The following is a 288,358-nucleotide window of genomic DNA, read 5'->3' as shown; positions in this document are numbered from 1 at the left end:
TGGTGGGCACGTCCACGTCTGGTGGTGTATTTTGGGGTGTCTGTGGCCTTATTATGATTTTAGGCAGCCTCTCTGCTAATGGATGGGGCTGTGTTCCTGTCTTGCTAGTTGTTTGGCATAGGGTGTCCAGCACTGTAGCTTGCTGGTCGTTGCGTGAAGCTGGGTCTTAATGTTGAGATGGAGATCTCTGAGAGATTTTTGCCATTTGGTATTACGTGGAGCTGGGAGGTCTCTTGTGGACCAGTGTCCTGAAGTTGGCTCTCCCACCTCAGAGGCACAGCCCTGATGCCTGGCTGGAGCACCAAGAGCCTTTCATCCACACGGCTCAGAGTAAAAGGGAGAAAAAATAGAAAGAAAGAAAGAAAGAGGATAAAATATAGTGAAGTAAAATAAAGCTATTATAAAGCAAAGCTATACAGACAAAATCTCACCCAGAAGCATATACATATACACTCAAAAAAAAGGAAAAGGGGAAAAATTAATATATCCTGCTCCCAAAGTCCACCTCCTGAATTTGGGATGATTCGTTGTCTATTCAGGTATTCAACAGATGCAGGTACATCAAGTTGTTTGTGAAGTTTTAATCCGCTGCTTCTGAGGCTGCTGGAAGAGATTTCCCTTTCTCTTCTTTGTTCGCACAGCTCCCGGGGTTCAGCTTTGGATTTGGACCCGCCTCTGCATGTAGGTCGCCTGAGGGCGTCTGTTCCCCGCCCAGACAGAACGGGGTTAAAGGAGCAGCTGCTTCGGGGGCTCTGGCTCACGCAGGCGGGGGGAGGGAGGGATACGGATGCGGGGCGAGCCTGCGGCGGCAGAAGCCGGCGTGACGTTGCACTAGCCCAGGGCGCGCCGTGCGTTCTCCTGGGGAAGTTGTCCCTGGATCACGGGACCCTGGCAGTGGCGGGCTGCACTGGCTCCCGGGAGGGGTGGTGTGGATAGTGACCTGTGCTTGCACACAGGCTTCTTGGTGGCGGCAGCAGCAGCCTTAGCGTCTCATGCCCGTCTCTGTTGCCCGCGCTGATAGCCGCGGCTCTCGCCCGTCTCTGGAGCTCCTTTAAGCGGCGCTCTGAATCCCCTCTCCTCGTGCACCAGGAAACAAAGAGGGAAGAAAAAGTCTCTTGCCTCTTCGGCAACTGCAGACTTTTTCCCGGACTCCCTCCCGGCTAGCTGTGGTGCACTAACCCCTTCAGGCTGTGTTCACGCTGCCAACCCCAGTCCTCTCCCTGGGATCCGACCGAAGCCCAAGCCTCAGCTCCCAGCCCCACCCGCCCTGGCGGCTGAGCAGACAGGCCTCTCGGGCTGGTGAGTGCTGGTCGGCGCCGAGCCTCTGTGCAGGAGTCTCTCCGCTTTGCCCTCCGCACCACTGTGGCTGCGCTCTCCTCCGTGGCTCTGAAGCTTCCCCCCTCCACCACACGCAGTCTCTGCCCGCGAAGGGGCTTCCTAGTGCGTGGAAACCTTTCCTCCTTCACGGCTCCCTCCCACTGGTGCAGGTCCCGTACCTATTCTTTTGTCTCTGTTATTTCTTTTTTCTTTTGCCCTACCCAAGTACGTGGGGAGTTTCTTGCCTTTTGGGAGGTCTGACGTTTTCTGCCAGCGTTCAGTGGGTGTTCTGTAGGAGCAGTTCCACGTGTAGATGTATTTCTAATGTATCTGTGGGAAGGAAGGTGATCTCCGCGTCTTACTCTTCTGCCATCTTCTTCTCCCCCCTCCAAGCTCCATCTTTGACAAAACTAGGAAACAGCTAGAAATCTGAACCACGATATGTAAGGAAGGGGATGCTAAATGCAGATACCACCAGGGATGCTGGTGAGAAGACAACGCCAGGGCCTGCCTGAGAGTTCAGGCAAAACCTCAGAGTATTGGTTCTCCTAAGAAATGGGAGACCCCGAGGAGAGAAGCCACCAGTTCCTTTAACCAATGATCATGTAACATGCAGACTTGTGGTGGAAGCTTCTTTGGTCCTCATTTGTCAGCTCAGAGAAGTAGGGAAGCTGGGGCTGAAAGCAGAACCACACAGATGTGACCTCTTAATAGGAAGCAATCTGTGGGTGAGATGAGACAGTGGAGAAGACGTAAATTGCCAGCTGCCAGCTTTTGCTAGCAGTGAAAAAACAAAGGCAAAAGCAACTCTCTTGCACGGCCACATACACACAATCATTCACGCAAACCTGCCTGATAAGTTTTATTACTATATCAGTTAAGACTATGCTCAGCTATATAACAGGAAAAGCCCCCAAAAGCTTTACCATAATACGTGATTATTTCTCTCTCATTTAAAAGAATTTCAAAAATAGGATTTGTACAACAGCTTCATGGTGTCACCAGGGAATGCGGCTCCTAACTGCCTGCTCTGCTTCCCTCTGTACATGGCTACCATCTTCAAGGTTACCTCACGGTTTAAGATGGCTTCTGGAACACCAGTCATTACATCCATATTCCTGACTGCAGGGATAAGGAAGAAGGCCTTATTCTACTCCCACTTTTAAGGAGCTTACCTAGAAGCCACACTCAGAACTTTTGCTTTACGTATTGCTGGATAGAGTTTAGTCACATGGCCATAACCAGTCATAAAGAAAGCTGGGAATTTTAGGGTTTTAACTGAGCACAATGACAATGAATTGAATCTGGTTTCTGTTATTATAGAAGAAAGAAATGGATGTTGGAGAATTCAATTAATAGTCTCTACCACAACTATGAACTAGAAAGAATTCTTTATAGCTCAGAAATACAGCGTTGTTCTGTCCCTGTGAACCTCCTGCAAATAGCTAGTCCAGAAAGAATTTATCTCATTCAAAGATAACTTGTAATTAAAAAGGAATCTGTACACAAACTACATAAAGATATTACAAGAAAAAGGAGGAAAGAAACAGAAAAAAAATGGCAGATGAAGAACATTCACCAAAAAAAAGTTGCCATCAGACAGATAAACTTATCATCAAGCATATTGCCATATACCGCAAGAATTTAGTAAGACTTTTTTTTTTTTTTATAATGCATTTGCAGAGCTGGGAGTTAGGCTAGTGGGTTATTTATTTATTTATTTATTTATTTATTTTTGGCTGTACTGGGTCTTCGTTTCTGTGCGAGGGCTTTCTCTAGTTGTGGCGAGCGGGGGCCACTCTTCATCGCGGTGCGCGGGCCTCTCACTATCGCGGCCTCTCTTGTTGCGGAGCACAGGCTCCAGACGCGCAGGCTCAGTAGTTGTGGCTCACGGGCCCAGCCGCTCCGCGGCATGTGGGATCTTCCCAGACCAGGGCTCGAACCCGTGTCCCCTGCATTGGCAGGCAGATTCTCAACCGCTGCGCCACCAGGGAAGCCCCAAGACTTTTGACTATCTTAAAGCAGAAGGCAAGAGTCAGGGAAGGAATGAATAGATATGGCTGTGACTACTATAAGCTATACTGAAGACAGGGCTTACAAATATGAGCAAAATGAAATAAATATGAAAAAAGATGGAACCATAAAAGCCAGTCAAAGTTCAATGAAAATGTTCATAACTGGTCTCTTTGGATTGCAGATGTTCAATTCTGTATACAATCAAAATAGCATTCAAAATATAAAAAGAATCAAATGTACAGTGTTCCAAGAAAATAAATGTCAAACAAATTGATGCCAAGATATAGCCTAGAAGTTACTAGATTTCAAAGATATAGAATCTCTTGGGCAACCAGACAAAAAGGGCAAATCATTAATGTGGGTAAAGGAAGGGTGGGTGGGAACGAAGTTGACCTCTGACATCCCCCCAGCATCGTTTAACATTAGAAGATAGGGGAACAGTGCCTACAAATGTCTTGCAGTCCAAGGATTTTAAAACTAGCAAAACCAGGGGTCAGGAAACATTTTCAGTAAAGGACCAGTAATAAATATCTTCAGCTTTATGGTTCGTACAATCTCTGTCACAAGTCTGCTATTGTGTCTGGAAGCAGTCATAGACAATACATAAATGAATGGAGGGGGTTGTGTGCCAGTAAAACTTTATTTACAGAAACAGTCAGCCGACTGGATTTGGCCCACGGGTTATAGTTTGCTGACCCCTGAGCTAAACCATCACTCAGGCATAAAGGTAAAAGAAAAATACTTTTGAAGTTTTGAGATCTTCAGGGATACAATCCACATGATCTAAAGTGTTAGAAGACAAACTTCAGTGGACAAAAAAGATAAAGGAAGAAATTGAAGCAAAAGTACTGGCAAGAAATAAAAAGCTAAAATATGCTCTACTACCTGGAGAATGAAAAAAAAGAGACATACCTTCCGGCTCTTTGGCAGCAAGTGCCTTAGAAGCCCTGTGACGTGAAAGGATAATTCAAGAAACCAAGACATCTGTTGGAAGCCATAAAAATTATGATCAGTTCTAAGTAAAGAAGGTGATGTCACATTCACAGAGCCCTTTTAAAAACATTTCGCAATTCACAGGGATATTTGGATTGTTAACCCACAGTGACAGCTGCAGTAAGAGGGCCTCCATTTTCTCAGATGGAAAATGAAAGAGTTGAATGAAATCAGAGGTTCTTGGTCCTGACTGCTCATTAAAATCACCTGAGGCTTTTTTTTTTTTTTTAATGCCTATGCCTGGGTCCCATCCCAGACCAGTTAAATCAGAATTTCTGGAAATAGGAAAGACAAAAGTAATTTTTAAGCTCCCCAAATATTCAGCTATGTAGCTGTGTTGGAGACCCACTGGATTAAGATGGTTTGGAGGGTACATATCAATTTAGATATTCTATGATTATATAGGGAAATATAAATAATTATCCTAAACTTGGAAATTTAGAAATTGCTACATAAAAGAGGCTCAACTACTTAGTCAATTTTGGATGTGTTTTTATAACAGAACCTTAAATTACAGTCCACACTGGACCAAGTTACAGAGGCTTCCCCAAAGAACCTAAAGACCTCATGTAAAGAAGCTCATGAATGAAGAAATAAGTAATTAACTCCTTCTGACACTGTAATCAATTCCTTATTTTAAAAAGTGTCTCTGTCCAGTAAGTTGTGAAGTGTCAAATGTTCCTTGTCTTTGAAAGTCTGAGGCCCTTGGGATGGTATTTGTTTGCTTTTAAAGAGCATTTCAAAAAGTCTGGTCCTTAACATATTTCTTGAATCACTCATTTCCAAAAATTAGTAAAGTCCAAGAGAGATTTAAACACATTGAGAAAAATAAATGAATCACAATAGAAAAATATTTTTCTTAGAGAAACCATATAATCACTAATAATTAGGGTGACAATAGTTCCAGTTTGCCCAGCAATCTTGATGGGTACCTGTTACTCCCAAATAATTATTAATAGTGCTTCCTTTTACTCTCAGATGTTTCCTAGTGGAGGCAATATATTATATGGTAACTCTGCCATTGATGTTAACAATACTAAATGAGCTGTACCTCTTCACTAGAGCAGATGCAAGGACCCAGGCTTGGAAATATATTAATGATTAATACTGTACCCTCATAAGAGGGAACTGAATCTGTGACAGGTGTGTGTGATTGGGAATCAGTTTGCATCTGTAGTGTGGGAGAGGGAGCTAACTCATGTAGTCGGATCACAATTAGTATTTTTACAGAAGGATGCCAAGAGATATTTAAAAATAAGTTCTAGAAAATGAAACTGAAGTTGTTGAGAACAATTAGTATCAATGCTACTAATAAGTAGTATATTTCTCATAAGCTTAGTACAACTAAAAAAGATTGACGCCATAAGTTGTTTGAAAAATAGCAATTCTTTGCTATCAATTGAGCCCATTGGGATTAAGCTGTCGAGTTGATGCTTAGTTGTAAAGGAAAAAAATATATTAAAATATGTAAAGAAGCAGAACCACCATCAACTTTTTTTTCTAAAAGTTGTGGAATAATTAAGAATTTTTTTATTATTCTGGAAACAGAGTACTCCTCCATTATAATTTCCAAGTCTGCTATTTAATATCTGTGCATCATCTGATTTCCTGCACAATCTTAGGGAACTATCATATGCTAAAATAATGGTCTGCCTCCATGACAAAACTTGCACAGAGGCAAGCTTTATGTTGATGAGGAATCTCAACTCTCTTGACATCTACTAGAATTCTTTTACAACTCAAAGTTAAGTGATAAAAAATTGTTTTACTTACCTCACTGACAGTATCATCTCTGAAATAACAGAAACTACAACAAAGAGACTGCTCTTCTGGACCAGCTTCTCTCTAACAAGGAAGAACTGAATGGTTACCATGTCATCTTGGAATTTGTAATAAGGAAAGAAAATATAGGGCAGAGGCCGATGTGTGCTGAAGATTTTAAGAAAGCAGATGTCAAAGCTTCAAAGGAAAGGAGGGAGTTATAGCATGGGGGTAAGAGCTCCGACTACAGACTCAAGAAAAGTATAGGTTTGAATTCCAGGTGTGCCACTTGCTAGTTGTGTGACATTGAGCAAAATGTTTAACCTCTCTAAATCTCGGCTGTCCTTTGCAACGTGAGGATAGTAAGGAAAAACACAAAGTGCCTGGGAAAATTACTTAACCTCTGAGCTTGTTAAAAACAAAAAAAAAACAGAGATAGTAATTATATATGCCACATAATTTTCTTGGGAGAATTAACTAAAAAATTCATGTAAAATACCTAGCACTGTACTTGGTAAATAGTAAGCATTTTTTAAAATGCACACACACATTGTACGTATATTTTATGGACTCTAAAATTCTAAGAAAGAAGTGAGACATTCGTGAAAGAAACTAGCTAGCTCAGAGTTAAAATGAATAGAAGGTGGAATAAAGGAGGATATGACTAAGAATGAACACCAAAGGATATCACAAACCTCTAAGTTTTAGAAGGATAGCGCTCAGGAGAAAATGAAGTTATATTTCTAAAGACAAGACTTCTTCAGCTACATTTTGTGGGAAGAAGATGTGGAACAGAATATACGTGCTCTTTGGGGATGATTATGCAACATTACCAGATGAAAAATAGAAGGCAGAGCTACTTGATTTCTATTTGAAGTCTACATTTCCCAGCAAGAATCGTCCTCAACTGGAAAGGGAAGAGGAAGCCAGGCAAAGAGAGTATGTACCAAAAGATGGGTTAGAAGAGAGAAGGGGAAGACAGAGTTACTACTTTACATGGATTCAAATCTCCAGATCCATAGACTAAGTGGTGTCTCAGATTTTTTTCCAGGATCATAAATGCAATTGCTTGACATAAAGATTTGTTACAGCACTGAAGTTCTGAAATTATTCTGACAAAGAAACATTGATATGAAGATAGAAATATGCTCATTTAAATAAATTTGCCATCCACATCTTTATAGATTTTATTGGGCTTTATAAATCATACATAGTTTACAATGATGCATTCTTGTATAGAATATTTAATTATTTAAGCCAGATAACATGCTGCTGAAGCCAGTCAACCATTAGTAGATATCATCCTTCTGAAGACTGACAGTAGGTCAGTGAAACTAATTCTTCATCATCCAACAAGGATTTGAGCATTTATTATATGCCCAGTGAACTGGGAATCTAAAGATGATTCCTTTTTATATAGTGAGAAAGACAATCATGTGAGCAGGTTGAAGTTCAAAACATAGTTTGAAATACTAAACATAGGTTCAAGCAAATTTCTACAGGAACACAAAGAGAGGAAATAATAATATTGAGTTGAGAGACCAAAGAAAGGGAAGGATTATAGGTAGGGTTGCTACTAAAAACATAACAACTTATACCACCAATCAGACAGACCTATGACAAATCAGAATAGACACAGGCATTAAGTATCCAGTAAGTGATAGCAGTGGGTGCCCGCTAAAGTCTTCCCCTGGTTAGAGGTGAGGTCTCATAAAGGCTGAGCCTGAAATTATTTGTGGAATTTTGATAGGTGTAGAATGGCAGGAATAAAAACTCTAATCTGAAGGAAGAAAATAAACAGTGGACCAAAAAAATGGATTACATACCGTGAAACCAAGGACTTCAAGTTCATTGATTAAACAGGTGTGCTGATGAGTGTAATTTGTGGAAAGGTATAGAAGGAGATGTGGCTGGGAAAGCTATTGAAGATCATGGATGGTTTTAAATACCAGAATAAGGAGCTTGAATTTAATTCTATAGTAACCACAATAATAGTTGAGATTTATTGAGCACACCCTCTGTAGCAGAAACTTAATATGCATTATCTCATTTAATTCTTACAGTAACCCTATGAGAAAGATCCAGTTATGATCTCAACTTTACAGACTGAGGCTTAAATTAACATACCTAAGTTCACACAGCTAGTTAAGTATTAGAATTTAGATTCAAATCCATAGCTCTCTAAATCCAAAACCCATAACAAAAATGACTAAGCTGTACATCCTTGATTGTGGAGAAAATGGGAGCAAGGATCAGTTTCTGAGAGGGAGACATGATCAAAGCTCTGTTTCTGGAAGATAAAACATAGTGGCAATAAATTTCCTGGAAAAGTGAGAAATTAATAGTGGGAAGACTAGTTAGAAAGTTATTAGTTCAGGGGAGGGGCCTGAGGGCCTGAATGAGGGCAATAATACAGAAAAGGGGATCAATAAAGACACTGGAAAGGGAGAATTAGGAGAACTTATGTATTCATTTTCTATGCTGTGTAACAAATTAATGCAAACTTAGTCACTTAAAGCAACATATATGTATGATCTCAGTTTGTATGGGCCATGATTCTGGGCACAGCTTAGCTAGGTCTCTGCTCAGGGTCTCACAAGGCTGCAGTCAAAGTGTCACTTGATCTATGTTCTTACCTGGAGGTTTGATTGGGAAAGAGTCTACTTCTAAGCTTATCTGGATTGAAGAATAAGATAAGAATTGGCAGAATTCATTTCTTTGTGGTTATACGACTGTGTTCCCCAGTTTCTTGGCAACTATCACTGGGGAACACCTCTCAACTACTAGAGGTCACTCTCAGATCCTTGCCACTGGATCCCTCCTCTTGACACTGCAGCTCACTTCTTTAAGGCCAGCAAAAGAATCTCAGCTGCTTCCTCCAGGCTGAAGGTCAGGCCCACCCATGATAATCCCCTTTTGATTAACTCACAATTAACTGATTAGGAGCCTTAACTACATCTGCAAAATCCCTTTACCTTTGCCATATAATGTAACCTAATCACTGGAGTGACAGCCATCTATTCACAGGTCCTACCCACACTCAAGGGAGAGGTATTATAAAGAAAGTGTTACCACAGAGGGTGGGAGTCTTGGGCCTGCCAATTTGCCTACCACTCTTAACAGCTGATTTAACACAAGGAGGAGACAGAGATCACTCAAAGTTCTTAGCCTGAGTAATTAAGAGAATAGTGATGTCACTAACTGATATGACAAGAAGAAAAGAGGTTTAATGAGAAATATCATGAATCTTGCTTGGGATTGCCCATCTGGAGGTATCTGCAGTACATCCATTTGTCCTAAACCAATTGCATCAGTTTGTTTCAACAGTACCGAATGTTTTATTAAATGGTGTGGAGAAGAGGAGTTTCTTACATCTGGAAGTGATTCTATCATAAAGTACACAATTTCTTTTTAGTGTTACAAATGGCCATGAACTTGAGAATCAATTAGCAAGTTGATTATGTTTTAGATTCATGTCTTCTTTTTATCTCAACCAATCACAGAGGGTGTTTTGTTTTGTTTTGTTTTTGAGTTGTTTTGATAAATGTTTCTTTCAGGCTCTGTTATTTCTGAGAAATAGCCAAACATTTTTTTTCCTCCATGAATGTTTATCTTCAAATATATCCAGAATAGCCAAATGAGTTGTTAAGCAAGTAGATAAATTAAACACCCAAAATAACCAAGGAAATAATAAGGTTAGTGCTAATAAAAATTAGAAGAAATAATCTAAACTCTTATTTTAAACTATCTAAATTATTCCATGGTTTTGGGGTTAATGCAGATCACATGTTCCCTAGCACACAGTGATATGCAGAATATTATTGCTTGGCATAGGGTAGAAAAGAAACACTTACCAAATGTCTTCCTAATGCCAAACCCGATGCTAGAACTTTCACACATGCTGTCTTTTTTTATTCGAACAACTCTCAAATGAGGATAATATCAGCCTCATTTTCTTAGCAGATAAGGCAGTTGAGGCTGAGAAGTCCAAAATTTCACCCAAACTAGGAAGTAGGAATAGCCAAATTTCAGACCCAAATTTATCTTATTCTTCAGGTCTTATTCTTTCCACTATTAATCTTTCTTCAGTTCTCAGATTAGCTGTAACTTCCTCTAAGAAGTCTTCCCTGACCACCCACTGGATCTTCCAAGACTATGTGAGCTGCACATTCCCATCACCTTGTTTTCCTGCACAACCAATTAGTGTCAAAGTGCTTGCATTCTACAACTTCTCAGAATCCAAATTCCGCAGGCTGAGATCCAAGTTTCAGCTTTACACTTGCTAAGTGCATGAACTTGCAAAACTGACTAAGCCTCAAGCTTTTCACTAGTAAAATAGGAATAATATTAGTACCTGGCTCTAAGGATAGTTGTGAGAATGACTTGAATATAAATCCATGGGGAGGGGACCTTCAAGATGGCAGAAGAGTAAGACGTGGAGATCACCTACCTCCCCACAAATACATCAAAAATACTTCTACAAGTGGAACAGCTCCTACAGAACACCTACTGAACGCTGGCAGAAGATCTCAGACTTCCCAAAAGGCAAGAAGTTCCCCACGTTCCTGGGTAGGGCAAAAGAAAAAAGAAAAGACAGAGACAAAAGAATAGGGACGGGACCTGCACCAGTGGGAGGGAGCCGTGAAGGAGGAAAGGTTTCCACACACTAGGAAGCCCCTTTGCAGGCGGAGACTGCGGGTGGCGGAGGGGGGAAGCTTCGGAGCCACGGGGGAGAGCGCAGCAACAGGGGTGCGGAGGGCTAAGCGGAGAGATTCCCGCACGGAGGATCGGTGCTGACCAGCACTCACCAGCCCGAGAGGCTTGTCTGCTCCCTCGCCGGGGCGGGCGGGAGCTGGGAGCTGAGGCTCCGGCTTCGAGGTCGGATCCCAGGGAGAGGACTGGGGTTGGCTGCGTGAACACAGCCTGAAGGGGCTAGTGCGCCACAGCTGGCCGGGGAGGGAGTCCGGGAAAAAGTCTGCAGCTGCCGAAGAGGCAAGAGACTTTTTCTCGCCTCTTTGTTTCCTGGTGCGCGAGGAGAGGGGATGAAGAGTGCCGCCTAAACGAGCTCCAGAGACGGGCGCGAGCCGCGGTTATCAGCGCGGACCCCAGAGACGGGCATGAGACGTTAAGGCTGCTGCTGCCGCCACCAAGAAGCCTGTGTGCAAGCACAGGTCACTCTCCACACCGGCCCTCCTGGGAGCCTGTGCAGCCCGCCACGGCCAGGCTCCCGTGATCCAGGGACAACTTCCCCGGGAGAACGCACGGAGCGCCTCGGGCTGGTGCAACGTCACGCCGGCCTCTGCCGCCACAGGCTCGCCCAGCATCCGTACCCCTCCCTCCCCCTGGCCGGAGTGAGCCAGAGCCCCCGAAGCAGCTGCGCCTTTAACCCCGTCCTGTCTGAGCGAAGAACAGACACCCTCAGGTGTCCTACATGCAGAGGCGGGGCCAGATCCAAAGCTGAACCCCGGGAGCTGTGCGAACAAAGAAGAGAAAGGGAAATTTCTCCCAGCAGCCTCAGGAGCAGCAGATTAAATCTCCACAATCAGCTTGATGTACCCTGCATCTGTGGAATACCTGAATAGACAACGAATCATCCCAAAATTGAGGTGGTGGATTTTAGGAGGAATTGTAGATTTGGGGTTTGCTGTCTGTGATTTGTTTCTGATATTTCTGATATTTCTGTTTATCTTAGTTTAGTTTTTAGTGCTTGTTATCATTAGTGGATTTGTTTATTGGTTTGGTTGCTCTTTTTTTTTTAATTATTTTTTTATGTTAATTTCTTTCATTGATTATTATTATTATTTTTCTTTCTTTCTTTTTCTCTTCCTTTTCTTCTGAGCTGTGTGGCTGACATGCTCTTGGTGCTCAGGCCTGGCATCAGGCCGGAGCCTCTGAGGTGGGAGAGCTGAGTTCAGGACATTGGACCACTAGAGACCTCCCAGCCCCACATAATATCAATCAGCAAGAGCTCTCCCAGAGATCTCCATCTCAATGCTAAGACCCAGCTCCACCAAACGGCCAACAAGCTCCAGTGCTGAATGCCCCATGCCAAACAACTAGCAAGACAGGAACACAACCCCACCCATTAGCAGAGAAGCTGCCTAAAATCATACTAAGTTCACAGACACCCCAAAACACACCAGCGGATGTGGCCCTGCCCACCAGAAAGACAAGATCCAGCCCCACCCACCAGAACACCAGCACTAGTCCCCTCCACCAGGAAGCCTACACAAGCCACTGAACCAACCTCACCCACTGGGGGCAGACACAAAAAACAACGGGAACTACAAACCTGCAGGCTGCAAAAAGGAGACCCCAAACACAGTAAGTTAAACAAAATGAGAAGACAGAGAAACACACAGCAGATGAAGGAGCAAGGTAAAAACCCACCAGACCAAACAAATGAAGAGGAAATAGACAGTCTACCTGAAAAAGAATTCAGAGCAATGATAGTAAAGGTGAACCAAAATCTTGGAAACAGAATGGAGAAAATACAAGAAACGTTTAACAAGGACCTAGAAGAACTAAAGAGCAAACAAACAATGATGAACAACACAATGAATGAAATTTAAAATTCCCTAGAAGGAATCAATAGCAGAATAACTGAGGCAGAAGAACAGATAAGTGACCTGGAAGATAAAATTGTGGAAATAACTACTGCAGAGCAGAATACAGAAAAAGAATGAAAAGAATTGAGGACACTCTCAGAGACCACTGGGACAACACTAAATGCACCAACATTTGAATTATAGGGGTCCCAGAAGAAGAAGAGAAAAAGAAAATATTTGAAGAGATTATAGTTGAAAGCTACCCTAATGGGAAAGGAAATAGTCAATCAAGTCCAGGAAGTGCAGAGAGTCCCATACAGGATAAATCCAAGGAGAAACACGCCAAGACACATATTAATCAAACTATCAAAAATTAAATACAAGGAAAAAATATTAAAAGCAGCAAGAGAAATGCAACAAATTATATACAAGGGAATCCCCTAAGGGTTAACAGCTGATCTTCCAGCAGAAACTCTGCAAGCCAAAAGGGAGTGGCAGTACATATTTAAAGTGATGAAAGGGAAAAACCTACAACCAAGATTACTCTACCTAGCAAGGATTTCATTCAGTTCCGATGGAGAAATTAAAACCTTTACAGACAAGCAGAAGCTAAGAGAATTCAGCACCACCAAACCAGCTTTACAAAAAATGCTAAAGGAACTTTCTAGGCAGGAAACACAAGAAAAGGAAAAGACCTACAATAACAAACCCAAAACAATTTTAAAAATGGTAATAGGAACATACATATTGATAATTACCTTAAATGTAAATGGATTAAATGCTCCCAACAAAAGACATAGACTGGCTGAATGGATACAAAAACAAGACCCATATATATGCTGTCTTAAAGAGACCCAATTCAGACCTAAGGACATATACAGACTGAAAGTGAGGGGATGGAAGAAGATATTCCATGCAAATGGAAATCAAAAGAAAGCTGGAGTAGCAATTCTCATATCAGACAAAATAGACTTTAAAACAAAGACTATTACAAGAGACAAAGAAGGACACTACATCATGATCAAGGGATCAATCCAAGAAGAAGATATAACAATTGTAAATATTTATGCACCCAACATAGGAGCACCTCAATACATAAGGCAAATGCTAACAGCCATAAAAGGGGAAATCGACAGTAACACAATCATAGTAGGGGACTTTAACACCCCAATTTCACCAATGGACCGATAATCCAAAATGAAAATCAATAAGGAAACACAAGCTTTAAATGATACATTAAACAAGATGGACTTCATTGATATTTAAAGGACATTCCATCCAAAAACAACAGAATACACTTTCTTCTCAAGTGCTCATGGAACATTCTCCAGGATAGATCATATCCTGGGTCACAAATCAAGCTTTGGTAAATTTAAGAAAATTGAAATCGTATCAAGTGTCTTTTCCGACCACACTATGAGATTATAAATGAATTACATGGAAAAAAAAGTAAAAAACACGAACACATGGAGGCTAAACAATACGTTACTAAATAACCAAGAGATCACTGAAGAAATCAAAGAGAAAATCAAAAAATACCTAGAAACAAATGACAATGAAAACACGATGACCCAAAACCTATGGGATGCAGCAAAAGCAGTTCTAAGAGGGAAGTTTATAGCAATACAATCCTACCTTAAGAAACAAGAAACATCTCAAATAAACAATCTAACCTTACACCTAAAGCAATTAGAGAAAGAAGAACAAAAAAATCCCAAAGTTAGCAAAAGGAAAGAAATCATAAAGATCAGATCAGAAATAAATGAAAAAGAAATGAAGGAAACGATAGCAAAGATCAATAAAACTAAAAGCTGGTTCTTTGAGAAGATAAACAAAATTGATAAACCATTAGCCAGACTCATCAAAAGAAAAAGGGAGAAGACTCAAATCAATAGAATTAGAAATGAAAAAGGAGAAGTAATAACTGACACTGCAGAAATACAAAGGATCATGAGAGATTACTACAAGCAACAATATGCCAATAAAATGGACAACCTGGAAGAAATGGACAAATTCTTAGAAATGCACAACCTTCCGAGACTGAACCAGGAAGAAATAGAAAATATGAACAGACCAATCACAAACATTGAAATTGAGACTGTGATTAAAAATCCTCCAACAAACAAAATGCAGGACCAGATGGCTTCATAGGTGAATTCTATCAAACATTCAGAGAAGAGCTAACACCTATCCTTCTCAAACTCTTCCAAAATATAGCAGAGGGAGGAACACTCCCAAACTCATTCTACGAGGCCACCATCACTCTGATACCAAAACCAGAAAAAGATGTCACAAAGAAAGAAAACTACAGGCCGATATCACTGATGAACATAGATGCAAAAATCCTCAACAAAATACTAGCAAACAGAATCCAACAGCACATTAAAAGGATCATACACTATGATCAAGTGGGATTTATCCCAGGAATGCAAGGATTCTTCAATATACGCAAATCAATCAACGTGATACACCATATTAACAAATTGAAGGATAAAAATCCTATGATCATCTCAATAGATGCAGAGAAAGCTTTTGACAAAATTCAACACCCATTTATGATAAAAACCCTCCAGAAAGTAGGCATACAGGGAACTTTCCTCAACATAATAAAGGCCATATATGAAAAACCCACAGCCAACATCGTCCTCAATGGTGAAAAACTGAAACCATTTCCACTAAGATCAGGAACAAGACAAGGTTGCCCACTCTCTCCACTATTACTCAACATAGTTTTGGAAGTGTTAGCCACAGCAATCAGAGAAGAAAAAGAAATAAAAGGAATCCAAATTGGAACAGAAGAAGTAAAGCTGTCACTGTTTGCAGATGACATGATACTATACATAGAGAATCCTAAAGATGCTACCAGAAAACTACTAGACCTAATCAATGAGTTTGGTAAAGTAGCAGGATACAAAATTAATGCACAGAAATCTCTTGCATTCCTATACACTAATGATGAAAAATCTGAAAGTGAAATTAAGAAAACACTCCCATTTACTATTGCAACAAAAAGAATAAAATATCTAGGAATAAACCTACCTAAGGAGACAAAAGACCTGTATGCAGAAAACTATGACACTGATGAAAGAAATTAAAGATGATACAAACAGATGGAGAGATATACCATGTTCTTGGATTGGAAGAATCAACATTGTGAAAATGACTATACTCCCCAAAGCAATCTACAGATTGAGTGCAATCCCTATCAAACTACCACTGGCATTTTTCACAGAACCAGAACAAAAAATTTCAAAATTTGTGTGGAAACACAAAAGACCCCGAATAGCCAAAGCAATCTTGAGAAAGAAAAATGGAGCTGGACGAATCAGGCTCCCTGCCTTCAGACTATACTACAAAGCTACAGTAATGAAGACAGTATGGTTCTGGCACAGAAACAGAAATATAGATCAATGGAACAGGATATACTTATATATATATAAGTCCAGAGATAAACCCACACACATATGGTCACCTTATCTTGGTAAATGAGGCAAGAATATACAATGGAGAAAAGACAACCTCTTCAGTAAGTGGTGCTGGGAAAATTGGACAGGTACATGTAAAAGAATGAAATTAGAACAGTCCCTAACACCATACACAAAAATAAACTCAAAATGGATTAAAGACCTAAATGTAAGGCCAGACACTATCAAACTCTTAGAGGAAAACATAGGCAGAACACTCTATGACATAAATCACAGCAAGATCCTTTTTGACCCACCTCCTAGAGAAATGGAAATAAAAACAGAAATAAACAAATGGGACCTAATGAAACTTAAAAGCTTTTGCACAGCAAAGGAAACCATGAACAAGACGAAAAGACAACCCTCAAAATGGGAGAAAATATTTGCAAATGAAGCAACTGACAAAGGATTAATCTCCTAAAATTTACAAGCAGCTCATGCAGCTCAATATTAAAAAAACAAACAACCCAATCCAAAAATGGGCAGAAGACCTAAATAGACATTTCTCCAAAGAAGATATACAGATTGCCAACAGACACATGAAAGAATGGTCAACATCATTAACCATTATAGAAATACAAATCAAAACTACAATGAGATATCATCTCACACCAGTTAGAATGGCCATCATCAAAAAATCTGCAAACAATAAATGCTGGAGAGGGTGTGGAGAAAAGGGAACCCTCTTGCACTGTTGGTGGGAACGTACATTGATACAGCCACTATGGAGAACAGTATGGACGTTTCTTAAAAAACTACAAATAGAACTACCATATGACCCAGCAATCCCACTACTGGGCATATACCCTGAGAAAACCATAATTCAAAAAGAGTCATGTACCAAAATGTTCATTGCAACTCTATTTACAATAGCCAGGACATGGAAGCAACCTAAGTGTCCGTCAACAGATGAATGGATAAAGAAGATGTGGCACATATATACAATGGAATATTACTCAGCCATAAAAAGGAAACAAACTGAGTTATTTGTAGTGAGGTGGATGGACCTAGAGACTGTCCTACAGAGTGAAGTAAGTCAGAAAGAGAAAAACAAATACTGTATGCTAACACATATATATGGAATCTAAAAAAAAAAAAAAAATGTTCACGAAGAACCTAGAGGCAGGACGGGAATAAAGATGCAGACCTACTAGAGAATGGACTTGAGGACACGGGGAGGGGGAAGTGTAAGCTGTGACAGGGTGAGAGAGTGTCATGGACATATATACACTACCAAACGTAAAATAGATAGCTAGTGGGAAGCAGCCGCATAGCACAGGGAGATCAGCCCTGTGCTTTGTGACCAGCTAGAGGGGTGGGATAGGGAGGATGGGAGGGAGACGCCAGAGGGAGGGGATATGGGGATACATGTATACATGTAGCTGATTCATTTTGTTATGCAGCAGAAACTAACACAACATTGTAAAGCAACTCTACTCCAATAAAGATGTTAAAAATATATATATAAATCCTTATTGTTGTTATCATTATCCTCATAAGATGTTGTTTCACTTATTACATGGGGTTGCAGTTGCCTGTTTACTTTTCTGTGTTTCACACTAGATTATACAAATCATCCCTTGGACAGAGGCTGCATCTTGTTGGCTGTGTTTTCCCCAGATTCTAGCACAGTCCCTAGCAGCCATGTTGCTGGCACTCAAAATGTTCTGTGGAGGGAGGGAGGGAGAGAGGGAAGAGACTGCTCCTTATATAGGGCTCTTGCCTTTTCCTTGGCACAGCCTTAATAAAGACATGAACTGCCATGTTTCTTGCAGCATTGTTCACAGTATGGAAATAAACTAAGTTTCTATCAACAGATGAATGGATAAAGGAGATGTGGTGTATATACGTACAATGGAATACTATTTAGCCATGAGAAAGAAGGAGATACTGCCATTTGTGACAATATGGATGCAACTGGGGGGCATTATGCTAAAACTAAAAATAGAATTACCCTACGATCCAGCAATTCCACTCCTGGGTATATATCTGAAAAAAACAAAAACACTAATTTGAAATAATACATGCACCCCAATGTTCCTAGCAGCATTATTTACAATTGCCAAGATATGGAAGCAAACTAAGTGTCCATGGATGGACTCGGAGGGCATTACGCTAAGTGAAATAAGTCAGACAGAGAAAGGCAAATACTAAATACTGTATGGTATCACGTATATGTGGAATCTAAAAAAGCCAGAATCATAGAAACTCAGAGCGGAGTGGTGGTTACCAGGGGCTGGGTGCTGGGGAAATGGGGAGATATTGGTCCAAAGTACAAACTTCCAGTTATAAGATGAGTAAGCTCCAGGGATCTAATGTACAGCATGGTGATTACTTAATAATACTGATTTGTGGGCTTGAAAGTTGCTAAGAGAGTAGATCTTAAATGTTCTCACGACAAAAAAGAAATGGTAATTATGTGATATGATAAAGGTTTTCACTAAACTACAGCAGCAATCATTTTACAATATATAAATTACCAAATCAACACATTGTACACCTTAAAATTATACAATGTTACAGGTCAATTACATCTAAAGAAAACTGAAAAGGATGAATAAAGGCGTGAGAATATGTGCAGATCAAGATAAGCCACTACTTCCCTTGAATTATATTTAATGAACAGAAGCCTTAGAAAGTGGAGTTTGTTATGACATCCTTAATGCCAAATATGATCTGGAAATCTAATATTTAAATTGTGCCTGGAAAAAGCCAAAGCGCAGGCAGTCCCGTAACAAGTGAGCATTCTCCCTCCTCAGGAGAAAAGCTCGCCAGCCCCACCCCTACAGCCTGATAGTAATGTGCTCCATGGGAATGACCTCCCTATAGCATCAAACCCACTCACAGGACAGTAGCCAATTCCCAGCCACCACTGACTCCAGTGCTTTGAAAAATGCCCCAGGCTCTTACTGTTTTTCTTTTTTTAATGTCAAATAACCAATGATTTTAATTTAGATATAATTGACATACAACATTGTGTAAATTTAAGGTGTACAAGGAGTTGATTTGATACATTTATGTTGCAATATGACTACACTTTTTACCACCATAGCGTTAGGTGTTGAGAACATTTAAGGTCTAGTCTCTTAGCAACTCCGAAGTATATAATACAATATTGCTGGCTATAATTACTATGCTGTACATTAGATCTCCAGAACTGATTTATCTTCTAACAACAAATTTGTACCCTTTGACCAACATCTCCCCAAGTCCCCACCCACCAGCCCCTGGTAACCACCATTCTACTCTCTGTTACTATGTGCTTGTATTCCCACTTTTTATTTGCTCCATCTCAGCTACACCCATTTCCACTTTGTCACCTTCAGCTCTTAGCAGGCCAGTGCCAGTTTTTGTTCTTCCAAGGAAAAGAGCACATTTGGATTTGACTGCATATGACTTGTACTTATTTGAAGCCCTGCATTCAAGTGAGAACAAAATACCCAAACAAGCATATTTAATTAATATAGGGTCAACCAGTTTGGACACTTGTGCACCATGGTCATAAAAGAGGATTGTTCATATTTTTCACATTTTTATAATAAAGCCAAAGTCACAGGTAAAAATGAAAATTAGAAGTAACCACAGGAAAGAGAGATGAATATAAAGCCCTATTCATTTGTGATGCAAAAATCCATTAAGAGCTAATCTCCTTGGACAGCCTTATGGATACTGCATAACTCACTGAGCCCAACTGTACTTAGGAAGTGATGGTTAAATATTGAAAATCTGATTGGAAGACAGAGGTGGCTTCCTGCTCTTTCCTGTAATTGCCTTGTCTGATTTTCCTCTTGAACAATGTATCACTGGAATTTCTGACTATGATGGAGTGTAACCCACCCCCACCTGGAGACCTCTGCCCTGAAGTCTAGGGCTCCAACCCCTCGGGAGTCATCTGATGGAGGACTTCATCTATCTCCTCTGCACCTGTCATACCGTCTTCCCTTGTCAAGCCCCAGGGTGTTGTGTGGAACTTACAAGCCTTCCCCAGCCTGTCCCCCTCCTCCCTACTGTCTCTTGCATGTTACAGCAGCCTAATGAGTTGAAGAGACAGAGCCAACCCAGGCTTCTTATTACAATCACATTCCATTTTCTTCAAACAAACCCAGCTCAGAACAAAAGCGGGACCTTCTGGGCACAGCCTTTGTTGTGGCTGTTTAATCATAACATTTTGGTGGGACCCAGAATATTATGGTGACTGCTTTCAAGCAATTTGTGATATACATGCTTAGCAGATGATGTAACTTGCACGTTGCTTTTTGCTATGACAGTATACTCTACAAATGCAAACAGATGTATTTCCCATGACCTTTGCCCTGACAAATAGAGTTGTTTTATGTATTTCCCAGTTAACATTTTTTGAGAGCTTCACAATGCAGTCTCCTAAGGTCTCTCAATACTTGTGCTTTTATACTTTAACTATCTTAGGTATCTCAGGAATGTGATAACACTAATGAGATACTAGGGTAAGAAAAATAGTAAAAAGCATATCGACTCCAACTTTTACAAAAGCTTATTTTAGACATGTTGCTTTCCCTTCAGTTTAGCTCTCAACTGACTAAAATTGATAGGAAAGAGCTTTCTGAAGCATAGCATTTTAGCAAAAGAATATTGAGGGGAAAACACCTAGAATAAGGTGTTGTATGAATATAGATGTGAAAACCTAGCAAGAAGAATTCATAATACATTATGAGATAACTCTACAACAAGCAAGTGGGATTTATCCTGAGAGTTAGGATACAATCTATTAAAACCATACCACCTCAAATGCCATAATTGTCTCAAGTAACCATTTCCTCTTTTGTGTTTTGTTCTCCTAGTGTCTAAGGAGACAAAAAGAATGTTGAGGAGCTGGGAGTACCCCTTATTTGTGCCTACTTATATGTGCCTATAGGCACTTTCCCAATAGATCTTTACTAGTGTGGGGTAGCAGATAAGAGCAGTGGTTTTCCAGTACTGAGACCGGAATATTTTCAAAAATTTGTTACAATTGATTTTTTAAATTATAGCTTCTTATTTTGAAATAGGTTTAGAGTCACAAGATATTCTAGAAACAGTACAGAGAATTCTCATGTACCCTCACCCAGTTTCCCCTACTGATAATACCTTACATAACTATAGTGCATTGTCAAAAACAAGAAATCGACCTGGATGCAATACTATTCTCTTAGGAAAAGACCTTATTTGGATTTTACCAGTTTTTGCATGAGTGTGTGTGTGTGTGTGTGTGTGTGTGTGTGTGTGTAGTTCTATAATTGATGTAACCATCAACACATTAAGGATATAGATCTGTTCTATCACCACAAAGGAACTCCCTTGGGTTATGCCTTAATAGTCATATCCTATCCCCATACCTAACTCCTGGCAATAACTGTTTCACCATTATGATTTTGTCTTTTCAAGAATATTGTATAAATGGAAACATGCCATATGTTACCCTTTGAGATTGGCTTCTTTCACTCAGCATAATTCCTTTGAAATTCATCTAAATTGTTACATGTATCAATAGTTAATTCCATTTTATTGCTGAGTATTATTCCATAGTATGAGATGTAGCACAGTTTGTTTATCCATTCACCTGCTGTGGGACATTTGGGTTGTTTCCAGTTTCTGACTATTACAGAGAAAGCTGCAGTGGACGTTTATGTACAGGTTTTTGTGTGAATATAACTTTTCATTTGCTGGGTCACATGATTGTGTATGTTTAATTTGATAGGAAACTGCCTATCTTTTCCTAAAGGGGCCACTTGGCACTACTGGTATTATTTATTTTTGTTATTCTAATATGTGTGTAGTAATATCAATAGCACATATAGCTTTAATTTGCATTTCCCTGAAGGCTTATGATGTTGAACACTTTTTCATATGTTTACTTACCATCAGTATGTCCTCTTTAGACAGGTGTCCATGAAAGTTTTTTGCCCATATTCTAATTGGATTGTTTGTTTTCTTACTGTTAAGAGAGTTCTTTTTGTATTCTGCATACAAGTTCATTATCAGATAAATGATTGGAAAATATTTTCTCTCAGTCTGTGGCTTGCTTTTTCATCCTTTTTAGCAGGTATCTTACAAAAAAATTTTTTATTTTTGATAAAAGGAAACATCAGTTTTGTTTCCTCGTTAGTGCAAGACAGGAATGGAGGTCCAGGTTCCATGCACAGGCTCCACCAGAGAGGAGCACCTCCTTATTACTGAAGAACAGCGTTTGTTATGGACTGACATAACAGTCATGCCTCCCCACAACCCATATGTTGAACCCCTAACCCCCAGTGATTGTATTTGGAGATAGGGCCTTGAAAGAGGTAACAAAGGTTGAGTGATGTTGTAAAGGTGGGGCCTTAATCCGATAGGACTAGTGTCCTTTTAAGAGGACGAAGAGACACATTTCTCTCTGCACATGCATGGAAGAAAAGTCGTGTGAAGACACAGTGAGAAGGCAGCTTTCTGCAAGGCAGGACTAGAGACCTCACCAGAAACCAGCCCTGCTGGCATCACGAACTTGGACTTCTAGCCTCCAGAACTGTGAGAAAATAAATTTCTGTTGCTTAAGCCACCCAGTCTGTGGTATTCTGTTATGGCAGCCCGAGCAGACTAATAGAGGTGTGCAAGTCAGAATTCCACCCACAGTTCTGCAGGGGAAGGCCAGCACCTCCTCACTGCAAGGGGTCTGGACAACAGGGTCCTGCCCATGGACTCTACCCTGAAGTGTCCATCAGGGTGGAGGAGGGCATGACTTGTTCATGGTATGCACCTTAAGAGCAGGCAGATATGGGTAAATGTTTCTGACCCCCAGGTCATCCATACTTTTCACAAAGAACTTTTTCCAGCTCTTTGGCTGGAAAGCCCAGGCTGCATTGGGGGCTTTTTTTTTTTTTTTTTTTTTAAACATCTTTATTGAAGTATAATTGCTTTACAATGGTGTGTTACTTTCTGCTTTATAACAAAGTGAATCAGTTATACATATACATATGTTCCCATATCTCTTCCCTCTTGCATCTCCCTCCCTCCCATCCTCCCTATCCCACCCCTCTAGCTGGTCACAAAGCACAGGGCTGATCTCCCTGTGCTATGCGGCTGCTTCCCACTAGCTATCTATTTTACATTTGGTAGTGTATATATGTCCATGACACTCTCTCACCCTGTCACATCTCACCCCTCCCCCTCCCCATATCCTCAAGTCCATTCTCTAGTAGGTCTGTGTCTTTATTCCCGTCTTGCCACTAGGTTCTTCATGACCTTTTTTTTTTTTTTCTTAGATTCCATATATATGTGTTAGCATACTGTATTTCTTTTTCTCTTTCTGACTTACTTCACTCTGTATGACAGACTCTAACTCCATCCACCTCATTACAAATACCTCCATTTCATTTCTTTTTATGGCTTAGTAATATTCCATTGTATATATGTGCCACATCTTCTTTATCCATTCATCCGATGATGGACACCTAGGTTGCTTCCATGTCCTGGCTATTGTAAACAGAGCTGCAATGAATATTTTGGTACATGACTCTTTCTGAATTATGGTTTTCTCAGGGTATATGCCCAGTAGTGGGATTGCTGGGTCATATGGTAGTTCTATTTTTAGTTTTTTAAGGAACCTCCATACTGTTCTCCATAGTGGCTCTATCAATTTACATTCCCACCAACAGTGCAAGAGTGTTCCCTTTTCTCCACACCCTCTCCAGCATTTATTGTTTCTAGATTTTTTGATGATGGCCATTCTGACCGGTGTGAGATGGTATCTCATTGTAGTTTTGATTTGCATTTCTCTAATGATTAATAATGTTGAGCATTCTTTCATGTGTCTGTTGGCATTCTGTATGTCTTCTTTGGAGAAATGTCTATTTAGGTCTTCTGCCCATTTTTGGATTGGGTTGTTTGTTTTTTTGTTATTGAGCTGCATGAGCTGCTTGTAAATCTTGGAGATTAATCCTTTGTCAGTTGCTTCATTTGCAAATATTTTCTCCCATTCTGAGGGTTGTCTTTTGGTCTTGTTTATGGTTTCCTTTGCTGTGCAAAAGCTTTTAAGTTTCATTAGGTCCCATTTGTTTATTTCTGTTTTTATTTCCATTTCTCTAGGAGGTGGGTCAAAAAGGATCTTGCTGTGATTTATGTCATAGAGTGTTCTGCCTATGTTTTCCTCTAAGAGTTTGATAGTGTCTGGCCTTACATTTAGGTCTTTAATCCATTTTGAGTTTATTTTTGTGTATGGTGTCAGGGAGTGTTCTAATTTCATACTTTTACATGTACCTGTCCAATTTTCCCAGCACCACTTATTGAAGAGGCTGTCTTTTCTCCACTGTATATGCTTGCCTCCTTTATCAAAGATAAGGTGACCATATGTGCGTGGGTTTATCTCTGGGCTTTCTATCCTGTTCCATTGATCTATATTTCTGTTTTTGTGCCAGTACCAAACTGTCTTGATTACTGTAGCTTTGTAATATAGTCTGAAGTCAGGGAGCCTGATTCGTCCAGCTCCATTTTTCGTTCTCAAGATTGCTTTGGCTATTCGGGGTCTTTTGTGTTTCCATACAAATTGTGAAATTTTTTGTTCTAGTTCTGTGAAAAATGCCAGTGGTAGTTTGATAGGGATTGCATTGAATCTGTAGATTGCTTTGGGGAGTAGAGTCATTTTCACAATGTTGATTCTTCCAATCCAAGAGCATGGTATATCTCTCCATCTATTTGTATCATCTTTAATTTCTTTCATCAGTGTCTTATAATTTTCTGCATACAGGTCTTTTGTCTCCTTAGGTAGGTTTATTTCTAGATATTTTATTCTTTTTGTTGCAATGGTAAACGGGAGTGTTTTCTTAATTTCACTTTCAGATTTTTCATCATTAGTGTATAGAAATGCAAGAGATTTCTGTGCATTAATTTTGTATCCTGCTACTTTACCAAATTCATTGATTAGCTCTAGTAGTTTTCTGGTAGCATCTTTAGGATTCTCTATGTATAGTATCATGTCATCTGCAAACAGTGACAGCTTTACTTCTTCTTTTCCGATTTGGATTCCTTTTATTTCTTTTTCTTCTCTGATTGCTGTGGCTAACACTTCCAAAACTATGTTGAATAATAGTGGTGAGAGTGGGCAACCTTGTCTTGTTCCTGATCTTAGTGGAAATGGTTTCAGTTTTTCACCATTGAGGACAATGTTGGCTGTGGGTTTGTCATATATGGCCTTTATTACGTTGAGGAAAGTTCCCTGTATGCCTACTTTCTGGAGGGTTTTTATCATAAATGGGTGTTGAATTTTGTCGAAAGCTTTCTCTGCATCTATTGAGATGATCATATGGTTTTTCTCCTTCAATTTGTTAATATGGTGTATCACGTTGATTGATTTGCATATATTGAAGAATCCTTGCATTCCTGGGATAAACCCCACTTGATCATGGTGTATGATCCTTTTAATGTGCTGTTGGATTCTGTTTGCTAGTATTTTGTTGAGGATTTTTGCATCTATGTTCATCAGTGATATTGGCCTGTAGTTTTCTTTCTTTGTGACATCTTTGTCTGGTTTTGGTATCAGGGTGATGGTGGCCTCGTAGAATGAGTTTGGGAGTGTTCCTCCCTCTGCAATATTTTGGAAGAGTTTGAGAAGGATAGGTGTTAGCTCTTCTCTAAATGTTTGATAGAATTCGCCTGTGAAGCCATCTGGTCCTGGGCTTCTGTTTGTTGGAAGATTTTTAATCACAGTTTCAATTTCAGTGCTTGTGATTGGTCTGTTCATATTTTCTATTTCTTCCTGGTTCAGTCTCGGCAGGTTGTGCATTTCTAAGAATCTGTCCATTTCTTCCAGGTTGTCCATTTTATTGGCATAGAGTTGCTTGTAGTAATCTCTCATGATCGTTTGTATTTCTGCGGTGTCAGTGGTTACTTCTCCTTTTTCATTTCTAATTCTATTGATTTGAGTCTTCTCCCTTTTTCTCTTGATGAGTCTGGCTAACGGTTTATCAATTTTGTTTATCTTCTCAAAGAACCAGCTTTTAGTTTCATTGATTTTTGCTATTGTTTCCTTCACTTCTTTTTCATTTATTTCTGATCTGATCTTTATGATTTCTTTCCTTCTGCTAGCTTTGGGGTTTTTTTGTTCTTCTTTCTCTAATTGCTTTAGGTGCAAGGTTAGGTTGTTTATTCGAGATGTTTCCTGTTTCCTGATGTAGGCTTGTATTGCTATAAACTTCCCTCTTAGAACTGCTTTTGCTGCATCCCATAGGTTTTGGGTCGTCGTGTCTCCATTGTCATTTGTTTCTAGGTATTTTTTGATTTCCCCTTTGATTTCTTCAGTGATCACTTCGTTATTAAGTAGTGTATTGTGTAGCCTCCATGTGTTTGTATTTTTTACAGATCTTTTCCTGTAATTGATATCTAGTCTCATAGCGTTGTGGTTGGAAAAGATACTTGATACGATTTCAATTTTTTAAAATTTACCAAGGCTTGATTTGTGACCCAAGATATGATCTATCCTGGAGAATGTTCCATGAGCACTTGAGAAAAATGTGTATTCTGTTGTTTTGGGGTGGAATGTCCTATAAATATCAATTAAGTCCATCTTGTTTAATGTATCATTTAAAGCTTGTGTTTCCTTATTTATTTTCATTTTGGATGATCTGTCCATTGGTGAAAGTGGGGTGTTAAAGTCCCCTACTATGATTGTGTTGCTGTCAGTTTCCCCTTTTATGGCTGTTAGTATTTGCCTTATGTATTGAGGTGCTCCTATGTTGGGTGCATAAATATTTACAATTGTTATACCTTCCTCTTGGATCGATCCCTTGATCATTATATAGTGTCCTTCTTTGTCTCTTGTAATAGTCTTTATTTTAAAGTCTATTTTGTCTGAAATGAGAATTTCTACTCCAGCTTTCTTTTGATTTCCATTTGCATGGAATATCTTTTTCCATCCCGTCACTTTCAGTCTGTATGTGTCTCTAGGTCTGAAGTGGGTCTCTTGTAGACAGCATATATATGAGTCTTGTTTTTGTATCCATTCAGGCAGTCTGTGTCTTTTGGTGGGAGCATTTAATCCATTTACATTTAAGGTAATTATCGATATGTATGTTCCTATTCCCATTTTCTTAAATGTTTTGGGTTTGTTATTGTAGGTGTTTTCCTTCTCTTGTGTTTCTTGCCTAGAGAAGTTCCTTATCATTTGTTGTAAAGCTGGTTTGGTGGTGCTGAACTCTCTCAGCTTTTGCTTGTCTGTAAAGGTTTTAATTTCTCCATCAAATCTGAATGAGATCCTTGCTGGGTAAAGTAATCTTGGTTGTAGGTTTTTCTCCTTCATCACTTTAAGTATATCCTGCCACTCCCTTCTGGCTTGCAGAGTTTCTGCTGAAAGATCAGCTGTTAACCTGATGGGGATTCCCTTGTGTGTTATTTGTTGTTTTTCCCTTGTTGCTTTTAATATGTTTTCTTTATATTTAATTTTTGATAGTTTGATTAATATGTGTCTTGGTGTGTTTCTCCTTGGATTTATCCTGTATGGGACTCTCTGTGCTTCCAGGACTTGATTAACTATTTCCTTTCCCATATTAGGGAAGTTTTCAACTATAATGTCTTCAAATATTTCCTCAGTCCCTTTCTTTTTCTCTTCTTCTTCTGGGACCCCTATAATTCGAATGTTGGTGCGTTTAATGTTGTCCCAGAGGTCTCTGAGACTGTCCTCAGTTCTTTTCATTCTTTTTTCTTTATTCTGCTCTGCAGTAGTTATTTCCACCATTTTATCTTCCAGGTCACTTATCCGTTCTTCTGCCTCAGTTATTCTGCTATTGATCCCATCTAGAGTATTTTTAATTTCATTTATTGTGCTTTTCATCGTTGCTTGGTTCCTTTTAGTTCTTCTACGTCCTTGTTAAATGTTTCTTGCATTTTGTCTATTCTATTTCCAAGATTTTGGATCATCCTTACTATCATTATTCTGAATTCTTTTTCAGGTAGACCGCCTATTTCCTCTTCATTTGTTAGGTCTGGTGTGTTTTGACCCTGCTCCTTCATCTGCTGTGTGTTTTTCTGTCTTCTCATTTTGCTTATCTTACTGTGTTTGGGGTCTCCTTTTCACAGGCTGCAGGTTCGTAGTTCCCGTTGTTTTTGGTATCTGTCTCCAGTGGCTAAGGTTGGTTCAGTGGGTTGTGTAGGTTTCCTGGTAGAGGGAACTAGTGCCTGTGTTCTGGTGGATGAGGCTGGATCTTGTCTTTCTGGTGGGCACGTCCACGTCTGGTGGTGTGTTTTGGGGTGTCTGTGGCCTTATTATGATTTTAGGCAGCCTCTCTGCTAATGGATGGGGCTGTGTTCCTGTCTTGCTAGTTGTTTGGCATAGGGTGTCCAGCACTGTCGCTTGCTGGTCGTTGAGTGAAGCTGGGTCTTGATGTTGAGATGGAGATCTCTGAGAGATTTTCGCCATTTGGTATTACGTGGAGCTGGGAGGTCTCTTGTGGACCTGTGTCCTGAAATTGGCTCTCCCACCTCAGAGGCACAGCCCTGATGCCTGGCTGGAGCACCAAGAGCCTTTTGGGAGGTCTGACGTCTTCTGCCAGCGTTCAGTGGGTGTTGTGTAGGAGCAGTTCCACATGTAGATGTATTTGTACTGTATCTGTGGGAAGGAAGGTGATCTCCGCGTCTTACTCTTCTGCCATCTTGCCCTGACTCTTTTTTTTTTTTTTTTTTTTTGCTCTGCTCCCATTTCCAAGTTGTAGGCTTCTCAAGTTCCAAGGACAGGACAAATAGGAGGCAAGAAAAAAAACACCGGGGATTCACTTCCAGGAAATCCCCTGAGTCCTGAGGTCCCTAGGCGATCTACTATCTCTTCCGCATTTTTCAGACTTACATATTTTTGTCCCCAGTTTATTTTTTGTGATTAGTGGGAGGAGTAAAATGGAATGCATTTCCTCTGTCATGTCCAGAACTGGAAACTACAACTGATGTTTAAAAAAATAAAGTTAAAAATCAGGTTTCAGGAGAGTAATAGCAGCATTCTCAGGGGTTCTAGAAGTTTCCTTGATTGGAGGACATCTCTAGGATTTATTGACTCAGTCTGATATAGAAGAGGAAACACTGGGCTTGGTAGGCTTAGTTCTTGTCTCAGTTTTTGTGTGACTTTGGGCATATTGCCTCACCTTTCCATGTCTCAGTCTCTTCCTCTATCAAAGACGTAATTGGACTCTATCTGGATTGGTAGATAGGTTTCATCTCTTGAGCCAACAAAATGAAATAGGAAAACGTTTTGAGAAGTACTCTAAGACCATGATTAGGCTTAGTGAGAAGGAGCACTGTATTTAATTAGTAATGTCAGCCTTACACATGAGATAAGATCATAGTAGTGTATTTGCTTTGCTTTTTATCCCTGGACTAGAAATTCTCTAAGAACTTTTCCAGATCTAAAATTCCATGATTTTAATACAAAAAGAAACTTAACTTGAATATATAGATATTTAAAGTGAAGGTAATAAAGATTAAAAGTCATCTTATGAAAAGGGAAGACAAACCATATTAGGAACACAGGATGAAATAGTTGAGAAAAAAATTTATCTGGGCTTCCTGACAGCCATGGCCAAAAGGGAAATGCACTGGTTAACCTAACTCTAATCCTTTCATTTTGCTTCTATTTATCTCCTTTCCTAACTTCTGATGAACTACCAAAATTTTCTATATTCTCTTTTTCTCAATGAATTTCAAAGTTGTAGAGAGTATTTCTATCCCCTTAATGGTTGTTCTTAAATTTTAAAAATAGATAGTTTGTTTTTCAAGAAGAGTGTGAAGTCATTCAGCATGGGTATCTTTATAATCCTCTCAAACAGGACAGAAATATTAAAACATTAAGAGTCCAGTGAAGACTCCACTTCGTTTTCTTTCTTTCTTTCTTTTTAAAATATGTACTTATTTATTTAGGCCACGCCAGGTCTTAGCTGTGGCATGCAGTATCTTCAGTTGTGGCATGCGGACTCTTAGTTGCAGCCTGCAGACTCTTAGTTGCAGCATGCATGAGGGATCTAGTTCCCCGACCAGGGATCGAACTTAGGTCCCCTGCATTGGGAGTGCGGAGTCTTACCCACTGGGCCACCAGGGAAGTCCCTCCACTTCGTTTTCTATTACTGTTGTTTAGAGATTTAATTTCACTTTTTTGGATACTTCTCCACTTACTCTTTTCAGTTTCTCTGCTTGCTTTTGTATCTTGCTTCACAGTCTTTCTCTGAGTTCAATTTTCTTCTTGCTAAATTATATCCTTCATAGTTCTTTCAATGATGGCATGTGAGTGAAAAATTCTCTTTATCTTTGTATGTAGAAAAATGTTTTTTATTGTCTTTAATGAGAGTAAATCACCACTATCAGTGATTCACAAGTTAGGATTGGCAATCAAACTCACACAACACAGTAAGATTGAATATATTATTACATTTATTTAGATTTATAGGATAAGTCAGGAAAAACAGTATTCTTCCCAATGGGTAGACCCTGAAGCTATATATATGTACACAGCTTCTTGCTTCTCCCCTTACCTAAACAGGATGTGTGCAACAAATAGGGATAACTTCAACATGTGTTTGGTTTAACTTGGCACAGAGAAGCCAGTTCCTTGGTTTCTCATCAGTCTTATATTGTTCCTGTCACACAGGCCCAAGGCTTGTATACCCACTTACAGCAACCTCAGTCCAGATGGACTCCCACCAATCAAGAATTTCACAGTAAATAAGGCAGATTATTGTCTCTTAACATGTAGCATACCACGTTTATCTTAACTCAGCATGTGTCCAAGGGAATGATGCCATGAGAAGACATACTGAGAAAAAACTTTTCTTCTTTCCAGGAAAGTTTTACTTTTAAAAAACTTTCTTTTATTGAAGTATAGTTGATTTACAATGTTGTGTTAATTTCTACTTTACAGCAAAGTGACTCAGTTATACGTATACATACATTCTTTTTTTATATTTTCCATTATGGTTTATCACAGGATATTGAATATAGTTCCCTGTGCTATACAGTGGGACCTTATTGTTTACCCATTCTCTCTGTAATAGTTTCCATCTGCTAACCCCAAACTCCCACTCCATCCCTCCCCTACCCTTCCTCCCCCTTGGTAACCACAAGTCTGTTCTCTATGTCTGTGAGTCTGTTTCTGTTTTGTAGATAAGTTCATTTGCGTCATATTTTAGACTCCACATGTAAGTGATATCATATATTTGTCTTTCTCTTTCTAACTTACTTAATATGATAATCTCTAGTTGCATCCATATTGCTGCAAATGGCATTATTTCATTTTTTATGGTTGAATAGTATTCCATTGTATATATGTACCACATTATCTTTATCCATTCATCTGTCAATGGACATTTAGGTTGTTTCCATGTCTTGGCTATTGTAAATGTTGCTGCAGTAAACATTGGAGTGCATGTATCTTTTTGAATTAGAGTTTTGTCCAGATATATGCACAGGAGTGGGATTGCATGATCATATGGCAACTCTATTTTTAGTTTTCTGAGGAACCTCCATACTGTTGTCCATAGTGGCTGCACCAATTTATATTCCCACCAACAGTGTAGGAGGGTTCCCTTTTCTCCACACCCTCTCCAGCATTTATTGTTTATAGATTTTTTGATGATGGCCATTCTAACTGGTGTGAGGTGATACCTCATTGTAGTTTTGATTTGCATTTCTCTAATTATTAGCAATGTTGAACATCTTTTCATGTGCCTGTTGGCCATCTGTATGTCTTCTTTGGAGAAATGTCTGTTTAGGTCTTCTGCCCATTTTTTTGTTGGGTCGTTTTTTTGTTGTGGAGTTCTATGAGCTGTTTGTATATTTTGGAAATTAAGCCCTTGTCGGTTGTATCATTTGCAAATATTTTCTCCCAGTCCATAGGTTGTCTTTTCATTTTGTTTATTGTTTCCTTTGCTGTACAAAAGCTTGTAAGTTTGATTAGGTCCCATTTGTTTATTTTTGCTTTTAGTTCCATTGCTTTGGGAGACTTACCTAAGAAAACATTGGCACAATTTATGTCAGAGAATGTTTTGCCTATATTCTCTTCTAGGAGTTTTATGGTGTCATACCTTATATTTAAGTCTTTAAGCCAATTTGAGTTTATTTTTGTGTATGGTGTGAGGGTGTGTTCTAATTTCATTGATTTACATGCTGCTGTCCAGCTTTCCTAACACACTTGCTGAAAAGATTGTCTTTTCTCTATTGTATATTCTTGCCTCCTTTGTCAAAGATTAATTGACCTAGGTGTGTGCAGGAAAGCCTTATTGTGTTTAGGTCCCAGAACTGATGTTAATATTTTACTCTCAGGTTGTTTAGCCAGGCATAAAATTCTAAACTGAGAGTGATTTTTCCCTCAGCAATTTGTAAATATTGCTCCATTGTCACCTAGTATCTGTAGTTGCCAGTGGGAAGTCAGCTGCCTGCCTAATGGTCATTCCTTTAAGAATATGATTTTTCTCTCTAATAGATTTTAATATTTTTTATGCATTTTTAATTTCATTATGACACATCTAAGCATGCATTTATTTTTATGTATCCTTCTTAGAACATGGATTATGTTTTTAATCTGAGGATTTGTGTCTTCAACACAAAATGCTTAGCCAGTGTCTCTTCAACTATTCTTCTCCACTCTTTATTCTAATTTTTTTGGAGCTTCTACTAGACCTAAGTTTTACCTCCTCAATCTATCCTCCATTTCTTCAAACTGCTTTTTTCACAGATTTCTCAGTTCTACTTTTTGGCTTTACTAATTATCTCTTTGATTGTGTCCTCTCTAAAGATTATGCAATCTTATTTCCAGAATTTCTAATAGGCTGTATCTAGATCTGCCTGTTATTGTTTCATTTCTGCATGTTTGTTCCATAGTTTCTTATTCTTCATTATAGATGTTTTCCTTTCTTTATCTTGTTGGTGAAAGTCCATAAATATCTTACCATAAAAATTTTTTCAGATTGTTCAATTATTTTTACTTCATCTAAAAAAGAATGATATATTAATAGATTATAAATTATCAATATTTTGGTGGCTGTCTTTTCTTAACATTTTTTCTTCATGAATTATGGAATTTAGATTTTCAGGTTTATCTTAAGTAGGAGGAAGCTTTGTCAATTATTTAGGTGTTTCTTCCTCCAACTACCCTCTATCCTTCCTTTCCTTTCTGGTGGTTTTTCATTTACCCCCACCCAACCCTGGTAAGCTCCCAAGCTAGAGCTAGATCTGACACTGTTACATCAGATATCTTGCCCCATAGGGGTAGGCTAATGGGACAGGTATGGGCTAAGGTGGCAGGAATTGTGACATTAGAGCTCTAGTCACTGAGGCAGAAGTCTTCTTGGCTAACATCCTGGCTTCAAAACTGTGTCTGTGTCTTACTTTTCTGAATGTTCAGGTGGTGGTAGGCAAATGGTTTTTATTTTTAAGCTTCCTTTCATGGAATGGTACCCCATCCCATACCCTAACTTTAAAGAGTGATCCCAGATCTGATCCCCACTTGCTTGATGCATTAATACCCTGTCACCCCGTGGAAGCTGAACTCTAGTTGCCTCTACCTTTTTATGGTGCCAGAGTCCAGCATACCCTCAGTAATAAGCCGCACTTATTGCTTTGCATTTCTGTTCTCTTTCTGATCCAAAGAAATATTTATTTTGTTCTTTAGAGTGTTACTCTCCTTTACATTTTCTCTTTTATTATTACTGTTTTATAACTGTTACTCCCAGAAGAAGGGGGTGGCTCAAAGATCAAAACTTTGTCTTGAACAGAACCAATATAGCTCTCCTTACCCAATATAAAAAGTATTCCACTTCTTTAGAAACATTTTTTTCTTGATGATACGTTTAGTAAGGTGATGGGAAAATACTTTAGAGGCGGTTGCTCATAGTAAACATGTATTTACCATTCTTGCATAAAACCAGATAGCATATTACTTAAATGTTATCCAGTGATGACATTTCTAATGGAATTAGAGCTGTAGTCCAAACAAATTTTTAACTTGATTTAAGGTTAAAACGTAGAGACTGAATGGTTAGCTCCAAATATCTCTCAAATATCACTCTTCTCAGTTAAGCTTTTTGACAGGGCTGAATATCAGTCAGGCCAAGATTGAGCTCTTTAGAGGAAGTGAAGACATTGCGTTGATTGAAAAGAGATCCATATGCTTTAGGCATATGTTTTAGACTGTCAGGTGGCAAGGCTGACATTCCGCTGTGAAAATTCAGGAGGCTGACTTGTATTCTCACACCAGCAGAAGGCCTTCCCACCCCCCAAAGTAAGCCATAGCAGTGCCTGTGAAAAAGCTAAACTTTTTATTTATTTAAAAAGAGCTTCAGGGCTTCCCTGGTGGCACAGTGGTTAAGAATCCGCCTGCCAATGCAGGGGACACAGGTTCGATACCTGATCCGGGAAGATCCCACATGCTGTGGAGCAACTAAGCCTGTGCGCCACAACTACTGAGCCTGTGTTCTAGAGCCCGCAAGCCACAACTACTGAGCCCATGTGCCACAACTACTGAAGCCCTTGCACCCTAGAGCCCCACGCCACAACCAATGAGCCCATGCACTTCAACTACTGAAGTCCACACACTCTAGGGCCTGCGTGCTGCAACTACTGAGCCCGCGTGCTGCAACTACTGAAGCCCGCATGCCTAGGGCCTGTGCTCTGCAACAAGAGAAGCCACCGCAATGAGAAGCCTGAGCACCACGACAAAGAGTAGCACCCCCTCGCTGCAACTAGGCAAAGCCCACATGCAGCAACGAAGACCCAACGCAGCCAAAAATAATATAAATAAATAAATAAATAATAAAAATAAAAAGAGCTTCAAATTTTCTCAAAGTCTTAATAGAAACCTCATTTGAGGTCTTCCATAGCACAGGAGGAATTTTCTAAAACCTAGAAGGAAAATATAGATAAGAGAAGACCTTACTTCAAAGGGAGTATTGGAAGGAAGAGACACATGTGGCCCTGACTGTCCTCTTTTTCAGAGGTGAATGTATATTCAACAAGCAACCTCCATATGCTCATCTCACATAAGTTCCTATCAGAGGATAGGAAGATGATGGTCATTTGGTTCTTTTCTTAAAGGATTAAGTCATAACAAGACTAGAAGCAAAGGGAGAAGCCAGTAAATGACTAGTCATTGTGAGACATAAAAAGACCTAACTAAGGAAGTAAGAATGTAGAGGAGATAAGGAATTTTTAAAATGTATTTAAGAGACAGAATCCTGATAGACTGTAGAGTAAGGATACGGGAAGATTTTATATCTCCAGGATGACTCTCACATCTTTTGTTTGTTTGATGGGGGTGTTTGATGAGACCAGTCATCAGCACAAAGAATATGGGAGGAAGAGAAGGGAAAGAAGCAATAAGGCAAATGGTTCAATTTTTAAATAGATTGGACTTTAAGTGTTTGGGGGACATCCAGCTGGAGGAAATCAGTGGGCAGTGAATACCTGGTGGATTTCAGGACAGAAACTATAAATTTTGGAGTCATCAGCATATAGGAATATAGAGTGAAAAGAAAAAGAACTCTAGAGGGGAGAGCAGGAGAGAGTTATCACTTCTCATTCCATCAAAAAATTCTCAAACAGTTGAGATAAGTGAATAAAAAGCACAGAATTGGCATTTTTAATATCATGAAGCCACAGGACACCACCTACCTTTCTTTATGTTTGTTGTATCTTGGAATTGGCTCAGCACATCTTAAGTTCTGACAAAATAACCATGAAAACTGAAAAGAAGGATTTGGAACTAGATTCATTCCCTGAAATACACAACTGCTAGCAAAAAGCTCAGCCTGAGAGAGAAATCATGAAATCACACAGAGATTTCAGTCCATGATATCAGAAGACAATGCAAATCCAAATAAGTAGTGTCTTCCGTATATGGATCCTCTGTAGAGGGTCATCAAGAGGTAGCACGGCCCTAGCAATCAGGCAAAAGTAGGAGAACAGTACTCTAGTGTTCAGATGACAGTTAGGAGAAGACTCAGACAAAGTCCCAGGAATAGGGAGACTCCAGAAACATGGCAGAAGATCCTTTATCAAAAATACGGTACCCAGAGCTTGGGGGCTAGATCTCAGAGAAGAGGCATTAAAACACCTGATAAACTACCTCCTCAGTAGTTCTCAAATCAGTGACCTCTCTTCATTGTCACTGTTGCTGCTTCAGTTCAGGCCACCATCACCTCTTGCCCTAATTACTGGAATAGCCTCTTACCTGATCTTTCTGCCTCCAGTTTTGCTTTCTCACCCTGATTTCACTCTTGTCATTGCAACTAGAGTAACCTTTTTAAAAGTATAAATCTGATCATATCACCCACCTTCCATTTTAAAACCATTCCCTATAACCCTGTTTCTCTCAGGATAAACTCTGAATCCTTAACATGACTTAACAAGTCTTTTCATGAATTGGTCCCCACTTATTTCTCCAGTCCTGTTTCTCACCACATGCCCCTTAATATTCTGTGGTCCAGGCATACGAAATAATGAGCGGTTCTCTAAACTTTTTCTCTCCTCCAGGCCTTTGCAAAGTGCTGTTTCCCCTCCATGGAACACTTTTCCTGTTTCTTCATCTGGGTATGCCTGATCTTTTTGAATATAAGTCAAAATATTACTTCTGCATAAATCAGAGTCAGTTAAGCACCTTAGCAGCATGCTTCCAGCGCATCACATATTTTCTCTATCACATCATTCTGCCATGCTGTAATTCTCTCAGTCTAGCTCCTCTAAGACACTTCAAGTTCCAGGAGAGTAAGAACTAGTCTTCTTCCCCATTCCATCCTTAACACTCAGCCTGGTTTCTTGAAAATGGTCAGTAACTATTTGTTGATTGAATATTTCATTTGCCTACAATTACAGAGTAACAGGTGTGGCTGGGAATGTATCCTCCCATTACAGTTGGTTTGGTACAGTGACAGTAGTCCTATAACATAGTTAGAAGCCTAAGCTGAGAGAGAAAAGGGCTGCCAAAGCCCTGGTATCTTCAGATCTAGCTCTTTATATGCCTCAGGAAAAAATACATTTGTATCTGCCTACAGAGGACTTATCTTGTCTGAGGGACCTCTCTTTTTTGGTTCGTATTGTGTGGGGCTGACTCCACACTCAAACTCCAGTGTTGGCCTTTGACCCCAGCGTGGTCAATTAGCATATGCTTTTCCCTATACATAGTACTTCTGCTCTATTGATGGTCACATGATCATAGATGGGCCAGTGGGAGCTTTCCAAGGGACTTTTGCTGGAGCAAAAATGAAGTCTTTCTGGAGAGAGTGTAAATTTGCACAGAGAAGGTTAAAATTGTGATCAACCTAAATATACAATAAATAATGTTAAATAAATTAATAACGTAACCATTTAAAATAATAATATCTCTGATTTAGTGTTCAGTGAATAAAGTTACTTTGAAAATTAATTTACAGTCACATTTTTGTATGAAAATGTTGTTATGCAGATATGTATATGTAATTCAAATTATGTTTATGTAGATATATGATATATCGATGGATAGACAGTAAGACAGATGATAGGTAGCAAAACTATTAACATGATTGTGTTAATACTATTGCTGATTCATGCAAAAAGTACAAATAACAGGGTTGCCATAGATAAGACTGAAAAGCACAGCTTTAAGAAAAATTATCCCTATATTTTCAGAGTGTGGTTGTTAGGTGGAGTTCATGAGACAAGACCATACCTTAGCAAGGAAGAATATGATTTTCCACTGAAGGGAATGATGGTTCCACTGGGCAGAAGTTACTCCTCCAGGCAGAAAATATGGCAGACCTAATGACTAGATAAAGAGTTGGCAAACTTCTTCTGTAAAGATTCAGACCATAAATATGTTTGGCTTTGCAGGCCATACTGCCTCTGTCACAACCTTTCCATTTTGCCACTGCAGTGTGAAAGCAGTTATAAACAATATGTAAATAAAGGAATGTGGCTGTATTCCAGGACAGCTTTATTTACAAAAACAGACAGACAATGGATTTAGCCCCTGAGTCATAGTTTGCTGTTGCCTGGACTATAGCAACCGAAAGCTTCCTATCTTTCTGTGGGGCCAGCTGGACCACAATACTACACGTGGAGACACTCAGAGAAGTTCCACTGCTGACAGTAGGCTGCCCTGGTACAAGGGAGGCTGGGAGAGAGGAGGAAGCACAAGTCTTTGCTTTCCATGAGCATCTGTGCTGGCGCTAGTTACATCAGCTGCAGCTGTAGATGCAGAGGTGCAGACGATGATAGCTGGAGGGGAGGTCCACCCCAGGACCACCCTCCAACCTCAGCAGGTTATGCCAGACTTCCCATAGAAGCAGAGGGCAAACTACTTGAGCCTTTGCACCCAACAGTAGCTATGCTGACATGACCAGTGGGGATGAGCAAAGATAGCAGGGGAGACTGAGTGATGGCAAGGCATCAAGGTAGCGGTGGGGTCATGGAAGATGGGAATGAATACAGATGGGCTCAGAATTGCAGTGAGCCAAGAGGGAAGCAGAGCAGGGAAAACAGTGTAGAGACAAGATGAGAAGCCCAAGAGACCTATTCCGTTCCCACACAAACACTCAGAAATAGCCGGATGATATTTTGAGTGGGGCAATTTTCAAGCCATAACAATTTGTAGAGCAAAAGGAGTTGCAACTGTATCTGTTGTTACAGGCTGATGAAGCCAGAGACTTAGGGTTTATATGCATACTAGCCCAAAGCTCCTAAGAATTCAGGAGTCCTTTGAAATGAATTTGAGTTTTATTCATTTCAACATCTTTATTCATTTGAAAAATAGTAGTACGTAAAAGTGCAGAACATGTTATTTATTCAGACGAGGTTTGGTGTGCAAATGGGTTTATGTATTTACAGTAATCCCACACCCTTCCCCGAGCCTGCCACCAGTGGCTCAAAGTTGGTACCATTTGCTGTAACAAAAGTCCTAAGAAGAGATAGTGCTGATGCTATTTAGTAGGGAATCTGCTGATGGAGGTAGGCAGATCCAGCTGAAGAACTGGAAACTAGCCCTCAGTGCCCTTCCTGATCCATCCCCTGCTACATATTTAGCCTCACCTCACACCAGTGTCCATGTTGCTTTCCTTGTTCTAGCCTTGCTTTTGGTTCTCAGGAAGCACCATCTTCCTCCTTCCTCAGGGCTTTGCAAGTGCTATTCCTTCTGCTTGGAGCACTCTTCCTTACACTCCCACCTTCACCTAATATACTCCTAGACATCCTCCAGATTAGGAAGTGCTGTTTTAGGTTCCAGTGGCATTACAACATAGTGAGATACTCCTGAGCTGTAGGGGGAACTTGTTTCTAGTCTTGGACCAAATTCTATTGAGCTGTGTACTTTGGGTGACTTTATCTTCTTTGAAAATTAGTTTACTTATTAGGAAAACAGAGCTAAAAATATCAACTGTACCTCACCCAAAGAGTAGTCAGAGAATTACATGAGATAGCAGTGAGGAAGTGCACTGAATAGTACAAGGCACTATATTTGGAACCTCCATGAGGGCCTTTCTATTACTCAGCCCAAAGATCCCTCTCAGCCTTTCTTCACATTCTCTTTACCAGAGGGGCCAGAGATTCAACCAATTTCCTCTCCTGTGATAACTGCCACCACCCACTCCACTCCATCCTTGGAATTATGTTGCTCCAGGGCTAGTTGCTCTCCCTACTCACAATCATATTTGATGACCCCAAACACACAAGTTGTTTGACTGCTAATTATCTCCAGGAAATAAATATAGTCAATTTGGCATTGTTAGTCACAGAGCTCTGGAGACATTTTATACTTCTTCATCCATGTCTCATTTCAGAGTAACTGAAACCCCCTTGAACCTCTGTCTTCTAGCTTTCTTCTCAAGATGAAGCTCAACAAAACTTCCTTCTCCTTTGACCCTGATGAGAACAAAACCCCTAAGATCTTTTCCTCCAGGACACACCTCTTCCTTGAGTGAGAATGTCATCCAAGAAGAAGGGTCATCTCCTTGTCTTAGGTACAGTTTGCAACCTGAGAGTCTCCAGCTTGGGTGATTCCACGGAGCCTTGGCTCACATGGGAACAGTCTGAAAGAAGAGAGAAAATGCACTGCTGCCACTCCTCATACCAATACCCACACTCACCTCACTAAATGAGGATAGCGCTCTTTCCAGCTGATCCCAGTGAGGTCCCAGAGTTCTACCCAGGCTAGTCCTTTAGACAGACATCATCAATCAAGAGCTGGAAAGTGAGATAAAGCCAATTAGTTGTAAACACCTTTGAGGCAGAACCTTTCTCCCAAAGTTCATTCTTAAAGTCTTGGAGCAACCTGGTACATAAAGCCTCCTGTTTTACCAGAATTGGAAAGTGCTTCAGCTCTGTAATTTGTACTTATTCTGGCTCCTGGCAATAGTGTTCAGTTCAGGTTGGTAGATTGCTCTAAGGAAAAATTATTAAATGGAGCAATTCTCTTTGGGTTGACAATTTATAGCCTGGGATGATCCTTATGAGGTGATTTGGTCCTTTCTCCAAAACAGTTTTGTATCAATACTTTCTTTTCTACAACTGCTGTAGGTGCCAGGAACAGAGGCTTTTGCAGCCACCCTTGAGGACCTACACAAATCCTTTCTCATCTTTTTCCTTGTTGGCAGAATCAGATTCCACTTGGGTATTTATAGGGTTTCATTTGCTCTGATTAGGCAGCGTCTCCATTCTGATTGGTTGGTGCCAGGCTGTATCTGATGCTGAGTATTTTGAATAGCACTCTTGTTTTTCATGCTCCATAGAAAGGGCCCAGGGAAGGGGCTCCTCCTCACCCCCCAGGAATGAATTGCAGTTAGTATAAGCCAATCCAAGTGACATCATTCCCCTTGCCAGTGACTGATTTAGGTATTAGCAGGTAGCCCCATCCTGGCCAATAAAAGGAGAGTAAGTCTAATGGGGAAGCTTCTGGGAAAAACGTCTTCAGTCTTAAGAAGAGCTATCCAACGGGCTTCACAAGTTGGCACATTGAATACATGTATTCACCACTGGTTCCTTCCAAAGCCCCACTAAAAAGACAGTAAAGAAATTTCCTTTAAAGGATAAATCTGTAAGAACAAGAAAATAGGAGAAAGAAGACCAACAATATTATAAATGCTAAAAATTTTAAAGTAGGAACCTATTGCAGACCTAAGAAAGTTGAATTCCAAGCCATCAGTGGAGAAAGCTGAGGAAAAAAAATCAATTTCACAAGAACACTCAAAAATATCAGGAAATGGAAATTCTGGTCACAGGAGTAAGGACCAGGCTAAAAACAAAAGAATTTTTAAAAATCTGTTAAAGAAAAGAAAAAAGACATCTACAAATCCCCTCTGTGCATCTATAAATTACCTCTCCCTACACTGAAGAGTCATTTTCCAGGAGAGGACAGAGGACCTCTTGCTTAGGAACACCAAGCAAAGTTGAGGATAGGGGTGTACCAAGGAGACTAAGTGAAATTCTACATACTCATTGTTAAGAGCCTCAGGACTCTTCCACAAACAGGGCTCCCAAAATGCTGGTAACCAGGATTAAAACCTCCAGGCAGGAGACTGGAGGATTCTTCTCTGGGTTATCTTTCTAGCCAAGAGAAAAAAATTAAAGATCATGTTATCAAGGATTCCTCCAGTAAATCTTCCCAGCCAGATCACATAGCACTGAAGCTCGCAGTTAACAAGACCCAGTCATGTGCAAAAAATTTCAACTAGCTTTTTAGTGGCCCACTCTTAAGTAAGCTTAGACTGTAAAGGATCATCAGAGGAAGTCTCTAACATGAAGAACAGAGTCCAAGACAAATATGGAAAAACAGTTTGGAAGAGACAGCTATGATACAGGGAGAAAAAAACTTCAAGGAAAGAACAAGATGCTATTTTTTAATTTTTTTACAAAAGAGATGAGGGAGAGATTCAAAGAACAGAAAATACCTCTTGAAAATTAAAAATAAGAGAGATAAAATTTTTCAATAAAAGGATTAGATGTTAAAGCTGAGGAAACCTTCCTAAAAATAGAGCAAAAGGTGAAATAAGGTGGATGAGGGGGGCAATAGTAGAGGAAAAAATGTACAACACCCAAATAATAGAATTCTAGAAAAGAAAAAGAAAAACAATAGGGGAAGATAAAATGAAAGAATACTTTTTTAAAAATTCCAGTACTGGAGGTTGTAAGTTTCCAGATTGAAGGGTCCCACTAGGTGCCAAAGAATAAAAATAGGTCCACACTAAGGCATTAAGGCACATCATCATGAAATTTCAAAACACTGAGGACAAAGAGGGTCTATTATAGAGGTGGAGGAATATCATAATACATATTAAAGAACAAGAATCAAAATGACATTGGACTTCTGTACAGTAACATGGGAAGCTGGGAGGTTGTAGAGCCTTCAAAACTCTCAGTGAAAATTACTTCCAAACTATAATCTATACCCAGCCAAACTATCAATCAAACATTAGGATACAATAAAGATATTTTCAACTGTTCAAGGTCTCAAAAAATATATTTCCCATGTACCCTGTCTCAGAAAGCTACTAGAGGATTTATTCCACCAAGGGAATAAAGCAAGAAAATTGAAGACAAGAAATCTGAGAAGGAGGGCATTCAACACAACAAACAGACCCAGGGAACTCCAGGATAATGGTGGAGACAGGGACCTCAGGATGGCAGCTGAGCGGGAAACCTAGGGAGAAATCAGTCCACACTGGTGCAGGTTAGGAGGTTCTGGGGACTATATCTCTGAGAAAATAAGGTTGATAAATGATGCTATTAAAGGTATCTGGCATGCATGATGGAACAAGCCTTAGCCAAAAGCCAAGATGTTGAGTTTAGCAAATAGCAAAGACAGAATGAACTGTGTCTCTGATGACATCACAGAACCATCCCTAAAATCATCCTGTCTCCAGATGTCGTGTAATGTGAGATAATAAATAGCCCCTAGTTTAAATCACTTTCAGCTGGGTTTTCTATTTCTTGTGGCCAAAGTCATCCAATTGATACAGAACTCATGTTCCTTCAGAAGAAAGGGGATAGGGTGCTTGACACATAGTCTGGAAAACCATCGTGAATTAGGAAGCTCTCTAATTAGTCACATGAACACTCTTACTAGCTTTCTCTCTCCTGCATCTATTCAGTCTCCTTTCTGCAACCATCATTTCCTCTGCTTCCTCATCGTCTGCTTTTTATTTTTTATTTTTTTAAGTAGATGGCTGGTCACAACTCTCTTCTATTTAATGGCTTCTTTTCAATTTCAGCTGCCATTGTTAAAATGCATATTTTCTACTATTTTCTTTTTTTTTCTTTTTATTTTATATTGGAGTATAGTTGATTTACAATGTTGTGTTAATTTTAGGTGTACAGCAAAGTGATTCAGTTATACATATACATATATCAATTCTTTTTCAGATTCTTTTCCCATATAAGTTATTACAGAATATTGAGTAGAGTTCCCTGTGCTGTACAGTAAGTCCTTTTTGATTATCTGTTTTATATATAGTAGTGTGTATATGTTAATCCCAAACTCCTAATTTATTCCTCCCCCACCCACCTTTCCCCTTTGGTAACCATAAATTTGTTTTTGAAGTCTGTGAGTCTGTTTCTGTTTTGTAAATATGTTCATTTGTATCATTTTTTGAGATTACACAAGTGATATCATATGATATTTATATTTCTCTGTCTGACTTCACTTAGTATGATAATCTCTTGGTCCATCCATGTTGCTGCAAATGGCATTATTTCATTCTTTTTTATGGCTGAGTAATATTCCATTGTATATATGTACCACATCTTCTTTACCCATTCCTCTGTTGATGGACATTTAGGCTGATTCTATGTCTTGGCTATTGTAAATAGTGCTGCAAGGAACATTGGGGTGCATGCATCTTTTCGAATTATGGTTTTCTCTGGATATATGCCCAGGAGTGGGACTGCTGGATCATAATGGTGTTCTATTTTTAGTTTTTTAAGGCACCTCCATACTGTTCTCCATAGTGGCTGTACCAATTTATATTCCCACCAACAGTGTAGGAGGGTTCCCTTTTCTCCACATCCTCTCCAACATTTATGGTTTGTAGACTTTTTGATGATGGCCATTCTGACTGGTGTGAGGTGATACCTCATCGTAGTTTTGATTTGTATTTCTCTAATAAATAGCAATATTGAGCATTTTTCATGTGCTTTTTGGCCATCTGTATGTCTTCTTTGGAGAAATGTCTATTTAGATCTTCTGCCCGTGTTTCGATTTTTTTTTCTTTTTTTTTGATATTGAGTTGCATGAGCTGTTTGTATATTTTGGAGATTTATCCCTTGTTGCTTCATTTGCAAATATTCTAGTAATTTGAGAAAGTAAATAGGATAGGTTCAGCCCATATTTTAATGTCAGGCCACATGATGTCTCAGACCAGCTTTCTGATTGGTTTTCCTTGGTTACAATTCCCATCTCTGGTCCAATCAGTTGGTGTTCCTGGGGGAAAGGAAAATAGTACCAGGGTCATGGTGACATAAAACTAGCCACCTAGATATACCCACCACCTCAACAGAGATTACTGAGAGAAGGAAGGAGACATTTCTTCTTAGAATGGGCTGTGGAATAGACTAACTTAATTAATCTCAGATAACTGAGGTTAATTAACCTCAGTTAATTAATTAATTTAATTAATTTTTCATGTTTTTTTCGAAACATGAAAAAAAGAGAGAATACATAAATTCCTTCTATGCTACCTCACAGGAAAGTCATTTTAAAGCTTAAACTACAACTTCCTGCTACAATCAGTTTCTCATGGCCTCATTGGAAATGAGATACAGCAGCTTCCCACCACTTCTATAATATCCATTCTGGAAATATTATACCCCTTGGGTAGTTTCATCTCTAGGCAAAAGAAATCCCGTTTCCTTACATTGTCATTTTAAGGACTAAGGGGAAAAAAAAGTCTCATTCATCACATTTATAAAACTTATTTCCACAAAATGAATGTGTAGATCAGTTTTTGTTCAGAAATAATGAAGGCATTACATAAATGTCAAAGGCTATATTTTAAGTTATGTCATTTTTATTCATAGACTATGTACTGATACAATTTAAATATGCAAAATCTTTTGTCCTTGCATTGGTCATAAAATACATGGGCCATTTCCTGTAGGAGCCAGAAAAATTCATGATGGGTGATAGAATAATATATAGATCTACATATAGACATATAGTACATTATAGAGAGATATACCTAGTTAAAACTTATGTGCCTTTAAGTACATATAAACTTGATGATAGCTTAGTGTATGTGTATCTATTTCTAGATAATGCTAACATATCTTGTGCATATACAGGGAGATTAGAGTGTGTATATATATGTACATTTGTTGAGAGAGGACGAGAAAGAAAGCAACATGTTTTTAAAGACAGGTATTAATATGTTCTAAAAACATGTTAGTGTTATATCTTTAATACATATTTTAATATGCCTTTAACCCTGTGGCAGCCCAGCAAAAACATAAAATCGGCCTAGCAATGGGGTCATGGCAGATTCATTAAGGCTTATTCAGGTGTAGGGACTTTCTCACTAGTAGCCTATATATGTCCAGTCTATGGGCAGTAAAAGCACCTGTGTACTGAGGATTTACCAAATGCTAGGAATGTTGCTAAGGGCTTTTAATCTCATTTAATTTAACAAAGAACAGAGGAAGCTGGTCTATATCCAAATGTGGTAAAATCTTCCCTTATGTTCTCATAGTTGGTCCATACTCTGCATCTGAGCTACCATCACCCCAGACAGACGTCACACCTGAGCTTGGCAATTACTTTGCCTGCTCCCCTCCATCCTTTCCCCGGCCACTTTCTCCTTTTTTACAGTGAATACTCTATGAGATCTCCTCCCATCAGCCCTTGAGTTTGGGGGGACAGACACTGTCTTCTTCCCACTTTCTGTATGGGAGAAAGAAATCACTTGGAGAACATGGGCTTAGCAAAGTTTGAATTCCACTGTTCCCACTCTGGGCATTCTTGGCTAAACTGGTGCGAACTTCGTCATCTGTGAGATTACATGAGTAGGTGGATGATCTCCGAGACTCATCTTCAACAGTCAAGTTCTGCCCTCTCCAAAGCTCACCCAGTCTCCACTCGTGGAGTGGCAGTGGCTGTGGGGAGGTTAGGCTTGGGAAGTCATCAGTGACTCCTCAAGGTATCACCAGAGGCCCACCCCTTCTAGATACACCCTTTCCTTCGAGAGAGGGGTCATGTGGGCTTTCTGGTTCCATCAGTTTGGGAATAAGCTTATCTCAACATACACAAAACAACTAAGAAGCCTCTACAAAGGAGTGAGAATATTTTCTTTTTTCCTTTTAGCCTACAAAGTTACTAAGGTCAACCACTCTTCATTTCCTTTTCTCACCCAGGACAATGATATGTCCTCAGACAGTACAGCCTTGAACTCACCCTTGGCTTCTTACCTGACCTGAAGTCCAGTTGGTTTGGGAGAAGGGAGTCTGCTCACTTTTATGATTGTTTGCATCAATTGCCCAGTCAATTAACATTATTGTGTTCTCCCAATCTGATGTTGAAAGACATTTTATAGGTTAATGCTATACCACTACATCCAGTTCTCCCACAGGACACTTCACTTTCGTGTTTTGAAGCAGAAGTATACAAATTTGCCAGCCCTCCTCCTTATCTATTCCACCCATTTCTTAACTACAGAGGTAGATTTAACTTCCAGGGGTGGGAGGTTGAAAGGAGGAAGAAACCTCATGCAAAGCTCATAGCAGCTGTTCCTAATTATAAATCATTAAGGAAGAAAGCAGCCTATTCAGAACAACTGCAAAAACCAATCACGGAGCATAAACTCCCATCTGCCTCTGTCTTTGCCAAATTAAGCCAGTTGTTCCAGACTCTCCTTCCTAAATCAAAGTCGTACATTGTATAAGGACCTGCCTATGGTTGCCTTCAGAGAAAATTCGAAGTTGTTTCTGTAAGGTTATTTTACCTATGGAATCTATCCACATAGGTAATATATACAAAATGAAAGTGTCAATTACTTTAAACACGAAGTGAGTGGCTCCACAGAGTAATGTTTTAGTATAACTCTCCTTTAGGTTTCTATAGCTGTGTTTATTTTAATAACATTTTTCTCATCATAAAAATAATCTTAATATTTTTTTCATTATAAAAATAATCTATGCATGATATAGAAAATCTAGAAAATAACATTAGGCCTAGGACAGAATATAAAAATCATCTCATTTTCCATCCTATCATCTTATAAATGTTACTATTTTAGAATATATTCCTCCACTCTTTTTCTCCTATTCATACAGATTTTTTTTACAAAGTACATCTCATCATACAAATTATCATATAACATCTTTCTCTTAATGGAATTGCAAGCATGTTGTATGCATTAAGTATTTCTCTTACAACATTATTTGTAATGGCTGCAAAGTAGTCCCTTAAATGGTTGTACCATAATTTAAAAAAAAAAAAACTCCTGTTGTTGCACATTTAGATTGTTTCCAGTTTTTACTATTAAAAACATTGTTTCAGTGACTCATGGTTGATAAATTTTTGCATGCATTTCCTTCTGCTCTATTCCTCAGGACTGATACACTGGGTCAGAGTTTGCAAAACTTTAATATTCTAAAAGTTATTCACAGAAGAGTCATTACACCAAGAATTTTGCTGTAAGAGCTAGAAAGATTGTACCAATTCAGGTTTTTAGAATCTTAGATTCTTTGAGTAAATTAAAGGAAATTACTTCTGGAGAGTCTAATTTAAATGTTCTGGAGTGGAGCCCAGGCCAGGCACATATATATATTTTTTAAGTGATAGAGCTGATTTTACAGTCCAGCTAGGGTTGAGGACCACTGGGGCTCAATCCAGTTAATGAGCTCCTGATCTACCCCGGAATTTTACTTACAGGGAAGAGATAACTGTGTGCTGACACACAATATTTTATAATCCCATATAAAAGTTTTTTTAAAAACATGACTGGAACAGAAACTTTTTTGAGTGATGCAACTATGAGTCCTCATAAATGAGTTTTATAGAATATCTTTTGTCTGTGTGCATCCGTATGTAAGCACACATACATTAAACATCTAAGTTACAGCAATGATTGATGAAAAGAATATAAATTGCTCTCCCCGCCCCATCACCTCCTTACTTTAGAGTCCAAGAGTAAATCTACAACAAACAAATGAGGTGAGCACTTTCACCTCTATTTTGTCATCTTAATTTTCAAAGAATTTTTTTAAAGGAATGGATGAATAAAAAGCACTGGAAGCGTGGCATCCAACACCTTAAATTCTCAGGGGCAGGAAAATGAGATCCAACTACTTCCTCTTTCTAAACTTGAATAATCTCTTAGAACATTATAATCCTCTCATCATCCTAAAGAAATTTGAGCAGCGTCGCCCTGCTCTCTGCTTGCAGGCCCCTTTGACAGCAGTAAATGCCACCCAGTCTCCCCCTTCCCACTGACCCAGTCTGCTGGGGACATTGATGTCACCTGACAAATAATGCCTGTACCCAACCCCCAGCCCCCGAGTAGAGTGTGCCTTTCCATTTATATCTTTAGTATTCTCTCATCATTTATCCCATTTGAGCTCAGGCCTTTGTATTCAACTCTAGATATCTCTACAATTCCCGGTGAGAGACCTAGCCATGCCAGCTTAAGCCACATAAAGATCAATTTACAAAAGACAGGAACTATTTGTGTCCAAAAATGTTGGCTTGTATTGTCTTTGGCCATTTCCTACTGAATAGAGCTACACTCCTGATTAATAATAAAAGTGAAACCTAACATTTCTTAAGTAGATCAGGGGCTTCCCTGGTGGCGCAGTGGTTGGGAGTCTGCCTGCCAATGCAGGGGACACGGGCTCGAGCCCTGGTCTGGGAGGATCCCATATGCCGCGGAGCAACTGGGCCCGTGAGCTACAGTTACTGAGCCTGCGCGTCTGGAGCCTGTGCTCCGCAATAGGAGAGGCCGCGATGAGGAGTGGCCCCCGCTTGCCGCAGCTAGAGAAAGCCCTCGCACAGAAACGAAGATCCAACACAGCAAAAATAAATAAATAAATATTAAGTAGATCATTTAAGAAACCTGGTGCTATAGGAAGGCCATCCTATGTGTTCTTTTCAGTATTCCCACATTACCTATTTTACAGTGGAGGAAACTGAGGCTTAGAGAGGTCAAGACACTTATTTAAGGTTACAAAACAGGTAGGTAACAAATGAACTCAAGCTGAGATCCGCCATTTAACTTGAACACCAGCATGCTTATTCACTACACTTCTGAACATAGTCTCTCATTGAGGGTTATCAAGGTATCTTCTAGGTATTTTCTAGCCAAACTCTAGCCAAATTGTTCCTCCAAAACACTATTTGGAATTATGTTAAGGGAACAGTCTCTCTCATTAGAGTAAACCACAGAAACTTTCATTGTTTTAGCAAAGAATTCTAGAAGGATAGTGTCCAGTTAGGGGGAGAATCAAATATCTGTTCATGTGTACCTATCAATCACAATATTTTTCTGCCAAATGTCTTGTTTTGCTTTCAAAAAGCAGTCTGTATCCTTGTACAGGCATACCTCCTCCTACTGCATTTTGCTTTATTGCACTTAACAGATATTGCATTTTTTACAAATGGAAGGTTTATGGTAACCTTGCATTTTTCAGATGATGGTGAGCATTTTTTTAGCAAAAAAGTATTTTTTAATTAAGGTATGTAAATTTTTTAGACATAATGCTGTTGCACACTTAGTAGACTACAGTATAGTATAAACATAACTTTTATATGCACCAGGAATCCAAAAAATTCATGTACTTGCTTTACTGTGATATTCACTTTATTGCAGTGATCTGGAAACAGAACCTGCAATATCTCTGAGGTGTGCCTGGACCTCTTCTTTCTGTTTATACCAAGTCTACAAATCCATCAGGACCACACCCATACCCTGTACACGTTGAATTTGTTGCCCATTTACTCCAGGAACAGTAATTCCCCTTTTCCCATAAATTTCTGGTTCACCCAACTACACAAATCCATTCAGAAAGGGACCAAACCTAGGCTATGAGTATCTACTCTATGCGTACTATGCTTGTTGTAGAGAAGAGCTTTATGTAAGGGGAAAGATATAGGAACTAGCAAAATATGATATAGTGGGAGAGGAGGGAAGCAGATTAAGCACAATCTTGGCCAAGTTACTTCATTTCTGAGTCTCAGTTTCTTCATCTTTCAAATGAAGAGGTTAGGTTAAATAAACTCAGTTCTAATTTCTGGTACATCTTTATATGTCTTTCATTGTCTGCAACACTGTCAGTGCTCAATTAGCAGTGTTGAATTGACTTACTAATTTTGAGTCTTTCAAAAAAATAGATTATGTCTAAACCCTAAACACATATAATTATTACTTGGCTTCAAGTTTTGCCAGAAATGCAAAGCTTCACTGAAATTCTCATTTAGCTTGGCTTGGCGATTTGAGATGAGAGTAATCTTCACAACAAAACCTTATTCAAGAATTCAAATTCAGCCAAGCCAAAACTTTACGAAGATGCTTTCTTACCTTTCATTCACTCCTAAAGCTATGTCTCTCTGGCTCCTACCCTAAAAGTGCTTTTACAACATTACAGTGATCTCCTAGTTGTCAAACACAATGGTGACTTTTCAAACCTCATCCAACTCAACTTCTCCATGCCATTGGAGAGTGCTGACTCTTTTTTGTTTCATGTATAAATATAAAGATTTTTTGTGGTTTTTTAAAATTGAAGTATAGTTGATTTACAATGTTTCAGGTGTACAGCAAAGTGATTCAGTTGTATACATATTCTTTTTCAGATTCTTTTCCATTATAAGTTACTACAAGATATTGAATATAGTTCCCTGTGCTATATAGTAGGTCCTTGTTTATCTATTTTATATATAGTAATGTGTATATGTTAATCCCAAATTCCTAATTTATCCCTCCTCCCCGCTTTCCCCTTTGGTAACTGTAAATTTGTTTTCAAAGTCTGTGAGTCTATTTCTGTTTTGTAAATAAGTTCATTTGTATCATTTTTTTCGATTCCACATATAAGTGATATCATATGGTATTTATCTTTCTCTGATTTACTTCACTTAATATGATAATCTCTAGATCCATCCATGTTACTGCAAATGGCATTATTTCATTCTTTCCTATGGCTGAGTAATATCCCATTGTGTGTATACACACACACACACCCCCACACACACATACACCACATCTTCTTTATCCACTCGTCTGTCAATGGACATTTAGGTTGTTTCCATGTCTTGGCTATTGTAAATAGTGCTGCTATGAACACTGGAGTGCCTGTATCCTTTTGAATAAGGGTTTTTGTCTTTTCTGGATATATGCCCAGGAGTGAGATTGCTGGATCATATAGTAACTGTATTTTTAGTTTTTTAAGGAACTTCCATAATTTTTTCCATGGTGGCTGTACCAATTTTACATTCCCACCAACAATGTAGGACGGTTTCCTTTGAAGATTGCTGACTCTTCTTTTCTTACTCAACTCTCTTGACCTGCATGAGCCTTTCTTTACTCTGATGCCTTATTTTTCCTCCTACTACCATTTCAATCTCCTTTATGAGTTTTTTCTCTCATTTTCCCTCAGATATTAATGTCCCTGGGTTCCATGCTTAGTCCTTATCTCACTTCATGAATTCTCCCTGGGTGGTCTCATCCACATGGCAAACTTCCTAAATGTTTCTTCCTAAATGGAATTTCCCATCCTCACCTCTCTGCTGAGTTTCAGATATGTACATGACAAATATCTCCACCAGAAACATCCCACAAATACCTTAAGGCCAACATATACAGAACTAAATCATTATATTCCATCCCAAAGCTATTCCAGTTTCATTAATATGTATATGAATATAAACTGATCGACACTCTCTCTGTAGGGGATAAATGAATATAAACAATTCAGGGAATAAATGCAACCAAATTTTAAAGTCCAAATCCTTTAGTCCTTCAGCACCAAAAATTTCTTAAGTAACTATTTTATTTTATTTTATTTTAAAATTAATATACAATGTAACTGACTTTTAAAAATACAGTTCTATGAGTTTTAACACATGGATAGATTCATGTAACTATCTCCACAGTAAAAGAACAGACAGAACAGTTCCCTATCCTGGCTGCCCCCCACCCAAAATTCCCTATATTATCCCTTTGTAGTCATACCTTCTCTTTACTCCTTATTCCTACAAGTAACTGATCTTTTTCCTGTCACTGCAGTCCTGTCTTTTAGAGAATAGAATAGGAATGGAATTATACATTATACAACTTCTTGAAACTGGCTTCTTTCAATAGGTATAATGCTTTTTTAGATTCATCCAAATTGTTTTGTGTACAAATACAATTTGTATTTGTATTTGCACAATATTCCTTTTGTTGATGAATAGTATTCCATTATATGGATATAGCGCAGTTTATTTATACATTCACCTACTGAAGGACTTTTGGGTGTTTTCAATTCTTAGCAATTATGAATAGAGCTGCTATAAATGTTCACGTTCGGGTTTTGATGTGAAGATAAGTTTTCATTTCCCTAGGGCAAATACCTATGAATGGGATTGCTGGGTCATATGGTAAATATATGTTTAACTTTATAAGAAATTTCCAAACTGCTATCCAGAGTAGCTATATCATTTTGATACTGGGAATATCTGTGAGTTCCAGTTGCTCCACATCCTCACCAGCACTTATCAATATTTTTTATGTTAGCTATTCTAATAGATGTGCCATAGTATCTCACTGTGGTTTTAATCTTCATTTCTCAAATGGCAAATAAATATTTTTATGCGCTTGTTTGCCATCTTTTTGCCCAAATTGTTTGGGATATTTTAGTTCCTTTGTTTTTCCATACAAATTTTAGAATGAGTTTTTATATACTTTCAAAAAATCCTGTTGGAATTTTTATTTGAATTGAGTTAAATCTACAGATAAATTTGAGAATAGTTAAATCTTTACTATGTTGAGTCTTCTAATTCATGAACACAGTATTTTTTTTTTAATTGAGTGGTTTGCTTTCTTATGGTTGAGTTATGAGAGTTCTTTTTAGATTCTAGATACAAGTCTTTTGTTGGATATGTGATTGCAAATATTTTCTCCCAGTCTATAGCGTGTCTTTTCATTCTCAAAATAGTGCCTTTGAAGCAAAAGTTTTTCATTTTGCTCAAATCTAATTCATCTGTCTTTTACAGATTGCGCTCTTGGTATCACATCTAAGAATTCTTTGTCTAACCCCAAGTCACAAAGTTTTTCTCCTTTTTTTTCTTTAAAATTTCATATTTCTATGTTTTACATGTAGATCTATGACCCATGTGAGTTAATTTTTGTACAGAGTTTGAAGTTAAGATCAAGGTTCATTTTTTGCATATGGCTATCCATTTGTTTCAACACCATTTGTTGAAAGGCCATCCTTCCTCCAATGAACTACTTTCACAACTTTGTGGAAAATCACATGGGCATATTTGTGTTCTCTATTTTGTTTCATTGATCTATGTGTCTGTCATTTTGCCAATGTCACACTGAATTGATTTCTGTGGCTTTATAGTAAATCTTAAAATCTGACAGTGTGATTTCTCCAACTTAATTACAATTTTTCAAAATCATTTTAGTTATTATAGTTCCTTTGCCTTTCCATATACCTTTCAGGATCAGCTTATCTGCATCTATAAAAATAATGCTGAGATTTGGCTGGAATTGCACTAAATCTATAGGTCAATTTGGGGAGAGTTACATCTTTGCTATGCCTATTCTTTCAATCCATAAAGTAGTATATCTCACCATTAATTTAGATCTTCTTTAATTTATTTTGTCAGGGTTTTGTAGTATTGCTCATACAAACCCTGTTCATGTTTTGTTAGATTTATATCTAAGTATTTAAATTTTTGGAGCTAATGTAATTCTTTTTTTTTTTCTGCACCATGCAGCATGCGGGATCTTAGTTCCCCAACCAGGGATTGAACCCATGCCCCCTGCAGTGGAAGCGTGGAGTCAACCACTGGACTGCCAGGGAAGCCCCTCGAGCTAATGTAATTTTTAAAATTTTGTTAATTGCTACTATAAAGAAATACATTTGATTCTTGTGTGTTGACTTTGTATCCTGCAATCTAATTAAATTCACTTACTAGTTTAGGAGTTCTTTTGTGGATTCCTTGGAATTTCCTAAATGGACAATCATATCATCTAAAAATATGCTTGCCTTTATTTCTTTTTCTTACCTTATACTGGCTAGGACATCCAATACAATGTTGAGTGTTGAAAGTGGATATCCTTCCATTGTTCATATGATTAGGGGAAAAGCATTCAGTCTTTCACTGTTAAGTATGATGTTAGCTAGGTGTTTTTGTAGATGCCTTTTATCAGGTTAAGAACCTTTCCTTCTATTCCTAGTCTGCTCAGAGTCTTTCTTATGAATGGATGTTGAATTTTGTCAAATACTGTTTCTGCATATGATATGATCATGTGATTTTTCTTTTTTAGATTGTTTACAATCTGAATGGTGGATTACACTGACTAATTTTTTAATATTGAACCAGTCTCACATTCCCAGTTTTAATCTCCACTTGGTAATAATGGATTATTATTTTTATATATTGAAAGATTTAATTTCTTAATATTGTATTTTACTGAGTATTATTGCATTTATAGTCATGAGGCATATTTGGCCTGTAGTAGTGATTTTTTTGTTTTGTTGTAGTGCTGTCTTTGTCTAGGTTTGGTATCTGGGTAATGCTGGCCTATAAATTGCGTTGGGAGTGTTCTCTCCTCTTCTAATTTCTGGAAGAGATTGTATAGCATTGGCTGTAATTCTTCTTTAAATATTTGGTAGAATTTGCCAGTGCAACCATCTGTGCCTGAAGATTGCTTTTTTTTTTTGAAACTTTTAACTGCAAAGTCAATTTCTTTAACTGTTATAGAATTATTTGACTTATCTATTACATCTTGAGTGAGTTTTGGTAGTGTATTGTTATCAAGGAATTGTTCTATTTCATCTAAGTTTTCAAATTTGTGTCAATAGAGTTGTTTTTAGTATTCCCTTAATATCTTTTTAATGTCTGTGGGATCTGTAGTGATAACCCCTCTTTCATTCCTGATATTGGCAATTTGTGTCTTATCTCTTTTTTCTTTGTTAGTCTCGCTAAAGGCTTATCAATGTCATTAATCTCAAAGAATCAGCCTTTGTTTTTTATTGTTTTTCTCTATTGTTTTCTGTTGTCAATTTTACTGATCTCTGTTCTTACCTTTATTACTTCCTTCTTTCTGCTTTCTTTGGGTTTAGTTTATTCCTGTTTTTCTAGTTTTGTTTTTTTTAATGGAAACCTAGGTTATTGATTTGAGACTTTTCTTCTTTTCTTAGACAAGCATTTAATGGTATTTATATTTTAAATTTCTGTGGAAAATTCTGTGTGGTAGAAAAATACTCAGACCTGGTCTTAGGGTACATCAGATTTAATTTGAATGCAGACAAGATATTGGTGAATTAATGAATCCATCACCTCATTTGAGAGAGGAACAAAGTGATTCAAATGTGAAAACTCTAGATGGTCCAGTGCAGAGTTAATCACAGAGTTATAATAGGCAAGAGTTGTTGAGCAACGAACAGACAAAGCTATCTCTGCAGCAGAGTGGGGGCCTCTTCTGCAAGGCTCTTGATCTTTTTTACTAAAAGAAACGCTGATAACCCCATGTATTTTCTTCAGTCATACATGCTCCTACCTTTATGTCTCTTCTACTAGGAAACACCAATATGCTTTGTGGAAGTGTCCATGGTATGTTGTTTGTAATATACTCAATTGCTCCTTTTGTGATTCACTCAGTAACTATTAATAAATATTTCTGGTGTGTTTGAGGCTACAAAGAATTTACTTTAAGCCTCATATTTTAATAAATTTAAAGCAGTTCCCTTAGGCGGGAAACACAATATATACAAATGAAATCTACATTAAGCAGTAATAGTTATCATTTATTTAAAACATACTATGTGCCAGACATTGTATGTGCTGGGTACATACATTTAATTTCTACCACCATCCTGTAAGGTATACATAATCAGGAGGGTAGTGTCATAGAAAAAATATAGGTGTGAGAGTTAGAAACCAAGTTTGACAGACTTGTGGTTGCCAAGGGGGAGGGGAGGAGGGAGAGGGATGGACTGGGAGTTTGGGGTTGGTAGGTGCAAACTATTACATTTAGAATGGATAAACAATGAGGTCCTACTGTATAGCACAGGGAACTGTATCCAATCTCCTGGGATAAAACATCATGGAAAAGAATATGAAAAAGAATGTCTCTATGTGTATAACTGAGTCACTGTTGTACAGCAGAGATTGGCACAGCATTGTAAATCAACTAGACTTCAATTTAAAAAAATACCAAACATAAATAAATAAAAAAAGAAAGAAAGAAAGAAACCAAGTTTGAATCTCTGCTCTCTCGCTTAACATGACTTAAGCCAGTTATTTGAACTCTCTGAACTTCAGTTTTTCTAACTGACAAATGGGGATAAAGTTGTTGTGAGGATTGAAAGTGATAACACATATATGAAAATGTCCTAGTTGGGTAGGGAGAATAGGAGTTTTGAAGTCGAAAATACTTTAAACCCCAAAGTACTGCATATTAGCTATGAGACCTTCAGCATATTACTTATCCTCTCTTTTTTGATCTCATATATAATATTGAGCTTATTAGATAGATAGATAGATAGATAGATAGATAGATAGATAGATAGATAGATAGATACAGACAGACAGACAGACATATCATCTTCCCCTTCACCATAAATCCTCTACTTTAGTTGTCTTCCTCTCAATTACTGGCAACTCCACCAATCCATCCTCTCAGCTGTTCAGATCAAACAACTTGGAGTAATTTTTAATTCTCCTCATGACACAATCAATCTGAGAGCAAATCCCATTAGCTCAACCTTCAAAATTTATCCAGACTTCGTCCTCCTCTACTACCCCCTCCTCCATCACCCTGCTCTGAGCCACCTGTCCCATTGTCATAACTTCCTAACTGTTTTTCTCACTTCCACTCTTACCTTCCCATCCACTATTCTCATCACAGCAGCCAGAATGACACTTTTAAACATCAGTCAGATCCAATTCCCCAGTGGCTTCCCATGTCAGTCAGAGGAAACGATGGTCTTTCCAATGGCATTAAAGGTCCCTCCAAAGCTCGCCCACCCCTACCACCCATCTTACCCCACTCAGACACCCGTATGTTCTCTCCTCCTATGTTCTCACCTGCACCTGTACCACACCCAGTCCGCCAGCCTCCATGCCATTCTGGGAACATTCCAGGTTCTCTCCCACCTGAGGGACCTTATAATTTCTATTCCTTCCACTTGGAATGTTCTTCACCCACATAGCCTGAAGCCTCCCTACCTCAGCTCCTTTAAGTCTGCTCAAACATCATCTTCTTACCAAAGCCTTCCTTGTTCACTCATTTAACATTTCAATAGACTCTCCACCCAGTGCTCTCTATTCCCTTAGCCTACCTCCTTTTTCTCTATAACATTTATCACCGTCTAACAGTGTTATATTGTGCTTATTTACTTTTTTGTTATTATTGTCTCTTCCCCCAAAACACACACACACAAATGGGAGCTCCATGAAAGCAAGTATTTTTGGCTGTTTTGTTCATCATTGTATCCCCAAACCTAGAATAGTATCTAGCACATAGTATTCTCTCTCCCCCTCTCGTCTGCTCTCCTCTTGTGATTTCTCCTCTCCTCGTCTACTCTTCTCTCCTCTTCCCTCCCTTTACCTCCTGTCCCCCTCCTCTCTTCCTCTTTCTCTCTGAAATATATATGTAGACATATCATGGCAAAATTTCTGTACTCGTGGAATGTTAGAGAAAGTGATATACAAAGCAAATCTTAAGTTTCCTTGGCTTGTTAGAAAACAACCCCCCTTCAATGGGAAAGAATATAGAATTAATCCTACATTTAACATATGTGTACTAGCACCCTACAATGTGTCAGGTACTACTTTATTTAAGAGAAATAAGAAATAACCTGTGTCTTCAACTCACTGTCTAGTTTGAGAAAAAAGCGAGTAAATATGTAAGAAATAAGAGAAAGGTACTCACACACACAAAATATTTTACCTACTGAGGAGGGAATTGTGGGAGGTTTAAAAACACACTTGACGTGGTCAAGATAAAGCTGATAATAACAATCAATTAGAGAGAAGACTAATAGCACAGTGTGAATTTGGTGCAGAAGTTTCCCCATCTGATGAACCTAGGGGGTTGACCAAGATGATTCAAGAGTTCCTTTGACAATGAGTCATCCATAATTTCATGATTGCTTTTGCCTGTTTGCGATTATGAAGTGATCCTCACGCTACCATTCCTAATATTAGAAGATTCTGTTCTAACCAGTACAAATTGTTAGGCCAGGGAGTGAGTGTTTATGATATGGGTTTATTTGTTCTCCAGTGGTCCAGGGTTACAGTGAACTCAGCATTTACTGGATAATAAACACATACTAGAACCTTCCCTAATTTGCTGAATGGGACTAAACAAGAGGTGTTTGGGGGCACATTCAGGGGAACTCAAAGAGCTAGATGGAGGAATGCGGAAGGTGACTAGTAATAGCTACAGTGTTCCTGTATTATGAAAACAAAATTGTCCTTCTGAGTAAACATTTAGCAAACTGGCAAATTCATAACTCCAGTGGGCAGAGGGCTGAACATGCCAATGGCAACGGTGAAAAGAAGCCTTGAGGACATCCCTCCAGTTTCCAAACCTTCTCTTATTAGTAGAAACTTTTGGAGTGCTGCTCCATGCCCTAGAGGTCTAACTCTGTGTAAGGTCGAGGGTGGGACCTTCAGACACAAAGGGAACATCTGGGGGACAAAAACCACATGTTCTTTAAGAGAGCTCTTTGGGAAATGGTAGGAATAGCCAAAAAGTGGATGGTACTTTGTGATTTCATATGCATTGTCTCATCTACTCTCATAGTATCTCTGCGAGGTAAGTACTATCATTTTCCTCATTTGATAAAATAGAAAACTGAGACTAAGAGAGATGAAGTGACTTTCCCAAAAGGCAGACACAGGACTTGAAGGCTGGTCTTTCCACTCTCAATTCTACACTCGTCTTTCCCTACTTGCTGTGATGAAATTCAGGAAAAAAGAGCTTGGAGAATTCTGGTCTAGAGTACTGTTTCCCAGGCTTGGTTGCCCATTGAAATCACTTGGGGATATTTACAAACCCTGATGCCTGGGTGCCAACACTAGAAATTCTGATTTAATTGATCTGGGGTACAATCTGGACAAGGGGATTTTGTTTTTTAAGACCTCCAGGTTATTCTAAAGTTTATTCAGAATTGAGAATAACTACAGGGAAATTATTTTAAATTACAGATTCTCTGAGCTCCAGGTCTTTTGAGTTAGATTCCCATAGGTGAGTTGGGGTAATTGTATTATTTTATAATCTTCCCAGGCTGTTCTAGTGAGTAGCCAGATCTGAGGACCACTGGTTTACCATATGATCTTTAAAGCTGCTCAAGGTGAGTACTACCTGAAGATCCAGGTACTAGTCCTACCTCTGTTCTTGTTCTTGTTCTCATGGGGAACTGATTCATCTTCACAGTGTCTCTGTTGTTTCTTCATCCTAAAATGAGGCTACTGATATTTGTTCCATCAATCTCTTTGAAATGTTCAAAGGAAAAGTGATGAATGCCCAAGTGTTTTAAAAGTTATGACACATCCCACATTTGTAAGGTATTATTATTATTGCTCCCCACTGGTATTCTTGGTTTTTATCTCTAAAATTGACTGCCTTCTGAACAGGCCACCTCCATAGGAGAAGGATTCTAGGCTTTACTTCCTACTCTCTCTTTTGCCTTCTTTACAATCCATGAGGAGGCAGCCTATGACTAAGAAGAAGGGTCACTGAAGATTCTCTTTCCCATCAGAGGAAATAATACATAGAGGAACCTTGCCCCGGTGAGGGGAAATGGAAAGAAATGAGAACTGTGTAGCCCCAATAGCAAGCATTTGTTGTTAAATATACAAATACAAACAAAGGACTGAAATGTTAGCCAATATGATTTCCCAGCACTCAAATTCAATTCAGAAATGAGACTGCCCATTACCAATAATATCCCATCCAATCGGAAGCATGCAGCTTCTTCACTGGGGCTATGCCAGGGCTTTGTGCATCTAACTCTATAATGGGTATGTTAGGAGTGACCTGGCGGTGGGGAGGAGATACTTAAAGAAACATTGCACATTATACAGATGCTTTCTCAGTTCAGACGCAACTCCTTCCAATAGGTCACTACTCTTCAAATTTTCAGAAGGATGACATAAGGGGATGACCTTTAAGAGGTTTTAACCCTTTCAACCCTAAAGAAGACTGCAAATCACTAATGCCTGGGATCCAGTCCCAGAGATTCTGACTTAAATGTTTTCAGGTGGCATCATGTAGTTTTTAAGCCTCCAGGGAGATTGCAGTGGGTAGTCAGTGCTGAGACCCCAAGGAGAGAGAGCTGACAGAATAAGAGGGGCCAAGTCTGTATCCCCAGCCCCTTACTTTCCCTTGGGGGTTCTTCTGTGTGGGCAGAAAAAAAAAACTCATAAAATTTGAGTTCACAAAAACAATATTTCTGAGTAAATATTTTTCTGTAATATGTTGTTATGAATATCTATGTCATCTAAATTTATAAATTAAATACTGTAAGTAGACATGTTTTTACGCATCTCCAAATTTTACATATGTATGCTCCCCCAAATCTTTTTAAAAACATTTTCATGGGGAAAATGAGGAAATCACTCATGATCAGGCATAAATAGAAGAAGGGTTGATTCCTACAGTTTTTTTAGAGCCTTAAATGTCTCATATGCATTGTGACTTCCTAGTGTGGGAAAGGAATATAACATGGTATATTTCCCATTCTTACTTGACCATGGAAACTTAACCCACATAAGACAAGAAGGCTGCAGAATGCATACTGGGAAACTCTGCTCTTGCCCAAAAGGATCCAACCCACCTCAAATATACCTTTAGCAGCTTCCTTTGATCTCTAAGCACAATGCCTCCATGTGTGCGTGCCATCTTACTGCTCATCATAATGAAGCTATCTCCTGTTGAGCCAGTACATTTCATCCAGGAGAAACTTTTCATTTTGTTCCTTTCTGTCATTTACTGGACTACCAGCCTTATTGAGTGATTGACATAACAAATGAGCTCACCGTTCAGATGTGATCCTAATCCCTACGACAGAGAATGCTCTGGCCATTTTCAAGCTCATCAGTATAATAATTCCTTAACTATACAACATCCAAACCACCACAAAATCATACACCAAGTAATGGAGAGTCAAGTAGCACTTCTCATCTGCTAGGTGATGTGTGAGTATACAATGATGGGTAATAATATGAATTGTAATTACAATGAATTGAGCATTCCTTGGGCTATGGTACTGATTAAAATATTAATAATAACTATGAGTGATATTAATGATAATATTTGGAGTATATATTATGTGGTGGCCTCTGTACTAAGGACTCAACATTTAATTCTCACTATAATGATCCCCACAAGATTGGTACTGTTATCTCCATTTTACAACTAGCAAAACTGGCGGTGCGACTGACAAGGGGTTAATATCCAAAATACAAAAAGCTCATGCAGCTCAATATCAAGAAAACAAACAACCCAATCAAAAAATGGGCCGAAGATCTAAATAGACATTTCTCCAAAAAAGACATACAGATGACCAAGAGGCACATGAAAAGGTGCTCAACATCACTAATTATCAGAGAAATGAAAATCAAAACTACAACGAGGTATCATCTCACACCAGTCAGAATGGCCATCATCAAAAAATCTACAAACAATAAATGATGAAGAGGGTGCAGAGAAAAGGGAATCCTCCTACACTGTTGGTGGGAATGTAAATTGGTACAGCCACTATGGAGAATAGTATAGAGGTGCCTTAAAAAACTAAAAATAGAACACCATATGATCCAGCAATCCCACTCCTGGGCATATATCCGGAGAAAACCATAATTCGAAAAGATACATGTACTCCAATGTTCATTTCAGCACTATTTACAATAGCCAGGACATGGTAGCAACCTAAATGTCCATCAACAGCGGAATGGATAAAGAAGATGTGGTACATATATACAATAGAATATTACTCAGCCATAAAAAAGAATGAAATAATGCCATTTGCAGCGACATGGATAGACCTAGAGATAATCATACTGAGTGAAGTAAGTCAGACAGAGAAAGACAAATATCATATGATAATGCTTATATGTGGAATCTAAAAAATAAATGGTACAAATGAACCTATTTACAAAACAGAAATAGAGTCACAGATGTAGAAAACAAACTTATGATTACCAAGGGGAAATAGGGGGTAGAGGGATAAACTGGGAGATTGGGATTGACATATACACATTACTATACATATAAAATAGATAACTGATAAGAGCCTACTGTATAGCACAGGGAACTCTACTCAATACTCTGTAATGACCTATATGGGAATAGAATCTAAAAAAGAGTAGATATATGTATATGTATAACTGATTCACTTTGCTGTACAGCAGAAACTAACACAACATTGTAAATCAACTATACTCCAATAAAAATTAATTTTAAAAAACCTGGGGGTGAAAGTCAACATAACCTACCCAAAATCACATAATTATTAAGTAGCTAAGTCCAACTACTTAACCCTCTATGACACTGCATTTATCAATCTGTAGCTTTCCAGAGATTATCCCAAGCTGTTTGAGGACAAAGGCAGTCTAGCACCATATTCCAGAGTTATACCTCGAACTCTAAGTGACTGGCTTTTATATGGTAGCTACAGCTGGTGGCAGACAGAAGGAAATAAAATGAATTAGTAAAAGGCCTATCTAATACTAACCCAGAACTTTAAAAAGCACAACAATGTACTAGAAATTGTTTCTATAAACATTTTTTATTTTCCTATTACTATTTTTTAAATTGAAGTATAGTTGATTTACAATGTTTCAGGTGTACAGCAAAGTGATTCATACATATGTATGTCTATATACACGCACACACACATATTCTTTTTCTGATTCTTTTGCATTATAGATTATTACAAGATTTTGAATACAGTTTCCTGTGCTATACAGTAGGTCCTTGTTGTTTTATATTATTTTTTTGAGGTACTTGTTCTATTGTATTTGACAACTCTTCTATGAAGAAAATCCTGGGAATTGTTCCCCAAGGAGGAACTATTGATATAGCAGGAAAATACTACTGACCTAGGTTTGAATCTGGGCCTCCACATGACTTTGAGTGAGATACTTAACCACTTCTTGTGGAAAAACTGGGGATAATTATATCTTCCTTGCAGAGTTGTTATGAGATATAAATCAGATAATGTCATTTGGAAAGCCAGGCACATAGTATTTGTGTAACAAATTATAGTTTTCTTCAGGAAAAACAAGGAAAACAATAGGAAAAACAACAACAATTGAAAAGGTGGCAGGCCATCTGCTCTTCTGCCCTTTAGCTTCTTGGTGCTGATATCATTTGCAAGTTCCACTAGGGGGTGATCATACTGTGCTCCAAGTGGTTATTTTAAGTAGCTCAGATTTGGCTGAGGTAACACTAACTCTAAGGGCTTACCTTGGGCAAAGATGATATAACCTTCCCACCTGTGAAGAGGCAGGTACATGCACTGACGGAGCTTCAGTGATGAAAGCTGCAGACTGCGGGATGGTCTCTGTACTTCCTCAGTGCACTTTCATCAGTGTGCATTCTGGCAGTTTCCCAGCCACCAGGAAAACTTTGTACCCAGAGAATCTTTTAATTCAAAGAACAATGATAAGTACATTTGCGTACTCTATGAAAAGTATATAATGCAATCTGAGGTATTTGATGTAAGTCATAATTAAAATGCCTAAATCTTCATAAAATGATACATGCAGGACCACTAATATTTCATCTTTATATTTGATGAAAAATTATTAATAAATTATTTGTATGAGCATTTTTGCAGATTTATATTTAACTTTTAGACTATAACTAACTCTCTACTACTTTGTAGATGGAGGGGATACTTTCTTTTAAAATCAAAGACAGTGGGGTGTGTCAAGGTGGGGAGATGTGACTATAATTTTGGAAAGATTATAAATGTTTCAAAAATATAAATGCTGTAGACCAGAACATCTAGGGACAAAAATATTTCATAGGTAGATAAATCCTGATGATGCAACTTACTAGCCTCGGTGTACTTGTCAATAAAATGAAAATACTTTTATATAATTTGTGGAGTTGATGTGAGGATTAAATAAAATGACCTGTGTAAAGAGCCTAGCGTGAGACCCCACATGGAGTAGACACTGATAAATATTACTTCCTTTTGCTTTTTCCTGTGTCAAGATGGGCTTCATCTAGCAGACCTTATTTGGCAGAGTGGTTTAAATATTCTTTGGGGACAGAGAAAGCAGCTTTTAGCAGCTAGCTTTAAGCCCTCAGAAACCTAGAGTGAACGCTAACCAAAAATAAATTAAAAGGCAGTGTGAAAATTGTAAACATAGACTTATTCAGTTATTTTTTATAAAGCTTGTAGAAAACATTTAAAATGTGTAAACTAAAAACAAAGGAGGTGAGCAGCTGTCACAGCTGAGATGACAGTTCCACGGCTTTGGAGAGTTTACACTCATCTTCACGCCTCAGTTTATCCATCTTCCTCAAGGGGATAAAATAGAGAAAACAAAGAATATGCTACCAGGGCTCAGAATGCTTCCCCTCAAAGCTCATTATTATGACATAAAAGCAGCTATTTGTAAAGCAACGCTTAGAATCCTGTTGTTATATAATTAGAACAAATCACATTCTGTTGTTCCCCATTTATTGAAAATCAAGGGGAAATCCAATTCTGAGTGGTTGATTGATTCCCAAAGGACTTGTGATGCCGCCTTTTATTTCACAGCCCTGGCAGCCACATTCAACCTATGCCCCAGTGAAAAGAATATAAATAACATGCGTAGGAAATGAATGAACTATCCAAGAAGAAATTTTTCTTATATGCTTTCTTTTCCAGTCCTTTTCTTGGGGCTTTGAAATGGTCCTCAACTTACCAGGACCAACAGAACTTCCACCTTTGAAACACAAGGCAGGCTACACCATGTAGCTAGTGTACGCAAGCAACATTTGCCACCTCAAAATGTCTCTTTGGGGACGTCCCTGGTGGCACAGTGATTAGGGATCTGCCTGCCGGTGCAGCGGACGTGGGTACGATCCCTGGTCCGGCATGATCCCACATGCCGTGGAACAACTAAGCCCATGCGCCACAGCTACTGAGCCTGCGCTCTAGAGCCCACGAGCCACAACTACTGAGGCCGCATGCCACAACTACTGAAGCCCGTGCACCTAGAGCCCGTGCTCCCCAACAAGAGAAGCCACTGCAATGAGAAGCCCGCGCACCGCAAGGAAGAGTAACCCCCACTCGCCGCAACTAGAGAAAGCCCACGTGCAGCAACGAAGACACAATGCAGCCATATATAAATAGATAAATAAATTTATAAAAAGAAAAAACTTAAAAAAAAGATGTCTCTTTGGCATGTGGATTATTTCAAACTGAAAACAATCAAGACCCAAAAGGCTCAAGAAGAAACTTTGAGTTTTCCCCTAACTGCCTAAAGAATGTAGATAGAGGACCTGTCCCAGGCAGGGAGCTGTCACCATAGATCAGTATAGTATGTACTAGATATATAGACAGAAAGGAACCCAGCAAAATCTGCTTGTTAAAATCCCTCTCGGTGTCCCATCATCTCTGCCTATCCCAGCAAACATTTGCTTACCAAACATGTGCTTTTCCATCTCCATGTCAATGGCCTTCCTCCCCTTTGAAGTCCCAAACCACTAACCTCAACATCCTCTTTGTCTTTAGCTGAAGATGGTATTTAAGGTGAGAGCTTCAGCCATTTTGGTGAGTTACTCGTTCTCCTGGGTCTCTCCCCATGTATACATGTTATTAAACTTTTATCTGATTTTCTCCTGTTAATCTGTCTCATGTCAATTTAATTCTTAGACCAGCCAGAAGAACCTAGAAGGGTAGGGGAAAATGTCTTCCTCCCCAACACTAGCTAACAAAAAACAGTAAGCAAACGATAATACATTTGTAGAAATAAAGCACTTTCATAGCCATTATCTCATTTGATCCTCAATAACTCTGTGGCATGTGGCAAGGCAGTTATTTCTTATTATCCCCATTATACTTATGAGGAAACTGAGGCTCAGGTTGTAAAGCAAGAAAGTGTGAATGGGGTGCAGTGGGAAAGGGGAAATGTTGACTCCCTCTCAAAGGAGGGAGGTGATGGGCAAGAATGATACTAGAATGACCTCAGTTCTCTGTGGGGATGGGGCAGTATATAAGAAATGCAAGTTTTTAGCAAAGCAGGGAGTGGCTAATATGGCAGCAGTGACATCCCCGTGTACGCCATCCTCCATGGGTTCCTGTGAGCCTGGGATGTTTTGCAGTTACTTACAAGAATGAAAGCAATGTGATTCATTCAGGCACCGTTTAAACTTTAAGTTCAGCTCAGATGTAAAGACAAAGGAGAATATGCCACCAACCCAGCTGGTTTTAGTGAATATAAAGGCAGATTACCCAAAGCTTAAAAAAACCTTAAATGGACTGCCTTTCTTACCCCACCCTTACGGAGTGTTGGCTAGAAGAATTTACCTATTGTGTTAGGTAGCATGAGAGAAGAGGAAAAACAGAGTAGGGCAACCCAAAGTCAGAATCAACAACCTTTGTGAATCTGAGCCATTGACTCTTTGCCTAAAGGGCATGAGGGAGGAACCAAGTTTCCACCCTCTTAATGCAGAAATGAGAGTAATTGTTGAGAGAAAAAGGGAAATCTTTTCCTTCCTCCCTCCCCAGAAAAAGCGTGATTAAATAACTGCACAATGGTGCCATTCCAAACCCCAATATCCTAATTAGAAAACAAAAATGACACGCTTTTAAAAAGAATTTTATACACATTTCAGATCCAAAACAATAACAAAGTAGGGTGTCTCCAAACCTGGATCTAATGTGATTACACACGGTAATTAACAATGAATTTGTAACCAGCCCTGTTGGCTCTGTTCAGATGCCAAGGATGGGAGTCCAGTGGATCATCAGTTATGGGTGTAGATCCCTGATCTAAAGGCACTGAAACTTCTGGGTGATGAGAGATGAATTCCAAATAGCTGCAGAGACTTAAAGGAAAAGAACAAGGCTTTTGAGACTGAAAACCAGCCAGACACCTGGGTTTCTCTCTTGGTGCCAAATGTCATCCCTCCTGTCTGCAGACATCTATAGGACAGAATCAAACTCAAGCCCAGTACATTCAGCAAAGCAGAGACTCAGTCCAGCATTCAACCCTCTGCCAGGCTGATATTAGGCCTGAGGACATCTGTCCCAGCCAGGAAAGGAGGAGTGCCAGAAAGCTTGCATTCAGCCTGTCGTCCTGCGTTTGCTGGGACTTGCAGCATCAGTGTCAACAGAGAAAATGTTGATGCTGGATGGCAGATTCCTCTAGGCTTGATTTTGAACAAGGCCAAACAGAAAGCCCTCCTTAATGAAGGATTTGGATGACGGATTATGGTCCCGTGGTGATCAAACCATTTCAGCCATTCCCATACAGAGGGATCACATCACCATCCAGGGAAGCAGGCCAGCCCTAGGCCTAATTAAAGACGAGGCCAGATCTGTCCTTGGCATGCTCAAAGTCAGTGTCTCTACCTACCTCCCTTCTTTCAACATGCTCCCCCTTCCCTGCCTTCTCCCTGCCCCTCACCCCAGCAAGGCCCAAACCCTCCCTACTGCCTCTCGCTCTCCAAGGATGCCTCTCAGTAAATCGGTTATCTGAAAGGAGGCATTGCCCCACCGTGACAACATTTACTGAGCTTCCATTAAGGGACAGACAAAATGCCATATATAAGAAAGATAAAGATGTGAAAAACTTGCTCTTGATCCTTGATGAGTAGAGCCTTATAATTCACTCAGCAACATGCATTGAGTCCCCTACTGTGGGTAGGACATAGCACTGGGCATAACCAAGGATAGAGAGGTGAGGAATATGCGTTTTCTACCGCGAGAAATCCCTTGAACTCATGAAAAGACTTAGCACACAAAAAAAGAAAAGACCTAGCACAAGACACGTAGAGCAATGCCATGGGAAGGGCCATAAGGTCTTGGCCAGTTACTGGAAAAGCTTCTAACTGCTCTCCCTGCTTCTACCTTTGTCCCCTATAATAAGAATAACAATAATAACTAATGTAATATAATATAAATCCATTCACCACTTAGGAGCCAGAGTTTTCATGGTAAAATGTAAATCAGATCGTGCCACTTCTAGCTTAAAACCTCCCAGAAGCTTCCCAGTGCACATAAAACAGAATCCCAGCTCCTTCACCACAACTGAAAAGGTGCTGGATGGCTGCCCACCCCCCATCTTTCCATTGTACTCACTTCAGACACATTGGCTATTTTTCTCTTTCTCAGACATTCCTGCCTCAGGACTTCTGTTTTTGTAGTGCCCTCTGCCTGAAATGCTTTTCCTCCAGATTTTTGCTTGGCTGGCCTCACTTCATCGTTCCAGACTCAGTTCAAATGCCCCTTATTCAGAGATGCTCTCACTGATAAGCCCATCTAAGGAGGACCCCCAGAGTCACTCAACAGCTATTCTCTTTTCTTCATGACATACATCACTATCTGAAACTATCTTCTTCTTTTTTTTGTTTGATAGAAAACTCACACTTAGCAAAACCAACATTGAGCCTTCTCCAAACCTGCTCATCTTCAGTTTTCCCCACCTTGCTTAAAGGCATCTCTGGGGCTTCCCTGGTGGCGCAGTGGTTAAGAATCCACCTTCCAATGCAGGGGATACGGGTTCGAGCCCTGGTCCGGGAGGATCCCACATGCCGCGGAGCAACTAAGCCCGTGTGCAACAACTACTGAGCCTGCGTGCCTAGAGCCCGTGCTCTGCAACAAGAGAAGCCACCACAATGAGAAGCCCGTGCACCGCAACAAAGAGTAGCCTCCACTTGCTGCAACTAGAGAAAGCCCGTGCACAGCAGCAAAGACCCAACGCAGCCATAAACAAACAAACAAATAAATAAAGCCATCTCTGTTCTTCCAAGCCCGTGCACAGCAGTGAAGACCCAACGCAGCCATAAATAAACAAATTAATTAATTAATTAAAAAGGCATCTCTGTTCTTCCAATTCTTCCAGTGGCTCAGATCAAAAACCCCGGAGTCACCCTAAACTCCTTTCTTTCTGTACCATCCATCCAGAAGTCCTATTTGTTCTACCTTCAATATAACCACTTTTTATATTTCCTATAATATAACTTCCCTAGTGTCTCTCTCTTTTTCACCTGCATTAGCCTCTTACCTGGTCTCTCTGCTTCCTCCTGGCTCCCGCTTAGTCTATTTTTAACACAGCAGCCCGAGTGATCTTCTAAAAAGAAGTTATTTCCCTCCTCCAAACTTTCCAGTAACTCCTCATCTTCCTCAGTAAAAGCCAATATTCAGCATTGAGAGCCATGTTGTCCAATACAGTAGCCATAGTGGCTACTGAGCCCTTAAAATGTGGCTCATCCAGGGGATAGCAGTGCGGGGAGAGATAAATTAGGAGTTTGGGATCAACATATACACACTACTATATATAAAACAGGTAAACAACAAGGTCAATACCTTGTAATAACCTTGTAACTCAATACCTTGTAACAACCTATAATGGAAAAGACTCTGAAAAAGAACACACACACGCGCACACACACACACTCACACACATATATATAACTGAATCACTTTGCTGTATACTTGAAGCTAACACAACATTGTAAATTAACCGTATTTCAATCAAAAAAAAAAAAACTAATTCCATAAAAAAATGTGGCTCGTCCAAATTGAGATATGCTCTAAGTGTAGAATGCACACTGGATTTCAAAGGCTTAGTATGAAAATAAGAATGGAAAACATCTCATTAATAATTTAAGATTGATTACATATTGATATGTTAAAATATTGGCTATATTTAGCTAAATAAAGTATATTATTAAAAATAATCTAACCTGTTTCTTTTTTAAATTAGGCTATAGAAAATTCAAAATTACATCTAAAACTCATTTGTAGCTCACATTCTATTTCTATTGGACAGTGCTGGTATGGTTAGTATGTAGTTATAAGCCTGGATGAGATCATCTAGGCAGTGAGAGTAGACAAAGAACAGAAAAAGTCTAAGGATGGAATTCTGGGGACCCTGCAAAATTAAGAGTCCAGGGAGATAAAAATGAACCATTAAAGACGACTGAAAGGTGTCCAATGAGGTCAGAGAAGACTCAAGACTCAGCCAAAATTAAAAATAAATAAATTTATTTAAAAAAAAGAGAGAGAAAGTGAGGGAAATAGAAATGGAGACTGCAAGTATGGGCAATTCTTTGAAGGAGTTTTGCTATAGAGGGGATAAGAGAAATGGGCAGGTGGCTGGAGGGAAACATGGGATCAAGGGAGACTATTTTCATATGAGAAATACAGCATGTTTATATACTGATGGAAATAAATTGATAATGAAGAAGAGGGAGCCTCTCCAACATTTCTAGAGAAAAATTACCAGAGTATTCTCCTTGAGTAGATGTGGGGTCCTGGGACCTGGTGTACAAAGGGAGGGGCATGCCTTAAATCGGAACATGGACAGTTGCTCAAGGTAACCGAATGGAAGATGGAACATGGGCATAGATGCAACCAGGTTGGTAGAAGTGCTGGAAGCAGCATATGGAAGGTCGCTTCTGATTGTTTCCATTTTCTCAGTGAAAAAGAAATTACGGTTGTTAGCTGAGAATGATGAATAAAGAGAAAGTGTTGAAAGTTTGAAGAGACGTTTGAAATCTTGTTTATGAAGTAAGAGTGAATAGACTAGGGAAATGAACTAGAATTGCTGGGCCCACTTGAGTTTAGTGGTTCATGAGTTTAAAGTGAGACCATGGGTAAAATTGGGTGTTTTCCTCCATCCAAGTTCAGCAATCAGAAAACAAGTGCAGAGTAGGAAGAGAGTTGCAAATGACCAGGATTGGAGTTTTGCCAAAGAAGGACAAAGAAATAAGAGAGGTGCCAGGGACTTAGGTGTGTAATGTGAGTGATTATTAGGATAGAATATAAAATCTATCTATAGATAGATTGGATGAAGAGGTAAGTTAGGACATGTGGGAAATGGGGACAGTGAAAAGATGGTAGGACATATGAATTATCTGGTCAAAGTATTTTCAAGTCAGGGTGGAAGGGACAGAGAACTGGAAGGATATGAGGTGGGGGTCCTAGAGTGGAATGCTTGAGATTAAGACTAAGATATGGGAGGTAGCAGTTACTGATAAGGACAAGGTCGAGGGTAGGGGATGAATGGCCCATTCTGGGGGGGATGAGTGGTTGAGATTGAGAGAGAAGGAGATCATTAGAGGAGAAGAGGTCATGGAAGTCAGAGACCAGAGTATTGAAATGATCATCTACATGGAGATTGAAATTGCTAAGAACTATCACAGGCATATTATTGGAATGAGTGAGGGTGTGTTCCAAGCTTAAATCTTCAAGGAATGTGGGGAGTGTCCCCAGGTCAGCAGATGACAGCAATAATGAGGGGTAGCTGGTAATGATGCCACAAGCTTCACACCAAAGTTCTTTAAGAGAGAAGAGAACTTGATCTGGTAGAAGCAATGAAAACCAAAGAGACATCTCCCCCACCTCTAGGTCCAGAATTCTATTCCAAATTCACATTCCAAATATAGGTTTTTGATGCCAGAAGCATTATGCTCTAATCCAAAAGGAGGGCGTGTGACTAGAGGCTTCATATTTTAACTCAGAGGAAATACTTATTAGTTGTTGAGACCAGAGACTTTGCATACCACCAGTGTGGGAAAGATGTTTTGGAAAAGGCATCTTTAAACCATACCTGGGCACTGTCCCATATGTGCAGCTGTTCCTATATAGAACCTTCTTCACATCAACAACAACAAAAATACATAAAAATCAGCACACGGATAAATGTTTACTAATGATTAGAAAAATAAAATTTTACCTGCTACTCTGAATGAGGGATGTTCAGCTCAAGCTCATTGAGAACCAGCAAGATGACTCAGTGGCTAAGATCTGTAGAAATGCTCTTAATGATTTTTACAATTGTTTCCTTAAAAATGGGATCTTAATAAGCAGGTCGATGTTAAATTAATAACATGGAAGCATTCTAAAAAGCATATTGAAACATGATTTTAGCCCATTCACTCAGGCTTAACGCCATACTCTGGGGGTTTTTTCTTCCTAATAGAATATCATCCATGGGAAGGAAATATTTAAGTTGGGTGATGAGGTTTAAAACAGAAAATTAATGAGAAGGAAAAGTATAGCTTTAACAACAGCCATGCAAAGGCAAGGTAGGCCCAGCGCTACGATCTTTCTGCCACTCACTGGCCTCACCCACACTTCATGCATTGAATGATCGCTGAGCATGGGTAACATGCCAGGTACTTTGCTACCTGCTGGAGAGTCAGAGAAGAATGAAATACCATTCTTACCCGCCTAGTGAACCTAAGCGTTCACTATCTGATTGGAGAAAACAAACAATTTAGTAAACACAATACAATATTGGTAACTTGTATAAAGTGCAGTATAGAGAATGGACCATTAGAAGTAAGCTTGAAGGGTGAGCGGAAATTTATTAGACGGAGAAGAAAAGCAAGCCAGGCAGAAAGAAGGGCAGGTAAGCATGGACTATTTGGGGAGCATGAACAGCAGGACTGTAGAACCCAAAAGGAAGGAATGGGAGACGAAACTGCTTATTACAGAAGCATCCAAATCCTTTGCCCCATTTCTAGCCACCATTGCCCCATTCTCACCATCCTGCTCTTCCAACCCCCATTGAATCCAAATATAGTCACCTTCCATGGGAAATCCAAATACAACAAGCATGTTGTGATTTTTGTAAATATTACTCAGCTTTAGAGGCCACGAGGAAGGATCTCACAGCATAAAATTCAGCAGTGCACCTCTCCCTTATCCTTTTGCCCCTCCTCATCTCACGACTCATCCATATCACCTCACACCATCTCACCCTGGTCTAATTATGCAGAATCTCTCCTTTCTTCTTGAAGTTTTGGTACTTTCGAAGAATCAGAGCTTAACAACAGACAACACTCAAACAAAGGTTACTCTCTCAAAGGAATTTTCTTACTATCTGCTATGAGAGTCTAAGCTTCTCCCTCTGATTATACTTCTAAAATAACAGTTCTAATTGTAGTTCTTCAGCTTTTAAAATCCTCTGATGGCTCACTCTAGCCCAAAGAATAAACCCAAGCATTCAGGAGCCTCCACAATCCACCTCAGCCTAAATTTTCTTTTCTTTTTTTTTTTTTGGCCGCGTGGCTTGTGGGGTTTAAGTTCCCCGACCAGGGATCAAACCTGTGCCCCATGCAGTGGAAGCATGAAGTCATAACCACTGGACCACCAGGGAAGTCCCCACCTCAGCCTAAATGTTAACCCTCATTTTCTTCCACACACTCCCCAAGCCAAGGTAGGCACCTACACCCCGCTGAAGCCCTCCTCATTTCCTAAACAGGGCATACATTTTTTTTCCTGCATGGCTTTGCTCATAAAGCCCTCTCTTTGGCATTCCCATTCCCCACTTACCCACTTGTCAACATCCTCATCATTCCTGAACAAATGTTTCCTTCTTGCTAAAGCTGAGTTTCTCAATCTCACACCATTCACATTTTGTGCTGGATAATTCTTTATTGAGGGGGCTGTCCTGCACACTGTAAGATGCTAAAGCAGCATCCCGGCCTCTACCCACTAGATGCCAGTAGCAATCCTCACCCCCATCCCACCATCTGCAGTCGTGACAATTAAAAATATCTCCAGACACTGTCAAACGTTCTCTGGGCTCCAAAATCGCCCCTGACTGAGAACCCCTGCTCTTTAAAATTTTCTCTAGTTACCCCCCGTGAGAAAGCACTTCACCCCACTCTTTACTACACAACACTACTCAATTAAAACCGCTGCAACAAAAGCAGTAAGAACAGAAATAATAACATTTAGCACATCCCTCTTTTGTTTCTGGGGTTGCTTAGATGTCTGTCCCCTTATCCCCTTCCACTGGATTTGTGAGCTCTTTGAGAGCAAGATATCTTCCGGGTATCTCTAGGACCCAGCATGGTGATTTACTATAGTGGGTAATCAGGACATATTTGCAGAATTGATGTGATAAGGCTATAGTCTCTGTCTTCTGACTAGCCATTTGATGACCACATCAGTTGAAAGATTAAGAAGCTAATTATTCTAATGCTGTTTTGCAAAGTTCTATCCATGCCTGCTAAGTTATAAGAAGCATTAAGAACAATGGATTCTGGAGAGTTTGGGTATTTTTGTTTTTTTTTTTAATCTTCATATTTTGGAATGGTTTGTGGTTGAATAAATGTTAACTTTTCAGACTCAATTTACCTTAACATAGTAATGTGGTTCATTTCAATGAATATTTTAGTTTGAGTCCATTTGCAGACTGAATGCTTTTTCAAAGTTTAAATGTAAATATACAGCAGTGGGCCAAACTATAAAACATAGCACTTTGGTAAGTGCTGGTAGAAAGCATTCTGGATTGGTTCATTTGTATAGATTTCATTGTCCAAATTGCTTGAAAGTTCCTTGAGGGGAGGAACACATCTGGCATTTCTCCTCTTTCCCATAGCACTTGCTAAGTAAATTCTTTTGAATTAATTGATTGAAACTTTCTAATGGGAGAAAATAAATCTATTGACCTAGAATGCTCCAGGAACGAAGTTTAGAGTTAAGTTTTAGAAGTTGTGGTATGGTATGGCAAATATTCTAGAGGCTTATCCCAGCATTCTTTTTCCTCTTTTTCCCAAGGGACAGAGTTGAGATTTTGTAACTGGGCCCTTTGTCATTCAAAATAAAATACTTGCCCCAAATTACCTATCTCTGAATTTCTTTTACTTACTTTAAATGCATGGATATTTCGAAGTTTTGTGTTTATATGCATCTGCACCTAATATTAACTAATACGTAAATATTTAATTGTAATTCAACAATATTTTTGAATACGTGCTATGCACTAGGTCAGTAGGTCTCAGCAAAGAGAGCACATTACAAAAACCATCATAGTTTTGCAAAAATACAAATGTTCCTGTCATACTTTAGACTTTCTGAATCAAAATTTATATGATGGGCCTCTGGCATGAAAAAAATATGTATATATATATATATACACACATGTACATACTCATACACACTGTTATATGTATCAACGAATTAGATAAATTAGATGGCATGAATATATATATTAGTTATATATAATATATAGTGAGTTTATATGTATTTGTATGGTTTTTCATAGTATTCCCTTATACTCCTTTTTATTTCTGTAAGGTTGGTAGTAATGTCCCCTCTTTTATTCCTGATTTTAGTAATTTGAATCTTCTGTCATTTTTTCCTGATCAGTCTAGCTAAAGGTCTGTCAACTTTGTTGATCTTCACAAGGAACCAAATTTTGATTTCATTCATTTTTTTCATGTATGTATATATTAGAAATATATATATCCTATTTATGTATATATATACTACTTATATATACTACTATATATATTCTACTTCTTGTCTAATCTTTACTTTTTCTTTCCTTCTACTTATTTTGGCTTTAGTTTGCTCTTGTTTCTTGAGTTTCTTAAGATAAAGTTTAGGTTATTGATTTCAAGTCTTTCCTCTTTTTTAACATAGGCTTTTATAGCTATAAATTTCCCTCTAAGTACTGCTTTAGCTGCACAATAAATGTATTTTTTTCAAGCCCTGAAGAGAATTCTGATGTGCATACTTGGTGAGAATATGCTGTATTTCTTTGCCACCATAGATTTTTGTTTGTTTGTTTTCCATTTCCCAGCATGGTTGCTGACCTTTTGAATCCACAAAGCTTTTCTTATAAAGCAAAGTGCCTTGGGTTTGGTTTGGTTGAATTTGCTTGCAGCTCAAAGATTTTTTTCACAGCCTTATCTAAAAAGCAAGGGCATGTTTGTTTTACTTGGTCTTTTCTGGGAAGTGAAGACTTAGGTTATATGGGCCCTTTTTAAAAAGCCCTTTCAGTTGGAATTTTACTTCTCTGCTTGTATTTCAACTAAGTGTGTTTTTGGCAGCCCTGACACAATGTTTATGTCATTTAAGCAGAGGTCAGTTAATAGTGAAAGCTTCCTGTGCTACATAAACCCTCTCCCCTGGCCTCTGTACTTTGTTATTTGCCTTGCTTTGTCCATGATTTGGCAGCATTATCACCCACTCCACGTGACAAGTGACATCATTGCTATAATGAGAATTCCAAGCAGCACCACTGGATCAAAGCCCATCTGTGTGCTTGCTCCCACACTTGACAAAACAAATTCCAAATTCATTCAGCATGCCAGTGCCATTTAGTCACTGTGACATATCCCAAATTTTGGACTCCGTGCAAAAACCAATCTGTGCCCACAGAATTAATCACGGAACACATTTTATGACGTTTGACAACAACTTAAAAGGTTCTCATCTTTGGCAGGTGGCTCTGCCAATCTGCAAGTATGTGCATGACAAATTCTGAACAATATATTGTATAGCTGAAAATACATCGTGCAGGATGAACACCCTGGAGAGAATCAGAGTGAGTCCAAACAATTCTGAAGTCTGTCTCAGTGACACATAAGCCAGACTGCTGTCTTGTGAAGGAGGGATGATGGCCTTAGGTACACATAGAAAGCCAAAGAAAAGGCAACAGCTCGTGTGCCAGTAAATGCTGAGAACGTTGGCACAATTGCCTGTGTTGGCAGGACCAAGAGTTTGAGATGGCTAATTTAAGCGACAAGATCCTGGCAAACAGATTTATTTAGGGGAAGGGTGCGTCAGGAAGATGCCAGAAAAATACATCAATCTGTGCCTTTACATGTAGTGTAGAGTGATGATGAAACAACTGACATTAAAAAAGTAAACCCTTACACTTTAACATAACCTGCAACTCATTCTAACAAGTAGGGTTTACCTTAGATTTCTGGTATTCTGAGATGGGGTTTTGTGTTCTGAGCTGAGATCTGTGACCAAGAAAAATTCCCCTCAAAAGGTGTTCTTGTAGAGATTTCCCCATATTGTGGTGTTTAGTTGATTAGACCAAGTGTTTTCACATATTGTTTAATTTATTTAAAATGCAGGCTACTTCACATTTGACAAGATCATTCACTTCAAATAAAGAAAGCCATTTATCAAAAATTTTACTTTTCTGAGGAGTGTATTATAGAAACTCGGTTGGAAAAAGAAAGAAAACTGAGACTTTAATTGTACTAATAGAAGCCTGAATAGGTCCTTTTGCGTAAGAGTAATGTTTTACTCTGTAATAAGATATAACTATTTTAAATATCTATTCTATATAGTAATGCCTATTTGTATATGGTTCAACAGGCAATGAAATAGTAAAACATTCCACCTGGAGTGTCTGACTTCCTCATATTACTTTCCACTTTCCTAGCTTCCCTAGACAGCCTTCTACTCCCAATTTTCCCCACCCACTCCAGTTTTCTCTTAATTGATGCTGTCTTAGTACATTCTATTTGCAATGTCTTGAGTTAAGAAAGTTTTCATACCTGCATCCTACTTAGGACTTTCATTTCTTATACAAAGATGACATTTGCATAATTTAGCTTTCACTGGGATTTGTCTAGACTCAGGCTTCCTATTCTAATTTGAGTGTTCCTCTCCATCTCTGAAGCAGGAAGTAATGCGAGGAAGCAACAGGTGAAGAGGAGTTCTTCCACAGGAAGAGCAATTCTCGATTAAGAAGCTGAGTGATTTAATAACCTGGCAGAGGCATAAAAGCAAAAGCAGGTCTGCCTCATTTGTGCTCACAATTGCCTCCTTTGAGATGCGGGACAGCAATCAGTCTTCTCTTCCCGTAAAGTGAAGGAGCTGGAACTCTCTAGATCTCTCCTAACTCTAATTCTCAAAGATACATGAATTAGGAAGGGACATTTTAGGAGATCTCTCCTTACAAATTAACTGATTCTTTCATTTACTTTGTACGTTGAAAATAAATGGGTTCTTAATTAATTGAATCATATTTTCGCTGCTCAGAAGTAGCTCCTAATACTTTTTCTTCCTTACCTATGCTTCAAATAATTAATGATTTATAATGTTCTGAGTCCCAGTCCTTAGAATATGACTTTTCATTCTTTTTATTCCCTCTGCAAACTTTGAGGATCTTCTAATTATCCCTGGAATTGTGAAATTTCATGATTATTATGTGTATTAAAAAATTACCAAGGATAGGGAAAGAATCACTCAAAAGGAACAAAGCAAACGATCCACAATCCCAGTTCATAAGAATAGTTCCTATTCCTGCCAATCAGAGTAGAACCACATAATTCATGGGGCATGAGGTAAAGAACTTAGAAGGTTATTTCCTCAGTGGTGGGACACAATTAGCCCTTCACAAAAGACTGAACTGGTTCCACTTAACAGAGCTTAAAATCAAGCCTCAAAAAACAAAATTATTTTCAAGTGTTCTGTCTGCATTTCAAAACAAATCTCAAGAAATATTTATAGGAATACAAAAATATCCAGCACCCAAAAAAGTAAATTTCACAATGCTTAGCCTTATTTAGTTAGTTAGTTAGTTACCAATCATGCAAGAAGCAGGAAACTATGAGCCATAATGAAGAGAAAAATCAATCAATAGAAGCAGTGCCAGAAATAGCACAGATGATAGACTTAGTAGACAAAGACATTAAAATTGTCATTATAATCTTATTCTATATGTCCAGGAAGCTAGAGGAAAGATTGAGCATGTTAAGTGAGAACACAGAAAATGTAGAAACGCCCCCCCACACACCCCTAAATCAAACTGCTAGAGACAAAAACAATATCTGAGATGAAAAATGAACTAGATGGAATTAAGAGAATATTAGATGTTGAAAAAAGGAAACAGAGAGAAGCTTGAAAAACCAAAATGAACAGAGCATCAGTGAGCTGTAGACGATGTCAGGCAGAGGAATATACGTGTAAGTGGAGTTATCAAAGGAGAGGAGCTGGAGAACGGAGGAAAAGAAAATACTTGAAGAAACAGCTGGAACATCTGCATTTGTCTTTCTCCACGTGGTATTATTCTCAGTGCCTAAAAAGGTGCATGGAAGACATTAAGCGTTTAATAAACATTTCTTGAATATCTGTGGCAACAAATGACAACAATGAATAAGAGATAAGTACATGAATGCTTTTGCAGGATATAAGGGCCATTAGGGACCAAAGAAGGGGAAGAGGATGGAGAAAGGGAACCTTAGTAGAAGTGGCATGTCTTCTGCAGCCCTGGAAGCTGGGTTCAGTTTGAGGATGTATACAGCTTGGAGAACCAGAGGAAATGCGGAAGGGCATTCCACGTAATAATGACATAAGTGAAGACTTGGAAGCAAGAAGAAACATGGTTTTGAATATTCTGCCTCTATTCGAGTGGTTATTGCATTGGAGGGATAATGAGAAATGAGGTTAGATAGATGAGTTAGGCTCAGAGTATGCAAGGCTTTAGAAACAGGAAACAAGAGGAGAAGCCATTGAAAGTTTTTGTACAGAAACCTTTGATGATGGGATCAGGCTTCAAGGGGGAAAAAGGAGTATAATGGTGGCATTCGGATGGATTAGAAGAAAACATTATAGTTGAATGGAAAGGGTGGATCGGGGGCAACCAGGAGGTTGTTAAAACAATCCTGTCATGAAGTGTTGAAAAGTTGTTTGTCAGCATAGACTAGCGCTCGAATAAATGTTAGTGGAATCTGAATACTGGGCAAATTAATATTTCACTTAAACTAAGGTCTAAAACTTTTCTTGGTTCATGAAAATTTCAAAAGTGGCCCTAAGAATCTATAATGTATTAAGAATATTATTTGCTTCCCAATATTTCATTTACATAAGATTTTGGATCAGCTTTTTTAAATTGTTGCTTTGGGGTGCACCAAAGTGCCTTGTTCTCTCGCTCACCCAGGTATGTTTCATGCTTTTTGCACTTTCCATCCTTATTCTCAAACAGATTTCTAGGGAAGATTCGTGCCTTGGATTGTTAAATTAAAGCAATGCAGCCACAAATGGAGACTTTATATTTCATTTACACACCTGTCATCGAATCTCATTGTTTAAGAATGTAAAGAACTCCGAGACAGGACTCTTTGTCGGACAGAGGGGGAAACTGAGGCCGAAAGAGGATAAGTGAGCAGTACAGGCTCACAGAGCCACGAATGGTCAAGGTGGAACAAGAATCCAGACTCTACCACGTGGAGCCAAGAGTTCCCAAGCGAGTGGGATAAGCCCTGAATCCCCAGGCAGGGGGCAAGAGTCGGGAAAGGGACTCTTTTCAATCGTAGTTGGCCGGGGGATTTGAGAACCTTACGACCGCTGGAGGTGCAGCACAAGGGCGAACTCGGAAGCCCGGCACCCAGATACCCTCTACTCTAGAGACGGCCACGACCCTCCGATCCACCGCGCCCGCTCTCGCGATACTGGCCGGCCCCTGTTCCGGGCTCCCGGCTCCCGCTAGGCCCCGCCCCTCCACCTCAGCCCCTGTGTCGTCATTTCCTGTGGGTCTGCAAGCAAAGGGAGAAGATGGCGGCGCTGGGGGAGCCTGTGCGACTGGAGAGGGGTGAGTGGGGCCGAGGCAGGGACCGACGTGGGCGGAGGGGGTGGGGGAGTGCCTTATCCCCGGGGGGCGTCGGGCAGCCAAGCTCCGAGACCCGGAACCAGGTTGTCCCTCGCGCTGGCGCCGGTGGCCGCCGAGGTTGCTGCGCCCGGCGCCGGGGAGGGCGCTTGCTGCTCTTGACTGATCCTCAGACCCGTCCTGTGTTCACACGGACCGTTGGGGAGCACAGCACAGTTCACCACCACCTGTCTGCATTCGCGGACACACGCTGCACACGCGCTCTCTGGGTGGGGACAGCAGACGCAGCGTTCAGAGACGTGTCAAGCTGAGCAAACATCACACGCCCAGTTCGGACAGGCTACACGCACTGCCGGTGTTGGTGCGTGCACAACCCAGTGTCCCCGCCTTCACCCACACAGCCCGGACACACAGCGCGTTCCCACAGAACCCCCCTTATTTGTGCACAAAACGCATCATTACTTCCACCACAACCTCACTTGTATTCGTATTGGGGGTATTTCCTTGCTGTGGTGCCCCTCCTGGGTACGGAGAAGGTGCTTTAAAAACAATCCTACTGATGCGGTCTTGGGAAGAAGGTTACATAACTCGGCGGAATAGTGATAGATTGTAAAATACTTGAAAGTGCAGCCTTATTCCTTCTTTACAAATACTACGATTGCTAACTGGCTGGTGGCTTGCTTTTTAGAGCAGGCTGTCAAGGAAAATAAAACCCGTTCTGCTGAGTAATTAGAAACGGAAAAGCCAGTGGAGGTACAAGACTATGAGCCTTAAAGGGTCCTGTTGCAGACTTTCAGCATTCCACTCTTCCCCAAATGCTTTATTTCAAATAATTTCAAGCATACTTTTGACACACCAGTATTAGAAGTCATCGGTAAGAGTCAAAAAGTACAAACTAAACATTTGGAGTACTAGTAGTAAACAAAGTATAGGATGGAGATTGAAAATATCTTGCAAATATTAGCATTTGCATTTACAGTCTGAATATTAACTTCTGCTCTAAGAAAGGAATACATTTTTAGAGTTGTATGTGGAGTCTTTCCTCGTGCCTTCACACAAACCAGTGCACGCTTAACATTGTTTATTCCTTATGGTGTTCACTATTTGTAAGTCTCTTTACAAGTGATGTTGTTTTTCTCCAGCCCACCAGACCATTAATTAAAGTATCATTTTTGACAGAGGAGTAGCTACTCTGGGAAGGCTTGCTAAGTTAGGCCTAAGACTGTGACATCTTCTCCCTGAGCACAATGATAGTGTGCTTTGTAGATGGGAACAAATTTGTTTGGTGTTAACAGGAGTAGGTGTTTTTCTTTGAAAGCCAGTTGTAGGATTCTAACATGTTGGCGGTCTTTTGTATTTTTAAGTGTAGTACAAAATATGAAACTTCACCCCTGGCATTTAGCTTTGGTAGTCATGGCTTTGTTTTCTCCTATTTCAGAGTTCATTTTAGTTCCACAGTAGAATGCTCAGAACCTTAGTAGGATGAACTGCTAGTTGATGCCATTCAGCAGAATAAGAAAGTCAGATTACATCAACTGTGATTCTTAATATTTAGCATTCTGTTTAACAGACTCTATTAAGAAGCTCTTCCAGGAATCCTATAGTACAAAAATAGTGCATATGATCGAGATCCTGAATGCCTTCAAAGTCGTCAAAACAAGATTCAGTGGAACCCATTTGAGCACATATTGGGTACAGTGTTGCTTCAGTAAAGAGTATTTTACTTCTTCAGTTTTTTGTTAGTTGGAAATTTTTATAGAGCTTACGTATTGTAATTTTTTAAGTCAGAATATTTGATGAACCAACACTCCTCATTCACCAACCATTCTGGTAGTGGGAGATCAGAATGGGGAAAGTCTTTTTCCATTGCATTGGATTAACATCAGTTTAAGCTCTTATTACCTGAAACTGAAGAATCTACTTCTTTCTTCACTACAATTTTTTCCTAGGTTTCCAGATGCAAACACAAAGAAGGCCATACTAATTCTATAAAGAAAAAAGTTCCAGTCCTTTAGTATAATATAAAATTCAGAACTTCTTCCACTTAAGACAAAGGGAGGCAAGGAATTTAGAATAAGAGGTACTCTAGCCCCCTGGGTACAAAAAAAGTTAAAAACAAAAATCCAACGAGAGATAGACAGTGTTGGAACATGACTGAATCTTGTAAAATTTCTTAATTCATAAAATACTTACCCTCACACTTCCCAATGAGAACTGCTTAACATGCTTAATGTCTTTGTATAGATGTGTAGAATCCCTTGTATCTTATGATTAATTGGTGCTGATGTAACATAACATTTATGCTCGCTATATGCCAGACCCTTACTGTGTATTTTTTGTTTTAGTCTTCAAGTAATTCTTATAAAGGAGATACTGCTATTTCCATTTTACAGTGGAAAACAGACACAGGGAGGTTAAGTAACTTGCCCAAGATCACACAGCTGTTACTGAGACCAGATTCACAGTGTTTTAATTAAGACAAGCTCAGTCAAATACATGTTTACAAAATACAAAGCAGTTTAGAGTAATAGGTACTCTAGCCCTCTGTGGTACAAAAAAAGTTAAAAACAAAAATCCAATGAGAGATAGACAGTGTTGGAACATGACTGAATCTTGTAAAATTTCTTAATTCATAAAATACCCTCACACTTCCCAATGAGAATTGCCTAACATGCATAATGTATTTGTATAGATGTGTAGAATCCCATACACTGTGTATCCCAAATACACTGTGTTAATGATCCTAAGTTGAAAACAGACCAGTTAATTTTACTCACTTCATCATTGTTTTAAATGTGTTCCTGCCAGTAACTGCACCTATTATTGAAGAGTTTTCCTATCTACATATATATTACGTTTCCTTTTGGGAAATAAACAGTGATTTCACTAGCACACAGTGTTTTATACTGTTCAGTGCTTTGGTTACTAATGATGGTAGGTAAATTTTTATTGACTAAATAGCTTCTGATAATACTGTCAGCTTTTCTGAAGTAGTACAGTGTTCATGTGTCTATGACATTTGAGCTCCAGTCCTTTCCTATGACATTTAGTACTTTATATTTGATTTTCCTGTGTCTCTCAAAGATGCTGTTTTCCAGATTTTATGCTTGTGCAACATCAGTATTTCTTCCTAATCTACAGTAAAATTTAACATTCTTCTCAGACTTTACATTCCCATCCTCCATACATGAACACATACACAAACACACCACACACAAGTTCATACTCATGCCTTTTTTCTCTGTGTTATACATGTTTCTTGTTAGTTGTTAAGGAATGAATCCTAAATGCTGCGCTGTTACACAAGCATTTAGAGAGTATTCTGGGACTTCCCTAGCAGTCCAGTGGTTAAGACTCCATACTTCCACTGCAGGGGGCACGGGTTCGGTTCCTGGTCGGGGAACTGAGAGCCTGCATGCTGCATGGCATGGCCAAAAAAGAAAGAAAGAAAGAAATAATAGAGAATATTCTGAGAAAATTATCTATTAGTGTGTGTTTGTTTAACTATAGATATTTGTAGAGCAATTGAATTGTTGGAAAAACTGCAAAGGAGTGGAGAGGTACCACCACAGAAACTGCAAGCTTTACAAAGAGTCCTTCAAAGTGAATTCTGCAATGCTGTAAGAGAGGTGAGTAAATGGGATTAAAATTTACTAAAAATTTGAGTTAATTAGGGTAAGGTAATATTCTGAAATTTGGGTTCAGAGTTTCTTAAAAAAGTGAACTTTAGAACCTGCCTCTCTTGTTTTTGGAATTTCTAATAGAAAAACATTTTACAAAGATGCATAAGTTTGTCTAAAATTTTAACACATTCAGTAACTTCACAAAGAACTCAAACGTATATTCTGAGATTTAAAATCGTAATAATAACTTTGGGTTTTGCAGGTATATGAACATGTCTACGAGACTGTGGACATCAGCAGCAGTCCTGAAGTGAGAGCTAATGCGACTGCAAAGGTACATTTTTTCATTTACTAGAAGGGAGAGGATTCTTCATAAATTAAAGGTTTAAAATGTGCAATTATTAGATTCATAATAGGCTTATTTTGAAAACTAACAGTATCTTTCAAGGTACACTAAACTTCTCGATTCCTGAGAAATAGGACTTTTTTAATTGGTTTTACGAAAGATATTTTATGCAGTTTAGATGATGCATTAAAAATATACTTGCACACAAATAATACATATATACATAGTTGCTATATGTAATGTATATATCATTATGTAAATATTCATCAAAATTCTGAGGTATGAATTATTAGCCTCACTTTATTGGTGGGGAAGCATCAGATTAGGTTACTTACCTCAAACCACACAAATAGTAAATGGTAGATCTGGGGTATGCCCCCCAAGTTGCCCTTCACTTTCTCCTTAACCTTAACTCTGCAAGTAGGAGGTTACCTCTTCAGAGCTGCAGGTGGTAGGTTTTATGTGCTTTTCTGTCCCAGTATTTTCCTCAAATAATTCAAGCATTGACCTCAGTGTCCATGATATGTGGTTAGAGTAAGTTAATATCGGCAGTAGATGACTTACACTAGAACTAGTCATTAACAGGTAACTTTTCATTGATAGTTACTGGTTCACAAAAGGCAGTATTGGATTCTCTGTTGAGTACAAACACTTAAACGTGGGTATTATTTGACAGAGTAGGAAAAAACGATGAAAACTTGGGTTTAATTCCTGATTTTCACAGCTTCCTGAATATCTGAGCCTTAGTTCCATTATCTGTAAAATGAGGCGTCTTTCAGAGCTTAGAATATGGTGGTATTCAACAAATCTTGATTTTCTTTCTCTCTTCCTTCCCATGTTTGCTCACATACCCTGATCCAACACACAAAAAAATAGTACCAGATTACTTAATTATCTTTAAAAGCAAAATGAAACCCAGAATCTCAACTCTGTGTTAGAATTAGTCTAGATTAGTCTAAATTTGAAAGTTTTAAAGATGTGGCTCTGTTTCACAATTCACATTGACTCTGTGTACCCCTCTTTTTTTCAATATTGAGTTATTTCTTGATGAGTTAGTATCCAGTGCAAATCGTACAGCCGCCAGAATGACTGCATACAAGGACAGCTGCCTCTGTACAGGTTGCGTAGGTGGGCTGCGCCCTGCCCAGAAGCCCCTGGAGGAGCCAGGCTTCCCAGCCCCGGAGCTCAGGGCTGCTGGCATGCGAGGGGAGGGGTTCTCCTCTTTAGTGCGCACGTTATTCATCTTCCTAGCAAGCCTGCTGGCCAAGCGCTGCACAGAAGTTCTGGGCACTGGAAGGCCTAGGAGTGGCCTCAACGACCTTAACACTTCCTGCATAATCCCAGGGTAGGCTTTTCACTCATCCTCCTTAAAACACCATCTTCTTAGCTTACCTTCACTGTCAGTGCATTTGTGGGCATTCAGACATCAAAAATATTTACTTCAAAAGTGGTTTTTAAAAAGGGACAAAAGAATGAAGTGAACAAATGTCCTGTTTTTTTAAATACGTAAAATTTTCTTTCAGGCTACTGTTGCTGCATTTGCTGCCAGCGAAGGACATTCTCATCCTCGAGTTGTTGAGCTACCAAAAACAGAAGAAGGCCTTGGATTCAATATTATGGGAGGCAAAGAGCAAAACTCTCCAATCTATATATCTCGAATAATTCCAGGTGGAATTGCTGATAGACATGGGGGCCTCAAGCGAGGAGATCAACTCCTTTCTGTTAATGGAGTGGTAGGGATGCATTTTATTTCTACTTGTAGCAATGTGTTGTGACCACTTGGGGGTGTACTTGAGTTATAGAAACAGAAGATGTAGGGAAAAACCAAAGCAGCTTTGTAGTTTAGAAATCCCTTGGGGGAATCTTAGGCACTACTGTTTAGTAGAGTGATACTTTTTGAAGCACTTTGTGTGTGTTTTGCTTCTTTCCAGTGTAAATTAGCAATGCTTAGTGTGATTTTTATGAAGTAACTAAGCTCCTTAGTAGTTAAGGCAATACATTAAATTGAAAGTCTACCCTCAATTTAGTCTTACAGAATGGCAATTGCCTGATTTACTTCTGACCTAGTGAAATAATAGGGCATGTAGATTGATATGCTAATTATCTGGAACCTAAAAAACCAGTTCCTAAACTACAAACAGAATATGATTTAGCAGAGGATTTTACACTGATTAAAATGATAAAGCAGGATTATTTCATAGGTTTATAGTTTGAAATATAACATTAAAAATTTTTTACTTGTGTATATTTTAAACATTTTTCATTTTGAGTTACTTACAAAACCTAGATATTAATTGTGTTTGTGTCTGTGTGGTTTTTCTTTTCCTAGAGCGTTGAAGGAGAACATCATGAAAAAGCTGTAGAACTGCTGAAAGCAGCTCAAGGAAAGGTTAAATTAGTAGTACGGTACACACCCAAGGTCTTGGAAGAAATGGAATCACGCTTTGAAAAAATGAGATCAGCAAAACGCAGGCAACAGACCTAAAACTTAACATTCCATTTTGCTTTTAGGTAGAGAAATTTTACTTGTGACCTACTGATGGCCGCAATGCCAATGATTGTAAAAAAAAAAAAAAAACTTCCCGTGAAATCCTCCTTGCCATTTTATAAATGCCTATTTTAACATCATTTATGGTTCCAGAGATGCATACACTTTTTTCTGACAAGAAAAAGTAAAAAGGTGATGAGGGCAATTCTGTCCTGCTGTTTTTACAGGCCTTTTTCAACAAATGCAGATTTTGTCATAAAGTTGTTATAGATTTTTAAAAATGCTTTTTTAATATTAAAATGTACTTTTACATTCTTAACCTTTTTTTAGGGAAAAAAAGTTTTCTTTATTTGGCTGCTTATTTAAAAATAACAGTTCTCCATTCTTTTCTTTGCTTTTTTTTTCCACCTGTAACATTTCTTTATGGTTTTCCAAGAAATTAAACATAACAGTCTCAGCTACAGCAGTTTATTACACTGTCAATGCTAACATCGCTGCTGCGTTTTGTATTTGGAACACACACATAATATATATTATCAATGGTAAATTATAACTCAGCACAGTGGAAGTTTTTTACTTTTATTTAAACATAATATATAATGAATATTCATTTATACTGATTTATAAAAGTTTTTAAACACTGATACAATCATTGCTACAATATGTATTCTTTCATAATATTTGAGCAGTGAGGCAAGAGAATGTAATTTGTTAGCATTACTGATTACATCTTTCTATTTATAGTCAATATATCATAAATTACAAATGCAAAAAGGTTTAGGTTTCATCTTTTGCAAATTTTTTTAATGCTATTCATTTTTATTTAAATATATTTCTTATATTTTCATCCTTCCATTTGTAGAGATGAGCCAGTTAGTTTGTGGTGGGAAATAGCAAAGAAGAAAAAGTAATACCTTTAACCTCACTAGGCTCAAGAGTTACACACTCTTAAGTAGCTCAATTTAAAGACTTGATATTAAATAGGAAAAAGATAGAAGGATATATTTAAGATATATAGAAATCATGAGGTGATACATTCATAAGAATCTGCAGACGCTTTGTCAAAATGAGTAAGAACTCATTCACTATTTAGTTGGATTTAGAGATGTGATCTTTATGATTCAGCTATAATGATGGGAATTCTGAGATACTTTGATTTGTCCACTGGATGTCACTGTTTTACTGAAAGGCAGCTATTAGTGGATGACTGTGACTGAGGTCTTTTTAAAGGCAGAAATTAAAGAGGTAAGGTTCATTTTCAGACACAACTTACAGGAACATTTGTCAGGCTTTTAAAAATTTTAAGTGACAGGTGCTAGAAAGAAAATAATGGATTGAAATACATAGGGAATTTAGAATAATTATCAACCCTGTGTAAAGAGTGGGCATTTTGTGACATTCCTTCAGGAAGAATAGAAATGTGTATGTTTTTCTGCATGTTTGTGAGCACTGTGAGTCTTAAAAGATTATTCCAGTTTCCGATGATTTTCAGAATAAAAGTCAGCATTGTTATTTATCTTTTAGGTATTGAACACTGGATTGCATGGTTGAATGTGTCTTTAGTCCACTACAAAATGTGCTTGTTATTGATAGGATCATGTTATTAAGTTGTATATTTCCAAAATTAATTGATGTTTTAAAAATGTTGAGACCAAAGTAGTGTAGAAGAGTTACGGACTTAATTTAATTGTAAAATTATTAGAGGTATTTGCTGTAGAGCTTTATATATTAAAGAGAGGTATCGGTGCATATGAAAACAGTAATATTATTGTTATGCTTGTATTCTTGCATTACAGGGTAACTAAACCCTGAAGAAATCTTAGTATTACTACAGCTGCAGTAGCTTTTAAGGGTGTGTCAACATTTCATTATAAATTATAGCTTCCTGGTTCAGTAACTCAGCTGTTTCAGAACTTTCAGCCAAGTTAAACCTTTTTTGGTGTTGAAACTTAGTAAGTTGAGTAAGCTATTTTTTGTTTCTTCTACAGTAATCCACAATCTGTTCTTTGTGTGGGTTGGCACTTATTTGTAATTCTTAAAATATGGATAGCTTAAAAGAGCCAAATACAGTAGTTTTGCTTGCTCCCGTTGAGCATGAGTAGCAGTAGTTTATTTTCTTTAATGCAGTTTTCATAGTGTATCCCAGAATTTTAAATCCTGACCATAGAAAAATGCAGTCATTCAGTGGCAAAGATGTACGGTAGTGGTCTAGTATAGTGAGGAAATGAAGGGAATTTTCATCTTATAAATGTATGATTCATGAACATAACTAGGTACATAGTATATAGTAGGTGTTTGATTTGTAAATTATAAATATAAATTATCTTCCCTTCCCAATTTCCATTTATTTTATTGGTATTTCAAAATGAGTTGACTCAGTGATTCTCAGCCTTAGCTGCATATTAGAACACCCTGCAGGCCTTTAAAAAATAATGACACTTGAGTCCCATCTGATACCAACTCCATCAGAATCTCTGAGGTGGGGCCAGATGCTTAGTTTTTCAGAGCTTTCCAGCTGGTTCTAAAGGACACCGAGGGTTGAGAACCACTTGTTTTCCCCTTTATAAAATGCTCTAAGTACACTTTTGGAAGTATCAGAATAATTCAGTTTACAGCTACTACTAAATAGCTGCAAATGTAATGATTGGTTATATTTCTTAGTAATTTCTTTAGGAAACAAAGGTACTTGGCATTCCTTATTTGGGCGGTAACTACAGCCTCCCTTTTTCTTTCTTTTTTTAAATAAAATCTATCAGTAGTTTAAATGTAAACTTTTAATGTCTGTCATCTTTCTGCCCCCTTTGCCTTTAAAACTTTCAAAACTAAATGTTTATTATTTGAGAAGCATGTTTAAAAGTTGCAGATGAGAAATATTTTCATTGATAATTATGTGCTGTCTTCATATGGCCGCTTTATCCATTAGTATAACACTAGGTTATAGTGGCCTAATTCTTTGGGGTTTGATAATTCAGATGTGTTTTTTAAAAAAACAAAACAAAACATTGTCTTCCTCTTCTAAATTTTTGAAAGTTACTTTGCTCAAATACTTAAATAGTTTGGCTCAATACTTTGTTTACAATACCAATGGATATTATAGCATTTAATAGAAGAAATGGCTATGGATTATCTGAAAAGAATGTCAGCATGACTTGATGTAGACTTAAAAGAATATGTGTTGTGAGTATTTTATTATGTGGAATGATCATTGAAATATTAAGGACTCTAGTAATTGTATTTCCTGAATAAATGTATGTTTATGAATTTTCTAACTTATACTTTTGTTGTTCCTCTACTAACAATCTGGTTTATAGTTTTTATTGTCCAAAATGTTACTAACAGTGTTTCTTCAAAGGATGTTGTAGTTCTATAATGATGAAATAGTGGAAAAGCCCAAATTGCTTCCACATTAACTTTCAAGAACTTCCAAACTAATTTGTATCTGGACATAGTTTTTAAAAACATTAAAAAAAAAAAAAGAAAAGAAAATCAGCTAAACCCCATTATTAAAATAAATTTAAAAAACAAAAACAAAAAACATAAATAAAAAATAAAAACATTAGTAAACAGTATACTTCTACTTTAAGTTTGAAGTAAAGGAATATAATAGCCAAAATGGATTTAGCGCTTTTTCAGTGGATGGCTTTATTTATCAATTTAATTCTGATTCAAAGGCTTATTTAAAATAAATTTATATTAGTTATATTCTTGTTCTTTGGATTTGAAAAATTTTGATGCAACTACACAATCAATGTTCTTCTGAAAGAAATGTATAAAATAACTTTTAAATTAGGTAAAAGCATACTCTGGGGGTTACTGGAATGAAACTTCAAATTCCCATATTTTGCTTTGCCTTTCGTAAAATGTAACTACAGAAAAGATTCTCTTGTATTATTTTAAGAGAGGCTGTCTGGCATGTGATTGAGAGCACAGAATCTGGAGCCTGACTGCCCTGATTTGAATCCTAGATTCACTATGACTGTGGAATCTTTTTTTTTTTTTTTTTTTTAATTTTATTTTTGGCTGTGTTGGGTCTTCGTTTCTGTGCGAGGGCTTTCTCTAGTTGCGGCAAGCGGGGGCCACTCTTCATCGCGGTGCGCGGGCCTCTCACTATCGTGGCCTCTTTTGTTGCGGAACACAGGCTCCAGACTCGCAGGCTCAGTAGTTGTGGCTCACGCGCCTAGTTGCTCCGCGGCATGTGGGATCTTCCCAGACCAGGGCTCAAACCCGTGTCCCCTGCATTAGCAGGCAGATTCTCGACCACTGCGCCACCAGGGAAGCCCCCATGACTGTGTAATCTTACACAAGTTACCTCTCTGTGCCTTAGTTCCTTCATCTGTCGTGTGTAGTAAGGATGCGTATACGTGTCATATCATGATCTGTAAATCCCTTAGAAAGGTGCCTGCATAGTAAGTGCTGTTTGTTTGTGTTTGCTGTTATTTTCAAGTATAATAGCTTCACGACCTTATTAGCTAAAGGAAGACATTGTGGCCAAATAATTAAAATTAGCAAGTTCTTATTTTTGATACCTAGAAAACAGATAACCAACCTTTAAATTATTCTTGACAATAAGAAATAAGATTCTTAGGAATTTTCAGATTTCACTCTGATCAGAGAAACTCCTGGAATTCTAAAAATAGTGGAGTTTGAGGGATGTAGGGCTGAGGTCACATTCAGAATGAAAATCGTAGGAAAATAAGTCCCAATAAGGGACTTGTTCAATCAGAAAAGCAATTTGTAGGGAGGAGGATATGTCCTAGAGAGAATGGATTGCTGGAATGGGCTTCAGACAATACAAGGCATAATTCACCATAGTGAATTTTTTAAAGGCATAAAATTATACAAGCAACCAGGGGTACAACGAAATACATTTATCGTTAGCCCTCAGTTTCTTCAGAATTTCAGTAAACCAGAATACCCATTCTCTAAATCTTTAAATTCTGGTTTTGTTATATTCATTATCATTGATTATTCTGGTTTTAATATGATGAAAATTTTTGTACATGTATTTCTTTGGTGGCAGTTTTTTGTACATTTATTTCTTTGGTGGCAGAAAACCTGCATGAAATCTTTAGGACTTACTTTATATACAGAGCAAAAGTAAATTCATACAGAGCCCATTTGTCAACGTTATTTTGATTTAAACTTATTTTAAAAAAAAAGGACGAGCACTTCACACCAACAGCAAGTTATGTGTAAGAGCTCTCCTAATTCTCATCAGCTACAGAAGCATATTTTGGACACAGTCAAGATTTGGTCCTTTTAAAAGGTTTTCTTTAGGAGAGAAGGCTTGGAAGAATTCTAATTTGTTGGTCTCTCCAGAGTTGTTCTAAACAATTGGATTAAAAAATTTAGCCATTGGCTGCAGATAAGGTCCCTTTACATGGCAGTTATTGCATTTCATCAGAGAGTAACAAAAACCCAAACGTTTAATTTTAGTTTTGTTTTTTATTTGGCAAAGAAGTGCAATCTGAAAGCATGAAATAGCCAAGGGAAAATTTTTATTTCTGGTATCTCTTATTTGATGTACATTGAACCCAGAGTTTAGGTGCTAACTTTTGACTTTGTGTTTTAAGGTATTGTGGGTTGAATTGTGTGTCTGTCTCCCCCACCCCCAGAAGATATGTTGGAGTCTTAACCCCTCAGAATGTGACTTTATTTGGAGATAGGGTCTTTAGAGATGATTAAGTTAAAGTGAGATGATTAGGGTGGGCCTACTCTAGTATGGCTGCTGTCCTTATAAAAAAAAAAGGTAAATTTGGACACACACGCACACAAACACACACAGGGAGAACACCATGGGAAGATGAAGGCAGAGATTGGGGTGATAGTTCTACAAGCCAAGAAATGTCAAAGATTAACAGCAAACCACCAGAAACAAGGAGAGGCATGAACAGATTCTCTCCCTCAGCCCTCAGAAGGAACCAAGCCTACGGACACCTTGATCTGGGACTTTGAGCCTCCGAAACTGGAATGATAAATTTCTTTAAGCCACCCAGTTTGTGGTACTTCATTATGGCAGCCCTAGAAAACAAATGCATAAGAATCCGTGTTCTGGTGGCATCACTATTGAAAATGGGTGCTGAAACAAAATTAAATGTGGCTCCTCCTCTGTGCAATAAAAGGGTCTCAGTAGAAATGGTTTTGGTTAAGAAACGATGGAGTCCTGGCCTCGGGGGATGAAGGGAGGGGTTCTTTGTTTGCTGTGGTTGAAATGCTTTCTCGTAACACCCATGCATCTGTGTAATTGAGCTGTGCCTCCAGCGGCTTCCTGGGCTCATCAGCCCCTCAGAACTTGGCTTTTTCTTTTTAGGCTGCCAGTTACTAAATTAGCTGTATCGTCCTCAACTCAAGGACTTTCCAGGAGTTGGCAGTGGCAGAATATTCAGCACTGAGGAGAGGCGTTTCTGCAGCGGCCCTTGCTCTGCTGGGAACGTGATGAGCATTTGTCTCTGGCCAGGGTTATTTCACCCTGTAAAGGTTTGTGCTGGCTCCTTGTGCGTGCCTGATGCAAAGCATTAATTCAGCCACAACAGCACACTGTTCCCTCCTTAAAACTTCCCCTTGTGCTTAGGATAAAATCCAGATCCCTTGCCATGATTTAAAAGGTTCTGCGTAATCCATTCCCTACTTCCTCTCAAGCCTCATCTCATCCTAGTGCCCCATTTGCTCCACTCCAAATCCCCCTCACTGGAAGGCTTGCCCGCTGGTTCTTCCCCTGGGTGGCTGCTCCTCATTCAGGTGTAAGCTGGAGTCACCACCTCTGTTGAGCCTCCATCTGTTCCATCTAAAGGTAGGTTCCTCATCCTCTATTAATATGGCAACACCCTGTTTCCTTGTTTATATTACGTGCTTAATTGTGCCTTCCCATTAGAATTTTTAAGTTCTAATCACAGCAAGAAGGATCCCAACTGTTCTCTTCACATTTGTTCCCCCATCGCCTAGCACAGTATGGTGACTTGTTATATACCCTGTTGAATTGGCTTACTTTTCATAATTCCACAGGTAAATCAAGAACTTACATTGGAACCATATAAAAACAATAACAATGATGGTGTACATCTAGATAGGGGCACATAACTTTCACAGAATCAGAGAAACCAAATAGTTTTTCCAGAATCACACTGTTAGTGATTAACACAGCCAAGATTAAATCTCAAATTTGTTTTCAAAACCCATACTTTTCCGCCAGTGCCACACTGCACTTTTAACTAGTATTTTCCTCTTTTTTTTTTTTTTTTCTGGCCGTGCCATGTGGCATGCGGAATCTTAGTTCCCCAACCAGGGATTGAACCTGTGCCCCCTGCAGTGGAAGCATGGAGTCTTAACCACTGCACCACCCCTCCTCTCATTCATTTTTTAAAAAATTTATTGAAGTATAGTTGATTTATTGATTTATTGTACAATGTTCATTTCTGCTGTACAGCAAAGTGATTCAGTTCTACACATTGTTCTTCATATTCTTTTCCATTATGGTTTATCACAGGATATATAGAGTTCCCTGTGCTATACAGTAGACCTTGTTTATCCATCCTATATATAATAGTTTTTTGTTTTGTTTTGGTTTGGTTTGGTTTTTCTGGCCGCGCCACGCAGCTTGCAAGATCTTAGTTCCCCAACCAGGGATTGAACCAGGGGCCACGGCAGTGAAAACGCTGAGTCGCAACCGCTGGACCTCCAGGGAATTCCCAATAGTTTTTTTTCTTTTTTTAATTGAAGTATAGTTGAAGTACAGTGTTGTGTTAGTTTCAGGTGTACAGCAAAGTGATTCAGTTATACATACATACATATGTATCTTTTTTTCCTCATTAGCTTTCTCAGTGTTTTTGGTGGGGTTTTTTTGTTTGTTTGTTTATTTGGCTGTTCTGGGTTTTAGTTGCAGCATGTGGGATCTTCGTTGCGGCATGAGGGATCTTTAGTTGTGGCATGTGGGATCTTTAGTTGTGGCATGCGGGATCTTCAGTTGCGGCATACAGCATCTTTTTTTTTAGTTGCGGCATGTGGGATCTAGTCCCCTGACCAGTGATCAAACCCCAACCCCCTGCATTGGAAGCGCAGAGTCTTAACCACTGGACCACCAGGGAAGTCCCTGTGTTTTTGGTTTAGATGTTTTCTTTTTTGAGCTAGAGTCCTGTGTCACAGACGCACAAAAGCAGGAGAGTCAGAGGAACAAGAAAACAATGTACTTTTAGGTGGTAATGAGTGTTAGGAAGTCCAGCAGGGTAAGAAGGCTGAGAGCCAAAGAGAAAATAAGACTCAGGGACATTAAGTCACTCGTCAAGGTTCACAACCAGTGATGCCACAGTCCCTTCACATTCTGGGCTGTCTGAGATGGGCTCAGGGACACGGGCCTACCATATCTGAGCAGCTAGCCTTGTGATTTTCTTTGGAGCCTCCATACAGCACCAACTGCACGTCCCATAATGCTTGCAGTGACTGAGTACTAGCACTATCTTTTAAGGGTTTACTCTGTGCTGATGATCCCTTTCTATTAGTTGTCCTTACCATTTCCACTGGCTCCCCACCCCAGCTGGAATACTAACCTAAGCACCTCACCATGACCCCCCCAGCCCTGTATGGCCAGCCTCTGCCTGCCTCTGCAGCCCTCCTCACACTCATTCCCCTCTCTAGACCCACGCTTCCCCTTTCTCCAACATGACAGGCCTTTACACTTGCTGTTCCCTCAGCCTGAAATCTCCTTCACCCTCTGCTGATAGGTATTTGTCTATTTTGTCAGCCCACTCCCCCCTCCAAGATCATAAACTTCTTGAAGACAGGCAGGCCTCTGTTTTGTTTCCTGCCATATACCCAGAGCTGAGAACAGTGCCTGGCACATGGCAGACAATCCATACTTTTTGAGAGAACGATATGAAAGAACACAATGATGCTATTTTAGAGAGTGAGGACAGGAAAGGTCTCTCTGAGGAGGTGACATTTGAACAGAAACCTGAATGGTATGAATTGAAGAAGTCATCTATGTGACTATCTGGGGAGTTGGGGTTTGGACAGGGCCCAGTAAATAGTTTCTCTTCCCCACTATGTTTCTGAATATGGCAGGAAATAAATGAGTTGGCAGATGGGGACCAAAATACCACCTTTATTATTTATTCATTCATACTCTGAGTATTTATTGATTATCTACTCTGTGCCAGTCACGTTTTAGAGGGTAGGGTTGCAGTAGAGAACAAAAACGAAGCCCTTGACCCCTGGAGCTCACTTTCTGTTAAAGACGGGGCAGGCATACATACCTTAGGCTTAAGAAGAAAATGTGCTTCCTTAAATTAGCCATATTGACCCTCTTCATCTGGACCATGACTGAGTTCTCATCATCCCCGTTCCTCAGGGGCAGAGCTTGCTCACTCCCTAGACCCCATCCCTAGAAGGGCAGAGGTGAGACAGAAATGCCTCTTCCTTCTTCCCAGATTCACCAATCTCCCATGGTGTGAGTGCTTCCAAGGGGGGAAGCAGTTAGGAGTAGCAACTGAGATGGAAGTTAAAACCTAGAAATTGTGGTGTCCTTGTAGCCAGATAAAAATGTAACCATGTAAATAATTTTGTAAACAGAGTGGCTGGAAACAGAATTAAAACACAAATTTTTAAACCACCACTTAAACAATTCTTAAAATTTGCAAATATTGGCAGAATTGGAATTTTTTAATCTAAATGTGTCATTTTATAATGTGAATATTTTTATTTTAAAGCTGATTAAGGAAGGAGTCAATAACACGCACACACACCCTTTTATCCCCACCTTCTTCTGTAACTAGAAACTCACAGATTTCTTAAACTGTGTATAACCTTTTTCTCCTACCTTTTTATATTTTACCACCAGGTGGCACCAAAGCGCTGTTGATGCTACTTTAGAATTTTCTAGTAGTTCTTGATAATTAAAGATCAGGCCTAAGTTTTCAAATGTAACCAATCTTTTCTTTAAAGCCCCAAATTAATATTTCAGTGTATTTTATGAAGTTCAAAGCTTTGTAAAAGTGGAAAGAAAACTTTCCAAACACATTCTAAAAGAAAACAAAACAAACCTATATAAATTACCGAATTACATGAATATCTACCATTCAGTATATAGGTTTTGGGGAGGGAGGGGAGGATGACTGATTTAGTATTGTTTTGGCCCTTCTACTAAGTATGAACAACTTCAGTTGACTGGAAATTATTTTTGGCTTTACGTCTTTCAGTTATCTTCACCCAAATTCAAACAGGATGTTTGATGAAGAGAAAAGTTGTTTCCGAGGGGACACGGTAAGTTCCTTTAAATAAATCAAAAACCGAGGCACTGAGATTAACTTGCTTTCTATGACACTAAATTTGTTTTATTTAAAAAAAAGTTCTCTTTTCCATGAAAATTAAAAATACATATTAAACCAAGTATAGAGTGGAAAGAGCAACTGACCTAGATTTTCGCTCCAGTTCTGCCAGTGGCTCGGTATGTTGCATTTGGTAATTTAGTTATCCTCTGTGGGTCTGATTTCTCTCTGGTAAATGAGATTTAACCTATGATCTCCAAAGTTCCTTCTGTTCCTGAGGATTTCAAAAGTATCAAGAAGAAAGTTTGGCACAGCATAAGACAGAACTTTCTAACAGCCAGAACCGCCACTACCAATGGGAGTGTGAATGTGCTGACGGTAGCTGTATCCAAAAGAAGCAGAGATGCTGTTGAACATTTTTAAGCCTTAGGCAGGTGATTGAACAAGCCTTAAGGTCCTTTTTAAGCCTAAATTTCTTAATTCTGTAAGTTAAATTGAATTGTAAGCTGCCTGACAGGAGACTCCAAATCATACCTTATATTCTGAGGCTGACAACAAAATGCACCTCTCAGATCTCTGACTGTAGGGAGATTAACTGACCAACAATCCTGCTGATTACATCAGAATCAGGAACTTTTTAAATATGGAGAATCCCAGGCCCCATCTCAGACCTACTATATCAGAATCAATGGAGGTGGAATTTCTATGTTTAAAATCTTCTCCAGGGACTTCCCTGGTGGTCCAGCAGTTGAGACTCCTTGCTCCCAGCGCAGGGGTCCCGGGTTCACTCCCTGGTCAGGGAACTAGATCCCACATGACGCAACTAAGAGCCTGTGTGCCACAACTAAAAAGAAGATCCTGCACGGCGCAGCTAAGACCTGGCACAGCCAAATAAATAAATAAATAATTTTTTAAAAAAAACTTCTCCAGGTGATTTACCTGTGGACTGACCTACATAAATCTAAAGTGTTCAGTCCCCAACAGAGTAAGTTCTGAGGCCTAGGTGCATGGTAACTTTTCCTTGAAAAAAAAATCCAAAAAAAAAAAATGTTGAAAAGCTTGACAAGTTTGTGTTATTTTGGAATAAAAGGAGCAAACTGGCAAAGTTACTATAATGTGTTTCCCTAATATCTCAAGGTCCTCCATTTTCTCTTTCATATTGAATTTTTTTTAAACTTTCCTCATAATGTTCTATGAACTGAATTCATATATTTTAACACTAGCCCGAGGCAAAAAAAAAAAAAAAGTTTAATAAATAGTACCAGATTTTGTCAACCAGACCCCAAGAAAGCATTTTTGGCATCACCTTAACATCCAGCACCATTGATCCAGTCTCCAGACCTTTCCTTGCTTTGCCCTTCTCCAAGGTAATCTTGAAAATTACAGATGGTTGGTAGTTTGCCTGAATTTTTAGAGCATTGCCTCAGAATTTTTTATGTTTGAAATGATTTTAAAGGCATTTTTAAAAACCTTGGGATTGTTAAAATTTTCATTCTGATTGCCACTCCTCTTATTTCGAAGAGTCGTGGCAGCTGTCATTAGACAAAAAGAAAGAGAATCACCTAAGAGGTGTTTACCCAAGAGGTCTTTTTTGAGACAGCATTAGGTGTCCAGGTCAGGAAAAGAAAGACAACCTACAGAATGTAAAGTATTCTCTCCACATCCTCCCACAGTTTCTCCTTGAGTCTAAAATCTCTTATTGCCTGCTTTTCTAGATTTCTTTCCACATATGTTCTTGTAGACAAAGAGAGCTTTCCAGGACACTTCAGCAGCAGAAGTACCCTCAACCCCACTGCAGACCCCCACCCCAAGTGCTGGTTTTCTGTACACGTCTTTTATGGGATGCACAGACTTTGCATGTAGTTCTTTGGAATAATTGTCTCATGCTAAGGTCTTTCCAAAACGTTTAAAGTTCTATTTGGAATTCTGAGGGAGTGAAAAGGAACCAAATTCTATGACTGAACTCTGTGTTAATACTTTGGCCCTAACAAATTCTCAGCATGACTAGGTGATAATCTTCCCAGTTTTCTATTCTGATTTTTCTCCCTTTACTTTTCTATTACAACACCTGGTTGCTTTAACGCTCATTTAATTTTTTGCCTCATTCTGTTTCTCACCAGTAGTTTATGCACTCAGACCTTGGGATCCATGTGCGGTTCTGTAATTCAGAAATTGTTCCCTTGAGTCTCATTCTCTTCTTGGGTTAGATTTGAAATGGAAAGATTGGGAAAATAAAATCAGATTTAGAAAGGATTGGGAATATGTATTAGGAATATTATGTATAGGAAAATATTTCTGGTATTTGTCCTAATGTTTTGAAGTTTGGGGTCAATATGGGTCTTCAGAAGTACTGAAAAGGACATCTGACCACAGGATATTTGACCAGGTCAGGAAACTAAGAAATTTGGAGTCATGTTTTGAAAATGGCTGGCTTCAAGAATGGCCTTCAGTCAGTCACACCAGAAGCCTCACTGCCAGTCCTCACATCCCAAAGGTCCATCAGTTCTACACAGATGGCAGAGGAAAGAGGGCCCAGAAGCCCAAATTTGACCACTTGTGTAGCTTAAAAAGATATTTTTAATTTTTCAACAACTTCGTATTGTTAGTTTTTTGTGTGCTTCAAAATAATCATTGTTATGTTAAATTATCCCTAAAAAATAGATGCTATCTCCTGTGCAAAATAGGACCACTGTAGAGACACTAAGACTCAGAAGAAAAGGACAAGTGAGTGAAACACTAAGACTGCAAGCCTCTGGGCCCAGTGTGGGAGCTCCTCCAGCCCAAATCCCCAGATGCAAATGTGGAGGCATCAGAGCATAGAAACAAGAGCGTTTATCTTGAGGACTCCGTTGTTAGAGTAGATACCTATCAGATGTCTGATGGGTGGGGATTAGACTTGATATTCTTTCTTTATTTCCTGAACCTATTATGTTTTGAAATGTTTATGTATGTATATGTACATACAAATACCCATATATATGTATGTATATGTATAGATACATACGTATTTTTAGTATATGTATCTGGCTTCTAACTTGAGGTGGCGGGTTTGGCATGGATGCTTTCAGAAAGTCAACAGCTATTATTCACTGGTCATGTGATTGCATCAGGTCAAATATTTGGGGTGTCTTTTGGATGGGAAGTATGATAAACCCTAAGTGCCCAGGATAACTTCTACACCATTCATTCTAGAAAGAGGGGCATGTTTAAGCTTGCAACAGATTCTTTGGGGCTCATTCTGCAATATAATCTTCAGTATGAGCTTACCATGGAGACCAGAAGTTTAAAAGCACTTGATGTCAACATGCAAGGAAAGATGGTTACCTTTGAGGCATGTCCTTCTGAATTTTACATAATCCTACAAATGGTTTTCAAAAATAATTAGATTTCAATAAAGGATTAGCACCTATAAAACAGGGGTGGGAAACTATATGGCCCACGGGCCAGAACTAGTCCAACATGTGTTTTTGCCAAAAAAGTTTTATTGGAACACAGCCACATCTATTTGTTTATGTATCATTTATTTCTTGCTACAATGGCAGAGGTGAATAGTTACGACAGAGACCATGTGGTCCACAAAGCTCCAAATTTTACTATCTGGCCCTAAACAAAAACAAATATAAACAACCCAACAGAAAACAAACAGGCAGAGGAAATGAATAGGCAATGCATAGAAGAGCACACTAAATGCCCAGTAAATACATGAGAAGATGCAATTGTAATCAGGGAAATTCAAATTTCAACTACACTTTGATTTCATTCCATGTGCATCAGAGTCACAAATATTTAAGTCTCACAATATTGGTATTGGTAGGATGTAGGGTAATGGGGTTTCTTATTTTCTGCTGAAGGAAGCACAAATAAGTACAGACGCTTTTGAAAGCAATTTGACATCCAATAGCAGTGAGTGCACATAGTCTATGACCTGGCGATTCCACTCCTAGACACACACACACGTGTATAAAGGAAATACCTTTTAGAGAATCTCTTGGCATATATAAGGGAGACATGTACAAGAATATTCATGATAGCATTATTAGAAAAAATACAAATAAGTCTCATATTAATAGAATGGATAAATAAATACTGAGTATATTCTTTAAATGGAATACTATGTAGTAAGGGAAATGAATTAATAACAATAGCACATATTTTATGAACATGGATAAAGCTCACAGGCTGAATGAAGAAACCAAGTTGCAAAAGAATACAGATTGATATTCTTTATATATGCAAAACAATAATATTGTTTAGGGATGCACCCGTACAAAAAGCATGAAAATATGCACGGGCATTAATTATGAAGTTTAGGAAAGGTCTTACTTCCCAGAGAGAGAAAGAAGGAAAGGCATATGATTGGGGAGGGGTACAAAGGGAATTTCAACTACATTTGTAACATTCTATTTCTTAAGCTGATTGCTGTGAACTCAGATTTTTGTTCTATTGTTAAGTTGGAGTTACTTTATAAAAGGTGAAATTCTGTACATTCGAGGACTTATAATCCAGTTATTACAGCACTACCAAAGATCCCCCCACAATCTCCCAGTTTTTGTTTCCTTAATGGAGCAGCTTGCAGGTACGGCTTCTGCATACACTTGTGTAGGCTCTATATTTATAAGAATGTCTGGGTGAGGGGGTGAGTTGGACAAAATCCAGCTTGTCCACGAGTCAACATGCCCTGTGCCCTTTGCACAAAAGCCCCAAGGTGAGCATCACTGGAAGGGTGTGCCTCCTTTGTTGCCCAAAAGTACCCTGCAATGCAGAGGCACTGTAGCTAGGCTCTGCTTCCTCTTATCCAGCCTGTGGATGTTATCCATTTACTCATCCATGGCCATGAAAAACTAGAAGGAGGAACCAGTCTGGAGGCAGAGTCTCTGTTAAGTTTATTACTTGTTTGCCATCAAATTTTGGTTCATCCAGATATCTTTCTAGGTCCTTAAGGGTTATGTAAGAGCTGATCATTTTTCTCTAGTTGTCTGGGATAGTATCTTAAAAATCAGTGTTTTTTTTTTTCTTTCTTGGGGCATCTTATCCAAGAAATGAAAACTAATTGGCCAGTTTATCTTTAAAGCAAAACATATACAAGGTAGCAACTATCAGAAATACTAAAACTTTAGCATATCTTACCTCTTTTTTTCTCTACCCAAGTCCTTTGTTCCTGATATTTTGTCGTCTTGGACAAGCTGCAAATTTGAATCCTCCTTACCTTCTTCATCTCCTAGATAATAGGAATTTATTCTGCAATAAAATCTACATCTCTCCTTTTTCCACAATCCAAATCTCTCCTTTCATCTAAGTTGCCAGCCCTAAGATCTTATTCCCTGGAAGCAAAGAATAAAGTTCCCGGAGTGTGGTTCAAGGATCACCTGTCTCACTTTCACTTGACATGTATCAAAATGCTGATTTCGAGGCTCTAAGGCTTTTAAGACACTTTGCAGTTTTAATCAAGCTTTGCATGTGATTCTTATGCTAACTAAAGTTTAAAAACCACTACTTTAAAAGAAAGGAAATGAATTATTTGGCCAAATTAAAATCAATCAGTATAATATATAATTGTTATGAAAAAAAAAACAGCAGAAGATAGTGATACCTTGGCAAGAGAAATTCTGTCATCTTCCAGTGTTGTTATGAAAGAGAGACGTTAAAGGAATCAAATAAAGAAATGAAAACAATTTTCTCTTCACTTGCTCATGAGAGTTGCTAGAAAATAATGGAAATGATTTAGACAATGGAAACCAATTTAGGGAAGGCTCCAAGAGCAAATACAAGGAACCAGGAGCCCAGGAGTTGTTCTGTGATGATTTTGGGCAGAGCACAGTATCTGCAAGCTTCAGATTTCTTATCTATAAAAGGTAGGGTTGTCCACCTACCTTTAACTTCTCTTTCGAACCTACAATTAGAGGAAATAGGTCATTCCTAAAACTTAAAGTCAAGGCATATCTGTATTTATTTGACTCTCAAGCGTGTGGATAAATTTATTGTATGTTAGTCATGTGCCCAACTGGGCATTATTTTTAAAATAAACTCCTGAATGTAAAGATGATGGAAATTTTTCATTTTAAACTCCTTGGGTCTGCATCAACTTATTTCCATTTTCTTTAATTTTACTTACATGACATGAGTAATCAACTTGATGACAGTGACATTTTTAACCCTGCCTGCCTTAATTTAAAGTATTCATGGCAATGTCTTCAAAATAGAGTAAAATAACCCAAAGGCACAGTGGAAAGCAAGAAAGGAGGTGCCCATAAAGCAGTATTTGGTACAAACAATGATAACAATAACGTGGGGTCTATTAAGCCACAAAAGTCCAGAAGACGAAGGAATGCTGATAATTACCTAACACTAAAGTTGCTGCTGGCTTCTCAAGGGTAGTTACCTAGAACTCAAATGACAGCAAAAGCTGTCTGGAGAAATTGTCCAGTGTTCAGAAACATCACCTCCTTTGACCCTAACAAGATTCCTGTGTTCTAGGATTTTAAAGTAGATGAGAAAGCGATCTGAGTTGCGGTCACCAAAACTCTGTATGGTGGATGGCTAATTGCTAAGACTTAGCTATCAAGTGCATATCAAGGTACGTATAAAGATGTCAGTTGAAGTGAGAGGCGCTTGGGGGGTGGGGGGGTACACTTTTAATTTAGTATATAGCTAAAGCTCAAATATTTATGTCAGATTAAGAGAAACCTTTACTCTCCTCTTCAAAATCTTCCTTCCATTTGCACAGCTCCCAAAGTCCTCGCCATTTGGAACAGTGGAGAGTCATTTGAAACTTAACTGAATGCTGGAGGCAAGTTGTACTTTTCAGGTCATCCAATTTAGGAGATCCAATTTCTGCAGAGAGAAGACGACGAGTGGGGGAGGGAAAACCCAGATTCTAAGTCTTCGGATGCTTCCACCTTCGATCCACAACCTGCCACGCAAATCGAGCCAAGGCAGGGATTTTTGCCGCGAACCACCACCATCACCACCACCTTGTCACTCACGCCCGATTAACACGCCCCTCTGGTCCCACTCTCGGCCAATGGCGGCTCCTCTCTTTGCATAGTAATGAGCTCGAGACCTCCCCCGGCCAATGGCGCTCCAGGAGACGGGTTAGTTTTGCATGTACCTAAGTGATTTGCATAACCCAGCGGCTGGGGGCTTGGGAACCCGAGCGTGCAACCCTAGAAGGGAAAAGGACGGGAGGAGATTGAGCCGCGGCCGCGAGAGAGCGAGAAAGAGCCCGGGTGTTTGTGCGAGAGCCGGGCGGGGGACTGTGGCGAGGGGCCGGCATGGCTGAAGGCTGCGCTTCGCAACCTTGAAGAGCGGCTGCGGCGGGAGGCCGGGGACCGGGAGGCGGGTGCGATGGCAGAGTGCGGCCCCTGCAGCTGCGCCCGGCCCGGCAGGCTGGCCTGAGCCGCCGGAGGAACGGGGCTGCCTCTGCGCTTCCATGGAGCAGCGGGTAGGGCGAAACTCCGGAGCGCCGCGTCCCTGCGCTGCTGCTGCCGCGGGCTGTTGAAGGGGCCGAGCCCCCGCGACTGCAGAGAGGAGAGCCCCCGGCCCAGCCCGCAGGCCTGCCGCCCGGGGCGGCGGGGGGCGTCGGAGGGCGCCAGAGGCGCGCCGAAGGAGCGGCGCCGCGGGAGAGGCCGGCGCTGGAGGCGGCCGCAGCAATGCCGGGCCCGCTGGGGCTGCTCTGCTTCCTCGCCCTGGGGCTGCGCGGCTCGGCCGAGCCCAGCGGCGCGGCGCCGCCTCTCTGCGCGGCGCCCTGCAGCTGCGACGGCGACCGTCGGGTGGACTGCTCCGGGAAGGGGCTGACGGCCGTGCCCGAGGGGCTCAGCGCCTTCACCCAAGCGCTGTGAGTGCGGGCGGAGGGGGCGCCGGAGGGGGTTCCGGGGGGCGGAGCCAGTGGCAGATCCCACTCCATCCCCAGTGTCCCGAGGAGGGGGGCGCCGTCACCTCCTTGGCACCCGCTCCAGCGCCGCGAGCTTTACAAGCTTTGCCAGTCCGGGTCCGAGACCCGTGTAGCTCTTTTTCCCAGACTTTTCGGGCACGATCACCACCCCCCTCCCCCAACTCCCAAGTGCATGTGGGGCTGAGGAGGAAGGAGGAATCTGGAAACGCTTGCTCCTGGCAGCCTTTTCACGCGACTTTCTCTTCTCCCGCGGGCCCCTGCTCAGCTGGCAAGAGTTTTGCAGGCGGCAGGGGTGAGGGCAGCTAGAACTTGGCCTGAGTCTGAGACCGAGGCAATTTTCGTGGGGAAGCACCTGGAGCCTCCTTGGGTTCCAGCATGTGGGGAGAAGAAAACACCTGTACCGCAGTCGGGGCGAATGGCCTTCCCATTTGGCCCTGTCCGGGGCGGGGGGGGGCGGGTGGGGAGCGACCTGGCACCTCAGTCCAGTTCCACTCCGGACTCACCAGCAAACGCCTGGGGTTCTGGAGCTCGCAGGGAAACCGGGCGAAAACAACGGAGAAGGGAGGGGGGGAAATTGCAGGTTTCTCTGGGTGAAATACTTTTACCCAACAAGGCCTTTTAAAGAAGGAATGTTGACCTAAAGTACAGGATATTGGAAGAAAATGAAAGTTCCAGAGCATAAGCTCTGCCTGCCCCAAAAGGTAGCAGTTTTCTGCTGTTCCTTAACCAGTAGAACTTTACTTTTGAGCTGCCTGAGGTTGGGAAAGTCACTCAGATGGTTCTGACTTCCAAAACCCCCCTCCACCAACCGGGACGGAGAGCTTTAGACATTCGCTTTAGAAACGAAGACTCTGAAATAGGTGTTGGCTGTGGTGTTGGCAGATGGCACCAGTAGAGAAAGAATGGGGTAATTGCGTGCAGGGTTTGCTGTATGCTTCTGTCCTGCCTTGCTGTGCTGTGGGGCCAGATTAAATAAAGGGCAGTGAAAGAACTGTTTGAGAGAGGAAGGGATTCTGAGAGGCCTTGGGTAAAGGGAATTTCCTTTTACCTTACAGCTGCTGAGAGGGACCTCTTAGAAATAGACAGTGTGAAAGGAATAACAGACCCCGTGAAGAGATCCTTTCTGTGCAGGCCAGACCGGTGCTGTTTCCAGGTGGCTGGTGGGAGGTGTTCTGCTTGCCCTCTGCCAGTGGGGTTTTTTTGAGTCTTGTGGCCAGTTACCTTGGACCTGTCTCATTCTTTGACACCAGCCCCCTTCCCCCCTTTTTTTCCCCCTTGTCTCAGGTTTTAGTTATACATTTGAAGTCATTTTCCTTCAATATGGTGAAATTTAACTTTTCAGTAAAAAAAAAAGTTAACTTTGCAGTGAGGAGCAATTTGCCCACAAAGGTACCTTACGTGGGAAAGTTTGGGTGGGAGTGGGGAGAAGTAAGGGAAAGAAGACTGGGTAGAGGGGAAGGGGCTTTTTTTTTCCCCAAGACCTCTTCCTACTTTTAGGGAATTCATTCAGGAGAGGTGGCTTTCTCTGAAACCTCTTTCAGGTCCCAGAGAGAAAAGCATACTTTTACTATTTTGACCAGTTGAAAAGACCTTGTTTAGCAGATTCCTTGAGTTTTAATGTGTAGACTTGCCCTATAAGGAAGAGGGCTGTTTTACATTAGTACCTAAAAACCACAAAGAAATTTTTATTTTTATGAGAGCACGCTGCTTGCTATAGAGCATCAGGCATCTTTCTTTAGAATTCACCAAAGATAGTGAAATGCTATATTCTCAACCTTGAGCCTTACATAAGTGACTGTTCATGGCTTGGGAAACAGATAAATAATTGGCACCAGTCCAGATCAGATTGCCTAAACTAGCACCATCATAGCACTTTCTGAGCTGTGGTGGTGGGCAAATGTGTTATATTTTCTTTTTCCCTTCGTGACTTGTAGAGTAGTTGTACCTCCTGATAACTCCTTATTTCACTTGAACACTCTTCATTTCACCCTTAAAAGTATATGTTATATGACGAGCCCTTGTAAAGGGCATTTCAAGGGCAATATATTTGCATTTTGGGAAACCAGTGATCTCAAAAGCCACGTTGAAGAGGGGCGGGTGCTGTGATCTGCCCACTCCAGTTGATCTTATAAGACACCTTGGAATCACCCAAGGTCTCTTTGCAAGTACTTCTTATTTGCTGTCCCATCACAGCTTTGGTGAAACACAGGTACACACCAAGGAACTGGATCCATGGTTCCCAAACTTTGATTCACTGATTTCTAATTTCTGGAGCATGGGCACCAAGGCCTGTTTAGTTATACATAAAATGATAATCACAAAAATAGAAGTCAAAAAGATGACACTAATTATTAATCGAAGTTATTTTCTTGTCATTCCTCAATGGTGTCTTACCTTCACCTCACTCAGGTGTGTACACATCCCACATTGGGACTCCTCGTTGACAGAGCGGGGATTTTATTTTACTCAACTTGAGTCCAGAGTCCGGTACAAAGGAAGCACTTAATGTTTCAGTGAATAAATAAGGACTTAAGGCCACACTGAGGGGCAGGATTGGGGCTTGGAATTCAGCCCTCATTCCCACGCGGGATTGCCAAACTCCGCATTCTCAGCATTTAGCTTTTTGTCCAGATCTGAGAAGGCCCCAGAGAGGGGATACCTGCTTTTTCTCCTTTAGGCTCGTTTAAACTTGTTCAGCCTAACAGTGTCTATTTCCTGCTGAAAGCTGCTTTATCTGAGTCTGGGGGCGGAGTCAGATGTAATCCTCAGTGTTGTTGATGGGATTCCCGTGTTCACAGCGTTTGCTGCACCTGTAGTGCTTATTTATATTTTGCAGCGGCAGTTCCCGATCCTGTGTCACAGTGCACTGGCTTGTCACATTTCACCCTGAGGTGTTTTAAAGGAAGTACTCTGACTAGTATTAAAATTCTGAAGTGTATTTTTAATCAGAAGGGTTCAAGTTTATTCTTCTATTAGAGCTAATAAGGTCCCTCTTAATCACCTGCGTTCCAAGATTCTTGATTGAGAGAGAAAGGGATGAAGTCGTGGTGGTGGGGAGGGGATAGTGAACGTGTGTCCTCTGGTTTGTGTGTTACTGTCACAAAATTTGAGACTTGTAGACGGGGGTCACAAATTTCCACATCCTAGGTTATGTCTGGTGCATAGTTTTAGGATTATAAAGGCTGTTTCTGTGGCTTTGTGGAGAGGGTGGTAGGTCTGAGCCCTTGGTCGTAGTCTTCACCATGCCCCTGAGTAATTGTGTGGCCTTGGGCGAGTCATTCTACCTTTTTTTTTTTTTTTTTTTTTGGTGAGAGTTTCTTCATTTGAAAAATGAAGTCATTGGATTCACTAGATTCTATTTAAGGCTGCTTGTAGCTTCCAGACATTCTATATAAGATTTTATAATTCTTACACAGTTTTAGGATGGCAAGGTGACGATAACGATCGGCTGCTCTCGTGAAAAGATCCCAGAAGTATCTGAATATCCGTCTAGTTGAAGTTGCACAAGCCTATTTATTGCCACTCACTTGGAGGAGGAGTTCTTTGTGTTTAGAAGTGTGTGTTAGGAAATTTGCCATGGAGACTTGTTACAGAATGCATGACTAGCTAAGGCTCTTTGCTGGGGTAGAATAGCCCCGCTTGTTTCCTGTTGGTATGGCTTCACACTTGGAAAATAAAATCACTCTGTTTCAGTAATTTGGATACTGTACAAAAAGTTACTCAACGTCCTCACTTCCATATAATTAGTCATAATCTCTGCAGCCTTCACAGTGTGTGTATCTTGTACACGGGCAGGTTAGCAAGCTTTCTATATAGAACTGATGGTTACCTGAGGGGCTTTGAAGGGTTTTAAAAAATAATCTGTTGCTTTTTCTTCTTTGGGAAGCATCATCTCAGATTCTTCCCTAAGGTGTACTTTTTTTTCACGACTCCAAGCACCTTTCTTTTAATAGTATTATTTGAAAGTATTTTCTTATGTTTCCTCCAATGTCAGTTGTATTCCCTGGCAGGTCAGTAATCAGTGGCTAAATGTTTATACCTTTTTTGATGGTCGAGTTTTGATATTTTGATGTCTAAGTTACCGTCTGTAAATTTCACTGTTAGCTTATTTTCTGCGGTGTGTCTTTCTAGAGAAGTATTTGTGTTACCAGGGAACTTTGTTCTAAACAAGGCAAATATATGAACATCTTTAAGTACAGGTCGTTTATTTTACTGACTAGTGAAGTGCTGGGTTCTCTTTAAACACGAGAGGAAAGAGCATTCTGCTGGGAATATGGAGAGCTGGTTTCCAGATCTGTCAATAAATCACACGAGTGACCTTGAGGTGGTGACACACTTAACCCTTCAGGGCCTTGGCTTCTTCACCTGAGAACAAGGAAGTAAACAACTCTTACTGCCAAAAGTTTTCTTTCTATTTAATTTGATTTTTTTTCCATACGTTTGTCCCATCCTCTCTGTTGTGTTAAGTATAGTATAGGTGTCTCAATCCTGAAATCCCTCCCCGACCCAGGAAACTTCCCCAATTGTCCACCTCTACTGGAATGTATCCATCGACTGGGGAACCTGCCTCAGAAGGCAACAATGTGCTGGGTGTGGTCTGAGCTCTACCCAGGATTTAAACCAGGGATTCTCATTCGAGGCTCCTGAAGGCTTGTGGTAACGACTAATATTTTATGATTTTCAGTCCAGCTAAATGCTAATAGCAGTTATGGTATCACAAGCATTTAATGTCCAGGCACTTGGCTCTTACGTTAGAATCTTAAGGTAACATTTGACAACTTAATCTCTTAGGGAAGATCAAAGTTCTGTACTAGTAGGTGGATCCAGGCAAGTTTGGGCGTTTTCTTGGCCTCTGTCAGGTTATCTCTCAAATTCTTATTTTAGTCATCTTTATAATGGCGGAAAGCACTGACAATGGCGGAAAGCCTGCAAGTTTGGATTTTGGTCTTTGGTCTCCTTGGTTGTGCTTATCCTTTTATTTCCATTTTTCTTGTCAAGAAATAATGGATATTGGTGACTAATGGCTCTCATTGCTTTGAATCTCTCTGAATCTGTGTAGACTATCAAGCAAGTGAAGTTGTAGGAATCCTTTAGTGACTCATTGAAATTTTTCTAAGACCGTTTCCCACTTTTTCTCTATAAAAAAGATAGAAGTTTCCATAAAAGCACAATATTTATCAGTATACCTGGGTTACAAGTTAAACCCTGCCCGATGTGCCTTAAACTCTGACAAACGTAACTGATGTAACTTGATCAGACAGCTTTGCTTTTCATTTTTTTTAAATGAGAGTTCATGGTTTTGTCTTTAGAAATGTATTATCTAGCTTGCTCTTTAACTGCCTCCTGAAGCCTTCAAGTTTTTGGCAACGCCCAAAGCTTGTTTTCCTGTATATACAAGAACATGGGGGCTTCCCTGGTGGCGCAGTGGTTAAGAATCTGCCTGCCAATGCAGGAGACGCAGGTTCGAGCCCTGGTCTGGGAAGATCCCACATGCCGCGGAGCAACTCGGCCCGTGAGCCACAATTACTGAGCCTGCGCGTCTGGAGCCTGTGCTTGGCAACGAGAGGCCGCGATAGTGAGAGGCCCGCGCACCGCGATGAAGAGTGGCCCCCGCTTGCCACAACTAGAGAAAGCCCTCGCACGGAAACGAAGACCCAACACAGCCATACATACATACATACATACACAAAAAGAATGTAAGCAGACAAGAATAGCATTAAAAAAAAAAAAAAAAAGAACATGGATAACTTTGTCCCCAATTTTGTTCAGTGAAGTGTAGTTTTTTGAAAGATTCGTTGAGGATAATAAAATGCTTTAGTTTTAAATTCTATCAGTGAAGAAGAAAAACTAGGGCATTTAGCAAATCAGTACTCTTACACAATGACTAATTTGTCTGCCTTTCTAGACATTTCTTTTGTGTCTCAGACACTTGATGAACAAACTGTAGGCCGGGTATCGGCTCTACTGTCTGAAATTGGGTGAGTTCAAAATTGAGTTTAGAAATGATTTTATAGTTCATATACATTTAGTAACATCTCAACTTTCTAAAGACTTGAGCAAGTTACTACTCAAATACCCCCTTTAAATGGCAAGATGTAATTATGTAGTATTATACTCTGGATTCACCCACCCATAGACAGATATTTGTTATTAAACTTTGTATATGGCTGGGACTATTTTTAGTAAGTTTCTTATAGTGTACAGAAGTATTCTGTGTCATGTACAGGCAGTTAAAACTCTGAATGGGTGGTTGTTTTTAGTCTCTAAAGCGCGTTTTGATACTGTTACATATTTTAATAGTCAAAAAAGCACACTAGCCAGTTCCCCCTCTGCCCCTGCAGTAAGTCTACAGCAAGAATTGTCATTTTGCATTTTGCATCTCTTATTTTAGATGCAAGTGATTGGGGTTCAGGAATGCCCATCTAAGACTGTAGGCTTCAGAAATGAACATTTAAAAAATACATATTTTGGTAGTTCTCTTAGCTTTTCTGTAATGAAAGATCTTATGGGAAAAGCACTGAACCAACCCTCTGTGGCAACATGTTGGCCCATTAAGAATATAAGAATATCCTTGTAAGGAAATGTAAACCATAGATATTTTGGGAGGCAGCTGGGCCAAGACTGGGTATACGTTTAGATCCCGGGCTGGTCTGTTGTCTGTGCTAGTGAGAAAACATGTGTGGGGAAAGCATATTTAATATATTACGGGATATTTAATGACCCTTTATCCTTCATATTTCATTTGTATTTAAGTATTCTGAGTCAAGGTAAGTAAAAAGTTATGTAAGCCCCTTGAGCTAGTTTATTTTTTCCCCTCTATTTTTACACTAGGAGAATGCAGCCCCCCCCTTTTTTTTTTAACGAAGTTTTAAATATAAAATTGACCATTAAAAGAATGAAAATCTCAGTGCACACTGGCAACAGAATATTTTTGCTCTTCGAATCAGATTTCAGAGCATGGTATCCAGAAAAATCATGAGTTAGATTTTCCCTGTTCCCTGTACATTTTTAAAGTTTTCTCTGGGGGAATTTCCCCTCCCGAGTAGAGTGACCTAACTTTGGCAGGGAGATGGCGCCTTTCCCTTGGCTCTGTGGGAAGCATGGCTGAGGAATGCACCTAGGATTGCTTGGGATCCCACTTGCCCACTCCGCCCGGGCTCTGACTGCCCATGTGGAGCTCTCAGTATAAGCCACAGCATAACTGAGTGCAAGTGGTGACATCCAGACTCCCCTGCAGAGCTTGATTAGAGCTGTTTGCCTAGGGAGGTAGATAGATAGCCATTAGAAGTCTCACTCTTATTCACGTTTCTTGTTGGGAGGTGCAGGGTAGGAGGTATGCTTCCGAGTTGGCAGTCTTCTCTCTAAAACTCTGGGGACTGGGCTATGATGCTGTTTAACTTCTGGTTTTTCCCATTTCCCTACAGGGTAAGCTTCATGCTAAGAGGCCCTTAGAGAAAACATCCGACTAATATGGATAATACAAGAAGGGCTTGGCAGACTAGATTTTCTCAGGAGAGAGGAGACCTGTGGTTGCCACCACTGTGATCTACGTTGTCACCCTTCCGGTGTGCGGAAGCCATCTCAGGGAGCTTCTTTTTCTTTCTGAGAATCTCCAGAGAATCAGCACTATTCTCTCTCTTGAATACCTTACACCTTAAGAACTCTATCCCGGAGTCTAGCAACTCTTCTGGAGGTGAGGGGAGAGAAGGCAAATACTGTTGATTAACCTTTAGGTTTCTTAATGTTCTTGAAGACTGTTCACACGCTTCTCTGTTTTAGGCGCTAAATCCAGCTTTTGCATTTTCCGAACCTGATAATTGCCCCTTGGGTCCTCTTCAGGCTCTCCTTATCTCACATCGAGCATGTACAGAATTCTCATACAATTTGATCAGAGTTAAGAAAGGAGTATTCAATGCATTTAACATTTTAGTATCATGTTTTAAAAGATTACACGTGGATTTGCTAACTGATACTTAGCAGTTTATCATGATCCCAGTTTTCATCCATTCTGTGCTACTGCTACTTCATCTCATTTGATTAGTGGGGTTTGTTTTAAAAATCTTAATGTTTTCTTATCTTTGTAAGAAAGAAAATGTTTTCTAGTTGGCCTTCTGTTCTCTCCAAGGTCATTTTGAGTCTGTGGTCGCATAATCCAGCTTTTTATGTCACTCTCTACTCTCCAGTCTTCTTTTTATGCGCCTATTTTTATGAACAGGACTTCAGAAGTTGTTTTATTTTTGAGAGTGTGGCACAAGGAATCAAGACCCCTAAGGTCCTAAATCTGTGCGCTTGAAGGTATCACTTAATCCCTTTGGACATTGTCTTTTCCATCTGCAAGAAGAGGTCACTTGACTGTATCTTCAAGGGTCACATGTAGGAAACTTTAGCATGACCTGTTTGAGTGACAGCAAGGACCCATTACATTATGTTGTCATTTCTTTGGTGAGTGACTAAGCAATTGTCTATGTGTGTTATCCCTTTAAGTCACTTAGATTTAAAATTCTAAACCCTATTTCTCTGGTTCTTTGAATGTATATTAGGTTTATAGCCTGTTGGAGACTTCACAGTGAGCCCTTGTGCTAATGGAAAAAAGGCTCTTCATCTGGTAGACTTTTCATTCAGAAAACCATAAAGATCCTGGTGGAGAAAGAGTAATGCATATGTTTTTATCAAGATTCCTTCTTACGGGTGGTGCTACTCCCTTTCTAACAGGAAAGCCTAGTGGTGGGGAGTTACAGTTTCTCTAGAGGAGAGAGCTTGGAGGAAATCATGCTTTCCTGCCTTGGTCTCTGACTGGGCATTGCTTCCCTGAGATGGCTGGTCAAGTTGAAGGACGCTCTCCTAATAGGGGAACGCATTGTTTCTCCTCACAGCAAACGGGCACGTGACCTTAGACAGTGTCAGTGTGATCTTTAGATAATAATTTTCTACTTCCAGACTTTGGAACACTGAGGATTTTCATGAAACAACGCTTAACTCTTTAAGAAGCCTCATGCCAGTGAGTGCCCAACGGTTTCTCATCTCATCACTTTCCATGTTGGGGATGGATAAGATTAGCTCAGGTTTGACAATTTATCTGAGTTCTTGTTTCTTCATATCACCTTGTTTCTAGCAATATGCAGATTGTGGGAGAACTTTTTGTTTCAAGTACTTTGAAAATGATATTTTACTGGTTATTGGATACCTGTGTATTTTCTTTACATTTGAGACCAATGCTTGTGTTTTGTGGATAAAGAAAAGCTTATTATCCTTGAAGTAATTTTAGAACTAAAATCCTTTCTTTAAAATCTTTCATGTTTCTCAAAAGTTATATGACATTCTTGGTAAGCACAGTTAAACCTTTCTCAGAACCCTTAAAAACTTTTCTGGGTTTTGATTCAGCTCTGATTTGAAAATGAATTGTAAATTCAGAGTAGCAGCTAACATATGCAAGAGTGCTCACGACCTATTTAGATTGGTTGAGTGTTTCAGATACAGTTGTGCATTTTCTACCCTGGGTCTCTTTCTTTAAAAAAAAAAAAAAATGTTTGAGATGTTTTTCCCATTACCATCTTGACATCTGCCTGGTTACACATGAATAGCTTGACCCAGTCCCTCAGCAGGGAGACTACCATGGCCTTGCTTTCAATAGCCATGTCACTGACAAAGAAAACATATGGAATATTTCATTCCTGCCCTTTGCAAACAGTCTGGGGCTGTGAGGGCATGCATCAGAAGGCTTCATCCTTCATGGTAGGTTGGCAAGTTTGTGTGCTAACCACAGGCTCTGCTGTTAGCAATCAGACTGTGTTTTCCAAAGCCCTATTACATACTGTGGAAAGGAAATCTTGTGTTTTGGATAAGCCAGTTTCTAATATCAATTTGAATTAAGTTTGTATGACCTGCTTCCATGGTGGGGTTTCCTGCTTGATCAGTTATTTCACCAAAGGGAATTTGTGTGTGTGTGTGTGTGTTTGTGTTTGCAGGACGTTTCGAGGCTGTTCTCCCAGGTTTGATATGTGGCATGTGTTTAATGGATACACAAGTTGGGAACAAGGATGCTTGATTCCCGATAGAACGTACCTTGAGGACTGTCTGCCTTTATGTTTATCTTCCTGTCAGTCTGCAGAAGGAGGTCAGTTGATCATTCTCATGCTAGCCAAGCCCTGCCACATTGACCTTTAAGGCTTCTGTTGCGTAGCACCAGCTTCTACTGGGGACTTGGTTTCAGTTCAGCTAGCATTAACGGCTTTGCTTTGTGGCATCTGAATCCACAGTGTGGAGGCTTGTCAGCAGGTGTGGCAGGAGAGGGCCAAGAACGTGGAATACAGGGGTAAATCAACTGCTGTTTTTCTTCAGGTCTTTTTCTGCGTTAAAGGAATTTGCCCTTGGCACCACCCTGGCTGAGGTGGCATTCTGGAAGGAGAAGGAAAAAAAAAAAACCCTATGACACCAAAGATAAGAAGATTCATGACTTTGGCGGAGGAAATAATGACATACATTTCATCAGGGTCCTTTCCAACCCTTAAGTTACCCTAGCCTGAATTTCTAGTTCTGTGGTTTCTTAGACATGCGGGCTGGTTTTGACAGGAGTAGATGATTGTTTGAAAAGGAAGTGAGCTCCTGTTTTGTCCCAGATGTAGCCAAATATTTAAATGTATATATACATCTCATCTAGAAGGTATTTCTGATGGTTCTTGGTATCATTACTGAACATTCGCTGTAAAACAACATGCTGATAGACATTACTGCCTCTCACATTTTCTTATAAGAGTAACTCCTTTTGTAGTTCTTGATTACAGTAGATTTCCTTTAAATTTGGACAGTTACATTTTAAAAAGTTTTGGTTATACGGTTGTTCATGAATTTGAGCCCCTATTTGAGCCCCTCACTTTCTGTTAGTGACTCCATATGTGTATTCTAAAATAACTCGTATAATTTCCAATGCTCCATCTTCCTTCTTTGACTACTTAACTGACCTTTATAACTACTGATTCATAGGGAGAACTCCCCTAAACCTCTCAATCTTAAAAATTCACCCTTTTAAGTGTACAGTTTTGAAATGTGTGTAGGAGTGTAACCACCACCATTGTCAAGATCTAGAACATTTCCATCACTCCCCCCTGTGCCCTTTGTAGTCAGCCTCTCTCCCCACCCTTGGTCCCTGGCAACTGATGATCTATGTTCTACCTTGGGTCTCTTATATTGTTTTGCATTTACCAGATTATCACATAAATGGAAAGTAACAGACTGTAGTCTTGTGCCTAGCTTGTTTTACTTATCATAATGCTTTTGAGATTCTACCATGTTGTTGTGTAGGTCAGTATGTAATATTCCTTTTTATTGCTGAGGGGTATACCATTATATGGATGTACCACAATTTGTTTATCTAGTCCCCTGTTGAGGGACATCTGCCTTGTGTCCAGTTCTTGGCAGTTGACGAACAAGACCATTATCAATACTCATGTAGAAGTTTTTGTATGAACATAGCTTTTCATCTCACTTGTGTAAATACCTAGAAGTGAGATCCTGGGCTATATGGTAAGTATATATTAATAAGAAAACGTTGGTCTAGATTTTAATGTCTTAGAGGCTTGTTATCACTAATTACTTATAACCTCAATATATTGTTAACATAGTACATATGTGGTATTCGCAGAAGCTGTTAAAAATTGATTATGTTTAAATGTCTGTGCTTTTACAGGAGTAGAATTCTTAGCCTTTTTTAAAAAATTTGTTTATTTATATTTTATTTTTGGCTGCTTTGGGTCTTCCTTGCAGTGCGCGGGCTTCTCATTGTGGTGGCTTCTCTGGTTGCGGAGCACGGGCTCTAGGCGCACGGGCTTCGGGAGTTGCGGTGCACAGGCTCAGTAGTTGTGGCGCATGGGCTTAGTTGCTCCGCGGCATGTGGGATCTTCCCGGACCAGGGCTCGAACCCGTGTCCCCTGCATTGGCAGGGGGATTCTTAACCACGGTGCCACCAGGGAAGTCCAGCCTTCTTTTTGATACCTGGCAGTTAACCATGATGCCTGAAGGACTCGTGTAGAAGTGATACCAATGTGGAGCATTTTGCTGACAGTGAAAAAACTTTGAATTGTTAGTGTATTTGTGTTTGGAAAGTCTGATTCAAAAAAATGGAAATTTGGTGAGGAACTGCTAGGCCTACTTGTGTGTTTGGCATGTTACACATGGCATGGTTTCCATTTTATAGCTAAGCAAACAAAGATTGGAAAGGGTTAGGTAACTTGTGATGACATCCCAGTTAGTGGGTGGTAGTTGGTGTTCGGTATTTGTTTATGCATTCTGTAGTTAGCATGGAGAGTTGACAGTGTCAGAAGAGGATAAGGTTAAAGTGACAAATGAAATGGTGAGAAGCTACAGGTTACTACAGGGAAAAAAATCAGAATTGAAATTAAGCATCCCGAAAAAGCATACACATGTATCAGTATATGTGCACATACAGTGGGGTACTGTGACTTGATTTAGCAGTAACTTATGTTCAAAAATCAATTTACTGGGTAAAATTAAGTTATCTTTTATTTCTAGCAGAATTTTTTAAAAAGGTCTCTATGACTTGATCTCCTTGAAAGCTTTCACATCATTTTCTACGTTAATAGTGTTTTTCCGTGTCAGGAAAGTAAATATCAGTTGTGCGCCTTTTAGCTTGCTTTTTCTTTTCTGGAATTCCGTTGGATGGTATATGAGGATTAGATCTGTTAGCATACTCACTTTTTTGTTTCTTAAGGAGCAAATTTCTGAATATGCTTCTTTAAACCAAAACACTGAAGTAAATTAAAAAGCAAAGTGTGCAGTATGATGGTTTCCATATAGTTGCCCCCTTTCACTCACTGGAATTTCCTGCCTCTCTTGTTGAAGATGTTTTTATAGGGAAGTCAGCATAAAAGTGAATCACCCATGAGCCTTTTTTTCCCCCCAAGGCATTTCATGGAGTCAACTTGGTATTAATTTAGCTGGTACTCTTCAGTTGACTTGAATACTATGTTTTTGGATGGTGAGCTGATGTTTATTAAGCTGTTAATATTTTACAGACTGGATGGGTTCCTGTTTCAATCTATGTGCTCTTTCCTTTAGCAGCAGGGCTGTTCATGACTGAATCTGTGACCACAGTTTTGATTTTGAATGTACCAGCCCCATCATGGAGAGTCATTTACCTGGTAACTCTACAGGTTGTCTTCTTCTGGAAGCATTTTGCTGTTTTATTTCACTTAAGTTGCATTCTTTATCATGAAGAGCTTCTTCATGGTCTGTCTTGCCATTCAGATAAACCATCATCATCATCTTGTTATGAACATAGATGCTAAAAATCGTAAATGTCATTGAGTACCAGGTACTAGGTGAAGCGCCTTTGCATGCATTATCTATTTAATACTCCCATCAGCCCTCTAAAGCACATGCTTTTATTCTCCATTTTAGAGATGGAGAAACCCCAGGGGGTGAGGGCACACAGGTAATAAATGAGGTTTTGTGGATGGGGTGTTGGATCTTGTTTTTTCAGACCAGGGTTCCTTGGTTGAGTGGGTTGTATGACAGTGTCCTTTAGTGCTCTTCCTAGATTCAGGCATTTATCTATCTTGTGTATGGTGGATATCATGAACTGCTTGTTTTATAGATGAGGAATTAGTTTTGGAGTGGTTAAATCTGTTTGTCCTCTGCTTGAAGTGTTCTCAGCTCCTTAGAATGCAGATTTGGACCCTTCTAAATCTTAAAGGTCTCTGGTGCAGTGGTACTAAAAGTTTTGTGTGTGGTATGGATCACGCATCAAAGAGGCTATATTTACATACATATGTCCCCAATAAATATATAAATACATATATTTATATATAAATACACACATATATGTATACTTAAATATACATACATATATTTACAGGTACATGTTTAGAGACCTGATATCTATTTATTATTTGCTCAGCATTTCAACTACATAAATCATAACCAAATTTTTGCTAATATTTTTCTGACTTTCTCTCCTTTCTTAAAAGTTCACTTCTTTTAAGAACTGGTAGAAGACAGTTGATCTGGCTCACATTCTCCATTTAACATGGAAGAAATCCAGTTACATTTAGTTGTATGAGTTGCCCAGCACCATTGGTAGCCCTCCAGAGTATGTTGACAAAACAAAGCAGGAGGAAGCACATTATCAGAGTAGATGGTCCTTTCTTTGATTATGTAAACCTTTAATATTTAATGAGACTTTTGACTTGTGTTGCTTATGGCTTATGCTTGTGAGATGGTAAGATTTCCTATGCTTCTTCCTTGTCTGTTGTCCAGTCTTTCAGGACCCAGTACTTTATTGAAATTGTATAATAGGAGGTAGTTAATTTGTAGAGGTGAATAAAAAGGTTTTGTGCAAATAATTTTATCAGTTCAAGCTATTTTCTGAGAGCTACTAATATTGGTATAATGGTTCATGGAATCAGTATTCTTTCAACTCTAAAGTAATACTTATCGAGATAATAAGTCATTATTTTAAACGTTAATTTGTTCAACACATTTATTAAGTATTAAGAACTGTTCTTGGTGCTGGGGACACAGATAACTGATGATATCTTTTTAAAAAATAACTTAATTAATTAATTAATTTTTTGGGCTGTGTTGGGTCTTTGTTGCTGTGTGTGGGCTTTTCTCTCTAGTTGTGGCAAGCGGGGACTACTCTTCGTTGTGGTGCACAGCCTTCTCATTGCGGTAGCTTCTCTTGTTGTGGAGCACGGGCTCTAGGCGCATGGGCTTTCAGTTGTTGTGTTGCGCGGGCTCAGTAGTTGTGGCTCGCGGGCTCTAGAGCGCAGGCTCAGTAGTTGTGGCGCACGGGCTTAGTTGCTCCAAGGAATGTGGGATCTTCCCGGACCACGAATCAAACCTCTGTTCCCTACTTTGGCAGGCAGATTCTTAACGACTGCGCCACCAGGGAAGTCCCATCTGATGATATCTGACAGCGTCCCTGCCCTCATGTAACTTACCTGGCATGGGGTGCGGTAGGGGTGATGGTAGACAGTAAAAAAATAAATACAATAAACATGTAAGATCAGGTAATACTAAGTACTGTCGAGAAAAATAAAGCAGGATGAAGGGGGCTCACTATTTAAGTAGGGTTGTCAGGGAAGCCTTGAATCTTGGCGTGATTAAGGTAATTACCAATTAAGAGAATCAGTATCTCTTGGAGTATGAACCCATCTTAAGCAATGGCAAAGCAAGGTTTTAAAAGTTCCTCCCCACCCCATAATTATAATTTAGTTAAAACATAAAAAGTTGAAAATCCACATGCCATAATAAACTGGTATATCAGTACAGTGGCCTGCTACACAGCAGTAAGATAACCAACTATTGATACATGCAGCAGCATGGATAACTCTCAAGGGTATTACGCTGGGTGAAAAAGCCAATCTCAAGAGGTTACATATGCTGGTGATTCCATTTAAAACACTCTAGGGACTTCCCTGGTGGCACAGTGGTTAAGAATCCACCCACCAATACAGGGGACACGGGTTCGAGCCCTGGTCCGGGAAGATCCCACATGCCGCGGAGCAACTAAGCCCGTGCGCCACAACTACTGAGCCTGCGCTCTAGAGCCGCAAGCCACAACTACTGAAGCCCGTGTGCCTAGAGCCCGTGCTCCGCAACAAGAGAAGCCACCGCAATGAGAAGCCTGCAAACCACAAGGAAGAGTAGCCCCCACTCGCCGCAACTAGAGAAAAGCCCGCGTGCAGCAACGAAGACCCAATGCAGCCAAAAAATTTAAAAATAAATTAAATAAATAAATTAAAAAAATAAATAAATAAAACACTCTAGACATGACAAAATTATAGTGTTGGAGAAGGTTAGTGGTTGCTAAGGTTAGAGATAGGAGGACAGTGAGACTCTAAAGAGGTAGCAGGAGGGAGTGATGGGGCAGTGATGGCAAAGAAAAGTCTGTTTTATTTCGTTTAGTTTTTGACAAAGTTGTAGTTGCACCTAGCGCCCTAAAGCGAGGAATAGAGGTGAGAGCAGAGTTTTCCTTGAGAGTATTTTTTTTATTTCACAACCACAACATTACGGGAGGTTCTATTTCATTTTCCAAGTTTGTGGAATTGAAAGTGTCTATTTTCTGCAAGGAATTGAAAATACTCTGCCAGGAGGAATTGAAAGTATTCATTCTATCCAGGGCTTTGTTTCAAGTAGAGTAATATGCCCATGTTTTTGTTTTTTTTTGTGGTGAGGGAGCAGTTCCTTATCCTGACTGCAGTGGTGATCATATGAATTCGTACGTGTGGTTTAAAAAAAAGGAGTGCATATAAAAAGTTGTGGAATCTGAGTAGGGTCTGTAGTTTAAGATAATAATGTTGTACCAAAGTAAATTTCCTGGTTTAGCTAATGTATTCTGGTCATGTCAGATGTTGCCATTGGGAAAGCTGGGTGAAGGATGCATAGGAACTCTGCACCATTTTTGCAACTTTTGCTGAGTCTTAAATTATTTCCAACAACAGCAAGTACTACACCAAATCAGTTTAGAGTCTTGAGAAATCTTAGTAGAAATCTTACTCTTGGCCTCACTCCTGAAATATGACGAGGAAACTGTTTCTGAGGTAAGATAATAACCTGAGGTTGCAAAGCCCAAGTCGAATCTAGACCTTTTAACTGTCAGGCCCACATTATTTTGCTCCCTTTAGAGCTTAACCAGTTTTATTTTTATTTTTTAATTTTTTTGGCCACGCTGCACAGCATGCCGGATCTTAGTTCCCTAACCAGGGATTGAGCCTGGGCCCCCTGCAGTGGAAGCACAGAGTCCTAACCACTGGACCGCCAGGGAATTCCTAAACCAGTTTTAACTGCTACTGAGCAGTTGTTGGAGATGATGTGTGTATCCTCCATGTTTCTCCCCGAATTTGTCTCCCCACATCCCACCTAGCTGTGTGTGTGTGTGTGTGTGTGTGTGTGTGTGAATTCTCTTCTATGCCCTGCGGCATAGAAAGTGTAATATATAAAGTGTGCGTTAGGTTTATCACTTAAGTGGTTTTAGCCATATGTTTGAATATATCCCACATGCGTCTTCTTCATTACTGAGCACTTGGTCCAGTCTAAGTAGTATGGGGCATTGTGTTGGATCTCTGCCTGTGAATTAGTAGCTGAGTGGTGTTTTACTTCGGATGATTCAGTATATTTGCCTTAATTGCTGGATTAACCAATTTCTTGCCTCCCACCATAAGCACACACATTTGTATAAAGAGAGGATAAATGAATGAAGTTTTCAGGACTAATTTTTGTGGTATTTAAGCAACAATAGTTTAGATTACCCACAACCTTAATTTCCTTTCATGAGTCCTATAGATGGGCTTTGTCACCATTTACACTTGATTACTTCATTGTTAACCCCAGTGATGTGATTTAGCATGCAAAGGCTTAATTATTCCTTTCTGGCCTAGTGAGAAATTTCCTTCCAATAATTGCCTCCACTGCCCTTTAGCCTCTTAAGCATTGAGTTTGTTTGGAACAACACGGTTGCTCAGCAAGCAATTCCAAGCTCAGCAGTGCCTGGAGCTGTCTTTGGACCATAATTTATACCTTTGACATAGTGACTTAGGCTTCAGTTCTTGCGTGATGTGCCCACTGGATGCTCTTCATCGGAGCAGCGGTGCGATTCATTTGTCTGAAGTTGCAGGCAGAGAAGTTCATGACTAGATGGTACTAAATAATTCTCGTACAGTCTCTCTTTTTCAAGTTAATATCTCCTTATTTTAGGTGAACAATTATGCCAACTTCGAAAATAAGATTAGACTCTTAAAAGCAAGTACTTTTACTTGAGTACTTTTAAGAAGTGTTTTTGTAAGGCAGTCACATGTTGTCATAGTCAAAGTATAGAAATCATTATGTAACGGATCACTGTCAAGATGAGGCTCAGACCTGCGGGATGCAACCGAGAGGCTTATGAGGGGTTGGCAAAGAGATGTCTTTGTTTTAGTTTGTTTAGTTTTTAAGATAAGTTTAGTTGCATCTAGAGCCCTAAAGCATGGCATGGAGATGTGAGAAAAAGTTTCCATGAGAGTATTGTTTTTTTTAAATTTCAGAGCCACAACACTGCAGGAAGTTCTGTTTCATTTCCCACGTGGAAATTTGTGGAATTGAAAGTGTCTCTTTGCTCCGAGGAATTGAAAATATTCCACCAGGAGAAATTGAAAGTATTAATTCTACCCAGGGCTTTGTTTCAAGTAGAGCAATATGCCCATGCCTCCTATAGACGCTTTATAAGACAAACTGTTCAGTGTCATTTTGATGGGGGCAGCATAGTTTCAGAACTTTCCTCCCCAGGCCCCTGTCACCCAGCTTCAAAATTCTATTCCTTCCCATTTCCTTAAACAATATTAACTGCTCCATTTCTCTCAGAAAATGTCTAGAATAACAGTGGCTTCATAGGGTCATTGGCTATTCTACAATAAAAATACTTGTAGGCCAGTCTGTTTTGGGTCAGGGTACACTCTTAGAAAATAGAATATCACATTTATCTCATTAGTTAAAGATGTTTTTAACGGAGGTGTTTTTTGTATCCATAAACAATTTCAATTTTCATGCTTACGAGACATTTTTGCCTTAAATGATCTGTTGTTAGGAGAACCAACTCATTTTGCTAACATAAGGAGTAAATCGAAGGAATACTTACTGAATAGCTAATAAAGCCATTACAATTGTTAAAGAATTGGTCAGGAAGCATGGCAGAAAATTGAAGCCCTCTCGCAATATGTGTTCTAGAATACTTTGAGAGTTTAAAATAGTATAGACATTTGCCATTTGATTTCTGTAAGTAGCATCTCAAGTAACAGAATTTTGCTCATAAATATTTTCAAAATTTCATACAATGATTGAGATAGATTTCTACTAAACTTTAATTATCCTGATAATATAATAAATTCAATACTATTCATTTTAAACTCTCAGGGATGCTTTAAGGATTCATTATATTTAAGTAGGCATTGATTATTGTACAGACAGACAGTAAATATCTGGACAGTGTTAAGATGCTGGACACCACTTGCTCTTAGATGAAGAAAATAAGACTCGACACTGATTTATTATTAGAGTTTAGGTAACTGATCGTCAGATATTGTCAACTAGGTGAGTTTTCCCCCTCCATTTGCATACCTCCATGGAAAAATAAGAAAAGCACCAAAATTTATCATGGTGTTTTGTTTTGTTTGAATTTGCAATATCCATGAAAGGGTGAGAGATGTTCGCTGGTGCTCTAACCTGGTGACAGAAGAGGGAAGAGGCAGTGCCCCTGCCTGCCTGCAGGGGGCTTGCTCCAATGGCTGGTTTATGGAGTTAATTCTATTCCTCAGTTATTACTCTCCTCTAAAGAGAATGGGATGTAGTAAATCTGCCTGACATTGTCAAAGGCAAATATTTATTGGTAGCTTTCATGAATTTATTCACTCTCATGAAGTTAGTGTTTTATGACAAAAGAAACTGTGTCATGGGCAAATGTGTAGCAAAATCATTTTGTTTCCATAACCTTCTTTCAACTAGAGAACAACTAAAACACTGCATGATTTATTTTAATTTAACAATGGTTTTTAATTAGCAATGATTTCGTTAAAGTAGCTCTTCCTAGAATTGCAACATTTAAACAAGTGATTCTATATTTAACAGTAAAGTCTTTGAAAAGAGTGTAATGGAAACAATAATTTGGTACACATTTGTTCATGACCCAAATCTTTAAATTTCATTCCTAAGTAGTTTTGACTCTTCCAGGGCTCCAGAGAGTAATGACTCTTGTCATAGGACAAGCTGTGGCCCTGGAACCAGTGCACGTGCTATATTAGTATTAGCATGAGGATTCGTAAGAATTACAGACTTCATTGAAGTATCTGAAATATAGCATCCTTAAACTCTCTTACTTGCTGTTTCTTTAGCAAAATGAGACACATTGTTGTACATAAGTCTCTGAAATACTTTACGGTGTAATATATGCACTGTTGAGAAAACTCGTATCAGGCAAATATATTGTGAAAGCATAACTTCAGCCATTAATACCACAGGCATATATTTCCAGATGCCTCATGCTCAGAATTGCTTATAAGCTCCATGAGGGCAGGAATCAAGTCTCACTTAGCATCGCTTTAGCTCTTCCCTTGCCTATACTTGTGCCTTGCACGTAACACACTCTTAAATGTTGAATACATTGAAAGACCTGGAAAGATTGCCTTTGGAAATTGACATTTTATTAGTAAATTAATATGATTAGCAAAAGTTTATTCCATGAACATCGAGTGTGTGCCTCTTCTTCCAGCCATGCTACTGTCTTCATGGGGGGAGGAGGGACGATAAGGATGATGTTTCCTGTTTTAACATTGATCAAGCTCCTACATGTGCCAGGCATTGTGTGGAGAGCTTCACATCTGCAAGTTCACTTGATCATCACAGGAAATGTATAAGAAAGGTATTCTTTATCCCCATTTTAAGCTCAGAACACTGAGGCACAGAATGCTTAAGTAACATGTTCAAGGTCATATGTTAATAATCTCTAACCAGGATTTGAACCCAGCAGTCTTACTCCAGAGCTTGTGCCCTCCTCCTCTCTACCACGCTGGCTCACAAGTGTCCACGGGTGATCTGGTTGGGTGGAGAAGACAGACATAAACACAAATAAAATACAGCGTGGGAGTGCCATCAGGAGGGATGAACAAAGGGCTGTGGGAGCAGAGAGGAAGGGAACTTGCTCTGCCTTGGGGAGCTGGGAGGCTTCGCAGCAGAGGTGACATTTGAGCTGGGTCATTTAGTCTTCTTCGGGGCAGCTGCCTGAGTTCTGCCCTGTTTGAAATAAGCACATTTACAAGAGAATAGTGGAGCACATTCTACTTGATGGATTGGATTGACAGTTTGGAAGTAACTCCCCAGAATGATGGCTTTGTTAGGTATTTGTTCTCCAAGAACCCTACCTGCCACTCCCCTTCAGTGAATTGTGGCAAGAAAGCTGTCACATTAAGCTGTCACTCAGGATATTTGTGAGAGGGGGAGGGAGGAACAAATTATGGGCAGGACTAGGTATTTTCAGAACAGTCTCCAACCCGGAAAGATTATATTTCAGAGCGTTTAAAAATGAACACAACGGCCTTTTTTAGGTTGTGCAAAAAGAAAATTGAATAATGAAAAGTTAATTAGGCTATGGAGATTTTAAAAAGCTAGACATTCTGATTCTTATCCACTATAATATGTGAAGCTTTGTTTAAAGCCAAGATAGGAAAGAAAAAAAAACAGCAGAGATGAATTATAGAACTGCACAAAGTTCTTATAGAGATTGCTTAACTGTAAAAATGTTTTATCTTTTTCTCTGATTTTTAAGGAGTTTGTAAGAAGCAGTTTCAATTCCAATTTTTTGTTTCTTGTCTAGCTGTTCGCTTTAAGAATACCTCTTGAGTTTTGCTGTTTCTTTCAGTGTGTATATGTGAAGCTAAGGAAAGGTTTAGGAGCCCAATCTAGATCTTTCTAAATGAGGTCTGCTAACAGTTGTATTTCTGGAGAAATGGTTGCACAGCACTTCTGCTCCTGCTTTCTACCCACCCCCTTCTAAACAACCCCTCCTTCAGCCCCACTCCCCAAGCCTGCCATGCAAAGAAGTTGCTTTGTTACTGATGATAATATTTAAGCTCTAAAATTTTAACAGTATTTCAGTTGCAAATAAATGGAAATTGTGTATTCTGTTTAATGTGTCTCAGAAAATCCCTGCTATTTTTTTTCTTTAAATACAAGAAAACAGGCGTGTAATGCCTCATTGAAAAAGGCCTGTAGGGGTGCTTTGTGCAGGTCTTAATTAAGGGCTTTGAAAGACCAAACAAAAGGAAAAAGGAAAATGCTACAGGGTTATTGTTATTCCACCCCATTGGCTCAGCTAGCTGACCATCCATTGGAGCATTTTGTCCATTTTGAAACTGAATGACACTTTTGTTCGTGATTAACAGAGGTGAAAGAAGCCAATTATTGGGCCGTCTTTTTCCATAGAGCAGCTGCTGTTAGATTTAACTGCAGGCAAATATGGCCTTTTACTACCACAGGGATGTTGTGATGACAGTTTATTTTTATAGAACTATGTGGTGGAAAACAAAATCTGTCTGACTCCTGTTATGAATATGCCCTGGAATTTATCATGAAAGGGTGATCTTCATGTTCTAGCTGTTCCACAGTTCTCTTTTTAAAAATCACATCTATGTGTGTGTGTGTGTATGTGTGTGTAATACATATATGTACTCATTTTTAAACAGCTTTTTAGGTATGAGAGTCCAACATTAAAGTTATATAAGATATTTGTTAATATGTATATTTGTAAGCTGCTTTCAACTTTTCCCTATTTTAATTTTAATAACTCCTCACTCCTGCCCCACCCCCACCCCACCCCCACCCCCACCCCCTGCTTGTTAAAGTTGCAGAGTAATTAGTGGAAGATGGAGTGGTGTTGCCTGGATCTCAAGCTATTTTGATACATAGGCTACTTAGGTGGGGCAAATGAGTCTCAGAGACCACCTACTCATTAGTGCAGACTTCCGGCCTCTCAAACTTTCTGTAATAGGAATGTAACTTGGGAGGAATCTCCCATGAGCCTTGGTATTAAACTAACATGTAATAATGGGGTAGAGCTGGGGGAGGGGCACAGAGATCAGCTCTCAGGATCCACCCTCCTCTGATACATACACTCTTAGATGATGGGGCAGGAGGTGCGGCTTGGGGCACCAGGGTCAGCTGTGCTTTCCTTCAGTGAGACTTCAGGTCTTCATTTTTATCTGTTGAGGATCCTGGTGCAGTGGACAAGGCACCGTGTCCAGTCTACTTGGGCAAGTTTCTTAACCTTGCTGAGCCTCAGTTTATTCCTCTAGTTGGAGTTAATAATACCTGTCTCTCAGAGTAGTTGTGAGAATTAAATGAACTGAGACTGTTATGTGTCTAGCCCAGTGCCTGGCCCATAGGAAATGTGAAACTGAGCCCCCCTAAAACTGAGTCCCCCTGCTGAGTTTAAGATTAACTTCTCTGTCCAAAACTTTGTGCCCTTTCTTGTCCCGGCCTTGTTCCCCTAAGAATTGAGGAGTATCAAAGAAAAGGGAGGATTGAAACTGAGCAGGACCCTGCGGGGCCTTCCTAGATACAAAAGCCCCTCCTTGTCCGGTGTTTCTTGTTTGTAGAAAAAGGCTTTAGTCTCCTAGGTCTTCCCTGAGTTCCAAAGAGCAAACTCAAGCAGTTACTAATCAGGGAAGTGAGGGAGTGCAGAAGCAAAGGAAAAGAGATTAAACAAGAAAAGTAAGGACAGCTTGAACAATAGTTCAGCAATAAAACAGAGGCCTAGTTCCTCCTCAGGGGATATACATAACAATCTGACACATAGCTTTGAGTTGTTCTGCAGAAACTAGACCCCCACTCAGGTGGACGATGGTGACTATGTGCTGACCGCCAGCACTTAGACCCCAGAGTGGTTGGAACCAGAAGGTTGACGGTTAAGATTCCCCAAACATCACCCTGTTACCTCACCACCAGCCAATCAGAAGAAAGTTCACAAGCTGCAACCCTCACCCCAAATGTTGCCTTTAAACACCCTCCTCCAAAAGCCAATGGGGAGTTCAAGTCTTTTGAGCCCGAGCTGCCTGTTCTCCTGGCGTGGCACCCTGCAATAAACGCTGTATTTTCCTTCATCACAACCTGGTGTCAGTAGATTGGCTTTGCTGCATGGTGAGCCAGTAGACCGAAGTTCGGTTCAGTAATAAATGTTTGATCTGTGCTAATTCCCTTTCCCTTTTTAGGCTTGAGTCACCTCATACCTAAATCTGAAGCCAGGGGGCAAGAGTTCAGTAACTTCTTACCCAATTTGGTTTTTTCTTAAAAGGTTTTCTAGTAGCAGAGGGTTGAGTTGTAAGGGATAATTTAATGAGAATAAATGGCTTCCCTCTGCTATGCTCTCTTAATCCTTGGCCTAGGACAGAACCAGTGTGACTCTTCCCTGCTTTGTAGACCATCTGGGAACATCCTGGAATATGGACTTGTTCTTTGAGAACTGTTGTCATAATTCATTTAAGAGTCATCTCAGGCCCGGCTCTGTCTTGCTCTGTAACCCTGGGAAAGTCACTTAACTTCTGGGCTTTATTGGCAACATAGTGCTAATAACACTTAGCTCACTTCCCACTTTTGCAGGTCTGTTTTGAAGATGATTACCTCATAGGTGGTTTTAAAGAACTCTGTAGATATCATTTCAGTACATTAAAATAGAAGGGCGAGGTCCCCCAAATTGTACCACAAAATAAAATACAATTTTATGGCAAGGTAGGTAACCTAGTTGTGTAGCTACATGGGATTGTTTCATTTGGACAAGCTTTTTAATATTGAAGTTCGGTTTGGGGCTCACTGGGGTCTTGGGATAGCATTTTCATCCCCACGGGAGAGTAATTTTGCTATGATGGTAGACTTCCCAGAAGACGTGGTGTTGGAGGTGGGTTGTGTATCTCTTCTCCCCTCACTTGGTTCCCCATTCCTCTTTTCCATCTTAAACCTTTGTCCCATGTTCTTTCTAACTCTCCTTCTCAGGTTGAAACACTTTCCTACATTCTCAGCCTCTTTGCTGGTTCTCTCCTGAGGACACTGCTTCCCTGCAGCCTTTTGGTTAGATGCTGTTCATCTTCCCACACCATTTAGAGAGTAGCATTGGCGTTCTTGCCTGGCCCCAATTCTGCCCGGAGGTCATTACGACCTCTGCTCCTTCTGTGGTGCATGACCTTCAGTTCTGATCCCTCCCTAGTACTGTCATTGGCTGGCTTCTCTCTTGGCTCCCTCTAAAGAGTTAGGTGCTAAGCTCATGGTCTTCTCATTTCTGCCAACTCTGCGCTACTGTAAGTCCTGTCATTTATTTATCCCACATGGGTATGTCTTCCAACACCCTTGCCTCTCATTTCATTTCTCTTCATCACACTGGTGAGCCCTGATCACCTCCACTGCAGCCATTTCCTGCCATGGCTGCAGCCTGGACCTTGCCAACACCCCAAGCTGCTAAATACCTCTTGACCATAACCTATTATTATGAAAATATTTAGCTCAGTTTCTCCATGACTGTCACTACTCAGATTTTTCAACCTCATCATGTCCTCAAGTCCCTGGATCCTTTTACTTTCTCTCCATCATTTATTCGTTTCTTTCCCTGGTCCAATAAAGGTCCCCTGACCATTCCTTCAGTGTCTCTCACCCTATATTCTTAACCTTCTTATCCTGTTGTCTTATCAAAGGTGACCTTTTGTTTAATGATGAGAACAGTCTATTTAGTCATCAGTGCTGCTTATTTTTGTGAAATACCTAGTAGGTCCCAAACTAAATACTTATCACATGAACCTCAGGGGAATAAAAAGTGACTCATGATGTGAGGAGCTAATTAACTATTAGAGGCTCACTGCTCAGATGGAATGACTTGATGGAGAAGGAGCTTTCCCTTGTGATGCTGTGTGGTCTTATTCAGATGTAAAACCTGCTCTGGGTTCTAGTTGCCTCATCTGTATAATGAGACTACTTGGCTATGTGACCCCCAGTTTTTTTCTAGCCCTTCACGTGTATGATACTATCAATAATTACATTACCTGTAATGTAATTCATGACTTGATAAAAAACTAATTTGTTCTAACCCTCCATTTCCTTAGCTATATCACTTGAGGTAAGTCAGGTGACTGCTCTGGGCCTCAGTTTCCCCATTTTTAAAAGGGGACCAGTATCCCAGCTTTGTCTGCCTCACAAGGTTGTTGTGAAGTTCAAATAATATCAGGAATGTAAAAGTAAGATCTAAGCAGTGGTTCTCAAATGTGCCACTTAAATGTGTATTTGAATCACCAAGAGGGTAAGTAAAACTCAGATAGCTGGGCTCCACCCCCAAAGTTTTTGATTCAGCAGACCTGGGGTGGAGCCCAATAATTTGCATTTCTAATACATCCCCCGGTGATGCTGCTGCTGCTGGTCGTGAGAGCACACTTGGAGAACCACTGCTTTCAGGCACTCTAGACATGTGAGATATCACTTTCTTATCCTTCCGAACTGTTCCATGTAGGTCTGTTGACCATACATTTTAGTCAGAAATCAGGACAAGCCTAAGGGTCTTTGTGGGAACAAAGTTACAAAATAATTGGAATTCAGACTTCCTGAGCATCTTGGACCTACTCTTGTTTTGTGCCTAAGTATGTAAAACTATATTTCTCCAGGAATTAACTCATGGAAATGACTGATCTTGGATCAAAAGACTACTCAATAGTACTGTACTGTGTAACACCAGAATCTTTTTCCATAAGATGTCTGTAAATAAGAGGTCTCAAAAACAGGAAGACCCTTTTTCTCAAAGAAGGTGCCACATAGAAAACTCAAGATGATGTGGGAATTATTTCTATCAGGTTTCACAGATTGGAGACAGAGGTGGCTTTCAGGATGGGTTTGGAGAAGGATCTCCTAGGCATGCAAGTGTATTCCTTCCCACGTTCTCCATGCCTCTGCACGCCCCCTCACCCTGGTTAAGATGCATGATAGAAATTGTACCTCAAGGAACATTAGAGAATGATTATTCATATTAAAACATCATTCCCTAGGATTTCTTTTCAGGGTGCTCCAGTTTTTAAAGTATTGGCTCACTACCTGCTTCATGAAAGGGCCAGGATATGGGGAGGGAAGTAGAGCAGAGAGAAGTGGACAGACGAAAACTGCAGATGTTGAGAACCTTGTCAATTCAAAATGCACCTGAAGGAATGTAAAATGGTGCAGCCACTGTGGAAAACAGTATGACAGTTCCTCAAAATTTCAATTACCATATGATCCAGCAATTCCACTCCTAGTTATATACCCAAAAGACTTGAAGCAGGCTCTTGAAGAGATATTTGAACACATACACTTACATTATTCACAATAGTCAAAAAGTAGAAATCACCCAAGTGTCTACTGGTCGATGAATGGATAAGCAAAATGTGGTATATGGGTACAATGGAATATCATTCAGCCTTGAAAAAGAAGGGAATCCTGACACATGCTACATCATGAATAAACTTTTAAAGGCATTATACTAAGTGAAAGAAGCCAGTTGCAAAAGGATAAATACTGTATGATTCCATTCTATTTGAGGTACTTAGAGTAGTAGGATTCCTAGAGACAGAATGTAGAATGATGGCTGCCAGGGTCTGGCGGGAGTGAGGAATGGGGAATTATGATTTAATGGGTACAGAGTTTCAGTTTTGCAAGATGAAAAAAGTTCTGTGGTTGGATGGTGGTTGATGGACATTGCATGACAGTATGAATATACTTAGTGCCACTGAACTGTACACTTAAAAATGGTTAAAATGGTAAATTTTATGTTATATATAAATAATATCTCCATTAGACAATGTCAGTATTCTTGTCCATCATGGTTTTTCAATCTCAGCATTGACATTTTATGCTGGGTAATTCTTTGCTATGGGGCTCGGTTCTTATGAGAAATGGAACTCTGTAGGATACATATATGAGATTTATGATAAGGAATTGGCTCGTGCATTTATGGAAGTTGAGAGGTCCCAAGATCTGCAGTTGGTGAGCTAGAGACCCAGGGGAGACAATGGCATAGTTTCCATGTGAATCCAGAGGCCTGACAATCAGGAGAGCTGATGGTTTGAAGGCCTGAGACCCAAGAGAGCAGTAGTGGGCTTCCCTGGTGGCGCAGTGGTTGAGAATCTGCCTGCCAATGCAGGGGACACGGGTTCGAACCCTGGTCTGGGAGGATCCCACATGCCGCGGAGCAACTAGGCCCGTGAGCCACAACTACTGAGCCTGCGCGTCTGGAGCCTGTGCTCCCAACAAGAGAGGCCGCTATAGTGAGAGGCCCGCGCACCGCGATGAAGAGTGGCCCCTGCTTGCCACAACTAGAGAAAGCCCTCGCACAGAAACGAAGACCCAACACAGCCAAAAATAAATAAATAAATAAATAAATAAATAAAAAAAGAGAGCAGTAGTGTAGTTTCAGTCCAAGTCTGAGTCTGAGGCAGGAGAAGACTGATGTCTCAGCTTGAAGACAGGCAGGGAGAGTGAATTCCCCCTCATTCTACCTTTTTATTCTATTCAGGCCTTCAACAGATACAGTGAGGCCCACCTACCTTGCAGAGGGCAATCTGCTTTACTCACTCTCCTGATTCAGATGTTAATCTCATCCAGAAATACCCTGACAGACACATCCAGAATAATGTTTATCCAAATATCTGGTCACCCTGTGGCCCAGTCAAGTGGACACATAAAATTAACTATCTCAGAGCCTATCCTATGCATTGTTGGAGGTTTAACATCATCCTTAGCCTCTATTCCCTAGATGAACCCCCGTTTCTCCAGTTGTGACAACTAAAACTATCTCCACTCATTGCTAAATGTCTCCTGGTGACAAAAATCAAGCCTGGTTGAGAACCATCCTTGTACGTTCTTCAGATCTTAGGTAAGGAAAATAGATATTCTTTCTAGACTTGGCATTTGTTTTGCTATCTTCTTGTGTGTTTTTAGATTTTGATATTTGTATGTAATACACATTAATTACTAATTTGGGAGGAATATAGGAAAAGATTCTGGTCTTGATTTTGGTTGTGTAACTTTGAAAAAAGAAAATGTCCCATGTTGGGGCTTAGATTTGTTCATCAATACAAGTTCTAGGGTTGGGATTGGGGTTGGAGGCAGCTTCGACTAGATCATCTCTGTGGCTTGTTTTAGCATAAACACACACACACACACACAAACACACACACACACACGACTCTAGTCCTTTAAATGAGATTCAGGTAAAACTATAAAGACTTTAGAATTAGAACCATCTTCTTTCTATGCCTGGCATGACAAGGATTAGAAGGACAGATTTAGTCCCTATTCTTATAGGAAATACGTGACCAGGTGGTATTCAGTAAAAATAGCCACTCTTTTCGAATTTTAACTCACTATTTGTAAAGCACTTTGTAAAAAGTGCACATTATGGAGATACAGTGGTTTGAATGAGTGCTACGAGGTACCACTTTGAAACTTTCTTCAGCACTAGAAAATAGCAGCGTGTCGTGGGTCTATCCACTGTGCAAGGCTAATTATGATTTCTTTTCAAAACAGCAACTTATTAAAAAAAAATTGGCCAAGACAATAAGGTTCTTTGGTTATTTTTAAGGAAGAAATTACTAAGATGCAAAATCAGTTTTAAAATAAAAATGAGAGTGTGTATATTTGGACTAACTTACACGTTTACATTGGTTGTCCGGGCTCAGCCACATAAGTGGCAGTTTGCACTCTGGGCCAAGCGTTTCAGCCTTGCCATCCCCCAAATTTTAGACCCATCCCAACTTTCTATGGCTCGTGTTGCTGTCTAAATATTGGGTGGAAACAACAGAAGAGCCAAAATAAAGCGTTGGGGGGGATTATTTGAAATTAAAACTAGTTAGTAACCAAACCGAACAGACATGATGTGTGCCAGGTTTTTTAGTGTCACCCATCTTTCACCCCCTCAACCTCCTTTCAACACCCCACCCCACCCATTTTTCTGGTTGCAGTGCCCAGCCAAGCAGGAGGCCCATCATACAGATACAGGATTTGCAAACACATGACATGTAGGCCTGGAGTTACGTATAGGAATATGATTTGCGTGATAACATTATGAACAAGCAATATTAAGTTAACACCTGTGACAAGGGCAAACACTCCACTAGCGATTTTCACTACCATGTTGTAAACTATAATTACGAAAATTGTAGGGCTCTTAGGAAACATCTTTACTGCTCTCATGATTTATTTTCCTGAGATTTTTCTTCTTCTTTTTTTTTTTCTCTCTCCACATATATGATGGAAAACTATGGTGGAAAAACTACACAATAAATGTTTTAATTATATAAGTGGCATCACTTTCCACCAAACCAAAGGACACTCCCATTCTTATAGGATAAATTTCCTGGAAAACTAAATGGTTTCAGAACATTTCTTAAAATAATTTGTTAGTGCCTGACAGTTGTGTGTGTGTGTTTTTAAAAATTTTTTTTAATTGAAGTATAGTTGATTTACAATAATGTGTTAGTTTCCTGGTGTGCATGTGTTTTAAGGCTTATGGTATAGTGATTATGGAGACAGGGTTTTGGAGACAAGCTGTCTGGGAGCTCGAATCCTGGCTTGATACTTTTGGGCAGTTCCATTGCCAGTTCTGGAAAATGGGAATAGTAATGGATTGTTGTGAGAATAAAGCATGCTAATCATTTGTTACAGTGCCTGGCACTAAGTGCCAGCTCTTTTTATCACTGAAAGTAGTGTTGTTTAGTGGAAGTGGTATTTGGTCAAAAAATGTTATCTAGAAAAGATAATACTGTTATTAGAATTTGATCCTTTAAAAATTGATCCTTTAAAAACTACTTAAAAATTGTAAGTAGTCAGAAAGGTCGTCTGATGTAACGGTGTTGGTTCCCAACTGCCTGTGTGACGAATTGCAGGGTGAAAAATGAAGACTAGGGGTAATGTTGTGATTTTTAAATAAGTCTTTTAGTCATCTTAAAGGACCATCTTTTATTCTAAGATTATGTCCTTATGGCTTATTTTGATATTAAATGCCCCCCACACCCTTAAAATAGATGTTTTATAGATGTTCTCACATCAACAAAAAAAAATTGGCAACCCTACTTTGGTCTCCCCAGTCGTGTGGGATTTAGGGGGTAGGGTTGGAAGCTCTACTGATTTTAGGTACCAGAATTCTGGGAGTTGAATTCATAGTAGGCATCCTCTCTTGTGTCTTTGACAAATGGTTTTCTAGCCAGTGCCCAAGATCTCCGGTGACAAGGCAGTGGCTTCTCTTACTGAACATCTCTAAAGCATTAAGAATGTCCTTTTATGTTATATTTTGTGATATATTCTGCCTTGCAGTTTCAGTATAATGGAAAGACCGAAGGCTTCTACTCCAAATTTTATCTTACTTTGGGTATGTAAGGCCAGAGTTGTTATGAATATTACAAGGGGACACAAGTGTAAACACTAAGCCTATATAAGACAGTTGGAAATCGTTTCTTTCCTTCTTCCTCTCCCATCTATAGCATCTGTTCATTGTACCTACTTTGCTCATCTACATTTTCTCTGATCTCCACGAGAGCTCTTCTGTTCCTCCTTTCCAGCTCATCTTCTCTAGAACAGGTAGCCTGTATTTTCTGTGGCCCCCCTAGTCAGAGTTTCGAGACCCGCCACCATCCCAGCCTTCAGTTTTGCAGGCAGGCTACATGAAGTCTCCTTATTTAGTTCATGCATTCTGCTTGGGCACCTAGTATATGCAGCGTAATAATAGTAATCCTCAAGTTCACAGAGGCCTCTATAGTTTTCCAAATGCTTTCCTACCTCCCCAGCCCTGTGGCAGGCAGATGCTTTCCCATTTGCCCATGAGGAACCTGAGAGCCTTTCTAAGAACAAACAGACATCATTTAATTTTAGAGTTGGGAAGGCTTTGCATACCATACCAGCCTCACATCCCAGAAGAGAAACCGGAAATAGAGAAGAGTTAAGGGACTTGTCTTAGGCCACATGGCCAGCGTTTGGTGATGGCCCTTGGGCATTGGGTTCCATTTTGGAGTCTGGTTTTGGTCCAGAAGTTGAACCACTACACCGTGCTGCCTCTGTGCTCTGCAGTGGGGTGCAGAGAAGCGTAAAGCAAATAAAACAGGGCTCCTTAGAGCAAGGAATTTGCAAATGGTTAGTTTCACCTTTCTGTTCAGCTCCTTACACAGTTTCCAGCAGCTGAAATGATGATGGGTACAAACTTTGAAAAGAAGGTTCACATTGAGTGGTATTGTTCAGGGAGGGTATTTTATAGGCAACCTTGAAAGACATTAGGTTGTGGGAGGAGAGAATAGAAGCGTGTCCCATGGTGAGGGGTCTAGTGCAGTGTTTCTTAAAGTATCTGTGGTGATGGGCCAGCTTTGTTCTTTTAAATTTCCAATCCAGTGTGGCTCGATACTTTTGTAAAATATAATCATGATTAATTTTTAGAAAAATAAAATGAAAAAAAGTAAAATGGAAAGATACAAACCTGTAAAGTTTTTATTATTTGATTTAAGGCATAAAATTACTTTGTCAAGTTGCTCCAAGGTGAACTTTGAATATCTCTGTGGTCTCAATGTGTCTTGCTGACAGACTACACACTGTCCCCACGTTTTGAGGAGCACTGTCTCACGTGAACAAAAGTGAGAAGGCTTAGTCCTCAGTGGTGGGGAGGGGATGGGGCACGGGGCTCTGAGGGAGGAGGACATAGTCAGAGCAGGTGCGTGTAGGTGAAGCGTGGAAAGAAAAAGAAGGTGAAGGTGGTGTTAGCTGATAGAGAATCCCAACCTTGAGCGGGGAGAGGGAAGTTTAAATTTGGCACCATGAGCAACAGGGAGCCTCTGCAAGTTCTTAAGCAAGAACGCTGGCTTGTCAGTGCTGCACTGAATGATGCTCTTGGATATTCCCAGTGACTAAGATACTTGCTGCCTTGGTAAGCTCTGTGGGTATCTGAAACTACTCTGATGCATGCCAGCTACTCTTCCATGATTTCTGGTTTTCTTCATTTTTCTCTGTTTATATCATCCGAAGAGCAGACATGGGCTGCTTTTGCAGGATCCTTCTTGAATTTTGCCTTTGGACCTTCACCGGGGGACACTTTTGTCTTGAGTAGATCAGCCAGTTTCCCGCACTCCCTCGCCTGTTGCTTTACCACCTCTGTGCAGTTGCAGTCAATTGCAGTTGTCTTCTAGAAAATTTCTGATTTTTAAAGCAAATACAGTTGGCCCTCCGTATCCGCGGGTCCCACATCCATAGATTCAGCCAACCACAGACCATGTACCATGTTTACGATTGTAGTTGGTTGAATCCGCGGATGCAGAGGGGCCTGACTCTGGGACTTGAGCATCCGAGGATTTAGGTATCCACCACAGGTCCTGGAACCAATCCCGGAGGATACCAAGGGATGGCTGTACTTGTTTTGTTTCTGAGCACTTTGAACACAAGGTCAAAGATGGGGGTTGGGGAGAGAGAGTATGGAGGTGAAAGAGTCTATGTGGGAGAGGTATTCAGGGAACTGTAAAGGTAGCCCATCTTAAGTAGGATCGGTGCTCCTGGTATGTGGAATGTTTTTTTAATTTTTTGCCTACTAGAGAGTGGCAGTCCTCTGCTATAGAGACCCCTATTTTGGTCCTGAACTACCACGGCCAAGAATTTACCCGAAGTCTGAGGGCTAGTAACCGGCAGGGTGTGATGTATAATAGCCAGTGTGTATGGAGTACTTTCTGTATGACGGGAGTGATCTCAGCAATTTACGTGTGTTACCTTATTTACTTCTCCCAGCACCCTTCTGAGGTAGGTGCCATTATTCATTATTTTTTAGATGAGGAAGCTGAAGCACAGAAGTTGACCAATTTGTTGAAGTTCATACAGCTAATACGTGGTGGAGCCTGGATTTGAACCCAGGCAGCCTTGCTGCAAAGCCAGTGTTTACCAATTGTGTTTGACCGCCTGAGACAGATGTGATTCTACAGTGTGGCCGGAGTGCTCTAAGGATTGGTCACCCTGCCTTGGTTTTGTCAGCTCTACAAAGAGATAATCATTCTATCCTGAGTGCTAAGAAATATGGGGGGAAATATAGTGACCTAAGCGTCAAGAAGTAAGAAAAGCAGAAGAAAAAGGTACCTGAGTTTAGCGGTGTCTTCGGGGTATTGAATAACGATAGGCGTTTAAACATTCAAAACGTTTGAGTAGTTTTAGTTCAGTAGCCCGCAGTTTCATTATGGGATGAGATGCCTCCTCTCCTAAAGTAACTACAGTGTGTTAGGTCTTGGACTAGGAGTTAGAAGATTGGTGGTGAACAAGACAGACTAGATCTTTGCCCTTGTAAATGTTCTTTTCTGGTGGGGAAGACCATTAATACTTAAGGAAGCAGCATAATATAATGTACTGCAGTGGCTCTCACATTTCACGTGCATCAGAATCATCCAGAGAGCTTGTTAACACCCCTAGAGTGTCTGATTAGTAGGTCTGGAGTAGAACCCAAGACTGTACCTATCTATGAGATTCCCAGATGATGCTAGAATGAAGACCCAATGCAGCCAAAAATTAAAAAACAAAAATTAATTAATTAATTAATTTAGAAAAATGAAAAGGTAACAAATAAGATAATTTGAATGATGAGAGCTAGAAAGAGGAAATAAAGTGGATGGAGAGAGAGTATACTGGAAGCCACTGTCATGGGGCTAAGGGTTGACATTTGAGATGAACCCAGAAGGTGAGCATGAACCTGCCCTGAGGGGTGCTGGGGAAGCGCCTCAGAGTGGTAAACAGAAAGGAGCTTGGGTGAGCCGGGGGCAGGGGAATGAATGGTTTGGGATGAGGTTGGGGAGGAGCCCAGGGGCAGGTCAGGTAGGGCCTTGTTGGAGAGCGAATAGAGTTCTAAGGAGATAATAAATAAATAAATAAGTAAAAAAAAAAGTTATTTGGATGCTGGTGCCACACCCCCCCTCCCCCGCCCGCCCCGCCACCCCCAGGGGCAAACCCTCACTCAGTTATCTGGAAAACTTGGCCATCCAGGACAACTCATTCTCTGAAATCTCTGGTTCAGCTATATTCATGTAGAGTATAATCTGTGTGTGTGTCATTGCTTAATTGTTGGCATGTAGTGACTCAACTGGTAATTTAAATTAATAGACTGCATATAAGCACACCATTGTTCTTCTTAGATCTCGATGGAGCTTTGATTGGCACTTAAGTGGTGGTGTATTTGAATTAATTACTGTAGCTGAGAAAGAGCTGGGAAAACACATTAGGGAAAAAAATGTAGTTGTGATGTGCTGTAGGAGTGAAAGGAATACATTCAGTGTGAGAGTGAGACTGGAATCAGTGCTCCTGGACTTCGAGAATGAAGGAATAGATGCCAAGTAGTCACAGACATCTGGGGTTCTGTCTACACCGCCGCACCCTTAGGAGGTGTGGTTAGCCAGGAGCCCCACCCGCTCTCTGCTGAGGGAGCCCGCCCTCCCGCCCCTTCCGTCCCAGCAGGGGGAATAGTCACATTGTAGGTCCCCTTTCCTCATCTATCAGCATCCTAGCCCAGTCAGTTCCACCTCAGGCGGTCTCTTTCTCACATGTTTACACACATCCTCTTTAAACCTTGTGTTTCTTTTCCTTTTCTCTTTTAAATCTTGCCCAGTTACCTCAGGAAATTCTCTCCCTTTCTTTGTTCTATTCCCAGAGCCAAAATAAGAAAGAAAAAATTCTAGTCATGGTTAGTATTTATGAGATTCATGCTCTGATAAACCTATGGACAAGTGATCTAATTACCAAATCCTGTGGCTAATCTATTTCCTGATTACGTGGTGGCATTGGACAGTGTATTTACTTGATCTCTCAGAAGCTTTCCCTTCAGATTCTTCCCTCCCCTTCCTGATCATTCCCTTCCTCTTTCTGTTCCTCCAATTGAGTTATTTCTAAACCTTTGTTTCTCAGCCATTTTCTTTCTATCTCTGCATGTCCTCTCTGGGTGATGCCACCCACTCTGGAGTTTTCATTCTCCCGTGACTTTACCCCTCCCTGGCATTGTGCCTCAATTCTGGGCTGGCATTTGTTACCATCCAACACATAACAACTCATGACCTGACAGAGCCAACACACTCTGCCCTCCTGTCATGTCCCTCACTGATGGCAGCGTCCCCCTCCCAGATCTGTGGGCGAAAAGCCACGGTGTCATCTTCGAGGTTCAACTTTACCTTTTCCCCAACCTCTAATCACTACATTTTGCTGGTTCTGCCTCTGAGGGGACTCTTTTCTTCCTTTTCCTCTCTGGCCGTTGTGCTGTTGTCTCTCTCCCTCTCAACCTTCTCGCTTCCATGATCACCCTTTTATAAAACCACCCAAATGGGCTTGTGCATTTGTTGGCTTCTGAGCGCCAGGCACATAGAGAGTGCTCAAAAAGGACGGGTGTGATCCTCCTTATTCCAAAAAGAATTCAAGATAGCTTTTGCCAAAATGCTTAAGGTAAAATACAAAATAACTGGCTAGAAGACTGGGACTATCCCCTCCCCCCAGATTAGGACCAGAGAAGATCAACTGAAGACAGGAATTCCTGAAGCTGCCCATCTAATGTATATACATTTGTGAAAGAGGGGGTTACAATTTTGGCTCTGAAAATCTTAGTAGCTGATGGGAAGAGGGAGAGAGAATCCACTTCTGTGACTCCACATTGTCTATAAGATGAAAAGGACACACTGTGCAGGAGAAACACAGCTGTTCTTGGAACTGAGGTCAGAGAGAAGTTTTTCCCAAGGGCTCTGCTGAAGGGAACACTGTGTGGCTTCATGAATCATAACCTCATCTCATTCTTACAGTATCCATAGCAATCGTTTCATGGCGCTGCTGCTTCTGACCTCATTCAGCGTGGGCCAGGAGCAGAGTGCCAGTGTGTCATTTCAATCAAGGTAGTCGTAAAGGTGTACAGAAGGTAAACGTCGTGCCCATCCACCAGAATTTCTTTGTAAAGCAGCCTTCTTTATGTTCCTTAAAAATTTTTCCATAGCTCCTTGTTTCTGTCCTCAAATTCTTTATTATATGGACATGCAGTGTGCTCTGTAATCTGAGCCTATGTGATCCTTCTGGGTTTGCCCCTGACCTGTGAACTCCACATCCCAGCCAGACCAGCCTACTTGCTGTTTCCTGAACCTCTCTGTCCTTCACACATGCTGTTCCTTTAGCATCAGAGGCCCTGCCCTCTACCTTTTTACCTGGTTTGCATACAGCTCCTTTTTTCCCGCCCCCTAAGATAAGAGGGAATGTTTTAATCATCAAGCCAATAAAGATACGTTTTTTTAAAAAAATTAATTAATTAATTAATTAATTTATGGCTGTGTTGGGTCTTCGTTTCTGTGCGAGGGCTTTCTCTAGTTGTGGCAAGCGGGGGCCACTCTTCATCGTGGTGCGCGGGCCTCTCACTATCGCGGCCTCTCTTGTTGCGGAGCACAGGCTCCAGACGCGCAGGCTCTGTAGCTGTGGCTCACGGGCCCAGCCGCTCCGCGGCATGTGGGATCTTCCCGGACCGGGGCACGAACCCGTGTCCCCTGCATTGGCAGGCGGATTCTTAACCACTGCGCCACCAGGGAAGCCCCAAGATATGTTTTTTGTTTTGTTTTTTTTAAAGTTACCAGATTTTTTTTTTTTAAGTTTCAGCTATTTTTTAAAAATTAATTAATTAATTAATTTATTTATTTATGGCTGTGTTGGGTCTTCGTTTCTGTGCGAGGGCTTTCTCTAGTTGTGGCAAGTGGGGGCCACTCTTCATCGCGGTGCGCGGGCCTCTCACTGTCGCGGCCTCTCTTATTGCGGAGCACAGGCTCCAGACGCGCAGGCTCAGTAATTGTGGCTCACGGGCCCAGTTGCTCTGTGGCATGTGGGATCCTCCCAGACCAGGGCTCGAACCCGTGTCCCCTGCACCGGCAGGCAGACTCTCAACCACTGCGCCACCAGGGAAGCCCCTAAAGATATGTTGAACAACAAAAAAAAGCTGTGAGTTCTTTACATAAAACTGAACATATCAATCCATCAATACATCAACACCTTTTAAAGGTGTCCAGAATTCCATTTTACAGTTTGGCCTCATTTTAAACATAAGACTTCTTCAAGGACCAACATCCTTAATGAGTAAAAAGAGACTTTTCATGCATTTACTGGGTTAAGTACAGATAGCATTGGTTTGTTTATTTCCGTGTTTTGATTGTAGTACTGGCTCATTAGTTGAGCTACAGTTGAGGGGCTCAGCCAGCTCTTACCCATTAACTTCAGAATCTAAGCACCATTGAACACGTTGTTTCTAGGGAAGTTATTTTCCCCAGTCCCAAAGCATATTGCTAAAATATTACTGCCACATGCTCTAGTTTAAGGTAGTAGAAAGAACCCTGAACTGGGATTTATCATTTTGACTCTGATCTTGGTTCTTTGATTAATTAAATATTTAACCCCTCTGGGTCTCTTGCCTCATTATTAAAATGAGATGATTAGATTAGGTGGTGATGGGGGATGATGATAATAGTAAAAATAATAATAGTTGACTTTGAGTGTTTGCTGTGGGCTAGGTTAACTGTGCTGGGCACTGGCTGGAGGTTACATCCTCTAATGCTCACGGCGATGTTCTGAAGTCAGAAGTGTTATCCCCATTTACACTTGAAGAAACTGAGGCACAGAGAAATTAAGGGTTATACAGGGTTATGACAGGGTTATACAGGGTTATACAGCCAGTGAGCGAGCAGAGCTGTGTTCAAACCCAGGGCTCTTGGTCAGGCTTCTGGGAGAAACTTTTAATCACTCTGCTTTCTAGTTCAGTGGTTCTTTGAGATGCTATTTATAGGACAAAGCCTGTATTTTGAATTTTTGAGGAAGAAAAATTAGTTTTACTGAAATCCAATTTTACATCATTCCTCCCAAGCTATTTTTAAATCCAGGAACTTGTATTGAAATGAAAGCTTTGCTCTCTTTCTTGCTTTTCCCCAAATGTGTTTGCATATAAGGTTATTACTTGGTTATAGCAGTAGACTCTGGGAGGAAATCTGCCATTAATGCTCTTTGCTCTTCATAAGCAATGTGTTCTTGATGTCTGTCCCGGACGCAGATCAGGTGTCAGTTGTCAAGATGAAGATATTTTATATGCCTCTCCTTTCTTTTCTCCTGCAGCCAGGCCTTTGACGATCTTTAGATGGTTGGGAAATTAAACCTTTTTAAACATTTCTCTTTTTTGGGAAATGCTAAGTAAGTACTTGTTACATGACTGTTAAAGCATTTAATGTAGTGTCTGGCATGTCATTCATTAAACTGTGGCCACACATTGAGCTACAGGCTTGGGATACATTCCTGAGCCAAACACAGACCCTGCCCTAATGGGACATAAGGTCTAGGTGGAGGAGCAGGAAATGGATCAAAGTGATATTTACGAACACTACAGATGCTTATAAGATATTTTCCATATTATTATTATCATCATAATATTATACGGATGAGGAATTAGCCTTTTATTTAAGCCCTCCCCAAGGTAATCCAAACCAAGATTTCCACTTCTTCCCATCGCAACTCATTCAACACTATTCAGTCATACCTATAGCTGTTAGTGGGATGATGATTTAATTTATCATCCAAATGACCACCCCTTTGAAAGTGAAAAGGAGGACTATTAATAATTATGCTGAGACAATAGATGTAAACTGGGATTGTCCAAGGCAGACTGGAGTGAGTTGTCATCCTCCTTATTGGTATGTGAATTGGCCTCCTAATCTGAAACATTCTTTAATTGTGGTTAAGCTCTTTATGGGGGCGGGGGGTGGGGGGGGGAGAGGGAGAGTGTACGTGTGTGTGTGCACGCGTGCATGCATGCGTGCATGCACCCATGCACAAATGGATCAGAAGTGTGTACCTGGTTTCACTGGAGGTTGGGGGGATTAAAGATCCTCCTCCTTATAGGAATTTATTTTCTAAGACATTATTTCTTCTTGGCTTTCCAATTTAATAACAAAACTGCTTCAACAAAACATCAAGTCAACTGAGGAATTGAGAGGTTTTCCTGGATGGACATTCTAAAGCAATAACTTTTTTTTTTTTTAACTATCCATTGTGCCTTTAGTTTTTAATTTTTTATTGGAGTATAGTTGATTTACAATGTTGTGTGAGTTTCAGGTGTACAACAAAGTGAATCAGCTATACATATACATGTATCTACTCTTTTTTAGATTCTTTTCCCATATAGTCATTTTCCCATATAGGTCATTACAGAGTATTTTGTTTTGGAGTTCCTAGTGTGTATGTGTGTCTCTCTCTTTCTTTTTATTAAACAGATTTCAGGGTAGCCTATTGTTTTCTGTCCAGGGTAAAAAACAAAGGACCATATGACCCATAATGATTGCAAAAATTAAAAGGAAAGTGAAGTTTTTTGTGACCTGAACTTCTTAGAACGTGAGGACTTATCACAAATAGAGCTGTCCAGAAGTATTAGAAAAACAGATTTGAGAATCTTTGCTCCGGAAGATCCAGGATCATCTCAGATTTGATTGCCTAGCTTCTTCTATATTGACTTTAATGAGTTGTAAGTCATTCCCAAGGGAATATCTTGAATGACTTTTTATCAACTGGCATTATCAATGTCTGTTGTCTAATAGTCAACAGAAATGATTGAGTCATCCCAGTTACAATTTTGAGTCATTCCTCTATGGATAGAATACACTTTATAAGCCTTTTAAAAAATGGCCATCAGAGCAGAGAACGGGGAGGGTGTGTGTGGTGTGTGTGTATTGCATGCCTCCTGGCTTGAAGGGAAGCAATTGCCCCACAAAGCCTGCATTACAGGGATGGTGAAACCCCAGAGTCTGCCCCTGGGTTCAGGCCTTGACGGTTGGCAGCTGGCCTTCAGGGTATAGACTGCCTCATCATTTGGAATTTTCCTTTTGCCTCAACATAATGAGGTCAGTGCCTCAGTGTCTTGGAAATTGAAGCTCCTCTTGCCTGGGATGATTATTGGATGTGCAAACAGTGTTTATTGGGAGGCCCCTTTTGGATTTGGGGCATTAGAAAGGATTTACTGGAGTGTAGATTTTTTGGTGAGGGGGTCTTTTTTGTTTTTAACCTTCAAATCACTACATTATTGAAGGATGGTTTTGTCAGGTTATTTATAAACATTTTATACATTTTATGTAAGTGGAAATTTGTCACTCTGTTATCATATATTTCTAGAAATCTCGATAGAGCCCAGGGTAGCCAAGTAGAAATTTAGCTAACTCAGCTGATTTATCCACAGTTCTTTTGAAACAGTTGAAAAGTAATACTGTAATAAAGTCTTTTAAATGTGTGCCTGTATGTCTCTTCCTCTCCCTCCCTCCCCCTCTCTCTCTCTTTTTAATAAAGAAAGTTCAGGGTAGCTTATTGTGACATTCTCTCATACTGCTACTGTCAGTTTTAGAAAACCGATGTCACTAAAATATGAAAGTACTGGGGTGTACTTGAAGGAAGTACTTTAAAGGTTACTAAATCCATTCTGCCAACCTGGTGGTGCTGGGGAAGCAGCTGTAGTTTTGAATCCATTTGGCAGGAGGAATAAGAAGATTTGGCTTGAATAGCCAAGTCCTTGAACTCATGGTTCTTGCTATATTACACAGACCATATATATGAACTTAAAACGACACGATATATATAAACTTGAGACTTTGCCATCAGGAAGACAGAAGCCCACAAGTGCAGAAACAAAATTTCGTGAGACAATACTTACCTTTATTACATTTGATGCATTCTGATATTTTTCTATTTTTTTCTCTATTCCTTCTTATTTCAATTGAAAAAAAAAGTTGGCTATGACCCATTAAAATGATTTCACTGCCCATTAATTGGTTGTGAGCTGAAGTTTAAAAAAATGAGTGTCTAAACAGCAGTTTTCGTGGGTGGGTGTGCATGTCTGAAGGCAAGGACCATGAGGTAATGTTTTCCTATCAGTGGTGTTAATAAGTGTAGCTATAATAAAACATCAACCGTTTAGTTAATTAGAATATTTACCATAATAAATGCTGTGGGATTGATTTCTTTGTGAATAGTGCATTTTGTCTGCTAAGATGAAGTAACTGAGTGTTTCCAATCAGCCCAGACGACAATCCTTACAATCCTTCTTGTTGATGTTAAATGGACTATTGAAACTGCATTTTGTCTGTGTGTCTTGGCTGGTAATGAGCACTGTTTTGTCATCGTTAGGGTTACCAGAACAGCTGTTGACACCCAAAGAATGCCTGAGAACCTCGTTCAGTAGCAAGAAAACAAGGAATATTATAGTTTAACCCTTGTCTGTTCCATGTGATGCCAGATGCTAGGGGTCCTCGATCAAACTATAGAAAAGAATGTTCTTTTTGTCTTTGGTATTCATTGTTCTTTGCCATTTAGTAAACAGTGCTCCGGATTTAGAGTATTTTATATTTTCCTCTTTAGAACACATCTCACACTTGAAAACAGGCTCTGTTTAAAAAGACAAAAAACAAAAAAAGCCCCGAAAACAAGTGGAACTTCTTTCAATATTAGAAAATACTATTGCATTAGCCTAACTAGCTTTATTTTTTAAGTTACCCTTTTGAGGATGTGTAATTTAAGTGACACATGCCTTTCGTGGCCATGTGAGGTTTACACATTAGTGTTTCGCTCTCTCTCTTTTCTACTTTGTTGGGTTAGCATCTCCTTGAAGAACACACCCTTCAGTGTCTCCTAGGCTGTATTGCTTCACCGAGACCATAAACAATTACAGCATAAAATATTACCTTTGGAAATGAAGTCATGCATCTTTCTTAATTGCTGAACCCTTGTAATTCTGAAGTGGGTATGTTTAAGTCTGTCCTCACTCACACACTGGCTAACACAAGCAAATGTGCCTGCACGTATAGGAAAAAAGTGAATCGCAGGGTTTCTTATTTTCTACTAATTATGCATGGAATGTGCAGGAGCAGGAATGCCAAAGGAGGAGTCATAATGATAGATTTGGAAAGGACCTTCGAAGTTAGCAAGTACAGAATATTTTTCAATAGAGGAGGTTGAGTTCCAGAGGAGCTGGGATTTCTTCTTCCTAATAACGTCCTTTCCTTTCATCCCATGGCAGTAGATGGCTGCTAAAATGATCTTTCTGCAGCAAACGTGACATGCTTAAACTTCCTCTGGCAGCTTTCCATGCTTTCAGAATAAAGTTGTGATTTCTAGAGGTCACACACAAAGGCCTTTGGGGACATACTTTCTGCTTGCCTTGGTAGCTTCTCTTGCCAGTTATATCCATTGTGCTTGTAATACCCCAATTCCTGTGTAGTTTTATCTCTTTGACCACTCTGGTTTTATCTCATTTAACACGATATTCCCACTGCCTGGAAGGCACGCTCTACCCAAACAAACAAGTTATCTGATTCAGAGGCTTTCAATTTTTTTTTTTCCTATGAATCCAGTAATGACTACGTTTTACATCATGACCCAATATATATATATGAAATCTAAATAACTGTCATGAAACAATATTTATTCTTTTTCTGTGTGATGTACTTCACTTTGATATTAACCATTCCTTATATTTCTTTTTAAAAGATGCCGTTTGTCACCCGCTGAATAGATTTCACATCCCTCTCTGTGCTGCCAGCTTCCTGCGGGAAGGTTGGAAGCGTTTGGGGAATGTTTTCGGTTGCACCAATTAGTGCACTGGGGCACCAGGGATGCCAAGCACCCAATAGTGAGCAAGACTGTCTTGCATAACGAAGAACTGTCCTGCACAAAAGCCAATTGCGTCTCTGCCCTGCCTTTGGAAGTCTCTCTCTGGTCCCATGTTAGGTTGACCATCTTCCCTCGCTCTGCCACGCGGATCACAGTACTTACTTACTGCTTTGTTATTGCAGAGCGCCCTTAGGATAAACACTCTGTCTTATTTGTCTTTATCTACCTGGGACCCAGCATACAGTCAGTGGCAAACCTAATAGGTGCTCAGTAAAGAGAGAATGAAGAGGCTTGGCCCAGTGTCCTGCAAGTGGATAACAGAGGCTGGAAAAACAACCAAAAAACAACAAAAAAGGCAACAAAACAAAACAAAACAAAACGCAAAGAACCTGCAGGTTTCCTGACTCTCAGGCCAAGCCAGTGCTGTGCATCACGTTATTTGGTTTTGGGCAAGTCCTGGAAAAGAGGATTTCTAGCCACAGGATGAATTATTTTTTCCTGTGGGAGAAACGTGAAGAGGTAGTATCATATATATACTTATTTATAAAAGGCCAACACAAGAATTGACGTTTAACTTATTGATACATACAGTAAAATACATACTTTTAGTATACAGTTCTAAGAGTTTTGATAAAGGTATACAATCATGTAACCACCAGTCAAAATCAAGATATATAGAGCATTTCCAGTGGGCCAAACTTTCCCTTTGTAGCCAACCTTTCTCCTAACCCATCCATTTATACTTAACATTGCTGGGTCATAGTCATAATTATATGTTTAATTTTATAAGAAACTGCCAAACTGTTTTCCAGAGTGGTTGTACCACTAGCAGTGTATGAGAGTTCTAGTTCTTCTATACCCTCACTAGCACCTGTTATTGTCAGATTTTTTTTTTTTTTCATTTTAGCCATTCTAATAGCTGAGTGCTATCTCATTGTGATTTGATTTGCATTTCCCTAATGACTAATGTTGAACATCTTTTTATGTGCTTTTTGCCATTTGTGTGATCTTCTTTGGTGAAGCCCCTATTCAGATATTTTTGTCCATTTAAAAATCAGGTTTATTTTCTTATTGAGTCTTGAGAGTTCTTTCTGTGTTATAGATACAAATCCTTTATCCCATAGTGTTTTGCAAATGTTTTCTTCCAGTTTGTTTTGTAGTTTTTCATTTTCATAACAGTGGCAATAGAGCTTTGGAAGTCTTTAAAGGAAAAATGCTAAAAGGTTCTAAAACAGGGGTTTTAATCCATGAAAGTAGAAGATCATAAAATGAATTAAACATTCTTCTCTATATCTCCTGTAGCCAAAACTTTTTACTGTATTTTTATTATTTTTTAAGATTTGAAGACTATATACTAGGATATTCAAATACCTTAAACAGATAATGACTTTACAAGATGGTAACTCTTCTTGGCAGTGATTATTAACATTTATCTTTTAAGTGACAGTATGGTTGTTGTAGCAGTTCTCCTCTTAAGGACTGCAAGGCTTGGAGAGTCAAGTTTTGGATCTGTCCGCTGGGAAGCACTGAGCCTTCGTGCTTGAAACACCAGGGAAGATGCCAGATAGTATGGAGCCAATTTATCCTACTGCCTAAAATGGGAGTACAGATATTTCACATGGCGTCAGAAGGGAGTCCATCATGCCATCTAGTTGGATTCTAGCAGTGCAAAAACACGTAAGGTCAGAAAAATATCTCTAGGGCAAAATCTGACTAAAATGGCATCCATACCATTTTGGCCCCATTTCTGCAGTGTAACTAAAGAGCAGTGTCTTTACACATATGTAGCTGTTCTTATTGCTTCCAGAATGCAAGAATGCATTTTAGAAAGGTTAAACTTAATTACACATTGCAACAGTGTCTCAAGCAGTAATAAGTTAAGAACAGAGTGGAGTGATGGATTTTAATTAAAAGAAAGTAAAAAAGAGAACTGTGACTATATCTTTTGATATAAAACTTCACCATCCTAGCACAGTGCTTTGCACCTATGTGGGTAATTGGGTGCTTTGTACATATTTGTTAAATGGGTGACAGTATATCTCCTTGTCTCTGGAAAAGAGACTTAACTAACCTCTTTTCCTTTTGGCACGGTGACTTCCAGGTGTGAAGCTCCCCTCCCATGATGTATGGCCTGCCAAAAATAGCATTGAGATATATTAAGTACTTATGCTTTCATTAAAATATATTTTCAGAGAATTTGTTTTCCATTTTGCAAATGAAGAATCTTAGGTGTCAAGAGATACATATGTTCAGAACGATAGCATTTCATGTTGGCAAAAATACATACCATCCAGAGAAAAAGAACCTGGAATGACACCCATGAAATAGGACAGTGGTTATTTCTGGGTATTGATATTGTGGATGCTTTTCCCTGTATTTCAGTTCTTTAAAAACAGTGAACATAGGTTGCTTTGTTATTATAAAAGTAGGGAGCAAAAGAGATCACTTGCCCAAAGATATGGAACCCTGTCAGAAAAGAAATTAAACTCTACGTAAGCTTTGTCTAGAACTTTGGTGGTGTATGTGTTATCTACCCTACTTGTGCGTGAGAGAGACATTCCCTTCCAATGTGTTCTACCCAGCCCATTTTTCAAATTTAGTTTTAGTTTTTTGTTTTTGTTCAGACAGTAGACATCTGTTAACTGGAGAGCGGCCTGAAAATTTTTGGTGGATGACAAGACCCTAGAAAAGTCATTGGAATAGTATTAGTTCTTAATCATTATCAGCATGTGTCTGTTGAGTTTAAGGACATCACCACCACTTTCTGGAGAATATATTAGAGAATGATTGTTTTCTCTAGAACCTGTTTGTAATTTATTAAACATAATTTATCAAATTCTCAGACTGCCGGGTAATATTTGACTTACTATTAACATTATGGCAGCAGCAGTGCAGTTTTATCTAACACAAATAGGAAGGTTTATTCAAAGTTAGATAACATGGGTCAATCACAGTATATTAAAATTAAATAATTCCATGGCAAAAGGCCCAGACCAGCAAGCATGTGGTGGCAGAGTCCACAGTGGTACATGCTGGGCCATCAGCAAACAGGTTAGGCTCGCTTTGGGAGCATTTTACAGGGATTTTAAAAGGTACCTTGTTGAAACATGATGTTCCTCTCTACTCTGTAGATACTTTAATATTAATGAATTTTATGAGGGAAAAAAAAGATGAGAGTTTAAGCACTGGGGAGATTTAGCAGTTTCAATTAAACAATTGCACCATTTCACTGTTAATTTTGAAATCAGTGACTGCTGGTGTTGGAGCATTCACCTTTATTTTCCTCGTGGGGTGATGTGCTTTTGCATTTTTGATCTCTGTTGTAAAAATTGGGGAATATTGCATTGGGTGTGATATGCACGCGTGTGCCCTGTACCAGTTGGTGTACCTTGAAAGGCCCAAGCATAAAGAAATCTGTTAGGGAACCAGTATGTATAGAAAAGATACATTCAGGCATTTCCCCCCTACTAAGCAAAAGCTCTTAGGTTCTGTCCGCTGCTTCATCACTTACCCCGCTGGAAGTCCTCCTGATCTTTTTGAAAATGGCTCTTGTCTTTCCGGTCCTTCTAACAGTTTCCTATAAGAATGTAATTTCCTCCCTCCCTCCCTTCTCCGTCAACAACTGGGCTTCAACTTTTTTCTTTTAAAACAAAGTACTTGATCTCAAAGAGCGCTTCTATCTTAACAGCTTCGACTCCTGGAGTTCTGGAGTTTAGAATCCAGTTTTGTAGTTAGGAACAACTCCAGGTTCTAGACCTTCAGCACCATTGAGTGTTTCCCTTGTGTAAAAGTGGTTTATTTTCTGGGAAGGAAGGCCACCAAAGGCGGTGAGACTCTTGGCCTGCTGGCTCTCTGTCCACTAGATTCACACAGCTTCCAGGAGCAGCCAAAACACGGAGGATGATGAGATAACACCTGTTACTTATTTAGCTTCTTATATGTGACGACTTTTTCTGATCTTCACAGCATTCTACAAGGTTTAGTTACTACTTCCTCCATTTATCCAAATGAAGAAGCTAGGACTCAGAAAAGATGAACAGCTTGCCCAAGATCACAGAGCTAGTGCTGGTGAATTGATAGGTAAGCCTTGGTCTCCCAAGCCTGCGCCCTTCCATCCATGCTGGGCTGGCTTCAAGTAAGGCCGTTAGTTCTCTTGAAATTACTCTTCAGAGGTGTTTATGAGTTGGTGGTGCTCTGACCTTGTAAGATTATTTTGTTTTCTATGGTACACTTATTTTCTTTGTAGGAACGCAGGATGGTAGATCTCTGGGTTTAATTACAGATATTCCTGGCAAGATTGTGGTGCTCATAAGGAATGTCAAGGCACTGACCCAGAGGTGTTACCTTCTAGCTGAAAATTTTCTAGACCACTTTCTTTTACTTATGTATTTTAGTAATTTATAGGCATATGAGCCCAATATACTTGTAATTATTGGCTTAGGACTTCCATTTGTAAATGGTTACAGTTAACTCATCACCCTCAGCATCCTTTCCAGCCTCAAGCTCTCTTGTCAGTATTGGTAATGTCAGGTCTGGAATATACTCTTAAAGCTGTCTGTAGGTTGTTTATCACCATTAGTCCTCATTATTTTAAATGAGTACCCACCCACCTTATACTCTGTAACTACATGTTTCCAGAGCTTCTCTGGAGATAACATCTTCCAGGTCCCCCCTCCCTTTCTTTTATTTATTTACTTTTTTCTCTTCCTTATTCACAAATGCTTTGTAACTGAGGCCTAGAAAATATGATGGAAAACACCTAGAAAGATAGAACTCTGAGTCTGTGAAATTCAGATCAATTTGGAAACAAGTGTTGTTTCTGAACCTGAAACTTTGAAACAAAACCTCACCACGTGTTTAACACATATTAGTTTGTAAATATGGAGTCCCACTAATTGCATTTATAGCTCACAGCAAAGCTACCTCTTATGTCTTGTTACTCTGAGGGGGAAAAAAATGAGAGTTATATAGATGTATGCATTTTTAAAAACTGGAATGCAGGGAAGAGTGTGGTATAAATTCTCTCATAATTATGTGTCTTTTTCTGGTGAGGCAGTCAGTCAGTTTTTCTGTTGTTGTGATACTCACCTGAATTCAGGTGTGCCAAACTTAAGAGGAAACAGTATGGAGTGCCTCCTTTTGTAAAGTAATAAATTATGGTTGTCCTTTCTCCTTTTATTGGAATGACTAAAGAACACCAAAATTGTGTGATGTTTTACAGAATCGCTGCTAACTCATTATTATTTTACTTTTCAACGTGAGTAAAAGTTTTGTTGCATTCTTAAGAGTTAATTTACTGGTTAAGGGCAAATGTGCTCCAGTGGGAGTGACTCAGTAGTTTTATAATGGCAAACTAGTAGTCTTTAAATTTTGCGTTATGGTAAATTTTTCAGAAACATGCCTTTTCCATCAAATGAACCTCATATATCTTCATCAGAGAGGATGAGCCCCTCCATGAAAACTACCAAAAAAAGAAAAAAAAAGTGAATCACAGAAGTATATAATGTCAGGCCAGGAAGCCCCCCAGTCAATCAGTTCAACTCCCCCATTTTACAGATGAGCAAACTGAGGCCCAGGATGAAACAATATTCCATCTGACCCCTATTTGGGTGCTATTTCTCTCTCACCTTGCTCCAGTGTTTATGAAAAATGAAGGGTTCCTCCTCCCCCTTCTCCAGGGATAATGATAGCTGATTAAATTAGTATCAGGGCCTGAATTTAAAAATAATAATTCCTTGAAAAGTATATTAATTTTGTTTTTCTTGTAAGTTATCTTTAGTAGAATTTGAGTTGTTTTTAATGATAGACAATTTTGGAATGCATGTGAATCCGTATGGTCTTGGGATTCGTCTCCAGAGAATTTTCAGAACTTTGTTTCTTCAATGGCTAAAGCTATTTATAGTTCTTGTTTTTAATCATCAAGCAGAAGCGCTCTTCCTGAGATTCATTGATGATTGTGCCAAGGTCTTGGAGGCAGTATCCGTCCCTCTTTTTAACCTTGGTAGGACTCAGGGTTTGCTTTATGTCTTAACTACTTACTGGAGCAAAGTAGCAGGATTCAAATGATATTTTAGAAGACTCAGAGTTTGGAGTTAAGATCTTGGACTGTGGAGCTCACATTTCCCGTTACACCACTTGTTGGTGGCCTCAGGGAGGTTACTTTGCCCCGGTAAGCCTTGGTTTCCCCAATCGTAAAGTGAGATTTGATATGCAGTCTTATCCCATGATCAGTATTCTCAACATGTTAGCTGCTACTGCTGTTTTTGCAACTGCCATTCTTATTATTCCCAAGCCAAGAAGTTTTCCAAACCTGCCTTGGGAAAGGCTAGTAAGAAGAGATGCAAGTACCATTTCTAAATGTTCGTGAGAGGAAAGATGGGGAGAAGGGACTCACCTACCTTGATACTCAAGGTGTCCTTTAAAGGAAATTTTTACCTGACCAAAGTAGTGAAAAGAACAGTGGTATTGTTGTCGGCTGGTTTTTTTTGTGTGCTTGATGTCTCTGCCACCTCCTTAGACTATTATGTCTAATCCAGTTGTGGGAAAGTCACACGTGTGAATTTTCATGGTGGTTTCTAGAAAGGAGAGACCTGTGGGCTGAGCCAGATAATTTAACAGCAAATAAGAGGCAGAGGCATCTGGGTAAGGCAGGCAACCCAGAGCCTGCGGGGGCTGTCCCTGGTGAGGCTGCCTTCAGCTGCCTTTCACAGTGTCCAGATTAAGTAGAGTGTGGAAGGAGAACGCCAGTTCAAAAGGCAGCTGCCAGGGAAGAAGGAAATGGTTAATAAAGAATTTTTTTCAGCTGCTTGAACTAGTTAATTGTCACGTGATACCGTCGAGTGAGTACCCTCCTTGCTGCTGCCTCTTTAAGGAAAAACTGGAAATGGACCGCATACCTGTCATGTATGCACTTGTTTGCAGCCTGCATCTGTTCATAGGCTAAAAATGAAATCTACTTACAGCTATTACCTGGAGGACTTTTATAGGTTTTGCAGAAAATACGACTGGGGTACAGTTAGGACCTGTTTTATTATCCCAGACAGTGGCTTAAGAAGCCACCCGTACCTGCAGATCTCTTTTATCAAGTTTTGGGTATTCATTTGTTTATTTTTATCAGGTACAGCACTTTGAATACCAGAGCAATGAAAAGCCACACCGGCTCTCTCATTGTAGGTCTTTGGAGACATTTTTTTCCAAGAATACTTAAAGGGTGAAAACCCAGGATCTGGGTATGTTATAAATGATGGGACGTAATTTATAATAAAAGATTTAACTTTTCTGTTTTCTGAGCATTGCATTCTGAAGCTAAATTATGACTATTCCTATGTCTGTCTTCTATGCTCATTTTTCTTGCTTCTTTACAGAATTTCAGCACCTAATTATTTTTCTGTTGACTTAAGTGCTTTAAGTCTAATATCACTTAGTTAATCTTCTTAACTTTGTTTTCCAGGGATATCAGCATGAACAACATTACTCAGTTACCAGAAGATGCATTTAAGAACTTCCCTTTTCTAGAGGAGCTGTAAGTATTCTTTCGAGAAATGTTTTTTGTTTATTTGTTTGTTTCTCCTATTCTCTTTGGGAGCTCTTATGACAGAGATAGTCTACTGTTTCTCAGGGGGCACTCAGAGAGCTTGGTTCAGTGGCCTTTGTACAGAGGAAATCATATGTTTTGGGGCAAAACAAATTTGAGTTTTTAAGAAGTATGATTGCTGAAGTTATTTTTGAAAGCCAGAACGAAAAATGCTACTTCCATAGGACTTTTTTGCCGCAATTATTATGACCATGAATGCTGCAGTGACACAGGTTAATTACAGTGTTATCCCAAGATAACAAGGCTGCAGTGTAATTACCATGGTTGCCACAGGAGTTGCTGTGTGGATAACAGAACCATGAAGAATAATCCAAAGTATTTCAGGGTCATGATGCGGCAGACAGCCTCTACGTGAATGAGCAGAAAACTTGTCTCCTTGGACATTGGCAGGTGGTCTTGGGGGTTGGGATGAGGGCATGGAGCATCTTACGGGTCTCTGAGAACACCTTTAACATTAAGTCTGTTTCCGAACTTGGCAGTGGCATCTCACTGCCAATTTAACAGTTTCCAAAATTGGAAATTTAACAGTTTAAAATTTCCAATTTAACAGTTTACATGGGGGAAAATTTCTTTCCACCTGTTACAACCTCCATTTTGTTTTGCTCTCCACACTTATTTGAAGTTCATCATCAAAATAAGCACTTTTAGATTTTATAGGAATTGGGAACGATAGATTTTAAGCATCCAGGTTAAAAAAATAAAAGCAGAGTTGACTCAAGTTAAATGGAGGCTTTTAAAAACGGCTAAGCCAGTGGGTTATGTAATATGTAGAGGCAAGAAGGTGACAGTTTGATGGTAAGAACATCAAAGAGCTATGGCCCTGAAGGAATCTAAATTCATATTACGGATTGTGCCCTACAGCCAGCTGTTGAGTATTAGATCCAAGTCAGTGAGTGTCTCCTATCTTAACTCGGCCCCTCCCCGCACATGGGGAACAGGAATCAAATATAAGCCAAGCAGGTTGTGCTTGCTGCTTCTGAGAGAGTATGGAAACAGCAGTTAAGGATTTAGTGACGTTAAGGAGAAGTTTTTCTTCCCACACTGCTTAGTTGAACATAATGTTCCCACAGAAGAAATTGGACAGAGATGATTTGCCACTTCCAAGCTTGTGAACTGGGTCAAGTTACTTAACCTCCCTCTGTTCAGTTTCTTTGTCTTTAAGGTGCAGATAAGACAGAATGAATTAAATAGATGTTAAATACTTAGGACAGTGCATGAAGCAGAGTGAGTGTTATGTAAATGCTGGCTGGTATTTATTTCACTATTTTAAAAGTGCCTAAAGGGGAAACAAAGCTGCAGCCTATATACCAACTGTTGCCATTGGTACAAGGTTTAAATGTATGTTTTACTTTATTTTTGCCTTTTTTTTTCTTGAGTGAACATTAATTCTTTTGTAAGACATAGCTCTTCAGTTTTAATTAAACATTTAAATTCAGTGAAAAAGCAGTGAACTATGTATTTGAATCCCTCACTTCCCACCCTCCCAATCAAGCTCTAGGATGCTTCACCTATTTCTTTTTATTTCACATACAGTTTTAGATTTTAGGATTAGTCTCCCTTTACAGAAGTAATTATTCAGCAAAAGGCCATTAGTGAGCAGTTGTTCAGCCGTTGTATCACCACCAGGAATGTGAGACGCACCGGGTGGGAAATGGAGAAGCCCTCGTTGCTCTGGGTGGGCGGTGGTGGGAAATGGAGAAGCCCTCCTTGCTCTGGGTGGGCGGTGTGTGCCGACCAGTTTGTCGATGCCTTTGGTTGCCAGCCAGGGCACTCGGAGGGATTTGGTAGTGGGTGCCTGGATGCAGAGTCCGCCCTGGTTAATCTCTGCTTTGTGAAGTTCGCATCTTGGATTTCTTAAAATCTCAAATGACCGAGCATATGTCAAGCTCATGAATTCTGTCAACCGAGAGTTTTAATTGGAACCAAATTGGATTTGACTGCTAGTTCTTTGTAAGAGGTCATGTTCTCTCTGCATTCTGCTTATAGCAGTGAGGAAGCCCATCAAATCAAGTCTGTACAGCTTCTCCAAATCCTGTATGAGATTTCAAAAATGAATTCAGTCAGGAGAGTTGATGGTTAATTTTACAGAATTCTTCAGAATAGTCTTTAATATGCTGGGAATACTTAAGGCCTTCAAGGGAATTTCTTTTCTATGTTAATAGAATCAGGGTAAGAAGCCCATGTTTTTTCTTTATAAAACACTGCAGTTGAGTTCGACATTCCAAAATGATGCTGCATGAGTATTGTAATATTTCATAAACAGCGTCACCCTTTGTCCAGAAGTCATCTGGAAGTCATTTAAGCGTGATTGTGAAGCTAAAGTGCCCTGAGCAGAAATGAGTGATTTACTGAGGACTTTTTTTTTCCCCATGATAGTTAATAAGGTGCGCTTTACAAGACTGGTTTGGCCGAATTTTATATGATAATCCAGAATGCTGGGAATATTGGGTGGAATCACTTCCCAACTTAATAAGTGTTTATAGATACTTACACATTCACCTATTCTTTCGACAAACACTGAATCCTGCTCTGTGCCAGGTCCTGTGGTGGGTGCCAGGGATACCGAGACAAGTAGGTATGGTGTTTGTCCTTGGAGCTGACAGTTAGTCTAGAGCTGTGCTGTAGCCACAGGTGGTTATTTAAATCTAGATTTACAAAAATTAAAATTAAATTAAAAACCCAGTTCTTTAGTTGAATTAGCCATCTTTCACGTGCTCAGTAACCACCTGTGGCTAGTGGCTATTGTGATGGACACTGTGGATATAGAAAGTTTCCATCATTGCAGAAAGTTCAGTTGGATAACATGGGTCCAGAGGGAGAGGTGGAACCAACACTTGGTGCAACATGGTAAAGACTGTCCAACAAGTGAATGCTGGGTCAGCAGAAGCCTGAAATAACTTGTTTACTTGAGACTGGAGGATTTGGGAAAAGCTTTCCAGAATAGCTTCAGCTGAGCCTTGAAGGACACATGGGAATTAGCCAGGTGAGGATGGGTAGTAAGGGCGCTCCAGGAAGACCCTTATAGCATGTGCAAAGGCATGGAGGTAGACATTTCAGAAGTGTTAGGACACTTAGGAAGTGTTAGGAAGTTGTTAGTTATTCCAGTTGAAATACAGAGAAATGTGAAATACTGAAAGGTAGAGAAATGTTAGGAGATGTGGCCAGATCATCAGGGGACTTTTTTAAGCTAAGGAGTCTAGACTTTATCCTGAAGGAGTTGAATTGGGTATGAGGGTGAGCTAGAGGGAGGCGACTAGGATTCTTTGTCCTGAATGACTAGATGCCATTCACTGATGTTTTTTTCCCCCTTCTTTCTCTGGGTATCTAAAAACATAGGATCTGGCCCTGAATTCAATCCATAAAATGTCTAAAATCTTGGGACAGTCTCTTGATTTTCTCACCTCAGTTTCCTACTCTTTAAAATGGGACTCTTCACAGTAGTATTGTAAAGGGAAGAGGGGATTATTTACGTAAAAGTGCTTTGTGACCATGAAGTGCTACACTGACATGAGTCATGTAAATTTCACTAATCCCCGTAAACATTGCAGTCTTTCTTGAAGTATTTGGGGGAGAGGTTGTTTTGCCTGGAGATGGGAATTGGAGTGGGCCGATATAGGTTTCTGTTAGCGACGTGAAAGGAAAGGCAGAATTTTTGGAAAATATTAATTTAGCATCCACAGGATTGGTTGTCTGATATGATGCCGCCGCAACTATTTTTGGCTCTCCTTGGGACCTGTCAGGGCATTGGTAGCCATTTAGGGAATGGCTGAAATGTGGAGTTGTGAAATTGATTTAATTAGAAACAGCAGAAGGAATATCCAACTACTTTTCTGTAGGCTCTCACTGAGAAATCCATGGATGTTACTTTGAGCTTAGATGTTGCAACAGCAGTGGAAACCGTTGCCAGCTTTGGCACTTGCACAGTTATTGTTTAATACATACTATAAGACTGGGCTAGTTCTATCCATGTCAAAATGTACTTTGACTTTAGAACTCTTTGCAATGCTAAAGTGAAAATTAGGTCTCTGAGTACTCGTTTTTTTGGTGCGTAGGACAGTTAATTCTAAGTAGAGGCATTACTTTACAAAAGAGGACTAGTGAGTAATTTGAACAGGGAGATACAGAGTGGGTCAAAACTAAAAATTTTAAATACTTTAATTTAGCCAATACTTACATATAAGACTGTATACACACACATACATGCACACAATATTCAATGTGTGTACATTTTTTTCTGAACCATTTGAAAGTAAGGTGTAATCATAATTTTCCTTTACCGCTAAATAGTGCATTGTTTATTCCAAAAACACAAGGACGTTTGCTTAAATAATTGCAGTACTGTTGTCAAACTCAGAAAACTAGCATTGATATGTATTATCTGGTCTGTAATTCTTATTCAGATTTGATAGCTGTTCCACTAATATTCTTTATAGCAAAAAAAAAAATTCTGGTTCAGGATACAATTTAGAACCACAAGTTGCACCTGTTTGCTGTCATGCTAATCCATTTTGAATTTCTAAAACTATGTTTTGTGGTCTCTATTTGAGTTACTGCATATAATTAAAATTGGTCAAGCCTGGCAAAGGGAAATTATTTTAGGGTTCAATAGAAATAATAATGGCAGCCAACATTTATTGAGAGTTTATTATGTACCAAAAACTTAGTGCATACTATCTGGTTTAATGTTCACAAGACCCCTGTCCCAATGAGGTAGATAGAATTTATCATCACCCTGATTTATAGATGAGGACATGGAAGTTTTAGAGAGGTGAAAAACTCCCTGAGTCATATAGTAAATAGCAGAGCCAGGATCTGAATACATGTCGATCTGATTCAAGTCTTTCCTCTTAATTTCTAAGCTGTGATACTGCCTCAAGAGGCACAGGATTGGAAGGAAGCTTAAGAGGACATCTATTTACTGTCGTCTACAATTCTAAGTATGTCCACAGCTAACCGTCAAAGGTGGTTGGCTGCCCAACATTTCCCTTAGTAATAAGTTCATTGAACAAAACACTTGTTAACAAGGAGGTCTTCCTAGAATGAGGTTTTCTGGTCTAGCCACACCATTTTATAGATGAGAATATCAAGGCTCAGCAGTAGATGAGTGACTTGTTCCAAGTGCCACAGTGAGTAAGTATCTGAGCCAGAATTAGACCTACCTAGTTCAGTGCCATGTCCACTATATCCTGTCACCTTTCATATCTCTGAGATGCATAAGTAGTCTCAAATAGTCTTACTGGGTTGTTTAGAGTTCTAGAAAATAGCTGACGATTGTTCTCTTCCAGTACTTACAAGGAATTTCCTTTGCTTCCAAACTAACGTTTGTCTTGCTTGACATTTACTCCCTTGATGAAGGCTTCTCAGATAAGTTTTATCAACTGCAATAATTTCCCCAAAAAGGCAAAAGAGTTCCTCAGTTGCTCCAGTGATATTTGACAGTTAAAAATATTACATTCTTTGAAGCATTCTCTTGTCCCACTTTTTAGTGCTCTGATAGGATGACTTGGTAGCGATGATCCCTATACTTGCTGTTGGGAAGTACATAATCGTCTCACAGAGGAGTATCAATGCTCTGATTCATACCATTCCCTGTGTGTCATGTGGAGAGCTCTCAGATTAGGTTATAAGGATGAAAAGAGAAATGGAGGGACCTTGTACTAATTGGCCCTACTGTGTACCAGATAGGCCCTCCTAGAACAACCATTGTTTTGTTTTAACTCATAAAATTCTGTAAGCTATATTTATTCCCATTTTGCTGATGAGGAAGCTGAGTTTTTCCTCAGAGAGGTTGAGTAACTTTCCCAAGGTCACACAGCATGTTAGTAATGGGCCTGGTAGATGTGGAAAGGATGAGGAAAGACTTATTAGACAATCCATTGATTCACCAAACTTGTGTTAGGTAAAGCACTATGTGCAGTGTTGAATTAAACTGGGATTCTTGCCTTCGAGAGAGATGAGTGAATGGTGTTGTAGAGTTACAGGAGTTCAAAGCAGAAGGGAAATAACTTCAAGCAAAAAAGATTAAGGAAGACTTCGTCAAAGAGCTGGCATTTCTGGAGAGCCTCGAGGGATAGTAGGAGCTATTCATGAGGAGATGTGGAAAAAGGAGGATGAGCAAAGATATGGCGACAGACTGGGATAGGGAGGAGGAAAGCTGTGGTATTTGGTCTGAGTTTAGGGCTGAATTCCTGAAAGGAAATTATGGGAAAGAAACCTTGAAAGGAGTTCAGGGCCAGGCTGAAGACCTTTCTTGGCAGACTCATGGAGGGGTGTCAAGTTTTGAGTGGCTATGGAAGTTTTTTGAGCTAGGAAATGACTTGATCAGATGTGACCTTCCATCAGTATAATCTCATAGAGGTTAGGATGCTTGGGATTGAGAGAGGGTAGGAGACAGAGGAAGATGATAATGGCAATAGTCCAGGTGAGACTTGTGAGACTCTGAACTAGGGTAGATGAGAGGCAGTGAGAGGGAGGAGGGAACTCAGCCAAAGATGTTATGGGAATAGAAGCAAGAGGACATCTCAGCTGGGATGACAGGGGGTGTCGTCGATAACACTTCATTTTTAGATTACCAGGAGTCTGGTGGTGCTTTGACAAAATGAAAGACCATGCAGAAAGAGAAACTGTTTCAGAAGAGAAGACAGCATATGCAGTTTTTGAACATACATCTAGAATTTAGGTGAGAGGTGGGTAGGGGTGTCTGGAAATATAGGTGTGGGGTTGAGACTAGAGATTTATGGGTGTGGATTATAGAATGGAGTTTCATGGGTATAGATTTTAGAGTCTTTTATTTTGAGGGGATTACTGGAAACATTAGGTTGAAAGAGCTTGCCAAGGGAGAGAGGGTAGAAGGAAAAGGAAGGAGGCCAAAGACAACTTGTTGGGAAACACTTGAATCAGGGTGTGGGAAGAAGACCGAGTGCCAGAGGAGCAGGAGAACTAGGGCAGAACTGTGCCCGGGGAGCTGCAGGAGGGGAGGTTTTTCACAAGAAATGAAGGCTCAACATTGACATGCTAGAGAAAGGTGCCCACAGCCAGATTATGAGAAAAGGCCTTGAATTTAAGTTGTGTTTTTTTTTAAGAGTCATTTCTACTGAGGGTTGTGAGAGTAACTTTGGGATAAAGAAGTTCATCATGAAGCAGGCATTTGGGGTCTGCTAGTAGGTAGTTTCTGGTTTGGGGAGAGAAGATAAAGTTTGGAATATGTCCAGTATCTGACAGGAGTCCACAGGGTGTAAGAGACAAAAACCCAGCTGAGGCATAGAAGATTTATTGTTTCATGTAGATCTAGGAAGTCTAGAGGTGGAATTGGCTTCAGATTGTCTTGGATCTCGAGGTTTCACAGTTGAGAGAGTTTTCTCATGCTTTCCATTTCTCAGCTTCAGTTGTCTCTACTTTTGTGTTTTGGCTTTGTTCTTTGTTCTATAGTGGGAGAAATAACCTTCAGCAGCCCCCACGTACATCTTTGCATCTTGAGATCCAAGATGAATATCTAAAGTCTTCCTTGCTGCTTTCAGCAGAAAAGTCCTAGGAGAACTTTCGTTGGCCAGGCTGGCTTCATGTGCCTATCCTTGAACCAGTCACTCTCTTCTGTTTGGGTTGGTATGGTCCATCCTGGGTCCTGGGCTCATCCTCACTAGGACCACCTGGAATAGAGAAGAAGTCCCCCAAAGGAAGCAGAAGGGGGAAGGAGGACACGCCTGAGAGAAAGAAACCATAGTTATCACGGCTCACTGGAACCTAGTGAGTAGACAACTGTAGGAAATGTTTGTTTACTTGGGTCAACCTGAAATGAACAAAGGATCACTGAGGAATAGGAAGGTTAAAGCCTAGATAATATAAATTTACAGTGGAACCAACAGGCTCTGTAACTTTGTCCTATAGTGCTTAGCAGCTTAGAAGTAGAGGCAGTGAAACATGTGATATACTCAGAATTGGGGTTTGATAAGTTAGTGTTTCATAAGCAACTAGGGGAAATCAAGCAGGGGAATCAACAGTTCGTTGTTAAAGTGTTTCAGGTGGGATTCAGAAAGTGTAGAGAGGCTAATGAAACCACAGTTTGCTGGCTCATTTACCTATTTTAATCAAAGCTAATTATTTGTTCTTTGACTAAAAGTAGTACTGACTACAAGTAAGTGAAAATGTCTTTAATATTCTACTGGCATGATTGAATTTTCCAGTAAGGAAATAGGCTAAGTCATTTCTTTCATGTATTGTCCACTCTTAGTCAAGTCATGCTTATTTAACACAATTGTTTTATGCTTTAGTAGAATTTTAACTCAGAATTTGTTCATCATTTTCCCCTGCTGGACTTTATGTATACGTCAAAGATTACGTTAGAGCTGCTAGAAATATTTGTATCATTGATGCACTTGCCTTTGTAAGGAAATGATCCTAAAATTAATGGATACTCAATTTTTAAAGTCTGGATGCATAGAAAGATAAGGAGAAGGGAGGAAAAGTAATCACCTATTGTCTTGCACTGAGCAATACCCACGGTTAATATTTTGTTGTTTATACTTCCCGACTTTTCTCTTAGTATATGTATGTAATTTCTTTTCTCAGCATGATTGGTTAAGACCAATCAGAATTTACTCATGGAGCTAAGTCATATTTGAATAAACCCAGGCTCTGCCAGGAAGGCTTGAGTGGGTATGTGGTAGGCAACCAACAGTATGTACCATAGTTCCGCTCTATCCAATTCACATCTTACCCATTTTATTCAGTCTATTTTGAGCCCTTTCTTCCATAAGAAGCCTTCCCTGGTCCTTATCCAAATTCCTCTTGCACTTTCTCTGCCCCTCACCATTTAATGCTGGACTGAGTGCCTTGTTATTCTGTGCTCTAAGCGTGTCAGTATGCACCTGTCTATTCAACTCCATGGACTTTCCTCTAAGAGCAGCACTTATTGTCACACACTTCCTGCATGACCTTTGGTGACAGTGACCACATTTTTGAATTTGAAATTGAGGGAAGGGTTAAGACAAAGGATCTCTTCTTATTTTGAGTTTATTATCAGCCTATATAAAAACTAAATTCCATTGACGTCTTATGTTTAATGAATTATCCTTATTTAAAAGAAAAGAAATGAGAAATGTCTTGGGAAAACTCAGTACTTAACTTTGCCATACCTATGGTGTTTGGCTTGTAGTAGGTCAATATTTGTTGGTTGATGTTAGCTGTAATTTTTTTTTTTTTAAGCTGTAACATGTTTCCTCATATGGCTAGATATTACATGTGTTTCGTGCCAGAAGATAAATGACTAGGTTGTCAGGATAAACTTTGCTCAGGAAATGTAACTATTGCCGGGGTTTTTATTGATTTACCTATAAAATAAAGTCTTCTATGGGTTACTTACTCTAAGAGGAAGTGAGAGACACAAAAGGGCAGTCGGGTGCCGGTGGAACTTAAGTTTCTTGAATTGAATAAAGCTCTTTTAGTATGTGGAAGAGTTCTAGATGGCCTGTAGACTGAGTTTTAGCAAGGACAAGCTTATTTTTTGTTAAGCATTACTGCTTTCATTTTTGTGCATTTAGACAGAACTATGTAATATGATATATATATGAAATAATTTTCCCCTTCTCTGCGAAGGAAGACTACATTAAAAAACCTTGGGAATAATAAGGGTTCTTAATACATGCATGTTCAAAAAATATATTTAATTTTTACATATTCTTCCATGAAAGTTATATGAAAGTATAAAACTCTTCCCTGGTATGTGAAGAAATAGGGTAAAACATTGTTAGTTGATTCAGGACTCTCTGCTCTACTGTGGCGGATGAAGTTTATTTAACCTTGGTGGGAAGAATGTCCAAGGAGACCTGTCAAGGATGCTAGTCAGTGGTTGGCCCTCGGCATTACCAAGAAAAGAGCCACATCCTTTGGTCCTTTGAAAGTCAGTCACAAAACAACATGGTTTTGTTTCTAGAGTTTCCATTATTTTGTTTTGATTACCTTATTTTATTTCTAAGATTTACATTCTTTAGCTATGCTGTAGGATCTTAGACAAGGCACAGAGGAAACAGAGGCTCACTTTCCTCATCTGTTTAAAAAACAAAATAACAGGAGCAGGCCCACTGCAACATGGTGGGGTGATGACAATGAAAACGGTTACACAAATGTTAGTTTTTGTTAAGATGTACTGATACCAAATATCCCTAAATGGGAACAGTACACTTCTTGAGTTCTCAATTTTTCACAGGACCCAGCAGAGTTCTGAGCCCATAGTAGGACCTTAAGATATAAATAAATAGATGATGAAGGACTTATTAGAGGTACACATTATCAGTTGTTTTAAATTTTACTTTTAAAACTGTTGCAAACATTTTGGGTCCTGCTGATGTCAAATTATATTTCATAGGAGAGCGTCGCTCACCTCCTGTTGGACGCTTTCCCGTGCGTGGCCTTCCTGGCCCAGTTCAGTTTTGAACTGGACGCGCCATCTCTGAAGGCAGAGTCAGGGCTGGTGGTTGCGTCTGTGGAACTTGGCCCAGAGCGTGGCACCGTGCTGGTGCACCCACTCGAGAGAATTTAATGGCACCGCAGGAGGGGCAGCCCGGATGTGTGTGGGTCCCATCTGGGAGAGGTCGTATGCGTGGCGTTGAATGAGGATCTCTTGGGGGTGGGGACACGTAGGTGTGGAAAGAAATGGTGAGGGAGGTGAGAAGCCGTGGCCAAGGGGTAGATAAACGGGGCCCAGAAGGGAAGGGTGGTGCTCACTGTCATTCTTCTGGCAGGACTTGCCACAAGGCCAGGCCATCCGGTAACCACCTCTGCAAAGTGGCGGTGGGCATGTGAGCGGCTGGGAGGCTGTGGCTCTGTCACCTGTGGTCCAGGTCCTCTCCACCAGGGGACGGAGAAATTGCCACAAGCAAATCTCTCTATTGCTTGCGTGCAGCACGTGCTGGGGCCCGGGCCTTCCTGCTGCAGTTGCTTTGCCTCCCTGTGCTCGCTTCTCCCCGTGGCTCCTCACAACAGCTGCTGGAAGCTTCTGACCCCTCCTCCGCCCTCCCCCTAGCCAGCCCATGCGTCTAGTCAGTGTGGCTAGTGTAGTCCTTACCCCACTGTTTCTTGGCTGGAATTCCAGCCAAATGGCTACGGGGACATTTCTGTCATAGACCAGAAGAAACCTAAATCCAGGCACTTCTCAGAGACATGACACCAATTGGCATACTGTCTATTTCACACTCGCCTCTCTTGTTGCTTTAAATTGCTTCCCAAGTGAAGAAATCCCAGTCTATTCAGCGCATCTCACGAAGGTAGGAACCCTCTGGCACAGGTGACCATGGACCAGTGTCCATTTAACCAGCGCTGTTCCTGCTTTCCTTCTTCTGGGAGGGATGGCAGATAGAAAATATCATGTAGCATATGCATTAAGAATCGAGGATATAATTGAAAACTCTAGCCTCCCCTAGAAGGAGCCCCTAATGTGAATCCATGGTCCTTATGAATAAAAATGCACACAAAACAGACTCATAAAGACATTATACGCTGAGCCACTTGTATCCTGTTTCCTGGAACAATTCCAAATCCGAAGGGAGCGTGGAAGGCTAATGGATCAGTTTCCCTCTCCTCCACCCTTTCTCTGTCTCTACCCTCTCCATCTCTGCTTCTGGGACTGTTTTAACAAGCAGAATAAATAGGAGTTGCCTTGAGATAGACTGTGTCCCCATTTGAAGTCCTGCTAGACTTGTTTTAATTCTGTGTGATTGTGTGCACGACCAAGCGTGTGTTGAGATAACACTGTTGACCGGGAGATGGTGTTCTCATGTTCAAGGTCCATCCCACTTCCTTAAGAAAATATACTACCAGAACAGGTTAAGAAAGAAAATTGTTGCCATAGCACTTTCAAATCAAGCCCAAGTAGTTCTGTCCCGTTAGGAGAGCAGAGGGGAGTGGGGGAGTAGGAATGAAACAAGAGGAGAAAACATGCAGAAAAGCGAAGTCAGCTTTCCCCACACCTTAAATAGCAGTGTTACCTTTTTTGAATCCAGAGTCTTATACTGAGGTTTAGTTGAGGCATTACAGCAAATACTGAGTGTCTCTTTCATCTAAGGTCCCACACAAGAGGATCCAAAATGAATATGACCTAGTCATTGCCCATAAGGCACCTATAATACAGTTGAAGGAGTTGCAACAAGTTCATAGTAACCAGAGGCAAAATAAGATGCACCCGACGAGAGAGCTGCGTCTAAGATAACCTGTGGAATCCAAGAAAGGGTATATCATAATAGTTCCACATTGTTGGTAGCATGCAGTTTGCAATGATGATGAATAAGGTTTTAGCTGGCAGAGACTGGAGTGGAGGTATTTCAGACGAAGGCAGTGCCATGAGTGAGCAAAGAGTCCGAGGTGGGAAAGCAGGGTGTCCTAAAACGTAGGATGCAAGGAACATTCGGGAATAAGGTGAAAAGGGAAGAGAGGATCATACTGAAGGTCTAGCTAATTCAGTGGGGAAAAGAAGCCTTTGGGAAAATGCTCAGAATTGTGCTTTTTAAGATTTAGATCTCACAGTATTATAATGAAGTGGTTTGAGGCAGGAGTCTTGTGGAGGTTCATGGCAATAATCCAGGAAGAAGAAAATGAGGGTCTAGACTCAGGTGGCAGGAGAAAGAGTAAAAGAGTGGATGGATGGAGACTTTGCACGAGGCTCCCTACGGGCTTTGGAGACTGAAGAGCTAAGGGACGCAGAGGGGTAGGCAGTGATGCCTGGGACCGCCCACCTTGAGCAGGCAGAAAATGGTACCACTTTTCACTCTTCTGTTCTCACCCTAATGAGTTTTTTCTTTAGGGCTTCACAGTCATTGGAAGAATAGTAAAAGATATAAATATCATTATTTACCACATTAAAAAAGTTTTCTGGAGCCAGCCAGTAGGTCCTCATGAAGTGAGATGCTGAGAAAACTGTTGGGTGTAGCGCAGACAAATGCAGGCCTAGAAGGGGAAGGAGCTCCCCTTTGCTAGTAGAGGGCCATGGGTGACAAATTCTTCCTCGGGATCAGCCATCTCTTTTTCTTTGGGAGTTGCTAAAAAAGCACAGTGGAGACTGCTCTGTACCCTAAATAGAGTCAGAGTGAGTTCAGGGCATGCCACCCGCCACCCTTAGCCACCCAGGGATCCCATCTTCCCCTGTTTCCCGCTGGTCATCTTTGGCTGTGGGGAAATTCCTCCATGATTGCAGTTCTGAGCTCCTAATGCCGTAGTCCCTGCTGTGAGCACTGGTCTGCTGGGTGAGAGCTGTTGCTCCTCAAACCAGGCTATTAACTTGCCCAGGTCCCCTTTGTTTCACCTTCTGGGAATTATTTCCCAGCCTCTTGGTGACACACCAGAGGCATCGAGTTGCCAAAGGACGCGGATAAGCGCTGGAGCCAGTCAGGCGAGAACTGGAAAGCTGGCTCCTCTGCTTACCTGCTGTGTGACTTCTGCCAAGTCACCTAACCTCTCAGGGACTCAGGAGTGAGGCCACTGTCAGGAGATGATTAAAAGAAAAGAATGTAAACCACCTAGCTCAGTGCCTGCAACTGCTCTGGGCACATGACATGGTAGGGTTTTTTCTCCCAGAGATTTTGGGACTTTGTCCCTAACCCTGTTCTTTATTCACTTTGCTCTCTCCTGGATCTGAGTTTTTGGACATGAAGCGTCCCCAGGGTCTACTGTAAGAAGTACTGGGTCATAAAATCAGCAAAATATAAAGAGGCTTGGGAGGGTGCAATTGCTGAAGCTGCAGAGGCTTTACCGGGCTGCCGTGTTTATTATTCATTAACCCAGGAGCTAGGTAAACATGGGTAGATACATTCCTGAAGGCTCCACCTGATCTGTTTACTCTCCTAAGGAACGAAGTAATCAGAGTGGTGTGAGGGCCCCCCCCCCCCCCCCCCCCCCGGCTCATCATTATCGCCGCCCCCGCCCGCATCCTAGCAGTGTTGGCTTCTCCAGAGAGCAGGCCTGGATTTCAGGATAAGTCACGTGCACAGCTCATTTGGTCATTTCTCTGAACTGGAAGTAGTGTAGAAAGAAAGGATGCTTTTGGAAGTTAGGCTCCTTTAGTTTTCCCAGGCTTATAAAGAGGCAGCTCATTGGGAAAAGGAAGTAAATGTTTTGGCTAATGTGGCTCAACACTGTTTTCTATTGACAAGTAAAGGTAATCAGGTGCTCTGTGCTTTGCCACTTCCTTTGCCACCTTGTAAAATCCTCTTTTCATGAGCCCTAGTACAATAGACTGAACTCCTCAAGGAAAGCCCATAGATAGGGGGACATTCAAAAGTAAGAGAGGAAAGCACAAGAATCCTGTGACAGCCTTGGTCTGTTTACAGTGTTCATTTTTTGGTGGACTTGAGCTTCTTGAGGCTGGTCTTACAGATAACAGAGTCATGTGACTCCTTGCTGCCCTGTGGGGAAGGAGACTATTGTCCCTTCTAGTTCTTATGGTCCAATTTGATCTTATAAAATGTGACCTTTTACACACTGCATTACAGCTATGAGCATTATCAGTTGAATGTAATTAGTGAGTCTGGGGTGTAGAAAGCCCCTCGAGAGGGCTTGTACTAAGCCTGCACTAAGGTAGACTATAGGATGCTATCTATTTTCAAGGAGGAAATGCTGAGAATGCAGTTTCTGACTAATGGTTTGACACGCTGGTAGGTGGTGACAGAATTGTGAGATGCATGCTCTGTTCTTGGAAGCTTTTGTACTTGGCCTATAAAACTAATGTGCTAGAAACAGCCAGTAGAAGGTAGACTGTTTAGTTATGCCTTCCAAGAATTCACACATAAGGCATGTTGGTAAGAACTGACATTTTCTAGGGAAGTCACACTGGAGTCAGGGATTTAAGGGGTGAAGATGAGGTTGTGAGGTGAAGCACTTAAAGACATAGTGGTCAAGCTGGCTAGTCTAGAGCCCAGAGGATTTGCTGAGGAGGAATAGTTTGAAATAGAAGTGTTGAAAAGTCTTAACACCATCTTCTGTGGTCCCTCATTTTACATATGGTGGACCCCATGAGGTGAAAGACCATGAGGCTGATGGTGCAGAGTAAGCTGTTGTGAGCCTGGGTTGAGGGATGCCCTTGAAGGGCATGCAGTTTAGAGCTTAGGTGCTAGGGTGCATTGTGAGAAACAAAGTCGTGCACGGTGAGAGGGCTTTCTAGGGAGAATTTAGTTTAGGGGCATGAACCCTGTGTTAAACCTGTAGTGTTGCCTGAGAATCCAGCATGGTTGTCCTTGCAATTGAAGAAATAATTCTACACGCTCACTCTTGGTTTCTGAGTCCTCTTTCACTTTCCCATTCCCTGCAACACACACACACACACACACACACACACATCTTCAGTACACATTTCTGTGTTAATGCTTAGTTAGTAAGGATCAAGTATTATCCTTTCCAGGGCTATTTGCATTTTAACTGGGACAAAAACTTCAAGAGAAAATAATGCATCTAAAAAATAGAGTTTCAGATCTCTGTGACTTCAAGTTTTAGGAAGGGTGAAGGAGCCCTCCTTATGTCCCTAAAATCAGGGTGTCTAAGAAGAACAGATTGAAGTGGGGGGACTTGAAGTCTAAGGAGAGGATGTCCTCTGCCTGGAGCTGAATAGGTGCTCATATTTGTTAATCAGTGAATGAAACTTTTTAGTGAATGAATGAATTGCTGAATAAGGCTCAGGAGGGCAGGGTGCTTACAGAAAGAAGAGAAAGGACAATGGAAATTAGACCCATTCGAGGAGGAATTAATATGACCTGATGACTATGATCCTAAGACCTGATGGGGAGAAAGCATTAAAAAAAAAAATCACGCATACAGAATCTCATTGCTTGGGAGAGTTCCCCTGATGGAACCAGGAAGCTGGAACAGTCCTATGTTTAATCATCGGGGCACGCAACTATCATTTTTAAGTCAATACAGTTGACCCTTGAATAATATGGGGGTTAATCCACTGATAATGTATCATCACCCCCACTCCCACCCGTTATCCAAGGTTCTTCCACACCCACGGATTCCGCCAACCTCGGACTGTGTGGTACAGTATTTACTATTGGAAAAGATCTGCGTGGATGTGAACCCACGCCGCTCAAACCCGCTGTTGTTCAAGGGTCAACTGTACTTGAAAACCTGCCTCCCGTTCACCTGTTTACAAGTCACTTATATGAGTTGCTGTCCTGCTTCCTGCTTCTTCTCCCTAAAGTTCTCTGTCCAACTTTTCCTCCCATGTCTCAGTGTTTGGGAAAATGGGAGAAAAAGTGGGGCTCAGGATGAATTGCGTGCTCCTTTCTTACAAAAGGACCCAAGGACTTCTTATCGTTTTCTTACTCCACTCTTACTCGCACTTAAATTTGTCACTTTGAAATTTCTTTAGGAAAACATTTATCTTTAAAAAAAAACATGCCTTTGTTTGGAAAGTTATGCTTATAGTGACTTTCACTTTTTGCCTCTCTTTTGCATGGAATATGCTGCCCTTGGTTATGGAGAGATAACAGGCTCTCCTTGTCTCCCGAAGGCATTCATTCCTCCTTGACAGACTGGTGTGCTCTGATCTGTATAAAACTCCTGCCTGCTGCCCAGTGCTCTGTATTTATGAGGCACTTGGAAAACACCGCAAGCGGCAGAGAGTGACCATGAATAGCAAACTTAATTTGGTCTAATATGTTTTGGCTTGCTTGACCTCACCAGAATAAAAATGTGCCTGTTTAAATTATTGTATTGAAGTTAAAAAAAAAATTCTAGAGGCATTTATCTCATTGGAAGAACCTTGGGATCGCTTAAGCAGAGGTTTAAGTCCATGTTTAATGTCGGATAGACTAGAGAGATGTTTAATGTAGAGCTTCAATAGCAGATTGGGTTATTGTGAGTTATGAATTTTAAGAGTCTGAATTACTATTTTTCTCTTGCTACTTTTTTTTTCTCCTAGACGACTGGCTGGCAACGACCTTTCTTTTATCCACCCAAAGGCCTTGTCGGGGTTGAAAGAGCTCAAAGTTCTGTAAGTAATGCAATTTTAGAGTTTCACAGCTGGCTGTGTATTTTCTTTCTGCGTAGTCAACATGCTCGGAGCTAGGTTAAGCACAGTTTCTTTTAGTTCAGGATTAAAAGATTTAAGGAGCGGCCAATGGGTAGTGTGGGAGGCTAGAGGCTGATTTAGGCAACCTTGGGTCTAGATAACAAAAGTTAACGTCTAAATAACAGGGGCTCTGACCTCTGGTGCATTACAGTTGAATGTTAGGCTTTTTGTGTGGCTAATGCATTGAATCAAAATCATATTTAAACTTCACTGGTAAGGTTTTGTTTCTACCTCGTTTATAGCTATAAGAACTTTGCATGAGCTGACCCTAAAGGGAAAAAGGCTTACAAGAGCTCCAAATGTAAAATCATTTTAGAGCTAAAGGGAATTGAGATGCCTATGATTTACAGGGCCTGCGAGAGATCAGGAAATAAATTCCTGGCAGTGGTGAGGAACTGGCACATTGGGGAGCCGGTGAACTGACTGCCGGCCCCACCTTGCCACTGCCTTGCTGGATGACCATCTGTAAGTCACTAGACCTCTCTGGTTCAGTGAGTTAGACGGGCCCTTTTCCATTCCATTCGGTGGTGATGATTCTTGTCAGGCAGTCATTTTATTAATATGACCAGGAAGGACATTAGGCAAAACTAGTAAAGACTTCATTACTGATCTGTACCTCCATTCTCCAGGTCGGAGAGTATTAGATAATTAAAACTTTATTTCTGCCCTGGCCCCTGCGTTCACTGGGGACGTGGCCACTGCCCTCTAAGAGCTCAGGGTCTGCTGTCCTCTTGACAAAATTGTCTTTCTCTAATGTGCATGTTTCTGGGCTGTGCTTTATTTCAATTTGGAAAGGCATTAGGGTTTCTAGTGGGTTTGCTTGCTGTACCTCCCAGTTAACTTGTTATACCTCCCAGTTAACACTAATGGTACCTTGGGTGATGAATATTAATTAGGGTGCCTTAATTCCTGAGAATGAAACAATCCTGGCTGACTCAGCAGGTCTGTGTTAGGAGATGGCTTGGGACAGGGGCCTGGGTTTCATTTCTGCCTTTACGACAAATGCCTCTTGCTCTGTGGCAACTCTCTTATCTTGGGTGCTTTCCACCTCGACTCCTCCTCCTTTTTTTGCTATTGGAAAGCTTTTTTTGGAAAGAAATGGTTCTAAATTCTTCTAAGAAAAAGTGGTCATAATTGCTTCTTATTCACTAACCAAAAATTTCCTTCCAGAACTCTCCAGAACAACCAGTTGAAAACAGTACCCAGTAAAGCCATTCGAGGACTGAGTGCTTTGCAGTCTTTGTAAGTAACTTTTTGGTTTTCTGCATTCTTGAATCATTAGGAGACCACTCTGGCTACTAAATAGGTAAAGAACTGGAATCCTAGGGAAAGAAGAGATGTATCCTCTCATCTGGGATAAAAATGGGGATGGCTAGTTGCTGTTACTGAAATGTCCATTGAAATATCCTGTCTCCAAGGCTGGGAGAAAGCTACAAGCTTGCATGTAGCAGGTGATTACACCCTCTTTGGAATCAGAGTTATGTGTGTACAGAAGTTCTAGAGTCTTGTGCCATGACGCTCAAGAAACAGCCACAGAGAGGTTTCTGTTTCAGGTGGTAATGAACATCAGAACAAATTAATTATGGATCCTCATCTTTGGATGTTGAACACTCACCAGGGGTGGTGACTTAATCGCCTGTGCTGTCTTTTTCTCAGGTTTTTTTTTTGAGGAAAGTTTGGTTTGATGTGGAATGTTCAAAATTTCAGCTCTTAAACAGCAAGGTCCTACTGTATAGCACAGGGAACTATGTTCAGTATCCTATAATAAACCATAATGGAAAAGAATATGAAATATATATATATATATATATATATATATATGTAAAACTGAATCACTTTGTTGTACACCAGAAACTAACACAACATTGTAAATCAACTATACTTAAATTACAAAAAAGATTTCAGCTCTTGGTTTTTACCATGTTTAGCCACTATTTTCAAAAGCTTTTTCGCATAGCACTTCACTTTATTCTTGTTTGAATTCTTTCCCATATAAACGTATGTATGTATTAATATGTATATGAACCTGGAGAACGGGGGTCATTGCCTCCATGGTTTAGCTATGCACACCCTGCTTCCCCCTAGAGTGGGGGGGTCAGGTAAGCAGCAGTAGTATCACAGGAACCATGCAAACCCACAGAAGATTCTAAAGAAACAACCATTTTTATGTTAAATAAACAGGTATTTGTTCATGACTAGACTGCGTGTTGTGGACTAGTGTTGTCAGGTCTCCCCATCCCTGGGTTAGAAGATCCAGCTTCTCTGTCTTCAGGGGCTCGGTATTAGAAAAGGTTGAGAAGCACTGAACTGAAGCATGTGGTTATTGTAATCTTTCGCCAAGATTAAGAGAAGCCCTTTGCATATTTATCTGTCAGAATGTTTACGTTGCTCTCAAAAGAAGTTCAGATAAATTCAGATTAATTAGAATTCTGAAACAGGCCTGTCTGGTTTTGCATCCCCACTCTGCCCCTTGTTAGCTGTTAGCTGGTTTGGGGCACGTTATTTAAAATTCTCTGTGCAGTAGTTTGCTTATTACCTACCATGTACTTTAATGCATGAAAAGCACTTTTAACAATATCTGACATGTAGTAAGTGCTCAATAAACATTTGTAGAATCTATTAATATTAATAATGATGACTGTTTTATCTGTTCTTTCTTTTGATTACTAGATTACCCAATTTGCCTCACTAGGTGAAGGAATCATCTGAAAGTAATGAAAAAGTAGTCTTTAAAACAAGCAATTTCATTAGTTTCTTATTCTACTACAGTGATGAACACAAATTTGCATTGCCTCAGTTCATGTCCTAACACTAAATACAGTGGGACTAGGGCCTAGTTTCTCAAAGTGTGGCACTTGGCCCGCCCTCAACAAAATCACTAGGGGGATATTGCTAGAATGCAGATTCTTAGGCCATACCCTAGGAGTCATGATACTGTCTCTTTAAAGGTAGGGTCCAAGAAGCTGTATTTTAAAAAATTTCCCCAGATCATCCTCATGGATACAGAAGTTCTGAGAATCACTGAATGAAAAACTGTAATAGTTATCACACTTAGGTGTTTATAATTTTAATTATAAAATTAGGGTATAACCACATCACATATTTGTGTACTAATCTGTCCCATAAATTTTTTTTTATTGCCCTTTGAAATAACTGTAAAGGTGAGCATTTGTAGAGATGCACATGAGCTAGAGAAGACATAGGTGAAAGTGACTGATGGGCTTGTCCCTTCCACTCGCTGATATAAAACCATTTATAACTGCTCCAAAAGCACATCACTGGAAATTGTAAATTATAGATTACCTTTGATTTTAGATTAGATAGTCTGGTAGTTAATGGGCAGTAATATGAAAATATGTACTAATAAAGCATAGCATATGCTGTAAAGGTTAAACTTTAAAGTGTATCTACTATCATAAAAAGGAGTATCTGGGATATTGGCCATTTAAGTTCTGGTTTCAATATAAGTTTAATTTAAGGTAGATATTTGTAAAGTAGCTCATTTCACCAAATGCCGAGTTATGGAACATAAGGATTCATTATTTGCCATCACTAATTGAATAGGATTCCAAATAGACTATTTCAGGGAATAGGTTGGAATGAGTTCCGTGATTTTGCTGCCTCTGCACCATTTCTAACCTTGGACGGATGTACACAGAAGGAGCCATCTTACCTCCCTTGGATCTGAATTCATTAGACATTTTAAATAGTTCTCTTTTTCTTTTGCTTCTTCAGAATTTGTTTTCCTTCAAAACCTTCATACAGGATTGTTCTTATTTCCCAAGACTTAATGATCAAAATACTCAATCATTTTGTCTAGTTGGAAGGCTGAAAAAGAGAAGGCTAAAATCTTTGAACATTAGAAAAATTACCAAGAAAATATACAAATAGATTTTTTTCTAATTTGTGGTCCATAAGTACTCTAAAGTGCACATGGTATTTCTGATCATTTAGATGGGAAAAAAATTTGAAAAAGAATAGATACATGTATATGTATAACTGAATCACTTTGCTGTACACCTGAAACTAACACAACAGTGTTAATCAACTATACTCCAATATAAAATAAAAAGTTAAAAAAAATAAAGTATTTTCACAAAAGTCATAGGTATCTTCCTCTAAAATAACGTTTTAAACAAGCATACTGTGCTCGTCACTCACTAAGTACAGTGCATTGTTTAAATTATCTCCCAAATTGGGATGGGAGGGAGGTAGGGGTAAGGAGAGGAGTCACACTACTTTTTTAATAAAGGCATTGGGATTTTTTTATATGTATCAGAAATATAGGGAGCTATGTGCCAGGCCTGTTTTATTTAAGAAGGAAATGTTCATGGGTTTGTTAGCATAGTGGGTGCAGTGGTCAAGTTAGATACAATTGAAATTCTGTCCTGGTGTAAAACAGTGTTATCAACACTTGAGTCAGTTTGCAAATCTGATCTTCAGACCTGAATTACATGAAAGATTTCCTTGTGGTTTTGAAATAGTGCTCAGAAGGAGCAAAGTTCATTAGGGCTTGAAATTGACCAGAAGTGGTTTGCTGCAAGTGGGTGACGATGGCTATAAAATCTGAAAGTGAATTGTAGATATTAATAAAAAGCTAACCTAACAACCTTCCACGAAGCCATGAAAATGGCTAAAGCGTTGCCTGAGCAGGATATTAAAATGACATGTCCGAATTTGCTCCACTAGAATTTTTTTCTTTATAGTTGTTCACACTTATATTGACTATTAAAGGATTTCAAAGACTAAATTTCCTAGGTTTTCTACCGTAACAGAATTTAAGTATTTTGAATTTGAAACTGGTAACAGAATATAATACTATCATGTCTACATTATTGGTAAGTGAGGAGTAGAGAGAAAAAGGGAGAGCTTTCGATTACACAGAACAAGTGTTTATGATAACATAGACATTCATCAGTAAATAGCTGCATTTAAAATTGTTATTGTAATTTCACTTACGGCAAGAGAAAAAAGTATGTGAGTCTCAGTAAGATATAAAACAGGCTTTTGAGAATAGGGAAAAGAAGCACATTTTAAAGACAAAAATAGTAAGGGAATTTAGTTAATACATTGTTAACTGTTTAACAACTCAAGTGCACTTAAATAAAGTAATAGTTATCTCTTGCCAAACGAAGTTGAAATGGTAAAATAACTTAAGCCACATAATCTCTTCACATTGTGAGATATCTAATGCCATTTACTGCCCGTATTGAAAGAATCAGTTACAGTATTTTTCTTTTTGGTCTGTTAGTTAGGATGAATTTTAATAGTGTAGGTCCTTGGTACAAAGCCACGCTTTCTAAGACCATTTCTCTGTGAAACATTGATCTCAGTGTAAGTGCAAACTCATTACATTTATGGGTGTGCCACCAACACCCACATGTGGATTGAGGCGTAAGGATTAACCATTTGAGTCACCACAAATCCTTTTTCTCATTAACTTTTTATTTAAGGGTTCCATTTTCCCAGATTTCTTCCTTTTGATCTCTTACGTATGGCTGACTTTACAATTTGGGGAAATTTTTAACAGAGGATATTGCGTCTGTGCATTTATTGTTGTATTATTATGTTGCATAGAAGGTAGTTTCATTACTATCTTAGCTCAGAACTCACCTGGTTATCTTGCTAAGTTAAGACCACCCCTTTTCTTTGGTGGGGTGTAGCACAGAATTCTGCAGGAGCCTACATGGTGTATATAATACTGGACTTATGTTAAAAAGGTCTAGAAGGGACTTCCCTGGTGGCACAGTGGTTAAAAGTCCGCCTGCCAATGCAGGGGACGTGGGTTTGATCCCTGGTCCGGGAGCATCCCACATGCCACAGAGCAACTGAGCCCATGCGCCGCAACTACTGAGCCTGCGCTCTAGAGCCCGTGAGCCACAACTACTGAGCCCACGTGCCACAACTACTGAAGGCCGCGTGCCTAGAGCCCGGGCTCTGCAGCAAGAGAAACCACCGCAATGAGAAGCCTGTGCCCCACAACGCAGAGTAGCCCCTGCTCGCTGCAACTAGAGAAAGCCTGTGCGCAGCAACGAAGACCCAACACAACCAAGATAGATAGATAGATAGATAGATAAATAAATTTTTTTAAAAAGTCTAGACAACTTTTCTTTCTTTTTTTTTAAACTGTGTTCATCCTGTTGACAGGAAATACAATCTGATAAATTTTCATGATTCTTTTTTAAAATTAATTAATTAATTAATTAATTTATTTATGGCTGTGTTGGGTCTTCGTTTCTGTGCGAGGGCTTTCTCTAGTTGCGGCGAGCGGGGGCCACTCTTCATCGCGGTGCGCGGGCCTCTCACTATCGCGGCCTCTCTTGCTGCGGAGCACAGGCTCCAGACGCGCAGGCTCAGTAGTTGTGGCTCACGGGCCTAGTTGCTCCGCGGCATGTGGGATCTTCCCAGACCAGGGCTCGAACCCGTGTCCCCTGCATTGGCAGGCAGATTCTCAACCACTGTGCCACCAGGGAAGCCCTAGACAACTTTTCTTATTATAGTTTTTTGCCACATCTTTTTTTTCTTCCCGTTTTATTGAAATATGATTGACATATAGTACTGTATAAGTTTAAGGTGTACAGCATAATTATTTGACTTACGTACATCATGAAATAATTACCACAATAAACTTAGTGAAAATACATCATCTCATACAGATACTTAAAGAAATAGAAAAAAAATTTTTATTTTCCTTTTGATGAGAGCTCAGGATTTATTCTCTTAACAGCATTTATATATAACATTCAGCAGTGTTAATTATATCTATCATGTTGTGCATTACATCCCTAGTACTTATTTACCTTATACTGGATGTACATCTTAATGAAACACATATAGAGAGGACTTAATGTCAGTGGAGTGTTGTGTGTGTGTATGTGTGGGGAGCACTGCTCATTATTTTCTTGAGTGTGAATGAACATTATCCTCATTCTTATAACATGAGCAATTTAAACTTTTAAACTGTTGTGACACTGAGAAACTGGGAGGGATTTCAATTTGTGCTTAAAATACAATCTAAATCCTCACCTGGCCTAATGGGGCTCTGCGTCATCTGGCCCCCATTTGCATCCACATCTGTGTCTCCCTGGACCCTCCACTCTCTTCCTCCTGTGTTCTAGTCACTCGGACCTTCTGGGAGTTGCTGGGACCACACCCAGTTGGTTTCTGCTACTGAGTCTCTGCCCTCACTGTTTCCGTTGCCTCAAACACTCCTTGCCCAGCTTCCTTTGCCACTTGCTCTGGATCTCAGTTTAATGGCACCTTCTTAGAGATGCTTTTCCTGACCAATACATTGTAAGAAGCTACCCTCCGCCTCAGCCCCTGCTAATCCTGATCTCAGTACCCTGTTTATTTACTTCATAGCAATTTTTAAGCGCTCTGCAATCGTTTTTCAGTCTGTTAATTATATTGTGGGTCCGTCCTCACTAGAATGTGGGTCAGTCTCCTCATTCCTGTCGTGTTCACCATTTTTACCTTTTGTGCCTAACAAGATGCTCAGTTTACATGTGTTGAATGAATTGCAGATAGATTAGCTACGTGTAGAATTTAATTGCATGATTTAGTTACATTATATGGTTAATTGTTATGATTATATTTCAGCTCCACATTATTTATAGAAAATGTCCAGATGTGTGAATGTGAAATAAATGTCCTTAACTCCCTCCACCCCAACAAAATGTCTCTCTCTCCCTAAGTAGAAGTTCCTTGAGGCTGTGAAGCGTGTGCATGTGTATGTGTGTATGTGTGTGTGTGCTTGAACACACTGCCATCTACTCGTTAAAGAAAATCTGCTAAGCAGCTCTGTAGCCAGTACTTTGCCAGTCTGTTATATAAAGGATGCCTATCTCTTCTCAGCGGTAGGTAGGTTCTAGAAAGTACAAGGAATAAACAAACCTAAAACTGTTTGTTTCTAAGTGGATTCTTAAGGCAGCTGCTCAGTTTCTGAATCTCCCCACTTTTTAGTGCTCTTCAAGTTATCCTGACTATCAAACAGAAGGCTTCCATCAGATCCTTACCGGGACCAAGGGTCTTTGACCTCGGCCAATCTGCCTCTGGAAAGGAGACTGCATTTGGGGCTGGGGCAGTCAGTTGGGAGCGGCGGCTCAGCACTTGCGTGGAGGGGAAAGGGACACTTATGGCAGGATCCGAAGCTGGAGCAGCACAGGGAAACAGGAGGCACGAAAACCACTCTGAAGTCAGAATTTCCTGAACTTGAAAGCTGCCAAAGTTGATTTCTTTAAAAAAATGGGCTGCCGTTTTGACCTTGCAGCTGTTTTCTAGTGTTCCCTAATGTTCACCAAGAGATCCAAGCCTGTGAGATATGGATTTAAATAGTGAGGTTATATCAACAAGGTATTTGCGAAGAAAGTTGTGATTTGCCTGGTGCATACGGTTCCTCATAATATTAATACTAACTTGTCATTTTGGCGAAAAGCAGTTATTCCAACAATTACGCCTGGTTGTGTCAACACTAACATTTAGGACTTGGTTTCTCAGATTTTCAGATGGGGATTTAATTTTTAAGTATGGGTAATCCTATTAGTAAGGTGTCCTTAATTCCAGAATTTTGGGGAAAATTGAAGAAACTCTAAAGCCACAATAACGTTGATCAGAGGAGCTGTTTAATTTTTTCCTCGGGACAGTTTGCCCTTTTCTTAATGTCTGTTAATTTTGACAAACTAATTTTTCAAATGTACTTAAGCCTAACAGAAGAGGAGAGGGTTGCTTTGCCAGTACGTGACACTTATATATTTTTTTTTTTTAAGTTTTTTTTAAAATTATTTATTTATTTATTGGCTGTGTTGGGTCTTCATTTCTGTGCGAGGGCTTTCTCTAGTTGTGGTAAGCGGGGGCCACTCTTCATCGCGGTGCGCGGGCCTCTCACTATCGCGGCCTCTCTTGTTGCGGAGCACAGGCTCCAGACCCGCAGGCTCAGTAGCTGTGGCTCACGGGCCTAGTTGCTCCGCGGCATGTGGGATCTTCCCAGACCAGGGCTCGAACCCGTGTCCCCTGCATTGGCAGGCAGATTCTCAACCACTGCACCACCAAGGAAACCCAACACTTATATTTTTAACTTGCCTGTTGGTAATAAGGATTGTTGAGAATCTATTGAAATGGTTTGTTGCTGTAGAAAAAAATTGTAAGTATGTTCTTACTCTTTCCCCTTTGGTACCAAGTCAGAATAGCAATTAAATTTAATATCCAATATTAGTTATAAAACTGTAAGTAAAATAGATTATTTGGTCAGCTTAGTTTCTTCTTGTTGTTTTTCTATATTTTTGATAAGTACATTCTGAAACATGAAATTCGAGCTTGAGCTTTGAGGGTTTCTTTCTTTCTTTAATATATCATTCCGCCGTACAGTTGTGCTTAGCCAAGGATTCTTGAAGGATTCAGATTTGTATGCATCCCTTTGTTATGAAGGAAGGGAGACAACTGAGTTCCATATGCTGGTCTTGGAAACATTGTTAGATTTTAGGAAAACTTCTAGTGAAATTAAAGAAATAAGGAATGCTGTGGCTTTGGTCATTTTCATAACTCCATTTTTTTTTTTTTTTTTTTTGAACCCTGAGAGTTGTGTGACTTGCCTTGACTCATTCCACTAGAATCCATTATTGAAGGTGGTTGTTTTTTTCTGTCAGGCGTCTAGATGCCAACCATATCACCGCAGTGCCTGAGGACAGTTTTGAGGGGCTCACTCAATTACGGCATCTGTGGCTGGATGACAACAGTTTGACAGAGGTGCCAGTGCATCCCCTCAGCAATCTGCCGACCCTGCAGGCGCTGACCTTGGCTCTCAACAAAATCTCCAGCATCCCGGATTTTGCATTTACTAACCTGTCCAGCCTGGTGGTTCTGTAAGTATCCACCCCTTTTAATACTATATATTGGTGTTAATTTGGGGGCAAAAGCAGAGTTCTTGTGACAAATTGTTATGAAAGTACCTCACTGAGTATGTTCTTGGAGAGCTGGTGTTTGGGGGATCTGCCTTTTTTACAAAATTACATGTGCTGACTTTTAAAAATACAAAGCAGGATAATTTTTAAAAAATTAACGTTCGATGATAACAGTTGAACCTCTCAAAAATAAATGGCCATTTGTAGTCAGGAGAAGAAAGTGGGTCATTCAGCAAACACTGGTACAGCTTTTACTTGTATCCCAGCAATGCATTCAGTGTTAAAAGAGGCGGAATCCTTTTGGAGACGCCCATAGAAAATGAGTTTCAGTGATATTTCATGTTTTTACGGTCTATTCAAAGAGTATGTGATTTTCTGTTGTTTCAAAAACTTGGACATAATAAAGTGGCATTTCTTGTAAAATCTGTTACCGATTCTCACTGATGTAAGCTGACATTTCCCCCACCTCCCCATAGGAGAACTCATCAAAGTTTCGCTTCATATAATTAAAAGCTCATCAAAACTTTTGTTTGGATATGGGTAAATACTCAAGAATCTTCCATGTGTGCACCCCTTTTCCACTAGAGATATGTTCCTTTTCCACTGACCTCCTATGTTCAGTGAATCCGAGTCTGTGCAGTGTTTATCAAGAGAACCTACCCAATGCTATTTGTTTTCTATTAGTCAAGTGTTGCAATGTTTAGCTGCACCATTCCTTTAAGCTCTACCAATTTAGACATGTAAAACATTATAATAGTTGCTTCTGGGTGAGGCAAAAGTCATTTTGATGCTTTTTTCCATAGGCATCTTCATAACAATAAAATTAAAAGCCTGGGTCAACGCTGTTTCGATGGACTCGATAACCTGGAGACCTTGTAAGTTTATTCGTATTTTGGATGATCACATTTGGGAAGTTGACAGTGCAATTTTGCATTTCATTGCAGAAAAAGGAAAAAAATAATGGTCTTAAGTTCAGCTCATTATTAATTTGCTTTAATACATGACTAAAGTCTTGCCTTCAGATAACACAGTCATGAAAACTAATCTAGGTTTCTGGTTAAAAATGGCGCACAACATTGATATTTCTTACAAAAGGACATGGTAAAACCAGCTCAGTCTGCCAAGCTGTACACCTTTTCAAAAACTTTGGTTTTGTTAGTATGATAGGCAGTTTTGGAACTTTGAACCTTATAAAATTAATACTGGAAAAGTTGTTTTGTTTCTTTGTTTCCTTCCTCATCTCAGTTGCCTTGCTAATTGTTAACAGTGGGTTTGAATACCATCTCTGCTTTTATATGCTAAATGCGATGAAGGTTTCCATTTTGCTTAGGATACTTTTGTTGTTGTTTCTATTGTTAAAGTGTTTGAGAATTCTGGCTGTTTCAAAACTGTCCATTGTACCATGATATGAGCAAAAGACATAGTGCAGCTGTGTGTAATCAAGAGTAGGATCTTTATTTTTGTTGTTTTGGTTTGTACTAGTTGCCTTTATTCAGAGATTTATAATATTTGCCATTGTGGTATAGTAAATGATTCAGAGAATGTCCTAGTTAGATGGGTGAGTAACATCTGATTGGAATGCTTAGGGTTTGTAATATTTTGTTTAATTGAATTTTTGGGTTAACTGTCAGTCCATGAGAAGACTTAAAATCTTTTAGTACTCTATTAATTCACTTTCCTGTTTAAACCACTAAAAGATAGTAAGCATCAGTGGATATTTGAAAGTTGAAGCTCTTGAAGAAGATGCTGCCAAACCCAGTTCTTCTATTCTAAGTATGTAAATACCAGTGGAACAAAAGAATGGGCGGGTCTTCTGATCCTAAACCTTGTATTATTCCAATATATTATTATAATTATATTAAAATTAAACCTTTCCTTCCCAGTTAAATTTTTATTTACCATTTTTCTCTATGTAGAAAAGGAAAACAACATTGGTCTCTAAGGTGCTGGCCTTTTGATTTTATTTACTCTCATTCTGAAATCAATCGCTGATCATATGCTAACATTCTCTTTAGGTTAAAAGAAATTAAAGTTTAAATACACTCAGAGGGACTTCCCTGACTGTCCAGTGGTTAAGACTTCGCGCTTCCAGTGCAAGGGATGAGGGTTCGATACCTGGTTGGGGAACTAAGATCGCACATGCCTTGTGGCATGGCCAAAAAAATAAATAAATAAAATACACTCAGAATTAAGACTTTTAAAAGTACAGATCACTATGGCTTTTCTCTCTCCTAATTAACTGAACTTTTTCAACAATTTGTAACCTACTTGAGGACCGTAGTTGTATGAAACCGTCCTGGTCCTTCTCCTTATTCATACTTAGGTCATCGTGCTGATGTTAGGGCTGAGGTCAGCTGCCCTCATACCAGAATTTCAGGAAGCCACTCTAAACCTAAAATAGAAACCTCAGTTTCAGGCTATTGTCATTTACAAATGATAGTCAATAAATTCTATTTTATGGAGAACTGCCATTCAGGTGATTTGTTTATTTAATGCACCAGTAATATGTGATTCTGAGAATTCTTTGCACTTTTAAAGTTGTTGACTTGAAACATCATAGAAGAATTAAGATTCTTTTTTCTATTCAGTAATCTAAGAAAAGGTGTAAATTTAATTAAATGGACTGGCAATTGGTTGTCAAAGAAAGATTACCATCCAGAGGATGTGATTTAAAAATAAAAAAAATTTGTACCAAAATACCTTATAAATTGTGACCACGCTTCAGTGTTCTTACGTATTTTTCCAATTTTTTCTAGGGACTTGAACTATAATAATTTGGGGGAATTTCCTCAGGCTATTAAAGCCCTTCCCAGCCTAAAAGAGCTGTGAGTATTGCTTTGCTCTATCTGTGCCTTAATATCCCTAGAACTCACCATTTAATGTTCCAACAATGAGATTTTAGAACATCTTTGTTCCATTATATGTATCATAATACACACACACACACACACACACACACACACACACACACGATCATACAGATTGGATTATGTTGGCTAGCACTGACAATTTTGAGCATAGATTACTGTATAGGGCTGGATTCTGGTGAAACAAGCCATAAGGTATGGTCTCTGCTTTGTAGGAGCTGTGGTCTTAGTCCCACTGGGGAGGCTGACCATGTAAGACAGACAGAGAGCAGTTTCTAGGTGGAAATAAGTGCTGAATGAATAAGATAAATAAATCATTCCAGAAAAAGACCTCATTGAGGCTTGGGGTCATTGGAAAAGACATCACCAAAGAGAAGGAATTTGACTGGACTTGAAAGAATGGAAATATTTAGATAAATGAAAGAGATGAGGAAGCATTTTAGATGTTGGATTTGTCAAGGTCAGAGATAAGAATGCACATGGCCTAACAGAGATCGTGTGTCATGAGTTGATAGCTAATATTCTGAGATGCATTGCTTAAAAACTAAATGCGGGTGACAGTGAGAGAGATTTTGGGGTTAGAATACCTATGATTCTTGCAGCCTAAAGTTCTTTGAGGACGAAGCAAGCTAAATGTATATAAGGGATCTGGCCGTGGTAGTAGGTTAAGCAGTGGGTTTAGAAAGAATTAGGTATGGTCCTGAAAAAGATGAGATGGAATTAAAAATTCAGTTTCCCCACATTTTTGAAATTTTCATGTAGTTGTTATCAGTTATGTTTTACATCCTACTGAACAGTAGTAGATATTCAGGTTTTAACTTATTTCACAAGGGGATAAGCATTTCAAAATATTTTTCTTCTATCTTTGTAGGTTATTTCACAGTAATTCTATTTCTGTTATTCCTGATGGAGCATTTGATGGTAATCCGCTCTTAAGAACTATGTAAGTAGTTTTGAAATTTTCTTTTAATATGTAATCATGTAAAGCAATGTCTGTACAATGCCAAACATCTGGATAAAGAATGAAAATCCAGGCTGTTAGATATATGAGCTTTGTGAACATAGATTTAGTGTTGGAGAGCTTGTGAACATATGAAAACTTTGCTTTTTTGGCTATTTTTACAGACATTTGTATGATAATCCTCTATCTTTTGTGGGGAACTCAGCATTTCACAATTTATCTGATCTGCATTCCTTGTAAGTATTATAGAAATTTAAAAACAAACCTGAATATTTACACAATTGCTTTAATGGAAAACTAGAATTTATCATTGTAGCTCCAGAAAACAGAATCTTTTATTTTCTTTTTCTTGGGTGGAAATCCAAAAGACAATTTTGAAAATTTATGATGGTTCTTATTTATGTGAACACTTGGTCAAAATTATCACACTTTCAGGTCCAATCAAGAAATGAAACTAATCTTCTTTTTAGGTATAATGGTACTGTAATTGTAAGCTGTTTAAAAAATAAAATGAAAATATTATCTATGAAAATTTTTTATTTTAAATTACTTTTTATCTCCCAATTTCTTAAAGAGTCATTCGTGGTGCAAGCATGGTACAGCGGTTCCCCAATCTGACTGGAACTGTCCATCTGGAGAGTCTGTAAGTGTGGCCCTTTGAAGAAGGGCTGTGTAAAGATAACACCACACTGGCCTGCTAATAGGTTGCCAGTGCTTTTTGGTGATGATGATGATGAGTTAATGTTGATTTCTACAATCTTGGTTTGTGAATATCATGCATAGAGATGGGTATATTGGGTTTGGAGTCAGTCAACTCAGGTAGAGTATATAGCCTAGTATGTGAGAGGTAAGTTCTGAAAAGGTCACTGAAAATATAAGGCAGTAAGTAAGTACCAAATGAGAAGCAGTGCTTTAGGGGTTCAGAAGTGGAGCAATCGATGTAGACTATCAGAAAAGGCTTTATGGAAGAGGTGAAATGTTTCAAAATTGGATACTGTCAGGTTTCCCAGACCTGGTCTTTTATTTAGAAAGGCAGGATTTAGTAAAACTGGGGATACTGAAAATATACTCAGGTATGGCATACAGATGATCAAATATAGCTGAAATTGCATGTTTATAATCAAATGGGGAATGATGTGGAGAAATCTGGAAAATTGTTGGGCTTGTAATTTTAAAATGACAAACCTTGAGTATTGAACATTTGGTTATGGTAAAGCTTCTCAGTGGGTGGTCTGTGAACGGGTTGCAGGTGCATCTAAGATCTTGATGACCTCAGCCCTCCAGAAGCCACGTGGGGCCTGACGTGGTTAGGGTCTCTGCCACAAGGAGCCTTACCACAGTGTGCTGCAGAAGTTACAACGTTCATGTATGCCAAGATGTAAGAAAAGTTGGGAAGCATTGAGCTAAGGAGTTTAAACTCGACTCTTACGGCAGTTTGGAGGTGTTGAAAATGTTGGAGGAGGAGGCGTGAGGAGGGTAAGAAGAGAGAGACCAGAGGTAGAACGGTGAGGAGGCCATGGAAATACTCCACTTGGCTAAATGAACACATTTAACCATGAGAGTTCTGTGTCTTCAATCCATCACTGGAGTTCCTCCGTGTGGCCTGAGATTCCTCTACCCCTCTCTGCATCATTTCACCCTTGATCTGCACAGTAGCAGTAAAAATGGAGAGGGTCAGATGCTGAGACCTACAGAAGAAGAAAGAACAGGAACTGGTGATTGACTGCAGATGGGGAGGTAGAAAGGGAGGGGATTGCTGGGCTGCACCCCTCAGGTCTACAAGACCTGCACTTGTCCAGCTTCAAGACCGAAGAAAGAGCCCAGAGTCAGTAACAGAGACAGCAGTGGTTTAATGGATGGGGGAGCTTACATGTATGAGGCAAGGTCCTGAAGCAACACTCCGCTGGCACACGGCAGGCAGGACATGGCGGCAGTCTTCGCTCCCGGGGGGGCGGGGGGGGGAAGGGGAGATTGCCAGTTATAGGAATTGACATCAGGTTGGCTCATTAGTTACCAGGGAAACCAGCAGAGGGGCATGCCCCTAACCACCCTTTGATAAGAACTATCACTAGCTGGGGTCTGGGGCAAGGAATGTCAGTCGTGTGAGTAGGGTGTAGGTAAAGCAGGCCCTGGTCAGGCAGGGCCTATACAGAGAGCAAGAGAACAGCCATCTTGAGTGGCCTGATCATACAGGGATTAAAAGAAAATTTCAGAACATTGAGTCAGGTTGATTGAAAGAAAAGATAGAAACATGGTTTGGGGGGGCAGGATGCTATCCTGGTTTCAAATGTTTTGGGTGTGAGGGGGTGACAGAACTTGCAGGTGACTGTGCTCAGGCTGTGACTATGGATTCATTTTTTTCTGTTGGTCCACATGAGAACTCAAGCTTATCACCTGGACAATATTAACTTCTCATGTCACAAGCTCTTCTGCATTACTATGAAAATAATATGGGTATCAAGGGTTCATTCTTCTTCCCACGTGCCTTACTTTAGGGAGTAGTTAGGCAGTGGGACACATAGACTCTAGTCCATATGCAAGTATGTGAACATGTATTTTTCTATATGAGAATAGCATTTTGTTTACCATCTCAACTTGAATCATTTCTTAGACCATGTTTTTCCATAGGACCTTGACCGGTACAAAGATAAGCAGCATATCCAGTAATTTGTGCCAAGAACAAAAGATGCTTAGGACTTTGTAAGTTGGATTCTTCTTCCCTTCTCCTGCCTTTCTTTGTTTTATGTACTTCACACATGTTGAGTTTTATTTTTAATGAAATCTTTTCATTAGGTGACATTAAGGTATAATTATTTCTTATTGGTTCCCTTCATGGAAATGAGCAGGAATTCTAGTATCCCCCTGGGTAGGTAATGTTTATCTGAATTTGATTTTACAGCTATGTGTATATCTCACATCTTGTGACTTTACTTTGAACAAAGTAAAACCAAACTAGGCTCTTCCTTGATTTCTTTTTTCATCCTGACTCCTCATCCTTATTCTAGTTGCCCCAGGGGAGTTAGCTCTCTGTATGCTGCTCTTTCATCCATAACCCAAGTAAGAGCCCCAATCTTTTCTTGGATCAGGAACCAATTAAGCATGGAGCTTTCCAAAATCTCCAAGCTGCCCTGGAAATTAAAAGTAAATAAAGGATGTAAAATTGTCACAAGAACAAACAATTAAGTTACTAAGTTGTTAACAAGTATTCAGTGGCAAGAGATAGTAACAAAATAAATGACTGACTGATCAAGGAAGTAATTAAATGGTGTCATGGAGTATCAAACAGAATGATAACATTGAGGAAACACTGCATGGGATTAACAGAGTTAACTAGTCCCAATTTTTTATTTACTATAAATATTTTTTAAAATGTGAGTACATATAACACTCCTCTTACAGCTTTTAAATTCAATAACAACATAGAAATTATTTATGGTGTAAACAATATTATAAAAATATAAATTAAAAAACTCATAACTCTACCATTTGGACATAATTTTTATATATTTTCTGCACTGTATTTTCCATATTTATTGTATATTCTTAATGTTTTAAAATATATTTTATATTGTCTATACTCAACATTATGTACTTGAAGTTTGCCAATCTTAAGCTTGTTCTGTCACTGAGGTAGGTGCTCTAGAAAGCTTATGAGTCTTAGGTAAAAAAAAAAAAAGTTGCTTTTCTTGTTCAGCCATATCTCTTTATTACAGATCTTAGCACTGCTTTCAATGCTTCTGAGTACAGCTTTCATAATGTATTATTCTGATAAGATAAAATTAATTTGTTAATTTCTGTTATTTTAAGGGACTTATCTTACAACAATATAAAAGACCTTCCCAGCTTTAATGGTTGCCATGCTCTGGAAGAAATGTAAGTTGGTCTTTGACTTACTCTTTTTGCTATGGTCTATGGTTAATTCATTGAGCCTTTCCTATTGTAAATAAATGGCTTTCATATTAAGATCTTAGAAATTCACATAATCAGGTGTTCCTATGAATAAATGTCCAATGGTACCAGGTGTGTTCATGCGACCAGCATTTATTGGGCACCTGTCTGTCAGGCATTCTATGAGATGGTTATGGGAGGAGGGCGGTGTATATGAAAAACCAACCAAACAAAAAACTGGTCCAGATGTGGATATCTACAGTGTAGCTATAAAGGACAACTCTGGTGGGAGTTGACTGAGAGGTCAGGAAAGGGAGGAACTTGTACTCCCACGTTTTATCTCCTCCTTCCTCTGACCTTCCTTCTGTGGTACTTGGTATGGTTGCATTGTCTTGGGTCCTTTCTCACTATGTTGTCTTCCTGCTCTCACGCCTGTGTGGAGTTGGTGAGGAATTTAGATAGTGTACCTTAATTCTCAGTGTAATTTTGGATGAAATACCAATTAGTCTAGCCCTTTCATCTTCTAGACGAGGAAACAACAGTTCCTTTTACTTTCAACAAGATCAATTAATGATACTCATGAATGAATGTTTAAACTTAGAAAAAGTTTAAGAAATGTTACTTTTCAAAATAGAAAATATTTTCTCTTTTTTTCTCTCTTTCTTTTATCTTTAATTCTTATTCTTTTTTTAGTTCTTTGCAACATAATCAGATCCACCAAATAAAGGAAGATACTTTTCAAGGCCTGACATCCCTAAGGATTCTGTAAGTTCCTCTGGGATTATTAAAGACAAATAAAATTTTTGTTAAACTGTAGATTAATGTATCATTATAATTCCCATGTTAGTAGATATACTTAAATATAGGATTTATTATACATAAATATTGTTTTTCAAACTTTACCACATGGTACTTCATAAATAATTTCCTTTCAGCATTTTTTCACCTTAGCTAATTTATGAGATTGCCCATTTATGAGTGAAAAAGTATAATGTGTATAGCTTGAGAAACGCATCTTGTGTGTTTTCAAGTCATAATAATGAAGTTTGCCAGTTCGTTAGGGGCTGGGTGGGCAAACTATAGCCTGTGGGTCAGATCCAGCGTGCCTCCTGTTTCTGTAAATTAAGTTTTATTAGAACACAGCCCTGCCTATTTGTTTAAGAATTGCCTAAATCTGCTTTCACCATACTACGGCATAGTCAAATAGTTGCAGTAGAGACCGTGTGACCCCCAGAGGTGAAGGATATTTACTATCTGGCCCTCTACAGAAAAAGTTTGCTGACCCCTGCACTGGGGTACCTATCATGGCAAACACAGCTAATATGCAGTAGAAGCACTCATTTAAAAAGTGATTTGTATTTGAGTGCATATTTGTGCCTGGTGCTCTATTAAGCACTTGGGAATACAGAGATGACTAAGACAAACCATGTCACGGCCTTCATGCAATGCAGAAGACGCAATACACTAAATAGGGAACAATTTTTTTTTATACAGAAAAGAATTTGAAACATTGACAGTGAAGTGAAATTACATATACTAAAATCATGTTTTCCAGTAGATCCCCATTAAGAAATTAAACATGCGTCTACTAGAAAAATACTTTATTGGTAGTTGGGTTGCTGGACCTCTCCTTGTTGCTAACAGGCTTCCTGTGGGTCTGGGCAGTAGTGGGGAAGGGGACTGGCTCCCAGCTGCCATCACTTCTAGAGCGCTGATAAGTGACAACAATGAAAAGCTAGCTGGCCTTTTCATGATTTGGAACCAAGTCTGTCGAATTTTCCTGTTATCCAGGAGATGTGTCATGGAATGAATTTAACCTATCTTTAAATTTCCATTAAGGCTCTGTGTAAGTGTGGTTGCAGATTATTTCTCTGTTTTATTAATTCTGTAATATCAGAATTCCTCAGGGTGTGTTCCTGAATATAGTATATGGCTCTGGTGTTGATATGGTTTTTATTTCCTGCTTGGGGAAAGAATGATATCTGAAGCCCTTCTGGAATGCTCTTGTTTGCATATTGATTATTTGTCTTCCCTCACGGCCTTATCACTAACCTTTGAGAAGGCAAATAACCTGAAGCCTGTTTTTATTTTCAGCTTTGTCAGGAGCTGTGCTTTTCCTCACCTAGTTAATAGTACCAGAAGTTATATCATATCATTTATATTTTTGAACTAGTATCAGAATGATAAGGTGGAGAAAATTCACAACTGTTTGAAACAGATGCCAGCTAGAATTACTGCTCCCTGGAACACATTCCAAGAAATATTTGGCTGTGAAGGGAAGGACTTTAACATAAACATTAAAAATGCTGTTGAACAAGATTAAAGATCTTTGTTATCTTATCAGGGATATTGTGACTACAGCAGATTCTAAAGTGTAGTCTGCATTTGGAATTTATTTCAAAAGAGTAACAATTTATTTTTATAATTGCAGAGATCTGAGTAGAAACCTGATCCATGAAATTCACGACAGAGCTTTTGCCAAGCTTGGGTCAATAACCAACCTGTAAGTTTCATGCAGCAATATCATGAAAGCAGTGAACAGTCTGCAGAAACTTGTGTTTTAGCATTGTCCTACCCAAATCATTTTCTCTTTTTAGTGTTCCCTTGTATAAATGCTAACCTGCTATGATGTAGTGGCAGCTTCTGAAATGGTTTTCGCACACCTAAACTTCCTCTTAGAGCTCTGATACTTGTGATGTTAATGCATGTACAGATTTGTGTCTTAGGAGTTAATTTGAAGTCTTATTCACATTTTAGAGATATAAGTTTCAATGAATTAACTTCATTTCCAACGGAAGGCCTAAATGGACTAAATCAACTGAAACTTGGGGGCAACTTCAAGCTGAAAGGAGCCTTAGCAGCAAAAGACTTTGTTAATCTCAGGTGTGTTTTTGCTTATTTTTCTTTTTTGTGGAAGTTTTGGTAAGCCTCCAGATTATAGAGTGTCCTGGGGTTTTTTTTCTTTTCTATGGTTCCCAGATTTTCTGGGAGGCTGTCATTTAAGAGTATTTTCAACCTCAGTCCTCACAAACTTGGGAAAAAATAGAGCATGAGCATTAGTCCATAGTTGTTGAGAACATGAATTGCAGACCGTGCTGCTGTCAAAGAGATAATCTAGCCCTTCATCAGAATGGTTTTGTATATAGTGGGATTTGTCATTTGCAACAAGATGGCAGAAAGCACATGTGAACCTACAGAAAATTGATACAATGTGATAATACTTCACAGAGACATTAGAGTTAGCGAGGGGACCTCACTAGATATAGTAGAGAGAGGGTTTGGGAATATTATTATGGGAGAAGAGAATAAATATTTTCATTATACTTATATGAACAAAGTGAATTCATTTAATGTTGTAAAGTCACAAATGACCTGGGACATTAATTTTAAATGAAACTACCAGTTTCATATGATAAATTGGGTGTGGTTAATTCATTTATAAAAGGAGTCTGATAAGATTTTACTTTAAATTGCAGTATTGCTATTAAATTTTAAAGATGGCTTGATTCAAATTGTTTTTAAAAGCATACCTTATATAAATGGAGAAACTCATGGTGTCATCTGATACCAGAGCTTTTTAACAGATGAGGAAACTAAGTCCAGAGAGGATAATGACCAGCTTAAAGTATTTACTTTTTACAGAACAAAAGCATGTCTGTGAAGTTGGTATTTCAGTATAGATTTTGCCATTTTTTCCAGGTCTTTATCTGTACCATATGCTTATCAGTGCTGTGCATTTTGGGGTTGTGACTCTTATGCACATTCAAACACAGAAGATAACAGCCTCCAAGATCACAGTGTGGCAAAGGATAAAGGCAAGTGCATGAACTTTTGAAAATAGAACACAGCATTAATCAAAGTCTCTGTTATTGTAATCAGTTTGCAAAGGATCAATGTGAAATCTGTGGAGAAAAATGGCTTTTGTGTACTGTGTTCCTGACATCTTTAATATGTTATTAAGCCTGGTGCAAGCTGAACTTACATCATGTACAAGAGAGAAGACTGCAGGAAAAGATGGGTCTTTTGAACTGCCCGAACCTTGAATTAAACAGTTTGTGTTATATATTCAGGTCCCACTGACCTAGCAGTTGTCACCAGCAGTGCTGAAAATGAGGAGCACAGTCAAATCATTATCCACTGTACACCCTCGACAGGTAAGCCCAACACATTTGACTGCAGTTTCTCGCTTTAAACAAACATTAGGCAAATATACCTAAAACTTCCAGGGAGAGATGTGATTTCTGTAACAGGAGTGCAACTCGATGGTTTCATAAGGCCTGACTCAACGTGTGGTCTGTATACAAGGAGCTTAGGCATCTCTTGCAGAATCTCAGGCCCAGACCCACTGACTCAGAATCTTTGTGTTAACAAGCTCCCCAGACGAGAGTTAGGCACGTTAAGGATGGGGAGGCTCTTTCTTCATGCAACTTTAACCCTAGGTCTAGTTCTAGAGGTTACTGTTCTGTAAGGATTTTTAGTGTTACCCTTTTTTTTTTTTAAATGAAACCTTGCCGTTACTTTTTAAAAAATCATTTATTTATTGGGCTTCCCTGGTGGCGCAGTGGTTGAGAATCTGCCTGCCAATGCAGGGGACACGGGTTCGAGCCCTGGTCTGGGAAGATCCCCCATGCCGCGGAGCAACCAGGCCCGTGAGCCACAACTACTGAGCCTGCGCGTCTGGAGCCTGTGCTCCCAACAAGAGAGGCCGCGATAGTGAGAGGCCCGCGCACCGCGATGAAGAGTGGCCCCCGCTCGCCGCAACTAGAGAAAGCCCGCGCACAGCAACGAAGACCCAACGCAGCCAAAAATAAATAAATAAAATTTTTTTAAAAATTATTTATTTATTTATTTATTTTTGGCTGCGTTGGGTCTTCGTTGCTGTGCGCGGGCTTTCTCTAGTTGCGACGAGCGGGTTGCCATTACTTTTCTTTCTGTTTTATTTCGTTGAACTTCAGTAGACTTGGGAAAGTTATTAAATTGACACCACATATTTGGTCAGGCCTGTATTCTGCCTAGTCTATCAGAGAAGATGGATTTAGAATTTTACTGTTAAAGAAAAATTTAAATAATGGCTAAATTGTGTGCTATGAAGTAGATTCCTCTTTAATATGATCACACAGGATGATCTGGACATTAATTTTATAACTCAGAATCATAAATATTATGGATTCTTTAATGATTACTACTGAATTGTGAGCTTCTTCAGAGGCTGTGTATGTGTTCTTTTAATACTTAGCACAGTGCCTGGTGCAGAGAATAATCTTAAAGTGATCAGCTGAGTGAATGGGATTAACAAGAATCATTTATGTCTATGCAGTTCTTTAGTTTCTGTATTGATTGGTAGGAGTTAAGGGGTCACTTGCCCTGCTGGGGTTCTTGTGTTGGAGAATGTACATAAGGAAGGGAACGTCTTTATTAAAGGGGAGTCTAAACTTGAATATGCAGAGATGCCATTTCTTCCACACTGATTTTAAACCTTGGGGGTCAACCAGGAGGAGAGTTGGTCTGAGCTCATCTGCCCAGGTGGCAATAGGAGTGAAGTGCAGGTCTGCTTCCTCCACTCCACTCACTTGTAGTAGCACAGAGACAGCCATGTGCTGACACAGAAGCAGGAAGTGGAGGAGAGCAGGAACCTTCTTTTAAAACTGGAGGAAGCAGCAGGTTTCCAAAGACAGATTGGGTGGAGCCAGCTTCCCAGGCTTTTGAGGGAAAGTAATTCCACCCACTAATCAGGCACTTTCCAAAGGGTGTCCTGTTCTCCCAGGTCGGATTAGCTACTCCTAGTTCCTTGCAGAAGGATGAGTTCAGATACAGAGATAAAGGTGAAAGGTTCCTCTTAACACTTCCCTGACAGGGGGAATAAAAAAATTAATTAGAAAAATTTTTTTTTTTTAAGTTTCTTGAGTCAGATCGATACAAATGGTGCAGAGCTGGCTTGTTAGGTCTGTGAATATCTCAATGATTAAGTTGCTTTATGGGATGTATCAAACTTCAGGACAATCCAGAAACATAAATTAGAACGTGTCTTTTGGGCAATTGCAGTACATAGTATTCTTATGCTCTGTAGACAAAATTTTGTTTTTCTTCACTACACTAATTTTTATTTTTTTAATATTATTATTTTTTTAACATCTGTATTGGAGTATAATTGCTTCACAAATGGTGTGTTAGTTTCTGCTGTATAACAAAGTGAATCAGCTATACATAAACATATATCCCCATATCTCCTCCCTCTTGCGTCTGCCTCCCACCCTCCCTATCCCACCCCTCTAGGTGGACACAAAGCACCGAGCTGATCTCCCTGTTTTCACTAACTTTTAAATAACACAGTTGTCATTTGGGACATAACTAGCATGCCAGTCAGTTGCTAGAACATACAACTCAGCTACTAAATTAGTTCTTGCAATCCTAGTTTGTTATGCAGGGTTTTATTGGACATAGTTTTACATTACTAGTTAACATTGGTGTGATTTGGCTCTCATACTGTCTGAATGACCTCTGTCAGGTCAACCAAACACTTTGAAATCTCAGTTTCTCTGGATGAAAAATGAGGATAATTATACCTATCTTAACCTGCTTCATCAGATTGCTTTTGAAAGCTACAAGAAATGTGTAAAAAATATATGTATTATACATACATATAATATATAATTAGTATAAAGTATATTAGGAACTAGGAAGGAAGAAGAAAAGGACCTGACATTTACTGAAGTCCAACTATGTACCCAGTAGCCCGCTTAAGTACCGTGTGTATGTAATTTTACTTAAGCTACACAACGCTGTGAAATAGGTGTTATTATCCACAAGTGAGAAAATGAAATTCTTGGAGGTTTAAGTTGCCCTCTCAAGTAAGAGCAGCAAGTTATGAACCCTAAACTCAAACTCTAGTATATCTGATTGCGAGCCCTCAGTTTATGAAGTACCTTTCAGGTGCTAGACACTGTGCTATGTATATTAACTTGGGTATAAGAAAAAGTGAACATTTTCTTTTAAATATCATTGTATGGTTTGCCAAATAGTTAATAAAAGAAATGAAATAAATATATATTAAAATAACATATTAAAATAAATTTTTAAATAGCCCAGTCCAATGACTAAAATATCTAAGAAATGGTAATCTTTTCAATTTGGATCAGTTCAATTTGGTAGTAGATTATTCTAGTTTCTCTCTCAAGACATATCATATGGAATATGGTCTTTTATAAATTGTCTTTTCTCTTTCATTTTAGGTGCTTTTAAGCCCTGTGAACATTTACTGGGAAGTTGGATGATCCGTCTTACTGTGTGGTTCATTTTCTTGGTTGCATTGTTTTTCAACCTGCTTGTCATTTTAACAACATTTGCATCTTGTACATCACTGCCTTCCTCCAAATTGTTCATAGGCTTGATTTCTGTATCTAACTTATTCATGGGAGCCTATACCGGCATCTTAACTTTTCTGGATGCTGTGTCCTGGGGCCGATTTGCCGAATTTGGCATTTGGTGGGAGATTGGCAGTGGCTGCAAAATAGCTGGGTTTCTTGCCGTTTTCTCCTCAGAAAGTGCCATATTTTTATTAATGTTAGCAGCCGTCGAAAGAAGCTTATCTGCAAAAGATATAATGAAAAATGGGAAAAGCAATCATCTCAGACAGTTCCGGATTGCTGCCCTTTTTGCTCTTCTGGGTGCTGCAGTAGCAGGCTGTTTTCCCCTTTTCCACAGAGGGGAATATTCTGCATCACCTCTGTGCTTGCCATTTCCCACAGGAGAGACCCCATCATTGGGATTTACCGTAACCTTAGTGCTGTTAAACTCACTAGCATTTTTATTAATGGCCATCATCTACACTAAACTCTACTGCAACTTGGAAAAAGAAGACCTTTCAGAGAACTCACATTCTAGCATGATTAAGCATGTTGCTTGGCTCATTTTCACCAACTGCATCTTTTTCTGCCCCGTAGCGTTTTTCTCGTTTGCACCATTGATCACTGCCATCTCTATCAGCCCCGAAATAATGAAGTCTGTTACTCTGATATTTTTCCCATTGCCTGCTTGCCTGAATCCAGTCCTGTATGTCTTCTTCAACCCAAAGTTTAAAGAAGACTGGAAGTTACTGAAGCGACATATTACCAAGAAAAGCGGATCCGTGTCGGTTTCCATCAGCAGCCAAGCTGGTTGTGTGGAACAGGATTTCTACTATGACTGTGGCATGTACTCACACTTGCAGGGTAACCTGACTGTGTGCGACTGCTGTGAATCCTTTCTGTTGACAAAGCCAGTGTCCTGCAAACACTTAATAAAATCACACAGCTGTCCTGCCTTGGCAGTGGGTTCTTGCCAAAGACCGGACGGCTATTGGTCCGACTGTGGCACGCAGTCTGCCCACTCTGATTACGCAGATGAAGAAGATTCCTTTGTCTCGGACAGTTCTGACCAGGTGCAGGCTTGTGGACGAGCCTGCTTCTATCAGAGTCGAGGATTCCCTTTGGTGCGCTATGCTTACAATCTCCCAAGAGTTAAAGACTGAATCAGTGTGTTTGTGACTGTTTCCCCCATCAGCCCAAATCACAGTGTTTATAGAATGAACCCTAGTCTGATCTCTCATCTGGGAAGCACTTCTGTGATCACTGCCTGGTGTCACTTAGAAGAAGGAGAAAGGCGGCAGTTTATTTCTTAAACCAGACCTTTGCAAGGAACAAGTGCCTAAACTATCAATGGATGAAAAAATGCAGTGTCCAAGCAATGTGTAGTCTATTTGAAACAAATGTATAACTTGAAAAAGATTCTATGTATATCATAGCAATATAGCGTTAGGTTTTTCTGATCCATAAGAAGGAAATTTATACCTATTTCTGAATTAAGCACAAGATAAAGAACAGCTGTTAATATTTTTTTAAGAATATTTTAAATGGTGATTTTGTATAACCGAAGAAAAAGTCTTGCTAATTTTACGTAATGTTTCATCATTAATCTCAGGACAACTTACTGCAGGGCCAAAAAAAGGGATTGTTTCCCAGATAGGACTATGAGAGTGCATGTAGGCATCATCGTCTTGCATTTTCTAATCCATCTCTGACATAATAGAATCATCGATTTTGTTTAAGAGATTTAAATCTAAAACCTGAAGATGTTTTTAAAACAATATTAACAACTGTTAGATTTTAAAAGAATAACCGAACACATTTGTTTTCAGTCATTATACACTGCTTCGTTTCGATCATAGTAATTTTTTCTTCAGTGTTTTGTGATCACACTATTAGGAAAAAGTAAAGGGCTCATTGCTGTGTGAATTAGGAGATTTGGTTAAACTACTTACATGGGACTTTAATAGTATCTGAGGGATTCGATGGCTCTGTGTAATGTTCTCACTGATAAAACACGTCCTAATATCCTTGGAGCTATCAGTATTTTCCAGTTTTGTTGGTATGTGATCTACCTATAGTTTAAATTATACAGAAAGTAAATTGTGGCAAGTGATTTCATTTAGTTGGAAGAAATTGGGAGTAATTATGACACAAAGCACTTACATTTATTTCTTAGTGAGCTGGATTCTCCTGAACCTATATATACTATTACATGGAAGGTGCCATACATTTTCCCCCTTACTTTGATTTACAAGAGCCTGTGCAACAGCTCAGAAAGTGTGTTCTTGTGAGACAAGCCAAATATGTCACTAAGGAAAAAAAAAAAGGCATAAAGCTTAGGCCTATGTCTTTAAAAATCAAAAATTTTACTTGATTCTCACCTATGGACTTTTGACATGTTCACTATGTGGAGTCTTAAAGTTATAAGTGTTGAATATGTTTTGTGAACAATATGCTAAATCAGTAGCAAACCCACTGCCATATTAGTTGTTCAGGAGATACTAAAAAACATTAAGCTAGATTGCAGTTTAAAAATTAAACTGTATATAATGTGCATATAATGAATTTTTATCTTATGTAAATTATTTTTAGAACACAAGTTGGGAAATGTGGCTTCTGTTCATTTCGTTTAATTAAAGCTACCTCCTAAACTATAGTGGCTGCCAGTAGCAGAATGTTAAATTGTGGTTTATATACTTTTTGCATTGTAAATAGTCTTGGTTGTATATTGTCAGTGTAATAAAAACAGAATCTTTGTATATCAAAATCATGTAGTTTGTATAAAATGTGGGAGGGATTTATTTACAGTGTGTTGTAATTTTGTAAGGCCAACTATTCACAAGTTTTTAAAATTGCTATCATGTTTGTATATTTACACATCTGATAAATATTAAATCATAACTTGGTAAAAAAATCTAGCTAAAAGTTTTTTTTTTTTCAAAAGTCATGTTACTGAATACTTTCATTGCATTCATTTAAAAAATAGAATAGCAGATATCTAAAATATGTGGTAAACTGTGCTATACATATGGTAGGAAATACAATATTGTATGCAGTGTGTTGAATTATTAAAGTTTCTGGAAAGCAATCTATTTTGCCTTAATTTATACCAGGTATATTAATGAATTTGCTTAGTGTTAAACTAAGCAAATTGAAGTAAAATATTTTTAAGAGTATTAGAAGAAATGTTGAGAGAACACTTTGCTGAAATTTAGAAGTGAGGTTTTATTCTATCTTAAGTCTGAACCATACTCATGGAAAACAAACTGTGAAATTTAAGAGGATACCATCAATTGGATCTTATTTAAAAGCAAATTATTTAAAAAACTGCATGATTCCAGATATAGTCAATTGCTCAAATGCAGTAGTCCTCCCTTTCTTCCCTTATCTGAGGTTTCACTTTCCATAGTTTTAGTTGCCTGTAGTCAACCGCAGTCCAAAAATATTAAATGAAAAACTCTAGAAATAAAAAATTCATAAGTTTTAAATTGCACACCCTTCTGAGTAGTGTGATGAAATCTTGCGCTGTTCTACTCTGAAACGAATCATCCCTTTGTGCAGTGTATCCTGCCTGTTAGTCACTTAGTAGCTGTCTCTGACTATCTCAGTGCTTGTGTTCAAGTAACCCTTATTTTACTTAATAATGGCCCCAAAGCATGAGAATAGTGATGCTGGCAATTCAGATATTCTCTTACTGTGCCTAATTTATAAATTAAACTGTATGGGAAAAAAACATAGTATACATAGGGTTTGGTACTATCTACAGTTTCAGGCATCCACTGGGGGTCTTGGGACACATCCCCTGTAGATAAGAAGGGTCTATTGTGCTTAGAAATAATTCAGTATTCACAGTCATCAAGCCCTCATTTTACGGATGGGAAAATAGAGGGCCTAATGAAATTTAAGTGAATACCTGACACATACAGCAAATTAGAACCCAAACCAGCACCCAGTTCCCCTTAATTTGAGATGTATTTTGTTGTTTGTTTTAAACTTCAGTATATGTTTGGAATTCCCATAACCAAAAGTAGAATACTATAATTGCCCCTCCTCCCATGCCCTAGGCCCTCACTGCCCATACCCAACATCCAGCTTTGGCAGCTGTCAACAGCACATGGTAAATCTTGTTTCCCCTTCATCCCATTCACTCACCTTCTCTAATCGCTCTGCTCCCTGGATTATTTTGAAGCAAACCTAAAACAAATTGTTTCATCTGAAAATATTTCAACATGTCCAGGGATACATTTTTTTAAATTGTGTAATATATTGCCATAGGACTCACTGATAATGATGTTATTTTTGAAACAAAGAGATTTTCAAGCAAGGGTCACTCTTCACTTACACAAGTTTACAAAGCCAGCAAAAAATAGGAATTATCTCAAATATAGCATAAAAGTGAAAATAAATGAGTAGTAAGTTACTAAGTTAATACCCTGAAACTTAAGGGGAGACGCCCTCTTTTGAGCTTATTTATACATTTTATATAATGCACCCAAACTTGATGATGGTTTCTGTCCCAGTAATGAAAAGGCACTGTAAGAAAGGAGACCACAGGACTTGATTATGTTCAAGCACCAGCACCAGCACCAGCGGCTCTTAGCCTCTTAGCTCCAGGATTGTTACAGCATAATGCAGTAGTTGGTCATGATGATGATTCTGAGGCGTCAAGGGCATAATTTGTTTAAAACATTTTAGATCCCATAGCAAGAGGTTACAGTGGGAAAGTTTTGGAGTTTGAATGATACAAGTTACCATTTACCATTTTCTCTTGTCTGGTCCTGTGCTAGAAGCTTTGAGAATTAATAAAATATGACTGGGAGATAGATTATTTCCCTATTTTACAGAGGAGTAAGTCAGAACTTGGAAAGGCCAAACAGCTTGTTTAGGGAAAACTAGCAAATAAGAGGAAAACCACGGATTCAAATACAGGTCCCTTACATACTAAAACTTGGTTGTTGTTTTTTTTCCCTACTATGCTTCAGTAATGTGGGGTGATGTTTGTTGGGAATAGCTTCTCAAGTTTACCCCCTCATGAAGCCCTAAAGTGGCCCAGGGTGATGCTGTTGTTATTAATTCGAGAGATGCTCTCCTAAAAGGTTTTAACCAGATACACCAATATTGAGTAACTGGGATAGAGAATGAAAACTCAAGCCATTTTATTCCTCCATCAATTCTATCACTCATTTAAATTGCTCTAGTTTTCTTCCATTTTCATTGTTTTTACTGAAAATTTTAACAAAATTTACATTCCATTTAAATAGTTTTAACCATGTCATATTTTATTAACCATAGCTTCTGTCTTCTGGATTGCCCTTGGTTACTATTATTTCTACTGTATCTAATTCTTTGGTGTCAAATTTTGCAGATCTAAATTTCATCGAAGATTTCATATCACTCTTTGGTCAATGACAAATCCTGTGTGCTGTTTTAGCCATTGTCAGTTTTCATTGTGTGATATTTCTACAGCAATATGCATTATGAGCTGGATAAAGCCCATTTATTTAGAAGTGTACACAGTTCTGTCAGCATGCAGAAAGGAACCAGCTTTAGTATCTATCACCTCTTCCTTACTACCTTCATCCCCATCCCCAATCCCTGAGAAGAGTGCTCCTTCCGAAGTCCCACAAAATGTTTTCATTCCTCACAAAATGCATATAACAGAATATTTTAACGGTATGACTCTTCACCTCAAAAGAATGAGGAGCTTTTAACGGCAAGGCTTGTATTTTATGTATCTCCAGTGCTTAGCACAGACCGTAGTACACTGGAGCCTTCAGAAAGGCCCCGATATTCACATGCACTAAACAAACGAGTTCCTGTAAGATGCTAGGCAGACGAAGGGCTACCAAAAACAATGAAAGATTGTACCAAAAGTGCATTCTTAGATACACCTGTAAACTTGGATAAAGTTCGCCCCCCACCCCCTATAATACGGCCGTGTGTGGCCGTGTGCTGAGAGAAATCACGGCTGTTCCTTGTAACCCTGACCTTGTAATGATACGGGGTTAGTCTTGGCTTCTGCTTTTCCCCCCGTAAGTATCTGCCTTACTCAGTGATAGCACATTTCCTGTACCAAATGAACCACAGCAAACAAGGGACGGGCCCTCCAAGCTGTCAGCCGGGAGCGGGACGTTATCCGTGAGCGGAGCGCGGGGTTAAGTCAGAAGAAGCAGCGCAGGTCCAGGCCGGGGAGGAGGGAGGGCGGCCAAGAGACTGCAGGGCGCAGGAAGCCACCGTCCGCAGGGCTGGACAAAGCCCAGGCGGCCTCCACGCGTCGCCATGGCAACGTGAAGTCAGCGCCCGCCCGGATTGGCCGCGCCGCCGCGCGCGGGGTCTGCTGGGAGAGCACGTCCCCGCCGCCACCGCCCTGCGGGTTTGAACTTGGCGGGCTCCATGTGGGCTGTGGGGCGGTGGGGGCCCCTTCTCGACTCTCGGTTCTTGGCCGACTGCAGGTCCAGGCCTCGGCCCTCCTCGGGCTCCTTCTCCGTCCTCATGGCGGGCGCCCGGGGGCAGGGGCTAGAGGCGGTGGAGGTGTGCTCGCTGTCGCCGCCGCTGAGCTGCGGCTCTTCCACCATGTCGCTGTTGTCTCCCCTCGACCGCCAGAGCTTCCCGTTTGACGACGACGACGGTGACGGGGAGGAGGAGGTAGATGTGGACGAAGATGCTCATGACTCAGAGGCCAAGGTGGAGAGCCTGAGAGGAATGGAGTTACAGGGGTGCTCCAGGTAAACCCGAGGCCGCCGGCCTATACAGCCCCTCTCAAGATTCCTTAGACCCTTCTAAGTACTTTCCTCTGGCGGCCAAACACCCTCTTGTCTTCCCTCTCAAAGGCTGCACGGGCACCTGCATCTACAGGTGCTCCTCCTTTTGGCACATAGCGTCTGGGCTGATTCTTACACGTGACCACAGATTTATCATCGTTCTTAATCCTTTTTCCTGAGAATGTGATGATTCCTGCAGTCTCGCTCCCCAGAGAAACGCACGTAGTCTTAAACGTAAAATTTTGCTACAATTTCAGGAGTTTTATGAAAACTCAGAAAACAGACTGGGGACACTAGAACTCTTGTCCAAACCCTTAACACCAAAATGTGGTTTACTGCACCTTAGTGATACCTGGAGCTATTTTGAAAAAAATCTGATTGTCAGTGAAGTATGTTGTAGTAAGCAGTATACTTTTTATGTCATAGATTAAGAGCCGAAGCTTGGAGGCTAGCAATGTCAACTTCAGCATCCAGAGACAATGTTGGGTCTGCTCTGAGCACTTAACAGTAGAAAAGAAGTCATTGAATCAGACGATGTTAGAATCAAAGGGTTTATTAAAGCCATCTTAGTTTATTTATTTCTGCAGTTCATTAGGCAAACATTTAGTTTGTGCCATATGGGGCCCATAAACAAGATAGGCATTGTCTCTACTCTCATGGAATTAAAGCCTACATCCAGCCACTCATTTTACAGGTAACAAAACTGGCTCAGAATACAAATAAAAAGTCTAATTCAAAGGCATACACCTAGTTATTAGCAAAGCTGGGCCTAGTCCCAAGGTATATTGATCATGTTTTCTCTGCCCTATGCTACGTGCCTGTTGTTGGGTATAAAGAAATAGGAGCAATGGGCCTACCCCTGCAGGAATATCTTTTTCTGGGACAGACTTAGTGATGCATACCTCCATTCTGAGGTAGACTCATCATGTCATCTAAGGGAAGCATTTGCAAGTTTCTGATTGTCAAGCTGCACAAGGCACAATACAGGAGATCTAAGAAATACAGACCAAAGAACCCATGCTTTATGTGTAAGCAACCAGTTAAACCCCTTTGCTATAAGACATGCATACAGAGAATGAGTAAATGGAATATGGAACCATATGAAGTGACTCACATACACAGTTACAACAGTGAGTCTCTTAAGAATGAGAAGTAAACTTTAGTACTTTGGTAGGAATGGAGATCAGTAAGAGTAACCAAGCAAGCCACTTGTCCAGACTGGTTGTAACAACAAGAAACAGTTGCAGGAGTCCATTTTCATGTGGGCCTTTGTACAGATTCTTCAGGATTGAGTTGGTCTTAGTGATTTTTAAAATAAATGTTAAGGCTTTGGAAAATACCTTCTAAGCCTAATCAGCAGGACTAAGCAATGTAGACAATTTAGCAACCCAAGGAATGATGGCCATCAAAACTACAGCTCAGCTACCGAGACCTTGCATTAGCTTCCAAGAGCCAAAGCCCTGACCAAATGGACCTCACTACAAGAGGAGCCAGTCATATTTATGTCAAACCTTAGCCAAAGCCCGAATGAGCTGGTAACACCCCAGGGCCATAGCTGTCTTCCTTATCACAGTTCATCCCCTCTGAATCAAGGCGGTAGGTAAAATGTGGTCTGGAGAGAATGCAGGAATTGTCAGGCCTGTGTGTGGCAAGTGTCAGATGCTTATTAGGTGTTCCATAAACATATGCTGAAGGAATGCCTATTTCCCACTTTCTAGAGAACAGATAGTTGTGGTGATTGTTTTCCAATGCTTCAGAAAACCCAGCACTTCTTTTCAGGAAAGAGAAGTGTTTAGAACATTGCCTTATTCCTCCTCCCTACCTCTCACCTTTAGTTGGTGCCCTGACAGTTTGGGGGTGATGGGATGAAGAGAGCAGGTGCCTGAGCCGTAGTCCAGCCACAGTTCTGGGCGGTGAGCATCCTCTTGTGGACCAGAGCGTGGAATTTTATGCCTTTTTTTTTTTTTTTCCATCCTTCACCTGCCACAGGGATCTGACTGTGGCAAAACTAATAGGGTGAGGCTTTTTTGGGATAGACTCAAGCATCAGCTGCACGTGATGGGGTTGAGCTGCAGGTATTTTAGGTGTATAGAGCTGTGCTTAGAGGATGCACTGACCTTCAAGTGTGTTGGATAGCACTGAGGTAAAGCTCACAGGTGACTTCAGACAAGATAATGAGAAATATTTTCCTGGAGCCTTTTATAATATGCATTGGGCCTGCTGTTTGTTCAGCTTTATCCTGGAAACCCATTAGGAAACCCGTGCCTTAATAAACGTCTTGGTCATAAACAGCTGCTTATCAAGCCTCTCTTGATTATGAGTAGAGCTGTAGTATATATGCCACACATTTTGAATATATTTGTTAAAACTGATAAGCCAAGAAATGTAATATTTAAAGTGTCATTTTAAAAAGAAAACACTGATCTCACTGATTTCTTCTTTCAACAGACATTTCTTAGGAGGCTACTATATTCTAGGCCCTAAGCTAGACTCTTGAAATAAAAAATGAGTTAAGACATGTTTTCCGTCTGTTAGGAATTCATGGTTTCTGGCAGAGATGGACAAGTGACAGAAAGCCTAAGGCACTAAGTCCAGATTTTTTGCAGAATGAGGCAATAAAGATTAAAACCTGAGTTAAATCTTAAAGGGAGAGTAGGAATTAGCTATCCACCTCCTAGTACTACTAACTGACACGTTCCAAATGCTTACTGAGTGCCCGGAACTGAGCTAAGTGCTTTAGTGTGGATTGTTCATGCCACAGTACCTGTGAGGTAGCCACTACTATTTTTTCCACTTAACAGATGAGAAATGGAGGCTTAAAGAGGTTAAAAAATGTACATAGCTAGGAAGCAGCAGGTAGAGATTCACCCAAATGTTTTACTCCCAAATCTAAACTCTTACTTTGGCCGTGTGTGGAGGTGGAGGAAAAGAATTTCAGAATGTTAAGCAAAGCTGCAGAGCACAAGGGCGTGGCATATTAATCAACGTGCCTAAGTTCAATAAGACTGAAATGTAGAGTCCAGATCAGCTATTGGTGGAAGAAGAGGCTGGAAGATAAGCAGGGCCGATTCCTGGGTGTCAGGCTATGGAGTGTGGATTTCATCCTGTGGGCAGAGGACCACTGAAGAATTTTGAGATGGGGAGTGACGTGTCGGAAGGATGCATTTGAAGGATGAATCTGGCAACAGTGGAGAATAGTTTGAAATGGAGGGAGAAAGGCCGGTTATGACCAGACAGCCGTTGTGAGGTTGTAGAAGAGAAGAATGGCTTGAGAAAACTGAAAGAAGTAAAATAGACGGGATGAGGTGATTATATGGGTGTGGGACCTAGAGGTACCAGATGTGGACGGGGAGCAGGAGTCAGAGATCTGGCTTCTGGCTTGGCTAACTGGGTGGATGTTGGCACTCTTCACCGAGGTAGGATTATAAGAGGAGGAGTGAGATTCTTCTTGCTGGGGAGGGTGGTGAGTGGGTGGTAGATGATTAGACTTGCTTTAGACTGACTGAGTTTGGTATTTAAGTGGAGCTGTCTATCGGATGGTTGAAAATGAAAGTTTGGAGCTGAGGAGCGAGATCTAGCCTGGAATGCCTGATCCAGGCCTCATCAGCACCTAGTGACAGTTGAAGCTATGGGAGGATGAGGTGGTCTGCAAGACTGAGAAGGAACGATATATGGGAAATAAATGACACATCAACAGTGTCCCTTTCCCACTAGAATACAAATTCCATAATGACATGGATGAATGAAGAAATAGCAGAAAAAAACCAGTAAATGGAAGCTACAAGGCAGAAAAAGCTGAGCATGGCAGTGGGCGAGGCAATTGGTTGCCTGCAGCAGGAATGTTAGAGACAAAGAGGGGCTGAGTCTATAATAACATAGTGTTTTGAGCTGCCTCGGGTCCTGAACAAGCTTTCTTTCCATGGGCGCTCATGGTTCAGCTTTTCCTGTTTTGTGGGGCTTGTGTATCTGGCCAAGGCCCTGTGTCCTTTATGTATGTATGTACTCGCAGTACTTCTCCTCCCCTCTTCTTTTGAGCTTGAGTGAGTGCTTACTTTTCCACATACCCAGAAGAGACAGACGGACAGAGGTTCGTGGTGGAGACTATGGTAGGAGGTAACCCAACTCTGGGGAGCTGTGGACACCCTACCTGAGAACTGGCAAAAGGGAGTCCCCCAAAACATGAAAGAATACAAGGACCATATATTTGTGATACCTTTTTATTTCAAAACAATTTCAAACTTACAGAAAAGTTGAGAGTGTAAAGAACTCTGTCTACCCTTCACACCAAAACCTTAATTGTTACATTAGCTTTACCATCCTCGCTGTGTAGGTATGTATTCTTCCCTTCGTGAAGTATTTAAAGGAGGAAAAGGGAAAAGTCTGCTTCAGAATCTGGTTAGAATCATGTGTTGTAATTAGTAGTCCAGATATGAGATTTTTAAGAATAAAAAAAATTGTTGTAATTGAGGCAAATGGGCTGGGTGTGATTTTAGAAGATGAGAGAATTCAAAGGCAGTCTGAAGGATAAACTAATTCAAACATTGGACTTTCTGTTCATGGTTTTTCAAGTGTATATTTATATATGATTAATTCAGCATATTTATATATAAAAATCACAGTATTGTAAATATGTCGTGGAGTTCTGCTTTCATTGTACAGCTAAGTGATTTTGACTGCGAAGCCAAAGAGTTTTGAGTACAAGTGCTGTAGTATCCTCTCTTTTGCAATAGTGTGGTTGGATCCGAAGATAACCAAGAAGAACAGAAACAGGTGCAGTTACCAGAAAGCAGCCTGACACCGTGGGAAGTGTGGTTTGTTGGCAAAGAAAAAGTAGAACGTGACCGTCTGCAACAGAAGGCTCTAGAGGTAAAACTAGACAGTATTCTTTCTATTTAATCCATGAGCTCACAAAGTAGAGCTGCTGTCGAAATTAAAATGTTAGTGTTATTATCCCTCACAACAGACTTTTTGCATTTTCTTGTATCGGTTTGCTATATTGATATTAATAACTTACTGGAGAAATAATACATGTTCATTATAAGAACATTTGGAAAATACAGCTAAGCATAATTAGGAAAATGAAAATCTCTATGAAATTTTATTTTATTTATAATATTTTCAGGGGAAAATGAAAATTGTCCCCTGAAGATAACTATGGTTTGTTTTTGTTTTTTTTTTTTTAATAAATTTATTTATTTATTTTTGGCTGCAATGAATCTTCGTTGCTGCACTTGGGCTTTTTCTAGTTGTGGTAAGCGGGGGCTACTCTTTGTTGCGGTGCGCAGGCTTCTTATTGCGGTGGCTTCTCTTGTTGCGGATGGAGCATGGGTTCTAGGCGCGCGGGCTTCAGTAGTTGTGGCACGCGGGCTCTAGAGCGCAGGCTCAGTAGTTGTGGCGCACGGGCTTAGTTGCTCCGCGGCATGTGGGATCTTCCCGGACCAGGGCTCGAACCTGTGTCCCCTGCATTGGCAGGCAGACTCCCAGCCACTGCGCCACCAGGGAAGTCCCCATAACTATTCTTAATATTATGGCATATAGCCTTCCACATTTTCTTCTATGTAAATTTTAAAAAACATATGTGCAAGTGTATATTCATATAGTGTCACCATATGTACATTTAACTAAAGTCAGCTGCATATACTTGGTAAAATTTTTAAGAGAAATAAAAATTGAAGTAGAGGCTGGAAATCTACCCCCATATCACTCAGAGCATGTGCCCCAGAGTGAGTTTGTGCTGGGAGATGGGAATCTTCTGGGCTTTCAGGTTTTTTCAGTTTCTCTTTGCCTCCCTGCCTCACTTGTGGACATTTTTGTATTTGTGATTCTCTCTGAACTCTGTCCAAACTCAAAAAATAGTTTGAGATACATTTTCACATGAATCCGTCATTCTTTGAACTCTTATCATTTGCTGTTTAGAACCTAGCAGCCAAATAGATTTGGATAGTTTGACATCCTCCAGTATCTAGACCAACTGAATTCTCTCTATCCAGACACAGAAACCAGGTAGATTTGAGTGGTGAGGGATAGGTCTTGTTTTTAATAAATAGGATCACTCTTTTGTAACCTGCTTTTTTCGCTTATTGCATTATTAATATGTTTCTGTATCATTAAATATTTTTATAGCATCACTTAAAAATGGCTAAGATTATTAAAATATATTTAGAATGTATTGAATATATAATAGAATATAGTTAACCAGTTCACTATTGTTGCATATTTAAGTTTATTCTAATCTATTACTATCCCTGTTACTGTAAAATCCTTGGAATTGAAACTTCGCCCTCCATGATCTTCTTGGAGTAAATTTTCCATTTCAGTTTTGAAACTAGTTGTTCTTTCTGTGATGGCTTTCTAGCCAGGTAGGCAGTCTTGGCATGATTCAAATGATTGTAGAAACCAGTACATTCTGCAATTTCCCTCTTGCAGTGTACTTTGTATTCTAAATACAAATTTATTCCTGGAAAAGTACACAGTAGTACTTGTTTCTACTTAGAAGGGCACAGGACTTGAGAAAGACCTTATGGTTTGATGTCAGGCAGGCTTATTTAAACTTTTACACTTCCATTTCCTCATCTCTACAGTAAGGATAAAATAATGCTATCTGGTCACAGGGTTTTTTAGAGCAGTGGTCCCCAGCCTTTTTGGCACCAGGGGCCAGTTTCATGGAAGACAGTTTTTCCACGGATTTGGGGAGGGGGGGATGGTGCAGGCGGTAATGCGAGCGATAGGGAGCGGCAGATGAAGCTTTGCTTGCTTGCCCACCACTCACCTCCTGCTGTGCGGCCTGGTTCCTAACAGGCCGCGGACCAGTACTAGTCCACAGCCTGAGGGTTGGGGGACCCCTGGTTTAGAGGATTAAATGAGACAAATTATAAAGATGGCTGGTGTTTTTATTGGTATTGTTGTTGATATCATTGCTAGTCACAGTCTTTTTCTTTCTCTTTTTTATTGAATTATGGTTGATTTACAGTGTTGTATTAGTTTCAGATGTATAGCAAGCTGATTCAGTTTTATATATACATATGCACACATATATATACACATTTTCAGATTCTTTTCCATTATAGGTTATTACAAGATACTGAATATAGTTACCTGTGCTATACAGTAAATCCGTGTTGCTTATGTATTTTATATACAGTAGTGTGTATCTGTTAATCCCAAGCTCCTAATTTTTCCCTCCCCCATCTTTCCCCTTTGGTAACCGTAAGTTTGTTTTCTATGTCTGTGAGTCTATTTCTGCTTTGTAAATACATTCATTTGTATCATTTTTGTAGATTCCACATATAAGTGATACCATATGATATTTGTCTTTCTCAGTCTGACTTACTTCACTTAGTGTGATAATTTCTAGGTCCATCCATGTTGCTACAAATGGCATTATTTCATTCATCTTTATGGCTGAGTAATAGTCCATTGTATGTGTGTGTATGTGTGTGTATATATATGTGTGTGTGTGTGTGTGTGTGTGTGTGTGTATATGTATATCCCACATCTTTTTTATCCATTCATCTGTTGATGAACATTTAGGTTGCTTCCATGTCTTGGCTGTTTGAAATAGTGGTGCTGTCATTGGGATGCATGTATCTTTTCAAATTAGAGTTTTCATCTGTTCTGGATATATACCCAGGAGTGGAATTGTTGGATCATAGGGTAAGTCAATTTTTAATTTTTTAAGGAACCTCCATACTGTTCTCCATAGTGGGTACACCAATTTATATTCCTACCAACAGTGTAGGAGGGTTCCCTTTCCTCCTCACCCTCTCCACCATTTATTATTTGTAGATTTTTTGATGATGGCCATTCTGACCAGCATGAGATGATACTTTATTGTAGTTTTGATTTGCATTTCTCTGTAATTAGCGATGTTGAGCATCTTTTCATGTGCCTGTGGGCCATCTGTATGTCTTTGGAGAAATGTCTATTTACGTTTTCTGCCTATTTTTTGATTCTGTTGTTTGTTTTTTTTGATATTAAGCTGTATGAGCTTTTTGTATATTTTGGAAATTAATCCCTTGTTCGTTGTATCATTTGCAAATATTTTCTCCCATTCCGTAGGTTGTCTTTTCATTTTGTTTGTGGTTTCCTTTGCTGTGTATATAAGCTTTTAAGTTAAATTAGGTCCCATTTATCTGTTTTTGTTTTTATTTCCATTACTATAAAAGACAGATCCAAAAAAATATTGCTGCAGTTTATGTCAAAGTGTGTTCTGCCTATGTTTTCCTCTAAGAGTTTTATAGTATCTGGCTTTACATTTTGGGCTTTAATCCATTTTGAGTTCATTTTTGTATATGGTGTTAGAGAATAGTCTAATATTATTCATTTACATGTAGCTGTCCAGTTTTCCCAGCACCACTTATTGAAGAGACTGTCTTTTCTCCATTGTATATTCTTGCCTGTTTTGTCAAAGATTAATTGACCATAGGTGCGTGGGTTTATTTCTGGGCTTTCTATCCTGTTCCATTGAACTATATTTCTGTTTTTTGCACCAATACCATACTGTTTTGATTCCTGTAGCTTTGTAGTATAGCCTGAAGTCAGGGAGCCAGATTTCCTCTTGCACTGTTTTTCTTTCTCAGGACTGCTATTGGGGTCTTTTGGCTATTTGGGGTCTTTTGTATTTCCTTACAAATTTTAAGATTCTTTTGTTCTAGTTCTATGAAAAATGCCATTGGTAATTTGATAGGGATTACACTGAATCTGTAGATTGCCTTGGGTAGTGTAGTCATTTAGACAATATTGATTCTTCCAATCCAGGAACATGGTATATCTTTCCATCTGTGTGTGTCATCTTCGGTTTCTTTCATCAGGGTCTTATAGTTTTCTGAGTACAGGTCTTTTGGCTCCTTAGGTAGGTTTATTCCTAGGTATTTCACTCTTTTTGATATGATGGTAAATGGAATTGTTTCCTAATTTCTCTTTCTGCTCTTTCATTGTTAGTGTATAGACATGCAGCAGATTTCTGTGTATTAATTTTGTATCATGCAATTTACTGAATTCATTGATGAGCTCTAGTAGTTTTCTGATAGCATCATTAGGATTTTCTATGTGTAGTATCATGTCATCTGCAAACAGTGACCGTTTTACTTCTTCTTTTCCAATTTGGATTCCTCTTATTTCTTTTTCTTCTCTGATTGCTGTGGCTGGGACTTCCAAAACTATGCTGAATAAAAGTGGCGACATGGACATCCTTGTCTTGTTCCTAAATCCTAGAAGAAATGCTTTCAGCTTTTCACCATTGAGTATGATGTTAGCTGTGGGTTTATCATATATGGCCTTTAGTTTTTTGAGGTAGGTTCCCTCTAAGCCCACTTTCTGAAGAGTTTTTATCATAAATGGGTGTAGAATTTTGTCAAATGTTTTTTCTGCATCTATTGAGATGGAGATACGGTTGTTAGTCTTCAATTTGTTAATATGGTGTATCACACTGATTGATTTGTGGATATTGAAGAATCCTTGCACCCCTGGGATAAATTCCACTTGATCATGGTGTATGATCCTTTTAATGTATTGTTGGATTCTGTTTGCTAGTATTTTGTTGAGGATTTTTGCATCTATGTTCATCAGTGATACTGGCCTGTAATTTTCTTTTTTTGTAGTATCATTGTCTGGTTTTGGTATCAGGGTGATGGTGACCTCATAGAATGAGTTTGGGAGTGTTCCTTTCTCTCCAGTTTTTTTTGGAATAGCTTCAGAAGGATAGGTGTTAACTCTTCTCTAAATGAATTTTATAAAATTCACCTGTGAAGTCATCTGGTCCGGACTTCTGTTTGTTGGGAATTTTTTAATCACAGTTTCAGTTTCAGTACTTGTGATTGGTCTGTTCATATTTTCTATTTCTTCTGGTTCAGTCTTGGAAGATTGTACCTTTCTAAGAGTTTGTCCATTTCTTCTAGGTTGTCCATTTATTGACATATAGTTGCTTGTAGTAGTCTCTTATGATCCTTTGTATTTCTGTGGTGTCAGTTGTAACTTCTCATTTTCATTTCTAATTTTATTAATTTCAGCCCTCTCCCTTTTTTTCTTGATGAGTCTGGCTAAAGGTTTATCAATTTTGTTTATCTTTTCAAAGAACCAGTTTTTACTTTCATTGATCTTTTCTATTGTTTTCTTTGTGTCTATTTCATTTATTTATGCTCTGATCTTTATGATTTCTTTCCTTCTACTAACTTTGGGTTTTGTTTGTCCTTCTTTCTCTAGTTGCTTTAGGTGTAAGGTTAGGTTGTTTATTTGAGATTTTCTTGTTTCCTGAGGTAAGATTGTATTGACATAAACTTTCCTCTTAGAACTGCTTTTGTTACATCTCAAAGCTTTTGGATCACTGTGTTTTCGTTTTTGTTTGTCTCTAGGTTTTTTTTTTATTTCCTCTTTAATTTCTTCAGTGATCTATGTTTAGTAACATATTGCTTAGCCTCCACATGCTTGTGTTTTTTACACTTTTTGTTCTTGCAGTTGATTTCTCATCTCATAGTGTTGTGGTCAGAAAAGATGATTGATATGATTTCAGCTTTCTTAAATTTACCAAGGTTTGCTTTGTGGCCCAGCATGTGATCTGTCCTGGAGAATGTTCCATGTGCACTTGAGAAGAATATGTAGTCTGCTGCTCTCAATGGACTGTTCTATAAATATCAATTAAGTCTATCTGGTCTAAAGTGTCATTTAAGGCCCATGTTTCCTTACTGATTTTCTGTCTGGATGATCTGTCCAGTGATGTAAGTGGGATTTTAAAGTCCCCCACTATTATTGTGTTCCTGTCGATTTCTCCTTTTATGGCTGTTACCAGTTGCCTTATATATTGTGGTGCTCCTGTATTGGGTGCATATATATTTACCATTGTTATATCTTCTTCGTGGATTGATCCCTTGATCATTATATAGTGTCCTTGTCTCTTGTAACAGTCTTTATCTTAAAGTCTATTTTGTCTGATATAGTTTTGCTACTACAGCTTTCTTTTGATTTCCGTTTGCATGGAATACCTTTTTTCATCCCCTCACTTTTAGTCTGTGTGTGTCCCTAGATCTGAAGTGGGTCTCTTGTAGACAGCACATATATGGGTCTTGTTTTTGTATGCATTCAGCCAGTCTGTGTCTTTTGGTTGGAGCATTTAGTTCATCTACATTTAATGTAATTATCAATATGTATGTTCTTCTTGCCATCTTGTTAATTGTTTAGGATTTGTTTTTGTAGGTTTTTTTCTTCCCTTTCTCTTTTGTTCTCTTCTCCTGATTTGATGACTATCTTTAGAGGTGTGTTTGGTTACTTTTTCTATTTTGTGTGTGTATCTGTTGTAGATTTTTTGTTAGTGGTTCCCATGAGGCTTTGATATAGCACTCTGTATGTATACACAAGGTTTAAGTTGCTGGTCTCTTAATTTCAAATGCATTTCCAATATCTTGCATTTGTAATTTCTTCTCACGATTGCTGGTTTTGATATCATGTTTGTGTGTGGATATTTTCCTACCTTTACTGTATGTTTGCCTTTACCAGGGAGCTTTTTCATTTTGTAATTTTCTTGTTTCTAGTTGTGGCCTTTTTTTTTTCGCCTAGAGAAGTTTCTTTTACATTTGTTGTAACACTGGTTTGGTGGTGCTGAATTCTTTTAGCTTTTGCTTGTCTGAAAAGTTTTTGATTTCTCCATCTAATCTGAATGAGAGCCTCGCTGGGTAGAGCATTCTTGGTTGTAGGTTTTTCCCTTTCATCACTTTAAATATATCATGCCACTCCCTTCTGGCCTGCAGAATTTCTGCTGAAAACTCAGTGGATAGCCTTAAGGGAGTTCCCTTGTATGTTATTTGTTGCTTTTCCCTTGCTGCTTTTAATATTCTCTCTTTATCTTTAATTTTTGTCATTTTGGTTACAGTGTGTCTTGGTGTGTTCCTCTTTAGGTTCATCCTGTATGGGACACTCTGTGCTTCCTGGCCTTGGGTAACATTTTCCTTTCCCAGGTCAGGGGAGTTTTCAGCTATTATGTCTTTCAATATTTTCTCTGGCCCTTTCTCTCTCTCTTATCCTTCTGTCACCCCTATAATGCAAGTATTTGTATGCTTGATGTTGTCCCAGATGTCTCTTATACTGTCCTCATTTGTTTTCATTCTTTTTTCTCTTCAGTGGCAGTGATTTCTACTACTCTATCTTCCAGCTCACTGATCTGTTCTTCTGCCTCATTTAGTCTACTATTGATTCCTTCTAGGGTATTTTTCATTTCAGTTATTGTATTCATCTCTGTTTGGCTCTTCTTTATATTTTCTAACTCTTTGTTAAAAACTTCTAACTTCTCGCTCTGGCATCCATTCTCCTCTCAAGTTCTTTCCTCATCTTTATGATCATTACTCTGAACTCTTTCTCAGGTAGATTGCCTATCTCCACTTCACTTAGTTCTTTTGGGGGTTTATCTTGTTCCTTCATCTGGAACATATTCATTTGCTGTCTGTGTTGGTATTTGTATTTTTACGTATGTGGCAGGGTAGTTACCTTTCTCGACCTTGCAGAAGTAGTCTTCTATAGGAGATGTCCTATGTGTTCCAGCAGTGCACTCCTGTCTCGTCACCCAAGCTATATGCCTGCATGGGTCCTTCTTTTCTGGCAGGCTGACTGTGTGGGTGGTCTAGTAGGCTTGGTTGGCCACTAGTCTATTTGGCTGCCAGGCACTGCCTTATGTGAATGCTGCTGGCTGTTGTTTAGTGGGGCCTGGTCGTGAGGCAGCTGTTGTAGAACCTTAAGGGGTCCTGGGGGTAGTGCTGGCTCACTGGTGGCTGGAGTCAGGATCCTGAAGACTCTGGAGTGTTGCCCACCTACTGGCTGGTGAAGTCAAATCCTGGGGTTAGTGCAGGACTACTGGCAGAGCTGGGTCCTGGAGCCTGGCTTCAGGGCCCAGGGGTCCCAGAGCTTGTTTTAAATCTGGTGTTGGGGGGCTGGTTCCTGACACAGTTGGGTATCCCAACTGTGATCCCAACTGTGATATCCCTGGGTATCCCAGGGTGTCCCAAAGGTTGTGTTAGCCTTCTAGTGGGCAGGGCCAGGGCCCAGGCGGTCCCAGGGTAGGGTCTGGCCTGCTGTCGCTGGACTCGGTGTGCGAGCTGTGGTATTGTAGTTTTGTTGCTTCTGGTCTGCCCCCTGGTGGATGAGGTGGTCCGGAGGCTTGTGCAGGCTTCCTGGTGGGAAGGGCCAGTGCCTGCCCACTCGTGGGTAGAGCTGGGTCTTGGCCCTCTGATGGGGAAAGCTGTGTTTAGGGCCTTGTCTGGAGGTGGCTGTTTGTTCAGGAAGTCTTTAGGCAGCCTGTCTGTTGGTAGGTGAGGCTGTGTCTCTGTTCAGTTAGTTGTTTGGCCGGAGGCATCCCAGCACTGGCACCTACAGGGTTTTGGGTGGGTCCGGGTCTCAGTGATAGTGAGCCAAGATGGCAGCCTTCATCAGCTCACACAGCTGAATGCCCTCAAATGTGTCTGTCACCAGTGTCCACGTCCCCAGGGTGCGTCACAGCCACCTCATGCCTCCCTAGGAGACTCTCCAAGACCAGTAGGTAGGTCTGGCCCAGGCTTCTATCAAATTACTGCTTTTGCCCTGGGTCCCAGTATGCATAATATTTTGTATGCACCCTTTAAGTTTGAAATCTCTTTTCCCCCAATTCTGTGGGTCTCCTGCAGTTAAGCCCCACTGACCTTCAAAGCCAAATGCTCTGGGGACTCGTATTCCCAGTGCTGGACCCCAGGGCTGGGGAGCCTCACCTGGGGCTCAGAACTCTCATTCCTGTGGGAGAGCCTCTGCAGTGTATTTATTCTCTACTTCGTGGGTTGCCCACCCTTGCGGGTAATGTGAGTCTGTCCCTCCTACCCGTCATTGTGGTTCCTTCTTTATGTCTCTAGTGGTAGAAGATCTTTTCTGGTAGGTTCCAGTCTTTTTCATTGATTGTTGTTCTGTAGATAGTTGTGATTTTTTGGTTGTGCTTTTGAGAGGAGGTGAGCTCAGGGTCTCTCTCCTCCATCGTCTTGGCCACTCTCTTTGGTCATAGCCTTCTAAATACTTTTACATTTATTTTCAGAATTAGTGTGTTGTTGAGACCCCAGACTCTTACTTCTCTTACTTCAACCTCAAGTTTTAACATTACTAATTCCATTATTTAGTTTAGTAACTTTCAAAATATTTGTTCACAGTGAGAAATCTACTTTGCTTCATGTCACACACAAATGCATACATATATGTAATGCCTGCTTACATATGTATCTGAAATATCTTAATTTTGTGCAGAACCTGGCAATATTCTATTCTATTCTAATTTTTCTGTTCTTTTTTTTTTTTTAAAGGCTAGTCATAACCCAGACATTGGTTTTAGACTCAGTTTGGAAAACACTGATCTAGTGAATCAGTGGTATTGTGGAGCTCAGTTTATGGTATTTAGCTTTATCTCCAGCCTCACTAGAAGTCACTTGTTACACTAAGAAAAGGAGGGTCACTTCAAGTCATTTTTAGAGTCAGCATTACCATAAAGTTAGTTAAATTACACTAAATTATAAGGAACCCTGGGCTTTGGAGTAACATGGAACTAGGCTCAAATTCTAGTCTTGCTGTTCTAAATCTGTGATCTTGGAAAAGTTACTTAACTTCTCTGAGCCTCAGTCTCTTCATCTATAAGCCAGATGTTAGAGAGGCAGTAGTAGAGAGGTTAAAAGCATAAATTCTTGAGTCGTACATCCTGGATTCAAAACTGAGACCTTGGATCTTTAACCTCTCTCTGCCTGGATTATCAGTGAAAGGGGAGAATAACATTCACCTCATAGTGTTTTGGGGACTAAGTGAACAGCAGGATGTGGCCTATTATATAGGAAGCACTTAGTAAAAGTTAGTTGTTGTTACGTGTTAAAGGAGATGATAATAACTACTGAAGATTTATTTTGAGAACAGATTAAAATAATGAATATAAAGTCCCCACCTCAATGATTAAGCAGGTAGCAGAGTATAATTGAATGATTTAAACCTTTTCATATATTTAGTAATTGGACATTTCTTATATCTATGTCATTACTTAACTCTGAAGCAGTTAAAATATTTTAGCATGAGTCTTAACCATATCAGTTATGCCAGGGATATCATAACATATGGGTAAACTACTCACTTTGGTATAAACTTATTTTGAGCTATTGCGGTATTCACATTTTTTTCCTGCCTTTCCCTTTGTTTTATTTTCTAAGTCATGTTTTCCTTATTTTCTGTCCTTATTTACTGTATTCTCTAATTTATTTATAAATCATATCATTAAAAGCACAGATTTTTAACCACAAGGAACAATTCATCTCAGATCCCTATTAAAACATGAGGGCCAGAGAGTAGCTTTGCCAAGGTTTTTTCAGTTAGTGGCAAAGCTGGGACTGGATCCTAGTTTTTTTGACTTCCAATTTAATAAGTGTTTTTTTCTACAATACCAAGATGCATTTTTAGAAATAAAGGGGTCAGACTTAGTATTTAATTTTAAATTTACCCTGGCTTTCTTATATTCTTCCTTGAAATCTTGTAGGAAAATTTAAAGGTAATTGGGTCATTAAAAAGATCATCCCCCGTCATAAATTTGATTTCAGCAACATTTAGATTTGTTTCAGATATCCCTGTAAGATTGAGTTAAAAATTATTTTAACTCATCAAAATTATGCTTACAATTTTTTTTTTACATTTGTAACTATGTTGAGGTGATAAAATGTGGTAAATATTGAACATTAGTATTGTGAAAAGCTAGCATATTGGTTTTGTAGGGCATGTAAATTTTACTTAAATTCTTATTATTTAAAAAAATTCTTTAGCAGACTGCCTTAAATTCTCTATGGCCTTTGGCTAATTTTAATTTTTAACATTTGCTTTAACATTTTAGTATCGTCTATTCTAAATTATAAAAATTATCAAAAAAAAATTATCTAATTTGTGAATAATCCAGGTGCTTTTTTTTTTCACCATCATGCTTTGGCTTTTTCATTCATCAGCCCTTAAAGAAGGAATAGGGCAGGATATAGAGTTGGTGGAACTCAGATATTGAGTTTTTCTGATTGTTACCTTTAGTGGTAAAACTTTCTTTGGAAGTCAGCAAAAGCTGTTGAAATTAAAAATGCATGTTTAGGATCCTCTTTGGATTTTGGTTTTCTATAATCAAGTGTTTACTCTGTGGGAAGATATATAATTCTGTTGAAATTCAGTGGTGTACCAGAAGATGACATAGGGGCCTTGTGAGAGAAGACTCCAGCTGTGTCTGGAAGAGGCTGGCCTTGGTGGCAAAAAGATGGAGGCATTTAGGGTGGGAAATTCTGAGAGGGGCCAGCCTTGGAAGGGAGGGTTGTTTCTCAGAATGTGATGTATATTCTGAGGTTGCAAATTACTTGAACAGACATCCTGAGATTAGAGCACTGTTTGGGTCAGTGGTAGCATTTTCTAGGTACTTTTGACCCTTCCTTCATCTTTAACTCTTATGTCAGCATTAACTAAAATTTGTGAACCATAAAATAGGAATACAATGTCTGATTTTTTTTCTGACTTTTGAGTTTAATTATATGAAGAATCTTAAAGGGTACATAAATGTAACCAGTCCTATCTTTAGTTGTATATTTAAATAATGACTTTTCTTGACGATCAAATTTAGGACTATTTTGGAAAATGTGGTTGTCAAATCTATATCTAGTCTGTCATGCACATGCACATATTCCCCCTTGTTTCGTGACACAAGTCCAGACTTTTGTCCCCTTCCAACTCATGTACTGTGGCAACCTCCTAGTCCGTCTCCCTCATAATAGTTCTGATCCCTTCAAATGCAGTTTTCAACCTTCATCATTAAGAGTTTTACATCATCCCTTTTGCCATGTATTCCTGCTTCATAGTGTTTAATTTACTCTGCCCGTCTCAAAAGACCTTTTTCCATCTAGTTAGTACCACAGTCTGACTTTCTAGTCACCTCCCCTCCCTGTTCTAGTCAAGCCATCTCCTCACTGTTCCTCTCATGGTGCTCATTTTTTACTACCCTGGACCATCCTCTTTCTCCTTTCATCTTCCCTTCCTTTCCGTTATCTTTTCTGAGCTCTTATTCTACACAGTATCTCGCAATGCAGCACTTCATTATTTTGTGTATACGGAATTAGATTACATCAGAGACTTCTAGAATTTCATCCCTGCATCTCAGTTCTTGCTATCTTTATAGTAAGTGCTCCATTTAAAAAAAAAAAAAGTATTAAGTGAATAATCAAGGGAGAGCAGCTGCAGAGGTAATGAAGAGTCCTTCTTTTAAAACCAAGATGGATATTTTACTTTGAGGGGATGGGGGGAGTATAGTGTTTAAAAGTTGGAAGACTCTGAATGAGTGAGGGAAGCTATTTCTGATGCAGCAGAATTTTAGGATGAGAGATCACGGAAGACAGACAGGTATCCTTAGACCAGTTGTTCTCAAGTACACAAGATATGTTCTTGGTGTCAAGTTTTATCTTCATTTCATTTAACACAGTGGAATTGTCTGAGAGTTGAAAAATTGTCTTTCTCACTGCCACCCATGCTGAGGTAGTTAGGTCCTTGGGAAAGGGAGGCATGGGGATGAGGAGTGAGGTCCAGTGGAAGACATATAAAAGTATCCGATTTCTGGTATCTAAGGAGAGAGAAGAAAAATAACCAGTAATTATGGTAGTAGAGTCCTAGGAGTCTAGTTTGAACAGCATTCTCAACTAATGCAGTAATTTAACTGATGAGTGACAGAGTGGTGGCATTCAGCTTGTAGTTTTATTTGGCCATACTTTCCACATTCTTTCTCCTGAGGAAATGCCCAAACGTGTAGATTCGAGTGACAGCAAGGCAGTTAAATAATCTAGGATATGAATGTGGTTTTGTTTTACACTCCAGCAGCCAAAAAATCAGCAAAGAAAAATCTGGATCCTTTTTTTCCCTACATTTCTTCTTTGGTGTAACTCTGAATTAAAAGTTTAATTTAGGGATTATTTAATTCCTACCCTTTATCTTCATCAAGAACCTAGAAGCTTTTTATAACTGTAAAAAAGTTGCAATTTTCTTGAGCTTCTGCCAGTAGTGTACAGTGATGCCAAAATTTATGTGTGGGAAAGTTGATTTCAATGAGGGTAATTTAGCTGAAGTTTAGTCTAAGAAACTAGTGTTTTGCTGCCAAGCAATTATTTGCATTTCTAAAAAATGACTTACACTTTTTACCAATGCCTTCCTTTCATCATAGACTAGTTGCTTAAGTAAGTTAGTTATTGTCACTAATGGTATATTTTCTATAAAGGAAACTATATTCTTGTTTAATTTGGTTAACCTCAGACTTTTAAAAAAAAAATATGTGAGGTTGAGTACTTCTATTAAATGTTGCCTTTTGCTTGAATAAAATCCACAGGAATTAAATCAACAGCTAGAGAAAAAGAAAGAAGTGGAAAAACGTGAAAAGAGAAAGATAATTGCTGAAGAAAAGCACAAGGAATGGGTTCAGAAAAAGAATGAACAGGTAAGGAGAAAAAAGTGTGCACACATACCGACGTCTCCTTTGCAAAGTCTTCGTCCTGTTACTCCTCTTCATTACCTATGTTTTCTCATTTTCTCTTAGATTCTTTCTTTCTTCTCTGACCTGATTTTTTTTTTCTCCCCTCAGGGACATTTATCAGATCTTTTGCCCTTTGCTTTCTGCTTCTCTCCCTTTTCCCTCATGTGGCTTCCACTCGTATCTGACTGCAAGTAGTCATGAAGTTTGTCTCTCCAGACCTGACCTCCCAGAGCCTTGGATCTTCATCTGTTAGGTCGGTAGGCACCTCTTGACCTGCAAATCTAAAACAACCCATTTTTATCCATTCTCCTCTGATAGAACCATCATTCTGACTCCTTGATTTCTGATATTAGTACTATCATCTCAATCACCTAGGCATAATCAGAATTCTTTTGTTTCTAATCATCCTCACCTTTCCTTTACAGTCACCACTCTCCTGTTTGTGATCTCTTCCTGTCAGGTCTCATTACATTTTTCAACTTATTTATTGTTTATTTATTTCCCCATATTGAAATGTAAGCCCCATAAGGGCAGGGATTTCTGCCTTTTTGTTCAGTTACCCAGCAGCTAGATCAGTACCTGATGCTTAAAAATGCCCCAAAATATGATTTCATCCTCTGTGTCCTTGCCAGACTAATCTTGCCAAAAAGTCAAGTGTCATCCTCAGTTCAAAATATATCTTTCATGATTCCCCACTGTCCTCTGAATAACATTTGAACTGTTCTAGCCTGGCTGGTTAAATACCTTCTACTCTCTGCTCTCCGAGCCACATCTCCTTCCACCTGTGCTGCCCTTCATTCCATACTGTCGGCTTCTGACTGGCATCTTTGGGGAGCACACTCAGGATAAGCATGGCCCATCTTCTTGGAGTATTAGTGTTGCTGGAAAATTTTGAGAGGAAAAATGTTAGTTTTATGTTACAGCAAGCACGGATATTTAATAGAGTAGAACATAAATTTTATATTATTTTTAAAATACACAGTGGATTTCAAAGAAATCTTGGGCTTTGGACTATGCTCCCCAGCCCCTAGGAATATATGTTCATGAGAAGTTTTGAGAACACTTCTGTGTCTCACTTCCTTTTTTTTTTTTTTATATGGTATCTCCTCAGTATGGGATCTCATCACATTTTCCACCCTACCTTTCCTTTTATTATCCAACTCAAAGTATTTCCTACATGAAGCATTCGCTGATCACATGCTGGAAATTCTTTTCTTCTCTGAGTCTTTGTTTAATTTATATCACTTGATACAAAATACAGTGCAGTATATGATATATTTTGTTGCTAGTTGTATTATGCACATGTCTTTACTTCCCTTGTAAATTTTTTGTTTTTTTAATAAATTTATTTATTTTTGGCTGCGTTGGATCTTCGTTGCTGCGCTCAGGCTTTTTTCTAGTTGTGGCTCACAGGGGCTACTCTTTGTTGTGGTGCGCGGGCTTCTCATTGTGGTGGCTTCTCTTGTTGTGGAGCACGGGCTCTAGGTGTGCGGGCTTCAGTAGTTGTGGCTCGCGGACTCTAGAGCGCAGGCTCAGTAGTTGTGGCGCACGGGCTTAGTTGCTCCGCGGCATGTGGGATCGTCCCGGACCAGGGCTCGAACCCATGTCCCCTGCATTGGTAGGCGGATTCTCAACCACTGCACCACCAGGGAAGCCCCCCCCTTGTAATATTAAGACTCTTAAGGATAGGAGTTTTTTGTTATTTGTGTTTTTTTTAAGTTACTTTTTATATTACTTTTTATCCATTACAAGATCTAACTAACATAATGCTTTGTAATATAGTAAGCATTTGTTTTTGGAATAAATGAGTGAATGAATAAACGTTTCATTTTCCTTTCAATTTTAATACAGTCTTGTATTAGACCTCAAATTAGAAATTTTAAAAATATTTATCTTGTCACTTTGTTTTCTGTTGTGATTTTTTTTACACATTTAGAATGGTACTGCTTTTATTATTAATATCCAATTTTATGAATTCAGTCAAATGTTTAAGTTGTAACACAAAAGTTTTATTTCTAACTCTTGGGTCCTAACTATTATTGAATGTAATGCCTAGTGGTATTAATAATAGTACCTAGTAAATAATTCCAGTAAATTGAAGATGACATAGCTTTCTTCATCCAAGTATTATAAGAAGGAAATTGGCTAGGCATGTGTATGTTATAACCATAAGTATATTTGTTCTTTACTTCAGAAGTAAATTTTTTTTTTAAGTTTGCTACATCCCATAATACAAGAAAGAGTTCTTTGTGAATAAATGCCAAAATCAAAATAAGCCTGTGTGACTACAACCAAGATTTGAGTGATACTTTTTTGAAGTTTATAGCTAGAAAATAAAAGTTTTGCATGTATTGAATAGTATGCTCTCTCCTCTAAAAGCTTCTCTTATCTTCTGACTCCATTAAGCTCATTTTACCATGCTAATCAAACATAGTTGTTGTTTGTCTAAGAATGTAGAGATGATATATTCTCTGTTTTAATTAGTGGCAGTAGATCTAATCCAATTATTTGAGAAAAATTATTTCTTTCTTTTGGAGGGAAGTGGCTTGCCCTGACATAAATCACTAATTATCAAAAGCAAGATTCCATAAGGTTGAGAAGAGTTTAAAAATGAACCTTGAGAAATTTACTTATTCTGCAGAATTCCTGTGCATACGAAGGAATAATTGATCACTCTCTTTTTTTTTTTTTTTTTTTTTTTTGCCTTAAGAACTATCAGATTTCTTATTTCAGTCTTGGTTATACTTACCTCTATTTGTAAAGACTGCTCTTCTGGTTCTTCTCTTCCTGTCTGGCATCTAGCTTTTTTCTCCTCTGTTTACATTTCATGGTGTGTGGTCCTCTGCTGCTTCCAGCTTCATTCACATTTTAGACATATCTGTGGCATTATTTTCTCTAAGTCATTTTCACTGTGTTCTGTCAAAAAATCAGACAAAAAGAATTTATGTATCCATTAGCAAAGCTAATTTCTTATATTGTGCTATAAATTGTTAAATCCTTTTCAAATAAATGGCTTATCTCAGCTGGTACTCTGACGTTTGTGTTGCCATGCTAATTCATGTTTTAGATTTGTTTTTTTTACAGGGTGGTACCACATATTTTGCAAAAGGGCATTTGCCTTCATTGTTTGAGAATTAAAAATAAATTTATTTTTAAACAGTTTTTTTAAACCATGGAACTGCTTTTTTAATGTAAAACATTAATTCCAATCAGCAAAGTGTATGACTGATAACACTGTCATCAGTGCATCATTCATTCATGCATTCAACACGTTTATTATGTGCCAGATACTACTGAAGGAACCAAAATAGAAATTCAGAAACTTTGAGTAGTCAGTTGGTTTGTTAGTTTCCTTTAGTTTGAAGAAACAAAGGTTCTCTCAGGGCACCATCATCTTAAAAAAAAAAAAAAAAAGATTTATTGTTATTCTCTGTGTGGTACAGAACTGCAGTGCCAGAAAATCTGAAGCCACTTAGTGGCTGGCTACTCTCTCTCAGTACTTCTCTCTGAATGTCTGCTCTGGTCTCCTTTTGCTAACTAAAGGCATTTTATCCTCTCTTCTGTAGTTTAAATGCTGCAGAGGGCCTGTCTGATGTTTTAAAATCAACTTCATTGAGCAATAATTTACATACAATAAAACACACCTATTTTAAGTTTGATGAGGTTTGACAAGCTTATGTACCTGTGAAACCGGCATTACAGTCAAGGTAGAGAACATTCCCTTCACTCCAAATAGTTACCTTGTGCTCCCTTGCATTCAGTCCCTGCTTCCCACCAACTAACCCCAGCTCCAAGGAAGGATAAGTCTGCTTTCTGTTCCTGTAGATTATATTTGCCTTTTCTAGAATTTCCTATAGGTAGAATCATTCAATATATATTCCTTTGTGTCAGACTTCTTTTGTTTTTAAAAATTGCTGATATTTCATGTATTAAGATTGTTCCTTTTTATTGCTGAGTGATATTCTATTCTGTGGAATACCACAAATTGTCTATCCATTCACTAGTTGATGGATAATTGGGTTGTTTCCAGTTTGGGGATATTATGAATAAAATTCTGTGACCACTTATGTACAAGTCTTTTTGTGGATACTTGTTTTCATTGCTCTTGGGTAAATGCCTAGGGACTGAATTGCTGGGTTGTATGGTAAGTGTGTGTTTAACTTTAAAAAACAGTTCGGCAATTTCTTATAAAGTGCTTGTGACATTTCTACATTCCTGCCACTATTGTCTGAAAGTTCCAAGTGCACCACATCCTTGCCAGATTCTCAGTCTTTTTAACGTTGTCATTCTATTAAGTGTGTAGTAGTATATCATTGTTGTTTTAATTTCCATTTTCCTGAGATCTAATGATATTTGCCATCTTTTCATAAGCTTATTCTCTTTGTCTACTAGGGCTGTCGTGACAAAATATTGAATACCACAGATTGAGTGGCTTAAACAACAGAAATTTATTTTCTTACAGTTCTGTAGGCTGACAGTCCAAAATGAAGGTGTCTGCAAGGTTTGGTTTCTCTTGCAGCCTCTCTCTTTGGATTGCAGATGACTGCCTTATCTCCATACCCTCACATGGCCTTTTCTGTGTACATGCCCATCCCTGATGTCTCCTCTTCCTTTTGTAAGGACACCAGTCCTTTTGGATTAGGGCCCCACCTTTATGAACTTGATTACCTCTTTAAAAGTCCTATCTCAAAATACAGTTACAGGCTGGGGGATCAAGATGGTGGAGGAGTAGGACAGGGAGCTCACCTACTCCCACAAAAACATTCAGAACACATCTGCAAGTGGAACGATTCACATAGAACATCTACTGAACGCCAGCAGAAGACCTCAAACTTCTGAAAGGACAAGAAAACCTCCAAGTACTGGGTAGGACAAAAGGAAATAGAAAGGAATCGGGACGGGCCTGCACCGCAGGGAGGGAGCTGTGAAGGAGAAAAGGTTCCCGCACCCTGGGAGTCCCTTCACCAGTGGGGGATCAGCCTACATGGAGGGGGAGCTTCGGAGCCTAGGAGGAGAGCACAGCAACCGGTTAGCAGAAGGCAAAATGGAGAGTAACCTGCACAGAAGGTCGGCACCACCACCTTGCGTTCTCCAGCCTGAGATGCTCCTCTGTTGCTGCGGGTGGGGACTGGGTGCTCAGAGGTCAGACCCAGGGAAAGGACTGGGGTTGGTTGTGCAGAGACAGTCTGCAGAGGCTAACTTGTGGCAACTGAGGGTGTACTCAGAAGAAGCTGGCGCCTGCCAGAAAAGCAAGGTGCCACTGTTAGGGGCACATGAGGAGAGGGGCAGGACCACCATAAGAGCTTCTTTCCCTGTAAGTGCTCCCAGGCAACAGGACACTGCCTACAGAAGCTCTGGGGGTGGGCTCAAGTCACCACTGCAATCATGGGCTCCATAGGCAGGCACGGGCCACCACTACGAGATCCGCAAGAAGTTGCCAAGCGCTGCCCACACTGTCCTGGGAGTGCACAAGGGCTGCTGCACCTGCACACCCCATATCAAGGGGATAACAGCCAGCCCATGCTGAGGAAAGAGACAGCAAGCATCCAAACTAAAAGCAGCCCCTTGATTCTGGAAAAGATGGTGGAGTAGAAGGCCTTGAGCTCATCTCCTCTCATGAAAACACCATAATCACAACAAACTGCTGAACAGCCATCGACAAAGAAGACTGGAACCTACCAAAAAAGATAGTTTACATTCAAAGACAAAGAAGAAGCTGCAATGAGATGGTAGGAGAGGCGCTTTCATAACATAATCAAATCCCATACCCGCCAGGTGGGCGACCCAGAGACTGGAAAATAATTATATCGAAGAGGTTCTCCCACAAGAGTGAAAGTCCTGAGCCCCACTTCAGACTCCCCAGGCTGAGGGTCTGGCATCAGGAGGAGGCATTCCAGAGGACTTGGCTTTGAAGACCAGTGGGGCTTGAGTGCAGGCGCTCCACAGGACTGAGGGAAACAGAGACTCCACTCTTGGAGGGCACACACAAGGTTTCATGTACGCTGGGACCCAGCACAAAGCAGTAATTCCATAGGAGCTTGGGCTGGACCTACCTATGAGTCTTGGAGGGTCTCCTGGGGAGGTTGGGATTGGCTCTGGATCACTATGGGGGGGGGCAAGGACACTGGTGGCAGAGGCCCCAGAGAATATTGATTGGCTTGAGCTCTCCCAGAGGTTGCCATTTTGGCATCAAGACCTGGCGCTACCCAGCAGCCTACAGGCTCCAGTGCGGGAATGCCTTAGGCCAAACAACCAGCAGGATAGAAACACAGCCCCACCCATCAGCAGGCAGGCTGCCTAAAGCCGTACTGAGCTTACAGCCACCTCTAAACACACCCTTTGACATTGTCTGCCCACCAGAGGGAGAAGACCCAGCTCCACACACCAGTGGGTAGGGACCAGTCCCACCAGGAAGCCTGCACAAGCCCCAGGACCAACCTCACCTACCAGAGGGCAGACACCAGAAGCAAGAGGAGCTACGATCCTGCAGCCAGTGGAAAGAAGACCACAAACACAGAAAGTTAGACAAAATGAGATGGCAGAGAAATATGTTCCAGACGAAGGAACAAGATAAAAACCCACAAGAACAACTGAAACAAGTGGAGATAGGCAAACTACCTGAAAAAGAATTTAGAGTAATGATAGTAAAGATGATCCAAAATTTCTAAAAAGAATGGAGGCACAGATTGAGAGATACAAAACATGTTTAACAAAGAGAAGATCTAAAGAATAAACAAACAGATGAACAATACAATAACTGGAATGAAAAATACACTAGAAGGAATCAATAGCACAAGAATTTAGGCAGAAGAATGAATAAGTGAGCTGGAAGACAGAATGTTGGAAATCACTGCTGCAGAACAAAATAAAAAAAAAAGAATGAAAAGAAATGAGGACAGTCTTGGAGACCTCTGGGACAACATTAAATGCACCAACATTAGCACTATAGGGTCCCAGAAGGAGAAGAGAGAAAGAGCCTGAGAAAATATTTGAAGAGATTATAGCTGAAAACATCCTTAACATTAGAAAGGAAACACTCAAGTCCGGGAAGCACAGAGAGTCCCATACAAGATAAACCTAAGGAGGAACATGATGAGACACATACTAATCAAACTGACAAAAATTAAAGATAAAGAAAAACTATTAAAAACAACAGGGAAGAGAAACAAATAACATACAAGGGAATCCCCATAAGGTATCTGCTGATTTTTCAGCAGAAAATCTGCAGGCCAGAAGGGAGTGGATGATATATTTAAAGTGACGAAAGGGACAAACCTACTACCAAGAATACTCTACTCAGCAGACTCTCATTCAAATTTGACGGAGAAATCAAAAGCTTTACAGACAAACAAAACCTAAGAGAATTCAGCACCACCAAACCAGCTTTGAAACAAATGCTAAAAGAATTTCTCTAGGCAGAAAAGACCACAACTAGAATCAAGAAAATTATGAATGGGAAAGCTCACCAGTTAAGACAAACATAAAGCAAAGGTAGGAAATCATCCACACACAAATATGATATTAAAACCAGCAGTCGTGAGAAGAGAGTACAAATGCAGGATATTGATAATGCATTGGAAATTAAGAGACCAGCAAATTAAAACAGTCTTGTACATATATAGACTGCTATGTCAAAACCTTTTGGGAACCACAAACCAAAAACCTACAATAGATACACACATGAAAAAGAAAAAGCAACCCAATCACAACGCTAAAAGATAGACATCAAATCACAAGAGAAGAGGAAGGGAAGAAAAAAGACCTACAAAAACAAATCCTAAACAGTTAACAAAATGGCAGTAAGAACAGACATATCGATAATTACCTTAAATGTAAATGGATTAAATGCTCCAACCAAAAGACACAGACAGGCTGAATGTATACAAAAACAAGACCCATATATATGCTGTCTACAGGAGACCCACTTTAGCCCTAGGGACACACAGAGTGAATGTGAGGGGATGGAAAAAGGTATCCCATGCAAATGGAAATCAAAAGAAAGCTGGAGTAGCTATACTCATATGAGATAAAATAGACTTTAAAATAAAGAATGTTAGAACAGACAAGGAAGGACTCTACATAATGATCAATGGATCAATCCAAGAAGAAGATATAACAATTATAAATATATATGCACCCAACATAGAAGCACCTCAATACATAAGGCAACTGCTAACTGCTATGAAAAAGGAAATCGACAGTAACACAGTAATAGTGGGGGACTTTAACACCTCACTTACACCAATGGACAGATCATCCAAAATGAAAATAAATAAGGAAACAGAAGCTTTAAATGACACAATAGACCAGATAGATTTAATTGATATTTATAGGACATTCCATCCAAAAACAGCAGTTTACACTTTCTTCTCAAGTGCGCACGGAACATTCTCCAGGATAGATCACATCTTGGGTCACAAATCAAGCCTCAGTAAATTTAAGAAAATTGAAATCATATCAAGCATCTTTTCTGACCACAACGCTATGAGATTAGAAATGAATCACGGGGGGAAAACGTAAAAAACAGAAACACATGGAGACTAAACAATACGTTACTAAATAACCAAGAGATCACTGAAGAAATCAAAGAGGAAATCAAAAAATACCTAGAGACAAATGACAATGAAAACACGACGATCCAAAACCTATGGGATGCAGCAAAAGCAGGTCTAAGAGGGAAGTTTATAGCTATACAAGCCTACCTCAAGAAACAAGAAAAATCTCAAGTAAACAATCTAACCTTACACCTAAAGCAACTAGAGAAAGAAGAACAAAGAAAACGCAAAGTGAACAAAGCGAAAGAAATCATAAAGATCAGAGCAGAAATAAATGAAATAGAAAAAAGATAACAAGAGCAAAGATCAATAAAATTAAAAGCTGGTTCTTTGAGAAGATAAACAAAATTGATAAACCATTAGCCAGACTCATCAAGAAAAAGAGGGAGAGGACTCAAATCAATACAATTAGAAATGAAAAAGGAGAAGTTACAACAGACACCGCAGAAATACAAAGCATCCTAAGAGACTACTACAAGCAACTCTATGCCAATAAAATGGACAACCTGGAAGGAATGGACAAATTCTTAGAAAGGTATAACCTTCCAAGACTAATCAGGAAGAAATAGAAAATATGAACAGACCAATCACAAGCAATGAAATTGAAACTGTGATTAAAAATCTTCCAACAAGCAAAAGTCCAGGACCAGATGGCTTCACAGGTGAATTCTATCAAACATTTAGAGAAGAGCTAACGTCCATCCTTCTCAAACTCTTCCAAAAAATTGCAGAGGAAGGAACACTCCCAAACTCATTATATGAGGCCACCATCACCCTGATACCAAAACCAGACAAAGATACTACAAAAAAAGAAAGTTACAGACGAATATCACAGATGAATATAGATGCAGAAATCTTCAACAACATACTAGCAAACAGAATCCAACAACACATTAAAAGGATCATACACCATGATCAAGTGGGATTTATCCCAGGGATGCAAGGATTCTTTGGTGTACGAAAATCAATCAATGTGATACACCATATTAACAAATTGAAGAATAAAACCCATATGATCATCTCAATAGATGCAGAAAAAGCTTTTGACAAAATTCAACACTGATTTATGACAAAAACTTCAGAAAGTGGGCATAGAGGGAACCTACCTCAACATAATAAAGACCATATACGACAAACCCACAGCAAACATCATTCTCAATGGTGAAACACTGAAAGCATTTCCTCTAAGATCAGGAACAAGACAAGGATGCCCACTCTCACCACTGTTATTCAACATAATTTTGGAAGTCCTAACCACGGCAATCAGAGAAGAAAAAAATAAAAAGAATACAAATTGGAAGTGTAGAAGTAAAACTGTCACTGTTTGCAGATGCCATGATACTGTACATGGAGAATCCTAAAAATGCCACCAGAAAACTGCCAGAGCTAATCAATGAATTTGGTAAAGTTGCAGGATACAAAATTAATGCACAGAAATCTCTTGCATTCCTATACACTAATGCTGAAAAATCTGAAAGAGAAATTAAGGAAACACTCCCTTTTACCATTGCAACAAAAAGAATAAAATACCTAGGAATAAACCTACCTAGGGAGACCAAAAACCTGTATGCAGAAAACTATAAGACACTGATGAAAGAAATTAAAGATGATACCAACAGGTGGAGAGATATACCATGTTCTTGGATTGGAAGAATCCATATTGTGAAAATGACTATACTACCCAAAGCAATCTACTGATTCAATGCAATCCCTATCAAATTAGCGATGGCATTTTTTAAGGAACTAGAACAAAAAATCTTAAAATTTGTATGGAGGCACAAAAGACCCCGAATAGCCAATGCAGTCTTGAGGGGAAAAAAACGGAACTGGAGGAATCAGACTCCCTGACTTCAGACTATACTACAAAGCTACAGTAATCAAGACAATATGGTACTGGCACAAAAACAGAAACATAGATCAATGGAACAAGATAGAAAGCCCAGAGATAAACCCAAGCACCTATGGTCAACTAATCTATGACAAAGGAGGCAAGGATATACAATGGAGAAAAGACAGTCTCTTCAATAAGTGGTGCTGTGAAAACTGGACAGCTACATGACAAAGAATGAAATTAGAACACTCCCTAACACCAAACACAACAATAAACTCAAAATGGATTAGTGACGTAAATGTAAGACCGGACACTATAACACTTAGAGGAAAATGTAGGAAGAACACTCTGACATAAATCACAGCAAGATCTTTTTTGATCCACCTCCTAGAGTAATGGAAATAAAAACAAAAATAAACAAATGGGACGTAATGAAACTTCAAAGCTTTTGCACAGCAAAGGAAACCATAAACAAGACAACTGTCAGAATGGGAGAAAATATTTGCAAACGAATCAATGGACAAAGGATCAATCTCCAAAATATATAAACAGCTCATGCAGCTCAATATTAAAGAAACAAACAACCCAATCCAAAAATGGGCAGAAGATCTAAATAGACATTTCTCCAAAGAACACATACAGATGGCCAAGAAGCACATGAAAAGCTGCTCAACATCACTAATTATTAGAGAAATGCAAATCAAAACTACAATGAGGTATCACCTCACACCAGTTAGAATGGGCATCATCAGAAAATCTACAAACAACAAATGCTGGAGAGAGTGTGGAGAAAAGGGAACCCTCTTGCACTGTTGGTGGGAATGTAAATTGATACAGCCACTATGGAGAAGAGTATGGAGGTTCCTTAAAAAACTAAAAATAGAATTACCATATGATCCAGCAATCCTGCTACTGGGCATATACCCAGAGAAAACCATAATTCAGAAAGACACATGCACCCCAATGTTCTTTGCAGCACTATTTACAATAGCCAGGTCATGGAAGCAACCTAAATGAGCATTGACAGACGAATGGATAAAGAAGATGTGGTACATAAATATAATGGAATATTACTCAGCCATAAAAAGGAACGAAATTGGCTCATTGTTGAGACATGGATGGATCTAGAGACTGTCATACAGAGTGAAGTAAGTCAGAAAGAAAAACAAATATCGTATATTAACACATGTATGTGGAACCTAGAGAAATGGTACAGATGAACTGGTTTGCAGGGCAGAAGTTGAGACACAGATGTAGAGAACAAACGTATGGACACCAAGGGGGGAAAGCAGCAGGGGTGTGGGGATGGTGGTGTGATGAATTGGGCGATTGGGGTGGACATGTATACACTGATGTGTATAAAATTGATGACTAATAAGAACCTACTGTATAAAAAAGTAAATAAAATAAAATTGAAAAAAGAAAAAAATGTACGCAGAAGATCTAAATAGACATTTCTCCAAAGAAGACATACAGATGGCCAAAAAGCACATGGAAAGATGCTCAACATAACCAATTATCATTGAAATGCAAATCAAAACTACAATGAGGTATCACCTCACACCGGTCAGAATGGCCATCATCAAAAAGTCTACAAAGAATAAATGCTGGAGAGGGTGTGGAGAAAAGAGAACTCTCCTACACTGTTGGTGGGAATGTAAATTGGTAGAACCAGTATGGAGAACATTATAGAGGTTCCTTAAAAAACTAAAACTAGAACTACCATATGATCCAGCAATCCCACTCCTGGGCATATATCTGGAGGAAACCATAATTCAAAAAGATAGGTGTACCCCAATGTTCATTGCAGCACTATTTACAGTAGACAAGACATGGAAGCAACCTAGTGTCCATTGACAGGGGAATGGATAAAGAAGAGTTGGTACATACTTACAGTGGAATATTACTCAGCCATAAAAAAGAACAAAATGCCATTTGCAGCAACATGGATGGACCAAGAGATTATCATACTTAGGGAAGTAAGTCAGAGAAAGAGAAATATCATATGATGTCATTCATATGTGGTATCAAATTTTTAAAAAATGATACAAATGAACTTATTTACAAAGCAGAAACAGACTTACACATATTGAAAACAAAGTTATGGTTACCAAAGGTGAAACATGGGGGGTGGGGTGATAAATCAGGAGCCTCGTGATTAACATACGCACACTACTATATACAACAAGGACCTACTGTATAGCACAGGGAACTCTACTCAATATTCTGTGATAACCTATATGAGAAAAGAATCTGAAAAGTAATGAATATGTCTGTGTATAACTGAATCACTTTGCTGTACACCTGAAACTAAACACAACATTGTAAACCACTTATACTCCAATTTAAAAAAAAGAAAAAAAAGTTACATTGAGGATCAGGGCTTCAATATATGAATTTTGGTGAGACAGAATTCAATCCTTAGCACTATTGACCATTTCTACATCTCTTGTTTTTTGTTTGTTTGTTTGTTTAGTTTAGTGTTTAAATTTTTCCCATTTTGTGTGTCTTAACAGTAAGTTGTAAGAATTCTTTTTATATTCCTTTAAGTCCTGTAACATGTATTATAAATATTTCCTCCTTTTAATTTTTTTATGATATATTTAAAGAGCAGAAATTTTAAATTTTGGTTAAGTTCCATATTTCTGTTTTTTCTTTTACAGTTTGTGGGTTTTGTGTTCTATTAAAGAAACTTTTGCCTATGCCAAGGTTGTAAAAATATTCTCTATTGTTTTCTTCTAGAAGTTTTATAATTTCAGCTTTTACCTATTTGCATTTTGAGTTAATTTTAATGTTGGTTATGTGTTAAGGGTCAAGGTTCATTTTTTTGGAGTATGGATATACAGTTGTTCCAACACTGTGTTGAAAGATAATATTTTCCCTACTCAGTTACCCTCACATTTTTATTTCAAATCCATTGACCAAATATGTCTGGGTCTATTTCTGGACTGTATTCTGTTCAATTGATCTACATCCTATGCCAGTACTACACTATCTGCTTACTATAGCTTTATATAGTAATTCTTGAATTTAAAATTCTTCTAATCAAATAGTGTAAGTCTTCCATCTTTTTTCTTCTATTTCAGAATTGTTTTAGCTGCTCTGCACCCTTTCCATTTAGAATTAGCTTATCAATTTCCCTAATCATGCTTGCTTGAATAGTGCCTGATACTACTGGGATTGCATTAAATACATAGATCATTCTGGAGAAAATTGCTATCTTAATAATATCAAATTATAAATCTATAAACATGATTTTTTTTTCTATTTATTTAGGCCATATTTATCTCAGTTATTTTCTTCTTTTTTTTGTTTTCAGTGTACAGGGGTATTATACATCTTTTTTAAATGTATCCCTAAGTATTTCATGTTTCTGATGAGAGCAGTTATCTTGACTTATTCCTAATATTATCTTATAATTTTCATATTTGGTTTGGACTTTAGAGAAATAGTGGGCTCCTAAAATGAGCTTGGAAGCGTTCTCTTTTTCTCTGTTTTTTAAAACAATTCGTGTAGTAATTGCTTCCTTAGACGTGTGATAGACTCTACAAGTGAAGCAATTGGAGGCGAGAGTTTTCTTTGTGGGAAAGTTTTAAATTCTGAATTGTTTTTACAAGTAGAGGCTCATTCAGTTACTCTATTTCTTCTTGAATCAGTTTTGGAAAGTGGTATATTTTTAAGGAATTTTGACATTTTATTTAAATTGAATTTATTGGCAAAAAATTGTTTTCAGCATTCTCTCATATGTATATAAGAGATACGTAGTGATCTGTCATTTACCATCTGTGTGACCTTGGGCAGATTACTTAACTTCTTTGTGGAATTTAACCCAATAGTTAAATTCCAGCATTATTTCAATGGATATTGAGTTCTCAGCAAGAAAGGATTTCCTTTTGCAGCTATTGGCAGACCAACAATAAGGAAATATAGCAACTTGGGGAATGACAGGGGCTTTAATTTTTTAATTTTTTTATTTTTTTGGCCTCGCCTCGAAGCTTGTGGGATCTTAGTTCCCTGACGAGGGATTGAACCTGTGCCCTCGGCAGTTAAAGCACAGAGTCCTAACCATTGGACCACCAGGGAATTCCCGTGCTTTGATTTTTAAGACCCGCCTTTCCTGCACAGCACTGGACATATGTTGTATGTAACTGATGTTCGTTACTTGGGTCTTATTTGAATTGCTTGTATTAAAGTATTCTACAAGATGCTTTTAAGGGAAGAATTTCTTGGCTCATATTTCTTTGCTTGATGAAGGGTGATGTATATGGCATTTGTATTGCATATACTTCATGTTTGCAGATTATTTTCTAAACCTTTGATAAAGAGAGCTAACCATGTCATTGGTTATTTAGAATTTAGCTGTGTTGGTAGATTATCTTTTGAGTGAGAAAAGGAAGAAACATTGACTTATAGTCTGTGTCAAGTTTTTTCTTCAAGGGGCTAGATAAAATTTTAGGTTTTGTGGACCATACAATCTCTGTTGCAACTATTTAACTTTGCTGTTGTGGTGCAAAAGCAGCATAGACAGTAAATATGCAAATAAATGTGTGGCCACATTTCAGTAAAACTTTATTTACAAATACAGGTGGTTGATGGACCATATTTGGCCTGCAGGCCATAGTTTGCCAATCTTTGGTCTGTGTAAGGCTTATAAGAATTACATAGCCAGAGATTTGTCTGTATATGCCCTTATAGCAGTACTTAATGGGCCAAAATTTGTGCTCTGTAACTCTTTGATGGTGAAAATTTATCCAAGTATTTGTATTGGCAAATTGTCTGGGGAATGTGTACATATGTGGCTCCTATTTTAGAGTGGGGGTAAACATCCATCAAAAAACATTAAGATTTAGGACAGTCTAATAGGTCATAATTTCTGTCCACTAATTTACTCAGCAAATCTTTATAGAACACCTACTATTTACTTAACACTGTCCCAGGCTCTGAGTGTACTTTGTCAAGCAAGACCTTTGTTATGGCCATCATGAAACGTATACTCAAGCTGGTAGACTAAAACTGATCAGGTAAGTGCAGGTGTGTTACATATTTTCATAAGCCACACTGTGTCAACCACTATTTTACCACCTATCTTAAGAGATAACTGAAGTTTAGAAAATTACTGCATATAACACTTCTTACTTGTATGAGGATGATTACAGATATTCCAATTAAAATTCCTTCATTTTTATTTAAGAAAAGAAAAGAAAGGGAACAAAAAATTAATAAAGAAAGGGAGGAAAAAGCAGCAAAGGAACTGGAGAAAGAACATTTACAAGAAAAAGCAAAAGAAAAATATGAAGAATGGTTAAAGAAAAAAAATGCTGAAGAATGTGAGAAGAAGAAGAAAGAAAAGGTATTTTCACTAAAGTGATCAGTTAGAATACATGACTTTCGTGTTTACATGTGCCAACTATATTGTATAAAGAGTTTCTAATAGAAAATTGGCACTATCTTATCATAATATAAATACATGTAGCTACCCCTACTTGTTATACTGTGATTAAGCTTCAGAAATGAATATGCATTTGTGGTTTTCTTAGGTTGAGAAGTATTAATAAGCCTATTGATATTTCTGCAGTCAGGTTCAAACTTTTTATTGTTGTTTATGCTTTTAAATATTATTCAATGCACTTTTATGGAAAGTTTTATTACATTATTATAAATTGCTATTCTATTTTAAAACAGCAAATTGCTTTTTTCTTCTTGGGTTTAATGTCTTATTGTTTAGAGGCAGCCACCTTCATATCACATCCTTGATCATGTTAAATTTTGCTCTCTATAGAATTATGATTCAGTATTTCTGATCAGAAAGCCATTGGGATGGGGAGCTACTGGGGAAAAGAGTCAGTAGAATTTGAATAGAATTTTTAGTTACAGAATATCCCTGGAGATTCTTTGGTCTTGTCATTTTAAGGAAAAAGAAAAACAACGGCAGGCTGAATTACAGGAAAAAAAGGAAATAGCAGAAAAAAAGTTTAAGGAATGGTTGGAAAATGCAAAAAATAAACCTCGTCCAGCTGCAAAGAGCTATGGTTATGCCAATGGAAAACTCACAGGTTGGTTTTTATGTTATGTGGGTTACATAAATATGGCTTGCAGGAGCGAATATTATATATTATGTTTCCTTTTGACAGAAATAGAAATGTGTAAAAATCATTTTTCTTTCAAATTACTATTTTCTGGAAGATTATAACATACTGTGTTCCTGTGGAGATACTACAAATTTGTTGTCATTCTCTAAAACCAGATACATTTTAAAGGCAATAGTGACAAAACTGCAAAGTAATGATTTCTAACGTTAAGAAACAAGTAAAATTTTCTTACATTCCTTGGATTTTAAAGCCTTAATCAGGATATATTGAAGGGGTCATTTTCTTCCCGTTTTCTAACCCTCTCTGAGGCAGAGCTTCCAGTGTCTTTGGCACATTCTTTTTGCAGGGTGGAATACTAGACAGCACATGAACCAGACACAGACCTGGTTGGCCTTTAGGCTTGGTCTGATTATAAATGGCAATGCATGTTTTTCTTTGTACTTCATGTTGGAAGCTCATGCCTTGCTGACAGCTGCCTTCACTTGTTTAAGTGATTTATTATTAAAAATACTCCCATTCTGTTTTGTTCACACAATAGGACATATTCCAGACTTTGTTTTGACCATCGTGGTGAAGTGTGTGTTGACATATCTATGCAGTCAAAGTGGGTTGCCAATGTCTGAATGACACATTCCTGCTGTCAGGATTTAGGCCTCTCCTGCATGTCACAGAGGTCATCCATTACAGCTACCGAGCAGGGTCTGCTCTGTTTTTTTGTTCTCTTGTTTGAAATAAGAGTAATAAGCAGTGGTTTTAACCAAATGATTGGATAGTAAAGTTAAAACTTAGGTGGAATATACATATTGACTAGAATTAATTGGTGAAATAATGGATTATTTTACTAACTTTTTTGCATTTAAATAAGTTTTATTCTAATAAACATCTTTGCAAATGCTCTACTGCTCTTAATTATCAAAATTACAGTGATATTGTGAAATCTGATTAAGTGACAGTGATTTAGAATTTCAGTGGTTCTAAACAAGAATCTTGATTCACTTTAGCTACATATGCAACGTACATTTTTTTCTGCAAACTTTAGTGTCCGACTAGGGGAAACATGTACACAATAGCGGTTTCCCAGACTGAGTTAAAATGAAGATTTTGTTCAATTTAAGGGTTCTAAAATTAATTCTTAGGAGAACTTTTATGAGTTTTTATTTATATAGATTTGAACATTAATGTTCTTTGAATGCTTAGAATTATTTATATTTTAATTTTTACTTCAGTACTTACTGTGTTGGAAAATATTTGAGAGTTCAAGTTTTAAATGAGTCAAATTGGTTTATCAATGATATTTTTGCCCTTTTAACATTTTTCTATGAATTTTAAAATATGTAGTTTCTTTGATCTCAAAAAGTTTTCTTCTTGTTTTGTTCTGAATTTTTAATAATTTTAGGTTTTTACAGTGGAAATTCTTATCCAGAACCAGCCTTTTATAACCCAATTCCATGGAAACCAGTTCCTGTGCCTCCTCCCAAAGAAGTGAAGGATCTATCAGGAAAGAAGACTAAAAGGCCTGTGATAAGCCAGCCAAACAGGTCATCCTCTCTGGTAATGCATAAAGCCAGAAGCAATCTTTGCCTTGGAACTCTGTGCAGAATACAAAGATAGTAGACGTGGGAAATTACATGCTTTTACCTGGAGCTATTTAATTTTAAAATCAGAAATTGTTTTTTTACTGCTCAATTAGTAGCTCAACATTTGATGTATTATTGATAAGTTCAAATTTTTGCATTTGTATACAGAGTCCTTAGAGTTAATTGAGGAAGATATTTTATACATTTTCATTTTTATAGATGCTTCAACGTTGATCTTGGCATATTGTTTTGCAGGATAAGTGACTGAATCTAACAATTGTGTTTGTATTTAGCTTGTATTAAAACTACCCTCTAATATTAATAAAAGCAACAATTTTTCATGTGTTCTTTCATACTATATGTTGTGTATTTATGTTTATGAACATAGTAAGATTAAGTCGTTCAAACAAGCATTTCTAAACTGCATGCTCAAGATAATTCTTAGAAGAATCTAAATGGGTTAGAATCCCAGAGTAATCAAGAACAGTCTTTGTTGATGGCTTTTGGTATATCTTTCCCTGTGTAAATATTTGTAAATCGCTAACTGAAGTCATGTTTGGTAACAGAGAAATGAAGTTTGGGTTTTGAAAGGAAAATTTAAAAACACTGTTTTGGACTACAATCTTAGATTGGTATGTAGTAATCTTGAGACACTAATATTTTGCTATACTTTGCTATACTTTGTACAAATAGTTATACATTATAATTAGTTACGTTGTTAATTTTGAAATTAGAAATATCAATGCATTATTTTTTAATGTTAAATGTTGAGTGACATTTTACTGAAGTTGAAATCAAAAATCTTAATAAATACATGTTAAGGATAGTGTATCAACGGATTACTAAAGTAGCACTGAACGCTTTTTATTAAGTTTTAAAAGTCTGTATCTTTTTTTAGTGGGCTATCAAGAAATGAAAATTTGTTGGGGCAATATAAAGTTCAGTAAATTCATTTAAAAGTGATTCCTATTTGGACTGTATTTCATGTTTCTGCTAGGTTAGTCAGCTGTCAAGTTTCTAGTGATTAACCTGCAATGGTGTTGATCAACTGCAGGAAACAGCAATGGGATCTTTGAAGAATATTCATATTGTCAGAAACCTAGAAAAATTCATTTTTTTTTCCTGCTCTTGGGGGTCTGTGAGCCCCATAAGGACTGAGCACTCAATTCAGGCATCTTCATTTGGTTTTATTTTATTTTTTTCACTTCTAAGCAGAGAACAGTTTGGGAGGAGTCAGAGTTTGTTGGGTCAAAATATTGGTGAGATTTTTGTGGCCTGACCATCCTTCTTGGAACCTCTTAGATGCGGTGAAATTTACAGGTGCTCATTCTATGCGAGCAAATTCTCCTATGTAGAGAGAATGTAGAATTTGCCAGGGTAGCAATAAACTTGTGTGTAAAAAACAGCATGTATCGGCTTGTGTTCCTGGGCGTTTTAGATATAGTTGTTATATCTAAAAAATCTTCAATTTCACACAGATTAAGTCATCTAGGCAACTTTTAGCTATAACCGTAATCCTAATAAGACTTTTCATTCAATCAGTAATTAATTAGTTTGACCAATGTTAGTTGAACATTTACTCTGTGAGACATGTTTTGCATATTAATTTAGGAATTTGAATGATATATTTCTTTAATTCAGTAAACATTTACAGCCTAGCCAGGAAAACATAGAATAAATGCTGTAATACATTATACTTAAAATCATGCCCAGAGTTATCTGGGAAAATAGATAAGAGATAGCTCAGCCTGAGAAGGGGTTAAGAAAGGTTACAAAGAGGAGGTGACATTTGAGTTGGTGAAAGATAAGCAGGAATTTTCTAGATGGTTATGAGGCTGACCATAACCATCATGAACATGTGGTGAGAAGTAGCTGGGAGAGAAGCAGGGGTCGGAGTAAAAAGGTTCTGTATACTGCAGAATTTGGGCTTGATCCTGTGGGCTTGTGATACCCTGTTTTACTACCCCAATGGTGCATTCTTAAAAGATTTTGACTACCAAAGATTTATTACTAAAATTCCATTTTTATTCATCAAAGACTTCTTCAAACCAATCAATACACCTGTTACTAGGAGATTAGTGTTTTTAACCTGAATCAATTTTTCTTAAAGTCAAGATACTTGGTATTATAGGCATTGTAAACTATATTAACTGTTTGAAATTTCTATTAAGGTTTTAAAAATATCTCTTTGACTCTACTGCTACTTGATGGGAACTGCTCTAAAATATCTAGGCAACCTATAATGTCAACATATTCATGATCTGAAAGAAAGAACACAGGTATTATAGACCTAGCTTTATGTCTACTTACCTGGAAGTTACCTCTTTTTTTTCAATGTTCAATACCTTATCTAATTTAGAAACTTATTGTGGGGATGTAAAATAATACATGGAAGTACCAAAAAATGCAAGTTTGTTTCTTTTTTGTATGGTGATAATTCTGATAAGATGTACCAATATTCTTTCTTTAGTGATAATTGATTTACATAATAACTGACTTTGTTTAACATACCGATCTTGACTGGTGAGATATATCAAAAATAAGTTAACTTGTCAGTACTTGGAGTGGATCTTCATTTACCCCTGTGCTAAGGGCAAAAAGTGAATACTGTTGTTTTCATTTTCTTCAAATTGAATCAATGTTTACTGAATACCTGCTATGTGCGAGTGAGTATTCTAGATGCTGGAGATTCATCTGTGAATAAGAGAGGGTCCCTGCTGCCCACATGGGATCTTACATGACAGTGATAGGAAACAGATATTAAACATGTAAACAAATATTTATGTGGCTCTAGGTGCTATAAAGAAAATAAAACAGGGTACTATTGGGATAAATAGTGACTGGATGGAGAAGCGGGTCCACTCTTTCAGGTGGATGGGCATCTCTGAAGTGGTAACGTGCTGCTGAACTAGCCTTGCCTTGCTAAAATCTGGAGAAAGAGATATCCGGTCAGAGGAAACAGCCAGTACAAATGCCCCAATGCAGAAATGAATCTGATGTGTTTGAAGAAAGGTTGGTGTGGCTGGAGTGGAGAAAGCAAAGGGGAAAATAGTAGGAGTGAAGGTTGGAGAGTCAGGCAGGGCCAGATCATATATAATCCTGAGTTCAGTAGTTCAGATTGTATCATAATTGTATTGGGAAGCCCTTCAAAGTTTTTAAGCAGGGAATTGATGTGATCTGTTTTATACTTTGAGATTACTCTGGCTGTGTGAGGAAACTGGCTTGCTGGGGACAAAGAATAAAAGCAGGGAGACCCATTGGGAGGATTTGCAGTATCCAGGAAAGAAATTGTGATAGTTTGTATTAACGTGGCAGCAGCGACGTGATAAGAAGTAGAGGTGGATTTGGGATGTATTTTGGAGGTGAGGCAAACAGGACTGCTAACATTTGGGTGTCTGGTTGAGGGAAGGAGGAAAAATCAGATATGACTTCTAGTTTTTAGGCCTGATCCACTGGGTGAATGGTGATAACTATCACAGAATTAGAAAGTGTGATAGGAGCAGATGTATAGGCTGAGAATGGAAAGAGGGGAGTCCTTCAGAATTCTGTCCTAGGTGTGTTAGATTTGTGGTACAACTTAATATCCTGATAGAAATGGCAGTTAGATATTTGTCTGATGCTCAGGGGAGAGCCAGGATTGGAGATACAAATTTAAGCAACATCAGTATGTAGGTGGTATTTAAAAGCATGGGACTGGATCAGGTTACCTAGGAAGAGTTCAGATAGTAAAAAGAGGGCTGAGTATTCAGATATTTAGAAATTGAGCAGCTAGCAAGGATGCTGAGAAGGAGCAGCCATGAAGTAGAAGGAGACCCAGTAGAGTATGATGTCACAGAAGCCATGAGTAGAAGTGTTAGAAGCAGGGAATTGTGCAGTCTGTCCAGTGCTACCTGAGGGATGAGGAGGACCAGGGAAGAGCCTTCCTTGTTGCGTATGGTAAGATGAAGGAAGGTCACTGTTGACCTCAGTAGCAAACATGTATTGAATACTTTCTATATGCCTGGCAGTATTCTGTGTGCTTTTATATGTGCTAACTCATTAATCCTCACAACAACCCTATGAGATACTTTTATTATCCCCATCTTATAGTTGAGGAAACTGAGGCACCGAGAAGCTATGCTGCTTTTATACAAAAAAGTGAGTCACAGAATAGGGATAAGAACTAAGTTCAAAGTCCAAGCTTAACAACCATGTTCTATTTCCCTCCTATGTAATACATATATGATATGAAAAACTAGTATGAAAGTGCAAAGTAAGTTGAAGAGAGAATGGGAGGTAACAAAGTGGAGACCATATCTGAAGACAACTCTTGGGAGAAGATTTAGAGTGATGAGAAGATAAGTGAGGTGGGAGCTGGAAGAGGGCATAGGTCAAGGACATTTTCTGTTTGTTTTGCTTACAATAGGTGATAATAAACAGGTGTCCCTGCTGATGTTGATGATCTAGGTGAAAGAGGGTACTTGAAGATTTAGGAGAAATCAAGGACAGTTTTAGCAGTGCAATTCTTAAATAGCAAAAAAAATAAAAAATGATGGCTTATGTGGGAGCAAGGAAATGTCTTCCATTTTTTCAGGAGAGAATGCATAGTACGTAGGCTCAGATGTAGCTTGAGTTAATAGCATTGGTGATAGGAGGATATGGGCCATTCTGGTCCAATAGCTTCTGGTTTTTCAGTGAGGCCTGAAAGCGAGGCAAGGCCGTCAGCCAAGGGATGGCATATGTTGTTGCAAGTAGGAAGGGGAAAAGGTTACAGAGAAGTGAGCATTTTGGAGAGCGGAAGAGAAATTTACCAGGGAAATTAGTGGGACTGACCGATGGGCAATGTTATTTGCCGTTTGATAATTTTGGTCCAAAAAGGGACCAATTAGCAGGATTCTGTCATGTTTTTCTCCATTTCTGGAGGGAAGTTTAGCTACTTGGGTTTAGGAGCAGAGTAAGGCTTAATTAGGGTTGGACAAGCAAGGCAAGTAGGATGGAGAGAGAAAGGAGCAAAATGACTTCAAGGGGGTGATCATAGCACTGAAACACGGTATTTAACAAGGGCTGAGTGATGGGTGGTGAGGAAGAGTTTTCAGTTGATGAGCGTTTCCAGTGCTGTTGGAGAATGTTGGGTCGGGGGTGCTTGAGGGAAACTGGAGAGGAAGGAGCTTGTAGTTAGAAGGTGGTGACAACAAGATCCAGAGTATGACCACAGCAGTGGTGACCCAGATGGAGTATATCAATGAAGTTGAGGAAATTTAAAAAGTAAGAGGCCAGAGTATTGGAAGGATTTTTTTTTTTTTGAATATGGATGTTGAAATTGTCAAGGATTATGATAGAAGTAGTGGTAGAAAGAAAGTTGGTGAGCCGGGTGCTAGAATTTCAGTGAACCAATGTAACTTATTAGCCAGGTAATAGTCAAAAAGAGCAATATTGGCTAGTATGGTCAGATGAAATATTCTTCAGAAGAACTTGGAGTTTTGAAGAAGGTAGAGAGGTTTAAAAGTGGCCGTGGTGAATAAGGTAGGTAGGGACAGTACCTCCCTACCAACTCTAAGCCTCAAGGTTTATATATCCCAGAAGTAGGGGACTGCAAAAGAAGAGCATTGTCAGGGGTCCATTGCAGGCATGAAAAACTTTTAAAAGTATTTCAAAAAAAAAAAAGGGGGACTTCCCTGGTGGTCCAGTGGTTAAGTCTCCACACTTCCAACGTAGGGGGTGCGGGTTCAATCCCTGGTCAGGGAACTAAGATCCCACATGCCGTGTAGCCAAAAAAAAAAAAAAAAAAGTTTCAATAGCAGTATGGGGGTGGTGCAGGGAGGTAGAGGCCAAACACAGAGCTAGCAGTAATGATATTGTGAAACTATTCCAGGGAGAGGTGACAGGATCAGATGAGGACAGTAGAGATAGAGAAGAGATGTGTGAAAAATCTGTCCAAAGTAGAACTTGTTTTAGAGCTGACTGGTGATGATAATATTAGCAGAGAAAGGGAATACAGAAAAGAAGGACAGATTTGGGGGTAAGAAACTGAGGGGTTTGTTTGTTTTCTTTTAAATTGTTTGTCATGGTAGTAAATGCACACGGTGTAAAAATAAAAAAGTAATAAAAGCTTTGCCTCACTTCTCACTACCTCACAGTCCTGCTTCTAGGGGGATATTTACTTGTATTACTTCTTTGATAATTTCCTCCCCACAGAATTCTCTGTTGTCTTTTTCTGCAATTTGTTTAGGCAATTATTGTCTTCCTGAATCAATTCTCTAATTATTTTTTTAAAGTGTTTTTCCCCTCTAATCTTACTTTTTTTTTCTTTTCCCTGGTGAGAGAGACTACTTTTTGTGAGATTTCTTTGATGTTATCTTCTAATTTTTGAATAATTTTTTATGGCTATCTTATTTTAAATCCCAAGCACTCTGTTTTTTCTGTTTATTCCCTTTTTCATAACATCCTATACTTACTTTATTGTTGTAATATCTTTTCTCATCTCTAAGTACATCAATTGCCATTTTTTTTCTTCGTACTTAATTGGCTCTGTTTCTTCTGGGTGCCTTTTTTCCCCCTTCATTTTCTCTTTTTCAGTTCTCAAATGTTTGTTAATCCCCGTCCGACATTTATGTTCACAATGTGAATTTCTGTCTGTTCATACTTAAGAATGGGGCATTAAAAAAGCTGAATGGAAGCTATGTCGGCATAAGCAGGGCTTGTTGATGGTGGATTTTGTTGTTGAGGGAACCTCCAAATACCTGGAAGGCTTCCCCTTAGGCTATTTAGTTTCTCAGAGAAGATTCTTCTAATCTTCCTGGTGAATATAAACCAGCTGCAGTGTTCCTGAGTAGCATCTGAGAAGGTGGCTCTGTGTATCACATTTCATTATGAAAGACTGTCACTTTACCTATGTTTCAGTTCAGATAGTGCATAAGCTCTGTTCTCCGTGGTACCTGGGCTCTCCATATGCTGAGCTGAATCAGCTTTCTTTCCCCCCTTCACACCCTGCCCCCACCCAGTATCTATTTTATCATTTAGAAACCTTTAAAAGGAAAAGAGAAACGGAAGGGGGAAAAAGGCACCTGGAGGAAACAGAGCCAATTTAAGAAGCAGGAAAAAATTGTAACTCTTATTAATATTCTTAGTGATGAGATAAAACACCACATCCCTACTGTCCTAACCCCCCTACTCTCCTAACTCAGTTATTTTCACCTCTGTCCATTTTCCACCTTCCAGAAATTTGTTGAAATCTTTAGTTAGCTGTTCTCTTCTGTCCTCTTTACCCTTGTGGATTTGTACCTTTTCTTCCCCTTTCTTTCTTAAAGAAATTCCTTTGCCATCATTTTAGCAGAGACTGGGGAGGGAAAGGAGATAATTGTGTATGATTATTCTGTTGTATTTAATTGGAAATCTTTAGTTGTAAACATATTGACATGGGGTACTTGTGGAGATGCAAGTTTATTGCCCAGGTGAGAAAAACAGTTTAGGGATAGATATTTAGACCTCATCAGTTTGACCTAATTATTGAAACTATGGGGATGGATCACATTTCCCAGGAGAAGTTTGAAGCATGATATTCATTCATTCATTCAACACATATTTATCAAATGCCTACCGTGTGCTGACAGGGAGAAAATGGACTAGGCTGGAATATAGAGAAAGGACATAAAGAACGTAGGGATAGGGAGAGAGGGGCCAAGACAGTGGAGTAGAAAGACCTTGAGTACACCTCCCCTCATAAGCACACCAAAATCACAACTGTCTGCAGAACAACTATCTATGAAACAGACCAGAATCTAACAGAAAAGATTTTCTACAACTGAAGACATAAAGAAGGAACCACAACAAGATGGGCAGGAATGATGGACTTGTGATATCAAGTCCTATACCTTTGGGTGGGTGACCCACAAACTGGAGAATAATTATATTGCAGAGGTTTTCCCACAGGAGTGAGAGTTCTGAGCACCACGTCAGGCTCCCCAGCCTGGGGGTCCTGTACCAGGAAGATGAGCCCCTAGAGCATTTGGCTTTGAAGCCCAGCAGGGCTTATTTTGGGAGTCCCACAGGACTGTGGGAAATAGAGACTTCACTCTTAAAGGGTGCACACAAAATCTCATGTGCACTGGGACCCAGGGCAAAAGCAGTAATTTGATAGGAGCCTGGGCCAGACCTACCTACTGGTCTTGGAGAGTCTCTTGGAGAGGTGGGGGCAGGGGGCCCCTGCAACTCACCCTTGGGACATGAACACTGGAGCCAGCCATATTTGGGAGCTTTCTACCACATGGGTACATCTGCTGGTGGCTGCTATTGTGGGATCCTCCCTCTAGCTCATTAGCACCAAGATCTGGCCCCACCCAACAGCCTGTAAGCACCAGTGCTGGGACACCTCAGGCCAAACAACTAACTGGGCAGGGACACAGCCTCACCCATCAGCAGACAGGCTGCCTAAAGACCTCCCAAGCCAACAGTCACCTCTAGACACAGTCCTAGACACAGCTCTGCCCACCAGAGGGCCAAGACCCAGCTCCACCCACCAGTGGGCAGGCACCGACCATGGCCCCCAGGAAGCCTGCACAAGCCTCTAGACCAGCCTCACCCACCATGGGGCAGACACAAGACTTAAGAAAACCACAGTCCTTAGCCTGCAGACCCAGCCCACCCACAGCAAGCCAGACCCTACCGTGGGAACAGTCGGGCCCTTGTCTTGCTAATCAGCAGGTCAACACAAGTTTCAGGACACTCTAGGCCTCATATCCAACTGTGTCAGGAACCAGTCCTCCCTCCACCAGTTATCTGACACCAGCTCTGGGAACCCTGGGCCCTGCAGCCACACTCCAGGACCTGGCTGTGCCTGCTAAAAGTCTGGTACTAACTCCAGGACCTGGCTTCACCCACCAGTTAAGGGGCAACACCCTCGGAGTCTTCTAGACCCTGCCTCTGCCCAACAGAGAGCCAGCACTAGACCTGGGGCCCACTGGGGTTCTGCAGGTAGCTGCCTTGTGGCCAGGCCCCGCTAACCAGCAGCCAGCAGCATGTGCACAAGGCAGGGCCTGGAAACTAACCAGGCTAGGGACCAACCAAGCCTAGCAGACTGCCCACATAGCCTGACACAATAGAAGGAAACATGCAGCCCTCTTAGGGGAAACACCTAGAGCATACAGCTTGGGTGACAAAACGGGAGCTTGCTGGGATGCATAGGACGTCTCCTACAGAAGGCCACACCTCCAAGGTTGAGAAACGTAATTTATCTACCACATACATAAAAGTACAAATACCAACTTGGGCAAAATTAAGCAGCAGAGGAGCATGTTCAAGAAGAAGGAACAGTGGGAATTCCCTGGTGATCCAGTGGTTTGGACTCTGTGCTTTTACTGCCGAGGGTGTGGATTCAATCCCTGGTCGGGGAACTAAGATCCCACAAACCATGCAGCCTAGGCAAAAAAAAAAAAAAAAAAAAAAAAAAAATATGAACAAGATAAAACCCAAGAAGAACTAAGTGAAGTGGAGACAGGCACTGTACCAGAGAAAGAGTTCAGAGTAATGATCATAAAGATGATGAAAGAACTTGGGAGGAGAGTGGATGAAGAGTGAGAAGTTAGAAGTTTTTAACAAAGAGAAAATACAAAGAACAAGCAAAGAGATATGAACAATACAGTAACTGAAATGAAAAATACACTAGTAGGAATCAGTAGTAGACTAAATGAGACAGGAGAACGGATCAGTGAGCTGGAAGACAAAGTAGTGGAAATCATCGCCACTGAACAGAAAAAAGAATGAGAAGAAATGAGGACAGTTCAAGAGACATCTGGGACAACATCAAGTACACTAATATTCACATTATAGGGGTCCCAGAAGGAGAAGAGAGAGAAAGGGTCTGAGAAAAAATTTGAAGACATAAGAGTTGAAAACTTCCCTAACCTGGGAAAGGAAAAAGTCACCTAAGGCCAGGAAGTACAGAGAGTCCCATACAGGATGAACCCAAAGAGGAACACATCAAGACACATTGTAATCAAAATGACAAACATTAAAGATAAAGAGAATATTAAAAGCAGCAAGGGAAAAGCAACAAATAACATACAAGGGAACTCCCATAAGGCTATCAGCTGAGTTTTCAGCAGAAAACTCTGCAGACCAGAAGGGAGTGACGCAGTATCTTTAAAGTGATGGAAGGGAAAAACCTACAACCAATAATGTTATACCCAGTGAGGCTCTCATTCAGATTTGATGGAGAAATCAAAAGCTTTTCAGACAAGCAAAAGCTAAAAGAGTTAAGCACCACCAAACCAGCTTCACAACAAATGTTAAAGGAGTTTCTCTAGGTGCAAAAGAAAAGGCCACAACTAGAAACAAGAAAATTACGAAATGAAAAAGCTCCCTGGTAAAGACAAACATACAGTAAAGGTAGTAAATCATCCACACACAAAACTAGTAGGGTGGTTAAAAGACAAAACTACTAAAATCATCTGTATCCACAATAAGCAGTTAAAGGATAATAAAACAGTTAGATGTGAAATATAATATCAAAAACAGTAATAGTGAGGGGAGGAAACTACAAATGCAGGGTTTTTAAAATGCATTTGAAATTAAGAGATCAGCAACATAAAACAGTCCTATATATAATTAATATATATTAAATAATATATAATTACAATATAATTTATATTAATATATAATTATAATATATAATTAATATATATTAAATAATATATATTATATATGTATATATATGTGTATGTATATATATACTGTTATACAAAAACCTCATGGTAACTGCAAAACAAAAATCCATAATAGATATACACATAAGAAAGAAAAAGGAACCCAAACAAAACACAAAAGATAGTCATCAAATCACAAAAGAAGAGAACAGAAGAGAAAAAAAGACCTACAAAAGCCAAAACAAAAAAAGACCTACAAAAACCAAAACAATTAACAAAGTGGCAATAAGAAGAGACATATCAAATATTACCTTAAATATAAATGGACTAAATGCTCCAACCAAAAGACAGAGTGGCTGAATGGATAAAAAAACAAGACCTGTATATATGCTGCCTACAAGAGACTCACATCAGATCTATTGCCACACAGAGACTGAAAGTGAGGGGATGGAAAAAACTATTCCATGCAAATTGAAATTTTAAAAAAAAATCCAGAGTAGCAATACTTATATCTGAAAAAATAGACTTTAAAATACGGCTGTTACAAGAGACAAAGAGTACTACATCATGACTAAGGACGCAATCCAAGAAATAAGATATATATATATATAACAATTGTGTATACGTACATATATATACACCCAACATAGGAGCACCTCAATGTATAAGGCAAATATTAACAGAAATAAAAGGAGAAATTGACAGTAACACAATAATAGTAGGGGACTTTAAAACCTTACTTACACCAAGGGACCGATATTCAGACAGAAAATCAATAAACACAGACCATAAATAACACATTAGACCAGATGCACTTAATTGATAGAGAGCATTCCATTCCAAAGCAGCAAATTCACATTCATTTCAAGTGCACATGGAACATTCTCCAGGATAGATCACATGCTAGGCCGCAAAACCAGCCTTGGTAAATTTAAGAAAACTGAAATCATATCAAGCATCTTTTCCTAGCAGAATGCCATGAGACTAGATATCAACCACAAGAAAAAAAGTGCAAAAATCACAAACACTTGGAGGCTAAACCATATGCTACTAATCAACAGATGGACCACTGAAGAAATCAAAGAGGAAATTAAAACATGCCTAGAGGAAATGAAAATTAAAAGATGATGATCCAAAACCCATGGGATGCAGCAAAAGAAGTTCTAAGAGAGAACTTTATAGCAATACAAGCTTACTTCAGGGAATAATAAAAATCTCAAATAAACAACCTAATCTTACACCTAAAGAAATTAGAGAAAGAACAAACAAAAGCCAAAGTTAGTAGATAGAAAGATATCATAAAGATCAGAGCAGAAATAAATGAAATAGACACAAAAACAAAAAACAGAAAAGAGCAATGTAACTAAAAGCTGGTTCTTTGGAAAGATAAACAAAACTGATAAACCCTTAGCCAGATTTGCCAAGGAAAAATTGGAGAGGAACCAAATCAATAAAATTAGAAATGAAAAAGGAGAAGTCACAACCAACATCACAGAAATACAAAGGATCATAGGAGACTACAATGAAAAACTATACACCAATAAAATGGACAACCTAGAAGAAATGGACACATTCTTAGAGAGGTACAATATCACAAGACTGTACTAGGAAGAAATAGAAAATATGAACAGACCAATTTCCAGTAATGAAATTAATCAGTACTTTAAAAACTCCCAACAAACAAAAGCCCAGGACCAGATGGCTTCACAGGTGAATTCTACCAAACATTTAGAGATGAGTTAATACCTATCCTTCTCAAATTTTTGCAATTAACTGCAGAGGAAGGAACACTTCTGGACTCATTCTCTGAGGTCAGAATCAACCTGATACCAAAACCAGACAAAGACATCAAAAAAAAAAAAAAAAAGAGAGAGAGAGAAATTAGAGTCCAATATAACTGATGAACATAAATGCTAAAATCCTCAACAAAATATTACCAAACCAAATCCAACAATATATTAAAAGGATCATACACCATGATCACGTGGGATTTATTCCAGGGATCCAAGGATTTTTCAGTGTTCACAAATCAATCAAAGTGATACACCACGTTAACAAATTGAAGAAGAATAACCATATGATCACCTCAATAGATACAGAAAAAAGCTTTTGATAAAATTCAACATCCGTTTACACTAAAAAGTCTCCAGAAAGTGGGCATAGAGGGAAAATACCTCAACATAATAAAGGCCATATATGACAAACCCACTGCTAACATTATACTCAATGGAGAAAAGCTGAAAGCATTTCCTCTGAGATCAGGAACAAGACAAAGATGCCCACTCTCGCCACTTTTATTCAACATAGTTTTGGAAGTCCTAGCCACAGCAATCAGAGAAGAAAAAGAAATAAAAGGAATCCAAATTGGAAAAGAAGAAGTAAAACTGTCACTGTTTGTAGATGGCATGATATATAGAAAATCCTAAAGAGGCCACCAGAAAATTACTAGAGCTCATCAATGAATTCAGTGAAGTTGCAGGATACAAAATTAATATACAGAAATCTGTTCCATTTCTCTATACTAACAATGAACTATCAGAACGAGAAATGAAGCAATCCCATTAAAAAATAGGCAGAACACTCTTTGACATAAATCACAGCAATATTTTTTTATTCTATCACCTAAAAGGAAGGAAATAAAACCAAAAATAGACAAATGGGATCTACTTAAAACTAAAAGCTTTCACACAGCTAAGGAAACCATTGACAAGACGAAAAGAAAATCTACTGAATGGGAGAAAATATTTGCAAATGATATGAACAATAAGGGGTTAATATCCAACATATAGAAACAGCTCAACAACTTCACATCAAAAAAACAAGCAACCCGATGAAAAAATGGGCAGAAGCACTAAATAAACATTTCTCCAAAGAAGACATACAGATGGCCAGAAAGCACATGAAAAGATGCTCAACCTCATTCATCATCAGAGAAATGTAGATCAAAACCACAATGAAATATCACCTCACATCTGGCAGAATGGCTATTATCAAAAAGAATCGCAAATAACAAACACTGGAGAAAAAAGAACCCTTGTACACTGTTTGTGGGAATGTAAACTGGTGCAGCCACTGTGGAAAACAGTATGGAGGTTTCACAAAAAACTAAAATAGAACTACAATGAGACCAGCAATTACACTCCTGTGTATATATGTATATAAAAAAAAATTAATTGGAAAAGATACATGCACCCCAATGTTCATAGCAGCATTATTTACAAGTGCCAAGATATGGAAGAAACCTAAGTGTATATCAAGCAATGAATAGATAAAGATGTGGTATATATATTCAATGGAATATATATACCTCATGGTAACGGCAAACAAAAATCTACAATAGATGCAAACACACAAAATAAAAAACAATCCAAACACAAAACTAAAGATAGTCATCAAATCACAAGAGAATAGAACAAAAGAAGGGAATGAAAAGACCAACAGAAACAAAGCCAAAACAAGTAACAAAGTGGCAATAAGAATAGACATATCAATAATTACCTTAAATGTAAATGGATTAAATGCTCCAACCAAAAGACACAGAGTGGCTGAATGCGTACAAAAACAAGACCCGTATATATGCTGTCTAAAAGAGACCCACTTCAGATCTAGAGCCACAAACAGACTGAAAGTGAGGGGATGGAAAAATGTATTCCATGAGAATGGAAATCAAAAGAAAGATGGAGTAGTAATACACATATCAGACAAAACAGACTTTAAAATAAAGACTGTTACAAGAGACAAGGACACTACAGCCCTACCATCAGGACGCTTGCACAGGCCTCTTAGATAGCCTCATCCACCAGAGGGCAGACAGCAGAAGCAAGAAGAACTACAATCCTGCATCCTGTGGAACGAAAACCACATTCACAGAAAGACAGACAAAGTGAAAAGGCAGAGGACTATGTACCAGATGAAGGAACAAGATAAAACCCCAGAAAAACAACTAAATGAAGTGGAGATAGGCAATCTTCTGGAAAAAGAATTCAGAACAATGATAGTGAAGATGATCCAGGACCTCAGAAAAAGGATGGAGGCAAAGATCGAGAAGATGCAAGAAATGTTTAACAAAGACCTAGAAGAATTAAAGAACAAACAGAGATGACCAATACAATAACTGAAATGAAAACTACACTAGAAGGAATCAATAGCAGAATAACTGAGGCAGAAGAACGGATAAGTGACCTGGAAGACAGAATGGTGGAGTTCACTGCTGCGGAACAGAATAAAGAAAAAAGAATGGAAAGAAATGAAGACAGCCTAAGAGACCTCTGGGACAACATTAAACGCAACAACATTCACGTTATAGGGGTCCCAGAAGGAGAAGAGAGAGAGAAAGGACCAGAGAAAATATTTGAAGAGATTATAGTCGAAAATTTCCCTAACATGTGAAAAGAAATAGCCACCCAACTCCAGGAAGCGCAGCGAGTCCCATACAGGATAAACCCAAGGAGAAACACGCCAAGACACATAGTAATCAAATTGGCCAAATTTAAAGACAAAGAAAAATTATTGAAAGCAGCAAGGGAAAAACGACAAATAACATACAAGGGAACTCCCATGAGGTTAACAGCTGATTTCTCAGCAGAAACTACAAGCCAGAAAGGAGTGGCATGATATACTTAAAGTGATGAAAGGGAAGAACCTACAACCAAGATTACTCTACCCGGCAAGGATCTCATTCAGATTCAATGGAGAAATCAAAAGCTTTACAGACAAACAAAAGCTAAGAGAATTCAGCACCACCAAACCAGCTCTACAACAAAGACTAAAGGAACTTCTCTAAGTGGGAAACACAAGAGAAGAAAAAGACCTACAAAAACAAACCCAAAACAATTAAGAAAAGGGTCATAGGAACATACATATGGATAATTACCTTAAACGTGAATGGATTAAATGCTCCAACCAAAAGACACAGGCTTGCCGAATGGATACAAAAACAAGACCCATATATATGCTGTCTACAAGAGACCCACTTCAGACCTAGGGACACATACAGACTGAAAGTGAGGGGATGGAAAAAGATATCCCATGCAAATGGAAATCAAAAGAAAGCTGGAGTAGCAATACTCATATCAGCTAAAATAGATTGTAAAATAAAGAATGTTACAAGATACAAGGAAGGACACTACATAATGATCAAGGGATCAATCCAAGAAGAAGATATAACAATTATAAATATATATGCACCCAACATAGGAGCACCTCAATACATAAGGCAACTGCTAACAGCTATAAAAGAGGAAATCAACAGTAACACAATAAGAGTGGGGGACTTTAACACCTCACTTACACCAATGGACAGATCATCCAAAATGAAAATAAATAAGGAAACAGAAGCTTTAAATGACACAATAGATTTAATTGAGAGATTAATTTAGGTAGATTTAATTGATATTTATAGGACATTCCATCCAAAAATAGAAGATTACACTTTCTCCTCAAGTGTGCATGGAACATTCTCCATGATAGGTCACATCTTGGGTAACAAATCAAGCCTCAGTAAATTTAAGAAAATTGAAATCATATCAAGCATCTTTTCTGACCACAACACTATGAGATTAGAAATGAATTACAGGGAAAAAACGTAAAAAACACAAACACAGGGAGGCTAAACAATACGTTACTTAATAACCAAGAGATCACTGAAGAAATCAAAGAGGAAATCAAAAAATACCTAGAGACAAATGACAATGAAAACACGACAATCCAAAACCTATGGGATGCAGCAAAAGGAGTTCTGAGAGGGAAGTTTATAGCTATACAAGCCTACCTCAAGAAACAAGAAAAATCTCAAATAAACAATCTAACCTTACACCTAAAGGAACTAGAGAAAGAAGAACAAACAAAACCCAAAGTTAGCAGAAGGAAAGAAATCATAAAGATCAGAGCAGAAATAAATGAAATAGAAACAAAGAAAACAATAGCAAAGATCAATAAAACTAAAAGCTAGTTCTTTGAGAAGATAAACAAAATTGATAAACCATTAGCCAGACTCATCAAGAAAAAGAGGGAGAGGACTCAAATCAATAAAATTAGAAATGAAAAAGGAGAAGTTACAACAGACACCACAGAAATACAAAGCACCCTAAGAGACTACTACAAGCAACTCTATGCCAATAAAATGGACAACCTGGAAGAAATGGACAAATTCTTAGAAAGGTATAACCTTCCAAGGCTGAATCAGGAAGAAATAGAAAATATGAACAGACCAATCACAAGTAATGAAATTGAAACTGTGATTAAAAATCCTCCAACAAACAAAAGTCCAGGACCAGATGGCTTAACAGGTGAATTCTATGAAACACATAGAGAAGAGCTAACACCCATCCTTCTCAAACTCTTCCAAAAAATTGCAGAGGAAGGAACACCCCCAAACTCATTTTATGAGGCCACCATCACCCTGATACCAAAACCAGACAAAGATACTACAAAAAAAGAAAATTACAGACCAATATCACTGATGAATATAGATGCAAAAATCCTCAACAACGTACTAGCAAACAGAATCCAACAACACATTAAAAGGATCATGCACCATGATCAAGTGGGATTTACCCCAGGGATGCAAGGATTCCTCAATATATGCAAATCAATCAATGTGATACACCATATTAACAAATTGAAGAATAAATACCATATGATCATCTCAATAGATGCATAAAAAGCTTTTGACAAAATTCAACACCCATTTATGATAAAAACTCTCCAGAAAGTGGGCATAGAGGGAACCTACCTCAACATAATAAAGGCCATATACAACAAACCCACAGCAAACATCATTCTCAATGGTGAAAAACTGAAAACATTTCCTCTAAGATCAGGAGCAAGAAAAGGATGTCCACTCTCCCCACTATTATTCAACATAGTTTTGGAAGTCCTAGCCACAGCAATCAGAGAAGAAAAAGAAATAAAAGGAATACAAATTGGAAAAGGAGAAGTAAAACTGTCACTGTTTGCAGATGCCATGATACTATACATAGAGAATCCTAAAAATGCCACCAGAAAACTACTAGAGCTAATCAATGAATTTGGTAAAGTTGCAGGATACAAAATTAATGCACAGAAATCTCTTGCATTCCTATACACTAATGATGAAAAATCTGAAAGAGAAATTAAGGAAACACTCCCACTTACCATTGTGACAAAAAGAATAAAATACCTAGGAATAAACCTACCTAAGGAGACAAAAGACCTGTATGTAGAAAACTATAAGACACTGATGAAAGAAATTAAAGATGATTCTAACAGATGGAGAGATATACCATGTTCTTGGATTGGAAGAATCAATATTGTGAAAATGACTATACTACCCAAAGCAATCTACTGATTCAATGCAATCCCTATCAAATTACCAATGGCATTTTTTATGGAACTCGAACAAAAAATCTTAAAATTTGTATGGAGACACAAAAGACCCCAAATAGCCAAAGCAGTCTTGAGGGCAAAAAATGGAGATGGAGGAATCAGACTTCCTGACTTCAGACTATACTACAAAGCTACAGTAATCAAGACAATATGGTACTGGCACAAAAACAGAAACATAGATCAATGGAACAAGACAGAAAGCCCAGAGGTAAACCCACACACCTATGGTCAACTAATCTATGACAAAGGAGGCAAGGATATGCAATGAAGAAAAGACAGTCTCTTCAATAAGTAGTGCTGGCAAAATTGGACAGCTACATGTAAAAGAATGAAATTAGAACACTCCCCAGCAGCATACACAAAAATAAACTCAAAATGGATTAGAGACCTAAATGTAAGACCAAACACTATAAAACTCTTAGAGGAAAACATAAGAAGAACACTCTTTGACATAAATCACAGCAAGATCTTCGATCCACCTCCTAGAGTAATGGAAATAAAAACAAAAATAAACAAAGGGGACTTAATGAAACTTAAAAGGTTTTGCACAGCAAAGGAAACCATAAACAAGACGAAAAGACAACCCTCAGAATGGGAGAAAATATTTGCAAACGAATCAACAGACAAAGGATTAACCTCCAAAATATATAAACAGCTCATGCAGCTCAATATTAAAAAAAACAAACAAGCCAATCCAAAAATGGGAAGAAAACCTAAGCAGACATTTCTCCAGAGAACACATACAGATGGCCAAGAAGCACATGAAAAGTTGCTCATCATCACTAATTATTAGAGAAATGCAAATCAAAACTACAATGAGGTATCGCCTCACACCAGTTAGAATGGGCATCATCAGAAAATCTACAAACAACAAATGCTGGAGAGGGTGTGGAGAAAAGGGAACCCTCTTGCACTGTTGGTGGGAATGTAAATTGATACAGCCACTATGGAGAACAGTATGGAGGTTCCTTAAAAAACTAAAAATAGAATTACCATATGATCCAGCAATCCCACTACCGGGCATATACCCTGAGAAAACCATAATTCAAAGAGACACATGCACCCCAATGTTCATTGCAGCACTATTTACAATAGTTAGGTCATGGAAGCAACCTAAATGCCCATCGACAGATGAATGGATAAAGAAGATGTGGTACATATATACAATGGAATATTACTCAGCCATAAAAAGGAACGAAATTGGGTCATTTGTAGAGATGTGGATGGACCTAGAGACTGTCATACAGAGTGAAGTAAGTCAGAAAGAGAAAAACAAATATCATATAGTAACGCATGTATGTGCAACCTAGAAAAATGGTACAGATGAACCGGTTTGCAGGGCAGAAGTTGAGACACAGATGTAGAGAATAAACGTATGGACACCAAGGGGGGAAAGCCGTGGGGGGGTGGTGGTGGTGGTGTGATGAATTGGGCAGTTGGGATTGACATGTATATACTGATGTATATAAAATTGATGACTAATAACAAGCTGTTGTATAAAAAAATTAAATAAAATTCAAAAATTAAAAAAAAAACGGGCAGAAGAACTAAATATACATTTCTTCAAAGAAGATATACAGTTGTCCAAAAAGCACATGAAAAAATGTTCAACATCACAAATTATCAGAGAAACGCAAATGGTCTTCATGAAAAAGTCTACAAGCAACAAATGCTGGAGAGGGTGTGGAGAAAAGGGAACCCTCCTACACTTTTGGTGGGAATGTAAATTGGTAAAACCACTATGGAGAACATTATGGAGGTTCCTTAAAAAACTAAAAATAGAAATACCACATGACCCAGCAATCCAACTCCTAGGCATATACCTGGAGAAAAACATAATTCGAGAAGATATATGCACCACAATGTTCATTGCAGCACTATTTACAATACTAAAGACATGGAAGCAACGTAAATGTCCATCAACAGAGGAATAGATAAAGAAGATGTGGTACCTATATATAATGGAATATTACTGAGCCATAAAAAAGAACAAAATAATGCCGTTTGCAGCAACATGGATGGACCTAGAGATTGTCATACTAAGTGAAGTAAGTCAGACAGAGAAAGACATATATCATATGATATCACTCCTATGTGGAATCAAATTTTTAAAAAATAATACAAATGAACTTATTTACAAAACAGAAACAGACTTAACAGATAACGAAAACAAACTTATTGTTACCAAAGGTGAAACTTGGGGGAGGGGGAGGGGGAGGGATAAGTCAGGAGTTTGGGATTAATATATACACACTACTCTATATAATATAGATAATCAACAAGGACCTACTGTATAGCACAGGGAACTCTGCTCAGTATTCTGTAATAACCTATATGGGAAAAGAACCTGAAAAAGAATGAATATATGTATATGTATAACTGAATCTCTTTGCTGTACACCTGAAACTAACACAGTATTGTAAATCAACTATACTCCAATATAAAATAAAAATTAAATTAAAAAACAAAATATGCATTCAATGTTAAAAAAAAAGGACAGAAGAATGGAATAGACATTTTTCCCAAGAGGAAATGTAGATGGCTAACATGCACATGAAAAGATGCTCAACATCATTCATCATCAGGGAAATGCAGATCAAAACCACAATGAAATATCACCTCTCATCAATCAGAATGGCTATTATCAAAAAGAACACAAATAACAAACATTGGCAAGGATGTGGAGAAAAGGGAACCCTAGTACACTGTTTGTGGGAATGTAAATTGGTGCAGCCACCGTGGAAGACAGTATGGAGGTTTCTCAAAAAACTAAAAATAGAACTACTATATGACCCAGAAATTCTACTCCTGAGTATATATATTTTTAAAAACTCCACTAATTCGAAAAGATACATGCACCTCAATGTTCATAGCAGCATTATTTACAATTGCCAAGATATGGAAGCAACCTAAGTGTCCATCAAGCAATGAATGGGTAAAGTTGTGGTATATATGTACAATGGAATAGTACTTAACCATAAAAAATGAATGAAATTTTGCCATTTGTAGCAACATGAATGGAATTGGGGGGCATTATGCTAAGTGAAATAAGTCAAAGAAAGACACATATTGTATGATATCACTTATATGTGGAATCTAAAATATACAACAAACTAGCGACTATAACAAAAAGGAAGCAACTCAGAGATATAGAGAACAAATTAGTGGTTACCAGTAGGAAGAGGGAAGGGGGGAAGGACAACTTAGGGGGAGGGGAGCAAGAGGTACAAACTATTAGGTATAAAATAAGCTACAAGGATAAATTGTACAGCATGGGGAATATAGCATTTTTTAAAATTTTTTTATTTTTTTAATGCTATTCTTGTCTGCTTACATTCTTTTTATGTATGTATGTATGTATGTATGGCTGTGTTGGGTCTTCGTTTCTGTGCGAGGGCTTTCTCTAGTTGCGGCAAGCGGGGGCCACTCTTCATCGCGGTGCGGGGGCCACTCTTCATCGCGGTGCACGGGCCTCTCACTATCGCGGCCTCTCGTTGCCGAGCACAGGCTCCAGACGCGCAGGCTCAGTAATTTTGGCTCACGGGCCGAGTTGCTCCGCGGCATGTGGGATCTTCCCAGACCAGGGCTTGAACCCGCGTCCCCTGCATTGGCAGGCAGATTCTCAACCACTGCGCCACCAGGGAAGCCCTAGCATATATTTTATAATAACTGTAAATGGAATATAACCTTTAAAAATTATGAATCACTGTACTGTACACCTGTAATTTAAATAACATTATGCATCAACTATACTTCAATTTAAAAATGTAGGGATAAGGATATAAAGAGGGAGAGAAGCCACTGGAAAAGCAATGTGGAAGGTTGGAAGAGGGTGCAAGGAGATGCTCTCGCTGTGAGACAGGGAAGTTTGAAGGGGGAGTTGATGGTTCTATAATATCAAATGTTGTATAAAGTTTCAGAAAGAACGAGGGAAGCCTTCTATTTGCTTATTCCACTGGTACTTATTGCATTTCTAGCACTGTGCTATATTCTGGGGGTGCAGTGGTCAACAACACTGACCTAATCTTGAACCTGTTAGAGCTTACATTCTAGTGGAAATGACCATTAAACCAGTCCTTACACCGAAGCACAAGTTATGAGGCCACCTTAGGAGGAAGCTAACCTTTGTTGGGGTCAGAAAAAGCTTCCAGGAGGAAGTGATTAAGCTGAGACTCAGTTTTGACCTGCAGCCTCAAATAAATGACCCGAATAAACAAAGCTTAGCATTTAATCATTTTGGTGGCTGAAGAGTAAAGGAAGGGCTTAGAACAATGGTGATTCATGTGCAACCTTTCTTCCCAAGACCAAGGATAGGTGATATGACAGCTCTTGAACATCAACGTGACTTTCAGATGGCTCGTATACAAGGACACACTGCTGCAAAGTTACAAGGGAAATTTCTAAAATCTTAGTCATTTCTAAAGAAAATCTTTAGACTTCCATGGGAAAGTACACCTTGAAGTTTGTTGATAAAAATAGACCATCTGTGGCCTCAGCATCTGAAGTAATACAGATGAGGCTATTTATTTAAAAAATAAATTGCTGGCGATCTCATTAGCAATTCAAATGTTGGACTTTCAGACTTTCTTCTTATGCTACCCATGGCCCAGGTGGATAACAAAACTTCGAGTAGTTTATGCTCACAAATTATACTTTATGAGTTAAAATAAAAATTTTTCTTTATCCAAAAAGGAAAACACAGCAAATAATATTCAAGTATTTACTGTGTCCATTAATATTGTAAATTAAATTCATATGTTGGCTTGAGAAAAAATAAAACGTACAAAGTAGCTTTATAGTGAATATTTACATACTACTATTGATAATGGCAGCCTGCCTGAGAGAGAAAATTTTTCAGAAAGGGAAGTGGTATCTTGAATTTCCTCTTAAAACTGGAAGGGGGTAGGAACTCTGGAGAAGGGAAAATATTCAATTATCTGTCAGTAGGGAGAAAGCTGTACCTTACAGGACAAAAAAGTTGGGAAGGAACACAGTCCTTTTCTTTCCCAGAAACCACAGCGCCACTTCCCTTGCCTTTCTCACTCCTATGCTCTAAGCTGATAGAACTAGCATAGGAACCTGGCAAAAAGGAGGAACTGGTCCCTTGCCATCAACTTCAGGGTCCTGGGAACCACCTGAGGGCCAGAGGGAGATGGGAGCGATCTTTGTTTCTCTTTGGTGGCCACTGCACAGGGTAGTGTGGGAGTGGAATGTTTTCTTAGTTTGAATAATTTACCAAAACAACCACCCAGCACCTACCTCTTTATAACTCCCACTCCCTAGGCCAAGGGCTTTCCTCTCTGGGTGTAGGCTGAGATGCAAAGTGCCCACATAGGTAAATCTAAAAGGTGTCTGTCTCTCAATAAACTAGAAGAAATTCTCACCAAATTCTTTACCTGTGCAATGTTAGACTAGATGATCTTGAAGGCTCCTTTCTGCTCTAAGCTTCTATCATTCTGTGTGGTTCATTTTTGTATTTTTAGAATGTGGACTTAGGTCACTGCTTATTCCCTAGTAAGGATAGTGAGGGCAATGTCCCTTTCCTCTTAGAATGTGACATAAAAACATCTGACTTCAGGAAGCCTTCCAATGGGCTATGCCCAGCTTCTGCCAGAAGGCAGCCTACCTCAGGGGAGCAGTAGAAATTCACCTGAGTTTGAATATGTACTCTGCTACCTAGGCTGTGGGAACTAGACATGTCTCCACCTCTCTAAGCCTCAGTTTATTCTTCTAAAAAATGGACTTAATAATCTTTTCTCCATAAGATGGTTGCAAAGATTAGCATACCATGTAAAGTACCTCATACAATGTTTGACCCATGGAAGATGCTTCATATATTATTTTGTATATTTATTTATTGATGCAAGTAACATTATACTTCCTGGTAGTAGATTGTATGAGGCTACAAATTTTCCAACAAGTTGTATAATTAAGGGGAATTCCTCATGGTTGCCACTGTGATGTTTTCTGCATTGTGGTGCCATTTTTTAATAATTGTTTTATGAAACATTTGGTCTCTGAAAGTTACAGAGGCACTTTCGGATAGTGAATGCTTTATGTGATGTCAGTCTTTTCAAGATGTGGAGCCTTTAATGTAACTGGTTTCTTTGTTAAGACTTTGCAGAAATTGTCCATGTGAATTTGATGAGGGAAAATCCTGGCATATTTTGGCTTTTCTCTGCCTAGGGTGGTTTGCCTAATTAAATTTGAAGCTTTGCCAATGTGCACCTTGGAAACTCATTTAAGTTGTCTTTGGCTGAAATGATGGAGAGTTGTTTCCCATAATTCATAAGAATCAAAGAGAAAGATTAAAATTTAAGAAAGTTAAAACCTTATGTTAGTTTGGATTCTCTGAGAAACAGACACCAAGACATAGTCATGCAAGAGATTATTTGAGTAATAGCCTATGAGGGAAAACAGGGAGGGAGCCAGAGGAGGCCAGGAGGACCATCAGACCATGATGTAGGTCTGACTCCTGTGGAGGAGAGAGGGAAGGAAGGAAGTTGGGGAGGAAGAAACTTAGGTTGCAGTGCAGTTCTAAGAAAAGTTCAGTGAGGCTAGTGAGTCCCTCACTCCAAGCTGCCCACCAGAGGAGTCCACATCTGCAGTTACTGATCTGCCGTAGAGCCCCCGCCGTGCTCAGTCAGGAGCGGCCAGCATGTGGGAAGAGTGGCCTCGGCGGTGGTTTTCCTCAAGTATCAGTGTCACAACATATTTGAAAAGGAGCATAGATTGCTGCATTGAGACACACTTGACAATATTCTAAAAGGCTAGGGTAGAGATCAGGCCTCTGTCCTGTTCTATCAGCTCTGCCAAGTGTCCAGTGCTAGAAACCTGGGCTTAGCCATCCTTCACATGCCTCTCCCACATTCTCAACTCCATCTAATCAGTCACCGATTGCCGCTGATTTTATTCCCTAAATCAGTGATTCTCTCCACGTGTCTGCACATTAGAATCATCTGGGGATCTTTTAAAAATTCCAAAGGCCAGGCCACATCCCAGATCAATGGAATCACAAGCTCTTTTTGAAGCTCCCCCAGTGATTCCAACGTGCAGACAAGTTTGGAAACCACTGTCTTAAATATTTTTCAAATCTGACTTCTCTCCATCCCTATTCCCATGGCCCCAGTCACTTCTCACTTGGATGACTGCACCCACCAGCTCCCTACCTGGTCATGGTGCTTCTAATCTTATCCCCTCCTGTTTATCCTGTCCACAGTGACCGTTGACCTCCCGGAAATGCAAATCTGACCATGTCACCACTCTGCTTCCAGCCCTCCCATGGTCCCCACACCTCCAGCATTGCTTCTCACCCCTTCCCCCCACCACCTCCACAGTGTTCACCAGCATGACACACATCCTTCAGTAAGCATTATACGTGGTGATCGTCAACCTATTCGGACATGTTCCTCCTGCGAGAAGAGTGTCAGGATATTGGAAAAGGACTCAGCCTGGGCAATTTGAAAAATACTTTCTCCCCACCACTGCTTTTTCTCTCTGCCCACTTCCCCCATTCTGATGTGTGCTCTCCAACCAAGGGGCTTAACCCTTAATACAGAATACGGGACTGCCTTTTCATCTGGCCCCATATCCCTAATCTCATCTTTCACCTTCTTACTTTTACTCCTTATACTCCCAACTTCTGAAAGTTCCCAGTGTAAACCATATTATTCCCATCTTTTATGCCTTTGCTTATTTCTGTCCCCTTTTTCTAGAATGCCTCACCTTTTAGTTTCTCCTGCAATGCTGTCCTTTAAACTAACTTGAAGTTTTGAAAGCAGCCATTAAGTCTCAACTCTACATCAGCAAAGCCTCCTCTGACCCCCTATTCTGGCCGGGTTGGGACCCTTCTTTCATCATCAAGGACCCTGTGTACTTGTCTCATTAATCTCTCAATGCTGTGCTGTCATTAGGTGCTTTAAGGGGTCTCGATTCACTGTTCTCTACGTTTTCTAGATTTAAAATTCTTATAATACTTTGATGTCATTCACTAAGATTTTGAACCCAAGTCATTTGGAATAGGGCATTATGATTAACAGAAGCTAGGATCATATAATATCAATATTGGGAGAGACTTTTAAAGGTAATTTTATTCAATCACAAAAGTTTTTTTTGTAGTTTTACATTTAGTGAATTTGAGGAAGATGTGATGTATCTAAATGGAAACATCCCAGCATGTTTTGGAAATACAAAATTATAGCACATGCTGGAGAAATTGACAGAAAAGGATAGATAAAGCCTCCAAGGGAAAGAGTGTAGAAAGAAAACAAAGGACAGACAACCCATCACTAGACAACACCAGCCTTCAGGAAACATGAGGTGATTAAGAGGTGCCAGTTCAGGAGACAGAACGCTTGTAGAAGGAATGTTATAAAAATCAGAGCCAGAAGTGTTTTAAGAAGCAGGGAGTGACCGTGGGGCCAGTACTCCAGGGAGACTCAAAGAGCAGTGGTCCTGTGATGTTCCTCCCAGGTGGGACACCTGCTCCTGGGAAGCAGCAACCCAGGAGGAATCAGATTGGAAACATTTATGGAGACGCCGACCCCTCCAGCCAGAACCTAAATCCATGTAGTTCTTGATCTTTTTATACAACTCAGAAACTTTTGATAATCTGTTGAAATCTATTGATTCTGTCCTCAGAAAAATGTGCATAGGCACACAGGCACATACAATTTTACATACAATTTCTCCTAGTTCACTCTACCACCTCCCACACCCATCCCCACTCAAGCCTCTACATGAACCTCCAGATTAGCATGCATAGTTCCACTGTCAGGTACCAAAGCTGGCTTGGGTGACGAGGACAGGTGATATACTTGAGGATTAAGAGCTCTTCCCCCCTGCTCAAATCTTAGCTGGTTTAAGATTTCTAGTAGAAATCTTCTACTTTACTTTACCCTTCTAAGGAGCAATAGGCTGGGACTTCCCTGACGGTCCAGTGATTAAGACTCCTAGCTTCCACTGCAGGGGGCACGGGTTTGATCCCTGGTTGGGGAACTAAGATCCTGCATGCTGCGTGGTGAGGCCAAAAAATTAAAAAAAAAAAAAAAAAGAAGCAATAGGCTGAGTAGAGGTATTCCTTGGTGCTTTCAATTTGCCCAGTCTAAAAAATTGAATAGTTTCTGGATCCCTGTCTGTTGACTAACCAAGTCACTAATTTAGGCCTGCTAGCCACTCTGTTTCTCTGTGCCTTGGCTTCTGAAAAGGCCTCCTTCAGAATTTTAACCAGGAACCATGACTTAACCTCATTTCCACCTGTCTGGCTTCTGACTTCTACTTCTGTTACATGACTCACCCTCATTTATTCCTTTTTCAAATTAAAGAATTTAGGAAAGCAATGAAAATATTCTGACTTTCAGAAATAGAAAAATGGTTGTTAAATTTTTATGGGAAAAGGGAGCAGAGTTATAGTCAACTTTTGTCAATCTCAGCCCAAAAGAAGAGCAGCAACATGGAAACTTCAAATTCAAAGCATTGGAGAATTAAAAAAAAAATACTGTATTTGTAATTTATAAAGTTATTTTTGTACTTATTTTTCTGATTTTCTTTGGCTTACCGTGGAAATGTTTTTGCTATGACTGTATGGAGAATGGACCAGGCATATTGGGAAATGGACTTAGGCTACAGAATGTGCTTTGGTTGATCCATACATGTCATTAGTAATTGAGACTTGATATCTCTTCAAGAGAGAATTTTAGAGTTTGATAAATAATGGAGATTTCTTAAAGTATAACATGAACTTTGAAAAAAAGTAAAAAAAAAAAGTAAAAATAGTGTGAAAGACTATTAGTCTAGAAATGACTATTTTAGTCAATTGCATATTTGATTTTTAAACATGTATGAGTCTGAATAAAGAATTCAAAATGCTGTCCCCACAGCACAACAGGATTTTTAGGATGATGGGCCTGGTCTGTATGGTACTATGGTGTTGGGTTATATAATTCTATGAATTTTTCAAAACTCATAGTTTTGAACTCAAAACTCATACACCACAAGAATAACTTTTACTGCATGCAAAAAACCAAAAAACAAACAAACAAACAAACCCCCAAAACAAAAAACTCAGGATGCCAGGGGAATCCAGGATGGAATGCAGACTGTGACAAATGAATCTAACTATATTACAAATACAGTGCAGAGTCTCTCTGAAGGGGAGGGGAAAGAAAGGAGTTGACCTAAATAATTATGGAAAACAGTGTTTTGCCTAGATCCTGTAAGGATAAAGACAAAAAGAACTGTACAAAAACACTAGTAAAATTTTTTTCTCTCAAGGGGTACAGTTTAGCAATTCTGACACTTCACATATTTGCCAGGGTTGGACCAATAAGTAAATATATTGTAGATCATGGGAGCCAGGGGCCAGGTTTTTCACCGTCAGAGAAAGAAGTGACAAATAAGTGGAGTGAAGGTGGGAATTAGGGTTTACTATACAAACAGGTAGGTACAGATATAAATGTAGATAGGTGTGTTTACAATGGTTAGTATAATACATGTAATTTCCAGCCCTGTTCCTTGAGAGGACTGAGAAGCACTGGCACCAAGTAGTGATGAACACACCCAAGATCTTGGTTTCTAAATGCCATTCAACAATAAAAAGAGCCAGAATTCCTTGGAGAAATGGCTGTTTAATTCAAGGGTTGGGGCAGGAAAAATATAAGATAAGCCTGGAACACCATATAGTATCAGAAAGCAAGGGAGTGAGGAGGAGATGAGAGCATGTCAAAAGGACACAGGGGCCAACCTGAAAGAGCTGCTGATAGCCAAGACTGGAACAATGTGAATGACAAAATAAATAAAAATAACATTGGATTATGATCTAAAGAATAAAATAAATATCCATGGATTCATATACATAACAGATTAAATTACTAAGTAAATAAATAAATGTGTAGGGTGGGGAGGGACAAATCTTCCTTATAAAAGAATTTCAGTTACAAATAAGTATTAACAGACATAAAGGAGAAATTGAAAGTAACACAATAATAGTAGGGGACTTTAACACCACACTTATACCAATGGACTGATCATCCAGACAGAAAATCAATAAGGAAACACTGGCCTTAAATGACACATTAGATCAGATAGACTTAATTGATATATAATAGAGCATTCTATCCAAGAGCAGCAGAATACACATTCTTTTCCAGTACACATGGAACATTCTCCAGGAGAGGTCACATGCTAGGCCATAAAACAAGCCTCTGTAAATTTAAGAAAACTGAAACCATATCAAGCATCATTTCCAACCACAATGCTATGAGACGAGATATAAACTACAAGAAAATAACTTCAAGAAAACACCAACACATGGAGGCTAAACAATATGTTACTAAACAGCAAATGGATCACTGAAGAAATCAAAGAGGAAGTAAAAAAATACCTAAGGACAAATGAAAACAAAAACACAATGATCCAAAACCTACGGGATGCAGCAAAAGCAGTTCTAAGAGGGAAGATTATAGCAATACAAGCTTAGCTCAGGAAACAAGAAAATCTCAAATAAACAACCTAAACTTACACTTGAAGGAACTAGAGAAAGAAGAACAAACAAAACCCAAAGTTAGTAAAGGAAAGAAACCATAAAGATCAGAGCAGAAATAAATGAAAGAGGTTTAAAAAAAACCCAGAAAAGATCAATGAAACTAAAAGCCAGTTCTTTGAAAAGATAAAGAAAATTGATAAACCTTTAGCCATAATCATCACGAAAAAATGGGAGAGGGCCCAAATCAATAAAATCAGAAATGAAAAAGGAGAAGTTACAACAAACACCTCAGAAATACAAAGGATTGCAGGAGACTACTATGAACAACTATAAGCCAATAAACTGGATAACCCAGAAGAAATGGACAAATTCTTAGAAAGGTACAATATTCCAAGACTGTATCAGGAAGAAATAGAAAATATGAACAGACAAATTACCAGTAATGAAATTGAATCAGTACTTTAAAAACTCCCAACAAACAAAAGTCCAGGACCAGATGGCTTCACAGGTGAATTCTACAAAACATTTAGAGAAGAGTTAAAACCTATCCTTCTCAAACTATTCCAAAAACCGCAGAGAAAGAAACACTTCTGAGCATATTCTATGAAGCCTGTATCACACTGATAGCAAAACCAGTCAAAGATATCAAAAAAAAAAAAAAAAAGAAAGAAAATTACAGGCCAATATAACTGACTAACACAAAGGCTGAAATCCTCAACAAAATATTAGCAAACCAAATCCAACAATACATTAGGAGGATCATACACCATGATCAAGTGGGATTTATCCCAGGGATCCAAGGATTTTTCAATGTCTGCAAATCAATCAATGTGACACACCACATTAACAAATTGAAGAATAAAAACCATATGAGCATCTCAATAGATGCAGAAAAAGCTTTTGACAAAATTCAACATCCATTTATGACAAAAACTCCAGAAAGTGGGCATGGAGGGAACACACCTCAACATAATAAAGGCCATATATGAGAAACCCACAACTGACATCATACTCAACATTGAAAAGCTGAAAGCATTCCTTCTGAGATCAGGAACAGGACAAAGATGCCCACTCTCGCCACTTTAATTCAACATAGTTTTGGAAGTCCTAGTCACAGCAATCAGACAAGAGAAAGAAATGAGGAATCCAAACTGGAAAGGAAGAAGCAAAATTGTCACTCTTTGTAGATGACATGACACTATACCTAGAAAATCTTAAAGAGGCCACCAGAAAACTACTAGAGCTCATCAATGAATTCAGTAAAGTTTGCAGGATAAAAAATTAATATACAGAAATCTGTCGCATTTCTATACACTAACAACAAACTATCAGAAAGAGAAAGTAAGGAAACAATCCCATTTACCATCACATCAAAAAGAATAAAATACCTAGGAACAAGCCTACCTAAGGAGGTAAAAGTCCTGTGCTCGGAAAACTATAAGATACTGATGGAAGAAATTGAAGATGACACAGATATATGGAAAGCTATACTATGTTCTTGGATTAGAAGAATTAATATTGTTAAAATAACCATACTACCCATGGCAATCTACAGATTCAATGCAATCTCTATCAAAATAACAATGGCATTTTTCACAGAACTAGAACAATTTTAAAATTTGTATGGAAACACAAAGGCCCCAAATAGTCAAATCAATCTTGAGAAAGAAGAACAGAGCTGGAGGAATAAGTTCCCTGACTTCAGACTATACTACAAAGCTACAGTAATCAAAACAGTATGGTACTGGCACAAAAACAGACACATAGATCAATGGAACAGAATAGAGAGCCCAGAAATAAACCCACACACTTACGTTAAATTAATCTATGACAAAGGAGGCAAGAATATACAATGGAGAAAACACAGTCTCTTCAATAAGTGGTGCTGGGAAAACTGGACAGCTACATGTAGAAGAATGAAATTAGAACATTCTCTAACACTACATACAAAAATAAACTCAAATGGATTAAAGACCTAAGTGTAAGACTGGAAACCATAAAACTCTTAGAGGAAAACATAGGCAGAACACACTTTGACATAAGCAGTAGCAATATTTTTTTGGGTCCATCTCCTAAAACAAATGAAACAAAAGCAAAAATAAACAAATGGGACTTAACTAAACTTCAAAGCTTTTGCACGGCAAAGGAAACCATAGACAAAATGAAAAGACAACCTACCAAATGGGAGAAAATATTTGCAAAGATATGACCAATAAGGGGTTAATATCCAACATATGTAAATAGCTCATACAACTCAACATCAAAAAACAAACAACCTGATTTAAAAATGGGCAGAAGAACTGAATAAACATTTATGTACATGAAAAGATGCTCAACATCACTCATCATCAGGGAAATGCAAATCAAAACCACAATGAGATATCCCCTCACACCTGTCTGAATAGCCATCCTCAAAAGAACACAACTAACAAACGTTGGTGAGGATGTGGAGAAAAGGGAACCCTCATACACTGTTTGTGGGAATGTAAATTAGTGCAGCCGCTGTGGAAAACAGTATGGAGGTTTCTCAAAAAATTAAAAATAGGACTACCATATGACCCAGCAATTCCACTCCTGTGTATATATCAGAAAAAAACAAAAACACTAATTTGAAAATATACATGCACCCCAATATTCACAGCAGCATTATTTATAATTGCCAAGATATGGAAGCAACCTAAGTGTCCATGGATAGATTTGGAGGGCATTATGCTAAGTGAAATAAGTCAGACAAAGACAAATACTGTATGATATCACTTATATGTGGAATCTAAAAAATACAACAAATTAGTGAATATAACAAAAAAGAAGCAGACTCACAGATATAGAGAACAAACTAGTGGTTCCTAGTGGGGAGAGGGAAGCTGGGAGGGCAATATAAGGGTAGAGGATTAAGAGGTATAAACTGTTAGGTATAAAATAAGCTACAAGGATAAAACATGGGGACAACACAGGGAATATAGCAAATCTTTTATAATAACTATAAACGGAGTATAACCTTTAAAAATTGTGATCACTATATTGCACACCTATAACATATAATATTTATGTGTCAAATACACTTCAATTAAAAAAAAGTGCTAGAAAAAGAAAAAAGAATGCTAGTTAATAAATGTAGAAGGAATGAGAGAAACAGAAAATCCCCCTTAGAACACCACAGTAGTAATTGCTGCAGGCAAGATCTACTGCTGAGTTCTAATGTCAGCAGATGAAACTTTAAGGAGGAACAGGATATTTGCATAGTTTCACACTATCTCCTCCCAAACCGTTATTCATTACTGTAGTGGTTTCACATAGTTATAAATGTTTTGACACTCTTCCCTCCAGGAAGTGGAGCTTAATTCCTCTCCCATTGAGTGTGGGCTGGACTTAGTGTCTTAGTTTTGAGGAAGAGAATATAAAGACATCTGACAGATAGCACCTTAACCAAGTGATCAAGGTTAATATCACCAGTAATAATACGGTTTGACAACATGGACTCCCTGGTATGATGCAACTGGGAGGGTACTTCACCTCTGTGGGATTCTCCCCCCAAACCCATAACTGCAGTCTATTCATAATAAAACATCAGACAAACCTTCATGGAGGGATATGGTACAAAAACCTGACCACTTCTCAAAACAGTCAAAGTTATAAAAGACAAGGAAAGACAGAGAAACCATCACAGACTGAGGAGACTAAGGAAAAAACTAAATGCAATGCAGTATCATGGATTGGATCCTGGAACAGAAATCTGAATAAAATCTATAGTTGAGTTCATGGTATTGTAACAATGTTAATATTTTAGTTTTGGTAAATGTACCATGGCTATATAAATGTTTAAAATGGTTGGATAAATATACCCTGATTATATCTAAGGAAAAGATGGGTGAAGGGTACATGGAAACGCTCAATGCTATGTTTTCAACTCTTTTGTCAACCTGAAATTGTTTAACCATAAGAAGTTAAAATATATGCTGCCCCAAAATTCATACTTATAAATTCAGAGCTTTTGAGTTTTTTGGTTTATTCTTATAAATATTGTATGATTTGCTATTCTTCTATTTTAACATGATAACTTGTCATTTGGTAGGAGAGCATTTAAACATAGTTATAAGTACCTGGAATTTATTTAATATAAGGACTTTACTCCACTTTATTTGTAGGTCTTAAACAGAACTAAGATCAAATTGAATAATGATCAAGGCTAAGGAAGTTAGTTTAAGAGTGCACATGGATGGTTGCATTTCATTCAACATAATGCTTTTGCTGAGCAGAGAAGAACTTGTGTTTGAAATAATTCCAACAGAATATCATCCACAGAGGAAAAAAATGCATAATTTCAGATTAAATACATGAAAGGGAACTGTCATTTCATGGCGTCATGGGGGGAAAAAACAGCCATTTTTATGTCATAGTGTCTTCTATCAAAAAAGTCCATGTATATTTATATGTGTATTCAGGAAACCAAATTGTTTTTTAAATTAATCCATCTCTAATAATTTAAATCATGAAACAATATAGTGAGTTTATAGACTATTAAAAATATCCTGATTTAATTTAGGGTGGGCAATGCCAGAATTTACAAATTGATGGTCCACGGACTGCATTTAGCCCTGGGGTATGTTTTCATTGGCCGGCACAGTTTAAATTTTTTGAATTAGCTGCCAATATTTAAAATAGTGAGTTTTTATATAAAAATCTGAGTTTTCATTCTCTTTCAAACAGTAAGGTCTGACAGCACCAAGCAGCCCTTGTGGCGGCATGGCAGCTCTTGGCAAGGACTGGAAGGTAGATGCCTATTGTGAGGTAGGCCACAGTTCCTAGCTGGTTGTCGTGGTTGTATACAGACCTTTAAAAATTGAGATGAAATTCACATGACAGAATTAACCATTTCAAAGTGAACAAGTCAGTGGCATTTAATACGTTCGCAATGTGCCAAATTCATAATGGTGTGCAACCACCACCTCTGTTTCCAAAAAGCATCATCACCCCAAAGTAAAACTGTTCCAGTTAAGCAGTCACTCCCCATTCTCCCCTTCCCTCAGCCCCCAGCATCTGCCAATCTGCCTTCTGTCTCCTTGGATTTACCTATTCTGGATATTTCGTATAAATGGAATCATATGATATATGGCCTTTTATGTCTGGCTTCTTTCATGTTGCATAATTTTTCAAGGTTCCTCAATGTTGTAGCATGCATCAGTGCTTCTTTCCTTTTTCTGGATGAATAATACTCCATTGTATGGGCATACCATATTTTGTTTATCCATTCATAGGTTGTTGTGGACATTTGCTTATTTCTAACCTTTTGGCTATTATGAATAGTGCTGCCATGAACCTTTGTGTACAGGGTTTTGTTTGAATGAATATTATATTTTTGATATTTTCTATGGACATTAGCGTTGTTTCAGTCACAGGTCTTAACACTGCCTGTTGCCTCCCACCCTGGCCTGCTTCACGCATTTGCTTTCTCATGCTGCCCCTACTGACTTCTGCATTTATCTTTTCTGGTCTATGTCCTGGGGGTGGGCATATCTGTCTACCCTCCATTTTTGCACTTTGTTCCAGCATGAAACTTGAACTAATTAATAAAAACCTCTCTTCATTTTTCTTAAAAATGTGCCTCTACACTAGACTTCCTGGCCTTTTCTTCCTCAATTTTGTTCATTCTCTGATAAATATTGATTATGGATGAGGGTTGTTTTTATTTTCTTCAATTTTTGACATTAAAAAATTGGACAGTTGGAGAAAATTTAAAATTGGGGCTAGAGCTTTGCCCCTTTTACAGTAAGCAGTGACTTGATATACGCATCTGGGTTTAATTATGGTTGGCATCTCTGAACTCTGAAGCAAAATACGTATTGCTGAGATGTCATGTGTTTCTGGCAGTGCAAGAGTATAATTACTCCAATGTATAGTCACTCTTCTGACTTTTTTTTTTTAAGATTTTTTTTTTGATGTAGACCATTTTTAAAGTCTTTATTGAATTTGTTACAATATTGCTTCTGTTTTATGTTTTGATTTTTTGGTTGCGAGGCAAGTGGGATCTTAGCTCCCCGACCAGGGATCGAACCTGCACCCCCTGCAGTGGAAGGGGGAATCTCAACCACTGGATTGCTAGGGAAGTTCCCCTCTGACTTTCTTTAACCTCAAGGTCTGTGTTACCTCCCTCTCTCTGCCCCTGCACTCATGGGAAGGCCTTTTTTTCACTTCAGTCCCTATCAGTGCCCCTCTGATTTCCCCTTATTTGCCGTTTAATCATTCACTTTAAGTAACTTAACTACTTTATGGTTGTATCTTGCCTCCGTAACTAGATTTTAAAGCCCTGCTGAATGGAATCTAGTTTTGTTTATTTTTTATATGCTTCAGTGCAGAGCGTATGTAATAAGCGTGCAGTAAATATTTGAAGTAGTGACTCACAAAGTAAAAAAAAAAAAAAAAAGAATGCCCCTTTAAGTATAGCTAACTTCTCACTATTATTAAGTTGAACAAGTTTAAACGTGTTTAAATTCATTTTTCAGTATAATATCCTTAGGATTAATAGACAGCAAGTCAAAAAAGTTTTGTGTTATAGTTATGGCAACTAAATTCCTTTTCACATTTAATCAATGTATTAGTATAAGTTGGTGATTCTAAAAATGTGTGTTGCAAACCGTCTGAATGAGAATTGACTATGGTGTTGGTTAAAAACAGAGACCCTTGATCCCCACCCCTGAATTTATATACTAATATGGCCTGATGGATGAGCCCAGGAATCCGCATTTTAAAAAACTCTCCTGGAGTGTTATGTACTCTAAATTTTGAGAACTGCTGGGATTGTTTGAGAAGAAGCTAATATCTTCATTTGGAATAATTCAAGTTGATTTGGAAGTTCAACCTAAGTTGGACACAGGGACAATACACAGTGAAATCACATCATTAATGAATGATCATTTCAATTTTAATATTTGGGAAGTTAAGTTTTTTGGTATGAGTCTACAAATGAGTATTACAGATGTTGTATAGTTTTAATAGTATGGAATTAAAATCCTTGAAGTTTAACAAATCCCGACTAACCTGAGAATTACTGAGGTGAAACAGAATAAAATCATCAAAAAACACCACTGTCTATGATTAACACTTACATTACTCCTAGGACAATTAGATAATGAAATGCTACGTTCTCTTCCAAAAGCAGAAAATGCAGTTGAACAATTACTGCATGACACCCTCCAATTTATAGTTAGTGTTTACGGATATTTTAAAAACCTTGCATCATTTATTGCTATTGTGAATAAGTTCTAGGATAGGTTGAGCAGAGGTATTGCATTCAGATAATGCAGACATTTGTGTCCTGGGAGTTAAATAAACAAACCATTAATAAGTAATCCAGCAGTATAATGAAATGATCACCAAACAAAAGTGACACAGAACATTGCTTGCCTTGCCATAGCAAGTAATTAAAATGAAACAAGTTTGTTATATTTTGGGTAATAAAAGGGAATAATTGCAAGCAACTGAGAGAGGACTTTTTGTTAGAAAAATCAGGAGTTTTCTGGCTGTGTTTTTTATCTGCATTACAATGTTTTCCTCCCTCTTGACCTTTTGACATTTGCACTTTTTAAATGTATCACTTTTAAATGTTTCACTTGGGTAGTGGAGCAATGCTGTTTTTCATTTATTCTGCAAAGATGTTTACAATATATTTTTCCTGTAGGATTGTATTTAATTCTTCTCTTACAGATTGATAATTCACCATGTGATTTGGCAGCAGTAAAGCTTCCTCAACCTGAAGCTAATAAAATGGAGCTGTCATTTACACAGAACTAAATATGTACCAAGGACAAGGCTGAGGGCTTTGTCCCAGCATTGCATTTAACCCTCATTAGAATCAGCTTGTGCAGGAAGGAAAATGAGGGTACAGAGTGCAGTAACCCATTTAAGATCATCCAGTACCTGTTTTTTTCTTATTTCATGCATCATGCGGTCCTCCTCTTGGCCCTAGAAAGTAGGTTTTTCTACTTCCAAACACTATTTTCTCTTTCACTTAATGAAAGATATAAGCCACAAATATTGCAGGCTGAAAAAGAGAAAGTCGGTAGTCTGGCAAAGAAGTCTTAACTCCTGGTAGAACTGAAAGCAGAGCTGGGAACAAGTTCAAGGTCAAGAATCTGGATGGCTTTTCCTGGTTCTCTGAGTCAAACAGTGTGACCTCCTTATTTTGTTTCCATTTCTAATCCCAAGAACTCCAGAGATACCCAAGATCAAATGTAAATACCAAAAAAACCCCACAAAAAACAAAAAAACAACACCACATTCCAAAACCAGATAAATGATTTTTGGATTATCTGGGTCACTTGTCCCCTCCACTAACATGTATAATCAAGAGCTGATGATGCCACATATGATAAGCAATTCTTTGATGAAAAATTTGATACTTAATTTCTCATAGGAGTTTAGTTTTTGTTTTTGGAAGTTTTAGTTCTGACTAGCCTATTTTTGAAAAATGCCCTGTTCGGTCCCCTGGGTTTTAGAATGTCATTTGAAATACTTTTGGCCATTTAAGAAAAAGGAAGACGACATCATGCTTCAGGGAAAAAAAAAAATCCAACCAGGAGTAACAACTTAAGCCAGACTAGACAGCAGAAAGTGCTAACTATGGCTGTTGAAATAACAAGTTAGCAATTATAAACTAGACTCCCGTCAGAACGAAACCCTCACTCTTTCCTGGGCCCCTCACTTTACTCTTTTCTCTTTCATACAACTTTTATAATGCGCTTGTCAGGCCAGTCGTTAAATTCACATTTGTATGCGGACCATGAGGAGTGTTTGGGCTTCCAAGTTGGTCAAGATGAACTGCTTTGAAGCTAGTAATCTGCTGAATTAGCGGACTTCTTTCATGGTATTCCAGAACAAACAGATCCCCTTTAAAAAAATCCCTCCTTTTGTTATTTCAGGTGGTTTGAGTCTGTTATTCTTACATAAAGATGTTAGGGTTCTTCCAAGAGAGGTTCAAAGAGAAATTTAGGAATAAAATGTTAAGCGGATTAAAGGGACCTTTAGTAATGATCATGTCACTGAGTGAAAGATGAGGTTAAAATTGGCCACTGCTTTACTATGTAACCAGTCATGTGTTTTTCCTTAACTTGCATAGAAAGTCTCAAGGTAGCCCTGGGTTTTAGAAAGGAATGTCATCACTAGGACAAACATTGGTATAACAATGTTTATCGAGGGCTTACTTTAACAACCGTGGGAAGTAGGTACTATTATATCCCCCATTTTACAGATGAGGAAACTGAGGCACAGAGGGGTTAAGACCATATGCCCAAGGGAAGAATAAAAAGTTAGCAGATTGAGGAGGCAAGGTAGCATAATGTGGAGCATGGGCTTCAAAAGCATGCAGAAATGGGTTCACATTCCAGCTCTGAGGCTTATTAGCTGAGAAACTTTGAGCACATTTGTTAGCTTCTGAGTCACAATGTCCTCATCTGTAAAATGGGATTATAATTTCTGCTTCAAAAGGTGGTTTTGAGGATTAATTTAAATAATAGTAAATAATAATGGTGATGAACATGTATTGAGTGTTTACCATGTACCAGGCATTATTCTAAGCACTTTATGTTAATTTTTACAACTCCATTATGTAGGTACTTTTATTACCTCCAATTTTATGCTCAAGAAAACATTAGTGTAGAGAAGCTAACTTCTGGGTTTCAAAATACCTAGCATAACACCTGATATAAAATAGGCATTGATAATATTAGGATATTGGTACCTAGAGAAAGGGAAATGCTGGCAATAAATCAGAATATCAGTAATGTTTCCCATATATCATGATGCCTTTACTAATAAATGTTGGAGAAGGACAAGAGTTAAAAAATGCCAGGTTCATGGGGCCTATTTAGGGTAACCTAAACCTAAGCATCAAAGTGAAATAAAATAGGAGTAAACTAATTTTGAGCAAATTCTATTTTAACTCTGTTGCATATGGTACATGAAAACAGTTGCTGCTACTTTTTCCTTATCGGGGCCAATCAAATGGACGTACCTAGGCAAAGTATGGAGAATAACAGACAATCAGACCTAGACATGTATCCACATGTTTGTGTGTAACCAGGTTTTGTTGTCACCTAAATAAATTTAGTAAGTATGAACCTTAAAATTATGTTTTGCGACTGTTTATCTTTTGCACGTTTTTTTTTTTTGGCCGCACCGTGCAGCATGTGGGATCTTTCTTCCCCGACCAGGGATTGAACCCGAGCCCCCTGCATTGGGAGCACGGAGTCTTAACCACTGGACCGCCAGGGAAGTCCCTCTTTCACACGTTTTTTAATCTATCTTTTTTTTGACTATGAATGATTGCCGTATGAGTTGACTTTTAAAATATAGTCAGTCCTCCAAGCCCCATTTTCTCTTTTCCTCTTCTGTCTCCTCAGCCCTATCTGTGGCTCTAACATACACACACACACACACACACCAGAGTTATACAAAGTATAGCTTTTAAAACTCCATCATTAAGCATAAAAAGGCCAAGGAATGTTTGGAACTGGTATGCTGGAGCCAAAAAGGTTTATCACGTTCAAAAAAAGAACCTTTGCCATTAATGGAGAAACCAGAACCAATTGTAAAGCATAATTACTGCCCAAACATGCAGTATGTGTGAAGCTATGATCATTTCTTTAATCTCTCATACCAGAGAAAACCTAGACAATGTGTCTGTTGTTTAAATTCCCTCTCACACTCCTCCCATATCCTGCTAAAACACTGCTTTGTTTATACATACATTTATATAAAACGCAAGCAAACACCCAAGCTCAACTTCTTGGAAGTATGGTTTGAGTTCTTAAAGTCGATTCAGAGTTTTGGCTCCTCATGCAGATTGAAAAACAAAGGCAATCACATAACTAGTTTTAGGGCTTCGATTTCAACAACCAAACGGTCTCATGCAAATAGATGGTTACTTTCTATTCCCAAGCAATAACTACTACTTCAAGAAGCTATGTAGTAAACTCTCTGGAGGAAGGAAAGCCCCTACTTTTGACATTTGTGAAACTAATTTCCCAACAGAGTCATAAAGGTGTCTTAGATGTCTTCCTACCCTATGAAGATTTCTCTAACATTCATAATATTTTTTGGTGCTCTATGACAGAATTACATGTTAATAATAATCACAATCATGATAGCTCAAGCTAGTGGGAGCTTACTGTGTTCCAGGCACCATGCTAAGTCCTTTATGAGCATAGCTGACAGAATTCATTCAACGCCACTTCTAGGTAGATGCTTTTATTATACTCATCTTACTGGAGATTTTTGTTTGTATCAAATTCATTAAAACACCATGACCCACCTCTTTAGTTTTTAGAGAAAACATCTTTTCTTGAGAGTTATCATAATTATTATGTTTTGCTTATTAATTTCTGCTAATTTTCATAGAACACTTTCATTACTTCAGTACATAGTTTTTGACCAATGTTATGAGCTAGGAATTTCACTATACTATTTGCTGGGTATACAGAGGTCAGTAGGGTATTTTCCCCATCTTCAGAACTCATTGCATAGGAGGGAAGGTAAAAATGTAAACAAAAAATTATTGTATAATAAATACAGTGACAGAGATATGTGCAAGATACAGAGATGGCAGAGAGGAGGAAATGTGGGAGAGGGATGCAGGGCATCAAACAAGAGGGGCTGAATGAGCTTATATACCAATTGGGAATTAAAGGACAAAAAGAAATAGATGAGGAAAAGGGGAAAGGCATCCCACATGTATAATGTGAACAGAGGCATAAAGGCATGAAACCACTCGGTATGTTTAATATATAAGAATCCATCATATACGTCAGCAGTAAAGTTTGAAGTGGAAGAGAATGAAAAGAAGGTAGGTATCTGACTGTGAAGGGCCAAGGAAGAAATGCTAAGGGGTTTAGAGTTTATTCCATAGATAATGAACTTGTGTAGGCTTTAAAATGGTTCAGAGACAAGATGGGCTTACGTTTTAGAAAACTTACTTCTATAGTCACTGTGTTTGTCTAAGTAAAAAACATTGAGGCCTTGAAGTTAGACTTGGGTAGTATAAAATGAGAGGTAAGGGAAGATTTGGGAGATACAGGTAAAAATCAGCAGAATTTGTTTGATGTGAAAGGCAAGAAAAGAATTTCGAATAACTGAGGTTTCAGATTTGGCAGATGTATTACTTAGGCCTAGATATGCTGTTTGTAACACTCCCCCTGTCCTCCAGAATAATGGAGGATTGAACACAGAGATTTACTTCTCTCTCATAAAAGGAGTCGAGAGATGGATGGTTTAGGCTGATAGGGCTCCATGGGTCAGTAGGGACCTATGCACCTATCTTTCTGCTCTATTCTCTTACTGCATAGCTTCCAACCTCAAAGTCACCTCTTGTTCCAAGATGGATGCTGGGGCCATCATTATGGACAACGCAGGACAGCGTACTAGAGGGGAGAGCTGCACAGAAAGAGGACTCTGGAGGTGTGCCGAGAGTCCTCCTAAAGTTGTCAGCTAAGTACTGATCAGTGCATACCTGTGAGGAAACTACCTGATGCTGGGGAAAGAGCTACCTACAATGATTAGAGGATACAATCCCCAAGGCTCACGTAGTGCCGGTAATATTTTCTGCTTCCGCCAGACAGAGTTCAAGCCTCATAAGCCTAGTCATCCGGGAGAGTACTCAGAAGAGCTTTGCCTCAGTAGTGGGACACAATTAGTCCAAGAATGAATGCTTCTCAGTCTCACGTAGCAGAGCTTAAGAGCAAGACCAACAGAATCAAATAGTTCTCAAGTAACTTAATTGCACCCCAGAAGAAGGCTAAAGGTGATTTAATAGCCAAAACCTGGAAACGACTCAATGTCCGCCACTGCATAATAAATAAATGTGGTATATCATACGATGGAACATTACTCAGTAATAAAAAAAAAAAGAACGTACTATAGACGTACACCATGGATGAATCACAACATAATTATACTGAGTTAAAGGAGCCAGACCAAAAAGGATACACACTGTACGACTTTGTTTATGTAAACTTCTAGGAAATGCAAGCTAATCATTACTGACAAAAAGCAGTGGTTGCTTGGAGACAGGGGTGTCAGGATTGGCAGGGAAGTTTTGAGGGAGGATTCACAAAGATCCAAGAGAAAATTTGAGGGGGTAATGGATGTGTCCACTATCTTGATTGTGGTGATGTTTCACAGATGTATACAGTGGACCCTTGAACAATACTGGGTTTGAACCTGCATGGGTCCACTTATAAGGGTTTTTTTTCCAATAAATACTGTTAATACTACAGTCCTACATGGATGCACAACTGGTTAAATCTGCAGATGTGGAACAGTGGACACGGAGAGTTGACTGCAAGTTATAGGTGTTTTTCTGAGTGGAAAACTGAGTGGAAGGTCAGCACCCAAACCCCTGTGTTGTTCAAGGGTCAACTGTACATATGTCAAAATTTATCAAATTGTATATCTTAAATATGTACAGTTTATAGGATCTCAACTATACTTCAATAGTGTCTTACATTAAAAAAAAACACACACAAGGAAAAAATGAACTATAAGTAAGAATTATGAGAAATGACAGCTGAAATAATAACTCTTACTATAGAAATAAACTTAATTTGATGAAGGCAACTACAAAAACATAAAGCAAATACATCTTATGATGAAATGTTAAAAGTATTTCCTTTAAGATTAGGAAGAGAACAGAGAGGTTGGCTAGCACCTGAATCCACTGCATATTTAGGCCAGTAGAGTAAAATAAGAAGAAGAAATAAAAATGATAAAGACTAGAAAGAAAAAAGATCATTATTGATTTTAACTAATTCTAAAAGTTTCTACAGATAAAAATCATTTTACTTAATGAGAGAGTTAGGCAAAGTGGCTGAATATGGTATCAATGTAGGAAAGTCAGATGCATTTCTACTTACTAGCAGTGATCAGTTAGTTGCCTTTTTATAACGTCAACATAAAGTATAAATTTCTAAGGAATGTAAACCCTTTCGTGGAGGAAATGATAAAACATTACTGAACACCATTAAAGACAGCCTAAATGAAGGGAGAGATATACCATAATCTTGAATAGAAAAACTCAGTGCAGTAAAGATGCCAGGTTATCTCCAGATTTATTGATAGATTCAATGTAATTCCAATCAAAATCCAAACAGATTTTATGAGAAACTTGAAAAGGTGACTCCAAAATGATGTGGAAGAGAAACAAGTCCCAAAATAGACCAGAAACTTAGGAAGAACAAGATGTGGAGGGGCTTGCTTTACTCAGACTTAGGACTGAAGCTATGATGATCAAGACATTGTATAAATAGATCTGTGGATCAGAATAGAGAGTGTAGAAACAAACCAATCATGCATGCAAGCTTGATTCATGATGAAGTCATTGCAGACCACTGAAGAAAAGATCGACCGTTCAGTACATGCTGCTGGCATGGTCCATGTAGGTTAAAAAAATACAGTGTGTTCCCTACCTTGTACCATACTGAAAGTCAGCTTTTAGTGGATGAAAGACAAATTGTGAAAGCATAAGCATAGAACTTTTAGAAGACTGTGTAGTTTAATACAATTTCCTGATACAGGAGATCTTAAGGCATTAAACAATAAAATGCAAATCAGAGAGGAAAAGATTGATAAATTCAACTATATTACATAACTTCGGTTCATTGAAAAACACATTAAAGAAAGTCAAAAGACAAGCTATGGAGTGGGAGATGATATTTGTAACTCATTTCCAACAAATGATCAGCACCTCAAAAATAAAAAGGACTTCTATAAATATATAAGGTGTAGGTATCCTAATAGAAAAATGGCCAAAATATATAAACAGGCATTTCATGGAAGAGGAAACACAAATTGTCCATTAGTATAGGGAATATGCTCATTAGTAACCTTGGAAATGCAAATTAAAACCACAGTGAGCTACCATGGAATGTCAACAAATAGAAAGCATTTTAAAAGTTCATTTGTGGACTTCCCTGGTGGTGCAGTGGTTAAGAATCCACCTGCCAATGCAGAGGACACGGGTTCGAGCCCTGTTCCAGGAAGATCCCACATGCGGTGGAGCAACTAAGCCCGTGCGCCACAACTACTGAGCCTGCGCTCTAGAGCCCGCGAGCCACAACTACTGAGCCTGCGTGCCACAACTACTGAAGCCCGTGCGCCTAGAGCCCATGCTCCGCAACAAGGGAAGCCACCACAATGAGAAGCCCGCGCACCGCAACGAAGAGCAGTCCCCACTCACCGCAACTAGAGAAAGCCCGCGTGCAGCAATGAAGACCCAACACAGCCAAAAGTAAATAAATAAATTAAAAAAAAAAAAGTTCATTTGTCACCAAGTTAGCAAGGCCAGGGAGCAATGTAACTTACATGTCCTATTGGTCTATAAATTGAGAGAGTGTGGTTTATCATTATGTAGGAAAGTTAAAACATGTATATGCTTTGCAACCCAGCAATGTTACTCCTAGGTATGTGTCATAAGGCAGTTTAATTTTTCTTGATCGAGGTCAGACCACATTGGTGGGTGAATGAGTCTTTTTTTTGGGGGGGTGAAGTAGAAAAGCATAGCTTTATTGCTTTGCCAGGCAAAGGGGGACACACCAGGCTTCTGCCTCGAAAAACTATGTGTCTCAGTCCCAGAGGATTTGATGTGAACCAGTCTTTCTAAAAACAAACAAACAAACTAGAGCAGAATATGATAGACTTAAACAGAACAGAATAGAAATAATCAGAATGCATTGCTGATAGTAAGATTATGGATTGTTTAGTTAATTTGTTTTGGATTGCTAATAGTAAGGTTTTGCATTCTGTTAATCATTTTGGGTTGTGTTGTAAAAGGTATTTCTTTTTTTTTTTGTAACATCTTTATTGGAATATAATTGCTTTACCATGGTGTGTTAGTTTCTACTTTATAACAAAGTGAATCAGCTATACATATACATATATCCCCATATCTCCTCCCTCTTGCGTCTCCCTCCCACCCTCCCTATCCTACCCCTCTAGGTGGTCACAAAGCACCGAGCTGATCTCCCTGTGCCATGTGGCTGCTTCCCACTAGCTATCTATTTTACATGTAAAATGTATTTATTATGAGTTGTATTAAATTGTTTGAAAGCCACTGCCCTAAAAAAAATCCTTAATATGCAATAGGACACAATTACAAGAATGTCTAAATAGTATCGCTTATAATAACAAAAAGCTGAAAACAGCTCAGATATCCAACAACGGTAACACGATAAATAAATTGCGGATTAGTCATGTAATGGAATATTCTACAGAAATAAAACAAAATGAAGGAAGCTTGCAGGTTAGTCATGAAATGAAATACGCAAACAGAAATGAAAATAAAGAGCTAGCGCTATGCACACCAAAATGGGTAAATCTCAAAACATAATATTGAATACAAGAAGTGAGTCACAGAATATGTCAGTATGATTGTATTACATAAGACTTAAAACTAAGCAAAACTAAATACGTTGTTTAAGTCTGCATACATAGGCATTAAAACCATAAAGAAAGGCCAGAGCTTATTCCTGAGTAGGAGATACGATAGAGATACAGAGCATGTTTGAAGGTACTAATAGCAGTGCTCTATTAACCTGAGTGATGGGCACACACATGCTTGTATGTTTATTACTATTTAATCTGAACAGATGTGCTTATGTGCTTTCGTATGCATGATATATTTCCAAATTAAAATAATTTAGATATAAGCAAAAAAGAAGTTAATTGTTGGGGTAAGATCCTTGAGGCAATGCATCGGGATGGGCTTCAGCACACAAGTGAGCAGACATTTCTTAAATGGAAAGAAGGGCAGCTCCTTATCTGGGAGCAAAGCAGGAAGGATGGATGAGAGCACATGCAGGTGTGATTTTAGGGGTGTGTGTGGAGTGGGAAGGTATGGGGAGATGCTTGATGGAATTCAGATCTGATGGACTCTTTTTAAGAATGTAGGAGGTGGGGGAGCCTCCTGGGAGTGAAGGGGTAGGTCTGGGTAGAAGGCCTGGGGAGGGTAGTGAAGGCTTCGGAAAGTATTTCACAAAATGGAGCAGCTATGCCACTGATGATACTCGAAGGCGATTTTGGGTACGCCTGTGGGTACGTAGGCAAAGTCATTTTTAAGATTGTAAGAGTTATGAGTTTATTTTAATGCAAAGGTTTTAAAAAATTTTAATAGTTTTGCTTTTGTTTTAATGCATATTAATAAAAAACAAACCTAATGTTTTATGGATATTACTTATAAAGCAAAAGTGCTGCTTAAAAATTCAGTTAATTTGAAGGAAGGGATTCAGTAAATATTAGCTTAGGTGTTAACTTTGATATGGCAAAATTCCTGAAAGTGGTGCTCAAAAATTTGGGAAACTCTGATTTAAATAAGATAGCTAATAGGGCACCTGGGAAAAGAGGAGCACTGTGGGTAAAAAGACTGGTGAGTGGTACTAAGACCCCAGCCACCTGAAA

The 288,358-nt window shown here is 39.2% G+C and overlaps 3 protein-coding genes across 4 annotated transcripts; all 3 read left to right on the top strand.

Annotated features, from left to right (window-relative positions):
• Positions 1-80,690: 80,690 nt before the first annotated feature.
• On the top strand, positions 80,691-90,447 carry LIN7C (lin-7 homolog C, crumbs cell polarity complex component). Its single transcript, XM_061203178.1, has 5 exons — positions 80,691-80,741; positions 84,267-84,385; positions 84,642-84,713; positions 86,249-86,458; positions 87,055-90,447. Exons 1-5 carry the CDS (start codon positions 80,705-80,707, stop codon positions 87,208-87,210), a joined length of 594 nt encoding a protein of 197 aa, XP_061059161.1. The 5' UTR covers positions 80,691-80,704; the 3' UTR covers positions 87,211-90,447.
• A 14,420-nt stretch (positions 90,448-104,867) lies between these two features.
• LGR4 (leucine rich repeat containing G protein-coupled receptor 4) lies at positions 104,868-201,192 on the top strand. 2 transcript variants are annotated; one of them, XM_061201530.1, is made up of 18 exons: positions 104,868-105,303; positions 155,993-156,064; positions 173,034-173,105; positions 174,354-174,425; positions 182,825-183,040; positions 183,883-183,954; positions 185,836-185,904; positions 186,818-186,889; positions 187,072-187,143; positions 187,482-187,550; positions 189,536-189,607; positions 190,715-190,780; positions 191,489-191,560; positions 193,227-193,298; positions 193,553-193,678; positions 194,495-194,610; positions 194,866-194,949; positions 198,025-201,192. In XM_061201530.1, the coding sequence occupies exons 1-18, from the start codon at positions 105,119-105,121 to the stop codon at positions 199,299-199,301; spliced, it is 2,856 nt and encodes a 951-aa protein (XP_061057513.1). In that variant the 5' UTR covers positions 104,868-105,118; the 3' UTR covers positions 199,302-201,192. The 2 variants fall into 2 exon arrangements, with proteins under 2 accessions (XP_061057513.1, XP_061057511.1); XM_061201528.1 differs by lacking the exon at positions 104,868-105,303 and adding an exon at positions 155,263-155,381 and having other exon boundaries at positions 198,025-201,191.
• A 3,274-nt stretch (positions 201,193-204,466) lies between these two features.
• Positions 204,467-242,087, top strand: CCDC34 (coiled-coil domain containing 34). Its single transcript, XM_061203177.1, has 6 exons — positions 204,467-204,863; positions 209,630-209,765; positions 223,258-223,365; positions 238,979-239,137; positions 239,699-239,840; positions 241,273-242,087. Exons 1-6 carry the CDS (start codon positions 204,532-204,534, stop codon positions 241,485-241,487), a joined length of 1,092 nt encoding a protein of 363 aa, XP_061059160.1. The 5' UTR covers positions 204,467-204,531; the 3' UTR covers positions 241,488-242,087.
• Positions 242,088-288,358: the final 46,271 nt, after the last annotated feature.

This window comes from Eubalaena glacialis, chromosome 10 (genome assembly GCF_028564815.1).
Source record: "Eubalaena glacialis isolate mEubGla1 chromosome 10, mEubGla1.1.hap2.+ XY, whole genome shotgun sequence".
Taxonomy (NCBI): domain Eukaryota; kingdom Metazoa; phylum Chordata; class Mammalia; order Artiodactyla; family Balaenidae; genus Eubalaena; species Eubalaena glacialis.
This window is presented reverse-complemented; position numbering and strand designations above follow the sequence as displayed.

Bases quoted from the DNA above. Each gene is read 5' to 3' on its own strand.
- CCDC34 (XM_061203177.1), top strand. From the start codon at position 204,532: ATGTGGGCTGTGGGGCGGTGGGGGCCCCTTCTCGACTCTCGGTTCTTG. The intron at 204,864-209,629 runs GTAAACCCGAGG...CTTTTGCAATAG, and splicing joins GAGTTACAGGGGTGCTCCAG to TGTGGTTGGATCCGAAGATA. The intron at 223,366-238,978 runs GTAAGGAGAAAA...TTTTTATTTAAG, and splicing joins TTCAGAAAAAGAATGAACAG to AAAAGAAAAGAAAGGGAACA.
- LIN7C (XM_061203178.1), top strand. From the start codon at position 80,705: ATGGCGGCGCTGGGGGAGCCTGTGCGACTGGAGAGGG. The intron at 84,386-84,641 runs GTGAGTAAATGG...TGGGTTTTGCAG, and splicing joins TCTGCAATGCTGTAAGAGAG to GTATATGAACATGTCTACGA. The intron at 84,714-86,248 runs GTACATTTTTTC...ATTTTCTTTCAG, and splicing joins GAGCTAATGCGACTGCAAAG to GCTACTGTTGCTGCATTTGC.
- LGR4 (XM_061201530.1), top strand. From the start codon at position 105,119: ATGCCGGGCCCGCTGGGGCTGCTCTGCTTCCTCGCCCTGGGGCTGCGC. The intron at 185,905-186,817 runs GTGAGTATTGCT...CTATCTTTGTAG, and splicing joins CTTCCCAGCCTAAAAGAGCT to GTTATTTCACAGTAATTCTA. The intron at 186,890-187,071 runs GTAAGTAGTTTT...CTATTTTTACAG, and splicing joins AATCCGCTCTTAAGAACTAT to ACATTTGTATGATAATCCTC.